We start from the raw sequence: 284,901 nt of genomic DNA, 5'->3' as shown, positions 1-284,901 counted from the left end.
CAGTAGAGACTTGAACAATTAGCCTATCAAACACTCACAAACTGTAAATTTAAGATGTATGCCAAATAAAAATTTCTTCAAATTGCTTGTTTACCCTAGTATCTTTATTAAGATGCCCTTTACCCAGTGTTTTTGGAGCTTTTTATTAAGAGAAAGCTGGGAAAGAGGGGAAGACATCATGAGGGTGCTGATAGTCATTGACCGGTATTTTCAGACACTGTAAATAATTCTTTGCTTAGTAGTTAAATAACATTTTAAGGTAAACTTTCAATGTGCCTCCAATGAATTTGCAGCTATGAATTTGTAGTGTACAAAAAAATATGTAATACAGACCATTTGACAACTCATATCAGACCTAGATCTAAGGCCTATGTAAATTCACAAACTTTGATTTTGTGTGATCAAATGCAGCCCTTAATTATTTTGAATAGGGGAAATGCGCCAGAAATGGCCAACACTGGGGGAAGTCTGATCTGATTCACCTTTTTCAGCATGTCATCTGGTGTCATCTGGCAAGGTGCTGCATTGGCCAGTAAGCTTTTTATAAGTGCATATTCTAGGTGCATTACTTCATAAAGCTTTTCTTTCTTTTCTTTTCTTAACTGTTTTTCTACTTATCTTGAGATTGTCATGACCACATAGGAAACACTTCCCACTGCTATAATGTTCCAGAGTTGTACAGTCCTTTCTGTGAGTGTTACAATCTACATTGCTGTGTTTTGTTGTTTAATAAGCTTTAAACACATGAAACTATCTCTCCAGACCTCCCAGATCGTATTTTGTTTTGTCTCCATGGTACACAAAATGACATACCCCTTGCCAACATAGCAATTTGCATTGTTTTAACATAGGGTACATTTCTGTGTAAATCCAGCTTTAGACTGTGATGTGCATTCATTCACATATGGTACACACAGTTCCTCATTCATGATTGCTGGTACTCTGTGTGTACTGTGCAAATAGAGTTCCTAACTAAAATCAGATATGAGTTTCATAGTCAGAAGGACAATTCCACAAGACAAAATGCATTAATATTCACAGCAATAAGTTATGGTCCTTCAACAGAATGAAAACCTGCAAAAGGCAGTAGGTTTACATTACATCAACTGTCTCCCACTAGACAGGAAGCTGAAATAGTTGTCTGTTCACATGTAACTTCTAACCCCAGCCAAGCTATGTGACTTGTCTGAAGTTCTAATGGAAAGTAAACTAGCCTCACCCCTCATGAGTAAAGTCTTGAGTGTTGTCCTACACTACAATCATGTTACTGTAAAGAAGAACTTGAAAAGTAACTCAAGTGGTAGAATGTTTTTCTCAGCAGTAACACAATTGGCTTTGGCATGTTACATAAATCATTGTCTTTAGTCATCTTTGTCAGAGTATCTATTTCTTGTCTTTAAAGTTATTAAAGACCCTTTCTAGATTAATTGTAATCAGTTTCCTATTCAAATTCACTTCTCATCTCATCAAGATATATTTAGAGGAGCACTTGAAGAATGTTATGTTATAGAAAAATGAACTGTTAGGTTTGATTCAAGCAAGTTTGTTTTGCAGGTAACTGTCAATGTTTGGAAATACCAGAAATTAACAGATGTAATGTCTGCTATGTTGCACATAAGAGTTGGGCTGTTAGGACACTCCCTTATCCTTACAGGAAGAACTTCCTGCTTGTATTGTGATCCTTGTCCTGTCTGTAGCATGCCATTCAAGTGTTTCTCGTTCATGCTCATTCTTTCCATCTTGCTCTATTTCTTTCACACACATGCGCATTCACAAAGGAAAACCAACTCCAAAACATGTACAACATCCTGTGCTGTTATTTAGTCATATTGGTGATTCATGCTGGAAATCTGTTACCATGTGCTGTATTCAACAAAGAAAACATTTGAAAAACTTCACAAATCTCTAAAAGCACTCGAGCATTAGTTGCAAGTTAGGTTGGTTGTTTATCTGAAACTAGACTGCTTTCCATTATCTTTAAACGTGATGTGCTTTTGTAAACAGAGCAGTGGGACGGCTTTTGAATGGGGTTGTTTTCCAACTGTCTATCTGAAGATTTTAGCAAAACCAGCTAGTCTGTTTTTATTTTCCTTTGGAAGTGGCTTTTCTAAGTGTGCCCCAGGTAAAGCATGGTGGTATTTAAGATTTTGTGATATTTTGCAATACGGGTTAGAAGAAACCGCTAAGTAGGAAGAAGCATTTGAATTATCTATTATGACTACTTTCTATTACAGTCATATTAATTCACTCCCCCCTTTAGAATAATAAAATTTTCAAAATTTTGTTTGCATGCGTTAGAGTAAACATCTGTGGTTTATGTTCCTTAAAAAAACACCTGAGCTATTGTACTCTATTGTATGTGCTACTGTATCTAAACTTGTGTCCAATCTACAATGTGGATAGATAATTCACCTCTTTAAACCTTTCTGCACCGTGATGCCCAGAAATACCTGGGAGACCTTTGGAGTAGCAAACAAAACACCCTTAGAGCGAGAGTCAAACATATCTGCAAAGGGAATTTGTTAATTTAAAAAAAAAAAAAATAAAACTTACACAGCAACTTGGGTCTGTTTCTAGAGCTTTGCTTTGAGTGTCTAGATGAAATTTTTTGTATTCTAACATCTGTTATGTAGCCTAACTAGTTATTCTAACAATTTAAAATTGCTAAGTGATGTGAAATCCTCTGTCTGCCTTTCCCACAGATATGAGACGAGTTGTACGGCAGAGCAAATTCCGTCATGTCTTTGGCCAGGCGGTGAAGAATGACCAATGCTATGACGACATCCGGGTTTCAAGGGTCACATGGGACAGTGCTTTCTGTGCAGTCAACCCTAAATTTGTTGCCATAATTATTGAAGCCAGTGGTGGTGGAGCTTTCCTTGTTCTCCCTCATCACAAGGTAAGTTATGGTGTCTGATATAGCCGTTGTGGGCAATCTGTGGCTTAGGACATAGACTGTTTACCAATTTCAGGTTAGGAAATGTGATTAGTGGCTTGTCCACTTGTCCAAATGCCTAAGGATAAGACACTGAACCTCATGTTGTCCTCATTGTATATTTGCTAATTGTAATTGTGCTTAAACAGAGCACATTAGACAGAGCTGACCTCTGAAGGCAACCATATGGATGTAAAAGCATGGTCCTTCATTAGTGTAGTCTGGTTAATATGTGTTTCTGGACTTTTTAAATAATTTCTAATGGTAAATTGATATCAGATACTGTCTTTGACTTTGTTGCACTTTTATTATTATTTTTTTCAGCACTTGTTTCCTCACATCACCTCAGAAAACAGAGCAGATTAATTCTAATGAATAGTAACATTACAAAATGCATGTTTACTCCCACTACTGATATGCTTAAGAAAACAATTTGTTGGTGAAGTGTACATATATAACTTTAGAGTAAAGCTTTCATCAGGAAAGACCTAAGTAAACCAAAACACATAAGAGTTCAAATAAAAATCTTAATGTGTTTGGTGTACAGTATATTGTTTGCATTCAAAACTTCTAACAAACACAGCTGCTGACTTTATGTCAGTGTAACTCTGGATTAATGTTTACCAATGGTCTGGCACACACCCTCAAGTGTAAAACAGAAACTACTGTGAAGCCCTGGAGTGAATACTCTACTGATCATTGCCTTCCTTATAAGGTATTGCTCCACTCCAACTAGAATTACTTTTGGGTTGGGCGAGACCACATTTGAAGAGTGTTTGGTTATAAACAGGTTAGCTGGGTGAACTTATCCCCTCCTTTTTGTTTTAACTCTGTCATAATTGGTGTAATTAAGGTACAGTAGAGGTCAGACCACATCCAACCTTGCCAGAGCATGTCCTTTGAGGTGCATTCCTTAGCATGCCAGAGCATGTCCCTTAGAAAGCCATTGGGTGCAATTGTGGCTTATAGAAGTGAGTTGGTGGCTGCTGATCTTTTTGTTTGGTAGGTCTCAACACGAAGTGACAGAAGTACTACAATACGGTTGACAGATGTAACCTGCGCCTGTAATTGGTGTACATCAGTACCCTTCCATATCATTTGAAAATGCCCTGGCATAGGGAACAGGATCATTTGGCCTGTCATCACACATCTTGCACTTGTCAGCACCTCATTCTACACAGAGCTTCTACTGGAGTAGTCCACACTGCAAACATGACCTTCTTCACACTCCTCTTGCCCTTCTTTCTCTGTCTGTGTGAATGAACTGCCCCCTACATGCCATGCTCCAGTATAGTAATGGTGTGACTTCTGAACAAAGCCTAATTTCACTACTGAATTTAAAACTTCTGACTGAAGCATTTATGTGTAGAGCAGACCTCAGGCATTTTTCTCAATTGAGACATTAAAAAGCTTTCTAGAATTCCTCCCCAATCTTTTCACACACAAGCTGGTAGGCATGACACAGACTACTAAATTCTTTAGATATAGTGTTTTCCTGATTTCAACAAGCAATTGCATTGACAAGCTGAAGTTGTATGATAAATACCATGTTGTTGAAGAATTATTGTGTGGTGTAGATGCTTGGAGTTTTACCAGTGTGTATTGAAACCAAATTAGTTTTACAGTTTAGCCTGATGAGAGGGGTCATTTTGTCAGTTATTTTGGACTTGGAACAAATATCCACAGCTGACAGTAAAGGTCTCAAAAGTGGGGCAAGTCTATACCTTAGGTAAAGGAACACTGCACTGCATTGAATCAATAATGCATAATTGCTCACAGCACCTAACCTTTTACAAAAAAAACAAACAAAAAAGGATGGTGATGTAGTATATTTACAAAATGGCCAGTCAAGAAATTTCAGGCAAACAATAGATTTTCTGTGGCAACTTTGTGTTTTACTTTCTAAGCTTTTGTTAGACTTGTAAATTAAGCTCTGTGCCATATTAGGGGACAATTGAAATTGGAATTACTTAGCTCTCATTTCAATTTTGTTGCAAGGACACATAACTATCCCACTTCTTTCCATCCCTAATGTAGAGATGCACATGTCCAGCTAATCCATCTGCCTGTGCTGTGTTGCTCTTAGTCTCTGTGGGTAGCCAGCTGCTCATGTCCTTTGTCTTACATGACTCCTACCACAGTCCTTTGTCATTACTGCATCATAGGGGGGAGGCAGAAGTGTGACAATGCTCCTCCCCCCTTCACAAGTGCTCAAACTGCACCATCTTTCATCTAGTAACATAAAGGGGGAATTAATTATTTAAATGTTTACCCTTTAAAAAAACATTGTTTTCCCTCTGCTTATAGTTTCATTAGTCAGAATTCCTTGTATCTGAAAATGAATATAAAAGCATCTCTTGGAGTTCATTGCTTGTGATATTGTGAATCTGACACCTGGTCTGTGGTCTGAACCACAATGTAAAAAGTTGATTAATTAGTGTATTAAATAGAAATTACTGGTTTCAAGTGTATTCCTCTTTATTCCTTTAAAACATCTTTACTTTGTGCCCATAATTTTATTGTTGGGTTTGTGATGCTCAGAAACACATGCTTGTTTTTCCATTTATTCTGTATGGGGGAGAACATTTGGACCAGTGTGCATCACTATGATTAACACGGAAGTTGAGGTTAGTATGGACTGCGGGGCCAGTGCAGCAGGCTGATGTGACTCAGCACAACCATGAGTATTGTTGCTTCCCTCTGTCAGGATGCAGATTTATAGGGTATCAGATGTCCAGCTCAGCACATGTCATTCCCTTCCCTCATGCTTTCAGTCTGCCCTTTCTCTTTCTTAGCTGGATGCCTGCTAATGTATTCCCTGATTTCCATATGAAAGAAGCTCTGGGAGTGAATACAGCTGCTAGCAAAGTTTTCAGTTAAATATTCTTGATAATTTCTCTCGGTCTACTCAGCACAAAAGAGAGGGAAGAATCCTTAAATGATTAGATTTTGTTGTTTGCATTGCTTAGTCTTTATTTTTTTTTTTTATTGTAAAAGGCTGGTAAATAATTTTATGCTATCAAGTTGTATCTTTATCTTCCATGCAGACTCTATTTTCTCTGTATTATCAATAGTTTGATCCTTAGGTTTTTCTTAATTTCTTTTTAAGATTCCCTTAAACTATAGTCAAAACACCACATGGTATATTTCTGTATTTAGAAGGCATATTCCACATTAGTTCATCAAATGCTACATCTGTATAGACAGGATGATCAGGTGTTTGATTTGGATTCAGGCCCTCAATGCACCATTCATCATCCTGTGTGCAACCTTTGCTCTTAGTAATGCCTGGGTGTGTGCACAGTGACACATTTCTGTTCTGTCTCGCATACACCACTTTGCCTGCGCAATAAAGCCACACTTTTGACTTTTAGTCACAAATACTCTGATATTATGGTCTTCCCCATACTTTGGTCAGTTTATGTTCCAAGACCTCTGTACTGCTCAGTTAGTTGCCTCTGCCTATGCTGCTTTTGCCGCTCAGTCCTGCTGACTGAAGATTTTACCATATATGGTCATTCACTGCTCCCTGCATGACAGCCTTCCAAGACCATTTCCTCCCTGTACTGCTATTGGCTGCTGCATGCAGTGTCGATACACATGTGAATTCTGGGATAGGCTGAAATATGAAGAGCAGTCAGGATGAGAGAAATGGGTAAGGTCAAATGTTGCCCCTGTTACAGAAGCACTCAATGTATGCAGGTGCCATACTTAAATTATTTCAATGTAATTATTACTGTATACTATTTAGTGTGTTATCTATAACTGTGAGCCCTGCCATACAATAAGTGATGGTGTGCTTTGATTCAATTTCAGCCATTTGATTCAATTATTTGCTGAAGAGGGGCAAATACTGGAGAAACTAACTAATGCAGTCAATAAATGCACCAGCTTGGCAGAAAAAATCTCATATGGATTTTCCTATGGACTGCCTTTCATATGTTTATATGTATGTTTTTTTATTTTTATTTTTTTGTCCCACACACTGGTGGCACAGTAGGAAGTTCTTTTTCATAGCATTTGTTTTGTGTCTCATATTGGGAACACCTTCAACATGACCCCATTAAAACCTTCTATTGCACTCTCCCAGCCAAAATTGGCTTGGATTAAGCATGCCAGTATCAAAGAAACCCTCCCTCTTTCTAAAGGGTTGACAGCGAAGTTTTTCAAAAATCTCTTCTTGCTAGTAGCAGTATTGCTAACATACATGTTTAAAGCCCCTTTGAAAACTTGTTTAACTGCCAAGTAACATAAGCATAACCTGTAAGAAGGTTCTTTGTTCTTGGAGTGCAGATTCTTGAAAGACCCTCTCATGTTAACCCGTCACCAAGCAGTTCAGCCATGGACTGAAAATGTAGTTTTCAGTCCATGGCTGTAAAAATGTACTGTATGTATTTTATTATTGTTTGGTTTTTTTTAGATGCACAGCTTTGTGATGGTAACAAAACGCTGCTTCCCTCAGGGTTTTTGATCATGTTGTGCCTTCTGTGTATGCTTATTGTTCTGAGATGCTTGGCAAAGTTTGAGGTTTTTTTCTTTTCTTTTTATCAAAATGCTGAGACAAGTTTACATTGCAGCATTTGTCAGCTGATAACGTACCTCTGATCTCACTCAAAAGCAACCTATCAACCTTTTTTTGCCTCATGAGTTGTACCACACCTGGTGCTTCTCCGGAAACCGCTGACACACAGCATTCTTCTTCCTATTGTTTTTAATACACTTGCAGGGTTAATGTGGGCCTTGACAGAGCTGGAAATATAACATTCTCCCATGCATACAAAAGCTGCTATAGTACTTTCAGTACCATATAAAACAAATGATTTAACATTTTCAGAATTTTGAAAACTCCTTGGTACTAAAAATGTCAGTTGTTGGACCCAGCTTATAAATGTGCATATTGTCACTGACCACTGTATCAAACTCCATTAGGTGGCAGTCCAGTCATTTAGAAAAGGTATGGGCTGATGGTCTTACAGGAGAAGCCGACATGGTTGAACCATACCAGCCTTTTGAACTCCTGTTACACTCTAGGGTATTTTGCAAAATAAGTATAAGGATGAGAAAACAATGAAAGTCTGAATCTCTAACGGTCACATTTTTTCTTTTTCTCCTAGTCGCACATTTGCTCAAGCTTCCACTTCCAGCCTTTAAAATCCCCACTAACACAAACTTCATTTAATCATGGCAGAAAAGAGCTCCAACCCTAACAACTTCCTCCTTCCCACATTTGGGCAGTAAGGAAGAAGAAATCTCTATCCTACAGCTCGTAGAGTGTGTCCACCTCCCTCTCAGACTCATCTCATTCACAAGACTCCCAACTTGAGTTTATTAGGAGTTCTGTTCTATTCGGCACACAGACAAGGTGGGTTCGACCCAGCCTGGCACCCCAAAATGAGAAGTCAAGTAGGTTTAACCAGGAAAAAGCCCTCTCTCCTTCTTTGACGATGTCTGAATGAATTTTAGTTGCTGGCAGAAGACAATAGGAGCTTTTGATGAGGTCATGCTGAAGGCAGTCACAATGTAGACACTCAGTCATACTGCTCAGAGACTGTGGTTATGTAAATAACTCAAAGATATGGAGTCACTGTAGAAAATGCCAATCTATTACAGGGAACATAATATATAATCCAAGGACTCATCTAAATGAAATGACTGACCCTTCTGATTATCATTAGATATCTTACGCACTCAAGTACTTGCTTGTACCTAATGGCTATGACTCTATACATAGTGGAGATGCTGTATTTACTCTTATCAATCATCAAAGACCAGTAATGATGTCTTTAGAGAGTGTATGAAAACATTTTTTGTACAGTAGCAAATATGTTTTGCTGAAGGAACACCTGTTCCCATAACTTTCTTAAATTGCAAGAGAGAACCTGAAATGTTTCTGTCAGAAAACCAGAGAACCATTCTGTAGTACACTTATACCTATACAGGGATATGCAGGGATATATCTCCCTACTGAGCTTTAAGATGGCACAGGTTTCCAGTGTGCTGTGTTGTATTGTTCTGCCCTAACATTCAGAGGTTATAAATCTTGATCTTAAGATGTGGCTGTCTTAACCATACAAGAGCCAAGACTTGTAGAAGTGGAAATTTCCATGGAGCTCTAGGCAGCTTTGGACAGCATGCATGGAAGACCCTTCAGTGGTGTTCATGTGTGAATCACATGTTAAACTGCTAGGAAAGGAAGTCTGCAGGCCTCTTGTGTGAATGAAAGAATGTCCTCTCTTCCCTTGAGGGAATGTTGTTCATTGTATGTGTTTCATTGTTATGCTGTGGATCCTTCACTGTTTGACTTACTCTTACACTCATTTTCTGCACTCTACACTGTTGCTATGCAACTGGTTGTTTTCTAGTTGTCAGGCATTCCTCTCAAAGGACACAAATGTTTGTAGTATAGTTTTGGGATATGTTGGGTATTCACTAGCTGAGTTTACCCCTGTGCTCTTGGTTCAGGTGTTTTCTTTTCAACTTGTTAAAGGTTTCATATTTCTTCTGGAAAAAGTATGCTCACTAGAGGTAGCCTCTGTCTTACTAACCAAAATTCCTATATCTGTAAGGAGGTTGCTTTGTGGAAGATTTTCTTGCTTGGCTGGTTTAGTTTGTTTGGGGTACCCTTTTCAGTGTTGTAAAAGTTTGAAGATATCTTCCGATGGACACGTTAAATTACTTTAAAAAAATTTTTTACAAAATTTTAAGAAATCCAGTATTAGAATATTATAATTTTAATTGCTACCACCCTCTTGCTGTTATTCTGTTAGCTGGTTTTACTGTGGCTATCTAGTTATTAAACAGTGTTTTTATAATGTTATGCTGCTTTTGAAGATGCAAATTTTAAGTAATTTCCCTAATCAATAGTGAGCAGCATTAAATATAAATAAATAACTAATTCTTAATAAAGTAAATACAACGCTCTTTAATAAAACTGTTAACTTAAGTGGCCTATGTTTCCACAAGAATCATTAAATTATAATTTTAAAGAACAGGTTAAATAAATCCCTAACTCCAGTGTTTCCAGAACAGACCGCTTTTATAGATTACAATTGTATAAGATAATATACATCTACGCCATGTTAGCAATCTTAGTGTAGCTAACATTACTCCATCTGGCAAAAGTGGTAAAGGAAACACTGGTCTAAAATAAGCCAGATAGATGTTATGGGTAGGGCAAAAGGCTCCCTATGTAAATCTGTTCATACAAAAGTACCGGAGCCATCACTGAGCTTCCAATTTCTCTCACCAGTTACTTGGGTCCAGGTTGAACTAGCTAGATTTTATTATTATTTTTTATTTTTATTTTTTTTTATCCCAACAATATAAAGTGGGCTTACTTCATACAAATGGCATTCCTGCCTTGGGGATCATGTTATCACATGTTTATGCATTCTTGAGGCAAGATCCACTTGTGCTTGCTCTTTAGGCCCTGGAATTTATAATGATGATTATTAGACACAAACACCATTAACACCCTAAAGAGTAATACCCTACCAGCACTCTTTGTCTAATTAGTCACGTCTATACCAGAGCTGCCTGGGGTTGAGGTGTGGAATTTGAGGAATGGCTGAATCTCTGGAACTGTCATCTCCTCTGCCTTGCTTGTGTTGATTAGGGGGTAACTCAAGTGTTTCTAGGGCATCCTGGTTCTTTGCTACAACTTTACTTTAGCAACAGTTTCGTGACCAAATTAAAAGTCTTGATGGAAAACTGTGGTGAACTAAGACTAATAGTAATTTAATATAGGCCTCTTTCTAGCATGGTCTGGAGCTAATATAAGCTGAGACATGTTGTGACATGTCCAAGTCTGACTGAGGTCTGAAAGCTGTGCTCTATGAACAAGGCTAATGCAGGGACAGGCATAAAGCATGAATTCATGATTATTAGAAATGTTCTGTTTACGTGTCTCTTATTGCAAGCAGGAAAGGGCTTACTTTACTGTAAACTGACCGTCCATCACTAATAAAGTTTACATTTTTTACTGTACCACAAATGTTTCCTGAAGGCCAAACTGATCTCTGGTTGAGGTTATAATGCCATCTTGGGTTGAGATAAATTAGTTTTGACTGTGTATTTTTAGTAAAGGGTGATAATATATGCACACACAAGTCACACTTTAACATTAACATTTCTAATAAATGCCCCTTATAATTAGCAGTTGACAATGGAGGATGATGATGATGATGGTTATAATAATAATAATAATATACAAATACTTTATGGTCTTGGCATCATAAAAGTAAAATGTACAACAGAAACCGATGTTGAAATTGTACTGGATACTATACTGTGGATCCATTCTTGTCTAGTAGTAACTTTGAATCATTATTGTAAAAAATAGCCATATTAATTGTAATGTGGCTTATAACTTTGAGTTGTTGTCTTATCTCCATGATCAATTTGTTCTTTACCAGAAATGTTGGTTCTGTTGAAACACACTATCTCGTCCTTTCTTCCTTTTATATCCTGTTCCGGCTGCCTTCTGGAAATTATATTGAGGAGTAATCCCTAGTAAACTGTAATATTCTATGTAATGAATCAAATATGCATGCAGAGTGCATCAGAAAGTATTTGCATTGTTCACATTCACATTGTTAGAGCCATATTCCAAAATGGATTATATTCATTATTTTCCTCAAAATTCTTCAAACAATATCCTATAATGACAAGAACAAATTTTGTTTCAAATCTTTGCAAATTTATTAATAATGAAAAAATTAATAAAATCACGTACGTAAGTATTTCCAGCCTTTGGATAATACTATATCTATTAATAATAATTTGTTGAAGCACTTTTAGCACCAATTAAACCATCAAATCTTTGTGTAAGATGCTACAAACTTGGCCCACCTTTGCAGTACTTCTCAAGCTCCATCAGGGTGGATGGGGAGCATCATTTTGCAAAGCCATTTTCAGATCACTCCAGAGATGTTCAGTCGGGTTCAAGTCTGGGCTCTGGCTGGGCCACTGAAGGACATTCTCAGAGTTGTCCCCTAGCCACTTTGTTATCTTGGCTGTGTACTTGGGATCATTGTCCTGTTGAAAGATGAACAGTCGCCCCAGTCTGAGGTCGAGATTGCTCTGGATCAGGTTTTCATAGAGGATGACTCTGTACATTGCTGCATTCAGTTTTACCTTAATCCGGACTAGTCTTCCAGTTCCTGCCGCTGAAAAAAATCCCCACAGCATGATGCTGCCACCATTATGCTTTACTGTAGGGATGATATTGGCCAGGTGGTGAGGTCTGGTTTCCTCCAGACATGACACTTGGCATTCAGGCCAAAGAGTTCAATCTTTGTTTCATCAGACCAGAGAATATTGTTTCTCATGGTTCTCAGGTTCTTGGTCACCTCTCTAAGGCCCTTTTCTCTCACTTACTCTAGGAAGAGTCCTGGTGGTTCCAAGCTTCTTCCATTTACAGATGATGGAGGCCAATGTGCTCATTGAGACCTTCAATGGTACAGATATTTGTCTGTATCCTTCTTCACATCTGTGCCTTGATACATTCCTGTCTTGGAGGTATATATAGACCATGTATAGACAGGTGTGTGCCTTTTCAAAATCACATCTAACTGTCCAATTAACTGAATTTCCCATCTATTCAGTTGTCATTATGGGGTATTTTTTCTAGAAGTTCGAGGAAAATTAGGAATTTAATCCATTTTGGAGTAAGGCTGTAACATAAAGTGGAAAAAGATAAAGAATACTTTCTGGATGCACTGTATGTATGGTGTCCAGTTTTAATGTACATTACACTTGGTTTAATAAAAGAGGTCTCCTGTGTCATATTTAATGGAAATATTAGTGGAAGGTAGCCAATGGATCCCTGTTGACAGCATTCCTTACACCTCTACAGGGTAAATTTTAGGGTGTGTTCAGCAGTCAGGGTGAGGTTTGGACAAGTTCTTGTGATATTTACACACACACTTTCTTCTTGCATACACTGAACTTGAACTGTAGTACAGAAACATGTGCTGTTACTTGTTGTTTCTATGGATGTTAAGCCATTGTAGTACTGTAGTGACTCATTTGAGATCCACCATTGCTGTAATAGCAGCAGGCTAAAAGTGCCATTCTATTCTTTAGAAATTCTGAACATACTATTACTGTGTTGTGAACAGTGTCTTTGCCACTCTCTGTATTTATGTGACAGTTCTGTGACTTCAGCTTTTTGGAAATTGAAGTAAATTTCACCTGTCTTTAAACTGAATAGTGTAATGCTAGTGAATACCATTATACTGAAGATCTGTTTCTGAGGTTTTTTTCCTTTTTTTTTGTTTAATAAAGAAAATGACTGGAAAGATTTCTAAACCTCAAGGACCAGTTTGGATACACAATTACAGTGCTTCTTCTTGGTCAGAAATATGCCATTTTTGCTTGTGTGAACTTCCAATATGTTTGAGGTTTACTGTTATTGTAGATCCCTTACAGTACAGTGTGGGAGTGGGATTAATCAGTTTATCTTTCACGGCATTGGGATTTACATTTGTTGTTTGGATTAACATTGGCAATTGCATTAATTAAAATATTATATTCCTATCAGTTTTAATTCTGGTTTTGGTTCTATCTCAAACTCATTGACCTGTGGTTTTTCATTTAGCAGCAATTTTTGAGCCACTGTTACTCCTATTTCCAGCATAATGATAGAAAGCCCTGTGAAGTGAAGGAGTCTTTTCTTTTTGTCTTGCATTAGAGAAGTTGTCATGCTTTAAATAGGCAGCAGGACTCTTTCCACAGTTTGTGACTTCATTCCTATGACCCTGCAGTGGCATACATGTTGGGTGTGTCTCAGACACTATAGTATGAGTTTCTGAAGTAGCCTCATGTACCTGGTTTTCTTGAGTCATAGGGCTCCAGAGCTCAAATTCAAATGTAGGCTTTATTATTATATATTTTTTGGAGAATAGAGGAGGATGCACACTATAATGAAGCCTTCTGTGTGTAGGGAAACAGGATGTGTATTTGTGAGAATCGGATATCTATCTGTAGTCTTCTTGGTTGTATAAGTAGGTTATGTAAAGGTTTTAGAGTTTAGTGTTAGGTAATCATTTTAAAGTAAGAAGATGGTTTGGAAAATGAAGCTTTTGTTGGCATGCATTTGCTATATAATGACATCACCAGTAATAATTTTAATTTGCTTTTCTGTAGCACCAGTAAAACCCAAGCCTCCTTTGTTTTTGTTTTTTGTTTGGTTTTTTGGCTTAGCCATAGTGAGTGTGACAAATCAAGGCTGATGAAGATCTGGCTTTAATTTCAGAAAGCATGCTACAGCATTTGCTTGGAAGCTTGTGGAACTAGGATTTCCCTCACAGCAGGGGGGAAGAACACTTATATTTTCCCAAACTGTTTTGACTGTATGTGGTTGAACGTGACGTTGCCTGTGGTTAGTTTTTAAATAAAATATCAATTGATTTCTAATTTCATACATTATAGATATTGTGTGAGTAGAGTTTTGCAATTTTTTTTCCCAATTCATTTTGGTGTTTCAATTGTTAACTTTGGGAACCAAGGACAATTTGTCATAGTCTGTGTCCATTGTGATCTTTGGCAACCTTGAAAAGTCAGGTTTCGTTTAATTTTCATGTAGGGTAAATATGTTTTAATGTTCTCTAAGCAGACTAGACTAAGAATAACCTCATTATTTTGTGGTGTTTATTTTTGTCTTACAGTCAGGACGCATTGACAAATCTTACCCTACAGTGTGTGGTCACACAGGCCCAGTGTTGGACATTGACTGGTGCCCCCACAATGATCAGGTCATCGCCAGCGCCTCAGAGGACTGCACTGTCATGGTAAGGTTTACCTGTAAGCCTTAACTCACACTTTATTGCAGGTAAATAGCATCACACTGACACAATAGGCTAGATACCTTTTTTATTGTGAAAGGCTTTGGTTGTAACTCTGGAATGGGTGCAGGCCTTACCCTCTGGACTAGATTAAGACCAAATATGCGCTGTAGGAATCAGAGCTGGGGAATGATTTAACTGTTTATTAAGCTGAGGTCAGTGACTTTTTTGAGATTGTAGTTCTTTCTACCATATGCCCTTATTTGGACTGGGACTAGTATGCTGCCTGTGGCTGCCACTTCCTAATCTGAACGTCCCAACTTCCTGTTAACCTCACTCTAATCTGTGCAATGAAGACAAGTCTTTGTAGATTTGTGATCCTCAAAAGGAAACTTTGCAGCTTAAAAATGCTCAGATTTTGAGTTTAACATAGGTGGAACTGGATATGATTCATAACAGTAAACTGGCTAAGAGATGTACCGCGTTTTCAATGCTATTCCTTTTTTTATATAAAAAAATTATTTTAATTCTCTTTACAAATAACTTTACATTTTTAATTGAACATATAAGTCATGAGCATACAGTTCTTATTTGTGCACTAAAACAGATTGGAATGTTAAAAAATGGTGGTTGATTTAAATGAAATGGGATGCATATGGTATCTGCAATAATCAAAGGTGACATTTTTTGCCCAAGACTTCACAATAAAAACACTGATAGTGGTTTAAACTCATGCAATCACTTGCCGCCTTGTACTGCATTTAAACAACATTTTCATAGAATTATGCAAGGAAGATACACTTCACTGTAGTCCATCCCGCTCCTTATCTTTAAATGCTAAAAAGAGTAAACAAGGTTTTTATTTTATTTTTTCTCACCATCAATTTTCTCCATTATCTTAATTGCTTATCCTGTTTAGGATTAAGGGGGCATAAGCTTATCCCAGCTGTCATTGGGCAAGAGGTGGGATACACCTTGGACAGGTCACGAGTGTATTTCAGGGCAAACCCAGAGAGACATACACAGACAACCATTCAAACTCACATTGACAGACAATTTAGTGTCACCAACCTAACGTGCATGTCTCATGCAATTTTGGATCTCAAATGAGTCATTACAGTACTACAATGGCTTAACATCCATAGAAACAACAAGTAACAGCATATGTTTCTGTACTGCAGTACAAGTTCAGTGTATGTGTAAGAAGGAAGTGTGTGTGTGTGTGTGTATATCACAAGAACTTGTCCAAACCTCACCCTGATTGGGATGAAAACCAGAGGATCCAGAAGAAACCCACCCAAGCACGAGGAGAACATGCAAACTTGCATTGTGATAACATTTAGGGAATAGAAGCTTAACCATACACCCATCATCATCAACAAAAACATCATCATAATAAATAAAAATAATGCACCTTCAGAGGCAATTTGTTTGCATCACCTATTCATTCATAATCTGCTGCTTCCCCCCTCAGGTTTATTTTGGTAACTACAACTTATTGGTCCCTGGTGCCAGTTGATATGAGGTTGACCATATATTTGAGTTTACAATTCAATTTTATTTATATAGCGCCAATTTACAACAAAGTCTTGCATTAGAGAAGTTGAATAAGGGTAATTCAAGAACTAGTTTACATGCACTTGCAAGTAACCTGGGTAGCTGTGTGTGTGTGTGTGTGTGTGTGTGTGTGAGAGATGTGGACAAACCTGTCAAAGTTTTAGAGTGTCATGTACTTAACCGGATTAATTAAGTACATGTAAACTGAAGGTTTAACTCATTCTTGTCTGTTCTTTGTTCCTTACCTTTGTCATAATAATTTCCGTCCCAGGTGTGGCAGATTCCTGAGAATGGCCTTGTCACTTCTATGTCTGAGCCAGTGGTGGTACTGGAAGGCCACTCTAAGCGTGTTGGCATCATCACATGGCATCCAACAGCACGTAACATCCTTCTTAGTGCAGGTAATTTCTCTGCTACCTAAAATCTACAAAATTCTGTAGTCCTTAGTTTGCCTTCAAAATCTGCCAGAATTCAGTTTGAATGCGAATAATCATATGCAGTAACATCATTATGATGGCAATGGCCTCAAAGACAAAATGCTGTGTTGCTTACTCTTATTGCACTGTCTCTTCAGGTTGTGACAACCAGATAATCATCTGGAATGTAGGCACAGGTGAAGCCATGATCACCCTTGAGGACATGCACCCTGATGTCATTTACAATGTGTGCTGGAACCGCAACGGTAGCCTTATCTGCTCTGCCTGCAAGGACAAGTCTATTCGTGTTATTGACCCCCGCAAGGGTGAGATTGTGGCTGTAAGTACTTCTTTTATATTTCAGTTTAAGTGTACTATGTTAGAGGCAATCAATCTAGGTACAGTGAAATTGGTTTCAGGGAGGTAGCTATTTATACGTTCATCAACTGTGTCCTAAAAATTGTCCTAGATTATGAGACAGAATTTTAACAGCATTTTGGCTCTTTGCTGTGTAGCCCATATCTGACAATAGCAATAAAAGTAATTGAAAATGCCTTGTGTTATTACATGTTAAGCTAATAATTACAATAATGCAGATTGTGCAATTAGCAACATTAGCAATGCAAAATTGAGCTAAAGTAAAAGTAGACAAAACAAAATTGTTCAGGAAACATTGACTAAGGTCTCAAGTTTTGATCTATAATTCACAGGAGAAGGAGAAGGCTCATGAGGGTGCTCGACCCATGAGGGCGATTTTCCTGGCTGATGGTAACGTCCTCACGACAGGTTTTAGTCGCATGAGTGAGAGGCAGCTAGCTCTCTGGAACACTGTGAGTGTCTTATGAATGCTGAATTTATTACATTGTTTCATTGTAGCTATGAGTTCTACATTCAATATTATATTAAATGTATTTGAAATAAAGATTAATTGTTTTTAAGGTCATGATTTCCACCACACTTAGGTTTGTTCAGAGAGCAGGCTTTTTAATTAACAGTATGCCCAATGTCAGTTACCCCCCTTTGACCCAAGGACTTGACCCTAACTCTTTGGTTTCCACATCTAGTTATAGTGTAGGGGATTTAGCTCAGTTCACTCAATGCCAGTAAGCCAGTTAGTGAACTAACTAACTTTAACTAATCAAACTGTTTTTCTATGTGTATTTAATATTTGCCAACGAAACTCCCAGCCATGCTTAAATATAAAATGCTTTTATATTTAGCAATGTTCACTACCAATCCGCTTCTTTTTAACGTCTCGCGTGTAGGTATGAATGGATGAGAGCCATTCTTGTTGTGCCCAAATTTCACTCCTTCCTACATCCATTCCTCTCTTTTTTGCTTGAAGAATGAGAAGCAGCCATTGCAACGTGACAGACATTATTGACTTACTAAAGGCCGTATGATTTCTCTGTTACTTTAATTAAATGCACTGTTTTCCAATTGTCCCCTCCTCCTCAGCTCTGTGAGAGCGAGAGCAGCGGTAGAGTGACATAGTGAGCGAATGAAGAGAGGGAGCGGTATTGGTGAGAACAAATATGTAAATCAATCATTATCGTTACACAGCGGTTACATTCTAAAACACAAACAGGGTCACACCTCCACACAACCATCCAGGAAGGACTTTGTAAGAACACAACTGAAGTGCCCTTTTCTCTTGTCTGCTTCTCCATAGCGTGTGTGTGTGCGTGTCTACGTGCGTGTGTGTGTGCGTGCGTGTGTCTACGTGCGCGCGACCCAAAGCTGGATTCATGTAATTTCATGTAATGTAGTTTTCAATGCAGAGTTGTGACATTATGTATAACAATATGATTTTGTTTGTTAAACCAAGTCTACACATAAGCAAAAATAATTATATAGATGGGATGTTTAAGTTTGAAACTGATATATCAGACTACCCATAGTTAGGTCCAGTTTGTTTTTAAATAGAAAAAAGTGTTACCCAAAACAGCTTGTTAGAGGAGGAACATCCCAGAGGGCTTTAATTGAGCCCCCAGTGAGACCTACAGGAGAGATTATTTGTATTGGGTTGGTATGCAAAATGCCGCAGGTTGGAATCCCACTCCACAAGATGGGGTAACCTCCTATGCCAAATCAATCTCTGAAGGGACAAGCTGAAAGCTGTTGATATTAATGACTTTTTTACTTGACCCTTACATGGAATTTACCAACCAAAGATGCCTGAGAAAGACGCATGAGAAATAAAAGCCCCAATTTTTTTGTGTGCGTGCAAAGCCTCCATTATCCTCTTGCCACCATGCCTGAAAGAATGTCTAGGGGAAACACTGAAAAAGTGGTGCAGGTGAGCAGGGTAGGAGAACAGGTTGTAATCTGCTACTGCTAATGTTAATGTTTGTAACCCATATGTAAGCAGTAACGTTGGCATGTGTGTTGGAAATGTGAACAATGTTACAGTGGTCTCCATCTTTTTACCATGGACACCTCAGCAAACAAGACGGTCTATTTGGGTTTACATCTTTAAGGGTTGTCCCATTTCATAGTGATACATTGCAACTACTATGCCTTATGATTTTGTTTTGAGGGGAAATTGAAAAAACTAGGTTGCACTTGAAAATGAGGGGAAGGGGTATAAACTATGAATCGGAAATAGGCCTATATATGAAGCAGTGCAGATGCTGAATAAACACAAAGGCAATTTATTACTATAGTTTTTGCTACATTATTCACTGGTGGTAAAACAATCAGTTCCAATTCTTATGTTTATTGCATTTACATCCTCCAAGGCCCAGTATTTGTGTATTCAAGTTTTTTCAACTAAGCTATGTTTATGGAATTGTGATTTATTATTTTTCCCCAGCAAAACATGGAGGAGCCTATGACTGTTAATGAGATGGACACCAGCAATGGAGTGCTTCTGCCATTCTATGATCCAGACACTAATGTTGTTTACCTCTGTGGGAAGGTAAGCACTCAATTGTCAAAATAAAAATATATCATAAATAATCATAACACAAGTTGGAATTTGATTTCCACTAATATTAAAACATAAAGCAATTATTAATTCTTTCTTGAAGGGTGACAGCAGCATCCGGTATTTTGAAATCACAGATGAAGCTCCCTATGTTCACTTTCTTAATACCTTCGCCAGCAAGGAGCCCCAGAGGGGCATGGGCTACATGCCCAAAAGGGGGCTTGATGTCAATAAGTGTGAAATTGCGCGGTAAGATAATCTGCGATGAAATGTTAACTATCTTTAGCAACATTTTCATTCTAATCATGAAGTTCTTGTCAGTTACATCTAATGAGGAATTCTGGGGATCTCCGCTAGAGGGCAGAATGTAACAATACCTGAATCACCCATCTAAGGACAATTCAATCTTGTTTCTGTTTTAATTTGTATTTTACTAGGTTCTACAAACTGCATGAAAGAAAGTGTGAACCTATTGTGATGACTGTACCTAGGAAGGTGAGTCTTAATTGCAAGAAATTAACAGACATTTCTTTTACTTGTTGATTCACTAGCAGCATTGTGATTTTTGTTGCTAATGTTGCTATTTTTCACACGTTTTCCCTCTTCTCTCATCAGTCGGACCTCTTCCAAGATGACTTGTACCCGGACACAGCTGGACCAGACCCTGCCCTGGAGGCTGAGGATTGGTTTGAGGGCAAAAATGGAGATCCCATCCTTATCTCACTCAAGAACGGCTATGTCCCTGGAAAGAACCGTGAATTCAAGGTGGTCAAAAAGAATGTTTTGGAGCACAACGTTCCAAAGAAGACGGAGAATTCGAGCCCTGCCAACAAGTCTGCCTCCCCAACTCCATCGATCGTGAGCATTTGCTTTTTGTTAACCCTCCAGAGTGTCTGATAATGTAGCCAAACAAACCAACACTTCATATTCTGTAGAACAGCTTCTGATCACACTGTCGTAGAAGAAGGTAGAATTTGGATTGATCTAGGTAAAACACAAAGTATACACAATTGCCCTCCAAAAAACTATTTCTCATGATTAGCATGAAGGGCAATAAACAGTTAATACTATTCTGATTTACATGAAGGAAATAGTAATCTGTCGTTTCTACTAATTCTTGCGAACATCATTAATGCCTCTCACCACTGGAGCCATGTCTGGTGCTTGTGTTGTTATGCAGACAGGTTTTAGGAGCAGGTCAAGTTGCTGGATGTCTGCATGAGGTGGTTTGTAGATGTTGTTCATCCCACTCTCTTACCCACAAAATGAGAGGTCTGCTTATTCTCTGGGCGCCTGCTTCTGGGCGTCCTGCCGCTCCTCACCCACAACACAGCCAACCTCCTGGGACCCCGCCCATTCGTCTCTCTGCAGTTCTGCTCTGTAATCACAGCCCACTGGGCTCCGTTTCTGGTGAAACATTTTAACCCTCAAAGTACCAGGCTCTGATAACGTATACAATTTAATATTTTAAGTGGAATCTAAAACAAATTAGGTGATTTGTGCACTATAAAGACTCCTCTTAGGTCAGACATAGCGGTTTGATTTACAGAAGGAGGGGCTGTAGAAGTATTGCGGTAGAGATGCATAAAAAAGCTAAAAGGTGTATTTTGTGTTTTCCACAGAAATCTGAAGCCAAGCTGGAGGAGATCTTGAAAGAAATCAAATCCCTCAAGGACCTGGTCAGCAGTCAGGAGAAACGAATTCTCAAACTTGAAGAGCAAATGTCCAAAATTGCCATTTAAACACCCTGTACCCAACCCGCTACAATTCAGGACATTCATTGGCTGGGCTTGGGCGGGACCAGGCCATCTGTCTCAGTGACAGTGTCTTGTCTGAGTCCTTCCTACCAGCAATCCCTAGCAACATTCCAGATGAACTTTTTTCTTAGCCAGCCCCCAACCCAAGTTTAACACAGGTGGAATAAGGACACGTGACAAGTTTAGCAGAATTCACTCAGATACAAAGGACTTCCATTTATTCTGTGGCAGTCATTTTTATTTTGTCTACTTGTATAAAATGTCTTATATAATTATTTTTGTTTTAGAATGAACAATGGAGTTCCAGTTCCCATTTACTAATGTATACGCAAAGTTTTTTTTTTTTTTTTAAAGGAGGTAAAGGAGCGTTTCATGTTACCATATACCCAAATTATAACGTTGCCAAATTTGAAATTTTGTTTACACCTCCCTAACAGTATTTCTTTCTCTCACTTTGTGACAATATTCAAAATGCAAACAGGGACACTGTGCAGGAAACTGATCTTGCAACAAGAAGGATTTACTATAAAATTTTAATGATTTAAATAAAATGGTTATGAAAAAAGTGGCATTCTATTCCCTGTAATTACAAGGAAATACATTGAGTTTAAAAACATAGGCAGCTGCCACAGTCTACATAAACACTAAATTACAAATGTTTATGGTCTGTGATGCTACACAAATCAGTTGCCGCTTTCTGCGGTGTCATCCCTGTGGCTTGTCATTATTTGGACTGTGGGCAAAATTGTCTGTAAACATGAATTCCTTTTTGCCACGTTTATAGAACACGCACTGTGTACTCTTTGGAGAAAATGTCATACATTCCAGAAATCTTATTGGCACTTTTTAGTGCAAGGAAAAAACACTCCAAACGTTCCTCTTTCTGTAAATCTTGCTGTAGTGACTCAGTTACACTGGTTGGTTGTTGTTGTGACGTTTCATGTGCTGCACATGGAATGAGCAAATTTATGGATTTCTAACCTTTGTGTGCAGGAAAAACACCTCAGGACTGCATTGTTTTTAGCAACCTATCTTCAGTATCCACAGGTCTGCTCAACACACAAGTGTAGCAAAGTGTAGTGGGATCATTTTTGTCACTGTTCCTTTTCATGATACACCATCTCAAATCTGTGTTATTGTTGTTTTTTTGTTTGTTTGTTTTTTTGTACAAACAAAACAGTAATTGATACAAATTGACACCAAGCAATCACACATTGACTTGACTATTTAAAACCATCTGATGATAAAACTGGAGATTGCTACAGAAACTGCTCAAGATCAACCTTAGAGGCCTAGATTGTGTGTGAACATGTGCCTCATGTCATTGGCCTTTCAGGTACCTCTCAGCATAGATGTTCCTGCTTTGTTTCTTGTATAATGGGTTTTTGTTTTGAAATGGATGTCTAAGATTTGCCTCTATTTTGGATAATTTGATTATTGGTTTATTGGGTTATTACTTCACTGTTAATTTTAGCCTGTTTCTTGTTCCAGCTGTGCTTAAATCCCTCTTAGCACTTCCACTTCTTGAATTTTTAATGGATATTTCTCAGATAGCCCATATCAGTATACAACTGGGAGCCACTTAATTGTCCAATCTGAGCTGTTTTGCTGCGATGTAAAACTTTTTTTCCTTGACGGGTAATGGTTCAGTCTGTTGTTTGCCTTCAATAAATATTACCACTGTAAAGATACTGAAAGTGCCATAGAGGTGACCATGGAAGTGTTTGTAGGGGACTGTTGTGAGTAGATGAGTTTAGTAAATGGAAGAGTTGACAGGTGCCCAGATTTAAAATAACTTTGAGGTGCTATAGAGTTAGTACAGACACTTTGTTCAAAGGGCCATGTTCAAGTACTGTATGTCAGCCACCTGGTTGACCTCCAGAAGTCCTGCCAACACATCCCACAGTCCACCAGGCAGCATAAATGGGTGGTGACTGTTGAAGAAGTTTCCCACTTGACACTTGCCATCTCGGTACGGGTATTCAAAACATCTTTTAAAATGATGTCACATCGAGAAGCTGTCAGCTGAACACACCTTTTTGAATTACTGTGGCTTGAAGATGCAATTTGAGCAGTGAGTCAGAATATAGTAGTAACAAGAAATCTACAGAGAAATAAATGTGTGACAGATTATACTGCCATGTCTTGTTATCTGACAACAACTCTGGATTCTTTATAGCACCGTTGGCATTAGAGAGATGTTTTTGAGGAGTGGTAGTGAATAGCGATCCAAAGGGACACTGTAGGTTTGAGAAATGTGCAGTTGAAAGATAGTTTTATGTATGTTTGTAATTATGGTCTAGAAAATGAGTGAAAGTTGTGTAAATAACATGACCATATTTTCTTTTTCTTTTTTTTTGTCTTTAATCTTTGTTCTCTGGTTGTGCTGAAGAGGGTATTTGTATGGGAGGTGGGTTTTAAATGTTTCCCCTTGTCTGTGTTCCCTGCACCTTGCCATAACGAGAGGAGCAGGACCTCAGTTCTATTGAAAGCCGTATGAATATCATGAAAGAAAAGCATACAAAAACAAACCAGGATTATTTCTCATTTGGAGGTCTGCTCTGCATTTTTTTTCATTATTCTTGCTTCAAGTATCAAACGTTGATTTAAGAAAAAGTAATAAAGAATTTTTAAAATTAACTCATTGCATAGTTTTCAGTTTGATTCTTTGATATCTTTTGTATATAGGCACAGCCAGGACAGTTATCTAGGGCTGGCACTACTTAATGTTTCTTCAACGAACCCCACAAAAGACCAGAACTAATATATAGGTCTGTCTCTTACTTTACAACTTTTGCAGCCTTCTTGCAGCTTCATAGCCCTAATTCCATTTATATTCATGCTATAGTAAATCGAGCTCTAGCAACATAGACTGAATCAAAATAGGGAACCTTTTGGCTAATGCAAAGGTTTGGCTCATTTATGTATCTTCAAAATGTTTTCAACAATGGAGTTTTGCACAGAGGAACACAAAATATTAGGCTATAGGGAACAAATCTTCCAGTGAGACTTGTGCTTTTTAACACTTTTGGTATTTTATGGGATTTGTTCACTATAAGAAAAACATTGTATTTTACCAACCTTATGACTTTAAAGATGGCAAATTCTGCTTTCTTATTTAATGGTCTAACAAATCATCCAAAAGCAGATCACCATAAAGCAAGGTATGAGTAATTTGTTGATTTATCTGCTAGGTACTGGTAAATGAATACATGGTTATAAATTATACAAAAATATTATTCTAGGCTGCAATACTTGCACATATTAAAGCAGAACTGTTTTAAATTAGAAATCAGTTTGGTGTGCTATAGAGATGAGAGATCAGATTCATTACCATAGTATGTATCAAGTCCATACACTGGCAAAATGTTAAAACTCTACTACAATATTTACAAAAATGACACTGACAGGGTCTTAAATATCTAAATGCATTCAATAGTGATACATGGGAGTTGATCTTAGTCAAAGCTCCTCAATTGTGTTTAATGTGTTCTAGTTTTGAAAATTGCCATCTTGACACTAAACATGTCGGTCTAAAACGGTTATAATCTCACCATCTCCTGTCATCTGTCAAAGTAACAGAATGAAATAAGAAAGGAGGCATGAGCAGCTTTAAATAGATGCCATGCATATTTAGAGACGTATCCAGAGATAAGTGCTCTTAAAAGACTAAGTTTACATGTTCGCTCTGTACGTGTTTCGGAATGAAAGGGGTGCCTTTTCTCTCCACTGGTCTTGTGTGCCCTGTAAAGACAGGCTGCAATCAACGAAGACTTAATTACAGAGGGCTCAGTGGGAGGCAGAGAAGTCTTGGGACTCGCCCAGCCAAGTACAGAAATACCCATTCCTCCGTGAGCCTGATGTATATACCAACTGCTGTATCGTTGCACGTAGTAGCTGTAAACTAGGAAGCTCAGGTTGATTTGTGCTGATCTGTTTATTGAATCAACATAACCTATTCTGAAATCACTTTTATTCAAAATAAAGATTAATTCTAGGAGCATCCGTTTATACATGTAAAATGTTATCATGCACCATGGACCATTCGTACATGGCAACATTAAGAGTTGGCTGAAAAAAGTAAAGTAAGATCTCAAATGGCTTCTTCATAAGTGCAGGAGGACAAAAACTTTTAGAAAGGGGGGTGGAGAAACAGGGAGGAGAGGCTGAATTTAGAGGGCTGGACATCAATTTACAGTCAAGAGACTTTTTTTAAAGCCCAGAAAAAAAACTAGTATAGCTTAGCAGGGAGGGGGAATGCTCCGAGACTCTCACCCTTACTTTCCTCTCTATTTCGTCTCCCCCCTTTTTTTCGTCTGACTCTGCCACTGCGTCGTGCTGCTTAGCTGATAAACCAAGGATAACACATTCCGTAAGTAGTATATTAAAATTAGTTTGTCTATATATTCAGGTTTGTTATAATTGTGGGTTTTATAACAAATTTAAGTACATTTTCAAGTTTTATTATTGATTTGGTTAAAATATATGACTGTGTTTGCTCAAGTTTGTGCTTGAGTATTTGCATTTTCTGCCAAATGATACTCCACTACATTTGTGTTGGTAATATTGTACCTTAACTATATTACTACATTTTCTGCATAATAAAGACTTTGACATAGTTAATATTTTGGATCCCTGTGTACAATACATGTTGGCAATAGTACTTTTGCAATTTAAATAGGCTTTTGGGAGCAGAACTCTTACTTTTATTGAAATATTTGTAATATTTTTAATAAGTAAAAGAACTGAATATTTGTCTGTCCATGGTAACATTATGTCTTAATCTAAATGATCAGCGATACATTATATTTTTTTATTCTATATTAATTTTCAGTACCTTTTTTTAGTTTATAGTGTTGAAAAGGATAAGGTTTTATATAATAATAACTTATATTGAAGATGAGCAGAATATCTTACTTTGATGTAAATATGCTTATAAATGTGGTGAGATATATATATATATATATATATATATATATATATATATATATATATATATATATATATATATATATATATCACTTATCAGAGAAGCAGCAGCACAATACCAATTAGCAGCTAGTCTTTACAACTCTGCATTATGTAATTACACATTATTAAATGGTCAATTCAGGACTAAGCTGATTTTAATTTGTAACTGACTGAGTACAAATGCTTGCAATCGACTTCCCACTGTGGTGCATAGAGAAGATCAGAAAATGATTAATATAAGCTTGGGAAGTTTATTCAGTTGGTTGTACTGTAAGGTAAATGCAGGTTTTCCTGGAGGCAGAGATATTTTCCTCAGGTCTGTGCTGCTGTGGGCTGGTACAGCAGCTGCTGCACAGTGTAAATATAGAGGGCACAGCCACAGGTCTCCCACGCCTGTGTGCTCCCTCTGGAATATAGCTTCCTCCTGGCTTTGGTGTGGTAAATGGGTGGCCTCCCTTTACCTAAACAAATTATAAGGCATCCAGCACCAAACTCACTGTCTCCACCCCAAGTAAGTAGTGCCTATTCTGCTGCCTGCTAAAATAAATCTGGGGCAGGATGGGGACAACAGAAACCTAGAAAAGCCTGACCTCACATGAGCAGCTTTGAGATGTAAAGTTCTCTGTATGTAAAGTTTTCATCTGCTGCTTCAGATGTAAAGTTTTCATCTGCTGAATGAAAGATGGCTCAAAAGTAGTTGTATAGTGTTTAAACAAGTAGCAAGAAAAATCTACAGGGTTGCTGGAGGTTTAAAAGCAGACAAAATTAGTTTAAATAACATATTTATATTATTTTTATTTTATTAACACACATACAGCTACTACAGATGTTCCTACATCATCAAAAGTAACAAAAATGGAAAAGGATTGTTAAACAAAAGTTGTAGTTAAAGAATGAAAATCAAATTAAGGAAAACGTTTGCATCCCCCTTGAGACATGAAATAAAATAAAGAAAGCTCACCAGCTTTCTAAAGCAATTAAAAAACTTCATAGTGTTTCCAGCAAAGATTTACTGCAGTTCTAACAGGCAGCTGTGCAGAACATTCTTATCTTTGCTATTACTGTGTGGTTTGGGAGTGTGACTGTAGAGGAGAGAAGCCAGCTGAATAGGGCGGTGTGTATGCCTTCAAAAATGACTGTGTGAAGTTCCATTACTTTCAGAAATATATAGTCCAGGTTGCAGAATAACAGGCCATAAGAATTTAAAGTTCCCACTCTGCAAACTGATTTTTAAAAATGTCTCCCCTCTTAAAAAAGACAGAGGAACTTTAAAACTAGAAAGAGCAGGTTCCAGCAAAGCATTTACCCCTGAGCTGTCCAACTCAACACTTTGGAACACTTAAAGTAATATATTGGTCTTAATTACGGGGCGGGGGACTATTTTATGTGCAAAGGTATTTATTTATTGCTGCTAAATCTCCACAAGGTTTTACATATTAGGTTGAATTATCAAATTGGAAGATAGATTTATTGTATTGGACGGATTTTTATTTCTTTTTTGGATGTTTTCTTGTTGGCATGTTTATATAACATGGTGATTTCTGTGATAATGTGCAGTCACACCGAAACAAATTCCTATCGACAAAGTCAACATGGCAATAAAGTATTGAATCTTGAATCTATAAATATTTTGAGATGAAGGAACATTGTGCATCAATGTGCATGAAATATTATGTTTTTTCCCTTTCAAAATAAGGGGATGCAAACTTCTGCATCTGACTATAATTAGCTTAGATTCCTTTAATGACTAAGTACGGGGAATCAGCAAGCCTGTATCTGTCTAAACTACATCTCTCAAAACCTCAGGTCAGCATTGTGAGCGGGTTGACAAGTACACTAGAAACAACATTTACAAAATGCCCCATAAAATCAAAACTTGTCTCTTTCTGTAGTGTTTTTCTGTTGTTTTTCTGTTTGTGTACAGATTAAACAAATAAGATACAACAGCGTGTTGACTGACATCTTGAAGGTGTCAGTATCGGTGTCATTGTGTTAATGAGTCAGGTTTTAATTTACTAAATTAAAAACAGCCTTTTGTTGTCATTGCAGGTCTCAGAAGAAAAGATGAAGTTCTGCTTTGTTTTTCACATCACCTGTGTGACCCTGCTCTCACTCTGGTGTAGTGTGTGTCACTCCACTCCTCTGTTCTATAACATGTCCATGGATGGAAGTGGTGATGAAGCAGAGCTGGAGCTCCTTTTTCCAACATCTTTTTCTACCAGAGCACCTGTTCAGATTACCACTGCTACTAGAGCTCCCACTCTCACCAACACCATCACCACCACCATGGTTCGCCTGAAGGACTTTGTCCTGAGTCGAGTAGTAGACTTTCTGCAGGAGAATTTGCTCATCATAATTGTGGTGACCTCTCTTCTCATTGTCATGGTCTTCATCATCTGCTGTGCCTCTGCTATGAGTCATAAGCGCAAGCTGGAGGCCTACAAGCCTCCACCTCATCCACCCAGGAAGTATGTGACAGATAAAACTAGTGGATGCAAGAATTCTGGTGAGCTGCAAGAGAGGCCGTATGCCGTTGACCACGTCAAGAGGGTTCAGACACAGGGCATGGCCTCCCCCAAGAACCTGCGGATGCCCTCCAAGGCTCTCGTGGGAGAGAGAGGGAGAGACGTCAGGTCATCACCTCAGCAGGAGGTCAAAAAAGTCAGGGAAGCAAAGGAAGTGGAGAAGCGGAGAGAGGAGCCCAAGCACAGAGAGCAGTCTAAGCACAGGGAAGAGGTGCAGCAGAGCTCCGGCCCCAGCACCAGCTCCAGTCAGCCAGTCTGCACCTGCCATCTGAAAAAGGCCCACCACTAGGGTCGGGTCAAAGATGTTAATGGAAAAAGAGGTGAAATGTTTCCACCATGACAGAAACGTAAGAAAGGTTGGGTATTCCACACATGGGCAAGGTATTAGAAATACAACAGAGAAGAAATATATTAAATGAAGCTCACACTTCATAGGAAACATCATCCTGCTTTGCAACAAGAAAATGCAAACATAATAGTACTATATTGTTTTATCTCATTAATAAAAACAAAGACACAACAGAATAGGAGATACAGTAGGTGGCTACAAAGATAAGACAAACAAATGCTATGCACATCTCAAAGTTTTTGAGTACCTTTTGCTTTATGGGGCTGATTTTCTGCAGTGGCCAATGATTTGGTTTCATCAGTGATACACTGCTATATATTCTAAGTACCATATTGAATCACTAATGTTGCATCCAATCATGGTATTTTTCCTATTTAAGAGAATTTTTTAAATAGACAAATGGTTATAGAATGAGCAGTCTGTATTTTCCCATGGTTGCCAAAAAAGAATAGACAAAAATAGTAAATATTCAAGTTTTAAAAGAGAGATGTATTATTCTGCATTTCTGCCAGGATTAAGGAATCTCCTCAGTACCTCTCCTCTTCGCCGCCACATCTGTGTAATTGCTAAAAAGCTGAATTAGTCACTCAGAGCAAAATCTTTGGTGCTGTATATAGGGCAAAGTGAAATGTCACTAAACTGAACTGAACTAACTATTGTTCTCCTTATATTTACATTCATAATTACTTAATTTAGTTTTGTTATTCTATATTATGCTTTACTTTAAGAACATGTTTGACAAACCCTTACACCAAAAACACAATTTGGAACTATATTATTACTGTATTATTTATTATTTTTTATTATTTCTGGGTAGCTGAATTTAAAAGATACAAAAAAAAAATCGGATACATTTTTGTTTAGTGAGTGATTTTGATCAGCCTTCAACTGGCAACTATATTAAAAGTCTACTTATAGATATATTATGCCCTTTTTTTAATCTCAATTTGAACGTTAAAATATTGAGGACATGGGTGTAACTGGTTTAACACGGAGTCATGTGGCTAAAAAGGCTTTGAAAAATAATATGTGTAAATGTGGCATATGTATCTGATTTTATTTTTATTTAACGTTTCAGAATCAACTGGAGACACATCTAAAAAAAGATCTCCAGTTCCTGTCCCATTACTTAAGTTTGAAATTCTAAAGGTAACTGTGACATACATTATGTATGAGTGATGGTCCTTGTTGTATTCTTTTTCACTGAACCTCTACTTAATTAATCTCTCTGTAAGTGACAGTTTTATTGTTTACAAAATGACATTTTTGTTTTAATTGTGTTTAATAAAACTGTTGATAATGAGGTTTTTGTAATTACTAAAAATATTGCCTAAATGGTGGAAGCAGTGCCATGGTGACACAGGGATACAGCTCTAAAGATATCTAAAAGTAGAGAAGACAAAAAAGGGCTAAAAAGTGGTTGTCCACTTCTTGCATTAAATGTTCAAATGAGGAATATGTCATTTCAAGCGGTGTCCATTCTTTAGCCAAGTGCCAGATTTGTTATATTTGCTCTGTGGAAACATATGCTGAATTACAACTCTTCCAGTTCAGGATAAGCACAGTAACACAAACTCCTTCCCAGTTTTCTGACCGGCTTTGGGTTCATCACACCCAAAATGTTTTGGGAAACAGTGTTTTCTTTACAGCGCACTGGAGCCATGCAAAGTTTCTGTATCACTCGACTGCCCTGACAGTGGTCTGATAGAAAGTTTGTCAACATGCTCACTATTAATCTTCTCGACAATTTAGGACAGAGTAACATCCTGCAGGTACTGGCTAACACACATAATACAGACATAATACCGAATAAAATCCAGAAAATGTTTTCATTTACATATTTGCATTCTCACATTCTCACCCCCTCTGGACAAACTCTGGAGAATTTCAGGATGTGTGAAAGGGGCTTTAGAGTCTGAAAGTGGCTGAAAAGACCCCTTTTTTCCTTTGCTGGCTACTGTACAAGAATGTTTAATTATTTCAACAGCAGTAAACCAGATAAATGCTGAGGCCCTTGCTCCAAAAACAAGAGCTCATCTATTGTTTCCACAAATCTTGGAGACACTTGCAGTAAAGTTTTAACAACTATACAAACTTGATTCTGTATTTCTGAACGAGCAATCTCATTCTGTAAGTATTTTTCGACAGTTATGCATGTTAATTGCTTTGTTTTTGCAGTAATTTAACCACTTGGGGACATTCTGACCTAAATCTACTATGAAAATAGTAATTAAAACCATTTTTAATGAATTAAAATTTTTTTAATCATAAGTTGGCCAACTTGCCATTGATCAAACATGAAAGATGAAAGAGCATTAGCTCAAAGGCCAATTTGATCCTTTGGGGCTGAAACCTGAGACCCGATCGAGCCTTGCACTAGGGTCAGATTCCCCATTCTTTTGTCAATGAGGTGCTAAATAATTTGAGAAAACATTACCCGTTAACTTTCACTCTTCCCATCAGGTGACATGGAGGACACAGAACCACCCAGAAACAGATTCTCACACAGGTCACATTCACAATATTTGCTGCGTTTAAAGAACCTCAACCTGTAATTAGGAACATTTACACGTGCATTATTTTTTATTTGCCTTTGGTCATTTTACAGTAGCTCTTGACAAACTTCTTGTTTTCTGTACTTTGATCCTCTTCATGTTTTCCACTGACAAACAATAGTAACAACCTCTCAACCAATTTGATGAATGGTGAAGAGGATCCAGAAAATGTAATACAGCACCTTAAGGCTTGTTGTTAAACTTTGATGAGCGTCAGCCTGGAATTCTTGATGGCAACAGTGGTTATCTTTAGACAGTTAACCATTTAAGGACTGTTGGGAAACACACCACCCCTCAGAGGAGCAGATAATACAGGAAAGGAAAAATGGTAAGTGTGTGCAGGCCTTTTTTATTAATTTATTTTTATTACGACTTTCTAATAGATTAGCATTTATATGGAGATAAAAGGTCCTTTTTAATGGCTTTATAAAATATGAATAAATTTATTTAGTAAATTGTTCCTTCATAAAAGCAACTTTTTGGTTATCAGGTTGTGGGAAAACTACTATTGCACCACATATTGTCAGTTAGAGTTATTAGTAAATAAGTTTTTTTTTGTATTGCAAGCCATTCACTCAGCTTTGTAAATTTAAACTTGTGTAAAACTGTGTTTAAATAATAGCAGCAACAAATCATATTCATAAATCACCAGTTTTTCATGACTGGTTTACCAACAGCTCAAATAAGCAATTTTTAATTAAGTATAAACGTGAAAAGAACATTAAATAATTCATTAAGGCTACAGATAATGACTTGTGGAACTATTAATGAAGCCATTCATTGTAACCTTTACAAAGGTTGCCATATAGCAAAAGTAAGTGAAATATCAGATTATTTACTGACACCAGGTGGTTGTCTCACTCCTCACAGTGAGTCATGCTTTGGAGCAGTGGTGTCCTACTGGTTCTCTGTATATGTCCTCTTGGGTGCCTCACCTGTCCTCCTGGCTGCTGTTGCCTTCACACGGGAATTCTGGTTTTGTGTGAGTCCCTGGGTCTCAAGTCACTCCCCCGCTCTGTCCCTCTCAGCACTTCGGCTCTGTCTGTGGCCAGAAACCAGTTGTGTAATGTGGACCACCTGCTACAGCCCTTCTTTGGTCTGCAGGAGCTCAGCCTTAGTCATAACTTGCTGGCCCGCTTCCCTCGTGGCCTTCCTCCTAGCCTGGAGTCTCTACTGCTGCAAGAAAACCGTATTACTTATATCACCACAGGTGCCGTGAGACACCTGGGGAATTTAACTCGTCTAGATCTGGAGGACAACCGCATCCGTGCCATCCAACCAGGGGCACTTAAGGGTCTCAACAAGTTGCAGGTCCTGATCTTGAAGGGGAACAAACTTACAAGCTTACCTCTCAATCTCCCTTCATCACTCACCCATTTGGACCTCTCAGCCAACTGCATCTCTGTCCTAGACCTGCCCTCCCTGTCCAACCTGGTCAGCCTGCAGGTCCTGAAGATCAACAGCAACTGCCTGCGCTCAGTCCCAGAGAGCGCCTTTGACAGCCTGCCAAATCTCAAATCTGTGGACCTCACCAACAACCTGTGGGTGTGTGAGTGTGACATTTTGTATCTTTACCGCTGGCTGCTGAGTGCGAGACTGAAGATGGCCACAGACCTGGTGTGCACAGAACCTATCCATCTCGCTCACCGTCTCCTTCTGAACCTCTCTGTGATGGCTATTTGTCCTCGTGTCCTGAAGCCAAATGAGAAGACTCGCCAACTGGATCTCAGCTCTGCACTGGAGAGGAAACTGGAGAAACTGACAGTGAAGCCAAAAGAACGTGGCTCATTAGAAAACACAAAGGATATGGAAGCTTTAGCAGAGCAAATGTCAATAGAAACAACTGTTGGACTCCGCTTTAAAGACGTTCCCAAAAGTAGAATATTATTTGAACACTACACTTTAGGGACACTAACGTATGATGATTGTTTATCCTTTGATAAAACACAGTATGTGAGTCAACACTATTTAAAAACTACTGCTTTTATTCTAAATCGGGAACAGAAATGCCAAGACAGCACCACAGGCCAGAAACCTCAGAGTAGTGCAATGTCTGCCGTAGAGACACAATCTTTGTTTCCCACAAAGAGAGAAGCCCCCTCCACTCCTCATCCCCAACCATTAACACAGCAAACCTCTGCAGTGGTAATTTGTTTGTTAGCTGTATTGTGTGTATTAGTAGTTCTCCTATTGCTGGTAGTGCTACTTGTTCTGAAAAAAGTACTTCTGCATCAACAGAGAGTAGCTCCGCTTGATGCAGGATCAGGTGGATGATATTAGCCCAAACATACTAAGAAGTGTTTTTAACACAAATTCACAAAAGGCAAACAATCTAGTACAATAGTACATTTTGTATGTTCGTAACTGCATTTTCATACTGAGTCCCCTGTAAAAGATCTGTAATTTTATACAATCAAGCCAAAAATGAACTTTAAGTGCCCCCCCCCCCCCCCCCCCCCCAAATAAAGACAGACCTTTTCTGTGTGATTAATCATGTATCTTGTTTTTGTTTGATGTAAAAATGGAACAGCAGAGAACAAACTCCTTTGAGATTCACAGATTAAAAATATGGAGCGGAATTATCTTCACATATTGGCCTTAAACTTGCAACTCCAAAATTGGCATCAATATTCAACATTTCTTCTCATCTCATGAAAAAAGCAAATAAAGACCTTGACCAATAAGAAAATCCAGGAGCTTTTGAAAAGTGTACAAAACTCTCAAATGCTGCAGGCCCTGTTGTAATGTTACAGCAACTCATTGTCCATACAGTCCTACACTGCTGTTATACATAAGTTAGTACTGAGATATCAGTGAGAAACCTGTAGCAACTTCAAATAAAACAAGCCGAAATTCACTCAGAGGCTGATGATGGCTGTGTTTGTCTGATGAGCTGAACAAAAAGAGATCAACTGAGATTGAATGTAGGTTTGTAATATTTAATCAAAGTTCAATTTGATCTCATCTGTTTTGTTTGTTATCAAAGTGATAAACTAAATCTATAAAGATCAAAAGACACATTAGGACAGCGGTCAACAAAAAAAAATATAGCAACCCACTCACCCTCTCTCCTACCAACAGGTATAATGTATATGAAGCCAAATTAGCTCTTTGTCCTTCCTTCCCATGAAACGAATTTATCCATGTAACATTTGATGACAAAATAATAGAGAACACCAAAATAAAATCCGAATTTATTGTAAATATTACATGGCTCCTACAATACCACCTAATGAACAGTTATAACATCATATTAGCTGCTGGCTGTGAAATGTTACTCCTTCTTGTCCTGTTGTTTCAGCCTGTAGTCTGACAGCGCTGCTTTTATGGCATCTTCTGCGAGCACTGAAAGAGAAGATGTGTGGTTGTAGAGATAATGTGTGAAACGGTGTAGCTGCAACCAAAGCTAAAAACAATTAAAGTATTTCAATTTTTTCTGATTCATTTGTGGACTTGCTATTAAAGAGCTAAGTGATCTGCAACACTGGAGATGATAAAATAATAGCTACCCTGGTAATAACTGTATACAGATGCTTTAATAGGCAACATATTGGGCAACAGAAAACTGAAGTTCTTTAATTTTAGTTTTGATCTTGTGCTTACTGGAGCAATGAAGTTTGACTGGAGGAAGGCATAGTTCTTTAGCAATATCTGCGTTCTTGATCTTCATAGCTTCATCAACCTGCAGGGGGAAATGACATTAACCGGATGGCCAACAAATACACAAACAAACACAAAAGCCTATGAAGCTTTTCCTTTTCACTAGTGTTGTACTAACTTACCGACTTCCCCTTCACCCACTCTGTTGCTAGAGAGCTGGAGGCAATAGCTGATCCACAGCCAAATGTCTTGAATTTTGCATTCACAATCTTGCCATTTTCATCCACCTGGATCTGAAAACAAAACTAGGTCACACAGTAATACTGCAGTGATGCAAAGGTCATTACAGTAAAAATAAGATAAGATCAAACTTTATTGATCCCACAGCAGGGAAATTCACTTGTTAGGCAGTTCACATAAATGGTGTAAAGTGTGTTTTCAGTTTTATTAAGTACAAAAATTGTAAAGAGGAATACACAGCATTTATAAATAAACAAACCAAACACACAGCCAAGAGAATTTGCAGTAATTTAAACATGACCAGAAATAGAACTTTTATTTTAAGTGCTTTACAATGTTGCCTCTCATTCATCCATTGATGGAGGTGCCTTTCATGCAAACCGCTCACCTGACCCACTGGGGGCAACCTGGGGTACTGTGTCTTGCCTAAGGACACTTCAAGCCCTAGCCAGGAGAGACCGGGAATTGAACCACTGTCCCTGTGGTCAGTAGACGACTGCCTTACCAACTGAGCTGAGTTATTAAGCTGAACTGTTGAGTTACAGCGGTGGGAATGAAAGACGCTCCTTCCTACACTGAGGGTAAAGCAGCTGCACAGAGAAAGATATTGTCCATAATGGATGTCAGCTTGGCTGACTTCCTCAAATCACCTAACACCAGCGGGCAGCCCAGGACAGAGCTGGACATCCTTACCAGTTTTTTCAGTCTCTTCCTGTCCCGGTAAAGTGACAGTATGACACTGGAGACCGGTCAGGCGTCATACACCTGTCATACGCTTTACCGGGACAGGAAGGGTTGTAACCCCCGCTCTTCACTTAAAACTTACTTGAAGTTTCATTACATCTCCACAGGCTGGTGCACCCACCAAGCCTGTCCCCACATTCTTTGCGTTTTTATCCAGGGAGCCAACATTTCTTGGGTTTTGATAGTGGTCCAACACCTCCAGGAAAGTAACAAATACAGAAAACAATATATTACAGCTGTGTTGTTTTAGGACATAAGTTAAAAGAGAGGGCGCTGCCAGCAAAGTTGGTTACACCTTCCGACAAATTAACATACAGCACACACAGAGCACTAGTGAAATAATAAAAACGTTGTACTTCAGTTACCTTTTTGTGATATGAACACAGAGCATTAAGCTCTGGACTGAGCAACCTTCTGCTGAACAACAGCCAGGTCGCAGACTTTCGTAGGGAGGCGATCGCCATGTTCAGTTACCAAGACATAACCGGTGTTTCAAATATAACCGTGAACACGTTAGCTGGTGACCGACTTCCGAATGCGTCGGTCGTTGCTCGTAGTTACGGCAGCTGTTGAAACTAGGAAGACAACACATTAAAGACGGATTTATTTTTCTTCGGTGATACGCATAAAAATCGACGCGGTCTTACGTAGAGAAGGGAATTGTGGGTAACCGTATGTCGCGGAGGCTTGAGGAGCCCCCGACATGCACGATTTCGTTTCTCTTTGTTGAAATCGTCAGGACAAACAGACCTTTCAAGGAAGAACAAGTACTTTTCAACAACATCACTGGGAACGTGACTGCTTCTTTTATATGTACAGAAATAATAATTATATTTAAAATAAACACAAAAACAACATTAAGAAAATGACATGTAAATAAGCAAAGAAATATCTAATTAAATAAATAAACAGTATTGTAAGAGTGGTTTACTAGTAATACAGTTTAAGGAAATTAAGCAGTTTCTGTGAGTTGTTGTTGACGTGGCTTAGGGAATTTGTGAAGATAGGCAGTTAATTTTTAAAGGTTTCAAAAACAGGTGGAGAATTTAAAAACTGACATTTGTGTAAAAATATTTTTATAGATATTATAGTGCAATAATTACCAACGAACTCAACTTTTTTTGTCTTGCATGTTCCCGATTCCAATGGTAATGTTGCTATATTGGAGAGGTGAAACATTTTTTTACTTCAGCCAGATTGTTCCAAAAGGATAATAAGAATCTACAGCTATAGAAGAATTGTTCTAATGTTATAACATCAGTCATGCAGAAATTGCAAATATTGCAGTTAACATTAAACTTATGATGAATACATTTTTTACTTGAATATATGTTGTTAATTATCTAAAAATGTACTTCTTTAGCTTTTCAGGGAATGTGAAAAGCTAAATATTTGGTTCTAATCTATCGGTTTTAGAGTATTCAAGTAAGAGGTACTTTCTTCTTACAGGATGACGAAAACTTGAACCATATGCTTTCAGTGTTCATAATAAACCTTGATTAAATATTCATAGTCTAAAAGATCTACAACTAGTCTGATATTATTTCGAATGGGTCTTTCTTTTTAGAAACCCAGATTGAGATTTAGAAATAGTTTTACCAATGTTCGGATTCGATCTTTTCGATAATGCCTGTACAAGAATTTTATCATCTACATTTTGGCGAGTGATTGGTCTGAGATTGTCTAAGAAGCGTTTCTCTTTGCCAGGTTTTGGTAAGCGGGTGGTTAGGTCTTGTTTTATAGTTGGTAATAGTCGGACTACACAGTATTTAGAGAAAAAGTCCACTACAGTAGGTGCTTAATTGAAAATGCTATATTTACATGTTGATTATCTTGTTGATAATTCCGCAGCCTCACTACGTACAATGCTCGATACTGTTGCCTTTCTGAAAAACAAGGCAGTAAATCAGAAGAGGTCTATGGTATAGTTCACAACGTAAAGCAGAAGAAGAATCCCATTTAGACTGGAAAAATTGTTTCAAAATGTACAAAAAAGCCTTCCGTAATACTAGAACAGAATATTATTCATCACTAATAGAGGACAATAAGAACAACCCCTGGTTTCTTTTCAGCACATTTGTATTAGATATATTCAATCTATATCTAGAAACAGGCTATGTCCCACAGGCCTATAAGGTAGCTGTAATCAAACCACAACTTAAAAAACCCAGCTCTTTTAGTCAATTACAGACTTCACTAATGATTTTCTCTTGGCTTCAGATAATGAACTAATCTCTATACCTGTTCTGTTAGATCTTAGTGATGCATTCAACATCATTGATCACAACAAATTCATTACGGAGACTGGGAGATGTAATTGGGATTAAAGGGACTGCACTAGGTTGTTTAAATCTTATACATCTGATAGATTCCAATGTTTTTATGTTAACGATGAATCTTCCATGCACACAAAAGTTAGTTATGGAGTTCCATACGGCTCTGTGTTAGGACCAATAACTTTTACTTTATATATGTCTCCTTTAGGCAATATTATTAGAAAACACCCCATAAATTTCCATTGCTATGCTGATGATACCCAGCTATATCAAGCTATGGAACTATGGATGAAAAAAATCTATTAATCAAACTTCAAGCATGCCTACCAGGCATAAAGGTCTGGATGTCCTACAATTTCCTACTTCTAAACTCAAACTAAACTGAGGTCATAGTACTGAAGTCATAGTATTTTGGCCTGAAAATCTCAGAAATATGCTGTCAAACCATATAATTTCTCTAGATGGCGTAACTCTGGCCCTCAGTACTACTGCGAGGAAACAGTCGAGCTCCATCATATTTAAATACCTCATAGCACCATATCATCCCAACAGAACACTTCAATCTCAGAATGCAGCCCTACTTGTGGTTCCCAGAATTTCTAATGGTAGAATGGGAGGCAGAGCCTTTAGCTATCAAGGTCTTGTCCTGTGGAACCAGCTCCCAGTCCGATCAAGGCAGATGGCCGCCTACCCTGAGCCTGGTTTTGCTGGGGGTTTCTTCCGCTAAAGTGAGTTCTTCCACTGTGGCCTAGGGCTTGCTCAAGAGGGATTTGTTGACTTTTCCCTATAAATCTTTATAGACTTTATGATGTAAAGTTATTGAGAATTCTCTAACATTAAATTTTAAATACTCCCACTTGTTTCCAAAGTTGGACATATTATCGTCTTTTAGAATGTAATAAAATATTACTGTTTCACAAAACTTTATGGTACTGAAGGTCAGATTTTAGTTTCTAAAATTTGTTTGACTTTCTCATAATATTGAGAGGTCAGAGACATAATTATATTATACAATGGTCTGAGAAAGGGGCAGCTGATATATTTACATCAGAAACACAACAAAAGCCGGGGTGCAGTTATAAGCCAGAGGTCTATTCTAGACATTTGGTTACCGTTTGGTTTAACCAAAGAAAACTGGTTGTTAGGATGGGATTCCCTCCCGACATGTATGAGAGAGTGCATTACTAAATTTAACAAATTCAGCATTCCATTCATGTTGGGACAATCTGAAAGGATATCTGTTAGACCATACATTAGGGGTAAATTAAAATCTCCACCTAAAATTATGGCATCACTTGTGTATTTAGCTTTAAGCTCATTGACACGGTCAGTGATCTTTTTAAGAAGTATCTTGTTATTATTCTCATTGTTAGACCCATAAATATTTGCTAAGATTAAAAAATCACACTCTATATTAAGAACTGCTATCAAAATATGACCAAGATTATCACTTTAGAATGTAACAATTGTCCCACCAAAAATGTTGAAACAAATCGCAACACCTCCTAATCTGTTTGAGCCATGGCTAAAAATATTTTTTCCCCCAATTGGTTTTGCCAGAAAAACCAGGTGGCGGTCTCACCTTTACATGAGTGCGTTTCTTGTAGGAGTATGCATGAAGCCCTTTCTTCTTTACAAAACAGGAATATGGCTTTTTCTTTTCAAGTTATCTTTTAGTCCCCTCACATTTAACGAGTTCAATTCAATGAGTGATCTCAAAGAAAACATGGAAGTTAAATGAAACAAGAAAAAAATATAAATTGTAGTCCTTGTAACTATAAAAAATAAGTGACCTACTGTATAAGCAACTGTGCTTAGCTTAAATTTTGTTTTTCTTGTAGGATTCCCTATAAGAAAATCCCCCTTGAGGATGCTGATGGAAAAGTACAAAGGGAGCTGCATTGTGTCCTCGTAGATTTAGAGAAAGCTTATCACAGGGAGAGAGAGGAGCTGTGGTATTGTATGAGGAAGTCTGGAGTGGCAGAGAAGTATGTATAAAAGAGTATCAGCAAGAATAAAAGGAAAGGTGTTCAAGATGGTGGTAGAGCAGAAAAGTTGTATGTCTTAGAGAAAGTGGCACAGAAGAAAAGGGAGGACACAGAGCTAGAGAGTTTATGAGGTTCTCTTTTGGAGTGACGAGGATGGATAAGATCAGGATTCAATACATCAGAGGGACAGCTCATGTTAGATGTTTTGGAGATAAAGTCAGAGAGGCCAGATTAAGGTGGTTTGCACATGTTCAAAGGAGATATTGTGAATATATGGGTAGAAGGATGCTGAGGTTAGAGCTGTCAGGCAGGAGGTCTAGAGGAAGACCAAAGAGGAGATTTATGGATGTAGTGAGAGAGGACATGAAGTTAGTTGGTGTGAGAGAAGAGGATGCGGAGGGCAGGGTTAAATGGAGGCACATGATTCGCTGTGGTGACCCCTGAAAGGGAACATACGAAAGGAAAAGAAGAATGAAAAACAGACAAACTAGCATGGACGAGGATGCCTAATATGTTGGCTTCCTGGTTTCAACAGCTGCCGTGACTACAAGCAACCACCCACGAATTCGGAAGTCTGTCACCAGCTAACGTGGTCACGGGTAGATTTGAATCACCGGACACTAACGAGTGGACACGAACTTGGACGAACACTTTCTGTTGACAAACAAGCGACGAAGGAAGTTTCGCTGAGGGTTTTAATGAGGAAGGAGCGCTACGTAGTGGCAGAAAGTAGTCGTTGCACTGTAGATGCTCCACAGTGAGTTGAGTACAAGCTCCACCTCTCACGATACGGCTGGCTCGTTAGGTTGTTACCAGGCAGACAGCCTTTCCAACATGGCAGCGTCAAGCAACGCAGAGCAAACGCAGTTGCAAGACATGGAAGAGGACGATGCAGGGACAGAGGAGAGAGAGATGGAATCGGACGAAGAGGAGGAGGTGGGCATGGGAGTAGAAAATTCAGACGAAGAAGAGGAGGATTCGTCGGAAGATGAGAAAGAAAATGAAGCCGAAATCCAGCGTTTGGAGGAGCAGGTAAGTAGTTCGCCAACAAGCAAGTCAAGCTTAACGTTAGCCGACGAGCTAATGAGAATGAATGGGTGGTAAACACAGTCCGCTGCAAGAAGTCACTAGGCTTAAAACCCGAAGCAACTCTCTTCTGCTTTGGTATGAAAAACAGAAAATGGACCTAATACAGTATTATATTTTCAGTTTTGCTAGCTGCAGTTATCCACAACAGTTAACGTTTTCTAGCTAGTAATTGGCGCGTATGGTACGTCATTCACGGCTGCTCTGCTAAATGATGATGCGAACGAATGGTGACTCCAGTGTCACAGGCGCTTTTAGACTGAATCCACTGTGAAACTGCAGCTTCCCCTGTAATTAAGAAGGGTGCACAAATAAATACAAAGTACAAGAAAGTACATACTGTCCTAACTTTAATGGGTCTCCCGTGCAAGGCGTTAAATCCGTATCAGTACAATAACAGCAAGTAGGAAAGAAGCTTTATAAAGTAACTGCAACATTTTCTGTAGCTCAAGCTGATGTCCGTCAAATATCCTAATTAATTTCCTAATTTTGATTTTAATTAATTATAAAATTGGCATCTTTTATTTGGGCTGAAGAAATCACTATTAAAATAGTTGCAGATTGGTCCTCAGATTTATAGCGTTATATGTTTTAGACTTAGCTAACAGGTTACACGGAATACATTTAGTTATTCTTCTATATTTATATAACGTTATTTCCATTACGTCTTTAACAGACAAAATTGTAGTGCTGAGACAGTTTTGATAACGTTGAAGGTATAGCTGCTTGAGGGTCGGTGGTTTAAAGTTATCTTTGTTAATAACATGATGGTACATTCAAATAATTTCTAATTCTGTATTTTTTTTCTTCCTGAGTCAATAAATCAGTGTTAGGTAAATACGGTGGAAGCACAAGCCAATCAGCATATATCCTATTGTTCACTGACTTATCCTTCTTTTCTCTTTACGTGATTTTACAGCTGTCAATCAATGCTTTTGACTACAACTGCCATGTGGACCTCATCAAACTACTTAAACAGGAGGGAGAACTTTTCCGCCTGCGCAAAGCAAGACAGAAGATGAGTGAACTTTTTCCTCTCACAGAAGGTTGGTTTATGTCTATCAATGGTTTCTGAAACAAAAATATCTGTGGACAGCAGTTGTGCATTTTATATGCAATTGATACCACATGTTGTTCATTTGTTCAGAGATCTGGTTAGATTGGCTAAATGATGAGATCCGCCTGACTGAAGAGGAACCAAACCGGGAGAAAGTATATGAACTTTTTGAGAGAGCTACAAAAGACTATATTTGTGAGTGCATCACGTCCATTATTATTACCTTTGAAATGGCATGCAGGTATTACATGATATTAACATTAACATGTTTTTATACCCAGGCCCAGATATCTGGCTTGAATATGCTCAGTATTCAATTGGTGGCATGGGATCGCCAGGTGGGATAGACAAGGTGAGATCCATCTTCGAGAGAGCTGTGACAGCTGTGGGGCTTCACATGACAAAAGGACAGACTGTGTGGGAGGCGTATAGAGAATTTGAGAACGCCATTTTGTCCACAATACAGGTTTGTGTCTTACTCTCTTTGATTTTGTTATAACACTTGTTGTTCTTGGAAGGGATGATAAAGCCTTGTAAAGCTTTAAGGGTTTTTTTCTGTTTGTGCTGGAAGCATTTGGGATGTGTTTGGAGAAGAAAAAGAATGAAATTCCGCTATTACTTTCATGACACTTTTATAACATCTAGGCAACCATACATGTGATGATTCTTCTCTTCTGCTAATGTGCCTGTATTCTATTTTAGCTCCAAAATGTTGTAATTGCTCTTATTCAAAAACATTCTTTTGAAGTATCATTGATGTTTGAAACTTTGCAATTCATTACTTTGTTTCCTTAATTCGATACAACCTCAGATACAGTGTATCAAAACTACAGTGTATCTTACTGGAGTGAAACAAGCTTGATAATCACACACTCATCTCTCCCTTTCAGCATTTTACTGTAGTAGTTAACTGTATTACATTTGCTTCTGTATCAACTTGTCTCTGTTTGGTTAAAAATATATCAAAGCCTACCTTTGAATAATTTGCATATCTCAGAAAAAATACAAATACTAATGTTAGAATGTTAAAAGCAATGTTTTGCTGCTGGACTAAATGAGCCTTTTCTCAAGTTTGACACCATTTTCTCTGCTGCCTTTCCTCTCAGCCTCCTCCTGGCAGGATTCCCAGCCGCGAGGAGCAGGAGCTGCTGAACACTCAGCTTGAGAGAATCCATACACTGTTTCGCCGACAGCTGGCCATTCCTTTAATGGGTAAGCATGATGCCTCTTGTGTCCAGATGGGTTGCTGTAAAATGGGCAGGATTTCTGTTGTGAGGACGTATGTCATGGCTGACCCGAAAAAGCTGTGAATTACCCCATTTAGAAGATGCTGTTTTGTTGAATAGTTAGTGGTATTTCTGCAGTGTTTGAAACCTCCACCCTGTTCCCAATTGTTCACTATGTAGTATGGGAGAGAGATTAGACAGTATACATTAAAACATCTGCACATTTAGAACCACTTAAAATGTATACTCCTCAATGTCACTGAATATGTATATTTTAATTGGTCCATGATAACAGCAAAATATTGTGGCAATATAGATAATTGTATTCTGCTGATTTGCAGAGATGGAAGCCACCTATGCAGAGTATGAGGAGTGGTCTGAACATGGGGTGCCTGAGACGGTCTCAAATCAGTACAAAAAGGCTTTGCAACAGATGGAAAAGTGCAAATCTTTTGAAGAGTCACTGGTAACTGGACAATATTGTTCATTGAAAATTTTGAAGTCTTGACATCTTTTGGCTGAAGCATGTGATACATAACATCTGCATGGTGTTTTGTTGCTGCAGCTAGTAGCAGAACCTCCCAAGCTGGCAGAGTATCAGGCCTACATTGACTTTGAGCTAAAGGAGGGAGACCCAGCGCGGATCCAGATTACCTTTGAGCGAGCACTTGCAGAGAACTGCCTGGTACCAGACATGTGGACAAAATACACCATATATCTTGTGAGTATTGATGTTGCTAACTTTTTAGAGGTCCCAGTTGATTGGTCATATTCAGCGCCTGAAACTTTCCAACTCCCTCATCTACTAGGACTAAACAACTGTGATCAAAATGTTGTGCTGGGCTTATATAGAATCAATTACATCTATTAATTTATCTGACTGATATCACTGTTTTTGAATGTTAGCACATCTAGTTTACATAAATTCATGACGAAAAATAGTTAAGACCTTTTGTAATTTCCTAATTTTGTTATGTTTTATCTGTATGTAAACTTTAAAGAAGCCTGATTAAATATTTACATCATTAGTAAAAAAAAAAATCTATCAGCTCGTTTAAGGTTATTATAACCATTTTGTTTTTTGTTTTCTCTGGGCTGTACAGGATCGTCAGCTGAAGATTAAAGATCTGGTTCTGTCCACTCATGAACGTGCTGTCAGGAACTGCCCCTGGACTATGGGCCTGTGGAAGAGCTACCTGCTTGCTTTAGAGCGACATGGAGCTGATCATCAGACTGTCTCAGGTACCAGTGAGGGGCTCCTGAGATGATGACTCAATTACTGTTTTATAATATTTGAGCATACATATTTAATATTATTAAGTATTTGTAATAAACATTTCTGTATGCGATCCATAGATCATGTCAGAGTTGGATGTGAAAAGTGCAGAAAATGAGAAATGTTATTCAAAAACCAGTGCTTTTAAGGGAAAATGTCCTACATCTTGTTATTGGTATGTTGGCTCTTATTTTGTATTTTCATGTTATTCCCTTTTACTGCATACAGATATTTTTGAGAAAGCGCTGAATGCAGGTTTCATTCAAGCTACGGATTATGTGGAAATTTGGCAGGCAAAACTCGACTACCTGAGGAGACGAGTCGATTTCAGCAAAGGTGAGATCAGTTTTCTTTTTCTCTCAGTTTAAAAAAAAGACCAATATTGATGCAGTTATTTTGTATTTGGCAGAATCAAGTAAAGAGTTAGAGGAGTTACGGGCAGCTTTCTCCCGATCTCTAGACTACATGAAACAAGATGTTGAAGAAAGTAAGTTAATTTCACTGCATTGTATTTGTGGTCTTCTTGTTTTGATTTAAATATAATTTATGGTGTTGTTGCTCTGTAGGGTTTGGTGAAAGTGGAGATCCTTCTTGTATGATAATGCAGATCTGGGCAAAGATAGAAGTAAGCATTGTTACTATGACAATCTTTTTTTTTAAGAGTTTGTTCTATAGTTTTAAATCATGGCAAGTAAAGCACATTTAACAATGCATCATAATCAAGGCTTTTTTTTATTTTAGAGTAATTTGTTGTTATGTAACGACTGACCCAACTAAGGAGTTGTATAACAAAATCAATAGAGCCTAAACTGGGTAAAGGCTTGATGGTACCTCTTACTTGTTGAGATACAGGTTGAAAACCTAAAGGATCAATCCCAGAAGTGTTGCATGTTGCAGCATATTTTTTATATGTAATACAAATGTATGTGTTTAAAAGTCCTTTATCTTACTGTGGCCAAAAAACAAAATTTCTTTCTTTTCCTTGCCAGGCTCTCCACTGCAAGAACATGCAAAAAGCAAGAGAACTCTGGGACAGTATCATGACCAAAGGGAATGCCAAATATGCTAACATGTGGCTAGAGTATTATAATCTTGAAAGGTCTGTCAGTAAATATCTTGGCAACAAAGCTTTTTTCGTGTGTCAGGCTGATGCTTGTTTTACCTAACACTTCTGTGTGTGTGTGTTTGTGTGTGTTGTCACAATGTAATTAATTCATAGGTCTTATGGAGACCCTGTTCATTGTCGGAAAGCTCTCCACAGAGCAGTTCAGTGCACCTCAGACTACCCTGAGCATGTGTGTGAAGTCCTGCTCACCTTTGAGAGGGTGGAAGGTGAGTCGTGCTATAAATTCAACATTACCATACAGTAAAATAAAGAAGATGTTTAAAAATGACAGTATGTGTACTCGCAGGTACTTTGGAGGAATGGGATATAGCAGTACAGAAGACAGAGACCAGGCTAAACAGGGTTAATGAACAAAGAGCAAAGGTAGGACCACATATCCGCAATGTACTGTGGAGAGGATCATTTAGCTGCATTTGGCTAATGTTGTCATGTTCTGCCCATCTGTTAGGCGGCTGAGAAAGAAGCCAACCTGGCTCGCCAAGAGGAGGAGAGAGCTGAGCAGAGGCGGAAGGCCAAGGTGGACAAAAAGGTTCAGAAAAAGGTTCAGAAGGGAAATGTAGCCGGAGAGAAGAGGAAAGCAGAGCAGGATGATTATAGGAATGAGTGGAATCAGGATTCAGGTAAGATAGACTGTGTAGTTTGACATAATAATATAGCACTGTTTATTTTTAAACTAGCTAACTGTGTCATTAATAATTATATGTTTTATAATTTTTCTTCCAAAGCCCCTAAAAGACAAAGAGGAAATGGTGACCAAAACACAGAAGAGTACATGGAGACAGAGACAGGACTTTTTGTAAGAAATGCTCCCCCTGGCTATAAACATGCTCCACTTGGCACTAAGACAGTCCAACAAGGAGGGGCAGCACCTGCCCAGAGGCAGAATGATGGCAAACCCGAGCTACGAAATGATGAGAGCAGCGTGTTCATCAGCAACCTGGCATACACCCTGGAGCAGCCAGAGTCAAAGCTTAGGACAGTGTTTGAGACCTGCGGTCCTATCAAGCACATTCGCCCAGTGTTCAGCAACAAAGGGAACTTCAAAGGCTACTGCTATGTACAGTTTGAAACCTCTGTGTCAGTTCCTGAAGCCCTGAAGCTGGACAGACAGGAGCTAGAGGGCAGGCCCATGTTTGTATCACCTTGTGTGGATAAAAACAGAAACCCTGACTTTAAGGTAAAATATAAACAGATTGTAGATAGATTTTAGATTGTAAAGAAGTTTTCTTAATAGTTTTCTCAAAATATGCATTACAAAGACTAAAATATAATCTTGACATTGTGTTTGTATTTTTTCTTGCTTTTGACTTGAATTAGTTTACTTATACTGTTAAAATGTGCTTAAAGGTCTTGAAATCTTAAAATGTGCAATACAAATGACATCTTCACATTAATGTCTTTGTAGGTGTTTAAATACAACACATCCATGGAGAAACACAAAATCTTCATTTCTGGACTGCCGTTCACATGCACTAAAGAGCAACTGGAAGAAATCTGCAAAGGTCATGGCACCATCAAAGATGTTCGTATGGTCACTTATCGCTCAGGAAAACCCAAGGTGAGGCATATGGATACTGTTCAGATATTTTTCTAATAATGGTGTTCTTGATTAAGCTAATGGTTCACACCTTTGAAAAGCAACGTAGGTGTATATAAACTGTTGTAAAAATATTGACCCTCTCCTGCTGGTTTCTCCTCAGGGTCTGGCCTATGTTGAGTTTTCAGATGAATCCCAGGCATCTCAGGCAGTTCTGAAATTGGATGGCATGGAAATAGAGGGCAACAAAATCTCTGTTGCTATTAGTAACCCTCCTAGCAGGAACATGATGGATAGACCTGCTTCCAGTAGGCCCTCAACAGACTTAATGCCTCGGCAGGTCTATGGATCGTAAGTTTACAGATGCAATTTTACTCAAATGTTCTGAGACTCCCCCATCCTTAGATTTGTAACTGTACAGAAACTAAGATGTTTTTTATTTTTTCAGGAGAGGAAAAGGACGAACCCAGTTGTCGTTACTCCCTCGTTCCCTGCACAGACAAAGTGCACTTGTAAGCAAAGTGGAGAATGGGACTGTAGCTGAGCAAGTACCAGCGACAGAGAGCGCCACTGAAGAGACAAGACCTTTGTCAAATTCTGACTTTGCTAAGATGCTTCTCAATAAGTGAGAAGACAAGCGTGAGAAATACAACTGCCTTCACACTGAAAGCCATCTTGTGTCCTTACAAATTAGTGGTGGTGAAAATTATTTTTTTTGTAATTGGTTACCTGACTTCCCTTTAATCTCCGTCTTGTTCTCATCCTCCGTTCTGCGAGATTGCCTTAATTGCCAAGCTCCTGCGCTACATCATGAACCCGTTTCACCAGTGTGAGGGATCGTTTTTGTTTGATGTGTTTGAAGGTGGCTGGCAGGCTATTTTATAAAAACAAGTGTATCATATTTGTGTGTAAATATAATGTATCTAAAATTGTAAGCCTCATGTTGCAAGGAGTCTTCTTTTGTAGTGTAATGTGAAAGCGGTCTGACAGAAGCACATGGGGTTTTTTTTTTTTTTTTTTTAGTATTCATAGCGGCCAAACTTGTTAATGTTGTTTTAAAGGGGATATGAAAATGTTTGACAAATGTGCTGTAATATAGTTTGCTGTCTGTAAATAACTAGGCTTGTGCTACATAAATGAAAAGACATTTTCCAGATGTTTTTAGCAAACCTAGGACTTTTGTTGTTAACATATTTAGATCTCTGAGAACACAGCTAACAATGCAAGCAAGGATTTTATTCTGTTAACTGCATCAAAATAATTAATTTTTCCCTGCCATTTTAATTACCGTTTGCTCTTAATAATTAGTATTAAACAATATGAAGTACTCAAAAAGGGTATTTAGGTGTTTATCATGACCTTAGTTATTACAGTTTAAGGATTGACCTTATGCTATATCACAGTAATGTTTGATATCGGGTTACAGCATTTACACTTAATTGTTTTCATAGATCACTTTTGTCATTGTTAATGCAGCCTGTTCTGTTCAAGGTAAAAACTCCATCACCACCTCACTTCAGCTAATTTAGTTTTCTCTTGCTGTGGACTGAAAGAGATTCAGATATTGGCCACAGTGCTTACGCAAATAGGATGTTGATACATTCTATTTATTTGAGGTAATTTGCTGCAGTGATTAGTCAAGTGACATTAAATCAAGTTTGCATTATTGTTTATATTAATTACAACATTATGTTTGCAGCATCCCACAACAAGTTAATTATTTGCTTTCCCCTTTCTTACAATATAATAAAATTTATAAATTTACGTTTTAGACGGCTTGCTTTGACAAAAATACACTTGATGACATCACCTTGGGCTCTAAATAATCAAAGTTTATTTTTCCAGTTTCTTCAAGTTGCTTAAACTATTGAGAATATTCATTACTTGCAACTCAGCAACAGTTCATAGGTATGGGAAAAAACATTATATTATGAAAGTTTATGTGAAATGCTGCGAAACGAACACAAATCTGAGTATTACAACTAGGGTTTTATGATTCTGATTTTTTTCACGTGTTCAATATTATTGAATTCACTCAATTTGGGTGTTTAAGCCGCGGTTTGGTGACAGCTGTTCAGTATGCTGTTGCCATCATTCGCACACATTCTTTTGGTCTGCAGCTCCTTCAACACGAGACAAACTATGCAGTTAATTCCCCATGTTATGACTCAACCACATCTCCTGACCACCGTCATGTTTGCATATTAAGCAGTGTATATAATGTTTAGTAAGCTAATTTCAAAAAGGTCATGATAGTTTATAATGAATAAAATCAGTTTTCTGAACAGATGGAATAAAAGCTATAGGTATTGCTCTCACCACAGTGGCCTAATCTAAAATAAATATCTGAATATGTTGGTCGGTCTCTAGATGTCATCTTCAGTTTTATGTCCTAATACTAAAAGGTGGTATATGTGCATTGATAATTTGTATAATTTCTATAGTCAGTGTTTTTAATTGGGTATACAAGTAACTAATTAATTGCTAGTGCTTTGTTCAATCACAGTACTTATTTTGCTGCTAGTTTTGTTTCCTACCATTGTGTTGTTTGGTCCTGTTGAAAAAGATAAAATGTAATGTGCTTTATTTCCCTGGTCTGAACCTTGTTTAATAAAGTTATAAAAATCCTATTTGACACAGCCTTTTGGATTCTGAAAGTTCCTAACCTTTGAACAAAATTAAAGTAAATAGTTAAAACACATTTATTTTAAATAAATACATTAAAGTGCTTTACAGTGTTATGAGACCTGTATCCCAAAGATTATCAACTACACATCCATACACTGCACATTTGCAGCGAAAACCAATAAATGGTGATAAAAGTTTGGTTTCCTCCTCACAAGTACTCCCACTGCAGATTGTGTACTGATGAGAATAAAAATATATTAAACACTCATACCAGAATGTGGTTACAAACTAAAAATGGGGAAAAAGTTTTGTTTCATTGTGCAGGAAAACAAGATCTGTGTGAAGCAAACTCTAGAACAGCACAGTAAGATTTCATGGAATCATTTCAATTAATTCAGCAGATACAGAACCAAACTGAAGCATAGAAATTATTATGAACAAAGCAGTTCAACAAATTTTAAAAGATTGTTACTGAAGAGTGTTTAGAAATTTTGAATAATGAAAGCCTATCACTGCAAGCCATCATCATCATCACCATCATGCTTCCCTACTCCTTCTCAGTTGTGGACTGGGATTGTCCGTTTGTAGTCTGGGCAGTCCTGGTCATATGCAGCTCCTGGCAGCCCCACAGCATATTCTGTTGTAGAAATCAACAGTGTGTCCAATGTTATCTCTGTACATTTCGCTATAAAGCGAATGAAGGGCCGTACATCACCCTCATTGGCTGTGTCTAGAGCTGCATAATATTCAGCTCTTTGTTCTTTGCGTATTGTGATTGGTGGATATCGAGCTTGCATAAGCACAAGGTTCATTAGCAGACGTGATGTGCGTCCGTTGCCATCTACAAAAGGGTGCACATACACTAGTTTGTAGTGGGCAAGTGCTGCATACTCCACAGGGTGCAGCTGCAGGGCTTCATCTGAGTTGAGCCACTGAACCAGCTCCTCCATGTGTCTCTGCAGGTCTCGAGGGTGGGGAGGAATGTGGTGGCCCACAAACACCTGGTTGGTACGCAGTCTTCCTCCCTCCACAGGGTCTACATAGCCAAGCACCCGTCTATGAATCTCAAGAATGTCACTGACAGTGATGGCCCCTGATCTGGACAACAGCGTTGTGTTGATGTACTTCATGGCAGCATCCACACCAATGGCCTCATTTTGCTCCTGCAAGCTCTTCCCAGGAACAGCATAACGCGTCTCAATGATGTGACGGATCTCAGACAAAGTGAGCGTGCTGCCCTCAATGGCCACCGTGTGGTAGATATGGTGGTAGTAGGTTTCTTCCATTACTCTGCGGAGTGCAGAGTTGCCCTTAGGAATGGACATAAGCTGACGCACCTTACTGTCAATAATGCTAAAGTAACGCTGGTCAATCTCTTCAACCAAGGGAAGAGTTCGGTCTCGACTGATGAGAGCCCGCTCATTACATGGTGAGATGGCCAAGGCCTTGGTGTAAAGGTGGTCTGCCTGGACAACATCTTTCTCCTCCTCCAGAATAGTCCCCAGCTCTGTTAGGGCATCCACAAAATCTGGATTTATACTCAGTGCATGCACAAGCAGCTTGTGAGCCTTCTCCCTCTTTCCTGATTTCTTCATTTCCAGAGCCTGTTGAAGTGCTGCTTTGGCCTCCAGCTTCATCTCTGCAAAGAGGATATGGACACCATCAACTAAAATGCCGGGGAACAATACAGAGCTAATGATACAGCATTTTCCAGGATCCTAAGGAGAGGCCTTTAAATTGCCTATTCACCACACAGAAACAGGAAGACAGAGAAAGCAGAGAAAGTCTGCATTTGAATAGTGGTGGGTACAAAACTTCAATACTTTTATGGCACTGACCAAATTGCTTCAATGCTTTCCAGTGTCAAAAAAATGCTCCGTCATTCAATATTCTGTTAAAAAGTTTCAGTAGCTTAGAAGTAAATATGAGGATTATTGAGCCAATAAGTATGCAGCATTTAACACTAACTTGCAACTGTCCACTTTGCATTGAAAATATTTGTATTATTCTTGTTAAAAGTAGATATGGTTCGTGAGGTACCTCACCAACCTTGTAAACTACAGGCTCCTACTTCAAGTCAGCTTTTATATATTTATATATTCATTCATATGTTAGCAAACAACTGACTAAGTTGTGGTATGAGTACTAGCATTGAAATCTTTTAATAAAACCAAGCCCTACTTGTCAGTTTATTAGATTCACCAAGCTGAACCTTAATCAGTCTAAATCAACACTACTACACGAAACCCTCTTTTGTAAAGTTAAAAACGGCTTTCAGTGGAAAATGCCCAAAAATAGAAGATAAAGATAGTAAGACCTTATCTTGTAATCACGAGATATTAGACCAGCTTAAACAACAATACCACGTGGCAAGGTAGTCTCAAATTCAAATACAGACAAATTAATAACTACTAGACTAATATTGTATTTTGTATATGTATATCTATTGTAGAACATTCAAAGAAAGTTGCACTGCAAGTCATCTTGACCTATGCTTACATTTTGGAACATTAAATTGAATTAGCTGTCTCATTACTAGTTCATTTTTGACTTTGTACGATAGGACGTACGGATAATTATCACATATTTTTTCCTATCATTAAAGGGAACTTGAAAACAGGATGTCCCGCGCACGTTCTGAAGCGTAGTCTACTAATTCCTACCTAAGAACAAACAGTGCGTTAAAACGTTACAAGTCTGCTACAAATCGAGCCTGGTTTTATAGCCGAATCGGATGTTGACATTTCCGTTTTGCATAAGACTGTTGAAAGTATTGAAAACTGTCACTTAACTACAGTGATACTGAAGACATCATAAAAGCATCTAGCTAATGTTGCCTTTAATTCAGCTGGAGCCTGAATTTACTGAAAAATCAGTTGAAGCTCTCTCTTGACGGATGCAACATTACCTATACTCGGCTTGGACCTCAGAGGCAGCAGATCAAGCCCCGTGAAGGGGATAGTAAGGCTGGTGGACTGCACAGCCGGAGAGTGTCGAGACCTTCCCCACAACAGGCAGCGAAGTTGGGCTATACCCTTCAGAGCGGCGCAGCACTGGTCCTCCACCCCAACCAGGGGCATCAGGAGGGCCAGCAGAGAGCCGAGAAAAACACACAGCAGCGGTCCCCATCCTCCGAGTACACGGCCGCTGGTGAATCGCCATACCGTCACAGCAGCCATAATGATCCCAGGTTAAATTCTCCATACTCTGGTGATCCCGTCCCCCATATGTTTCCGCCCCAGTAAGGAGAAAGGAAAGCACTGTCAACGTGATAGCTGGGAATCAACGACACAACCAACTAAAGTCAGCACAGTTACCTAAGTTTTATACCTCGTAAGTTACATAACTAGATCGCATTCGTTCTCTGACGCAACAGTGTGACACAACTGAAACTTTAAAACCCCAAAAGAAATCTAACGAGTAGGACCCAGCTGACTAAATATAGCTTACAAATGATTGTGTACGAAATACACATCACCAACGTTCTCCGGTTGAACGTGCAAACATTCTCGATTATTATTGGTCAAAATTGTATTCATAACGATTGTGACTGGCTGGGAGTGCACCAATACGACAAAGGTGTCGTAGCCGTCTGTGATAGGGCTCTAAACGGAACTTTTCTGCCCTCAGTTTTCCCTTTCAGGCAACATTTACTACACTAACACCGTAGCCAAGAAAAGCACTTACATCTCTGAAAGTACTGGAGTCGCACTGGGGACCATCATATTTAGGGATGGTTCTAAGGCTTTGGTCACCCTATTTAAAGAATGAGAAGGCCAAACCCTTAGAACCACCTCTTAATATACTGCTCTGGCTAGCTGTGGGTTTAGGTCTAAGACCAATGAAAATATTAACAAGCACAGTTTCATAACCATTGTGATCATGCCAAGCCTCAAATTGGAAAACGTAATCTTGCAAACTCCCAAACGTGATTCTTTAAGCGTTAAAAAAAAACAAACAAACAAAAAAAAAAAAACAAGATGGGTTAAGGGAAGAAACAACAAGTTAGATTTTTAAATGTCCTAAGTGAACAACTTCGTGCCGAGATTTCCAGGTCGCCATCTTGTCTGCAGCTAAGTTTATGGCAAGTGATAAATATTTGTATTTTGTAGTGATACATTTTTAACAATTTTCTTGTATATATATCCACCTATTTTAATATATTTATCTATCTATCTATCTATCTACCTATCTATATAGATAGATAGATAGATAGATAGATAGATAGATAGATAGATAGATAGATAGATAGATAGATAGATAGATACCTTTACATCTTTATATCTCACGCATATGGTGACTAAATATTCTAGGTTAATTAAAAAAACAAAACTAATTTAATTCATTTGTTAATATCAGGTGGTGCCCGAGAACTGGCTTAAAGGGAAAATGCGGGACTTTCCATAGTTTCTGTTAGTTGGCCATTGGATTTTCTAATTTCAAACACAAAACGTGCTCATCTGACACTGCTGCAACTGGAATTGGGCAGCCACTTCATCCCACCTTTCATGACCACATAGATATTATCTGACTATAGAAAAGAAATACATATACATATACAAATACAAATACACATGTAAATAAAAACAGAATGCAATGATTTACAATTGTCATCAACCCATATTTTAATTACAATAGAACAAAAACAACATATTACATGTTACATAGTCCTAACTTTTTTTTTAATTCAGGGTGTAGATATTTGATTTACAAAAACAACTACAGTGCTGTTACCATTAAACATTGATTATTGTTGGCTTTGATACCATTGTCAGTCAATACTAAGTCCGCCTTTTTGGTGTGGGAAGTTAAAAAATGGTTTGATCTATTAATACATAATTGTACTCCAAGCCTAAATATAAAGTAGTGTTACCATGACATCTTTAATAGTTCAGGATTTTGTGATTGTGTCAATCGGTTGTCCTTGCTCAGTCATGTGAATACAGCTTTACAAACAGACAGAAGAGGGCAGCATGGCTCTGTTGCACAAACATCAACGTCTTACTACAATTTCTTTTTAGAAGACTGCTGTGGCACTCTCCCCTGCAAAACCAATATAATAAAGATTTAGTCTCAGTCCATCCAATTTTGAATGCAATAAAAAAGATTCTGTTTTTATGTAAAGTAGGAATACTATCTTCCTCTTAAGCTTTTTTTCAGTGTCTTTTGTAATAGCCCTTTATTTATGCTCATCCTTCATGTCCTTGGTATTCAATTTTCTTAAGTTATGTGAAAAATGTCAAAGCTTTTATCCTTTAATATGTCATCTATTTATAGTGGAATTGCCTTTACAGAAATTACCACCAGCTGTGAACAGCCTCTGGTGATGAGGATTGATTCTGGGCCGTGTGCCAAAGCCAACACTATTAAACATATCTTCAGCAGATGGTCATGGCAGGCTATCAGTTCTAAATTGCTGATATTCACGCACAGCCTGAGACTCCACAGTAGTTACTTGCCACAGACAGTGCAAAGAAAGTTATGAATGAACAATGTAGATGATTGTTTATGGAGTTAAATATTCAGTAGGTTAGTCTGATTTGGGATTTTTAATTTGTCTCATTTTGTAGCACACTAATCACAGTGAGCTCTAGAGCACAGAGTCCCTCTGTGCTGCTCTGACCCACAGCAATTTAATGTTGCAGGATAATGGAGTAGCCTGTTTCACTGTACTTGAGCTGCTTTAATTCACTCATGGTATTCATGCACTCATGCACACTTTTTAAAGACAATAAGGTTATAGTTATTGTGGCCAAGAACATGTTTATATTAATTTTTCATTCTCAGAAAGAAAGAAAACAAAGTATAAAAGAAAAACTATGTTGGAAGAATATTTAGTCAACATGCTGCTGATTTGGGCAATGGCTGCCTGTGTGATACAATACAAGCTCTGCATTTAGTTAATCTGCAGTTCAGATCACACTATTTTCTCACTGGGCCAAGACACTTTTATTAAACCTCTAGGGCTTTGAAGAGGTCTTCACTTCCATAGTAATTTAGTTGAAAAAACTATGACAAAACCTTTAAGGGTTTTATTTTGACACAAAGATTATTGTAAAAAATTCTGTCTTCATTACAAAAAAGAACACAATATGAAGATTTAGGATCTTCCACATCCTATATGTTACTCTTTAGCAGCCCAGTTACACTATCTAAATGCATATTTTCCATTGAAAGAACAATTTTGACACACTATGGAATGTAAAAAGGTCTGTTCCATGAAATAAACTAATATAAAAACTGTATTTACTGTATACCACAAATTGACAAAAACTCCATTCATAATTTCCAAGTTTACATCCAGGTAATTTTTTTTTATTAACTTCAAACTCTAAAACCTCAAAGAAATGGGTAGCTCAGCTGTTGAAGTATTTATTTTGAAACAGAACCTGCTCAAATACAGTAAACCAGGTAAAAACTTTCTATATTGCTAAAGCCCAAAACTTAAGGGTTAGAAATGTGTCACCCCTAAATACAAACTGTCTCTGAATGGCAGAAATACCTTCTCTCTGCAGGTTTTGTTGAGTCACAGAGGCTTATTCAATGGTCAACAGTGCTACAAACATATCTCATTTGATGGATGTATTTGGATTCAGTTGTCATAACTTCAAGCAATTCTACATGTTAATTTTAGTTTAATGGAGGAAGCCTGGTCAAGTTTGAAAAAATGTCCCTAATGAGGTTATAATGATGTCATCAGTATTATCTCAGCTTGAGTCACCAATCAACTTAACTTACATGTCATTGGACTGTGGGAGAAAACCCTCACAAGCATGGGGACAACAAGCAACTCCACACGGAAAGGCTACAGGTGGCCAGGGATTTGAACTGGGGACTTTCTAGTGTTGGTGCAGCAGCGCTAACCTCTCCACCACTGCGGTGCCCCCAGCTTCGGCTTGTAGGCTACAAATCTATAGCAGAAAACCGGAGTTATAAACAAAGTGTAATATGTTGGTTTTTACAAGGGTCTACCAGCACAAAAACTTCCCATCCAGTGTTTTAGGAATTACACCCTTGCACTGCATCAAAAACAACAAAGCTTGGCAGTTTTTGCATTCGTTTGGGCCATTTATTTATAATCTTTACTCTGCTGATGACCAGACTTATGGAAGAGCTAAGCTGAAATGCAGCTTTAGAAAAAGTTACTGATATATCTTTAAATCAGAATCTGATGTTTAGATTGCTCTCTTTTGCCATAATTTTTGCTCCTTTCTTGAGTTGTTATTTAACTGTGGTCCAGTTGCTTGCTCATAAAAAAAAAAAAATTAAAGCAGTGACTAATTAGCCTATTCTCCATGTAAGGATCCACAGCAGTTTAGACTCTGGTTCAGTTAAAAAGCAAGCACAAATATGGTAGAATGAGCAACTAATGAAGGAGAAGAAATCATGGCATGAAATGAATGGCCTTTGGGTCATTTTGCGAACTAATTCTATGCCCATATGGCATAATGCTTACATGAGCTGAAACCTCTTCAGCTGTAAAAATGCATAAAACCACAAGTCTGAAGTTAAAATAAGTAAAGGTTACAAGTTGCGTTCACTGTTCTATGAACCAACCAGGGTTTCCTCTTTTTCTGTTTCACATTGTGTATTGATCTCACGGGATAAGCCGAAAAGACAGAAAAAAATTGTTTATTCTAAGGTTAGTTAGATTAAGTATATGCGTACTGATGACATCATCGATGACATCACACGACTGCCTTTGAAGTGTTTGGCTTTAAAATTTGCCTTTGAGTTTGCCGAATCAGGTGTTAAGGAAACAGTATTTTATTGACAAGTATTGGAGCTACATGGTAGTGGGGAGCCGCACAAGGTAGTAGTGGAAAGTTGAGTGTGCAGCTGTGGAGGTACACGGTTTCTTACCGTGTTCTGTGGATTTAGGAATTACTTTGCTGAACTTGTTCTGTGATTTGTGAATCTTTTCTATGGAAGTATTTCAGGTTCTAATTAGCCTTGGTAAATCATGTGATCCCACTGATGATTTGGTAAAGGATTTGGTCGCTACATGTATCAGGATAATGCTCACACCGGCTGACATTTTAACTTGAAGCACACTCCAGAGATGACCTGTCAAAGACTATTAAAATAATACCCTATCTTTTCAGGACTTGCTGAAACTGTGCTTCAAGAAGTTGAAAATCCATCTGTCCACCTGGAAAAAAGTGACCTATCAGGGCAGGAAATAAATCCCTCTGGCACAAGCGCCTCGCTTTCCTCCCCTACTGATTTGCTCTCCTCTCTCCAGCCTCTGTGGAGCCGTCAGTCTGCTTGCCTTTCTTTCTGAGAAGAAGCTTTGTTCTGGCTGACAGAGCCAGGTTTCAGAGATAGAGGATCTCATTAGACAGTCAAGGAAAGAGGAATGGTGGCTCTGTCTCCATTCGTGTGGATGGCTCAGAGAGCAGGGATGAGGGGGGTTGTAAAATGCATGACAGACGGAAGGAAAGCTGCACTGGGAGCAACAACTGTCCCGTCAGCATCCACAATACCTTTCTGAAATAGTGGGTTTGCTTCAAAATGCAATATCCACACACTCATTGACAGAGTGACAAGTGCTGTTACAAGAGTTTGGGAGAAAAAAATGTGTTTTTTTTTGTTTTTCCAGACCAGCGCACAGAGGGTTGTCTTGCCTCAGGAGCTTCTCCATGAAATCCGACAGGTCAAAATACCAGCAATAAAATAAATAAATAAATGACAAGGTCCCCTCTGCTGTCTCTGTGTTAAGGGGGATCTATACAGTGGGGCGTGAGACATTGTGATTACAGTAACTGGCACCAACACATAATAAAATATAAAAACAACCAGTGGCTTTTTCCTTGTTGCTGCTTCTTCAAACCAGATTTTAGACATGTCATAAGATCAACGGCTTTTGGCTTGATGCTCTTCCTGCTGCAACCCCCCCATTTTATCCTGGCTCGGGACCAGCACCAAGGTTGCTTTTGGTGGGTGGGTGGGGCCACACCTGGTAGATGGGGATTCGAACCTGTGGCCTTCTGTACTCCAACCCAGTGTTCTAGACATGTCACCGGTTTTATTTAACAGTAAGTTTGTCTATTTAACCACACCCATTTCTTTACTCTGCTTCTTTGTTGCAAACACTTCATGCTAACACAACTGTTCCTCAAATGACTTTCCCAATATTAGCTGTCCTTCCAACAGTCTATTGTCCACAAGCCTGATGGACACTTTGTGCAATGATATACCTGAAGTGGCTTACTGGACTTATATATCTTATACAATGCAGCAACACATTGACTGATGGATTTGTGGATAATTAAATTAGTAAACAGATAAACAACGAGGAACGTAGACTGGATGCTTCCCCCTTCATAACTTGCCTCTTGCCTTCATAGACATTCATTTTTTTTTGTCCTTTCGACTTAGCCGGTGAGTCCAGGGTTGCCACAGCAGACCCTTCTTGATGCAACCCTCCCCAATTTCTACCAGGCTTGGACCGGCACTGCACAGCTGGGGGTGGGAATGGGCTGTTAGTAGTCCAGACACTTCGACATATAGCTGGGACCAGGGATCAAACCACTGACCCTATGGTCCATCGACGATTGCCTTACCGACTGAGCTACAACCTCCCCTTCAAAGACTGAGCGTTATATATTCAGTGCATGCTCTTATCAGTCCGTCTTCATCCTTATTATCACAGGCCCTGAAAGGACGACACCACCAATTATGAATGACGTAACAACAGACAAGTATTTTGTGTTGTGTGTAACAGTAAAATTATGTGTTTTGGGGCAGAACAACAGACATGCAATTTTTTGCATCTGATCTTTGGTCTCGTTTATCGGCATGACATGTTTTGTCAGGTTTGCGTGTTTGTACAAATAACTTCAGATTACGGACTCTCTCACTCAGTACCTGTCGGTTGTGCTCTGTCAGGCGATGAAGGCTGGTCACCTGCTCTGGGGCATCAGTGGGGTGGAAGAAATAATTAGTTTTCCACTGAGGGACAGCCATTACCAGAGACCTCTATGCTCTTTGTTGTTTTACTGTTTGATTATCTCACTTCCACACTGGCCTGTGTCATTCAGAGGAATGGGTGTGCAAGCCGCCGGCTCTGTCAAATGTGCAAATTCCAGCTCCAACAGGCACAGCTTACACCACACAGTAATGACTCAGCAACCGTGGGCGGCTCATTATTTTCATCACCCACTAAAAGATGACTGGATGTTGGTTTTGTTTGGTTTCTTTGGTAACGCACTGGGGGACTGCAAAATAAAAATTACAGCCCCTTATAACACCATTAAATACAATATAATGCAACAGGATGACAGTATTTGCTCCTTTGTACTCTACTGAAATTACTTACCTTGAGATGTTTTATAACTTGTTTATTTAAAAATTCCTCTAAAACTAACTACATGCCCTTAAGCCTGACCTCCACTTCTAGTTTAATGCTAATTTAGAACAGGTGGCATGATAACATGTCAAATTAACAAAAACATTTCCTTCTACGTATTAAGTGCTAATATTGGCACTTAACTTACATCACTACCATGTAAAAATAGAGCAGCTTGCAGTGCTACAGACCCCTTTTATTATTTAAAATTACATTTCTTTACATTTTCACATTTAAACCACAGATTCATGCTTAAGTTTTATCTTTGCATTAAAACACATGGTATTTGTATTACAGAGGTGTCTGGCATTGTCTGATCCATCATTGTGGACCCATACAGGGTTCATTTAAGGATCTAATCTGAAGGCTGACTTAAAATGTTAAAAGAAAAACGAATCCAAACAAAGCCACCATCATTTTTCTTTCGTTTCACTTTATATTTTCTAGAGCTGTTGGTCACAATGTTGGCACCAGTTTCATTATCTGCTCTCATAGAGACCTTATCCCAACTTTTCTTTTTTGCAGAAAGATGATTATTATAAACATGCTAGGATTATTATCAAGAGTGGTGTTATTAAGAGGCACAGATGGACCTAATATTGTCATCATCATCACAGACATCCGGTGATCATGAGCTGGGGTTGAGGATAAGATTTGTTAAATGATTTGTTAAATGCCATAGGATCTATCTGAACAGCTTCTAGATGGTTAGAAACTGCACAGCTGATGGCATTTCAAACTCTATTCTACAAAGCATAAATAATATTCACTCCCTTTGGAAGTGTTGTCCTTTTTCTTTCTTTTTATTAGCAACAATGTTAATTGGCTTTATTTACCAAAAAAAAAAAAAAAAAAAAAAAAGCTGAAAGGGATGCAGGGTGTTGGGGTTAAACTGTAAAAAATCTTCCATTTGATTTTCTCAATAGAGTCCTGCGATAATAACTGATTCCTGTACACCTACAGCAATTACTATAGAGGAAATTAAATGTTTGTTGTGATTTGTTGATGTGTTTGTAAAGACAGTCAGACGATTCATGTTTAGCATAGACACATACAGTACACCCAAGAAGATTAAAGCTGGCTGTTTGCCAACAATAATATGCACAGATGGACCAACATGGCTCTGTTAAATCTTTACATTAGCATTTATGCAGTTAACTGAGGGAGTTCAGAGATACAGCTGCCTCTCATCCAGACAAGAGATAATGAGACATGGACCTCTGGAGGGTTTTTATCTGTTCCAAGAAGAAAAACGTCCTGCATATACACGGTTCATCTGTCAAAAATAATCAGAATAGATATGATCACAAGGAAAAAAACATAACAATGATTTCTGATGATTGCTGATACTGGGATTCAAAGGCTCGGCCCATTTTAATCTTCATTAGTGAGGTGGATTTTAGGTAAGCAGATTTATGCTGTTGACTGCAGCATCTCTGCTACAGTCTAATCTATATAATGGTTTCAAGCTGAAGATACTAATGTTACAATAATGCTCAAGTTACGTTAAAATACAATTCAAATGGCACATGGGCAGATAGGAGTGTAATCTGACGCTGTGCAAGTGTTCAGTGGCTTCTTGCAGCACATTGAGCTTGATAATCAGAGTTGCTGATTGTATGCAGAGGAATTTCACCCATAAAAGTCTCACAAATGAAACATATCTGTACTGTTATTCCTGTAAATGTTGTGACTGTCACAAAGTTCATTTTGTTTTTTGCTTATATATATGAGTAATAAAGTTTATGAACTTTACTTTCATTTGTGGAACTTCAAGTAGTAAATGGATTATTGTGGTATTACTTTGAACTTTGACCATGGGGACGCCATGCAAACACCATATTTAATCTCATAATGTCAGGTATAAAAATATAACTTTAGCAATTTTTGGAAAATTTACTTTTATAAAAACAGTAGATGGACATAATATGTGCATTGAGATTGACGGAAAAATTGATCAACTCATTTGAATAATTTACATTTTATTGAGAAAGTAACCACACCATTTTTGTTATGCTTAAATATATTTTTTGTACAATTTTAAAAATCTATCAACATGAATGTGTGGAATATAAGATGAATCTATGTTTCCTCACAAAGTTAGTGGTGCACGTGTATGTGTCTTTATTTCATTATTTATTTACAGTGTTGAAAGTGTTGAGATTCCCTTTTAATTACAATAATAAAGAGGCAATTGTGAAACTCAAAAGATAAACAAGCATGTTTTGGGTAGATTACTGAGTTTTGAATTCGAGGTGCAATTATAATCTCTTTTAATGTGTTTTATGTCTGAAATCCAATTATTGTAGAACTGTAAATTTTAACTGAAAGAGTAATTGTCATTTTCAGGTTTTGAACTTCCGAAAAATGAACAATATAATTACACTGTAGTTCTAAACTGGATACCATTTTGACTTCTCAAGTGACCGTTTACATATTTACAGCATGCAAAAGGACATCCTGTAGGTGAACGTATGACTTGGTGGAAATGTCTTTACTAAGCTACAAAAAACTTAAACAATGCATCACTTTTAGCTACATCATAGACTCATTTATGAGTGGAGGATGTTAACTATAAAATAAACATTGCACACAAACTGCAAATCAAATTGTTTCATTATTTAAAGACCCGCACTTGTGTTTCTAATGATTTTGGCTGATATTGGACATCTGCTCAGGTTGAAAGTATGTGAGGTGTCATGGTGGAAATGATGAAAGATTTCTGGACTCTATCCTCTAATAACTATCAAGTTTTCAAAGGCAACAAAGTCAAAGAAGAAAAAGTTAAACTAGCTACATCTATACTGTACACACCAAACAACAAAGTAGCCAAATTCATTTAAATCTCTGGTTTTGGATTAGCAGGTATGGCCTTTAGTAAAGTAGTTTTCACTGTGAAGCACTACCAGAAAACCTGCATATACAAAAAATGCATGTAGCTAGTTATACCTTTCTGAGCTGCATCATAACAGGATATAGATGACTGTACAGTACTAAGCATTTGAGATTGCAAGGTTTAGCTTCGAGATAAAAGTGTTAGCTAGAAGAAATTTGAAGTGTTAGAAGTGTTAACTAAGCAATAGCTGTACTTCCTGCAGCTGTTCTTGCTGCTGATTTGTCATGGTCAGAACAAACGCAGTACATTGCACACTGAGTCGATGATGCGGAGACCTGAAATAAAATCTATGTGTTTAACAGCTGTTGGTTTTTTAATCAGTAGAAGGAAAAAGTCAAAAGCTGAACTTGAAACATCAAATTAAATTCATTGTGTTTACTACCCGAGAGGCTCATGATGATACCCAGTTCTTTAGGTTTTCATGAAATTTCTGGCCAAACATGCTTTATTCTTCTGACTGATTTGAACAGACACGTCTAACCGATTATGTGCATCTGGCAGAGAAAAGAGAGAAATAAGAGTCACATCAATGATGACAGAAAAAAAAGCACATTTTTTTGTGATAATCAGGACACTTTTTCTTATCAAAGTGTTATGGTCCAATGTTACAAATACAAATTTAAGCCTTACTCTAAACCAGCCCACATTACTGGATTTTTTTGTTTTGGTTTTCTCTGAATTCTATGGCATGTTGCTACCCAATACAAACTGTCTAAAATTTATTGTCAATCTATTGTCTAAAATTACTTATAATCCAAAAATACAAATGAAATACCTTATAAGGGGCAAAACGTCAAAATGCAGTACTGAAAGTATTTGTGGGATGGAAGTGTTGAGAAACCTTGGTCAGCTGATGCAGCTGTGTGTTGTTAAAAAGAAACAGCTCAGCTCTGCACACACCCAGCTCTGGACAACATCAAGTCGACAGCTGTCTTAAAGGTATGCTATTGATCATTGATATAAATAGAGTAATTTTGAATAAAAAATATTTTAATTTAAAAAGCTTTGTAATAAAATGATGTCTTTCCCCACAGAAATGTCTGCTCTTTCAGACTATATGGATTATGAATATAACTACACTGAAGGAAATTTCAGTCTACACGAGTTACCAGTTTTTCAGCACAAAGCCACATGTTGGAATAAAGTCTTGTGTGTGTCGTTGCTGGTGGTCAATGTGGTCATTTTTCTGCTGGGATTCTGCGGAAATGCACTGGTAATCTGGATTTCTGGCTTCAAGATGAGGAAGACAGTCAACACCACCTGGTACCTGAGCCTTGCCATCTCTGACTTTGTCTTCTGCGCCTTCATCCCATTCACCATTGCCCACACGGTGATGGATGACTGGATCTTTGGCCGCTTTATGTGCAAGTTTGTTTCCTCCGTTATGTTCCTTAACATGTTCAGCAGCATATTTCTCCTGGTCATTATCAGTGTTGACCGCTGCGTCTCGGTCATGTTTCCAGTTTGGACTCAGAACCAGCGCACTGTTAAAAAGGCATCTGTTGTTGTTGTTCTGGCTTGGTTATTTGCCATTACTATGAGCATTCCCTCTATGATCTTTCGGGAAGTTGGCAGTCACCTGGGCAGGACAGCTTGCTTCAACCAATATACATTACATGCACACAGTCACCAAATAGTTGCAGTCTGTCGCTTCGTTGCAGGGTTTATTGTTCCTTTCATCATCATCATGGTGTGCTACTCTATCATCATGTCCAAACTTCGCACCAACAGGATGACTAAGTCCTCCAGACCCTTTAAAGTAATGACTGCACTTGTGGTTGCCTTCTTCATCTGCTGGCTGCCCTACCACGTGTTTGTTCTACTTGAGCTAAATCAATCATACTACGATCACAATATTTTAACGGGTGGACTCCAAGTAGGCACTTCAATGGCAGCAGCCAACAGTTTACTCAATCCAGTGATGTATGTCTTCATTGGCAATGATTTCAAACAGAAGTTCAAGAGCTCTGTGCTCTCAAAGATGGAGACTGCAATGGGAGAGGAAGGTCGCACCATCAGCCGATACCTGTCCAGGTCGAGCTCAATGGACGGCAGAGCTTCAACACACATTTAGAGGTGTCAGACATCTTCAGAACTGTTCCAATCGCTGCATTGCAGTATGCAAATATATTCATATAAGACATAAAACCTTTTCTTGATTGTACTAATTTTTAAAAGATCACTGACTTTTGCAGATTCCACACACGTTTGACTCAAGAGATGAAATTCCTGCCAATTAAGCCTCACAAATATGTAATGTAGTTGAAGAATTTACAAGTCTGAGCAGAGTGATTATGATCAGTCATATCAAATGAAAGAAATGCTTCAAGAGCAATATTTTTTTGCTGAGGAGTGGTTGTTTATTAAAGAGATTTTCTTTGTAAATTGTAAGCACTGTAAAAAATGAGCTATATTTTCTAACAATAAACGCATAAAGAATATATGAGCAATATTTTTTTCATTTGATGCCAAATGTATTGCTGTCATTTGCTTCCTTGACCTACGACATAAAATAATGTTGCCAAAGTAAGAATAATGAAGAACTGTCACTGAACTGAACGGATTACGGGTAAAACCTCCACTGGCCTTTAAAAAGGGATGTTCTCTATTTTGTTTTACTGACACCACACTATGCAACTATTTTTGTGTTGCATGCAAAAACCTTGCACTAGACTGGATGAACAAATTGATGTTAGTAAGCTGCTGGGTTTGGTTTTTTTCTCAGAACATTAAACAGTACGGCTGTGCCCACAAAATGCTGTTGTGTGTACTATGTGAGATGAATATATTTAAGCAAAACTTAGTATGGCATGGCATCATGATAATGTAAAAAAAACGAACCCTACACACTGAGATGTTAATTACAATTGTCAAATGGACATAGTGCAGAATAAATGTGAATAATGTTTAATGATAATGTTTTTTCTTCTTTGTTTGTGAAATTAAACTGATACTATTATAACATGTTTTCTGGTTTATTAACATAACATTGAGCAATTATTTACATTAGTACACTGCAGTAATCGTTTTTTTAAAAGACACTAATCTGTAATTTAAAACTTAGCTATTTAATATAAGTTAAAGGAGTTAAATCAGAAAGAATCCATCCATTATTTGTAACCGCTTATCCTGTGTAGGGTCAGTGGGTAGGGGGTGGACCTGGGCAGGTCTGTCTCAGGGCCAACACAGAGAGACATACACAGACTGACAGCCGTTCACACTTACATTCACACCTGAGGGCAACCACTCCACCACCCTGTTACAGATTGAAAGAATTTGAATCTGCAGATATGTGTAGTCAGACAGTATCAAGCATTGACATTGCATGGAAAGTACAAATAATTTCACTGATCAACATTGTCACTCCACACCAGCAGTCAATAGAATATGTGAGCTTGTCTTCAGGATCATTTCTCAGGCTCAATAATTCTGAAAGAGAAATGGAAAACACCCTTTTCAAAACAGTTAAAAAATAGTCATTATCTCCAGGGGCAAAATGACTCTACCCCTGAAGGTGTCAGTATAATGGCTTGCTTCCTACAAAGAAACAGCATAAGAGGAATCACAACAAGAACAAGAGCTTATGGTAATTTTTTGGATGTTCAAATAGTGTAGGACAAAGGAAAGACCCAGACTACAAAGGTTGCGTGAGTCACAGTAAAACTCTGGATAGTTTAAAACCTTTAAAAGCTGAATTATTGAAGCTGAACCATGTGTCCATGTGAGAGGGCTCACTCAAAGTGAACAACATGGAAGTCTTGCCACTTTTTTCACCTCCTTATGTGCCATGTCAGGCACCTGTGCTTGTGAAAGAGCAGCACCAACTGCACACAGGTTGAGATAAGCTGATAAACACTTTTCGAAGTGGGACCCAGAAGAGTTAGCATAGACCAAACACTTGATGAAAGCAGGGTGAATATTGGTCCTATGTTTATCAAACAGTCACAAACACCTGTCTGCCTTTTTAACTTTTGTCTTGCAAAGATACATTTTAGCTGTATGGCATCACAGAGCTGCCAGAATGACCCTGTACATTTAGTCAACCTTGTCTGTGTTTGACAGGACATCCTAGCCATGCACATTGGACCATCGAACAACTGCATAAAGAAGTAATTCAATCTTCAATTTCAATTCAGTGTGATTTATCATATTAATTCAGAATCAAATCAGAATACAAAGTACCACTTCTGTCCATTTTGGCTTAATGTATTTATTGAATCCAAAATCCAGTTTTTACTAGTCATCTTAGCATTCCATCTGATAAAATTTGTAAAAGCAGTAGACCATAGCAACTTACTTAGTGTAATCATTTATTGGGGCTTATGACATTGCAAACATTCCATAGAAAATACATTCAAATGTGACACCTATGTTCAGAAGGTGCCTGCTTGTCAATTAAAACAAGAGCCAATAATGTTTAAAGAATCTGTTAGAAAATAGAAATGGCTTTCTTCATTTGCTTGTTGCAAAACAAATATATTTTTTTAATGTATCAGCACACACTATAAAAATATATTTATATCCTAATGAAAATGGAAGTCAGTTAATGTTTTCTGCCTTTCAGTTGCCCGTGTCTTTTTTACAATTCCTATATTAATGTTTATATTTATATATATTTAAGCATGTGGCATAGCACATGGAGTACCAATATAATCCATGTGTAAAAAATCTGAGAAGAATGTTTTTTACTTTTGTGGAGATGTTTAATGATGAAAAACAAAATATTCATCAGTTGTTTCATATAGCTCTATGTTACAAGAAAGCAAAAAAAAGTTTTTCACATTTTGTATAGATAAAAAAATTCTACATTGATCACTTGTCCTAAAGTTAACCTCTGAATCACAAGTGTTATATCCAATTCTTCAGTGATCTTTGGGCCAAGCGTCGCACAGTGAAGTGCTTTTTGGATTTCTGCTTTGAGTTCAGTGTTAGGAAAACATATTCACAACCAAATTATTCAACATGTGCACTGCACACCAGGGATAAATAAATGCTGTAAAGATAAATCCTCTTCTCTCCTTGAGTCAGTGCCTTCAAGAGGGATTATTCATCTTCTTGAATACTTGAGGAGCTGAGAGCTTACTTCTTTGCCTCTTCTTTACAAAGAAATATGTTCCTTGCAAAAATGTAGAAACACAGTATCACCATCAAGTAGTTAAAGCATGAGTATTGCATTTGTGTCCTTTAACAAAGGGCTAAAAGCTTTTAGTGAAGTTCATGTATAAAATAGTAATGTTGTGTTTCTCTGATAGCAGCAGAAAAAATAATGTTTTATTTCTCTTTTATGCAAAATAAGCACACACAATGGGCTTTGCAGTATTGTGTTGTATCTTTTTGACCAAATGTTTTTTTTTTTTTTATATACTGGCAACAAGTTACCCAGCACAGTCCATTCAGCCTCTAGTCACATCTTTAACCTTATTCATGTTAAGGCATTTGCACATTTCCACACAGCAACATATGCACTTAGCACAATTGGAAGTGCTTTTTGTGCCCCCTGTTAACACTACCTCTGGTATTAATACATGAAATGCTGAATTTCAACAGAAATTTAAAACATTTTAATACAAATTTTTATAATGGGGTGAAAATTTCTTGCCCTACAGCCCAAAACTAAATGACTTCATAGACAAACAATTGAAAAAACTATTTAGGTCATGAAATTCTACAAAATATGGTGCACAGTCTGTTGACTGAACAGACAAATCAAAAGACGTAAAAAAGGGAAACCAAGGAATCATATATCATCTTGGTATATATTCCTCTAGGACTCCAGACATGTTTCTTTTCTTCAATGCAGTATCTACTGTTCTGATCAGTTCATTGATGCTCGCTCTCATTTCAGAAGTATACGGGTCATATTCAAGCTTTCGTAGCCCTGATCGCTTGAAGTTTCCATCCTTTTGGCCCTCAACGCAGAGCAAACGTTCCTCAGAAACCTTCAAACCCAAAAACTGGACCATGCCTTTGAGCTTGGAGAACAGGTCTCTCTTCAGGTCCTCAAACCGTACCACATGGACATTCTTCCCATAGTTCAACCAGTCCAATGTGTGGGACGCCCACCACGGGGCATAATTCTTCACAAACTCTGGCCACTCTATAGGACAAATGAGAGTACATAGAACAATTTAACAAGGACACAAAATTATAGTATTTAAAGTAAAACAAAGTGGAGAGTGAAAGAAACCTTAATTAACTTACACACTTAAAAAATCCTTTAAAGAATCAGTATAAATGTCTTTGCTAAACCAGTAAATAAGGCACATTTATCAAACATCTTCAAAATTACAGTCACACATCGTAAAAGATATATTTATTTTATATATATATATATTAATATATATATTTAATTTAATTATATTTATTAATTGCATGCATATTAAAAGCAGGAATTATCAATATGACTTATGGATTAAACCTAAATCTAGCTTATTGTTTTATCAGTCCATCCATTATATGTCACTGCTTATACTATTTGGGTCGCGGGGGGGCTGGAGTCTAACCCAGCTGTTATTGGGCGAGAGGGGGGGCCACCCTGGACAGGTCGTCAGTCTATCACAGGGTCATAGAGAGCTTATTGTTTCATTCTTTCTATTATTGCTCAGTCAATTTATTTGTGTAAAACACTTAAATATGAGCAAACAATAACTTATGAAATTAACAGAAGCATAAAACTGTAGCTATACACAAATGGGGATGTAATAATATGAGTGCACCAGGGGAAACCATGTAACAAGGAGAATTTAGTAGGTCCGGCTGAAAATTACCTTTATTCTTGTGTTTTAAGTAATATGAACTTTCGGTAAATAGGTTTTATTCTTAATTAGAGTTTGAACTGCTTCACTTTTAGATTTTACGTCAATACATTTTTGCTAAAATATAAATATAAAATCAGTAATAGCAGTTGGATAAATACACTGTCTGATCTTGAATTAAAAATTGTCAACAAAATGCTGAAATGTGAACTAAAACAAACAAGTTGACGTGTTGAAGGAATAGGAAGTGAGACTCATAACAGCCAAACTTATCATTTAGCTTGTGGGGTCTGGCGCAATACTGGCAGGCCACATTATGTCATTTAACAGTTGGTCATCAGAATATTTTTTTGCTTGTGAAGTTCACTTATTGATAATCTACTGGCCAATAATAGCAGCAGTTGGCAGGAGGTGTCTATCTTTACAGTTAGGAAATGTCATTAAAGTTTAAAGCCTGCTGAGAGTGAAAAGAATATTATATGGTGCATTCAAAAACTCCGCCAGTCTAAAGAAACACTGAGGAACTCACACTGAGTTTGTTTTCCTTCCTAACAGGCTTACACAGAAAACCAGAACTGAAGAAAATAAGAGGGGGAAAAATATCATCCTCTTCTAATGTTTGACTGAATGATACACTTAAATGAAATACTTGTGTTCTTATTAGAAAAGTTTGATTTCACAAAGCCAGAGTCCTGAATAAAATCCACCAGAAAAACACTGTAAAATGACTTTATACCACACTAAATTGCCCCTTAATTGACTTTATGGGGCCACACTGGAAGTCATCAGTGTCTGAGCCCCAAAGTCTCCCTCTGCAGAGGTGAGTACATGTGGGGCTGCTGCACACAATGTCGTGCTGAGTCCGAAGACTGGAGCCTCTGAACATATTCAAAGTGGCAGCTGTCAAAAAGCTTTTCTCTTTATTGATGTCATCCCATTATTTCCCCACCAACACGAGGAAAAAAACATTCTGGATGGCAGGCCAGATGTGCTGATTCCACAAAGAGAGAACACTGCTGGCTCTGCAACTGTCCGGTCTTTGGAAAACTCGATTACGCCTCGTACTGAATCTCAGAGACGATACATGGACAAGACAAAACCAGTTGCCATGGTTACAGAGACACACTTAGGTGGGTGGATGTAGTGAGAAAGCAGAGAATGCATGAAATATAAAAATATGTTACCAAAGAATATAAAATCTGTTATTCATCTTGTATAGTTAGTGGACCAAGATATATAATTTCTTTAATTACATCATAAATAGCTTTTATTTTTTGAGACGTGACACTTTATATATGGCAAAATGTCCATTAATTAGAAACAAAAGGAATGAATAAAATCTGTACAAGTGTAACATTGTTGCATACAGAACTGCCTTAATATATGAATATCAACCCCAGTAAAAATCAAACAGCCGATTATTTTGGAAACATCAGGATTGGCAACATTTACTTTGTGAGCATAATCTTAAAATGTAATCTTGTAAGTGGAGTGTTGGGTTAACACACACATCTTCACAGCAAAAGTTTTTTTCTAAACTCTAAATTCTTCATGAACAACAGTGACTGGCTTGTGTTTCGTTTGTCAGGCTTCAATCTGAGGCAGGAGAGACTTGTTTGTAAGGAAGGGTCCAAAGAAAAGATTTAGGTTAATCTTGCTTTTCAGTCGCTTTTTCAAGCGAAACAAACGAATCACATTTAAAGTGGACTTTTGTTTATAGCTAATACATAAATGCTAAAATCGAATATTATTCATAAGTGAGTTAGCACCTATATAGATATACATGTATTGTTGACTGTCTAAAGATAGAAAACTGTTATTTAACGTTTATTTTGTCAAACCTTGTGATGGAAGTGATGTGGCTGGACCAACTGAGACTCCTACAGAAAACTAAAAAGTTTTTTTCCCCCACAATGTAAAATTATTACTAATTAGTAAAACTGGGATGGATTTATAAGAAGAATGTTTTAATTCTCTATAACAATATTATTTTGATTATTTAAATTACCACTGGAGTTTGAGGAACAAGCTGGATTTAACTGGTGACCCAGCTCATGATGCTGCTCACCGAGATGACTCAAACTGTGGTTGATTGGTTTACTGCCCAGCTTCTCATTTTGCAATTAGAGCATTCTGACTGATGTCACGGAAATGGTTTGAAATGTTAAAGCTCAGCCACATTGTTTTTTTTAAGGTGAAAGCCACTAAAACGAGCTCAGATTTATTGTTTACATCTTCCACTTTTTATTATTCTAAGACCGCTTCTATAGCTCATTTTCCAGTTCCTAAACCAAGATATTTGCAATATTCATCTTCTGTCTTTCCAAGTTTAAGTAATAAAAAAGAAAATGCATAACATATATTATATATGTTACCATAGATACTATAGATCTCAGCAGCTCACCTTTCCCTCTCCAGTGGGCCTGGGAGGCAAATCCAATATGGCCACCATATTTTCTGTTAAATTCTGCCATGAGAGCTTTGTAGGGGTTTCGAATCATGAGGATGCTCGAGTCAAAGGATTCAATCTCCTTCCTGCCGCTCTCATGTGTCTTAATGCAGATGGTCCTCCCACTACGCCAGTGATCCCGCTCCCCTTTAAATCCTGCGAAACATTGACATCCCACAGCAAATGTATTTTATTCCAGAGAGGTGTATTCATTAGTAATTACATTTCGGATAAATATTGAGGCCTACCTTTATTGTAAAGGGAGCCATCAAAGTAATAGCTGCCAGTGTAGAAGCCGGTGGCGAGCTCTATGAGGTGACGAGCCCAGGTGTTGCCAGCTCCAGGGAAACTGGCAAGGGCCACAAGTTGTTTAGTACGAGTAGGGAGGAAGTGTCGGTCCATGCAGCGGTTATCTGACACAGCACAAAGACCAACAAATTGATTTGTTGTACATATAGAATAACAGAAAAGTTTTTAGTGAGTTTCTGATGAGGCTCCAAATGTGAGGTGAAAGAGCACGGTCCATGACACACACAGCAATGTTTGACAGGTTGCTTAAAACAGTGAAGCTTCAAATAGATATTGAAAGTTAGTCACTTCCTACTTGTTATCAATTCTTGAGCAAAAGGAGCTTATTTTGCAACACTGGACATTAGTGGATGAAACCTTTAACATTATTTGAGAAAGACAGAAAAGAAGGTAAGAAAATTTGTGTGGGTGTTGGCTTATTCCTCTTTCTCACACTTTGTTTTAAACTGTCAGTCAGTGATTACTGATTTACAGGTTTGAAAACAGATGAAAGATGCAGCTTTCTGAGTTCAACCTGTCCAGAATTTGCATGATCACTTCCCTTTTCAATGTTGTGATGTTAAACCTCAGTTTTTGTTTGTTTTCATAAACCCGTGTGTTTGCTAATCAAGTTGCAGCTGTGTGGCTCATTGTCTAACCACAGTCACTCAAAAGACTGACTTTGTTCAAATGAACAATAAAAAATGACCTTGTTATGATAAGACAGTTTGACAGTTAATGTCACTGTGGTGTTATGCATTATGACAACATGCAATGACTTTTCTGCAAGTTACTGCACGTATTCTCTGAGACTGTACATTCAGGTTTATGGTTCTATTAGATCTTTGCATTTTGTTTTTGCATCAATGTGATAAAATACCTTAACTTTTCAGTTATTTTATTACTTGCATTTGCCAAACCAGTCATTTGTTACTTTATTAATGACTTTTATCTGGCTGAAGTTTAATATACCATGTAACTGTATATTAATATTGCAATACCGAATTTGATCACACTGCATTCCTATTATACTGACAATAATTCATCATACACAGAAAACAAAAATTATATAACTATATAAAGTAAATTAAGAAAAATCTAATTTTTGTACATAAAATCTTGCATTCAAAATATATATTATGATATATACTGATTTTACAGTTTAGAATAAAAGCTATGTGAACATTGATCCAAGCAATATATGTAACATGTTACTGATATATTTCAGTCAGGTTTATTTACTACACAAAACATAGGGTGATATCGCGCACATTATTTCAAGATGCAGTTTGCAAAGTTTTTCACACATGATTAAGCACGAAATGGCTTTACATTTAAAGCGATGTATTTAGTTCCTCTGGCTAACACTTGAGTTTCGTGAAGTGACTCAAATTTGCAGAAGTGTTAACTGGTAAGGGTCAAAAAAGTTGACAACATGTTTCTCACTTGAAGTGTTTTGAGAGAGTGGTGCTGGCCCACATTCAGAGCGGTATACTAGACACTATCGACCCCCTGCAGTATGCCTACCAGCCAAACAGGTCCACCTCGAATGCCATTGCTGCTGCCATTCACTACTCCCTCTCTCATCTGGAAAATAAGGACTCATACCTAAGGATACTCTTCATAGACTACAGCTCCGCCTTCAACAAGGTCATCCCCCACAAACTCACCCACAAACTTTCCACACTTGGTCTGTACCCCACCCTCTGTGTCTGGCTCCTAGACTTCCTGACTGGCAGGCCTCAGTCTGTCAGGATTGGTAACAGGACTTCAGCCAGCATCATCACAAACATTGGCACTCCACAGGGTTGTGTACTAAGCCCCATCCTCTACACCCTGTTCACCTATGACTGTGTCGCCTCCCACAAGGACAACATCATCCTGAAGTTCGCAGCCTACAGGAGGGAGGTGTCCAGTCTGGTGTCATGGTGTGGAGACAACAACCTCACCCTCAACACGGACAAGACGAAGGAGATGATAGTGGACATGAGAAAGGAGAGGAGAACGCATCAGCCACTGTTCATCCAGGAGCTTGAAGTGGAGAGGGTGAGCAACTTTAAATACCTGGGTGTCCCCATCAGTTAGGAACTCACATGGACACCTCACATCGCGCAGTTGGTCAAGAAGGCCCAACAGTGGCTGTATTTTCTGAGGAGGCTGAGGAAGTTTGGCACGTCCCCTAAGATCCTATATCCTTCTACAGCTGCGTCATCGAGAGTGTCCTGACCAACTGCATCACTGTGTGGTACGGCAGCACTACTGCCATGGACCACAAACACCTGCAAAGAGTGGTGAAGACTGAACAGAAGATCACCAGGACTCCACATCCCTCTCTGCAGAGCATCTACCACCGCAGAGTCCACAGCAGAGCTTCTTCCATCCTCAAAGACCCCTCCCACCCCCAGCTGTTCACACTTCTACCCTCAGGACGGAGGTACAGAAGTGTGAAAAGCAGAACCTCAAGACTGAAGAACTCTTTTGTTTGCAACCATGAACATAACATAACTGCTTACATGGACACAACTGTTTACATGGACATAACTGTTTACATTGAATCACATTTTGCATTTGCACATTCATTTTTTCAGAACTGCAATACCTTACTGAGAACGGCACTACCTCACTTTATTACCTTATTGTTCTTTTTTTTTTTTTTTTTTGCTCTCATTTTTTGATTTTATTTGTATTGTATTTTATTTTCTTTTACCTTACTGTATGACATTCAGTGTGGACGGCAAAGTAAGAATTTCATTGTGCAGGGAAACTTCTGTCTGTGCACATGACAATAAACGCTTTGAATCTTGAATCTTGAATCTTCAATCTTATCTTAACTTCAACAGGCACCAATTGATCTAACATGTTAGGGGTTGGGAAGGAAACCAGAATACACATGCAAACACAGAGAGAACATGCCATTTTGTTTTTTTACATTTACACACAATGGTGATTTTAGACTCTCTGGGGTCCCAGGTAAAGAAGCCCATTGAAGCCCTTGTCTCTATGTACACTAGTGCTGTGACTGTGCTGTTGCATATGCTCTGCCAAATGTTTACCTTGAACCTGCGTCTGGTAAACCACGAAGTACTCATCGTTCCCGCAGCTCTCAAACTCTTCCCCATGGCAAGCGTGGAGACACATGTCCTCGTTCTCCAGCTCATGGAGTGAGAAGAGGGGAGTCGGGAAGCCGCAGTAACATCGATCTCCCGCCAGAACAGCCAGTGATTTCTCCTGAAATACAGTTGCCATTACACTCTGCAGCCACACATTCACAAACGGTCGATGCATGAACACACATGGAAAGCCCCCTCACCCTCTCTGTGCACATGTCCACACATTTGTCCACAGACATGTTTTGGACGACAGCACTGAAAGGAAGAGCCAGGGTGACATTGTCCGGTCGATGGAAACAGCCTTTGAAAATGGCGCTGCCGTCTGAAACAGAAAGAACAAATTGAAATCTTATTCGTCAACCGGAAAGAAAAACAGCTTCTGCCAACTTGGCCTCTGTCCACTGACCCCAATGTAGAGATGTCAGTGGGACCCTCCCCCAGTTTAATAAGGCTGTGACGTTCCTGTAGACTGACCCGGAAGCAGTACATAACCCTGCAGCAGAAACTTTTAAGCCCGAGTTCTCTGTCCGGTGTGATGGATATACAATATCAAAAGATTTTATCTAACAGTTTAATAATTCGTTTTTTCACTACTTTTTGCTACTTTTGATTTGCTGTTGCATGTGCATTCATCCTATCTATCCATCCTTTATCGTATCTGTTTATCCTGTTCGGACCCTATTCTAACTGTCAGTAGGACAGCTGTGCATCTACAGTATGTTTCTTATTTAAATTCCTGCTGCCTCACTAAGGGTTTTGAACTTTTCTCTGTATTTCTTATCAGGAAATATTAACTATCAGTGCTGTGAGGCTTTACAGCACAACACATTTTGCAAATTAGCTCTAGCTCACAGTGTATAACATGGTCCTGTATCTTGTGTTTTATTTATTTTTGAACATTTTCTCGGACCATCTTCAGTACATCCTCTTTCTGGAATCGTGTATTTGATCTCACACGTGTTAATACTTTTAAAATTAAACTGAAATGTCATTTTTTATTTTGGTTGTTTGACAGACATGCAAATAAGAGTTATGACCTGATGATGATAAAACATAATCTTTATGCTTTGGTAACAAATGGGCTGTACAACAACAAGTCAAAGGAATTAAATCCGGGATAATGTCTAAGAAGGATCAGCAAAATAATGTTGAACTGAAAACACACGACTATATTGATGCACAAAAACACAAAACTGCCTTCTCAACACATTTCCAGCATTTCCTCTTAGATGTTCTGCGCAGGACTCACATGACAGAGATCAGAGTCAGAGGTGAAAAGACAAACATGAAGACTCAGCAGTCTTGGCAAGATAGAGCAAAGAGGGGGGGAAAAGCAGAAATGAAAATAATAAACAAACAGGAAAAGAAAGAACATTTAGTTTTCAGAGTTGGTTATATACTTGCCATTTACTGACTCTGCCAATATGAAACACCCTTTCATATTAGCAGAAAATTTCTAAGAAGTAGAAGGCAAATGAAAAAAGGAAGAGCAAAGGGAAGAAGAAAAAGATGTGAAAATTTACATCACCTTGTGGCAGGAACTTTCTTAAACCTGACAGCAAAAATTACCAAGGTAATTTCCAATATTTCAACAAAGCTCCTCGACACACACATACTTTATCTGATCCTCAGCCCTTCTTTTCTTTACTTCAGTTTTCTATTAGCAGGCGGTAATTGTTAGGATGCAGACCGTAGCCGGCTAAGCTATGTAGATAGCAAAGCTCCCTGGGGAAACAGCTAAACACAACAGAGCAGCTTGCTCCCAACTGTGGCGTTAAGCCAGAATAGATTCCCTCAACATGGCCAGTTGCCTTGAATTTCTGGATCAAATTGCATTATTGTGCCTCAGTGGATACTGTTATACTGTGTACTCTGGTCTCTCTCAGCCATATAGATTTTTACAATAAAGTTTATATTTATTGTGAACAAAGTGTTATTGGTGTTGAAGAAATTATTTAGATATTAAACATGATAGTTGTCACTTGTGTTTACTTAACAGCTATGTGTGGAGATGATCATGGCTTGTATGAAGCCCAGGGGAAATATTTGTTGTTGTTGCAGATTGTCAGACTCACAGCGGCGTGCTGACTCCTGGCTCAGCTCCAGCCTATAGATGGAAAGCCTGTTGGCTCCTCCACACAGGTTGCTCTTCTCTCCTTTACACTCCATGTTGCATTCACTCTCCGAGGCGTTGGGTGCTTGGATCTTGTGACCACAGTAACACTCAGCTCCAAACTCCAGGCCTGCGTACATGTACCCTCTAGAAGGCGGAGAAGAAAAAAAGGATTAACATCATTAGTACAGGGGACAGAGAGGTCCAAGTGATTGTTCTGAGCCTTCATTATGTGTTAAACCTTTGCAGACAAATACAGTGTATCAGCCTGAGCAACTGGATCAGCCATAATCAGGAAAGTGGACAAATGATGCACAGAGGATCTTTAGGAGATAAAACCTCCAAACACTATACTGAAATACCATGTCTTATTCTTGTGACTAGACATCAGAAAATGTACATAAGCTGCAAAGCTCTAAGACAAAGCTGAATATAAACATATATATTATTTGGAAATTGATTCCATCATACAAGGTCTCTTGTCTCCTTTCTAATGCTCATAGAGGATTTCACTCCCAAGAGTCCTTTCAGCTGCAATTGGACTTGTAACACACACAGAACAAATCCCCTGGCCTGTCAATAAAACCAAACCTGTGTGCTCTGCTATGTGTTGTTGCCCCTCATTTGTTTGTCTGTTTTTATGAACCACAGAGAAACTGGAGGAGAGAGGTAAGAGGAGGAATAAGCCGACAACCAGCATATTTCTCTGCCCCTATTCCCTGCTCTGTGAATCTGTGATGGGTAAATTTAGTGCATTTGATAAAGCCGACCTTTGTATTCCTCGGGGAGAAAGAAATGGGGTGAGAGGAAGGTAGTGAGGAAGTAGTGAGACAAGATGTGAGGAAACAGTAGACAAATAAAGGCGAAGAGCAGTGAGCTCATGAGAGACCTTGTTGAGAGCTGGAGCACACATAACATGGTTTCCATGTAACCAGGAAATGCTGGATTTGTATTAACATACAATGACAAGATTTTATTAAAACTGGATTTTGAATAATCTTATACAGTACTAGCCTCTTTAATCTACTTACAAAATTTATATGAGGGTGTACCATACCACAGAAATTAGCATGCTGATATAGCAGCCTCCACTTTTCTGGGCAGGATTTCCACAGGTATTTGGTCCCATTCAGTGAGCTGATGGTGGGTGATAAAACCTGCCTAACAAGCTGAAAGGTGATGAATTCAAGACTAGATCTAAAACAGGCTCCAGCCTTGCCATGTGTCAACTGGTTTATGCTAATTTACAGAAAATATTTCAGCACATCATGATCTGCACATTAACGTGGGTCCTATTCATTATGTGTAAAGACAGTGTCTTGTACAGATTCTTCCCAGGGGAAAATGCGGAAAACTTGCTCAGAAATAAAACTGTGATTCTCATTTCAGCTTCATTTTAGTTCTGTTTTGTTTAATACATTTCTGACATGCTTCTCCTGACATTCTGTAGGAGAAATGAGTGAGACACAAGTCATCCTTGAAACATACCAAACAAAATAAAAACCAAAAAGAGAAGCAATCAGAATCACAATTTGAGCAGTGGAAGCACAATGAAATTTCACTCCAGGTTGGCCTGTGTATAGATATAATTTTAAAGCCTTTGAAGGTATAGTTTTGTGTGTTGCAAATTCATAAATTGACATGATTAATCATTTTTTGATTCAGATAATTTGGGAGCAGGTGGCATTTAAGCAGAGATAAAATAATGCACAACTATGGGCAAAGAATGGGAGGGATGGAAGCATAGTAGGGACTCAGCAGCTTATTTTGTACTGAGGCCCTTTAAGAGGTTCAGAGAGGGGCTCTACAGACCACTTTTGCATGACAAACACGAAAAACTATATTTTTTATGGACCACAATTGTTTTGTGATGTTAAACAGGGAATGGGCCTTTTCAAAAATGCTGACGCAAAGTTCTAAGTAATGTCCAAAATATACAGCTCCAAAGGGCCTAATGCAAAGTAGATCAACGTACACAAAAGCATAGTACTGTATGTACATAATTTTGACTCTACTGTAGTTTTTAATTCATCTGTGTTTTCAACTATATGTTATAGCTGTGATTAAACCTTAAAGTCTATTTGGAAGCTGTTCTCAGCTTTCAGTCTGACATAATGTTCATCAGCAGAAATATTCTTCCAATTTGTCATGATAATGTATTAAATATAGTACATTTACATGGAAAACATAAAAATGTGATTTAATTTAAAAACTACTCAACATCTACAAAACAGCACTTGAGTAATCTTTTAGTGTTGAATTATTTTGCACTTTAGGATTCACAGTCAGTGTTGATAATATTTTTGACAAGAGCATATTGGTCAATCACTGGCCATCATGTCAACAGTGTCACCCTGGCTCTGTGAAAACCCACTAACTGATGTAACTTTTAATAACCATTAGATTATTTTCTAGTTTATACCTCAGCCTGACAGCAATCACAAAAAGATTGGATTGTAAGGGATGAGAGTTTTTGTTGTTTGCTTTTATCGTACCTTTCTGCACAGTTGTCCTGGCAACGAAATACAGTCATTTTTTTGTAGTCAAAAAAGGAAACTCCTCTCAGAGCTCTTTTCTGTGTGTTGTCGACGTAGCAGCCAATGTACTTTGCTGAAATAAGAAAAGACTTGTTGTGTATACAGCAAGACACAGAGATAAAATACACATATAGTATATAGTACATATTCAATGGTGTAATACATTTCAGCTTACATACAACAGTCAAAACCATTTATGAAAAAACATTTTTTGTTATAAAAATGACAAAATGGAAAACTACTTCTATACTATCCTTTTCACAAACCTACACAGTGTAGTAACAGAGCACGCGAGGAGTCCAAACTGGGGCAGAACCTTTATTTATTTATAAAGCCTCACACCCCCTTCTAGTGGCCTGTAACTGTAGTAGCAGTCATCTCTTAAATTATTTACAAGTATATGTGGGGGATGGGCAACAATGAACATCCACAGAGGAATACAGCAAGGTTCTCTTGCCTCTCATTAAACTCTCCTCCTGCGTAATCCTACAGCATGGACTCTACTGTACCTTTAACAAACAAACCTCCTCCCATCTGTGCTGTGCTCTGATCCTCTGTTAATAGCTAAATGGGGGAAACATTGAAGCCTAGTCCCCTGCATTACTTTAATTGTTATGGTCAGGCCTGCATTTGAGCAACATGTGTTGTGCAACAAGACATAGCTGTAATTTTCCTCCTAACTACTGTTAGCATCATCATGAACAAAATGCTCATTTAAATTAAGCTGCAGCTAAAGTTTTAAAAGCATATTTCTTGTGTGATGTGATGAGAATAAATTGTGACACTTGCATGTTACTATGTGTTTCCATGTTATTATTAGCTGATCTGTTTAAAACACCATCTGGAGCAACCTTTATACTGGTTTTCACAATGTTTCAGGCATATTTAATTTACTCAGTGCAGTAGGCTTCTGTGATACTGCACCACAAAGTGCAAATGTGTTTATGTGTTTTGTTCTGCATCTTTTGCTGTAACATTCCCTCAGAAGATTCGGACCCAGAGAGATAGGGTGATATAGTGAGTTATAGTGAGTGACTTTCAGTGAGGAGAGGTGAGAAAAAGTCACCCAAACATAAAAAACCCAAACATAACAGAGTTCTTAAGATGGCAACGACTGCAGAGTAACAAGTGAGGCTGGATGTACAAATACACAATATTCTTTGAATATAATAATTACTCTATTACCACGTTCAGCTGCAGTCCTGTGAAGTAAGCATTTCAGAACAGAGAAGATGGGGAGGGGAGGAAGACTGGGATGCTGGACTGAGGGACCTTTATTTAATCAGATAACCTAAAGCTCAAATCTACATTGCAAACATGTTTGTTTTAATGGCTTTGGATTGTAAAAAAACAGCTTAACACTACACTTGTTAGAAAAACACATCTTTTGTAGTCTATGTTTAATGCACAGCAGCCAACAGGTCACTGTACTGCACTGTGACTCTGAGTTTTTCTAAAAAAATGTTTTTTTATTTTCTCAATTGGTCCAATCCTCTGCAGGCTTGCTAAGTTTGCTCCAGAGCACAGTGGTTTAAAAATCATGAAAGCAGCCTCCACACTTTGTCATAGCACTGACACAGGCAGAGCAGCATCACTCACCCTCACATTTCTTATTTATGGGCTGCTTAGACTCTCCACCTGCCTGTCCTGCACTCTGGAGGGAAACTAGAAACCCACACAACCATAACAGAACAGTAAAATCGAAGAGTTATTTATGGCTTTCATTGTGTATTTTAGGATGTTATGGATAAATAAATTAAAACTCTCCACAGTAGTATTCAGACCAGATGGCTGTCACTGCTAAACTACTGTATGTGTTTTATACTGAGTAATATTCTTAGAAGCACATGCTCCACAGCTGGACAACAATTTTATGCTACTTTTCTTTTAGGGTCTTTCATTATTTTTATACTACTTTACATTTTTACTCCACTACATGTCAGAACTCTAGTTATTAATCTGTGCAAATTATATGTTTAGGTTTTATAGGATGCATTCTTGTCACAGTAGCTCCACCTCCATCAGCCACCACATTTACAGTAAATGCTGCTTAAGTAATAACAATAAGTTAGTCATGAAAAATCAACGAACTGATCATACGGTTGAGAAGTGAGCCAGCTAATCTCATCATGTTTAATTGGTAATTGATTAAGCAGGATATTTCTATTATTCAAGGTCAGAGATGTCAACTCAGAGGAGACTTTTTCCACACTCACTCTGGTGTTTTCACAACATTGTGTGACTTAGTAAATGTCACATGCTTGTGAGGAGTTTATATGTAAACCTTTGTGTCTGGATTCTCAGGTTACACAGTTTAGAAAAACAGATACAACTGTAAATCCTGTCAAATATCCTGTCATTTTGATTTTGGGATTGTACTACAGCTGCGTGACTGAACATGTGCTGAGCAGCACAAAGCTGCAGCTGAAGCACAGACGGTGAGAGCCTTGACAGATTCATTCTAAGAAAAGACTTAATCATAATGATCATCTCACGCCTCTTTCAAAAGATCACCTTTGAGGCCAATTACAATGACAAATTCTCAGTGATTGAATTTGGTGCAGTTTGCAACCAGAGATTGCGTTGGATCAATTTCATATAAATATGATGTGACAAAAGGACAAAGGCTGCTTATGCATTTTCTAGTGGGTGCACTATACATAAATCAGCCTGAAAAAAGAAAATAAAAAATGAAAAGAATTTTTTATAATTTGTCAAATAAATAAAAAAATCAAAACAATTGGATTGTTTATGTTCTCAAAATATTTGGATTTCACACACTGAGCATTATTGATTGTAACTGTAATTGCTTTGGCAGTTGTTGGCACATATTCATATTATTTCTTTACTCACTGTGTCAGTTAATTCTATATATGCCTGATCTGCATAAATGTGTATTGATTTGAATTTTGTATGTGCATGCACCATCTGCAATAAAGCCAGTTATCAGTTATTGTATAGTGTGATTTGTGTGGGGGGGTGACAAGAATCTGATGCTGAATATGGGAAGCTGCAAATTTGAAAACAACCTCACTGCAACAGTATAATAAAGATGCAGTCATTAAACCCACCTCTTCCATCGTCCAAGTCTTTGGCATTGCGTCCTGTATTTGCACGGTTCCAGTTGTTGGTGTAGTCTTCCCCCCGGGCTCCAGTCTCCTTTCCATCCTGTCTGCTCTTTTTCATCCATGGAGGGCCATATCTGCGACCAGACCTCCGTGTCTCCTTAAACACTCTACTCACGATGCTTAGCCCACGAGTGTTAGAAGATGAAGTCCGGCTGCCCACTTCCGCAGCGACCACGGTGTCCCGACCCCCTCGGGGTCCCGGGCCACTGTCCCCGACGAAGCCAGAGTGCAGCAAGACAAGGCTCCCAGCAGTCAGGTAGAGAAGGATGAGGGAAAAAAATCGGATAGGTTTCCTGCAGAAATAGCGTTGTATCTTTAGCAGAGGTTTGACCATGCTGTCTCCCCCTGCCACTCTGATACACTTGCCCACTTATAAAAACTCATAAAGAAGAAGGGCGAACACCAGCTCTCCCTGTTCCCACCACACAGCCCCACTGGGCGGAAACTAAAATCAGGAAAAAGTCAGTCAGTTTGTCTTAATCCCGTATAAAGTCATTTAAACAATGACAATGCATGACTTTTCCATCATCTACGCATCTCCAGTCTCATGAGAAAGGTGTCCGTCTCTTTATCATGTCCATGTAAGAGTCACTCTGCGTTCCCGCTGACAATCTAGCCCTGAGAGCCGGCTCTGGAGCCACGGCATGAAAGGTGAGTGGCTTAGAGTGAAAGATGATCGCTCAACACTGCTTTCACTCCAGCTATCAGCCTACAGCGATGCCTCACTAGCACTACATTGACACTTTCTCCCACGCTGTGCAGAACGGAGAGGCTTTTATTTACTGGCGGAGCTGAGATCCGTTCTCCTTTGTGCGACCACCTATTCACTGAAACAATCCAGGAGTGAGAGGGCGTGACTCCCCTCCTGCAGTAAAGACAGACACAAACAAAAGAAAGAATAAGTGCACACCTGAGTATGCATTTTTGCAAGTGCAATAGCAGGTTACAGGCAGCATCACATACAAAGAAAAAAATCTTTCTGCTAAGGATTAAACTAAAATCACAGAAACTGGCCGTCTCAGTACTGTATGGTTTCTGTTATAATAATGTCAAATATAACCTTGTTGTGAACAACAAGTAAAGTGGTCCTCATTCTTGTGTTGCTATGAAACTCACATTAATGATATAAGAGATCACTGGTAAAAAACAAATAATAGAATTTAAGACATCGAGTATCTGGGAAGCTCATCACTGTTATTATTGAGAGCAGCAAACACAAAAGTTTCACCTCAACAAGCTCCGAGTTCTAAATTGCCTTTAATCAATCAATCAATCAATTAATTAATTAATTAGGTCAAGCTAGAAAGGAAAAGTTCCACCCTGCAGCATGTTTACTGATGATTTTAGGATCCAGAGCGTGTGGGATTTGAAGATAATCAAAAATATTACAGAAGATGATCTAAGGTGATAATAATTTGTGTGACTGTGTGATAAGAAAGGAAAAAAAAACAAGCACAGGGGATTCAGCCCTCCCAGGTTTGGAAAGACTGAATCTTGATTTCTTAAATTGTCCGCAGCCTCTCTCTCAAAGGCGTCTCTGTTCTGGGACGAGTCCTAGAGGCAACTTGAAAATGCAACGCAATACTCCTTAGGGTCAGGGACATTCAAGGGGACACTCGCCCTAGTAGTTTTCTGTCTGCCCTGTGGAGAAATCCACAGAATACTTGTCACCTGAAACCTCAATGAGACTGCAGACCCCCCTCCCTTTGCTTTCCACTCTTCAGCTTTTCCCTCTGGTGTGGGAAGACTTTGTGACCGTCAAGGAGAAACGGATCACAGTCTACTCATGTGAGGGCAAGAATCCTGTCTGACTTTTCAAACTTTTCAGCATCCTGTTTAGCAATTTCTAAATAACACACACAGATGGTTTTTATAGCTGATGTCTTTGTCTGAATTTTAATTATTCAATCTGTTATCAAATATCTTTTTCCAGGTCATATTAAGTGCCACAGTGGTAAACACCAATTGTCCTGAGAATGAAGGGTGTTGCTGCGAACGAATCAAAGCAAATCCGATTAGAGCAGTTCACACTCAGGGCATGAAGGACATAGGAGAGTAACATTTGTCAGGTCTTACCGGTTTTAAATCTGGGAGAAAAATACATTCCAAGAAATAAATCTGCTACAGAGTCTACTTGCTGGAATAGTGAAAATACATTTTTTTAAAAATACTTTTAAACACTTGCCTCAGAAATATCTCAGAAATTCTTTCATACGGTATGACAGGGATTCATAAAAATGCAGTTTAACTGATTGCTTCTTACAATATTTCTATAGCTCAACAGCTGAATAAACAATATTGAAAACTGGCTTCTGCACATATTTATCTGTAACTGTGGTGATTTTTCAGCCATATGTCAGTATTTTACTCCCTGTCAAAGGTGAAATGATTTAGACAAGCCAGTCTTTGTTTCAAAATGAATAATTTGTTGGCTTTAGAAAATCATATCTAGGTTGGGCTCTCTACAAGGTAACAAGGTCGAAATAGAAAAATAAAACATATGTCAACATGCCTCTTACTCCTTCTGCTAACGTACTGTGGATGTAAACAGTATCCTGAAAATGTCAAGTCGTCTCCCATACAGATTTAGGTCCTTGAAGGTTATGTGCAATGATGTTCAGGAGAGCATTGTTTTAAGGCTGTGTGTGCACAGCTTGTGTACTAGTGGCTATAGCTATAAAGCAATGTGGTGCATACCTGAAGGTTAGACACAAGGATAACACAAGGATATATGTGACACATACCCACCGTACAGCTTAAATATGCAACAGGGCAACATCACATTAATTATTTATGGTAATTATTCAGATTCTCCCCAGTTATGAAAATGTAGCTGAACTCTACAAAAAGGGCATGAATTGATGCTGTGTTTAGTGTGTTGTCATGCCAATATGTGTTAAAAAACAAAGCACAAATAAGGCGGATTGTAACTGTTACCGTGGTTCTGTCTATTTTGCCCATAGAGTTAATAGAGATAAAGAACATAGAGTTCTTTATCTCAACCAGTTAGTGAAACTTTCTTCTTGCAGTACAAATTAAAACCAAAACTGTTTAAAAAAAAAAGGGCACAGTACATATGCAATGTGCTTTCTAGGCTCCAAGGCTCTAAGAAAAAAAAAGAAACAACTAAATCATCTTGACAGACCCCAGCCGCTTGTTTACATTTCAGGCCAATCAGAGACCACAGCTTGTTGTAAAAATTATTGATACCAATTAGATTCTTAGCATCAGTCATGACATTAAAGAGCTTATTCTTAAGAAGTTGAATAAAGCAGAGCAAAATAAAGATCACAATAAATTAAAAATTCTACTGTATATTAGTGGCTCCAACAGTAATTCCATTACAGGTTATAAATCAAAGTAATTAATTCAAAAATATAATTATAGTCTATGTTTATAGTAATATTGTAAGTTTGTGTGCTTATTAGCCACTGCACTATTTATTTTGAGCTGAAAAGTGGAACTTATTCATAAAACTCAGGTGACAAATAGAGAGATGTGTGTTGCAGGGTCAGTTTGCTAAAATCACAAGTGGAGCAGATATGAATTCACTGACTGACAATTAATTTACATTCATATTAAATAAGCTGGTGTGTATTTAATGAGAATGGATTTTGGGGGGTTAATGGTGAGAGGGCACACAGCCAGCTTTGTATGTGCTGCAAGCAAATGGCTCAGTAAGTTAGTCCATAAATATGTCCTGGGACTCACTGGCCAGGGAAAAAGAGCTGAGGCCCACTCTGTGGCCCTTCTTCCAACCTCTCAGTGTCAGAGAGAGAGAGACAACAGTTTACTGTGGTCATATATCTGTATAATTATACACTATTCATTAGTTCTGAAGGGAAGAAGTATTTTTAAAATTTGTTATGTTCATTTTCATTGCCTCAAAAATGTCAGCCAGATTTAAACTCAGAGAAGAAGCTGATATTTAGGTTCTTGGCATCGCAGAAGATATTTTTTTTTTCATTTTTTGTGACTTGGCTCTGTATTTGTAATCAATTTTCATTCCCTCATCTAATGATTGCCAAACATGGGTGAAACCTATTAACTGTTAGGCCTCTGATTATCCAATGCAAGTTGCCCCAGCTGACTTCAATTAGTTATAAAAGCTTCACATAGTTGAAAATCTATTTAGTTTCTTATGTTTTCACATTGATAAAAAGTCAGATACGCAAAAAAAAAAAAACAGAATGGTAAGATGTCAGTGAGGTTATGTTGGGTCCACAGTATTAACATATCTCATAGACATTAATTGTGGCCTTCTAGGGGGACAGAACGCACACTATAGTATTGTGATAGAGACAGTCAATAACAGTGGCAGGAAGAACAGGTTATCAGTCACAACCTAGTGCCAGTAGCGGAAAAGGAAACCACTTGAGTCATTTCTTTGTCTATGTTTCTAAATCCCTGTTTGTTTTAGGTGTCAATGGTGAATCCTTTCCTGTTTAAGCATTGTATCATACTGTACTGTGTGAAATGCTGCAGATTCTTCAGCAGAAGAAGAGTTAACAGCATTAGCTGCAGCAGCCCTGACCCTCCTCTCACCCCGGGGCCTGTCTTTCCACCCTCCTGGTGTGTATGCCCTGCCAGTGCACATTAGACGTGTTTGTCAAATGAAATCAAACTAAAGATCACATTCCTCCCCTGGTAATAACACCAGCCACATCATTCTACTTGCAAAGTTGCCTGATGCTTCATTACAGGTCCAGGAAGAACTTCCGACAAAAAGCAGCAGAGTTTTTGAGAGCACCTATAAATTAAGCCTTATTAGGTGACATCTTTACTACAAAAGCATTATAAATGGTGATACAGATATAACGACAATGACTTTTTAAAATATACTCGCAGCCTTGAAGAAGACCACAGCTCAAATAAACAAGTTAGATGCCAATTTGCTGCTCTTCAGAACAGATTCAAGTGTCTCGCTCTGCACAGATGGCAAATCTTCAGTGCATGACCTGCGAAAACTTGAGTGTGAACAAGAATGTTTGAAATAACAACAGTAACTCACTGCCAAAGCAGTTTTCTTTGCTTAGCATTTGGCAAAAGTTACCAAGCAGCACAGTTCCTTCCTATTTTCATGTCAGCAGTTTTTAATTATATCTGTGTTTGATCCCAGTGTGGCATGCATTAGTGACTGGCTTAATGCCTAACACACTTATTTACTGGTGGCCTTGCAAAAGGAAGCTCATTGGCAAAGATGAAAAATCTCGGAACAGTGACAGATAGTGGCAGCAGGGAAAAGGTTGTAAAAGTCCCCTATTACGGACACCATCCACCTCAGCCTCACAGTTAATGCTAAAATGTGCCACCTCACATAGTCTGTGATAAAGTTTCTAAAAACTCCTTTATACACATTATTATTTATTTGTCCTACTTATAAAAATATTATCCTCTGTAATCTGTCAAGAAGTCTTGAAAAGATAACAAATCTGCAATTTTGATTGTATGATTTTAGACAAGCTGCAGATGAGTGGCGAATAAGATACTCTGTGCCTCTGTGTCTTTTAATGACCTTTTATTATTTTTCTGCTGAAGGAGAAATGATACAAGGTGTACATTTAAAAGTCCTAATTTTTACTTTAGATTTTATGCAGCTATGAGAGCCCTCAAGCTGGGCCAACAAAATGACAGGAAATATTTATAATTTAACCATTATAAAAACAATAGACTCTATGTGCATTAATAAAACAAACGCATACTATGAAGCTCTGTATTAACTGCCAAGTACAGAACTCCCCAGTGATCTGGGTGGAAAAGAAAGTAGAAATAGTTGCTGACTTTATAAAAAAAGGAGACATATTTTAACACAACCAAATGGTCTAACAGCAGAAGTTTGTGTGTCAAATATAGGGCACATTTTCAAAAACACAGTCAAAACTTTGTTGGTTCTACATATTTGCAATTCCATCAGCAGCTGAGGAGCCAATCACTACATTAGAACTGAATGGGAGCGAGAAAGGTTTGGAGAACTCGATTTACAGAATGTATAGAAGACGCCCACACACTGCAGGAATGCTACACATCATTTATCATTTATAGCAAGGGAGTACTTAGCTGTTTTGTTTTTACAATAATTTGGGGAAACTGACATAATTCAGGACAATGTTTGCTGTGGAAGCTCATAGAACCACAAAGTCAAAATACGCCCGTTATATTTTCCATCATGAACACCTGGCAACTCTTTAGGTAACCGGCAATTTTATCACAATCATTCCCCAAATCTGTGCATTCTGGCTATTATAATGGAAGAAAGCTAGATGTGGTTATTTGCTTATTACAAACACTGCAGCACAGAAACAGCGAGTATATGAAGTGTTACACTGTTAGCCCACATATGATCACGCATATTTTTATGATTCCTAAAGAAGTTCTTACGAGGGCTTTTACTTGACAGCATGTACCACCTGCCAATACGAAGGGGAAGTTTTTTAACACAAGGGTTCAGATCAGCAGTGTTTGGGCATTACATCAACCTTTTTTCTGAACCAGTAGATTAAGGTTTCAGCTTTAGGTTTTGTAATTGTAGAGGTGATCTTACTCGAATCTGATGCTCCTGAGGCTTCAGCACATACTTCACTCCGGAGATCATTGAACATTTATTGTACTTGCTTCTCAACTTAGCCGATGACAGATCAATTGTACCTACAACTTTAAGCACAGTAATCTCACAAGCATGTTCACTAGGAGTTTCATCAAACAAGTTTTCAAAGTACTCGGTAAGAAACCGTGTGGCTCTACAGCTACACACAGAACCTTTTTCTTCTACCTTGTTACGGTCCACACCTTTCTTGTAGTCAGTTCCTCTGCTCCAGTTACCGTGTCATGTCTGCACCCTTCAGTAGCTGAGCTGAACTGCCCCTCTCTTTAACAAACCCTTATCATTGCATTGTTTGCTTGACCACTGGTCAACAAGCTTAAAAGGTAAACTACAAAAGCAACTATCAAAGCCATATTATGTCACTAATGACATCATCAGTACACATACACATATCAAAAACACACGTTACATAAAGCAATTACATTACACACAGAAACACATTCAAAAACAAATAACTATCTGTGGACCCTTGGTTGGCTCATACAGTAATAATTATGTTTTGCAACTTCTGAAACAGCCATTTACTGAGGACACTGACATACTGTCTGCAGTGGCCACGAAAAGAAATTGTGTTTAGCCTTGTTAGCTCTCCCAACCTCTGGGGTTAATTACAAATACCAGTGCATTTGGCATTGGAGAGGTTGAACAAACCCATAAGAGAAAGAGTTTTCAAGCACACCCTGTGAAGCTTAAAAATTAAGCTCACAATGCCAGGGAAAAAGCTCATTGTAATCCTAATAATACTCAGTGGTGCATTAAGCTCAGTGCTGACCTTTTTTCTCCGAAAGAGAAGAGGTAAATTAAAAGGTCTAAAAATAATGTAATCCTCTTCTTTGACATTCATTACATTCACAGTAGCGTTAATCCATAGCATTGTAATGAGTGACTGATCGTGATCCTTTCCTGTATACAGTGATAAGCAACTGACACAGTCCAGAGGAAAATGTAAAGGAACAATTTAAAGCCTCTTTGTGATTTTAGACACAAAGCTGCAGAGTTCAATTAGGCTTGAGCAAAAAGACAAAGACAGTGCAAATGAAATGCACTTAATCATAATTAGTATAAGTTGATCCAGACTTGTTTTGCCATTGAGTGCAGAGTTTGTAAAATTGACTGGGGGAAAAAATGAAATGAAAAAAAGAAAGATATGTCTCTGACAATTTGTGGGAGAAAAATGCTGAAAAACAGGAAAGATCTGACACTAATGATGCGTCTGTCGTGTGTTTTAGACCAACCCTCAGTAGTTGCCACTCCCAAATCCCAGTTGGCCACATAGATGGGCATTTGTGAAGCAATCACTTGAATTGGTTCTCTCTAATGGTTTCATAAAAGAAGTAATTATTCTGCAGCCGGGAGACACTGTCAGTGAGAGATCAAATGATGTCTTCCACTATCCAACCTTAACAAACCTCATCTTTCAGTGCCTTAAAGAATATCTGCAGTGCCGTTTTTTCAACGAAGAAAAGAGCCTTTCCCCCCTCTCTTCTCCCACCTTTGCTAAGCACAGAGGATCTCTCTGCTTTAATTAAAAATGAATTCCCCCAGCTCAACTGTGCTGAGAATCTCAGTTCTCTCTGCTTGAATAGACTTAAGAGGGGATTGCAGAGCATTTCACTAAATGTTTGGTAGGTGAGAAAGAGGAAGGATGAGGGGAAATAGGAAATGCCTCTGTGTGGAACTTAAGGCAATTTTTAGCACAACATTGAAATAAACTGTAAAGGAACAACATGGGCAAACACATCTTGAAAACAGGCAGCAAAATGTGAAATATAGTTGTTGATTAACTGAGGATTTCTCTGTTGGACAATGAAACAATTCACAAGTGAGTGTTTGGTTCAGTTGTAAGTGAAACCACTTCTATATATCAAGAGATAAGTTCATTCGGAGATACCCTCTAATAATACTCTTAACACTCACAACTCAAGATCTGAAAATTTCAAATTACACAAAAAGATGATATCAAACAAATTTCTGACATGCACCACATTCATATGTATATGGTGATAACAACAATGTGTTATTTCCAGCTTGGTGTACTTTCAGAATCATTTCAGCTCAGTGATTTTGAGGGGAATTATTCTCAGAGGAGGATGTTGACATAACTGTCCTTCTGTATCCCTCAGCTTCATCTGGTCTGTTGGGCATGGTAGGAACAGATAAACAGGCGAGCGCTCAGCAGTGCAGTGAGAGGGGAGACAAACCCTCTACTGTAGGACATCCATTCAAGCTCCGGTGTCAATGAGCTTCCACTCTGCTCAAGTGTCCTTAAGCAAGAAGCTGAATCCTCCAGCACTATTTTTCTGTGGCTAACCTTTCACTCTACCTCCCACTGTGGAAGAGGAATTAAAAGAGCATATTGTATTTATTTTTAAATGCTCTTCAGAGGCACTGAAGAAATTATTGCATTTGAAGCAATCAACACTGACAGACTCTCACGTTCCTCCCACTCCTCTTATAGAAACCATGGTGTGGTTTAAGAAATACATTTTACACTGCTGAAACCATTGTCAGGAAAATTCATAGTCATGCTCTTTGCCTTATTGATCTATACTGGTATTTGGCTCACTGCTAAACAATTTAATATTTAGGATTTAGACCAAAGTATTGGGGGTTAGTCTGCAACATTCAAAGCTGGCAAAAGAGAGGATTAACGAGGCTACTAAAGATGTTGTCTAGAGTAAATCCTCTCTACAGCACCACATGCTGGGATCACTTGAGACGATACAGGATTCTGAACTGCAAGCTGCCATCCCAGCTGAGGCACAATAAGCAACAGATATTCAACAAAACAGTATTTTGTTTTTCAGAATCAGTCATCGACGTTAACGTCACTGTATGTGATCGTTCTATAGTTCTATAAAATGAAGTAAAGAACAGAGTACAAGTACAGGGTTGTTCTAGTTGTGTAGTTGTTGAAGATGTCACCATTCTTGCTATTAGTATGCATTCTATTTTGCCGTCACCGCCTACAAATAAAACCCACGATGGAATCTTAAGTATCTGGTGCCTATGCTTGTGGGGTTGTTCAAAGTCTGTCTGAAAAATTATCACTACCTCAACTGAAGGAGGCAAAGGTGCAAAAGAAAGAACTTTATCACAAAACAGCATTTGAGCTGTGCTGAACACCATTGCAGACCAATACTTTATTTTCCTATAATATTAAGGAAATGAAAAGACAACATGAGAGCACTCAGCTCATCTGTCACTTAGTATTGTTGTTGTGCACCAGCTCTTTAGCTGTTTTTGATAAGCTTCTTAGTGTGCACAATTACGCAGGGCAGCGAGATGGGCGCACTGGTCTGGATGCATTTAGCTGAGGAACATGAAGTGCGTTTGTGGCAGCATGCTCTGTAAGCATGCCCTGCAAAATGTGTAGCGAACCATGGACATCATCAGCATCACGCAAATCTGCATGTAAAGGTCGAGCGGCACCAGAGGCCTGCTCTCAACATATCTTATTCAATTAAATATGAACATCATTAGAGGCCTTGTTGCTCACACGTCCTCTTTTTAAAATGTTGTTGTTGTAAATAGTAGTTGATGTAATTATGTCCTCGCTATTGGTCCCATCAGCTCGATTTGACATGACAATTCCATGACTAAACATGCATCCAATAAATTTACGTTGTTCACCTACTTGCAATACTGGCTACTTAAATTCACATGTAAATCTCAGCTGTACACTTATTTAATTATGATTTATTATGAATGTCTCATTAAAATCTTGAAGTTATAATAGTGCAGCATTTGTCAGGGTACAACTAATGATAATTGGGGAAATTGGAACGCATTCATATTTAAATCTGCAACTGAGTTTTTTGTAATGGGTTTCACTTCCTTTTGTCATTTATATGAAGGTGTTTGTGTCTGTAAGCACATTTTTTTCCTCTATTTTTTTCAGCCAATATCATTACATACATTCTTTTATACATTCATTTCATTCAGTAATGACTTACTGTGTTGTTTATTAATGTATGTTCTATGTATTTTCTATGAATAAACACTATATAAAACAGCAGAATGTTAAAGAATTTGTTAAGAACTACATAATGCAGTTTAGCTTTGCATATCTGTAAAGAGAAACTGCTGTACATTCGCTTAAATACTGCAACATCAAGAATTGGACCACACTGTGTTAAAACTGTCATCACCAACCCAAAATTTGAATGAAAGCGTCACGTTTCCAATAAAGGAATTGTTATAAATATATGTGTGTATGTGTATGGGAGCAGTGTAGTATGGAAGTAAATGCGTGTCCCTATGTATGTGTGTGAAGAAATAGAAATGGGAGGATTCTGGCTTTCTAACAACTGCCTGCTTTAGGCTCACAGGAAGCAGAGAGCCTCAGTGCTGCAGCCTCTTTGAAGATGAATAAAATATGACGAGCACATTGCTGCTCTGATGCAATATGGAACAACTTCCCTGAACCAAAGCAAGAAAGACCATGGTTGTGCGAGTTTCATGACATATGTGTGAGATATAGAAACAGTAATCTACGAAAATGCAGAGCAAGATAATAGTGATGTAATCATTTTAGTTTAGTTTTTTTAGAAGAATGCTTTGTCTGCAAAAGCCAGTTAACCCAATTCTCCTTAACATATTTTCTCAATTCCCTCTTGTGGCTTCTGGCCATGGCGATACTTTTGGTTCTATTTGCCCATGAAACTTTAAGGGATTCTCTTTATGTTTATAAAAAGAAAAGATACAGTTGAGTTTTTTAAATGTCATTGTTCCACACACAGATCACCACAAGCAAATTTCAAAACCTTGTTTGTTTAGGGGTGAAGGCAGGAATCTCAGATGCAGATATCTAAATAAGCAATACTATCTGCACACATAAGTAGCATTAAGTGAAATTTAACACAGAATGCAACTTATTAAGGAGTTCAACAGTTCACTAAGCCATGATTCTAGCACAGTGATAAAATATCAGTTATTTTGTGGGTATGTTTATCTCATTTCTAAAATAGGCTTACATTTGATCACATACTTGTGTGTCACTACTGTTCAAAATGATATGATTACTGACCTTTAGCATAATATAAACTGTCCAGTTGCAACAGACCAACTACATAGGACACAATTTCCACTAGCCAGAGTCAGTATTGAAATGCTTTAAATCCACTTGCTGCAAATTGAGAGAATATAAACTAGTTACAAACCTAGCAGAGTCTGAACAGATTACAGTAATGAATAAATAGTTGAAATGCCAGGGTACGAATGCAAACCTAACATAAAAAGGATAGACGTTAATTAACATTCCAAGACGTATTATGGATTCACAGGAGCAGTAGATCCACAAAATAGTATTAATCAAATCTATCACATTTAACACATCTATTGCAACACTGCAGTGGTGAAAAAAAAGAAAAGGGAAACCACTATACTGAAAATAATGCAGCCTGTGTTTTGGCCTCAATCTAACAGCACAGCCAGACTGTGTTTAAGTCGCTGCGGTTGACTGAGAAGAGAGCTGAACCAGGAGTCAGTGAAGCACTCAGTGAGAGCTTGAGCTGAGTCATCCTGCCTGTAAGCAACCTGGGAAAGACATCTGCACTGTCACAGAGCAAGAGGAGGTGATGAGGGTTGACATGGCGTGGCGATGGGCTTGTGGCTGACCAGGCGTGCTTCATTTACTGCATGTGATAGTTCTTAACTTCACGGCCAACCTGGGCAGCTTTACTGACAGATGGAGAATATTAGTGTGGAGGAGGAGCTCATGTGTGCACTCTGTTTACAGCCAGATTCAGAAAAGTAGCTGATAAGGGGATAGACTTAGGCGCTCATCCTCCTTGCTACTGAAATGAATGGAACAAGATGTAAGACCGAGTGTAAGAATATTAAGTCCTTACAGTACAGAGTGTATAAATAAACAGGGCTTGGTAATACTTGCACATCGTTCAGATGAAATCCCAGAGGAGGCAATTACTGAGCACAATACTATTATGAAAACATGTCTCTATTTAACCTTTAATGGCAGATTAAAGAAGCAAATGCAATTTATCCATTTAAAAGCTTAAAGATCCTGTTATTCCATCGCAGTGGTAAACGGGTGGTTTAGGGAAGAACAGAGGGATGATTTGGCCAAGTAGTGCATTTTACAGCGAGCTGACAATTTTCGCTAGCAAGTGTGACAGGCCAGTAAGGCCCCGCATGCTGAAAAGTAGATCTGAAGTTGCTACTGACACTGACTGCACAGGCTGACAGACCCAGAGGGGGCTATACTCCTTCTGATTCGTTATCACACTGGGGATCCTCATGCTCTGTACCAGTATTGTTAGGACAGGACTTATCAAAATCTCCTGACACCCTCTTTAAAGAAAAAGTCTGTCTAAATCTTCACACTGCAGTCTGGATGGATGTGTTTTCACAGAGTGTCTAACACTGCTCAAAGTGATGTTCTTAAAGCTGAGAAAACGCCACACAGTTTGGTTTATCAGCCTAATAGCACTTTAAAAATAATCCCTTGTATGTTTCCCAGGCATCGTACTTATAATCAAGAAAGACGTTATACCCTCCAGTTCATTGGATTCCAATTATTCCTTTTTGTTCAACATACTATTTTAATCTTAAGTATGGGAACTAATTTATGAGCATAAAAGAAGCTTTAGTTTAGGGTCAAGAGCTCTACCGATAGATAAATGCTTCTCAGGCTAGCACACAGGCAGCACTCCATTTTTCTAAAAGTGCAGTTGGTAAACTACATTACTCTATTTAAAGACTCGGCTGTCTCCAGGTTGGAACTCTGTTGGTGCAGCAGGTACAGAAAACAGAGAGCAGCGCTTTAACCCCAACAAAGGCCTTTTTGTGAAATAGAGCTCAAGTTAAAGAAAGGACAAGGGGGTCTGCTACTCTAGGTGAGCAATTACATTGGTGATGTGCTAATCTCAGTGACTGGCAGCATCTCAAGGTCAGTGGTGGACCACAGAGAATGTGACCTTTATAGTCACCGTTTTCTCCTTTTCTTATCTTTTCTTCCTGATCATTTCCTCAGTTGCTTTCGTGCACTCGTCCTTGCTGTTTAATCTCTCTCATGCACATACAGTGTCAAGCCTTCTGTCCTGCCTGAGCAGCTAGTCCATAAGGTTGGGAATGAGTTTTTATAGTGCGGGAACAAACAGAGTCTGGGTCAGACTGAGTGGAGCCAGGGCCACAAGTGGGACCCTTACCAACCTCCAGATGAAGGGTAAATGTTGTGATTACCTATGACTGGGGACAAAGTCTTGGTAGGATCCAAATTAATTTTTACATGAGAAAACTACTGTATATTAACGATAAAATAACACGTGCTACAGAGTAATTGCAGCAGTTGTGTGGTGATTGATTTAAAACAATAGATCTTAACTTGGGTGAAATATGGAAAAACTGCCAAGTGTTGCTCATTCAAATATAAAATAGGCGTACTGTCTGCGTATTCGGTGAGTCTTGTGCTTTTTGTTGTACTAAATTTAAAATAAGACTCATAAATCAAAAGTACAATGTAAACAATAGAATTTATGTTTTTGTATTGAATGTTGTACTTATGTTCTACATAGTGTTATGTTACTCTTTCCCATAGTGGGACAGAGAGATAGAGAAACACGAATCTGAGAGGTTGGATGGCATAATAGATCCACTTTAACATCTATGTACATTCAGCATAGACATACAAATGACCCATTAATGATCTAAATTTCCATGGCAACAATTTTACTCTCTATATGTCCAAAGAAAACACATTCAGACTGGCCTTGCATTTAAATCCCAGCATATTAGGAGATACAGCAATCCTAGCTTGATGTCTTATCTGAACAGACATACACACACGCGCGTGTGCAGACACACCATCTCATGCCTCCTATTAACCCCAGCCGGATGAAACGACATCCTTATCCTAGTTAGGGTGTGTGTCTCTGTCTGACACAAGAGCATAAACAGCAGGCCTGACGAACTGGCCATTAGCTCGTCTTCAGTCATTCCTTCTTTGTCAGCTAAATGGATGTAGTCAGTTAATAACTATCAACACGTAAGAGTTAAAGTTAAACTTTTGGGTTTTTACAGCCTTGTCTGATAAGTTATTCCAGTATTATCCTACCACCTGTCTGGGCAGTGATTATCTGGATACATCTTATGGTAGAGGAGCAGTGTTGTAAATAACCCTCCCGTACGCTGAAAATCTGGCTGAGATGTGCACACAGCAAGGCTGACCCATTCCTTGGAGCTGTGCAGCTCTAATACAGTTTGAACAATTATCCAATTTCTTAAATCATATTTTCTTTTGAGGAATGGAAAATAACTTATTGCACAATATAGCTGATTAAGTGATACCCTCTGTGTTTTGAATTCAGAACAATAGAAAAACAGAATCTGATGCCAGTAAGTGAAACCACTATTCTGCTTTTGAATGTCAGCTGCTATAAATGGTCTGAAACATTCTGCACATCTTGAAGACATGGTGAAGACAGTAGAGTATTTAATGCCAAGCTATTTTTGTAGAGCTCTAATGAAGTTCTTGACATTCTTTCTTGGTGATGATATATCAGGAGTGAGCACCATCCAGCCTACTCCACTGTTGTTTGATTGTAATGGCAAGCACAAGTATGCAAGCTGCCCTTCCTCTCAGTTCGTCTGGTGATCTTCAAAGCCTGCAGCTAGTGGGTGTGATCCATGTCACATCCCTGACGGGTCACCAAGAGGATGAAGAGATAAGCTTTGGAGAAATTCAAAGACTTCTCACTCTGCTGCTGGCCACCCCTGTGCCACACAAAGTACTTCATATCTGGACCACTTTCAAGTTCTCTGCAGCCTCAGCTAAGCTTGCACATGAGAAATGCCTCTAAAATTCAATATTAAATTTATAAGAGCATTTCTTTCTTTCAGGATTCAGGCTTTACAGTGATACTGATGCTCCTGTTCTGTTTTTAGTGGTACACTTGGACTTTCACCATGATTATTCACTACATCAACTGCAGCATGTGAACTGGATTCTCTCATTTTCCAGAGTGCAAATATGAACATTAGTTGATGGAACATTAGTTGATATTTCTCGGATGGTTGTTCATGTCGGGGAGGACAGGTTTTATGGGACAGCAAAGCCACAGTTAGCAACATGCCAATTTTCTGCCCAGTATAGATAAAACATTTGATGCAAACTTTTATTGCAAGTAGGTTCATCTAAATTAGTGAGAGGGAGAGGAGCTGTTCTTTTACAGTCATGTTTTACAGTTCATGATATTGATCTTTTCAGTTGGTCTAGATTCCACAGCTATGAACTCAGTGCCATGCTCCCGCTGCTGTAACACGAGGTCTGTCATGCTTCGGGCTTAATGTCACACCAAGTGCTGAAATAGTAGTAGTTAGAGCAATATGTGCGATTCATCAATTGATTTTACCATCCCTGTGGTCAGCGCTAACAACCATGTTATTCTACTTCAACACTTCACACTGAGCAAGCTGGTTCAGTACAGTGATATACAGTACACCAAGGTCATCAGAAACAGTGAGGGGGAGTGGAGGCTGACTAATTTACATAACTTCATTAAATTCATTAGACGTTACCTTGTACAAGATGTTATTGCACAACTAAAAAAAAAATTAAACATCTACATACAAGAAAATGGTGACCTATTAACATTTCCTAGAGGCCATGGTAACATTTTAATATGTCACGTTTTATGATGATATAATAACAATGATAAAAAAAATAAGAAAAGCAACAAATCCTCACTTTTAAAAAACTGGAACTAGTTGATATTTAGACAGAAAATTTTAATTATAAGTAAGTAAGTCAATTATAATAATTATAATAGAAAGTATACGTAAATTATAATATGAAATTATAAGAGGAGTTGCTAAAACTAGAGACAAAAACTATTTCAGCCAAAGCTAAACTCCTGGTTTACAACAATAAAAGTAATTGAGAAAGGGGATATTGTAGTTCTATGTCAGAGGCACAGGCACTAAAATACAAAAAATCCTTAAATTAAAGAAATAAAGCAGAACAGGAAATGCGGGTTAGGCAGATTAAGAATTAACGGTATAGAGACTTCACACTTTGGTTAGAATTGATGAAGGTGTTTAGTCACCAAACAAGGATCTTGAAGAAGCAAATGCATTTTTACTGCCCATTGAAAGGGGACAGTGGCTCCTCTGGACCTCCCAACTGGAATAGCAAACCAAAGGACTTCATTAAACAGAATAGTCAAGTTTGGATTTACAGTGCAGCCAATTAGGACTTTACTCAGGTTTTTTGATCGCAGCTTCTTTTTTCATTTACAAAAGCCAGTGAACATTTACAGTGGTAGGTGACATAAAATGAGTTCTGTAAAAGTAATTTTCCGGTCTGTGTCCTGCTTTGTTTTAGTTGGCCTGTGTTAGCAGATCCTGTCAGTATAGCTGCACTGCAACATCGAGTCTTCTGCAACACCAACACAAATGTACCAACCTCTGCACACATTTTACAGGACTCACTGAGACGGGTTTCCTCCTAATCGAATCAGAGATCATATGTGGAAAGTCTTCCTCTTACCTTAGACACGAGTCAAGATAAGGCTTCAGCAGATGATTTGATGTTGCAGTTCACAGGACGCATCGGAGCTCTCAAGCTCGGGCTCAGGCATGAGGGTCCATCTCTAATACCATTCAGCCAAATATGAACAGCAACATGCTCTCTGCAGAGCTTGTTTTCACAGTGCTCGTCTGCACACAGCTAACGTTAGTTTGTCAATCCCATTAGTCCGCACAGTCTCTCAATGCTGTTCAATAATACTGTTGGCTACTGTACCGCAGATGAATCGCTACACGCTTAGACGCCTATAGTCGGAAAAGGACGGAGTAATGTTAATGGCACCGCAAGCTCACTCCTCTACATCAGCCCCGCTGCGACAGTCTCCTCTGCGTCTCACTCTTCCCAGTCATTTGTTAAGGTCAATGCGTAGATTTGGTGCAGGCGTCTTTTCTGTCGCTTGTCCGATGTGAGGGAAGTCTGTTTGACGCTGCGGAGAGGCAGCGCTGCACCGTGCGCCCTGCGCTCCCGCACGGACCAACAGCACTGCCTGCTGTACTTAAAGAGACACGGCAGAGCTCACGGAGGCGCAGTGGTGGCCGGTCTGCTGCTTTGTATGGGTCCCACAGGGGAGCGTTAGGCGTCGGTAGATTTTCTTCCTTTGAGGAACTCAGTCAAAATCGTGTATCTCGGTTTTACAAGGTATCTGCTGGGGTTGTTTCCCGCAACGTAGTGTTGCTGACGTTAAACTACAAATCTTCATAAAACGTGCGGAAAATATGGCGATGCTGGCTTTTTTAAAAATGACTTCATTTTGTGTACTATACTAACCTATTTTTTTTTCTGCTTTTCTAGCATAGTTATACACCTCTTCAGGGTTGCTTAAACACTAAAATGTACCAACGAAGTTCAAAAGATAAAAATAAAAACATCCAAGGAGGGAGATGTTTTGGCCCAGAGCTCGCCAGTTTCATACAATACTACTGGCTTATACAAAATAAAGTATACTATGGCTGTGAACTGTTAGACATATATTTGTTTCTGATAGTTAACAAAATGTGACTCATTTGCAGAGTCACATTTTATTTTTGGTGGTTAACCCAACAGCATATAATGTAATACTAACGCCATAACCCATTTGTAGCGCGTAACCCAGTGAATTGTTTCCTGTGATGTGGGAATGCTCACCGAAATTGGCCTTTCTTTCTGTTTCCCCTCTCAAGTCCACCTCCACATGTTTAGATGCGGCAGGATTTCTAGTGTGAGATCAGCGTCATCATACTTCCTACACCTTGTGTGTAAACTGTGTTTTCTTTAATTTTATTGTTCCGTCTCAAACACGTAGGACTGTGGCTTATAGCAACTGCATTACACTGATCTTTAAAGTCCTTGTGCACAAATAGACATTTACATACAAGCAGAGTGATCACACAAAGACAGGATGAAGCAGGTGTAGCATTTCCAATCCATTTGCCTGGTGTGTTAGTCAACAGGGTGTCTAAGTAAATAATAATGAAAGAATATTGTCTGTCTCACCTGTGAGGTTCGCAAAAGCCTGCTCCTCCTGCTCCAATAGTCTGAGTAAGTCAATCAGTTATTACAAGCGTGGTGCCAGTCTGCACTTAAAGGCATGATGCTGACACAACAGAGATGACTGCATATTTCAGCAGCATCAATTCATGGGTTAGTTGCTGTCTGTGCTGTCATGCATAGTGCTGTCACCTACAATTACTCTCCTCTACTGTGACTCAGCGATGGGCTCCAACTTAGAGGGGCACTCTTCATCTCACCAGTGTTCAGCAAGGATGTTACTCATGCTGAATCAGGCAGAATGGATGGGACAGCAGCCAAACAACAGAATCCTAAAACTTTAAGATTGATGTTTGAGGAAGTTAAAGGAGTTTGCTGGTTTGGTCAGATGAAAGGCCCTGCAGAGTGCTGCAGATGGGCACAAAATCTCTCAAATTTCTACATGTCAGAGGTCAGAAGTGTGAATTAAGTAATATAGTACATGGGATGAATTCTCTAGGGCATCCATCACATCCTCAAACCCTTGTATATCTTCAGCAATGTGTGTGTTGGCCTGTGTGTGACCACCGCTGGTTTGCCTCAAATCCACAAGACAGATAATAATAAACTCTTTGTATTAAATCTGTGCTTTCTCATGGGAAAGTGTTGGCAGAGATATGGAGGGGAATGTGAAGAATGTTTCTCAATTTTCAGATTGGGAACAGTTAAATAATTCTTCTATTAGCCCTGTTTTTTGTCAGGATCTGATCAAAGCACAGATAGCACACAGTCAACCAATAATAAAATAACCCTAAATAATTACTGCCTCACATATTAAGTTATATTTTTTTCATTGGAATATTTATTCATTGAGTATAACGCCACATACATCAAAAGGCCAAAGTCTGTCAATAATACTTTTATGCACAACCCCACACATCACCTTTTTGTATACAATGGGAAGTTTCACTATTCAAAACAGCAACCGAACTGTAAACAAGTGCTTTGTTACAAAGGAAAAGAAAAGCATTTAATAGCTTACATGCAACATGAAGAATGAAAGATTTTCCCTTCAGATTAGTTGTCAACAGGCATGTGAAAGAAACAGACATTTCTCCCTTTCTCAGTTTTCACTGAGATTTTGCAGAATGTGTTCGTTTCTTGTGTCATTCATCTTATAATCTCATCTGACACATTTAGGAAAAGACATAGCTTCACTATGTTTTGGTTTTTCTGCACTGCAGTAATGATTTCTAACCTTACAGTTCATTTCTGGAATGGTTCTCATTGATTTGACACAGGAATAACACAATCAATAGGTGTAGTTGCTCTGCACTCCGTTTGACCTTTAAACCAATAAATACTTGATTCCTACTATGCAGGCAGCTTTTTGGCAACAGTAGCAATTACGTAAGGGAAGTTGAAAGCCTTATTTTTTTTTTTGAGTCTTTTCAATGTGTTGCATAAAAGGACCTCCATAAACATTTTCTTGTATAGCACAGGAAGTCAAAAATACTGCATGCAAAATTTCTCTACCAAACTACCAAAAATGCACAGCTCATTCACATAGCCTGAGCACCTTGAATTTTTACTGCATGAAACTATAAACACTTCTTTCTGACAGAGACAGAGGTGTGTGACTACAGTTTTTTGTACTTCATGCTTGCCTTAGTGTTACCTTCTAAAAGATTAGGATATCGAGGAGAAAAAAAAAACACTGCTCCATCTCCCATGTTGTTTTTCTAATGACCTTAAAGTGACATTATCATTGCAAATTTCTGATCATCAACTACATGTTGCTTCTGGTAACAACAATACTCTTATGACTGTATTCTGTCTAATGCAGTTTCAGGCAGTTTGAGCAACTCAACTCTTGAGCGGTGGCTCAAGAGTTTCACTACATATCCTCTGGCTTCCTGTATGCATTAGCATACATTACCCACAAAAAATTGTGAAATTTGACATAATGTAAGTAAATTTTAGCAGGTAGGTGTTTGCATTATTCTTATTTTACCCATCTTCACCACTACATCACTTCCTCTCTTCTGTAGTAAACTAAATTTGTGATGAACTGGACACATGCTGTGGTGTCCATGGTGGAACTGATAAGTTTGTCTTTGCTTTATAAACACAAACAAAGGCCCTTGTTAACTGTAACCACGTGACTGTCACTATGTCCTGTTCAGAGGGATGTACACAGTCTAGCCTGCAGTTGACTTGCAGCACTAAAACCTGATTAGGGCTCTTTCAGGCAGCATACTGGGTTGCATTATTTGTCTTTCGATACACATAACACAATAGATGAGGAGCTAAAAGAGAGCAAGTTGTGGCCAGTCTGTTTCTCTGAAGGAGCAGGTGGAAGAGGATTTACTGAGGCAGCAGTCCTCATCTATTAAACCTGGCAATGGCTAAGTCATTAATAATTCTGCAGTCTTGCTAAAAACTACCCCCCAAAAAGATTCTGCATTATTTAAAGTGCACACTGAATTAATTAGAAATATGAATTAATGATGAGATTATCCTAAGCATTCATCTTAAATCCCCAGCAGTGGCACTCAGCAATCAACAGACTAATCAGTTTTTAACTATAGATTTTTCACCCACACATATAATGTTCTGCTCAAATGACTGAAGCTGTGAAATCAACTGCACACTGTAATTGCTATTCAGGAAGCATCTCAATGTCATTGCTACAGTACAGGCTAGAATTATTATTGGAGATATACGACTTTTACTTACTATTAAAATAATGGTAATTTGTTTCACTGAGTTTCCTGTGATCCTTTTGACTCAACTCCCTGTCGTATTTTATTCAACACATCTGATACAGTTTGGGATGTTTGGTCACCACTCACTAGCCTCATTTCCTTTACTGTCACACACAGTACTTCAGCTTATTAAATTTATAAACTGGTGCAAATCCTCCTACCTGGCAATGCTCATCACAGGTGTGCTTGTTTTAAACAGGTCTGAAATTTTCCAAGGCTACTTTTACTAATCATAATACAGTGATTCTTCCCTCCAATTAAAGACCAAATACACTCAGTACTGGAGAAGACATTTGCATGTGACTATAATGTGACACATGCTTTTAAGTGGCTTTGTTGCAGTTCCTCATACTGTATCTATGAAAGTGTCTGAAAGCTCCACCTCCTGTCTGACACAATTTTTGTCTTGGAGTGTTACTGCCTGCAGTGTGGATGATGAGTGACAGCAAAGACAAAGAAGAGATGTAGACAATGGTTGTATGTGTGTTTGTGTGTGTGTGCGTGTGTGTGTGTGTGTGTGTGTGTGTGTGTGTGTGTGTGTGTGTGTGTGTGCGTGTGTTTGCTTGTTTGTTGGGACACAACAGGCATGTTATCGTTCAAACGAGATGGTGTGCCCCCCAAGTCCAGAAGTGAATTTAGAGTGATGATATCAGTAATTATATGATTTAAGGTTGAAGTTATGGGTTAGGGTAAGGGTATAAACACTGGTTATTGTTAAGTTATGACTCCAAGAATTAATTTAAGTCATTCCCAATGGGATAATTAAAACAACTGATACAGAAGAAAAACAAGAGATAGGAGTGACTTCAATCATTCAATTTAAAACATTACAGATCCTCCTAAAAGTGGAAACATTAGTCAGAGGCAAATGTAACTGTAAATGAATTGAATATGTTTAAGTTTACATGCTTTTAGGAATTTAGCTGACTCTGTTTCGTGTTACTGGATAAAATCCAGTGTTTCTAAATTCTAGCAAGCAGTAATTTAGCAATCACTTATAAACTGCCTAATATACAAATACTGCGCTTGATCAAGAAATCTGCAAAGATCTATGTCAGGTACACAGTACTGAGATTAAAAAATACAATACTCCAGTAACTGTCTAGCTGAGTAAAGTGAAGCCATACTGACAAAACCACAAAACACTGCTACAACGCTTTTTACACCGTGATAAAAATAATAGGGTTAGAAAATTCAGATTATGATTTGTGAAAACTAATTGTTATGATGCTTTCCAATCCAAAACCAGTTTCTTGAATTTAGCACATTTGCTAAGTCCAGAATTAAAGCACAATGACCTACCTTACAGAGGTACTCATTCAGATAATTGAGGTTTGTGTCTCTCCAGGAAATTGCAGGTTGTCCAATTGTTTAACAAGGCCCAGAACACCAGCCCTCCACTGATAATTATACATCACTATCTTTCACACACACACACACACACGCACGCACACGCACACGTGCTCTAATGCCTTTACAAACAATGATCCCGGGTGTCTTACAACCAACATTCAATTTGTCAAATCCGTTTTTAAAATTGCTTTCACTGACAGATGCACTTCAGTGGTTTTTGTTATGAGCACTCAAATTTCATTTTCTGTGTGTGTCACATACTGAGGTGGCTGTGTTTCAGTTGGCAAAGCAGGTGGTTTACCAACCACAGGGTCTGAGCTTTAATCCCTTGTCTCTCCAATCCACATGTCAAAGTATTAGTGCATAAAACATCAGCAATCCATAAAAACACATTCCCCATGGTGTCAAAGTATCAATAATAAAAAAAACTTAAAAAATATTTTGTGTCTATTCAAGCTGATAAAAAGGTAGATTTGTAAGCAGATGTAAAATGGTGACCCTTTGTGTTGAGTTTATTGATGATTGCTTACGCTGACAAAAATAACTAGCAGCAGATAAGTCATATTAGCAGTGGGTGGAGACAGAGCAAACACACTACTGTGAGATCATCATGTTTATGATAAATCTTGAACTCTGAAATGAAAGATAATCTCGGTGACAACTATGTATTTACTAAGAACATTTTTGAATTATATTCAGAGAAAAACACTGTAATGGAACCCTGTGAGTGATACCGAAGAATTGGGTTAGTTAAGTGTTTCTTTGGCAACAACAATTGATGAAATTAGAGATGAAAGCAACAGTTTGATGACTGTTTTATAAAAACATTTAGGGAAAGTTGCACACTACACTATGCCATCCTCAGCTGAAAGATGAGCAAGTGTAGAAGAAAGGCATAATCGTAACCAGCCTGAAAGTGGACAAGACTCAGGCTCGATGGTGTAGCCTGATTAGATTAGCCAGTAGAAGCAGCTTATTTCTGCATCCAAATAGACAAGAAAATATAGTCTTTATGTGGATACACAGAGAAATAATAATCACGTTCATGTATACAGCTATATCTATTCCAGCCTTTTTTAAGCTCCAATGAGATTCTTAAAGAGAAATTCTTTTGAATGAGCAGAAGCACTGCAGCTTTTTAACACCATTCTCCACAATGAACAAAGGAAGACATCCTGTCTATACAGAGGTCATTAGAGTACATGTATACATAGTGAGCTCCACATAGACAACACAAGACTCCAAACTCTGTCACATTTAGCTTTGAGTTCAATCACGGAAATTTTTTGAAGACACTAACACTAGATGGAGGCAACAAAACTGCAAGTCCAACATTATAGCTAGATGAACTTGCCTCAAAATATTCACAATATGTTGACAATATGGAAAACTTTGAGCTAATTTGTCCGGAGGAGATATAAACACCATCCCTTGAGAAGAAAACTGCTTCTTGGTAAGTGCATAACAGCAGTTCATATTCAAAACAAAGGCCAACAAATGCTGTGAGTTTTGGCCTAATTACTAGCTGGAGGTGAGCTCTATTTAAGGTCACACTTGTTATGTATGAAACATTTCTAAGAGTATGAAAGAAAGCTAAAAAAAACCAACCTGAATAAACAAAGGCAGTGTGCAGCAGGGGCACACTGTAGCATCTGAGCCTCAAAAGCTCTTATCTACATATGAATAGTTGGCAAGATAAACTCATTAGCATTTTAATGGTTTGAAATGAAAAACGTAAGCAAATATGTGCATTCAGATATACTGGACAAATCCTGTATGCATTAAATAGAAATACTGCCACATTAAATCTCTGAACATATAATAAACCCCAAAAACTAGTGGACCTCAAATGAGCAGCAGTTTATGCCCTGGTCCCCTGAAATGGAAATTCACACCTTTAAACTTTTGTTTTACATGTTTTCTGTTTCAACTGCACCGCCTCTCTATAGGTTACTGCCACCACACTATACACAGATGTGTCAGATATGCCTGGAGATGGTGCAGTGAAATGCACATCAGACAAACCACAAAAGAGAGCAAACCTAAAAAAAAAACCTGCAGGTGCAGTGAAGAGGACTCTGCAAAGTAAAAACATGCGTTATCCTAGTCATAAACCACAGACAAAAAAACACACAGAAGAGAAATGAAGTCATTTATTCTAGGTGACACCAGCTTCGCTTGTGGTATCTGATGTGTTCCACTTGTTGAAAAGAATGTCAGACTACCACAGAGGTCACAGGTAAAAAGGTTTAAAAAAAACAGAGCTTTACAGTTCTTTGTAGTGGTGCACAATCATCTGGTATTTTGATTATTTCAAAATGTTTTATTGAACATTCATTAACAATATTTACTCCATTCATTCTGCGTTCAAAGCTATAATTAAATAATAATTTACAAACAGAATGAAAATACCAAACAATAAAATAAAAAACAATATATATAATACGTTGAAAGGCAATGTGCCTTTACATTAGTGCATGAAGGAAAGATATGTATACTTACATATGCTGCACTTATGGTACAGTTACACTTATACATACTTATCTATACAAATCTGTGGGAGTATACTAGCCAGAGCATACAGTTCCATTAATCCCATATACATCAACCGTTCTACATGGGCCTGTATGGGTGAATACTATGAAACAATTAAAAAAGTGTGTTAAGGCACTAATTTTATTGTATGTATACTTTGTACATTCTGTTTCTTTGTTCTGTAATTTATTTGTGAAAATGTATCTTTGTTTAACAGCCCCTTTGTTTAACCATCAAAAAAAGCGGAAACCTTTTAGTCAAATAGAATTTTCAAATAGATTCTTTCAAATATAGTTTTAGTGTTCAAAGTGTTTGTTCCTATATATGAGACATTTACTGTAAGTCACATTAATAACAAATAATTAAATTGAAATGTTTCCACACATTGCAAGTAAAAATCCAAAACAGGAGAGTGAAACAATAGAGAAGATGCCTACTAAAAGACGCCTTCAGTGGTCACAACAGAGTGAAAACTCAAGTGAAATGGTCTGTACTTATATAGCACTTTTCTACCTGTTGGTAGTCAAAGTGCTTTACCCTGCTTCACATTCACCCCTGCACACTCACAATCACACACCGATGGGGGAGCTGCTATGCAGCTGGCCAACACTCACCAGAAGCAACTAAGTTTGGGTTTAGTGTCTTGCTCAAGGACACTGTGACATGTGACCGGGGGAGCCGGGGATCAAACCAACAACTGTGGATTGGTGGATGATCGCTCTACTTGCTGGGCCACAGTCACACGGAGTTTCTTCATGTGCACTCACAGTTGTTAAAGTCATGATCAGCTGCACCAGTGGAGTTGCTGATGAACTACTCAACAAAGGTCAGTCAAGATCTTAAACAGCTCCGGCATGAGACTCAGCTCCTGGTTAAGCTCTCTGCCTGGCACAGATATATGTCTTCACACCCCACAACAGGACTTAGACAATGACCCATCTTTGCCTTCAGGCTCACAAACACTTCCCCTCTGCCAATGCATACCCATTAATTCTCTGCCCCTTGAGCTGTACTGTCTATGGCTATTGATCAAACAGTACTCTCAGTGCTAATTTAGTGCCCATGATGCGTCCTGTCATGAGGGAGGTAGGGAAGGAGTATTGATTAGACAGACACTTCTGCTAGGGTGCTGCTGCAGTACGACACCGGTCTGATTAACTTCCAGACCTCTTTGAGCACTGCATGCAGATGTGCTCTCCTTGGTTTGAAGTGTTTCTGCAGCTCCGTGTGTTGGCCAAAGAACCAGTATCAACAGTAGATGTGGTTTCAATTCCAGTGGAATCATTCATTTTAAAAATGTAGTCTATGCATGATGACGTTGGTCAGGTGCAGATTATGAGAAGAAAATAGGCAATCGTGTCCAGTATCTGTCTTTAGTTAATTTTTGACCATTTGTGGTTGTGGTTGGTGGATATGTTCAGGGAGAAGATCAGGTTCCAGTAATGGGAAACAGATTTCACTTCCCCCAGAATCTACTCCTCAGCTTTGGGATCTACCCATTCAGTTCAAAGCTACTCTGCTGCCACCCAGTGACTTTCTGATATAGTAATTCAAAATATTCACTTACACCTGAGCAAAAATAAAATCGTTTTAGATTTAACAAAATGTTAAACATACGTTTAACATGTTTAATACGTTTAACATGTTGAAAATGAATACAATTGTAAGAAAAGTAAAAATCATTTATGTAAAAGCATTGTCTAAGGTTGGATTTTCTGACATAGGGTCATCAGCATTAAGGTCTATCTTTCCGAAATGATGAACAGAAAGTGCATCATATTTAAGCATATGTCACTGTACTTGCCATTAAATATTTCATTACAGTTATATTCCACAGAACATAAAGCAAATTGGCTTTTGTCATTTTCTGACATTTACCTGACATGATCTTCTTCTTTTCGTTTCGGCTGTTCCCTTTGCAGGGGTCGCCACAGCCAATCATGTGCCTCCATCCAACCTCTATCCTCTGGATCCTTCTCTCACACCAACTAACTTCATGTCCTCTCTTACTACATACATAAATCCGCTCTTTGGTCTTCCTCTAGACCTCCTGCCTGGCAGCTCCAACCTCAGCATCCTTCTACCAATATATTCACAGTCTCTCTGAACATGTCCAAACCACCTCAATCTTGCCTCTCTGACTTTATCTCCAAAACATCTAAAATGAGCTGTCCCTCTGATGTCCTCATTCCTGATCCTGTTCATCCTCGTCACTCCCAAATAGAACCTCAGCATCTTAAGCTCTGCTACATCCAGCTCTGCCTTCTGTCTTTTCTTGAGTGCCACTGTCTCTAAGCCAAACAACATCGCTGGTCTCACCACCGTCTTGAACACCTTTCCTTTCATTCTCGCTGATACTCTTTTATCACACAACACACCTGACCCTTTTCTCCACCTTTTCTACCTGCTTGCACTCACCCCTTCACCTTTTTTCCACACTCTCCGTTGCTCTCAACTGTTGACCCTAAGTACTTAAAGTCCTGCACCTTCTTCACCTCTGCTCCCTGTAAACTCACAGTTCCACCTGGGTCCCTCTCATTCACACACATGTATTCTGTCATTCCTCTGTTTTTCAGAGCAGACCTCCATCTCTCTAGATTTTCCTCCACCTGTTCCCTACTCTCACTACAAATCACAATGCCATCTGCAAACATCATAGTCCATGGAGATTCCTGTCTAACCTCATCTGTCAGCCTTTCCATCAAAAGAGCAAACAAAAAGGGGCTCAGAGCTGATCCTTGATGCAGACCCACCTCCACCTTGAACTCCTCTGTCACACCTACAGCACACCTCACCACGGTCTTACTGCTCTCATACATGTCCTGCACCACTCTAAGATACTTCTCAGCCGCTCCAGACTTCCTCATACAATACATGATAATTTTAGTGAAATGTCAACCTACAAACTATGGAAAGGAATTGATTGATTATCTTTTGACTTTTTCTCTGACTCCACCAGCAAGTTAAAGTTTGCATCTATCCTGGGAAACATCGAAATAGATTAATGGGCACAAATTTTGCATTTTTGGTAACTATTGGAAGATGTACAATCAAATCTGGTCAGCATGACCACCCGTAGATCAAAATTTGAATTTGTTCAGTTGCAGATATTTAGACACTAAAGACATCAGCTGCACTTTACATTTAATTACTAAATGTTAGTTTGCTAAAACACTCAGCTAAAATAGCTACAATGTTACTTCACCATGAACTCACAATGAACACCTGATAGGAAAAGACAAGTGCTGACCAAACACATCCATCCATCCATTATCTGTAAGCAGGGTACACCCTGGACAGATTGCCAGTCTATGTCAGGGCCAACACACAGAGACATACACAGACAGACAACCATTCACACCTATGGTCAATTTAAAGTCAACATTTAGACTAATATGCATGTCTTTGGACTGATGGAAGAAACTGGAGTGCAATGCGAGCACAAGGACAACATGCAAAGTCCACACAGTAAAATAAAGGGGCAGCTGAAGCTTAGTTGGATCCCCGGTCCGGCTATATGTCAAACGCCTGAGACACTGAACCCACAACAGACCTTTCCCATCCCCAGCTGTACAGTGCCTGGTTCAAGCTCGTTAGAAATTGGGGAAGGTTACGTCAGGAAGGGCATCTGGCATAAAAACAGTGCCAAATCAACATGCAGACCAACATGCTGTGGTGACCCTGAACTCACGGGATAAGCCGAAAGGACAAAAAAAATAAATAAAAAACAGCAGCGTAGTGGTCCATTAGCTGAAACTCATAGATCCCTCCCAGTGCATGAATAAAGCGAGAGAGAGAGAGAGAGAGAGAGAGAGAGGAAAGGCCTAAAATCAGAACCAGAATGTTTTAAAAGTACATACAAAGAATTGACAACAGACATTTGTTCAGTAGGATATATTTGTGTGAGATGCAAAGGAGTGTGGCTGTTACTTGGCTTCATTTTGAACATCACAGCCACTTCAACAACCTGTAAAACGTACATCATCAAGTGGCTTCACAATTCAAAATACATTAGAAAAACAGGAAGAGGTGTAAACAATAGCTTCTCAGCGACCTCAGTCATTTACTCCTCAGACCCTAAAGTTTCAAAATGAAATTGGATTAAAAACTGTCCAGTCTACCTAATGATCACACTGATGCTGACACTCATTTGTATAGCCATATGTGTGGCAATCAGCTCTGTTTCTTCTTTAAGATATATTTCATGTACTACACAAAACTCCTGTTGTGTCTAACACGGTGAACAGCCACATAGAAATAAACTTCCTCAATGTGCACGGTTGGGAAAGACATGTTCTGTAAGTGTTTTGCCACGTTATATTAGTTGAGTAATGGAACTTTAGTTTTCTCCTGTTTCCCCCTCATGAGCCACCTTCCTCCTGCATCTAGCTCCAGCATCAAGGATATCCGGCACTTTCATCACATATTTACAGTACCGTGAAAGTGAGAATCGTTTACACAGGCCCTGATGCACAGATGAAAGACAAGCATAGTGGAGACGGTTAAAACCAGGACCTGAAAATATGACACAGCAACAGTGTTGTTAGTAGGTCTTTTATAAGATGCAGATTCAGTATACACACATGCAGACAAATTCAGACACCCATGCTTCCAGTAGCTCAGCTCCACTTTACATCTGTGAAGTTTGAAATGCATTATGCTCTAAACGAATACTTCAGCATTTTAGAAAGTTTACTTGGTCTCATTGTCTGTAAAGTAATTATGCTCTCAACAAAACTCAACAAAACCCCAGCAAACACCGCCTAGAGTGTATTTGTACTTTAATTTATATGCTATATTATTTTATAACATCAAGTTCAGGATTCTGTCCTCTTGTATAGATACTAAAAAAAAAACTGTGGTCATTCCCATGTGAATACTTACCACATGTAGCTTTGTTGTCCACTGGGGGGTTGTGTCTATGAGCCATGTAGCCTGAAAAGATCACAAACCTGGCCCGAATACTGTGATACAGCAAATAAGCAAGTCAAAAACTCAATCAAAGCATCGCTGGGAAAAAAAGAACATAAAGCAAACAAATTCAACGCAGTTCCCAAGAAAGTGAGGAACACAGAGATACCAGATCATAGCAATGTGATCATCAAGACAGTTTTTCTGCTGGATCATCATACTCTCAGATAGTCCAAAATTATTGAAAAACTAAAAGCCCTGGTGCATGAATAATGTATGGGAGTTGAGGTTCTTCTGCACTCAACAGTGGAGCAGGTGCCTTCATTGATGAGGATTTCATTGCAGGAATTTTATACTGAATAAAATCATCTGCTCTTGTTTTAAATGAAACTAGTTTTTCTTAAGTCTCCCTGGTTGGTAATGGAATTTATTAGAGAGGGTTTATTTCAGTTCTCTGCAGGATGGGAGTCACCATCTGAGAGAACTGCTGAAGCATACAGTCCCACAGTAAACAGAGAAATTAGAAAGAGGACACCAAAAATAAAGCCTCTTCTCCTTCACCTGTATCGTTCTGCTTTTCTGAATAGAACGACAAAATGTACTGCTGTTAAATTCAGAGCACAACCAAGTTTGTAATGGATATGGAGTTAAACCGTTTCAACAGGGCCTGTATAAAGGGTTGTTTTCACTTAAGTGAATCCATTGCATTTTGAGGTCTATTATGGTGTCCTAAAAGAGGAGCAGGAAACAGATCAGACCAACTTTTTGCTGTTACACACTTATTAACATTCTCACCTTCTTGTGGCCCAGGAGATAGAGCAGTTGTCCACCAATCCCAGGATTGTTGGAGAAGAGAGCAAAGAAAAGACTTTCAAAAGAAATTATTATTATTATTATTCTCCAAATAATGAAAAAACCTTCAGTAATTGCAGTGTGCAGTACTGTAATTATGACAGCAGATGGCGCCACTGCAGTTGACTTTCCTTTTGGAGCAAACCTCAGTTTTCTCCTGCTTCCAGGTGCTGCTGTTGCGCCCTTCCGCTCTCCGCGCAGGAATTTGTAGGCTGCATTACGTCACTCAGTTATCCTGCCTGCGGCAAGAAAGCAGCGCTGTCCAAAAGCTCTTAAGATACTTCTTTCTGTTAAGAATTGAAGTGATTTGTGTGTGTGTTTCCTTGTCGGTAGTGGGAGTTTGGGAATTCTTTCTGGACAAAGGGGAGAAGTTCAACTTTGAAGCGCTGCTACACAGCTCTCCTGCTGCAGCATGAAAAGTTTGTGAAAGGAGCTGAAAATCGACGACACTCGCAGAAAGTAGATGGAGGAACAAGAAGGTAAGATCTGTTTCAGGTAGTAACTTCATATTGAGGAGGAGAGGTTACATTGTTTCCAAGCCAAGAGCTGTTAAAGTCTTATCGTTTCACACGGCCATTTGATACAATGTTACAAGTTTAATGCTTCTTTTTGTGCAGGTTCAATTTCACGTCATAAATACCTGTTTACCCCCCCCAGCTACTTAGTTATGTTTACCTGTTGTAGCTGATATTTTAAGCCAAACGTGCTTCTCGGATTTGAAGTGAATTGTAATTTCTTGCAGGTACAGATAATTGTTACTGTGTGGGCTGTGGAGGAAAAATTCAAGACTCCTTTCACATCAAAGTTCTCCAGGACACCTGGCACAACGCCTGCTTTCAGTAAGTTGAATTGGACAGACTGATAGGAGAAGGCTTTGGTTTATAAAAAGAGGAGAACAGTTTGCGTTGACATGGATACAATTGTTTTTTGCTGTTGTTCAACATGCTGGCTTATTCCTCTGTTTGGGTGTACTTACAAATGACCTTGAAGATAATTCCTGAAGCTTCTGTTTGGTAGCCTAAACATGCCCATAGATCTGTTTTCCTTTTCTTTTTCTTTTTTCTACAAGGCATTTTTGTTTATGAGCATTTCTGTACACTACACATGTAGGGTGGCATTCCTCCTAGTGCCATAGCTGACCCTCTACAGGCAAATAGTCCAGGTTCCTCAAAATACTGCAGACTGGTGTGTGGAAAAAGGCTTACTATCATACTGAGGAGTTTGCCCTCTGCTCAGAGGCTTAATGATTGCCACAGGTCGCTGCCCCATCGCGAGATACGTGTGAGTGAGAATGTGTGCCTGAATGCCAACATGATATAACTATAATAGGGATTCATCTAATGATAACACTAACATTCAGTGGTTCTCGTGTGAGATAAGACGATTCATAAAATTGACACTTTTTAAATAAACTGCTCTTGGTCAAAAAAGCTTATGTGCGTTTTGAATGACTGCAGGGTCCCAGCTGCATTTTAATGCAAAGAAAACACATCTGCTGCAGTCACAATACCTCATCTGACCCTAACATTTTAAAATACAGCTTTTTCTCAGATGCCACATACAGTAGAGCATATCCAAAAATCCTTTGGTTTTTATGGCTGGAGTCTGGCTCTGGGGGTCTTCTGGCATGTCCAAAAAGCAAAAAACAGATTTAATGCTGACTGTGTGGGCTGTTTCTGACAACTGCAATTTCTCTCGATTGTTTGAGTCAGTATCTAGAAGTGTCCTTACGTAACCTTTTCACTCCTTCCAATCGCTGACTCCTTTACAAACACATTCAACTCCTTTTATCATCACAGAGGCAAAGTTCCTGATACAGCTGTCTTAGTCACAGCAACTTCTCCACAACGTCTCCCAATATTTCTTGGAAACTTTATTAATTTTCTCGTGATCGTCTGCAGGATTGTCATCTAACTGAAAATCCTGTATTTATCCCTCTAAGGTTTGTCCACTGGATTCAAATTTGCAATTTTCATTAAAAGTTTTAAGGTATCATATGATCATTACTCACTGACAATTGCTTAAAGAGCTAAATGTCTGAGCTCTCTAAGGAAATCCTACAACAAAACTGAAATGTCCATGTTAACGCGATACCCCTGTGCTGTTTGTATTGTCTATTGTCCACATTCTGCTACTCTGCCCCCTGTGTACTTTCACCTTGTGTAGCATTCTTACAAGTTGAGGTCACTCTTGTTCCAGTAAACCTGGCTCTGGTATTGAGGGCTATAGGTAGCAGCATATTAGACTCTGCTGTGTTCTGCATTCCTAGACACCGATTCAGATGTGTGAGTCCGCTGTCTGAGACTACAACATTTTTTTTGCTTTTTTTGCCAAAGCAAGCTGGGTATTCTTTATTTGTGTTTTACCGGATGTGTAAAAACTTGCAGATATTATTGTCATACCAGGCTATAAAAACAGTATTGTTTTATGCGTTTTTAAAATTCCTGATGAGGGTACTGTGCTCTCAAAATGTCTTCAAAGCATACGCGCAATTTATTTGAGCATATATATTAAGCACAAATGCCAACAATTTGCAGGTTTCAGCTTCTCGATTGTCAAGATGTGTTTTTTTTTTTTTTTTGTCACCATAAAGTGAGAAATCCCTGGGTTCTGAACTTGAAAGATTTGATAGCATTAAAATTGGATGTGTGGTTTGTTAGTTTAAAAATCAATTGGTTTTCTTAAACATGTGTTGATTGAAATCAATGGTAACTAGTATGTCACCCAAAATACATTGCTTTAACTATAAATACTGACCCTGATATGAGTGCAGAAATTATTGTCACTCTCCATTTCTTGGAAGGGATTTATTATGCAGGACACTAGAAACATAGCAGCCACACACCCTAAGATAGCGTCTCAGTAAAAGCTAAACACGCCCTATATAGGTCTTTAGGTCCACATTAAAGGTCACTCTCTGACTATGTCATGCCATACTCCCAACAAAGGAATACACTTCAGAAGGAATGTGGATTTAAGGAAATGTGTAATGTTGATTTTGTAGTGTTTGTGCAGGCAGGTCCATTGCATTGTTCATTGCAGAACCACCTGAATTTGTCCTGTATTCATCAGCACACACGGAAGGAAGTCAGTTGCTTTTATAAGGACCCTTACAGCACTTTATCTTGACAAAATGGACAATGATTATAGTTTATGAGCTAGTTTTGGCTGGGTGGTTGGTGAAGAACAAGGCAGACAATGTGGTATTTTGTTTTTTCATGCACCAGGACAAAGATTGCATAACATACTGAAGATCTGAACAGGCCGGCCAGTGGGTACATAGCAGTCTGATGCACTGATGTTCATACATGTATCAGTATTAGAGAGTCGAAGAACGAAATAACTTGAAAATCTTGTGTTTTGTATTGAGATGTATATTTTTAATGCTTATGGTAATGTCTAGGGTAATTTATGTTGCTTTATAAGCAGATAATAGAATTTCCTTTGATTATGCATCCAGAGTGTGTGGTATCCATAACACAAAACATAACAACAACATTAAGATGTGTGGCCTGTAGTGCAGCACAGCCACTATTACTCATGCAGTTTTTACGTCTGCAAACTTCCTGCTCCACTCCCCCTCATTATGTCACAGTGTGATGAATCAGGCCAAACTCATTATTACATGAACCTCCTAAGGACATTAACATCAATTTCACTTGCTGTTCAACACTGAAACATACCCTCTGCCTCAGAATGAGTGTTCCCCCTGTTTACTCCTTTCAAATGATACAAACATGGTTTTCCCTGTGTGAGGTGAATACTTCAGCACTTCCAAAAAAAACTGTTTTTGACAAAATCAATAGGCCTGGATCAACTGTATACCTGCTGTGTAGATAGCTATGTGAGACATGAATTTTAGTTGAAAGAAGTTGCTAGCACTGCACTAAAAAGAAAAAATGCCCAAAATAACATTTCTGACTTTTCATTTTCTCTTGTATAAAAGAAAATGGTTGCTCTTGACTTAATGTAATATTCCTGATATCGAAAGCATTTGAGCGTTTTCCAAAAGGGCATCAGCAGAACTCTCACAGTCATGGGTAATACCCTGTCCCTCAGTGGAAAATTGTTGTTCATCAGGAAGTCAGTAAAGTGTCAGTTTAAAGTTTATTAATGCCATCATTCCAGAAAGCAACCTGTCTATTGTCCCACACCTGTCACACTCCTTTCTTGATTTAGTTTTTTTAATGAGAAGATTTATTTTCCGTCCATCTAACTCCAAAGTCTAAACAGTAATGAAACAATATATATTGGTTGTTTGTCTCTCTTGCGCCATTGCTTAAATTACTTATGTGAGAAATAAATGTACCTATTTTGGGAATAGTTGGAGTATTTGCAAAGTCTAAATGGCATCAACAGCACAAAAAACATGGCAGACATTTCAGGAACCTATTCTAAGACACATTGAATTATCCTTGATTGTGTTGTGGCAGTTAAACCTGTTGCCACCACTTTGCATAACCAGTGCAGCTTGTTCGAGCTCGTAGCCTGCAGGTGCTTCCCAGGCTTCTGGCGAGTTTGGCATTCCTTTTTACTCGGAACATTTTGTTCCAAAGTCACAGCCATAAATGTCCCTTCTAATTTGCCAAGTGTCTTCTCAGGTGATAGTTTGAATTTTTTAATGGTATTATACAATAAAAATGAGTATAACAAGTTAATATTTACTTTAAAGTGTTATTTTTTTTTTTTTGTTGCATTCCACCTTAATAAAATAATTGACAGAAGAGGTGAACCCTAAGATGTTCAGCGATGGTTTGCACGTTGGTTTTGGGACTAACAGGATGCTTTGTGATTGTTTACATTGGCCTACACAAGTGAACAATGACAAGCTTAAGTAACAGCAAGCAAAGCCTGAACAATAAACAATGATCTGTCAGCCTTTCCCCTTATAGAGATCTTTTCTTATTAGTAGTCTATAGGTCATTGTCAAAGTGGTACTGCAGTGTTTTCTCAAACAACTGGATCCTATTAAGGTGCTGGAAATAGGCAATGGTTTTGGCAGCTTCGTTGATAATCTTCAGCAGCTAATAACTAAACGTTCTATGAATTGACTATCAGCAGAGGCCTGGCACAGTTTCCTTTTTCAAAAGTGGAACAACTTTATACTGTCGGTTTTTCTTACAATGTATTACTGCCCAAAGGAACAGCACTCGTGCAAGACCCAGTATATCTCATGAACAAGGTATTTACTATGCCCCACATACCTTGTTACAAATGCATGCTGTTTTGGTAACAAGCCCAAAACTAATGTTCCTATTCTGTCCAACCTTCAAAATGTCACGTTCGGCATAATTGATGAATTTCCACACTATCTCTTTTATTATCTAGCAACATTCACTGGAATTTCATGTATATACAATGAATGATTTAACCAGTTTGGGGGATGGTTCAAAGTATATTGACGCCTTTTATCTCACTGTTTCTGTGGCTCTCAGCTCTTACCACCTTACATTAATTGATGTTTTTTTAGGTACATTTAAGTACCAAGTACTTAAACCCTGTCTTAGTCAAAACTGTTCACATGTGATCGTTTATTGCTTTTCTGTGATTTATTAAGTTTCAGCGCTGCTAATGCTTAAAGACAATTTCTAACCTATTTTAAATTGTGCACTTAAAGTTTTTCATCAGTCACAGTTATCAAAATTTATTTTAAAAAAATATATAAATTATTCTGAGTTTTCTTGTGTGACTACTTTCTTGCTGTAGGAGAGCCACTCAGTATGCAACACAGGCTTGTTACAAGAGCAGTAGAGCAGCAGATCTTTCAAACATCAAGGTCTTAAAGCCCGTGTTAGAAGCCCTCATATTTTCATTCTTCTGTTTGTCCTCTTTGTGGAAACATGACCATGATTGTTTTGTCCTCACAGGTGTTCTGTGTGCTGTGACCACCTCACGAACTGGTACTATGAGAAGGATGGCAAGCTGTACTGTCGCAAGCACTACTGGGAGAAGTTTGGAGAGCTCTGTCATGGCTGCTCTCTACTCATGACTGGACCAGCCATGGTACGTCTGCTCCATTTTACTGCTTGTCAAGAGATTTTTATGCAGTGTGGATTTTTTTTAAAGCTCAAAAGATTTGACAAAATGTACCGAATCTCATTTAATTCAAACTAAAACCTAATCAAATTCAGCCCAACTTTAAAGGAGAACCAACTCTCCTGTAAAAACACTTGGTGTACTGTTTATGTGACTATCTAATTCACAAAATCTATATATCTTTCTAGATGGACAGATATTGTTATTGTTTTTAGACTATTTCATTTACTATTCTGTGATTGCGTGATGGTTCAGTCTACTTAATCCCAATGCTGACTAAAGACCATGAGACCATTGTTACTATTTGTGAATTCCAAGCTTTCAAAGTTTGCCTTGCCATGAATCATATAACAACATTTGCCAACAATTTCCCCCTCTACTTAAATTATACCAGAATGCCCACAGAGCGTGTTTTTGCCCTCTGTCTTCCCATTTTCCCCACTTTTCTGGAGTTATACCAGCATGCATTGAAAGGGAGGGGGCAGTTTTTGTGGTGATTCATTACATACTTTACCATGGGCTGTTGCTGAACATATCAGACCAGACGACCCAGACATCACTTCTGAATTAGTTTCACCCCTTGAGGCCTTAGTTCTGTTCCCTCTATGTACAGAAGTTCTCCACAATTCATTTCTTCAAGGACGCAGAGTATTTAGTGGGAAGTCGCTAGAACATGAGGTGGTTTTGGATCCCATCATGTTGAGTCCTCAGTGGTGGAGTGGCTCTGTAGATATTACTCACAGTCTACAACTCATATTATGAGCAATATTATGTAACCTTTTAAAAGGACAAAATCACACGTTTCCCTCTTCAAGTTAAGTTTGACTATTAAGTGTTAAATTGCTGTTATGAATTTTGCTGCTGCAGATTTCTTGTTAAGGCTTCATCCGCAAAAGCTACTGGTCATTTGATAAAGTCTTTGGAATGACAATTAGTCTATAATGATATGCTATGTTTTGGCATAAAATTGTCTTTTATCTGCCTCCTGTGGTTTTTGTTTTAGTACTTAGTCAAGTTCAAGGTAACTGAGCTCTGATAAAGTTTGCCTGAAATTCGTCTGAAAAAGAAATTTCAGATTACATTGGCTGACTGAGCTTTCAGTATGACATAAGCAATGAATTTGATTACTGAAGATTTATAAAAATGTATTTATGATGAAATAATTTCAAATATCAGTCAGTTTTGATTTAGTATCCACAAATAGAAATATTAAATTCAGGTGACGGCCTCTCTTCATGGTCACAACCAGGGTCAGTTGTCTAACATGGAGCCAGACTAAAGTTTTCTTTTTGCCACCAAGCAACACACATAATGGACTCCTATTTAGTATTGGCATTCTGCTTTATCAGCCAGTGCAGCCAAGTGTTTTTGGCAAAGCTGAATTGGCAATGCAGCCTCTCCAGACAGAAAGAGAATCATTGTGGTCCATCAGTAGAGGACGGTCACCTAGAGCCGCTTGTGTTACTTGGGCATTCAAGTCCGGAACACTGTTGTTGCTGTCCTAGTTTTAATTATTTGTTTCATTTATATGCATGTCAAGCAAATAAATGAAACAAATAATCTGTTTTTGATGTGTTTCACCTGCTTTGCTATCCAGTTTCAGATGTCTTCCTCTTCAAAATGAATTTTGTTTTGCCAAGTATTTACAACTCTGTAGTGTTGTTAAATCCTGAAAGGGGTTGTGCCTGCCATTACCAGTGGTGCTTCTCTTCTTGGCTTCAAGGCTGGGAGTTACAGACAGATTCCTGATATGTCACAATGATTTGGCTGACATCACTTTAATCTCCCTGTAGCTGTGGGAAATCCTTTCCCAGTATTGACTTACTGACTTTCAAAGACTTTCTGACAAATTAGAAAAAATGTGCTTAAATCGTATGCTGTAGATATACTGTGACTATAGCTGTTTCCAAATCTGTTAGCAGGTTTTGAGTATATTGTGTGAACAGTTACAAATAAAAAAAATTAAAGGCAAATTCATAGACAAACATAAAAGCATTGTTTCTTAATCTCATAATTGGGATTACAACATTTTTTGTGCAAATGTTTGTGCAGGGGTCAGTTACCTGCAAACATATTATCTCATCATACATGCAAGATTGATAAGTAAAAATGAGATCATAGGTTTCAGAAAGGGAAATCTGTCAGTAATTTGTTAACAGTGTTGGTGAGAGAAAAAGCATGTGACCGATGGTAAGCTGGTTTCAGAGGTTTGTAAGCAAAAACGTCAGCGAGTTGAGTGGCTCAGGCCTGCAGAGAAAGGTGACATCATAGCAAATTCCAGACAGACTAAGAGTAAAGCAGGTGTTACAACTGTGTCACTGCTCACAGCAAGAGGAGGGTAGAAAGCAACACATAGAACAACACAGTCCTCTCTGAAGAGCCACAGCCGAACAGGGCAGCAGCTTGGCTGTCAAAAATTTGACTTCTTCCTACTTTGGGCTGGTTGATTAGCTGGTTTATTTGTGCTTCCAGGTGGCCGGAGAACACAAGTATCACCCTGAGTGCTTCGTTTGTTTGAGGTGCAAGGTGGTGATTGAAGACCGGGATACCTATGCATTGGTCGAGCGATCAAAGCTCTACTGGTAAGTCACCAACACAGACTCTGTAAAGGTTTTTTCAGCATTGACAGTTTGGTTTAGAGGAGCTATGTGCAGCTGGAAGTTTATTTTGGGTGCTTATGTTATAGGGTTCTTAATACACAAATCTCAATATGTAGGCCAACTGGGGAAGTATAAATACAATATCTTGTTTTTAATGGAGTTCCTATTCCTCTCATTCACTAATATTTCCTGTCATTTAATTGTAATGCCAAATTTCATTACAGATTTTTCTCATTCATATAATGTTTATATATTGTAGTTATCTTTTTAGTTAATGTTTAAAAAAAGTATGTTTATTGACAATAGTAGGCAACAGTTTACTCAAGTTAATGTTCAGTTAGTATTGCAGTAATAATATTTAGTCATTAATTATTAGCTATTAATCCATAAAACATTAAATTTGCATGCTTTGGACAATAGCTGGACGACAAGCACATGATCAAATGCACTTGTTCTCTCATTTGGTTGTTTACAGTGGAAAGTGCTACAAGCAGGTGGTTCTTACACCAATGTTGGAAAAACGATCACACGACTCAATCCTAGACGCCCTGCCCCACACAGTGACCCTCATCTCAATGCCCTCTGCTGCCAATGGCAAGAGGGGCTTCTCTGTGTCAGTGCTGAGGGATGTTAACGGCTCAGTGAGTGTACAAGTCAAAGAGTAAGTGGCACCTAATGAGACCTGTCTGATGCCTCTATGGGAACAGAGTGACTAACCCTTTACGTAAGACTGATTATGGGTTTGTTAAATACCAGGTCCCTGGTGTGTGTCATGTAAGTGTGCCTATGCATATGTGATTATTGATAGGTTAATAAGATGTAATAATGTGTCAGGTTCTCACACCAACTGTCCCTGTTTAGTGGCTTAATAGCAGACCAACCTAGTTGTCATTAACATAATGTTTTTAAAGTACCTGCTTCTGTCCTGCTAATACTCACATATTAGTGTCGGCACTGTGTTGTTCCAGTGTTAGAGGGATGCTTATTAGTCCTGAGATACGAAATGCCATCCATGTCGGAGATAGGATCCTGGAGATCAATGGACTTCCAGTGGCGACATTGATGGAGGAAGAGGTAGGTTTATCTTTCATCTCTTTTATTAAGGGAAAGTATGTTCCTTGAGTTTCATTTGCAATGTTTTTACTTGACAATGGCTCCACATGTGATTCTTGGCATTCCTTACATTCCTCCACTTTATACATGCTTCAGGTGGGAGAGGACGGTATATAAAATAACAGCTGTATGATCCAACCAGCGTTTCCTCTTTTTGTTTATGTTGTGAATTGTAAGGTTAATTAGATTAAAAAGTTATACATATAAGGTACTGATGATGTCATTAATGACATCATCATATGGCTTTGATTTTTGCCTTTATACTTTGCCTTTGTAGTTTATCTTTAAATTTAAGTTGTCAAGGAAACAAGGTATAACAATAGTTTGTTACAAGAGAGTCACTTCGCTCAGCTATTGAAAGGAAGAGATGTGGCCTACAAGAGAGACAGTAACTGGAGCAAAGGAACTGACTTCAAGATACAAGGTAGAAGTGCTTTAAAAGTTGAGGGGCACATGGTTTCTTAATGAGTTATGTGGATTTAGGAACCACTTTGAGAAACTTGTTTAATGGAATTGATTCATGAACGTTTTTGTGAAATTACTATTTGTACACGTGTATTGTATAATTAGTCCGTTATTGGCTAAGTTGAGAAATGTGGAATACAATAAATGTTTATTGTTTGTAATACAATGATCTCTGGAGTAGATAATTTTTGCACCATCTAATACGAGTAAGATTGCCTGTATACCAGCACTTAAAAGCCTTTTCCCACATCCTCACCCTCACAATAACATGCATTCCAATGCAGTTATTATTACGGTTTTCATTTTTTTTGTTTTGTTTTTGACTTACACATTTCAAATTTGCATCTCAGAGGTCGAGCTTTGTAAGCATTTCATTTGTGATTTTGCTTTGACATTTGCTTTATTTAGTTTTGAATCTAATTTTGACCCACTTTTTATGGGATCAAGTCCTGAAACTGTTCTCTCTGAATTCATAACAATTGTATATAATGTAGTAGCTACCATTAGCTCCTTCAGAAATGACCTGACAGTTTTCAGCACAAGATCAGTCACTTGGGTTTGTTTGTTTTTTTAATAATTTAAAAAAATATATATTTTCAACTCTACTCTTCTGTTTGCTTAAAATTACATTTTATGCATGGGGGAGTAAGACAGTATAATAGATTCACAGGAACTCTAAATCACATTGTTTGTTTAGGTGGACAATCTTATCCATCACACTAGTCATACGCTGCAGCTGCTCATAGAGTATGACCCAGTAAGGCAGCGTTTGGATCGGCTCAGACTGGGATCACCCGGGAATCGTTTGGGAATACCAGCCACCTCCCGCATGCGTCTGTCCTCACCCTCTGATGCGGTCCTTGAGAGAACAGATGTGGCTGATGAAGGAATGCTTAAGAGGAGGTCTTTGAGGTGTGTTGGAGCAACAAAACATCATACACAAAAATTATAATGGACAAATGATTATTTGTTGTTTGTAAAAAAAAATTTATTGTATTTTCAATATTCTCTCTACTTCAGGCGCAGTAATAGTATATGTAAGTCACCTGGGCCCAATTCTCCCAAAGAGCCAGCTTTTATTATACGAGACATTGGGCGCTCTGAATCCTTGCGATCTTCCAGTAGCTGCTCTCATCGCATCTTCCGGCCATGTGACCTCATCCATGGAGAGATCTTGGGAAAGGGCTTCTTTGGACAGGCCATCAAGGTCAGGCTCCATCTGAGCCATTTTTGCCAATACTTCAGTTATGCATTCAAGTTTACATTTGTTGTTTTTGTCCCACTGATAGGTGACTCATAAAGCCACAGGAGAGGTGATGGTGATGAAGGAGCTCATCCGCTGTGATGAAGAGACCCAAAAAACTTTCTTAAAGGAGGTCTGTAATCTGCAGTCAGCAGGGTCTGTAACCATCTGTGATTTGTACTTAACTGCCACTTTATTGGGTCCACATTTTCCACATTAACTCCTCGTTGCAAATGCAAATATATAATCAGCCAATCACATGCCTGCAGCTCAATGCCTTTAAGCACATAGACATGGTCCATATGGTTGCCTCAAGTTCAAACTCCACATCAGAGTGTGAAGACAGGTGATTTAAGCAGCTTTGAACGTGGCATGGTTGTTGGTGCCAAATGGGTTAGTCTGAGTATTTTAGAAACTACTGATCTTTTGGAATTTTCATCTACAACCATCTTTAGGGTTTAGAGCAATTGGTCAGAAAATAAGAAAATTTCCAGTGTGCAGCAGTTCTTTGGGAGAAAATGCCTTGTTGATGTCAGAGAAGAATGGCCAGACTGGTTGAAGCTGATACAAAGGCAATACTTACTTAAATAACCACCCATTACAATCAAAAGAATGCAGAAGAGCCTCTCTGAACACTGAACACATTGAACTTTGAGACAGATGGACTTCAGCAGCAAAAGACCACACTAGGAGCCACTCCTGTCACATAAGAACATAAAACTGAGGCTACAGTTCACAAGGGACGCTTAAAAAAAAAAAAAAAAAAAAAAAAAAATTTGGCCTGGTCTGATGAGTCGATTTGTGCTGCAGCATTAGGATGGTAGATCCAGAACATGAAAGCATTGATCCAATCTTCCCCTGTATCAGTGGTTCTGGTTTGTGCGAGACATGGCTAAAGTGCACCCATCTTCTAATGGCTATATCTGGCAAAAGTTTCTTAAACATGACAGTGAGTTCACTGAATTCAAATAGTCTCCACGGTCACCAGACCTCAATCTAGTGGAGCACCCTAGATGATGTGTTGGAACAAAGGGATTCATATAATGGATGTGAAGCCAACAAATATGAAGCAAGTGCATAAAGCTATAATGTTAATAAGGATATTTCTGTGTAATCTTCAGGTTAAAGTCATGCGAAGCCTCGATCATCCTCATGTTTTGAAGTTCATTGGCGTGCTATACAAGGATAAGAGGCTCAATTTAATAACGGAGTTCATTGAGGGAGGCACTCTGAAGGATTCCATCAGAGACACAGTGAGTTAAACTAGTTAATTTGCTTTCTCTTTCCTTCCAATCTGGAGCACAAAATAACCAGCAGTGTCAACAGAAAGCTTTTTGCAGCTCAGTTGCGGTGGAGGGGGATGACCTGAATTAAACTCTGCACTAATATAGAGGGGCTTTCGGCACTGTAGTGGGCTGGCTGGCATTTCAGCTGGACAAGACCATGTATTTAAAAAAACAAACAAACTGATCCACAGGTGAATCTTAAGAGCTGTGTTCCCCTCCTGAAGAATGGTTTAGCTCAGCTCATGGCACAAGGAAGAGAGGGAGAGTGTCTTTTGTTGCTGTTGCTGTCAAAAATTATATAGGTTTTTTTTTTTTGAGGGGGTGGTCTGAAAGGTTTCAAAAACATTTAGTATTCGCCCTAGTGCCTCAGAGTGAACATCTATTAATTTCTTTCTTCTGTCTTTTTCATTTTTTTTTTTTTTAACACTGCACTAACAGGACCCGTTTACATGGGAGCAAAGAGTGAGCTTTGCAAAGAGCATTGCTTCTGGCATGGTGAGTTGGCTAATAGTGAAGTCTTTAGCAGCTATTTTCAGCTACTTTAATGTTTGTAAATGAGCCATGCAGCACATTGCATTGTGTGGCAAGGATTTAATGAGATCTGAATTAGTCACAAATAAAATAAAAGCCTCAAAGTATTAAAGAGGGCGTCTGCTGAATATTTAATTTTTATATTTTTGTATAAAAAAATAATTTTCTTGTAGATGTTTGAATTTTACCCTTATTTACTTTGCGCTTTGTATTAGGCCTATCTTCACTCAATGAGCATCATACACAGAGACCTCAACTCTCACAACTGCCTGGTTAAACTGGTAGGTACATGGCATCTTACGAGCACTTGCATGTCATGAAATGAAAACAAAAGGAATATAGGTGGAAATTATCTGTCATTTTATGAGCTGGCATGTATTCAGGTGTAAATAAAAGGAGCACCCAGCCCTGGGATCTGCCAAGACAATCTGTTTCACAGTGTAGTTTAAAAACTTTTTAAAAGTTGAACATGAACTCAATACAGTATTGTATTATGCGAATGGATATTAATATAACCTGCAAAAGCTCTTAACTAAAATTTCTATCACTTTTAAACCAGTATTTAGACCATCTTTTGCTCAGTTGTATGTTAAATGTTATATACTAACATCAAAGCGAACCATTAAAAGTATCATTTTCCAACAGGACAACACAGTGGTCGTTGCTGATTTTGGACTGTCCCGACTTGTAGTGGAGGATAAAATTAAGCCAGTACCTGAAAAACCTTCCACTAAGAAGAGGGTGTTTCGACGTATTGACAGAAAGAAGAGGTACACTGTTGTGGGAAATCCTTACTGGATGGCTCCAGAGATGCTAAATGGTGAGTGGCAGGGAAAAACTGAACAAAACACAGACACACACACACACACACACACACACACACACACACACACACACACACACACACACACACACAGAGAAGAATTCATTCTTTGGCTCAGTGAGTGCATTACTTTATTGTTTATTATTAACGTCTCTTTAGGTAAACGCTATGATGAGAAGGTGGACATTTTCTCATTCGGAATAGTACTATGTGAGGTGAGAACAAACTGATTTTACCCTGATGGTTTGCTTTAGTGCTTTTAGTGTCTTTAATGTTTTGGTAACATAGCTTGCGATTGCATTGCTTTTGGTTGGTATGCTATTGTAAAATCCAGGGCGTGTGAGCTTTTAGGACAACACCAAAAATAGTTTTCAAAACAACTTCTCATAGCTGTCCAATTAGATCATGACAAAACACTGGATTACCAAGAAAATTTCACAAGAATCCACAGCCTCCAAAAGACACTAATGTACATCATGTTAGGTTTTATGCTTTATTTATTCTTCCTGTGTCTCTGTCTTTTAATGGACTGATCCATTTGTCTTCCTATGGCATATGATCTAGATCATTGGAAAAGTCTATGCAGACCCTGAGTGTCTCCCCAGGACTCTGGACTATGGCCTAAATGTTGGCAAGTTTGCGGAGAAATTCCTCCCTGAAGACTGTCCACCAGCCTTCTTTCCGCTGGCTGTAGCCTGCTGTGATCTCACACCGGACAACCGGTGAGTAGCTGCTCTTGCTGTAAAAGGTGCTTTTTTTTACACAGTTGCCGACTAGCACAGTACTGCTTATTAATAACTCGGAACAAAGCAAAATTATGATTGTTCACTTAAATGGTCACATGAGAAATGTCACCACAAGATTTTTCAACTCAAGAGTTCTAAGAAGCAGTGGGGGAGAAATAACTGCTTTCAGATGCCTTCCTGACCTGCCTGCACAGGGACACGCCTCTGCCAGCAGATTGCTTCCTCATGTTTTCTCTCAACCTTGTCAGTCTGGTTTTAACCTCAAACCCTCTGTTTGTCCTTTCTGCCCGTTCCTCCTCCCTCAGTCCACCTTTCCAGAAGCTGGAGGACTGGTTTGAAGCTCTTTCCCTCAACCAGGAGCTAGGGATCCCCCTTCCAGCTGAACTGGATGAACTAAATCAGAATCTTAGTCGACTCTACTGGCCTAAAGACGGCTCTCCAGCCCAGAGCACAGATCAACCGTCATGCCCAATGACAGCCTCACCAAACTCTTCCAGCATGACAGACAATGGCACCTAGGACTTGTGCCTCTTTCTTTGATCCTACTTCTGCACTAGTACAGCGGGTGGGAAAAAAAGGAAACTAGCATTGAACCCGAGCCATATAAGAACTGGATAACCTGAGGTAGCTGGACCAATCTCCCTGAGTGGGATCTTAACTCTGAGTGTGCCAGTTAACTGCAATGTGAGAAGAAAGACACATTTCAAAAAGACGAGTATTAGTTACTAATTTTTGTTTTTACACTTCTTAGCCCCCACTCGACACACAGTGTCTACTAATGTTTACTGTGTATAAAGACATCCAAATTTATGTGGTCCCTTAGCTGACTGCGGACAAGCATCTTTTAAGGTGGATAACCTCAGTGAGTGCCCATATATGACAGCACTTTTGTTTTTCTGGCTTTGAAGTTTGTCATGTGTGGAATGCACAGATCAGACTTTGCTTAGAAGAGGGACTTCCTTCACTGTTGGGGGAATATAAAAATGCTTCACAGTCCAGCTGACTAATGTATTTAAGTAAACAGAAAACAGGAAGAAGCAGTGGGTGCAAAATCCTCTTTTGATCAGAGCAGCACTGATCTAATAGTTCTGAAAATGGTTCTAAATTTGCTATGTCCAGTAATTTTAATACATTTTTCAGAATGACCAATAACCAGTGTTTATATTTTTGCTGCAGGTTTTTATTGAATGTTGCTTTGCAAGCACTCCTACCTAATGTTCTTATATTTCTTAGTATTATTCCACCCTCATTTTTTGAATAAATTCGTCCACAATTCCAACACAATTCGTCATAGAAACACCATTAAATAATAACGGGAAACAATGAGAGAAACCGTCCTCATTCCTAGTCATTTACATTCACATTGAAATCTCATTCGGACTTTTAATTAGTTACCCTGGCACTTGGGACTTTTCACTTTAACTGCATTTTTTTTCAAATTTCTATATTATTTTAATGGTTTCTTTCAGGTTCACAACCAGAGCGGTGACATCACACACACAATCTTTTTCTTAAAAAAAAAAAAAAAAAAAGTAATCATCTTTGCACCGTTTTTCACTCTTTTAGCAGCCACCAACACAATTTTAAGGACACTTCAGAAACCAGCAGGCCCCCACCGTTCTGTAGTTAATAATTGTCAGACATTATCGTCAAAATAATTATTATTACTGTAAAAACTTGCCTTGTACAGAACGGTTTTTTTCTTAAGCAACGTGTATAAATATGGACATATTCTGTCTTAATTTGGATTTCATTTTCTAATGTGAAGACTAGATTTGTAGATTTTTAGACATTTCGCCATCAATGGACATTTTGGCCTTTTTTGCTATAATCATGCAAGGTACAGACGACCACTTGTAACCACTATTATTTATATAATTGTTTCATAAATAAACCTTATAAAAGTTTGCTTTTATTGTCCTTCAATTTTCAATGTCAGGACTGTTGCTAAATATTACCTACTCTGTTACAATTTAAGGTCAATTAAATATGTTTAGGTCGGCGTTGGCCTTAAAACACATTCCACAGTATTGGGCATCACACACAGAAATTAGGTTTTTCAAGTACTTGTTTCTACAAGAAATCAGTTCACAACACTTAAATTGATAAAATGAAATTATATGAATTTGGTGTGAAATTAATTAATAAACGACCCATTTTGACAATTGATGTCCTAATTAGGTAAGTAAACAATTAAGGTTTGTCAGTTATAGTTGTTACTTTTAAACTTTTGTCTGTATCAAGTACATTTAAAAAATGTTCTTTGTTTTAACTTGTCAGACTAAAACATCAAATTAAGTGTGCAACTATGAAAACATGTACAGTATGTTAATAACAACCATTACAAACTTCCCCTGCAACTTTTTTAAGCAATTAATTTTAAAAGGGTTTTCATGTTGCTTTCACTTATTTTAACCCTTTCTTTCACCTGTTAACTTAAATAACCTAAAAAAAAAATAAAAATGACTAAAGTAATTAACACTTAGTGGCCACTGCATTAGTTACACCTGTGCAATCATTTACAGGCTAATAATTTGTCCTTTTTTGAAGTCTGCTATTGAGGTCATGGTGGGTGGTGGAGTTGTACGAGAGTGCTCTAAGTTATGAGGCTCGTATGTTTTGGCCACGCTATTTAAAATAAATTAAAAGGCCAAAATATCAGAATTACTGAATTTCAAAACTGAGAAACTGTAGCCTTGTAAAATTAGAGCTTAGGGTAGAGTTTCTGTATTGAATTGCATTAGACTGTACAGGTGTACCCAGCTGGTGAAGTGGCCTGCTAGTGTGTATACGAATTGCCAACAGAGGGAGCTAGTGAGGTTTGACTGTGAACAAACCTTAAATAATAGCTGGTTGTAACAAGGATCCTATGTTGAATTACATGGAACTTGTGGAGAAATCCATTTACCTTGGTAATTTTAAACACAAAGGTTACATCTTATCATGGTGTTTGATGGTTTATTTCTGTCTCATCAGTCAAAATCTGCATTCATACAAACAAAAGTACTAAATTGAAATACTGAAGAATATTTTCAACACATAGCTTTTGAGAAAATGCACAGATCAGCCACAACATTAAGTCCACCTGTTGGTTATAATATTGTGGTTAAGGGGTCTGCATGGGACCAGTCACAGCTTTGAATCACTACACAGCAAGCTGTTCAACAGTTTTCACACCTCTTAATCATGGTCAGTTTTAAAATTTTCCCTTGCTGACCCCATTTAAGCCTGTCAGTATAATAATTCAACAGCACACAGATACCTAAAATAACGGACCAGCAGTATCAAAAGATAAACAGTGATGTGAATCATGTGGAGTGAAAGCAGAAACTGCAATACTCTGAGAAGTAATAGTGCCATTATGTAAAACAAATATCATTTATGATGAGTTCTGTTTTCAGGTAGGTATTTTCTCAGTAGGTTATTAAATGAGTAGGTTATTAAATGAGTAGTTGTACTTTAAGATGCAAAAAAATGGCTCCAGAACACAAACATACAGCAGATGACCATGTTCATGCATTTGTATTTTTGAATAAACAAAACCAAACTGGACCATTTCTACTCCACTCAATTCCTTTCTCTACCCTGAAGCATCTAGTGCATAACTACAATGTGCGTAACTCTTGGTCCTGACTGTTCTGTGTTGTGGCAGTGGTGTTTTGCCCTGAGCACTAATTAGTTTCTCTCGTGGTTCCTGAGAGCGCTCTGTCTTTCCTGTCACTCCTTAACCTGTGGAAGAAAAGAACATGTCCTCTGTCATGTCTGCCAGTTACCACTGTCACGCTTTGTAACCACAGTTGCCCACTAGGTAACTGCAAAGAGGAAAAATTCAAATACAGTCATAAGCAACATGCTAAGGCAATTTTGGATTTGAAGGCCTTCCCTTGTCTTTTGTTAGCCTGTTTTACCACATTGTCCTTATTTCTGTCTTAAAAGATGAGCATTTTTGGACACGCACCTGTGTCACTGGTGACATCTCCAAGACAAGATTGTACAGTATATGTTTTTTGTCTGCCTCTTGGCACAGCCAGTGGGTCAGTACAAATAAAAATCCACCACAGCTTGATTGTAAACCACTCCTATGGATCCTTTCCACATTGAAATATACTGAAAAATGGGCTAGGGCCATCTGTGTATCTAAAACACAAATGCTCTTCATAAAAACAACACTTTGATAAACACCAACTAGTCAATGGCCATTCTGAATATATTCATACTGTCATTCAAGGATGCAGCAGATGACCTTGTTTTCATGGCTATCAAATGTATCAAATTTGAGTTTTAAAATTCTTTACATATTTTCCATTAGCAACACATTCACCTTAATGGTTTCTAGTTGTTAGGCCTGTGTTCATTGTGTGTCAGCTCATCTGTTTTGTGCCTCAGATTTATGAAATCCAATGGAAGGGAACACAAAGGACACAACATTCATTCAGTTCGAAGCTTGGGAGCAAGCACTGCTCCTCTACTCGTTTTAAAACAGAGGTTACCCAGGGAGATGGGACTGGTTTGCTCCACAACATATCATACTCCAATTTGCAGGACGACATCTGTAGATCATGCTCCGGGGGTACCGGCTTGCTGGCCCATGAGAGGGTCCCAGCCCTCAACACCATCCTGGACAGGAGTCGTCTCGTGCTCAGCTGTGATTACGATGGTGTTCTCATCCACCAGCTCACAGGTCGGGTTGGAGAAAGCTGAAAGGGGCAGTGTGATCCTCTGCATCTCGCGCTCATACACTCGTTGCTCGTGCTGCTTCTTCAAGTCTTGAGCTCTAACCACGAAAACACAAAATTTATTATGCTGTCACATATACTAAGTTAGACATCTGAAGTATAGACCTCCAGTGAATTCTGTTCAGGAGTGTCTGTTTGGAAATTAGCAGATTACACACTGAGGTGTTTATTAGACATCTTCCTCTGAAAATATTTGTGGACGAAAATTACAAGTAGTGAGAGTGAAACCAAAACAATGAGGAGAAAGAAACTAAAATGGTTTGTATAGCAGAGAGAAACTGAAATGTCAGCCGATAGTTCACAAATGCAAGTGTCTCCTCATATAGTTAGTCATGTAATCTAATGTTATATCAAAAGTTCAAATTATAGATCCCTTAATTATTCGTGAGCTAAAAATAAAACCTATCATGCAAATTAGCAAGCAGTAAGAAAGCCTTATTTTTCTGTTGCCTTGAGTATTCATGTAGCTGATTGTAGTGTAGTGTCGTTTGGCCCACAAGCCAAAATATTCCTGATAAGGAACGACAGATAATTTAGTGCATGTAGATAAAAGAGCATCTCAGTGCCTGGTCTGTAGCAGAAACAAGGCACAGATGGTGAAGGGAGAGATGGAACAAACAAGTTGGCAAGGAGTTAGGGTAACAGAGATAAAGAGCTGCAAATAGCTGCTGTCTACTGATCTGAAGACATAACAGGGCAATGTACTGTTCAGCTTAATTCTTCCTGCCTGCTTCAATGCTCTGAAAACACTGAAACATATCCCCTTGATTTGGTTTTAATGATCATTTTAATTAAAAAAAAAAATCTTCAACTCATCCGTTGTTTTGTTTTTTAAAATACTTTTTCCCACCTTTTTCTTCATTAATATAAGTTGGGAACATTATTATACATTTGTTTTGACCAGCACATAAAAAACATCCTGGAGCTGGACATGTATAAATAAGTCTTCTCAACTAGTGAACCCTTGGTTTGATATTTGGTTGGAGCAACAGACCAGCCTCAACCTTTGCACCAACCATCCATAAAGAACAGCTTTAGCTTAGCCATATTCTTAGGATGTCTTAGAATAAATTGGGCCTTCCTGTCAACAGCAAAGTGAAAATGTTTGAGTGTGTATCTTTTTTTAATAAACCTCCAATTTTGTCTCATTGGTTGGACTACAGGTTGGCGAACTACTTACTTTTTTCACCATAAACTGTAAATGTTTCATGTATTCAGTCTGGAAAAATACAATGTGAGTTTTTACATAAAATAGATTTGGTTTGATAATAATTTAAGACAGATTGATAGATAAATGTAGATATTTTCTAATGGTTCATTCATTTTTTTTCTTGCCACTGAATATTTTTGACATGACGAGTGCAACAAGTGCAGTGCATTCTTATCAGCATCCAGTCTGTGCCACAGAAGCGAGAAACTTGCCTATCACTGCTTCAGTCATACAGTGTTTAACTGCTGCTCCTGGTCACTGGAGGGGTAGTTTGCTTGAGAAATGTAAACCCTCTGGCATAACATACAGCTCCTCCTTATACTAATTGCCTGCTAATATTAGAAAACGTAGACGGGGCACTGCTAATCAAATGTGACAGCCAAACACAGATCTGCAAGAACATTTTGTGCCGTGTCAAAAGGAACCAGAGCCCCCTCTTCCTCAACAATGGGGGCACCACTGTGCATATTACATAAGTACAGTGAATGTGAAGCCTGCTCCATCCAATCCAACCTCTCCTCCACACTTTCTTCCCTTTCAATATTTTAAAATTAAAACCATTATAAAAGACTGCAGGTATTTTTGCCATGTTTCTTCCCATTTTCTGTTGTGCTTGTGATAATAATAGTAAAGTGGCTGCGTTACATCCAAGTGGAACAACAAAGATCATTGTTGAGGAAAGTGATCAACAGCTGATGCCCTAAGCTCAAGGGACCGTTAACATGCATGCATCTCAAAGCTTTTACACAAACTCTGCTCAATCTCTTAATAGAATTGATTGATGATCTTACTGACCTCTTATAGAAGTAGCCCAATGTGATGCCTACTCCAAGCATAATTATTATTGTCATCATGAGGATGCCAAGTACATAGCCTGAAAGACAAAGAACATGGGTTCAACATAGAGATACATCATAGTTTTTCTTTAGTTTATGTAGAAATGCATGTTTAGTGTGTACCACTAATGTTGGTATCCTTTCACAGTAACTACAAATACAACATACCTAGCACACCAAGGTCCTTTTTCTTTTTGGGTCCTGTGTGCACTCGCTGGCTGATTCCCATCACAGGCTGCACAGCAGCAACTTCTTCCTGAGAAACCCCTGACTTGGCCAGCTGAAAACTCTCTGTGGAGGCAGTGGTTCCTATTGGGTTGGGGGATTTGGTCACTGCGCGCATCGTAGATGCTTGTTCTAAAGATAAAATAAAAAAGGGTCCGTGTTAAATGACTGTATGGGGGCCTGTTGACTCAGCCGTAGAGCATTAGGTTGGGATGCAGAAGGCCGTGGGTTTGAATCCCACCCACAAGACGTGGCCCCGCCCAGTCACCAAGGGCCACCTTGATGCAGTGTGCTAAACATGTTCTACAGTGCACATATCGCCATCTCCTATTATTAAAAGCATACTAAAAATGTATTTTGTACTAAGACCAACTCTTTACTTTCTAGACATTGTTGAACTATGGTTTTATATGGTACATATATTATTGTGTAGTGTCTGGAGAACTTGTATGGGTTTAAACTACAAGTTGATCCGGTTTGACTTGACTAGAAGTGCCTCATCGTGACCATGTTCCAATTACTGCTGCTCTAATAACATTAGCGCTGATGCAAAAAACACCTCAACAGCAGGATGAAAGCCCCAAACACAAACAGGCTCAGCATGTCTGACTGCACATCAGATGACAGGAAGTTGACACCAACAGCTACCTTTAACTTTTTTTTTAGGTTTCCTGCATGCATGTCCTTGTTTACAAACTCATACACTTAAGCAGCCAATTAGATATTGTCTCCAAGGGAAGGCCCATGCTCTCTGCCAATGGGCTGTGTTTTGGGTGTGGTCTTTCCTTTTGTTAAAAGTGAACTTTCTGACATGTGACTACAGGCCTTTGTTACTGTTAGAGTTGGGTGAGGGGGGAACAAAGGGGAGAATATACAAGACTTCTCATGGTGTTTAGCTCTGACCAACTGACCTACAACAGAAACTTATCTCCACATTATTTGCATATGACTTATTTGTATCAAACACAAAGTAAACTTTGATGTCTTCAATGGTCTGTGTTTAAAACTTGGCTTTGTCTTCTCTCACCAAGCTCGAAGCAGACATTTTTATAGCTACAAAAGTTCTACCATCTTATTATTACCTTTTAAAGTAATGAGAGTTTTACAGGGAAGAGAAAATAATATCAGCAATAAGAGGATGTGGAAAACCTAAGATAAAATTTGTCATTTCAGTGCTGTTTTGGCATTTATTGGGAATATGCATATTTATCTTTGTCAGGTCAGACTTTTCAAGCTATAATATACCCCTCTATAATTTATTATCTTATTTTTAGGTTTACCTACCTTTGCATTTGTCAATTGCACAGAATTGTCTTTGAACAGTCCCGTCTGGACCAGCAATATAACACCAAGGTCCCTCAGAGGTGTCTGGGTTTCTGCAGTAATTGTGATCTCCAACACCTGCAAAACAGCAAATATTTTCAAACTTATTTCTTATGGAAATGCAGGCCTGTCTCTGTCTGTCTGCCTGTGCTTGCTGTAACCACTGCATTCATCATTTATTAGCACAACTTCATCAGTATACAATGGCCGCCATGAAAACAAAGAAAGGAAATGGCAGCTGCTGCATAAAAGAAGCCATTTAACATACAAATGAGTGGCACATAAGTGTAAGTAGAAACATGGAAATATCATTACTGGGTTTATGGCTCTGCATCTTTGTGAAATTATTTGTACACTTCATTATTGCATTGTACAAATATCCCAACAGACCTTTAGGTTATTGGGTTTATCTTTAAGAAACTGTAAACTTAGAAACATCAGTGACTTTTTACATCATCACTGCTGTTTCTTTCTTCAATTTCTTCTTTGATTGGTGCCACATTTAATGATTATTAGAATACAGCATTTACCAATTATATTTTACCTGTCTGTGAATCAGGATGGAGTTTAACGTCATAGTCTCTTGTGGTGTTGGTCCAATTTATACAGACCAGACCTGTGGAGGAGTTGTCCTGTTCTCCTCTGTAGCCCACACCACTGGATCTCACGCAGTCTGAGAATAATAATAATAGTAAAACAAACAAACAAACAAACAAACATGTGGGCACAAAACAAATACAAGTGATGGTCCAATTAAACAAAATACATAATTCTGCGTGTCATTTAATCTATATCAGCCAACACTGTATACGGTTTTTAAAACAAATTATAAATTAAAGACAACTAACAGTCTGTTATGTATCATTTTACCTATTTGATTTCCGTTTGGTGCACTATGCACAATCGCAATACTCAGGAAAACAACGGGCAAAGAAAAAAACATTTTGCACAGCCGACGGGTTGAATCAAAGCCAAAATAGTAATGGAAAAATGTTTTCAAAGGATGAAGAGCCTGTGCTGAGTGCGCATCAGACACACTGCCCTTCTCGTTGGAGTCCCAGCCCTTGTTTTTGTCAGAACTCAGCTTTCTTCGTAAACAGCCTTCAGCAGGAGGAGGAGGAGCAGGAGCTGCTCTTTGCAGTACAAACCTCACGGTCCTAAAGCCTCACCAGGTTTTTTTCTCTCTCTCTCTTTCTCTCTCACATACGGCACAAACACACACAGACACACAGGGAAAAGAGCGTCAGCTGAGAGACAGTGGCAACAAATCATGGCACGTAGCTTTTGAGAATAAACACATCGTTCTAACAGTTTGCAAGGAAGAGTCAAGAAAGTATGTTAACACATTTAGGTTATGATTTCTATAATCTATCCTCAAAGTTTTACTTTAACCGTATGCTATAATAATTTCAATGATAATTACATTTTCTGTAGTTGTCTATAAATAGCTGCTCTGCTTTCCATTTTTATTTTAAACTATACTGAGTCATTGCTTCCCATTTGTAATGATTATCCAAATGTGGATTCCTATCTGGCTCTGGGTGCTTGGTGAATCTGTGAAAAAACCAACCTTACTGTTTCCCAGACTGCCCCCCGCCCCCCACAACTCTCACCCCCACCCCCTCTGAGACCTGTTTTTCTGCAGGCCTTGGACAGAAGTTGATTCGACAGAGTCTGGTAAAGCTAAAAAAAACCTGCCAACAGTATTTGTCTCAACCTGTCTCTGCTTTATAGCCAAAGCAATGAGAGACGGTGTTATTGTTTGCAGACTGGTAAAGAGAGCAGCTAACATGTGACTCAGTGTTCACTAAGCCACAGAGGCTTACCCAGTTTTCGGGCAATTACTAGAACAAACACACAACATCTGCCTGTAACTCTCCATCGTCAAGCCATAAACTAGACCATTGAAGGGTTAGCACATTTGGCACTGCACCAACTCACATGGAGGCAAATTTCCACACCAAAACAAAGCAGTATGGCTTACCAACAATTTCAAGCTTTACAATGATTTGGAAAATTAAACTGAGAAACAGTGTTATGACAAATAACAGTGTTATGAATGACAAATATTTCCAGAATATCCCAGAATTAAAGCCTCAACAGTTTAATATGTTTATTAAGCACAAATTGTTCTTTTTATATCAAAATGCAGTTAAACTGATAAAACTCTCAATAAAATTGCTATAATTCCATATGTAGATTAAAAAACAATTACTTTTTCAACTTTAGAAGTTGGGATCCAACAATTCAAAAAACACTCTGTTATGATCCAAGCAGTGTACATTTCTTTATGTATGTGCTCCCAATGTTTGTTCCTACTTCGTCCTTCTCCCTGTTGCCATAGTTGATCATTTAATTAGCAAGACACAGGTTCCACAGACTCAGCACATCCACTAACAGAAGCAAAAGCTTTTCATAAGTCAGAGTCAGTTTACAGACTCACCTTAACCTCACTTCACTTGAGGCAGAAACACACTCTTGCACAAAATAAGCTTCATGTAATGACATTTAAGTGTCCTTTTTCTAAATTACTTAGCTTATTCCTCTGGGGCTTATTCATACAACTGCCTCTAGTCAGATTCACCAAACTTGTTTAACTGCTCCATCAGTGGAACTACAAAACTGGCTTATATGGATTTGTTTTTGGTAACAGTCATACAGTCAGCAGCTTAATTGTTTCTTAATATTTTCTTTAATAAAAGGCATACATTTAAATGAAAATCTTGGATTACAAAGTAAAAACAATGACAATGGTTTCAAGTGTGGCTTTTGAAACCATTAGGCTGCACCAGCATGATTTAGGTAAGTTATTTAGATAAGTTAAGTGCTGGTCCAAGCCCGGTAGAAATTGTGGAGGGTTGCGTCAGGAAGGGCATCCGACGGTAAAAAACAGTGCCAAATCAACATGCAGACAATGATCCACTGTGGTGACCCTTAACTCAAGGGATAAGCCGAAAGGACAAAAAAATTAAAAACTTTAAAAGGGAGTGAAGTCAGCAACCAATTATTTTCTTATCTTTATTTGTAATTTATTTGGATTACTTTGTAGACATTAACAAGCATTTCTGTAATCTTAAGTCAAACAAAAGACAAATTAAATCTACATTGATCCAATATTGCAATTAAACAAAAGGTGAAAACTTCCAAGGAAAGTGAATAATTTTTATATGTACTGTACTGTGTCATACCAGTTGTTGATTTTGGTGTAGGCTGTGAGTAAATTTACAAGCTTCATGTATTAATAAAACCTTTATACCTGTTATATTGTTGATGTTTTTTTGTCCTTTCAGCTTATCCTGTGACTGTGGCATTTGTCTGCATGTTGATTTGGCACAGTTTTAACGCCGGATGCCCTTCCTGATGCAACCCTCCCCAATTTATACAAGGCTTGGGACCGCGCTGTGTAGCTGGGGATGGGCTGCTGGGGGTTCAGTGTCTTGTCCAGGGACACTTCGACATGTGGTCAGTAAGAGCATGGCGCAAACCTATGGTCGGTAGGCAACAACTCTAACAACTGAACCACTGCAGCCCCACTGATACCTAATTTAAATGCTCACAAGTACAATATTTCATGAATACACTGGAACTAGATTGAACCCTAAAGTAGAGGCACCTTATGGATACACAGATGAATGTAAAACTGCAAGAAAAGTCAAAAAGTGTAACTGCAGCTTTGGTGGTTTTGTTAGATGTTGATAAATTGGTTGATATTGTCGGTTCTGAGAAAACTATACAATGTACAACCATAAAAACTTCCATGTACATTCAATTATTGCCTAATATGGCCAAACATAGTATGTTCAATCCCTTCATATCTAATTTTGTCAAATTAGAGCCACCCATCTCATACAAAAGCAATGTTCTATCTGGTTACGTAAGACTGCTAGTCAATCATCTTCAGATCTTGTGAGGTTAGAAAATGGACGCTTAGCCAGGAAAGACCTCTAATGGAGCATTAAACCACACATGTATTTCCCTGCTGGGCACCAAGTGGCCAATATGAACAGATGCTGTTGCATTACATCATTGCATCAGTCTCAACTCTGCTAGTGCTGAGAAAACTTAGCCCTGATGTGATAGTAAGACTGAGCATATTGTTGGTCTTAAAAACAGACCTAGTAATACATTATATGCTGTTTTTCTATTTAAAAAAAGGATCTAAAAACACAAATAAAGCTCAATGAAACTAAATGCTATGAGGCCCATTTGCAAAAACAAGCAGTGAGATTGCGAGAAGCAACTGTTTTGCTACAGTGTCCTCGTCCGTGTCAGTTCACTTGGCAATCGATGCCCAGTGGGTACCTTCTTTGTGTAAGTAATATGATGATAATACGGGTGAATGCAGCCACTGAGCTCTTGCATAAGTCAGCCTGCCAAGGCCTGGTAACTGCTGCATCAGCAGCTGCACTACTCATTCATAAGGCTTCAAATGTACATGTCATAATCATTCTAAAAATATCCCAAGGAAAGTTTATCCTGGGCGATGTTGAAAAAAAGTTCTTTGATCACAGAGTGTACATAAAAAAAGCTCCTGTGTTCTGTTATAGTGGCAGCTCTCCAGCCCCAGCAAATGTTAAAGCACAGGGGAAGTGGACACCGCTCTGAATGAGCAAGCTACAAACTTCCTGCAAAGCTTTGTGCAGCGATAAAGGATCACAAATGTGTCCCACATCTTCTGAGGTTTTCAGCAGTTGGAGGAGGAAGGAAGACCTGGTAACCACACCACACATAGTGCTGTGGAAACGTGGGTCCATGAGAAGAGTCAGCCAGTTTGGGGTCAATTTCCCTGCTTGAGAAAGAATAAACACATTTTACATAGAGAACATAGACATTTTAAGAATGTATGAATTATATTCTTACATTTATACAGATGAGCTAATGTGTTACCTGGCACAATCTCTTTGCAAACTGTGAGGCTGTCAAGCAGCTGTGCAGCAGTCTGCTCTACCCATGTCCTCAGGGTTTGTGCCAAAGCAGTTGATTCAGAGTATTTTTCAGCCATCTGCAGCAGGTAAGGCAGGATTTGTGCAGACATCACAGAGGGCTCTGCAAACACATTCGCCTCATCCTGCTGATACAGACTGGAAGACCTGATTAGAAAGAAAAACGATGACAGCTAAGCACTTTATCAGCAGTACTCTTTTTTGGTAACAGTGTATTGATTTAGAAAGAGAGTATACCGCATCTCTGAGGCCTCTCTCAGCACCAAATGGAGGTCACACTGAGGTAGATGAGAGAGCAGCATCTCCAATGTGGCTGGAGTATCCCAGTATATCTCCAGCAGCAGGTCCAATAGGAGTGGCAGAGCCAAGTTGACCTGCATAAGGTAGACACTGCTCTTTGTCTTTCGTCTTCTCACGTGGTGCAGTGCAGAGGTAAAACAGGCCGCTTTCATCCTCACCTGCTGGGTTTGGTCCTGCAGCAAGTAAAGGCCTGTGTTGATCAACCTAAAAGGAAAACTTGAATAATTTGAATTACAATTCATCACAGCGTATCAGTTGATAGACAACACTATTTGACTTCAGTCATACCTAATCATAATGGCCGGCAGAGTGCTGTGTTCCCTCTGGCTGTGGCTCATTAACGGAACTCCAGCTACACACAGAGCCTCAGCACATGCCATTCTGAGCACTTCAGGCACCTCTGGAGACCGGTGGCATTCCAAGATGCTACACAAGCGCTGGAACACAGACGTCGTATGCCTGTTTTGCACAAAGATAAATAGAACATCATAGCTGCAGGTGTTGCATTTTGTGACATTTTGATAAAGTTAAAAACAAACAAACAAAAAACTTAAACCTGGAGTCTGACCTCCGGGATACCAGTAAACTAGCAGCATAGAGAGCCTGGGACAGAAACTCTGGCCCGCCTTGCTGTTCCTCTAGATTCCAAAGCAACAAATCCAGACACTCAGGCAGAAATGGCTCCTCCAGAGGGACTGACTGAGAAAGATGATGGGGTGAAGTGTAATCATCTTTGGCCATTACTGCTATTAAGGCTGCAAGATAGTTTTTGCGGTACTCCACGCTGTGGCTCAACAATGCCTCCCTCAGGTTTGACTGCAGACAGACAACACCAACACAGTGCTTTAGTGTGTTTGTTAAATTATGACAAAACGCCCAAAAGTTAAACACATGGAATGAGACTAAAGAATCTTTTGGTGTGCTTTTATCACAACTTTTGCAAATATAAACATTGCAACAACCAAACATATACAAGTACGTGAAGCCTGGGTGCCCTAGTCCGATAAAATGCTGTATTAAGAATAGCAAGTGCCATATAAACAGTCCCTCTCTTTACCCAATGACCCAAAGAAATGCAGTCACATCTCACCAAGCCTATATAAAGAAAGTCCATTAAAAACTGAACAGGATATACATAGAAAAGTACAACTGGGTGGTCTAGATAATGGAACATGTTGGAAGGTTTATCTAAATGACCTGCATAAGCTTAAACACAGCATATAAAAACGGCAGATTTTCTCAGATTGACTATACTTTGTGTTTCCCTAATTACACAATAGCTTAGAGAAACACCCTTTTTTGTGTGCAACGATAAAGGAGATCTCTCACCAGATTTCAGTCTGAAATGGCATTATACCTAAGCCTATTTTTGCTTTCCCAGTGTACTTTTCCATTGTGAAGATGTCCAACAAGTTTTTAAAAAAAGTTGTTTTGTTCATACTGAAGTCTCACCTGCAACACCCTCTGGATCAACACTTTCAAGCTTGTGTGTGGTGTACCCTGCCCATCCACCACCCACATAAATAATGAGAGCCTAAGATCAGGACTTGTTGCAGAGAAGTTATTCCAGATTTGACACGCCCACTTTAGATCTGCACACAGAAAGTAGACGGCTTGTTGTTGGAAGGATGACAACCCAACCTGTGGAGACAACACAAAGTATCCTTGTCAATGGCTCCTGAAAACTGGCCCTAAAAAGGGTTGTCTGATCCATTTACTTACAATAAGATTGGGGGGGGGGGGGGTCCTACAACAGTGCACTATTTTCTTCCAAAGCTAAAACAGTGTTACACACAAAGTAATGTTTTTTACTGAAGTACTCTTCTGTTACCTTGTAATAACTGTGCATTCCTATGTAATATTTTTTCATTTCCGAGCAATATATTTTGCAGTAGTATCTTTCTGATTTACACACAGAGGAGTTGTATTACACTGCAGTATTGTGCATTGAACAACACCAATAGTGACTTATAATGACGTGGTGCACCCTCAGTTGTCTTGTGCAGGTTTGTGTCATTAGAGCTACTACAGATACAGTGGCCTAATAGTGGAGTTAGTCAATGTAGTTAACCTATAGATTTCTACACTCTGGAATTGTTTGTGGCTGTAGCTGACAAACCATAGCTGTGATTATGACATAGCCAAGGCAAAAGCCAAAACAAACTTTTAACTTTAGTCGTTATCTGCAGGGTGTGTGTGTGTGTGTATTTCTTTGAGGAGTGTAAGAACACAGTCGTGTTGGCTGAGGCCTGATAATTATGAAAATATAATTTAAGTCTTATTTTTTTTTACTTAAAGACGCTGACAAACCTTTCTCAATTAAAGGAGTTTGTTAACTAGGATGATCTCCTCCTTAGATTCTGGTGTTTGTGTTTGAGCTCATGAAACAAGCTCCCCCCTTTGCTGGTTTGAATTTCTGACAAATCACACTTATAACACTGATACCACTTATTTACTATTTGACTGAAACACTGCTGGTTTAAATCCCATACGGCTTAACGATGCTTTCTTAACTTGTCTTTTAATTGTCAGTATTTAATGTTATAAAGAAACACTACTGACCACATTTTAGGGCATTTTAGCTTTAAATGTTGAATTTTATATTGTATCAACATAAATATTCTGTTAAAAATAATCAACAATTAAAGTTGAATATTTTTACATGCATACAATTCAAATGCAGTTTCCCCAAGTCAATGCCAAAAGAACCCTAAAATGTTCCCTAAACTTTTTTTTTTGTTTGTTTGTTTATAGGTGCATCAGAGTATGCCTCACCTACCTGAAGCCCTTGTTGAGGTCTTTGGAGGTCTTGCATGAGCGTGTCACTAAGCTTCGACAGGTAGCCCTTACTACAGAAACTTCTTAGTGACTCGGCCACACTGAGGTACACTGCTCTGACTAGTGGGCAATGTTGAGCTTCAGTCACCAGCCACAGTGAGCCACTAACCCGTTTCAGGACCTCATGCATGTCTGCTAAGGGGGCACTGTCAACAGAAACACAGCATGATATCAAAGTCTAAAATGTATAATGGATGAATAAAGAGCTCTTTTAAATCTAACCTGTCTGTGTAGAGAGCTCTTTCTAGCATAGCTTTGATCTGAAGCAGCTGCCCGTGGAGCCGGTTGTGACAGCAGCACTCCTTTGGACTGGGCAGTTGAGCAGTCAGTTTGATGAGGATGTTCATGTACTGTGAGGGGGGAGTCATGGCAACCAAAGCCTTTGAGGCCATCACTCTCACACTGTATACAGGATTTGCAGCTAGCTGGAGCAAAGTAGGCAGGAAGTCAGACAAATTTCTGAAAAAAAGAAAAAGAAAACAAATACATAAAAAACTAAGTCAAACATCCAGTATGGAGATTCATACATTTCTAATCTTCTCTTTGTATAATAATAATAATAATAATAATAATAATGATAATAAAATAACAAACGACTGAGTGAAGAAGAAGGTTTAACATTGGTTGCAGAAAAAAAATCTGAATAAAATACACTGCTATGAGGAATTATTAAAGTGTAGACAGTAATCACTCTGTTGAGTCTTGCACTCCGGGCTGGAGTTGGGCTAACAGAGTGAGGACAGGGTAGAGTGAGGGCTGGAGGTATAGCTTGGCCTCATTAGGTGGGCCCTGAAGGTCTTGTGCTGCTTCTCTCAGCTCGCCCAGGAGGAAGGATTGGAGCCCTGGGTAGTGGAAGAAGAAAGCACTGGGGGACATGCCACGTTGGGCAGGACCACCTTCTTCATTGTTAGGGCGCTGGCCGAGCATCCGTGAGCACAGAGAACCTGGAGATGGAATTTGAGAGATATAAACACAACAACGCTCTTAATGTTCCTTAGACCATGGATCGGGCTGCATTTTTCTATTTGAATCAGACCCAAGCCCAACGCAGATGAGTTTGTGTAGTAATTTTCCAGCAAACCACTTAGACAGAAGCAACATAGACACTAAAGGTTCAAAAGTGTTTAACATAGAATCATAGATTTGAGAAGTCTGTTTAAGAGTTCCAAGTTGTGAATAATTACAAGTTTGCCTGTTTTTCCCAACCAGTGTAAGTGTCTCTTACTGTAAAGTTGCAGAGCAGCATTCCTCATGGCCCAGCAGGGAGAACTGAGCAAAGTGAGGGACAAGATGACTACAGCAGGGGCAAACTGAAGGACAGCTACTCCCAAACCTGAGCCACGAACCAGGGCCTGCAGAGTGTGAACTGCACACACCTTTGAAAATAAGAACAAGTATGTGACCGTGTCTGTCTCTGTGTGAAAAGACAAACATCCTAATTCTTGTTGCTGTGTCTGCAAACCTGAGGCAGGTCTAGTGTTTGGTCCCAGTTCTCAGGTAGAGGGGATCGGGCTGTATCCAATAAAGTTTGCATACTGTGAGCTAACAGTGGTCTGGCTTTACTGGCCTCCTCTGCTGATACAACACACAGGATGAGCATTGGCAACCCTGCTGCACGCCTGGTCACAGAAGTAGAACGTGGAGACTGCAAAACCTGCAATCCCTATCAAGAGATTGAAAAGGAAATATCAATAAGCAAATAATCCAGCATCTCCATTTATTAAGTATGCATCAGCACTTACTTGTTTTAGCATCTGAGCGGGGATATCCCTAAGCTCCAGATCACTGCTGCTCAACAGAGATGTACAGAACCTGGTGAATCCTATACAGCATCCCTCTACTGCCCCCTGGTGAAGAGAAATAGTTTTTTTCAAATAAGAACATGAGATTTGAGTTGATTCAGACTTACTGTCTCAAATTAATCAAAGTTACCCAGTGACGACATTTGAGAAGAATATTCTTGAATACTTCAGATGCTCTTTCCAGGTCCTCTTTTGTCAAAAGGGATTTGCCAGGTTTGGATTCAGTGATAATTTTTTCCACTAGCAAACCTAAAAAGATTCCTATTTCCTAACAAGAAAATAAGAGAGCAAGCAATAGTAAAAGCAATGTAGGCAGAGATCAAATATATGTAAATGTTGCATTTGGTTCCATTTTACCTTGAGGGAGACCCAGCAGCAGGTAAGAATGAGGCTGTGCTCTTCAGACAGCAGGACACACTCTTCTCCCTCTCCTTGGCCTCCTCCTGAAGCTTGGGCTATCAGTGAGTTGATGGCATTGCCCATATCACAAAAAGAAGGAGGAGCATCTAAGAGAGAAGACAGCGGTGTCATAAATCAGAGATGTGTGAACATTATTCCTAAAACAATATTGTTTATGCAGATTGCTTGATTACCCTTTTTGGTGGCACAAGCTTTCTGGTCTCCATACAGAACACTGAGCAGCAGTAGAGAGATATTCTCCAGCAGGCCCAGCACTTCAGTGATCAATATGTTGTCAAGTGTGTCATAGACACTGATGGCAGCCTCAAGCAAACACCTCTGAAGAGCACTTAGAACACCTGTAACGCCATTCACAACAGGATTTAAATAATAAAAGGTTTAAATTCATTTAAGACAGTGGGTCTAAATTCTGCTACTCAAATACTCCTGCCTACTCCTGTCTTTCCCCACTCTATCCTCGCCTAACATGGTATCTTCCAACTCCTGGTGGACTGAACAGACCTGATCGAACTAATCAGTAATGTGTAGGTTGGAAAACAAGCAGAACAGGGGTACTTGAGGACCAGGGTGGAGAACCACAGATTTACAGTAAATGTTAGTATTGCAAATGTTAAGTTTCACCATGTATAGGCTTGGTTCTGGCAGAACACATCATGTCTGCCTTGGCTGTCAGATAGTGCTCCTCTAGCTCCTTCACCAGGACTCGGACCATGCAGGAAGCTTTGGGGTTACTTTCACTGCCGACTGTAATGTTATGGTTCACCCCATAGTCTTTAGGCTGGTCACGTAATCTACAAATAGAACAACAAATACATGCTCATTCTTCACATCTAAAGCAGACAGAGTTCTAAATAAAGAAATGTAGAAGGCAAGTCTTACTTCTGAAAGAGGACTTTCATCATCAGTGCTCCCATCTGAGCCTCCTGCACCCGAGGACTGCACAGAAGCTGTTTGGTTCGTGTAAGTAGCACAGCAGCGATATCATCTGGAAAAGTGGGTGGGAAAAATCTCAACAATAACCCAGCTGAGAGCTCCCGAATCTGAAAAGGAAAGAAAGTCTCTTAATAACCCTCTACAATAATCCATAATAAACCTCAATCAGTTATCTCAGGTAAATGCAGCTCCACCTCATTTGTAGAATCTTCTAGACAGCTGATAAGGACCAGTTGTTTTGTCCTATGGAAAAAGTCCCATTGTCCTCTTTGTCTGGAACAGTTAATAAGAGACCCTATATTGGCTGCAAAAAGGAATTGATGAAGTCATTTCTATTCCAAACCAAAAAAATATAAAAAAAATATAAAAGAAAACAAGCATTTGTTTTAGAATTACTCGCTTTACTAACTGACCAGGAGGTTGTCCCTTCTTTTTGTCTGGATTCCAGGTGTCTGTGCAGGTCTCTAAGACTGCAGAAAGCAACAACAACACAGTCTTCTTTCTCTGATAACTGTGTCCTGGTGCCAGATAGCTGTATGGAAGCTGATACAACCAGTCCACAAACCCTACATTATATACAAGAAGGCACAAAACAAAAGAACTGTCAACATTTGTCACAAAGGTAGATAACATTTGCCAGTGTTATCAAGTGATTCTTGAGACTCTGGAATTTCAATTCAAAAGGTTTGCGTATTTAATCTTCCTTGTGATATTTGTATAGCAGCTTATATCACTGTAATTAAGAGTTTTTCCACAGAATGTTCAGTTTGCCCTGAAGGTTTCTATTTGTGATTAATTATTAGTGATCTAGTCAGCATTCAAGGGATATATTAAAACACAGAAACTTGTAATTCAACGAGTATACTGTATAATAATTCTAGGAATGTTAAAGTAAACAGTTTAGAAATTTAATTTAGGAGATAGGATATAAACACAGCTTGATAAATATAAAACTGATTTTTTTGTGCATATAAAACAAGCTGGGAGTTATCTTACCTATTCCCTGCTCCAGTACATTCTGTGCCTTCACTGAGTGGGTGGCATCTCCTTTCTTTTTTCCTGTCTGTCCTCTGACTTGCGCCAAGCAGCAATCTCTGATACGAACCAGAAACTTCTTCACTCCAGCCTGAAAATGTTGGCGGAAAGGCGAGGACTCGCAGTTTAGGTTCTGAGGAATAAACATCCTCATTGCTGATATTTCTTCTGTAGTAGGAGGGTCTTTGCTCTTTGAGCTACAGCACAGAATATTTAAAGCAGCTAGACGGACTTTGTCATCTGCAGATCCTAAAGCCAACTGCAAGGTTTCAAGGGTTAAGCCACCCTGCAGAGCCCAGGGAGAACCTCCAGTTGTGGCTCGATAGGAGCTCATGATACAAGCCCAGGCGGGAAGGTGGCCAGGGGCAAAGGGGTCCAGTGAGGCCAGCAGAGGTTCCAGAGCAGACGGGAAGACTTGAAAGGTGCAGGGTAGTAAGTGCGTTGAACTGTTGTGCTGTAAAAGAGCCACATCAGACATCAGGGCCTCATGAAGAACGGGCCGCCAAAGCTTTGCCCAGTGATTGGCCAGATCCAGCTCAGTACATGAAGCCGACATTTGTGAACCACTGCACAGCTCTTGTCTCTGCTGCTGGATTAGACACTTATAAAGCTCTGATCCACATGGTGACAGATGATTTGTTGACAAGCACTTGAGGAGATGATTAGGAATTTCGGCATATTGATCCAGCACCTGATTAAATAAGGAAACATCCATTACTGTTATTATGACCCTTAATAATGACTACATTAAAACAATATTAACACTAATAACCCTTAATCCTCACCTGGTCAGTACCCAGATATGGCAGCAGGGCACAGAGGTGGTGATATTTTGCTTTGGTTTCCCAAGGTAGCATAATTATTCGCTCCAGTAGAGTACAATACAAAGTCTTCTTTGTGTCACAAAACTGCTTACAGTCCATCTCATAGAGGTCCAGCAGGAGACAAAAAGCAGTGCGAATAAATTCTGAAACCCTTTCCACCTGCCAGTGCACAGACAGACAGATGTCACTGAACCGTTCTGGCATTAATGTCTAGAATCTTTTGAGAGGGTAATGTGAAATTGCCTGTTCCTGAATATGTGAGGTTTTCAGAGCAGATGTTACACTAGGTTGTACTTAAAACTATTTTTTGGAATAACACATGAACTCTTTAATCTTTCTGCATGTAAACATGGGCAAACAAAACTGCATTCTGATTATTTAGTAATGGCACGTGGTCAAATTACGATACAATCTAGTGTGCTGTACACAATGTCCTGCCTTAAGCTGTCAAACTAAATTGTCCTTTCCTGTGATTTAGAATAATATGATGTTAATAAGACTCACTGGGCTTTCCGCATTGGTCCAGATAATGTGAATGAGCTGTTGCTGCAAGCTGCTGTTGTCAGGCAGAAGACGAACACCTGTCATCTTCCAGATATCAGCCAGACATTCTTTAACTTTCTTTAGCCACAGTGATAATACTGCAAGAACATGTCATATTTACACAGAAAATATTGACATTTCATTACAAGAACAAATAGCCTCGCCATCTCTCACCTTCAACAGCGAAGTAGTGACAATCACACTTCTCCTCACACAATGCGTAAACCAGAGGAAATAAACCTGTCAGTAATAAACACGCCTGAAAAAAAAGAAAATTGTGGTGATGGGAGCAGGCAAAACAATAGTAAGACATGTTTTTGACATGCATTTTAATTAGATTTACTTCTGTGGCATCCACATGTGAACTGAGCAGAATGTTAGGCCGACAACCGGTCAGAAGCCCCCTGCTCACAGCCAGCCTATCCACTCCATCCTGCCCTTTAGGGTGGCACTCCACCTCAAGAGCTCCAACAGATAGGTGCCAGGGCGCTAGGAAATACCAGGAATAACAGTTATCCCACACATTCAAACCCTATGGAATTTGTAGTATATAGTATATATAGTATACAACAAAAAACAAAATGTGATAAAAAGGCAATACTATTTATATTTTACCTACACGGGTGCTCGTGCTGTGTCCAGCAGTGTTTGTGATCACCTACCTAACCGAGAGACTTGTAGCAGACTCCAGGCAGCTGCTCCTCCAGCTCTGCTCTCTGATCCAGTGTTGATCAGCATGGCTACAGTTGTTCCTGCCAAAAGACGAGTGTCCCTGTTGAGACACTGGAAAAACGGGATACTCAATGATAAAATGAAACAAAAGTGAAAACTAAACTGATATCTACCTTCTGACCATTTACTCTGAAATACTGTATTAACAAGAAACCTGTCCAAGTATTATGTCCATTAGAGCCTGAAGTATTGTCTGCACTGTTACTGGGCCCTTATTTTCCTTGTCCCACACTAGCGGAGCCACTTCCCTGGACAACAGCTGAAATACCTGCAAACACACCTGTAGAGAGCACAGTCCTTAGGTCAGTAACAGTGATCAGACATGGAATTATTAATCAAGTGCATTCTGCATGATTTAATAACCACACTGTTCTTCACAAACCTTGACCGCAAAGTAACACAGTGGTCCATCTCTCAGGGATTCTTGTTGCAAAATAACAGGGAACAATTCAGACACTCTATTCAGCCATAACAGAAATGACTCCCGCCACACCTCATGACCAATGACGCTGTCTTCCAGGAACATACAGGCTAAAAACAGTTAAATAAATAAGTTAATAAGAACTCATTTAACATCAGTAACATACTGTAGTAACATTAGTTTTACCAACCTTTCTGCAGATCCTCAAAACACAACATCTAAAAAGGCGACAAAGTGGAGGTTATCTGCAATTACTCTATAGAGATATATATTTCTGAATAAGATATACAAATGCAACTAAAGTGAGAACTCTGTACCTGGTCAGTATTGACTATGGAGAGCAAACAGTGATGGGTTTCTCTAAAAACCAACTGATGATTCACTTTTGCCAAGTGTTGCAACATCTGTCAAGCAAAACAAAATTTGAAAAAAGCTTCAGTGACATTAAAATTTTATTTTTGATATGTCACAGTGACAATAACACACTGCTTGGCTGACCTGGTCCACTTTGCGACACGCTGTGGAGGTATTGACCACTTGCAGCTGCATGGACAGAAGGAGTCTGACAAGAAGCAGGAGGCAGCCCTCCTCTAAACTGCGAAGCTGTGCTTCTGAAATTTGTCTCAGCAGCTGGAGAGCCTCGTCTAAACAGCGCTCCTTAGATCTTTTCACACTAGTCCTGTTGAAGCATAATCAAAACATTATTTAACGGGTGACACAGAGAATTATCACTTACAGTGATGGTGTTTAAGTTACGGGGTCGGGAGAGTTTAAATACATCAAGTTCTCAAACACGCTGAGGTTAGGTACCAACCTGGAGAATTCAGACACTTTATCGAAAAAGACCCTGAGTCTTGGGCTGCCATTTTCAGGAGCTTGGTCCTCACGAATCACACAGTCCTGCAGACTTATGATCAAGTCTTCAAACGACAGCATCGTTTTTATTTACACCGCTGATTTTTCTACAAACACATTGGCAGCACATTGACTCCCGGTACGAGTCACGTGACACAACTCTAGTTCTGTCCTTTGAAACCAGAGTTGATCGTGACATTTCAGCAGCATACTGGCACCTAGCGACTGGCGTATGAAGGTTTTTAGTTTGTTTTTTTTAAATTAGCAGAAGCTAATTTTTCCATCCCCAGCTGTCCAAGCCCGGCACAAATTGGGGAGGGTTGCGTCAGGAAGGGCATCCGGCGTAAAACTGCCAAATCAACATGCGGACAATGATCCGCTGTGGCGACCCTGAACTCACGCGATAAGCCAATGTTATGCTAATTCCAGCATACAGACCGCTCGTCAGACGCTCTAAACCGGTTCTGAAACAGGTGAAAACCTGGCCAGCAGGAGCTACTTCTGCTCTTCAAGACTGTTTTGAGTGCACTGACTGGGAAATGTTTAGAGAGGCTGCAACCAACGGAGATTCCATCAACTTGGAGGAATACACGTCAACAGTAACCAGCTACATCAGCAAGTGCGTTGATGATGTGACCATCTCCAAGACCATCACTACACTCTCCAACAGGAAGCCGTTGATAACTGGTAACGTGTGTGCGCTGCTAAAACAAAGAGACGCTGCCTTCAGAACAGGGGACAAGACGGCCTTAAGAACAGCAAGGGCCAAACTGTCCCGTGCCATTAGAGAGGCTAAGCGCGCACACACAAAGAGAATCCACGACCACTTCCAAGACAGCGGAGACACCCGGCGCATGTGGCAGGGCATCCAGGCGATCACGAACTACCAGACAACTTCACCTGCTTGTGACCGCGACGCCTCCCTCCCAGATGCGCTGAACCACTTCCACGCCCGGTTTGAGGCACAGAACAACGTGAAGGCGAGGAAGTCCACTCCTCCTCCCAGTGACCAGGTGCTCTGTCTAACCACAGCTGAAGTGAGGAAAACTCTATGCAGAGTTAATCCACGGAAGTCTGCTGGACCAGACAACATTCCTGGCAGAGTGCTCAGGGAGTGCGCAGAACAGCTAGCGGATGTCTTCGAAGTCATCTTCAACATCTATCCTGAGCAGCAACGTTGTTCCTACGTGCCTCAAGGCAACGACCATTGTGCCCGTGCCTAAGAAGAACTGTCTCCTGCCTCAATGACTATCGTCCCGTCGCGCTCACACCCATCCTGATGAAGTGCTTCGAGAGGCTCGTCATGAGGCACATTAAGACCCAACTCCCAACCTCCCTGGACCCCATGCAGTTTGCGTATGGTCCAAATCGTTCCACGGACGATGCCATCTCCACAAACCTCCATCTGGCCCTCACCCACCTGGACAATAAGGACTCATACGTACGAATGCTGTTCATTGACTTCAGCTCAGCATTCAACACAATCATCCCTCAGCACCTGATCGAGAAATTGAGCATACTGGGCCTGAACACCTCCCTCTGCAACTGGATTCTGGACTTCCTGACTGGGAGACCCCAGTCAGTCCGGATCGGGAACAACAGCTCCAGCACCACCACACTGAGCACTGGAGCCCCTCAGGGCTGTGTGCTCAGCCCTCTTCTGTTCACTCTGCTGACGCACGACTGTGTAGCAATGCACAGCTTAAACCACATAGTCAAGTTTGCCGATGACACGACTGTGGTGGGTCTAATCAGCAAGAACGACGAGTCAGCTTACAGAGAGGAGGTGCAACTGTTAACAGCCTGGTGTGGAGCAAACAACCTGTCTCTGAACGTTGACAAAACTAAAGAGATGGTTGTGGACTTCAGGAGAGCACAGAGCGACCATTCTCCATTGATCATCGATGGATCCTCAGTGGAGATAGTAAAGAGCTCCAAATTCCTTTGTGTTCATCTGGCGGACAACCTCACCTGGTTAGTCAACACCAGCTCCATCACCAAGAAAGCCCAGCAGCGTCTCTACTTCCTGAGAAGGCTGAGGAAAGCCCATCTCCCTCCCCCCATCCTGACCATGTTCTACAGAGGGACCATTGAGAGCATCCTGAGCAGCTGCATCACTGCCTGGTTTGGGAACTGCACCGTCGCGGATCGGAAGACCCTACAGAGGATAGTGAGGACAGCTGAGAAGATCATTGGAGTCTCTCTGCCCTCTATTATGCACATTTACACAACACGATGCATCCGTAAAGCCAACAGCATTGTGGACGACCCCACACACCCATCACACACACTCTTCACACTCCTGCCATCAGGAAAGAGGTTCCGAAGCATTCGGGCCACCACATCCAGACTATGCAACAGTTTTTTCCCGCAAGCCATCAGGCTCCTCAACACACAGAACTGAAATGGAGCTTAAACACACTACAAACCGAACTCAGCACATTCTCATCACTCACTACTCATCTCATTCCACCACCACTTATTTATTATTTATTTACTTTTATCATTCTACATTTACCGCACTACACTGTTTACATGCTGTTTTTTGCACATTCCAATGCAATTGCACTGTTTACATGCTAGAGATTTAAATGCACCATACTATTTACATGCTGCTCTTTTTTACACCCTTAGCACACTTGACTGTACTGTACTGTACTGTACTGTAAAATAGTATACAGTAGGTTTACTGGTCGGCACTGTCTTGGGTTTTGTGTCCTGTCCTGTGTTGTCTGTCTACACTGCCTGTCTGTCCTGTTTTTCGTCTGCACTGTTTGCACTTGGTTGCACTCGATGCACTTTACATAGCTTGTGTTGTTTGTAGCACCTTGGTTCTTGGAGGAACGTTATCTCATTTCTACTGTGTACCACTGTGTATAGTAGAAATGATTCCACTTGACTTGACTTGACTTGACCTGATAACAATCAATGATTTGCCTCTCAAACACATGGGTCCAACAGACCAAGGTCAAACCACAACAATCTTTGGAAAACATGCCAGTTATGTTCTCATAACACAAAACATTAATTTGCTATTATGGAGTTAGTATGCTCATTGACATCCGCTGGTGTTCCTCAGTGAGAAGACAAACAACATCTTGGATACAATTTCAAAGGAAACACAACTGTTTCTACCACTCCGGGACAGGGGAGGTCGCTATTGTTCCTTTAAGCAAAATTTGTTTATCCTAATTCCCCAGAACAAGACGTTGCCATGACATCACATCCAATTTACAAATATGTCGACTTTATAATCTGAGGCGAACTCAATGGCTAACATGGTTTATATCTTATTTTTACCAACTATTTTACGACAGGTCACATATATGTTTCTGTTCTTTTTCATGGCTCCCGCTCAAAACTTTGTCGGTAAGATATTGTCAACTAACCTTAGCAAACTAGCTAAACAGGAGGAGAGAATTGAGCTTATCGGTCAATTGCTAACCATTTAGTGATGCTTATTTTAAGTTACCATTATTTTGCTAACATAAGGTGCTGTACAAAAAAATACCTCCTATATATTCAACAGTTTTCCAGCCGTCATTTCTCACTGCAACTGGGCCTACGATATCTTCACTTTTGATTGGAGACACGTCGAACATCTCTCTGTATCTGAGGACAGTTTCTCCCTCCAATACAACAGGTCAGTGGTGGTTCCTAGTTTTTTTGTTTGTTTGTTTGTTTTTTACAGCAGACCACACTCATTAATCTCAGTTATCAGACGGGCCACAATAAACTGACACGACCTAATTGACAGGATATATAGTTACTCAATAAAGGCATATAAAATATATATTTCTCTATGAAAAAATACAATCGAAACAATAAAAAATAGTTTCATTGTGGAGCAGTGTTCTGCTTGTCCACAAATATTTTCAACTTTTGTTCGAACTGTCTAGTTGCCAGAATATACCATTCTCCTGGTAAAAATAGAAGAGTGCGAAGATGCAGCTCCATTGTAATTATCTAATAAGTTGCCATTTTGACAGATTTGGTGGTTATTGTTTTGTTCGTTTTCTTTAGCAGGAAACATTGGTTCCCCATCATGTGTGGCTGAGGAAACACAATGGGTGCTCACAAGTGAGCAGGTGGAAAAGGTAAGAAGCCAGTTTTATAAATCGTAATCTTCAAAATGTTTTTACTCACCAATTAAATAAATTATACATAGTTTTAATAGCAGTTGTAAGAACGGTGACAAAGCTGATTTGAAATGTAAATGTTTTATTTTTTCCACCTTTGTTTCTCCAGACTGCAGTTCGGGTTCAGCTGAGACTGACTAAAAGTCTGCGTTTGTGTGGTAAGAATGAGACAAACCCAGACTGCTGTCCAAAGCCACTGTGTGTTCTAGAGACCCTTCAGGTGTCTGCTTGTGTGAATGGCACACCTCAATCATCCCTACTGATCCAGGCCAAGATAAATGCTCTGTTGGTTCCTACTAATGCTGGATATGGTAATTCAAATAACACTTCCATCTCATCATAATGGACCTTCACACTGAGAATGTAAACATGTTTTTAACAAACAGTAAATTCTTTTGCATTTCAGATAATAAAACGATCATTCCAAACCAAGTGTACCAACCGCTGGGCTCCTGTCCCTGTGATCTCACATTCAGAGCATGTGATGTACGCTGCTGCTGTGACAAGGTATTTACATCTCTTACACTTATGTTCCAATAATAAGAGAGGTCAGTGTTAAGCAAATGTGTTTCCTTTGGTTTTAATTAGCAATTACATTTTTCTCTTTCTCCCTATCAGGATTGTTCCCCTGAAGAATTGAAGCTTTTTGTGTCCTCCTGTCTCCATGGGCCCTTTGGTGGACAGGTCTCCCCTGCTCCAGACTATCAGTGCACGGTGCAGGCTTCTGAAAACACCCCTGACTGGTTTCCATTTTTGTGTGTCAATTCTCCACTGGAAAACAACCCCTACCTCGGTCTCTTTTACGAGGGAGACACAATGTGAGAAACATTTGATTGTGTGGGATTTTTTAAATTTGTGTTAACTTACATTTGTATACATGTATATATTTATTGTTTGATGTTTATAATTTATTTTTCACCCTTTAACTTGACCAGTGCATCTAAGCCTGGCCCATCCTTCCAAAGGCCTGTGTTGTCAGCTCCGGTACCAGTTAATGCTTATGTTCAAGGAAGTCCCATCCTTACCATAAATGACCAGTACTTCACTATTCCCCAGGTTAGTTGTGTGCAATGTATGTTGTCTTTTACTAAGATACCTGTTGCATTGTATATGTTGAGAAAGCTGTATGAACTAAAGTATTTCTGTTCAACAGATGGTGTTTGGGCAGTGTGTAAACAATGCTCCTGTAGCATTTTTGAAAAATTTCATAAGCTATTGTAGACATTTGCTACATTCCTGTCCAACTGCATCTCCCTTACAAACAGAAACAACAGATTTAGGGATTAACTTGAGGAGTGGGCAAGGAGGTATGTTTTACTTGCTTAACATACTGTAGAAATGGCTATATACTGTATGTTCTGCAGCTGTTTGAATCTATTTGTCTTTAATTTTTGGGTTATTTGTTTGGATGTATTCCAGGTGGTGTCAGAGTGGATGTAATTGATGAATTGGCCATAGACCTAAGTCCATTTATCTCACACACAGATGCTGTTGCCTCTTTGGGTATGACATTTTCTACTAACATTACAACAGCCTAAACTAATTTATCCTTATGTTAAATAGCTCTTTTATTTATCTGAAGGTGGGGGGCTAGTATGTGAGAATGTGACTTTAGCACTGGACTACAAATTTTCCTGGAAGGCAAATGACATCACAAATGTCACACTGACACGCACTGTTGGGACCATTACTTTAGATAGAAATGGTAAGTTCCTATAACACTTGTCTATGATTTAGCTTATTACCAAAGCTGATCTGTGTGTTTTTATGTATGTAACTAGGGCTAATGTTTAGTGTCCTGTCTTCTGTCACAGTGGTGCTAACTACAAGTTATTCTGCTGTGTTTTTAAATGGAGAAACCATGAATGAACCAAACTCGGGGAACCCAGGTGAGGGAAGAATTACTTTGTCTTGAAGATAGTTGTGGAATTGTTCTGTATCTGTTACAGTTAATGACACAGAAACCTGTTTAAATGGTAGGATATCAGGTGGGAAAGCCAGTTATTGCTGGGAAATTACTGGATACAGGCCTAATAAAGAGGACATCAATCAATCTCTGGAAACCAGGTAAAAGCCAATAAGCATGTAGTTTAACATTTAATTACATATATTTTAGTCAAACACGTTAACTAAAAGACACAACTTCATATTTTAATCTGGCTAACAGTAAGTGATGGACTTTGTTACACTGCCGAGAAAAAACAAATCCTCTTCGGAGAGAATTCAACATCGGGATGTCTCTTACCTGTGAGCCAACAGAATCTGACTCAGTGTAAATTCTTGAGGTTAGTAACTTAGCATAAGTTTCTGTTTGAGAACCATATTCATATATATTTATGTAAAGTAATAAAAGTTTCTTTCCCTTTAGAGAGACTGTTGGTTCTTTCCAGGCAGCTTTGGTTACAGGCACATATGTTTCAAAGAGTGGAAACCCAGATCCACTAACTATGACAGGCTGGCTGAACATAAGCTGTGAGTAAATGGTGCAAGAAACAGTTTTATTTTGAAACAGTCCATGTATGTAACAAGATATATGTTTATTATATTTTTATTTAAGCAAGCATCTTTCTTAGCGTTTCATCAAATTCCAAATTTCTTTTTTGCACAACATATAAATTCCAGTTTTGACACTGAACTCAAGCCCAGTGATGGAAGTCACCACAGATTCATGCTATGGGATCCCATCTCACCAGCATATTCATGTTTGGAGTCTCATCAAAGGCATAGTGCAAGGTGAACCTCAGAGGGAAATCCATGCTTTGCAGGTCAGGTGTGTCTCAGATGTATACTCATTGCAATTTCCAGTGTAAGGGGCTGTTTTCCATTTTAAGTCACAGAATATCAGAGCTAGAATGTATTTAGGCCATTGTAGATTAAGATTCCTGTTTTATTTGGGGCATTTTTAGCTATAGTCTGTCCACATGGGCAGTAGAATGTGGAGGAGGTGATGTCTCCCCATGTGTGGACCCAATGAAGACTCAATTGTTCCCCATCACTTCTTCAGTCACCTTTAGTGACATTCCTACCAACATCGGACAACTAAAAACCAGATACTTCCTCAAACAGTAGGACTGCTTTTTTATAAAAAGAACTTGATGTTAGTGTCTGATATCAGGTATGAGATGCCTGATTCATACCTCTATTTTTGCTTTTTCTCCAGGTATCAGATCAACTTCACAGAGTATGACTGTAACAGGAATGACGTGTGTTGGCCTGAGCTGGTCTTTCCCATCACTAAGTATTACACAGGTGGGAACTTATATCGATCTTGAAAATCTGTCAGGAAATCATTAGGAAAATTGAAAACATGATATTAATAACATGATATTATTCCACAGGTGAGCCATATTCTCAGTCACTGGCTAAGGGCCTTATCTTGGTTTTCTTCTTTATCACTGCATCAATTCTTGGAACTCCATGGAGACAAATACGACAGGCGTGGAGCAGTGCTGCTCTCTAGAGGATGGCCTAAGCCACTGAAATATAATTAGTCTTTTTCCCAGTAGATGTTGTTTATCATATTATATTTTTACACGTTTGCAGTATTTTTGTGAGAGTGTAAGTAGTTGTATTGAACCATTTTGTAATAAAAATATTCTATTGTGAATGCTGGAGCGTTCATACTAATGATATCCTAATCTTTATTATTATTATTATTATTATTATTATCACTTCCGTCTTCCATCTTTTTGGTGGCTAGCTACTTTGGCATACTATCAGCTTGAAACACTGTTCAAACTTTAAAATGTTGAGTGTATTGCGTTTATATGGCTTTAATATCTTTTATAAACTTCAAATTGTGTATATTTTGATGTCAACTATGACATCATCAATGACATCACACAGTTGCCCTAAAAGTTTTTAAGACTACTAGCTTTGATGTTTACCTAGCCAGTACACAAGGTATCCACAGCTATTTCAGTCAAGACATACTAGCTTTTTTCCAGCTTTGCTTGGAAAATCCTTTTAGCGTTGAAGCTTCAGTGTATTTTCACTTTGGAAATGTTTTTTTATAGTTATTGTGTCTACCGTCTTCCATACATTATCATACTTTCACCTAGAAACATTTACATTTACATTTAGTCATTTAGCAGACGCTTTTATCCAAAGCGACTTACAAGTGAGGTACAAGGCAAGCAAAAATCTAAGTCAAGGAGAAAACATCAAAGCAAAGTCCTATCAGTAAAGTGTTCACAGTTCACGAGATACAAGTGCAAGAGAGCAGGAAGATGCGGAAGAGTTCAGTTTTCAGCAGTTTTTTGAATATTGGGAGAGAATCAGCTGAGCGTGTAGCGTTTGGTAGCTCGTTCCACCATCGTGGGATCATTGCGCTGAACAGTTTTGCTTGGTGTCTTCTATGCGGTGCTGGGACCACCAGACATCGTTCGTTGGCAGACCGCAGCGGGCGAGAAGGATTGTAGACTTGAATGAGTGAGTTGAGGTAAGCGGGAGCTGTCGAGTTAACAACCCTGTAAGCAAGAGACAGAGCTTTGAACCTGATGCGAGCAGCAACAGGAAGCCAGTGTAGAGATCTAAAAAGTGGTGTGACATGGGTCTTTTTTGGCTGATTAAAAATTAGGCGAGCTGCCGCATTTTGGATCATCTGCAAGGGTTTGATTGTGGATATCGGTAACCCCATTAACAAAGCGTTGCAGTAATCAAGACGAGATGTGACCAGCGCCTGTACAATGAGTTGGGTTGTATATTCTGTGATGTAGGGTCTGATCTTCCTGATGTTGTAAAGAGCAAATCTGCAAGCCCTAGAGACTGAGGAGATGTGGTCCTTAAAGCTCAGTTCGTCGTCGATGATGACCCCCAGATTTTTGGCCGAATTAGTGGGGACAATCACTGTAGATCCAATGTTGATGCTGATGTTGTGTTGCATCAAAGGTCTGGCTGGGAAGACAAGGACTTTGGTCTTAGAGAGGTTGAGTTGAAGGTGTCTCTCACTCAACCAGGCTGAGATGTCTGAGAGACAGGCAGAAATACGCGATGAGACAGTGGAGTTGTCCGGTGGAAAGGACAGGAAGAGCTGTGTGTCATCAGCGTAGCAGTGATAGGAAAGACCATGTGAGTGAATGATGGCACCTAGGGATGAAGTATAGATAGAAAAGAGGAGAGGACCAAGAACTGAGCCCTGCGGCACACCGGTAGAGAGGCTATGAGTGTTAGAAAGATGCCCCCTCCAGGATACCTTGAAGCTTCGTCCTGATAGGTAAGAACAAAGCCAGTCTAGAGCTGGTCCAGAGATGCCCAAGTCAGAGAGTGTGGACAAGAGTATCTGATGGTTCACAGTGTCAAAGGCTGATGATAGATCAAGTAGAATTAAGACAGATGATTGACCTGTGGCTTTTGCAGCTCGAAGATATTCCACAACAGTCAGGAGTGCCGTTTCCGTGGAGTGACCCCTCTTGAAGCCAGACTGGTTGACATCGAGGAGGTTATTCTTGGAAAGGAAGTCTGAGAGTTGGTTGAAGACTGCTTGTTCCATAGTCTTGGCCAGAAAAGGAAGGAGGGAGACAGGTCTGTAGTTCTCCACTACAGAGGGAGAAAGAGAAGGCTTCTTGAGAAACATTATTCGAACTTAAAAACATTCACCTTATAAAGGGCATTATAAATTCAATATGGCTTTTTAAATATCTTTGATATTTCGGATTTTGAAGTTTAAGGCGAACTGGCTTTGAAGTTTTCTTGTATATAAAAAAGTGTCATTTTATTTCAGCCTTGCTTGGTAAATCCTTTCAACACTGAAGCATTCACAGTGCATTCACTTTTTGGAAATGCTTTTTCTAGTTTTTTTTTTTTTGCTATTGTCACATAGTCTTAAACACTCAACATACATTTGACCACAACATTTTTATTGATGCATTTGGAAAGTGGGTTGGCCTTTTGTGAATATCTCTAATCTGATTTCAGTTCTACTGCCTTTATTGTTGAATAGAGTAATAAAAGGTTTTTGATTGATTTTGGGTTAATTCAGTCTAGGGATTCTCTTAAGGGGTTGTCATCCACAAGTGCATTATTGTACTAGTATTAAGCAGAACACTAAAAGTAATTTAGCTGTATCTCATTGTTGACTCTTTCAATGCCTCTGTTGTCAATATATAAATGAATAAGTAATTTGTCAAGGTGAGTCAAGGTAAAAAAGGGGGCCTGTATTTGGCTGGTTACAACTTTTTCCATCAGTCTCCTCTGTTGTTTTTGCAAACAGGGTTTTTCTTTTTAATGTAGCCACAATCTAGGGTTAATCTAGCCATAAACCTTATTGTTCCTATAAACGTAATATTTACAGAATCAACATTGTCAATTTGCTGTTTCATAAAGACTCTTCTACCTTTAAGCAGTATTTCTTATATTTATAGTACAATGTTTCAACCTCCAACCTGATCAACAATATAGCTTAATAGGTTGTTAAAAAAAAAAAGAACGATTACGCTTTCATCTTAACTTGGTGTTTATTTATAATTATTACTAGTCGTAGCGTTATATGATGTTTGCCTTCAGACCTCGCTAAGGGCTGAAAAGCACCACGATCAGTGACGGTGTGTATTGCGCAGTCTCCAGCAGGAAGTCGAGCACTATGAAGTGACGTGGAGTGTTACGGACGTGAGAGGGGAATGTCTACCAAAACTTCGTAAACAATGAGAAGAGTTTAGTCCACATATTTTGAAAATTCCACCGCGTAAATACCGATTCCTTTACATTTGTAGATTAAACTTAAACAAAACAAGTTTTTTTTGGTCCAAAAATAAGACAGTCACTGGTTAGCCTGTTAGCTAACAGGGAATAGCCTCTGCTGTAACAATGCTAGTTAGTTGAAACTATCTTAAGTCAGCGTTTTGCAACTCAAATGATCTTTCATCAGAGTTGAAACATGGAAAAGGGTTAAAACGGACTTGACTGACCGCCGTTGACTAAAGAAACAGTTCTGCCTTAGCTTTTAGCGTGCTGATATTAGCCCGTCTATTAAGCAGGAGAAAACCAGACTGGACTGTCAAAATGTGCTCTTTGCTCCGAGGTGAAGAGATGTGTCTGGCGCAGCTGTTTCTACAGTCCGGGTCGGCATACGACTGCATCAATGAACTCGGAGAACTGGGACTCGTGGAGTTCAGAGACGTGAGTCCTGAAAGACATCAATTTAAACCTGTAGGGAAGAAAGATTCCATGAACTTTTACTAAGTGCGAGCATATAAATTTACATTAGCATTGCTTCTTTATTTAGCGGATAGTAGTTACTTTCAGAGTTCACACATCATGAGACAGTATTTTACTTTAATAGCATAGAAAATAAGACGCTGTAGTGGTTTGTCTTTCCGTAGAAATAAGTCATTTTCACTGCATAGGCGACAGTTATAGTGAAGTGAAACTACTTGGGTTTATGATGAGTTTATGCTCAAGATATTTTTTACCAGGGATGAGTGGAGGTCAGGATTGTTAATCATTCTATTGTTTAATTTCTTGATTATTTTGAATGTCTTATTCCTGTTTCAGCTCAATCCTAGTGTCAGTGCATTCCAAAGAAAACATGTTAATGAGATCAAAAGATGTGAAGAAATGGAGCGGATTCTTGGTAAGGATATACGTCTATCTTTTATGTACAAATTTGCAGTAAGGATTAATTCGTGGAGTCCTATGTAGACGTAGCTATTGTCAGCCTTGGGCACAACACCAAATGTTTTGTTACGATCAAGAACAAGACAGCGCTACGATGGGACTGTAGAATCAAAACAGTAGTATGTGAAACCACAGAAGGCCCTCTAACTAAATTGAATTGACAGTCACCCCACAGTCATTATAAAATGTCAGCTGGGTGGATCCTTGGTTGAATGAAATGTACTTGTACTTAGGCTGTACTTGCTTAACTAAATCTTTTTTATTAGATAAAGAGATCATAAACTGTTTAACTTTTTCAAACCCGGTACTGTTTGGATTGTTTCTTTTATGTTTGTCTCTTAAGAAAAGATTGCACTTTATTTTTTATCAGGATACCTTCTGAGAGAGATCAAGAAAACAGATATTTCACTCCCAGAAGGAGATGTGAACCCAGTGGCTCCTTTACCCAAACACGTCATGTCTATAATGGTTTGTTCACTGTTTGTGTTACATCATTTAAATTTTTTTTACTTAAATTTATAGCTATAATATTCTTGGGCATTTGTTATTCATATGATCTCTGGGTGTCTGTGTGTGTTCACAGGAGCAGTTGCAGAGGCTGGAAGTGGAGTTAGGTGAAGTCACCAGGAATAAGGAAAAGCTTCAGAAGAATCTGCTAGAGCTGACAGAGTACACACACATGCTGCATGTCACCCGCAACTTTGTACAGAAAACTACTGAGGTTAGTGTGTTTATCTCTAATATAGAAAATACATATACCAAATGTGGATTAAAGAAACAGTATGGCACTTAGAATTTTTGATTTGTTTTTAATTCTTTTTGTTTTCCTCCTGCATCATGTCTTTACTTTTAGCGAGAGCACCTACAAGCACAATATGAGGAGTTTCCCTTCCTTGAAAAAGATGCCCAGATGGACTACAGCAGCATGCAACGGCTAGGAGCCAAACTGGGGTGAGGATCGAAATTTTCCAAGATTGTTAATTTATTCTATAGGAGGTAGTATGAATCTCTCAGGGTTTAACCTGATATTGGTAATATCATTGGTATAACACATGCTTGCTGCTACAAATTTCTATAAGGCAAGTTTTCCCTCCAAATTTTCTTCAAGACATGTTCATAAACTGCAGAAATTGTTGGCACCCGTGTTCTTAAGATGATTATATTCTGTTATACTCTGAAGTTGAAAGAGCAAAGTAGTTCTTCCTATTTAGCAGGCAAATTGCCTGTCACTGCCCATAAAAGGGCATGCAAATGCAAAGTCCTTTCACACAGGACTCTCACACAGACTGAAAATAAAGTTTGAGGAAGTAAAGAACGGATACGCAAAATCTAAATACGGTGGAACACTGGACCTAAATTCCAGAAGAACTTCAGTAGTTCTAAAGCAAAGGCTATACTTTAGGGAATGAACAGAACACAGCGGCTCAAATGTTTTTGCTTTGACACGTACACAAAAAGATGAACGGAATTCTTACTTGTTCTATGAACAATTCACCTGAAGAAAGGTGCACAAATGAAGAAGTACATAAACATGACTGATCTTAAATTTACATATACTCTTTTTTTCAGTTTTGTTATGTCACAGCCTAATAGTACAGTTATTTCCTCTTTAATCTACACTTTAGTGCCCATCAATGACAAAGTGAAAACAGAAGTTTAGAAATGTTTAAAAAACAAACAAACTAAAATATTGCATGTACATATCACAATCATTCAGACCTTTTGCAAAATACTTTGTTGAAGCACCTTTGGCTGCAATTACAGCCTTGAGAGTTTTTGGGTATGATGTGATATACTTTGCACCTAGATTGGGGTATTTTCTGACAGTCTTCTTTGCAAATCCTCTCAAGCTCAGTCACGCTGGATGGGGACAGTTGGTGGACAGCCATTTTCAGGTTTTTTGTAGAGATGTTCCATAGGGTTTAAATCAGGGCCCTGGCTGGGTCACTCTAGGACATTCACAGAGTTGTCCCTAATCTACTCCTGCATTGTCTTGGCTTTGTTCTTAGGATTTATTGTCATGTTGAAGGTGAATCTTCGACCCAGACTGAGGTGCATAGCACCAGTCTCTGCTACTGAAAAAGACCAACACAGCATGATGCTTCTCATTTTCTTCTCATGCCACCACCATTCTTCACTGTAGGGATGGTATTGGGCTGGTGATGAGCGGTGCCTGGTTTCCTCCAGACATGGCCTTTAGAATTGAAGCAAAAAAGTTCCATGTTGGTTTCATCAGACCAGAAAATCTTGTTTCTCACAGTCTGAGTCCTTCAGTTGCTTTTTTGCCGACTCCAAGTGGGCTTAATGAGTTTGGACTGAGGGGAGGCTTCCATCTTGCCATGCTGCCATAATGCCCTGATTGGTGGAAGACTGCACTAATGGTTGTCCTTCTGGAACTTTGTACTGTCTCTGAACACAGGATCTTTGAAGCTTAGTCAGAGTGAGCATTGGGTTCTTGGTCACCTGTCTTACTAAGGCCCCTGATTGCGTGTACTGACTTGCGTGTGTGTGTGTATATATATATATATATATATATATATATATATATATATATATATATATATATATATATATATATATATATATATATATATATATATATATATATATATATATATATATATATATATAAAATTAGGTCATGTTTTGTTATGTCATGTTTTGGCCACCCAATTTAAAATGAATGAGGTCGCCAAACCTTTAGAACTACCACTTCTTTTGAACTATTATGACACAAGTATGTTTTTTATTATTGTTTTATTTATTAATATTAATTATTCATTTAATCTTAAAATAATATTTATATTAATGTATTAATTAAAATGCCACAAAACTTATTAAAAATAATATGAATGATAAAATATGACTGTAAAACCTGTAATATAGAACTGTAGAATTGAAGAAAACTGGTGATGGTGTGAAGATGTTGGTATTAGAATATATTTACAGCCACAACTTTAAACATGGTTTTTACAGTATATTTGGGTGGACAGGGTCACCATAAAAAGGATTTAATGCTGGCCATGATTGACAGGTGTCAGAACACACAGTGCCTTCCAGCCTGCACTATTTTGGGCTGTGTAGCCCCACATCAGTCAGAGTACCCATACTGGCCCCTGTCCACCACAACATTAAAATAAACAAGTGATTTTAAAAGTTGTTACTGATCAGTATCGGCATGTCATCTCACCATCTTGCAGTTTCATCTCTGGGCTTATTCAGAGGACAAAGATCGAGGCATTTGAGCGGATGATGTGGAGAGTATGTAAAGGCTACACCATTCTCAGCTATGCTGAGGTTGAGGAGTATTTAGGAGATCCTGACACGGTAGGTTTTTCAAAGGAAATGATATCCGCAATAAAGTTTACATACTTTCATTATGGATTTCCTGCATTACCATGTGAGATCAAAATACAATTTCAAATAAAAGTGCCTGCCAAATTACTAAATGTAAACCATTAAAAATCTTTCATGTTGGTCTGAGGGGACAAGAGTCAGCTGCTGTAAAAAGTTACTGCAAATTTACAACTTTTTTTGGACACCAACAGAGGTCTACAGTATAGATAAACAAGCTAATCTAGGTTGCAGAATGACAGGTACTAAAAGTAAGTAGCAATGTTTATTTTAGTGTGTGCATGGCCATTGTTAAAAATTGTTAATTTCATAAATGACCAAAGTAGTTTACTTTAGTTCATTCATTTGTACATACAAAACAGCAAAAATGTGGGTAGCATAGAACAAATGTCACTGGAGAGGCCATGAAGATATAGCCTTATATGATGGAGCTCCCCAAACTCATAAATTCAATGATAGGAAACACAAATATTCAACAACAGACCAAACACATATACAGTTTAATATAAATCTTCATCCAAAGCCTTCCCATTGGAAAAAACAAAACAATATTGATAATATATGTAATGAAAAGTAATCCATTTTTAAACGCTCTAAGGATGAGCAATACTTGCTTTGATATTTTATACCTGTCCACCACGATATCTGAGGGAATACTAAAAATGACGTCTAACAAAAAGCAAAATTAAGATGATGGTCCTGCTAGCAATATGAAAATAACTTGAAAATTAAAAAAAACAAAAGATGATAGCATCAAAAGATGAGGCTAACCTTAAAAATCTCTTTAAGAAATTGTGCAAGGGACAGAATGTTGTGGAGCCTTGCAAATGACAAAAAAGCAAAGGAAATTACTTTAACAGTGATCAAATCTATATTTCTAAAATAATGGGCTAAATTTGAAACGGCCTGTGGTGCAACTGTTGGGAAGTTAGTTTTCATTGTCACAGTAACAGTAAGTTGATGTAATATTCAGTGGCAGCACTAATCCACTTAATAATTTCCTCTGCTTGACCAGGAGGCAGGAATGCAGGCCTGCCACTGATCACTAGCAGAATTCCCGGACATACTTTCAGTGAACCATTTCCAAGCATGTGATGCAGGACATGTTTACATGTATTATGTTCACTAGTTTGAATAAAATATATAGTGTGTTTTTTTGTAGTTTTTTTTTTTATAGAACATGAAACTTCAAATCTTACGCTGGGACTTATTGTAAATGACACAGTTCCTTTTATTATCAGTTAGGCATATGGGTCTTATCATCAATAAACAAAACTTTATTTTCTTTTTAACCTGCAGGGTGAGCCTATCAAAAGTGTGGTGTTTCTCATTTCATACTGGGGAGACCAAATTGGGCAGAAAGTGAAGAAAATCTGTGACTGGTATTTATTTCACAATACTTTAATTAATTGCAGATATATTTTGACGTGGTTATCTGTTTTGCTTTTAGATTTGAGTTGTGGGTAACATACTTCTTCTCTTTATAGTTACCACTGCCACTTATATCCCTATCCCAGTAGCAATGAGGAGAGGAATGATGTTGTGGAAGGACTAAGAACTCGCATTCAGGACCTGCACACAGTATGTCTTTTTTTTTTTTTTCTAATGTTTTATTAATGACATAAAAGTATTTATTCTATTTGTGGTTCACTTCAAGGTTTACTTTTATTTATGTGTTTTTATTTTGTTACTGTTCAAATTAAGGTAGATACGTAAAATGCAAGCTCTCCAGGTTTGTTTTTTCTAGTAAGTTTTATGAGGAGAAAATGTCATGCCTGGTGAATCGCATTACATCCAGTACAACAAAAACTGAACACCTACACTAAATGTCTGATTTATTTTGTAAAATATTAACCTAAATGGTTTTCTTCTGAGCCAGTTTCAACAGTTACAGGCCCAGTTGAGTTTCTGTTTCGGGCATGACACTGTGAATCACTTTAGCTTTTACCCTCTCTTACCAAATAAGAGATTCATTCACTCCCTGCAGCACATGACAAACATGAGGCATCAGCTGGAAGTTGAATAGTCTTTTTTTTTTTTTAAATACTGTGTTTTTTTTAATCTTTTCTAATTTATACAGTACTCTTCTTCTCTTCTCATCTGATTTATTCTCATCTCCGTTTCTCTTAATCAAACATACATACTCTCACAAATGCATCCTGTTTTAAATGGAAATCTTTGTCTTAATGGTCTGTTCCAAAAGATGAATTAAAAAAATGTTAGGTCTTTTTTGAAAGTCGATATCTTTATATTGATGTCCCACACCATGTCTTACTATGTGCAGGTACTTCATAGAACAGAGGACTACCTCAGACAGGTCCTTATCAAAGCTTCAGAATCCATCTACACCTGGGTGATCCAGATAAAGAAGATGAAGGCCATCTACTATGTTCTGAACCAGTGTAGTTTTGATGTTACTAACAAGTGTCTGATTGCTGAAGTATGGTGTCCTGTCAATGACATCCCCACTCTGCGGAGGGCCCTAGAAAAAGGATCGGTGAGAAACCTTTTAACAGCGTGCCTCTGTTTTTGACTTTGCCCTCACTGCTGGTTTCCTTTTTCAGTTTTTTTTTTTTTTTAACTTGGGCAGTTGCTTCATAAATTGGCGTATTGTTATCATAAATGCACATACTGTGTAGGGCATTCCTAGTTTAAAAAACAGGGTATTGTAAGGCCACTGTTTATTCATTTTTTAGACTGAGAAAGACACATTGTATTTGGAATTTTAAAAGATGTACTAAGAGAAATAACCATTTGTACAGACTTTTTTTTTTTTATAACTATTAAGCTGGTTTTGGAGTGATTGCATTTTGCCAAACTACTGTTTTTCTTTTTTTGCAGTGCTAATGAAATGTTAAAAATTATGGTACAGTTGCTTTATATTAACTTGGTGATATTTAATTTGAAATTTTAGAGAAAAAGTGGAGCAACAGTTCCTTCCTTTGTCAATCGTATCCCCACCAATGAAACTCCTCCCACCCTCATAAGAACCAACAAATTTACCTCTGGCTTCCAGAATATTGTGGATGCCTATGGAGTGGGCAGTTATCGAGAGGTAAACCCTGGTGAGTGGCTGATTTATACATATGTTGTTTTTTGTTGTTGTTTGTATCAGATTGGAGATATCAGAAGGTAAAAACTCTGTGTAGTGCTCGACATCAAGTGACCAAAATCTAATCCAGAACTAAGATTAGAACAGGGTCTCATGTTTTTATATACTGTTTGAAATGTAATGGAAAAGTCTTACTTGAATAATTGTGTGGTTTTTAATTCATATTTGTTTTTTGTGCTATGTTTTATTTCTAGATGTTAATTTTTAATTGTCTTTTATATACTTAATATTTAAATTTTAGTGGCGCAACAGTAATCAAATATAAATGTACCTTTTTTTTGGGTGGGGGGCTCATTTTTAGCTCTTTTCACAATCATCACTTTCCCATTCCTGTTTGCTGTAATGTTTGGGGACCTGGGCCACGGGGTCCTCATGGCTCTCTTTGCTGCCTGGATGGTACTGTTCGAGAACAGTCGGAAACTTAAAAACACCAGGAATGAGGTAGCACCAAATCTGTGTATTTTTCCCTGATTCACATTTTAGAGCTCAAATAACCTTAATTACACCAGTGTGTGGTATGCAGTGCATCTGAAGTATAGCTGATGATTTAATGTGTGTGCAGATATGGAACACATTCTTTGAAGGACGTTATATCATCCTCTTAATGGGTCTGTTCTCCATCTACACTGGCCTGATATACAATGACTGTTTCTCAAAGTCCCTTAACATTTTTGGTTCTGCATGGAGTGTGAGACCCATGTTCGAGGAGAAAATTTGGAAGTGAGTACTTTGACAGCAAGGCAGGCCAAGAAATTTAAAAAAAATTTATTTATTTTTTTATGAACAATTTATACGTGTTTGAAGATATAAAGCTAATTTTAAAAGTACATTTCTGGATTTGTTTGATTATGACATCCATTAAACACACTGATGGTTTGATTTCTGCCCAACAGAGATGATGACATCAAAGGGAATCGTTTTCTGTCTTTGGATCCAAATGTTTCTGGAGTTTTCAAAGGACCGTACCCCCTGGGAATTGACCCAGTGAGTAGAGGATATATAAGACTACTGATCATGAATGACATAGACATTTTATTACAATCATACTAACAAAACACTGAAATTACCTCAAGGCACTGCAATCCAGTCAGATTCAGAAATACATTCCCCAACATCTCTAAATTAGCAATAATACAAAAAATATTTTATGTACTAGAATTCAAGGTAAAGAACTACCTTTTTAATCTTGCACTGCTTTGTTTATTGAGGATGTTGTCCATGCAGTGAAGTTTGCAACCTTTGCACATTACTGTGTGGAACTGATAAGGAACCTCCCCTATATGCAAGACAATATGGGTGTAATTAGTGAACAATTTCAAACCAAGACACTCTTAATGGACATGTTGTATCATAATCATATTGGAAAGAGTTTAAATGATTATATTGGTTTAGGGTCAGTAAAACAATGTGAGTCCATGACATTTGATGATCAAATAGTAAATTGGATCAGTGCATTAAAAATAAAAGTTTTTTTTTTAATTACAGGTTATGCTATTCACTGAGGAAAATAATTTGTATGATAGAAATAGATATTGTTGAATTCAGCTGTGTAAGTTATTTAACACCTGGGTAAAAGTAACATTATTAGAACCTCTTTTTTATAGTTTTTTTATAGAATTTAAATAACATTGCTGGTTAATCTTTTATCCATGAAAACTATCTCTTATATTAAATGTTATTCTCTTGTAAAGATTTGGAACTTGGCATCCAACCGCCTTTCATTTTTGAACTCCTACAAGATGAAGATGTCAGTGATACTGGGCGTCTTACACATGAGCTTCGGGGTCATCATGAGCACATACAATCACTTGTAAGTATGTGTTTGTTATTTTTTAACCTTGTAATCTTTTTAATGTTAGATGTTATAGCTTTAGTTCTTTCTGTCAACACAAACAGGCACTTCAGAAAGAAGCACAACCTCTACTTGGTATTTATCCCTGAGCTCCTGTTCCTGCTGTGTTTGTTTGGCTACCTGGTGTTCATGATTTTCTACAAATGGCTAGTCTTCTCTGTAAAGGACTCCAGACAGGCCCCAAGCATCCTCATCCACTTCATAAATATGTTCCTCATGCAGGGTGATGCAGTGCAGCCCCTCTACCCAGGACAGGTGAGGAGTAAATGTAAAGCTCAATTCCTGCTGCATTGTAACATACATGCATGTTCTTAACTAACAGATTAATCTAATGTTTAAAAATACACCCCAGATGTCACTGAGACAGCTCATAATGCAGTGTTGTTGTTCATCTTCCAGACTGGCCTGCAGATATTTCTGGTGATTATTGCTCTTCTCTCTGTGCCTGTCTTACTCCTTGGTAAACCTGTCTACCTTTACTGGCTTAAAAATGGAAACCACCGCATAGGAATGTACAGGGTGAGATTGTCTATTGCAGCTTAACCTTTGACTGTATGTATAATTGTGTAAGCACTGGTTTAGAGTGAATGTAAATAGGCCTATCTAAGTAGTTTCCCTGTGTATTTCCCTCAGGGATATGAGCGTGTGCGACATAGCAGTGACGAAGAGCTTTGCCTGATGAGGGCTCATGACATGGAGGAGGGAAGTAGCCACAGTGATTTCTCTACTAGCGGAGAGCACCAGACAGAGAAGGTCTTCACACCATTAATCCTAAATTTCCGTATATGCAACCATTGATATACTGTATTTCTACTGTGTGTGTCAGTGATGTTAAGTTTTGTTTTGTTTTGTTGTTGTAATAGTTTGACTTTGCAGATGAGTTCCTGCATCAGGCTATCCACACCATAGAGTATTGCCTGGGTTGTATCTCAAACACCGCTTCCTACCTAAGGCTCTGGGCTCTAAGCCTGGCACATGCCCGTGAGTATGATGGTTTTGTTGTATCACACAAAAGTAGTTTGTCCCTCCACAAAGTTTTTACAAGCACACAATGAAAAGAACCTACATCAATGCCATTATATGTGCAGGAATGACAGATCTGGGATCAGTCTAAATATTACTAAAGTTATTACTCTGCTTTCATAGAACTATCAGAGGTGCTGTGGACCATGGTGATGCGAGTAGGACTTCGAATGAACACCAGACTTGGGGTTTTATTCCTGGTGCCTGTGTTTGGCTTGTTTGCCGTCCTCACTGTTTCGATTCTTTTGGTAATGGAGGGCCTTTCTGCATTCCTACATGCTATTCGATTGCATTGGTAAGATAACAGAAACTGCTCAAGTGCTGTACTTGTATTATTGGCAACATCAAAATGCTTTGAAGTATTTCAGTGGCTTCGTTTATTCTGCAGGGTGGAGTTTCAGTCTAAATTCTACAGTGGGACTGGAGTCAAGTTTTGCCCCTTTTCATTCTCTCTTCTGCCCTCCAGCTTTGATCATGATGGTTTACTGTGAAAGGACTATCTGGTAAAACTCTTATAACAACATATTACAGTCATTAGGGTGATTTCTGATTTTTCATGTAAAGAAATTCTATGGTGAGCTTCAGCTTTGGACTGGAATTTGCTACTTTGTTAAAACAGTTTCTATAATAAAGACAGTACAGAGAGTATGGGTGGAAAATGTTTTTCTTATTGCAGATTTATAGAACTCTGTATTACCAAATCAGTATGCTTCACTAAAGAACAATTTTGTAAGGTTGAAGTTATAGGCTCAAGCTTAAAATGTAACCCATATAATCCATAAATGTTCTTATTAGTAACAATTATTGGTGTTACTTGAATAGAACACCACATTCTCCAATCTTAAAATGGATCACTTAAAAGGTGTATGATTTCAGTATGAGATAACTTAAAAGTAATAAGCAAATGCTTGGCCCCAAGTTTTTCTGCATTCTTGTTAGTGTACATTTTTTCCTTTTTGTTTTCATGAAAATTGTTGATATAAAATGACACCCAGCCTTTCCTTGAAGAAAAAAAATATTGCCTTCATATATTTATTAGTTTTGTTTAATTTCTTCTCTACCGTATCTAGTTTTTTTTGTTAATTGTGGCTTAATTGTGCATATTACTGCAGGTATTTCAACTTTCTTTGGTGAGTTTCATTTTTAAGGATCTGGTTTTGATACACTGGATAATGAGCCACCTTTCAGTTATACAGTTTTTACTGAATTTGCACTTGACTGCCTTATGAAAGTACAGACAAATGACAGCCTACTGTGTCCTTCTTCAGTTTCCCTTGTTTTCTTACTTTGTTTTACCAAGATCATACAAAGGATATTTGAATTATCTGTACTGAAAAGTGCCCAGCCAAGATGTGTGTGACAAGATGTATGTAATGTCAGTTTCCTTTTAATATATTTTATTTTAAAATGTTGCATTAGAATTAAAGATGAATATTAAGAAATATGATTTTTACACTTGCGAATCACATTGTTGCCTATGCATCTGCTACTTAATGTGCAATTTAACATTCCATGGATTAATTTGTTGAATTTTCTTGGTAGCAGGCCCATAACTTGAATGTTCCTATATTCAACACAATCAGTCCTGTAAATGGAATAAGCTGCTTTGTGAATTAGTTAATATTACATGGATGTGTTTTGGGACGCCGGGTCCTTTTCATTGGCAAAGCAGTTTGTAACATACTCCCACTGAGTTAGATTTTGTTTTTCAATATTACATTTTAATGATGGAATAATATCTTCCTAATAGAACTATCAGTTGCATTTTTTTTTGGACCAAGTGATGTTTGGTTAGCAAGCATTTGCCTTTACTAACATTGAATTGTGATTATAGGTTGCTTTAAGGGTTATTGTAATTAGTGTTTTTGCAATGTTAGCCCCAATCTTTCGATTCATTTTATTAAGATTCTTTTTTTCATTAACAAACACTACATGCCCCAGGTCTTATAAGAAAATCTTCTGTTCCGCCTTATGTCTGTAATAAAGAGTTTGAGTTGTGTTTGCATTTGTTACTATATATTGGCTTAGCTGACCTTTATAGAGGTCAGTACCAATACACTGTATCAACATTGTGCAGCAGCATTTTATATTTAAAATATTTTGGCTTCAATTTATCCGGCTACCCCAACAGTTTCAACCACTTAGGAGGGGTGAAGAAGAAGAAGAGCAGAAAATAATCTATTTTTTTAATGTCAAAACATATCAATTGGTATTTTTTTTAATGAATTATTGATAAAGCATCCTATTATTTCTGCAATGCTTGTATAATTTGCTGTTTGTGTTTATTGTGTAAACCTTTGGATTGTTAAAGTGTAGATAATCTTCCCCAACAGTGGCAGTTGTGTATATTTATTTTATCTCTTATTTTCTTTTGATCTATTGATTGATCCCTGTATCGTGATGGAATGCAAAACTATGAATTTGGAATAATATGCAAATAGTTCCCTCAGGAAGTAATACGTGGGACACTGTAAAACAAACATTTTAACAGCTTTTCAGTTCAAGAGACGAGTGACGCAGCAAGAGCGAACAGGCACCTGCCTCCCAGTCAACAATCCGGAAACAAATGTGCAGCGAGAGCATAATAGTTGTCAAGGCAACGACAAACTCTTGAGCCGCTAGCAGCAGGACGCTAATATTGAGAAAGTTTTAAATGGCGACACGTTATGCAGAAACGAAGGAGTTGTAATTTCTGTAAACGTTATCTTGTCAAAAAATATGGTCCACGACGATTTACGAGTGGAGTGGATCCGACAGCGGGTATCTGCCGGGTTTAATTTGTCAGGCTGTCCCAACTGTTTCGACGAACTGCTCAGTAGAGGAGATGGTGAAGAAGAGCAGGACATTATCCGGTTTTTGAATGTTGTCTCTGAAGAAGATTCGTCCTCTTGTCTTCTGTTTTTCAAAACTATCAGAGAGGAAGAAATTGAAGTTAAAATCCCAGTTGGTAAGTAGGCTGTGGTTTTGCCCCCAGTTTGTACCTCTAGCTAATAGACGGATGTTAGGATTTGTTAGCTTTGAGATTTTCTTTTCAGTCCGGTCATATCTACCTTAGTACTAATACTAAATTGTTATCACATGGCGGGAAACGCCCAAAAACTATAGGTATGTAGGCCTTAGATAATCATCAATTATGTTTTTATAATGTATTTATTGCCAAATTTTACTGAGGTTGCAGTATGTTTATGTTTAGAATTTAGTTGATGTGCATAACTGTGTCACCTTGTATATAAGAAGTCAGTAAAGATGCAGAGTCTTCTGATGCTGAGGGCATGCCCGGGACCGAAAGCGAAGAACAGATAACGTCATACTCTGAGGAGGCAGAGGAGCAAAGTCCCATTCATGTGCGGTCAAACTTTATTTGGACAATCCTATTTCGGTTATGGTTGTGTGTGTGTTTGAAATAATCTACCAGTGCACACATGTTTACCCCATTTCTGATTTTCAGAGGACAGAGATTCAACTGGTCTATAACACCGAGCTTCATGTAGCAGTAAATCGATACCCAGAGAGGTTTTTGAAATACCGTGTTTTCTACTTTCTTAGAAACACAAAGGGTAAGATAACAATTTACTATAAAACATGTCCAGGCTTTTATTGCACATAAAAAGAATGAAATTATCTGTTCTGTTTTAAACAGAGACCATTGTTGAACCTTTGGACATGAATGAAGCTAACATCCTGTTGCCCAGGCTGTTTGACATTGGCATGCAGAATGGAGACCCCTATACAGTGCTGCAGAACGAGCTTGCCAATGTAAAAAAAAGAACATATAGATTAAAAACAGCAACTTAAAAAACTTTTAGTTCATATAAACCTATAGTAATGTAGTAACTTAAGTAAAAACAGCTAAATAAAAGTTAACATCCATACAGTATATTTTTGAAATTGAAGATTTGTTCTTTAGTAAAGGAATAAAACATGTATATTTTCATTGTGTTACTTGTCAGGTGTTTATACCCCTACTAACTGCTCAGCAAATGAAGGAAACTGATGGGGGTTATCAAAGCAGAACAGCTTCTCCTACAAAGGTGACCGGTGAAGATCAGAGTCTACCACAGTTAAGGGAGCAATTCGCGGTTCGGGATGAGTTGCTCCACAGGACTTACAAGTTTCTGGGGGTGCTTAACACAACTGTCCAGCACCTTCAGTTTCAAGGTTTGTTTTATTTTACATACTGTGCTAAAAAAAAAAACAAGCTTTAAACACAATTGTTATGCTTATTTTAATTTCAATTTCATACCATATAAAAAAACAAGACATTTTAAAGATCACTCTCATCATCACAGAGGGGATTATGCTGCACATCCCTGAACTAGACTTGGAGCCAGATGTGAATGTACTGATTTCTAATTCAGAAATGGTTGAGGAGTTGGATCAGTGTGTTAGGAACTGGCAAACTCATATTACTATTGTTATCGAGGAGCAGCAAAACAAAAAGCCACAGGTTTGTGACTTTCCTTATTTTCTAAAAACAGACGAAGTACAGTTACAGTAGAGACTGTATACTTCAGCTGAAGGACTTACAGTCAAACCTAGCCTTCACGTGTACATTGAGATGTCTGAACTATAACCATAAATCAAATCCCAGTTGTCTTAAAATAAATTTATTATGTTATATAATATCCATGTATGTATCAATGTCAACCATTCGCTTCCCATTTTCCACAGGGACCTGGGCCTATGGCAGAGATAGCTTTTTGGCAGGATCGTGCTTTCATCCTTAGTACTATGAGTGAGCAGCTGAAACAGCCTGTGGTAAAAAAGATTTTGGAAGTTATTGGCAAAGCAGATGCCAGCATTGTTCAGAGCCTGGAAGGGACAGTCACTGAAATTACTAGGTACTGTACAGAGGCAAAGGATAATGTACACTTCCTCAAGACAATGGAAAGATATTTCATGGTGAGCTGGACATTTTAAAATTGCATTTCTGCTTAAATTTCTTTCAGTGACTCTTTTTTCCTATTTACTATTGGGATGTAACAACGAGAACAAGTAGTTTTTCTTTTTAAGACGTTTCCAAATTAAAATAGTGACTAATAAATTGGTCTGCTCTTTTTCACTGCTGTCAAGTAGAATCTGGCTACTGGAGCAAATTTTGGCGTAATTCTGGAGACGATCCCAGCTCTGATGAACACATTGCAAATTGTGTGGATAATCTCCTCCCACTATAACACAAATGAGCTTATGGTCCCTCTAATGGAACGTATTGCCTGGCAGCTGTGCGAACGTGTGACTCAAGTAATTAACGTCCACACATTATTTAAGTAAGTATCAATTAATTTTACATTGGCGGTTTAGAGCTTAAGATGTAACTATATTTTGTAATGTTTGTGTTTTTCAGAAACCAGTCAGATTACTTTATACAATAGGTTGTTTTCTAGTTTCAGTATAACCGAACTATGTACTGTGCCTTGGACAGAGACGAGAGGGTTGTGGCCAAATCCAAGGTGTATGATGCTAAGCAGATCCTAGATCAGTGGAAGTCCTGCTACTATCTGGTGCGTGCTGAAATCGAAGAGTCAGGCAAGGGTCCACGCTGGGAATTTGACAGCAAGAGGCTTTTTGAGAGGACTGATTACATGGCTTCTGTTTGCCAGGACCTGTACAATGTTTTCCAGGTCAGTGTACATGCACTTCATAAATACTGACCTCTCAATGCATGTCTGAACATGTGAATTTATACAAAACTTGCTTGTTTGTGTTATGTAGACTTTGGAGGAATTCTATAACATCTTTGGCCCAGAGGTGAAAGGTGTGACTGGTAAACTTAAACTGATTGATGAGGTGCTGTACAGAGTGGATAGTTTGGTTTTGCCCATTGAGAAAGTCAGTTTTAATCCTTTCAACATCAGTAAGAAGAACAGCTGGGGATTGGTCATGCAAGAATTTGCTACTACAGTTCAGGTGGGTTTAAGCATTCAGGAGATCATAGATTACCCAAGATGTGAATTCTGCACCAACATAATTTAATTAATCATGGTAGCATCAACATACACTTCGTTTTGATTCAAAACAATGTAGACAACGGTCTGTGCTGAACCTCAGTTATCAAACTGATGTGTGTTTGATTTGTGTCCTCAGGCTATTGATGAAGAGGCCATCAACTTCATTGATGAGTCTTTTGATACACTGCGGTCCTCAGCTGATGCATTCAAAATACTCCTGAAATTCAAAGAGATCCACTCGAGAGAGACTATCAACAACCATTTTATGAGAAAGTTTAATGATGTCTTGGTACAGTTTTGCAAAGAGGTACTTCACGTTGAAAATAAGTAATGTGCTGGCTGATATTTGACTTTGCAGTTATATTCACAATACTTTATACGTTTGTAAAGATATTAGATCAATACTAAGATTCAGTTTAGGACCAGTGATTCTGACTCAAAATTCAAGGTTGGGTTTAATAATTCTGGAAGCTAATTCTTATGATACTAAAGCTGGAAGTTATGTTTCTGACGTCTTCATCAGCGCCAATAAATGAATAAATAATACCAATTTAAATATTTCATAAAATACTAAAGTCTTGTCTATGATATAGGTGGACAGTATAAATAAAGTCTTTAAGGCAGAGAAGGATAACCCACCGCTAAATAAGAATGAGCCTCCTGTCGCAGGATGTATCAAATGGGTTCGATCCCTTCTGTACCGCATCAAACACACCATCCTTCCCTTTCTTGATGTACCAGAGATAATGGACAGTGAACAATACAAAGTGGTGAGATATCTCCCTTTTATGCAATTGTCAGTATATGTCAGTATATTTCAAATGTTTTTGGACAAAAAAACTTTTTTGTTCCTTCTGCTGCATTCTTCCCAGGCCAAAGAAAAGTATATTGAAATCGCAGTACAAATGAGAGAATATGAGCAGAAGAAGTATGAGGACTGGCTGGCCAAGACTGAACGAAACTTGCCATTGCTAATGAAAAAACCCTTGTTGGTCACAAATGAAAACCTTATTCAGGTAGAAGTTGTATGTATGTATTTACTTGCTTCAATAATATGAACAAACTATCACAAACAAACTAACTTGTGCTCTCCAGCTCTCTCACCGACTCTCTCACTCATTTTCCTACCTTTGTTTTGATGTTTTTCTTATTGTAAGGACGTCCCACAAACTGAAAGCAGCCTACAGAGGTGTCTGCGATATGTTGTGAACTTTGCCCCAGAGATCAAAGAAATTATTTCTGAGACAACCAACCTTATGTCTCTGGGGTACTCTGTTCCTTCTCTGGCTCAGAATATTGCTCTACAGGACCACAAATTCATTGGGTAACGGTACTCACTAGTCATTGAAAATACAGATTAATGTAACGTCTTGCCTTACCTGTTTCTACCTTGGTTTTAGGTATGTTTGTGACCTTAACAAGCTTGTCAACACCTACCACTCTGTATTGGACAGCTTGAATGAGGCAAAATTTATTATGTTGTATCAAAAGATCAAAGAAGTCAACAAAGAGCTGCATTTTGGGTGCAAAAGACTCAACTGGAATTGTTTGGGTATGGTACATAAAGAGGCACAAATGTGTAATTTTATTTACATATATTTGATGAGATGGAATTACTATATTATATTGTCTTTAATATAAATATGTGCTGGTATTTGGGTTTAGGTATCCCTGACTTTAACAAGCGAGGAATGGAGGTTGTCTCTAAATTTCAGACAGTTGTCAACCAGATTCAGAAAAATGAGAGGGATATTGAATCCAGGTTGCACTCCATAGCAATGACCAACTTATTGAAATTTCCAGTGCCAGATAACTCAAATGACTTACCAGGTAGGACCAATCGAATGACATTATTAACTGGATATAGTTATTACTGTCCTGTATCTTACAATGGAGGAAGTCCAGCTTATTTCCTTTGACTTATAGTAATTGCACTTGTTTTCCAAGGTGTCAAGGAGTTCTGTGAACGCATTGAGCAAGAGCGGGCCAAGTCTGTGAGTTTGTTGAAAAGGAAGTATGCCGACATTGGACCCCTCATCACTAAGACAGAACATTTGATCATGGAAACCAGCAGCGGCAATGCTAAGTGCATGGCAGATTATTATGCGTGCTGGGAACACAAGGTGCTGGACTGTCTTATGAAGATGGTGCTGAGGTAATTAAGTAACTTAAATGTTTTTGATTATAAGTAATTTGTGAGCAGTCATGGTCCCTGTTCTTCTGAAATCCAGTACAGCATCTTTGGCAACCTTTGTAGCATCCCTTTAATTTAATCATATTTATTTAGGAGTATTGATGCCTTCAGCGTTGCGATAATGGGAAATACTGCGCTTTTTCAAATCGATGCCATCCTGTCTGCACCTAAGATTGTATTGCAACCCCAAAGCTGTGAGATTTACTGGCTGATCATGCAATGTATTAAAGACTGCATCGAGAGCACCAAGGTGAGGTCATCATGATTTTATTTGTTTATTTTATTTTTATGTAGGACTCAATTTTTGTATATTATTTTAAAACGCTGTATCACTGATGCTGTGACTTCATTCTTCTTACATTTTTGCATTTCAGCAATTTGTGCGTTGGATGCGTGGGACTTGTATTGAGTGTCCCCCACAACATTTGAGTGGTGAAGATGAAGTGGTGATATTAAGCTTCTGTAGTGATGTGTGGCAACATCCTCAGATAAATGAGAGTGCCAAAATGGTCTCCGATAAGATTAGAGGGCTGCTTAATGTTGTGGATCGGCACCTTAACCACTGGAAACGCTATCGCCCTCTTTGGGAAAAGGACAAGACTATTGTCAATGAAGAGTTTACTGCAAGAAAACCATCCTGTATCATGTATGATGATAAGCTGCAGTTCTTTGCTCGTATTAAGCAGGAGGTGCTGCTGGAGCCTCACTTTAAGAATTACCACATCATTCATCTAAATCTGGACCCTCTGGCTCACACAGTGTGGGAGATTGCTGAGTCCTGGATCAGTTCTCTGGGTACCCTGCTCAACAAGCCTGCCAAAGAGGATCTCTTCAACTTAAGAGATGAACTTATGGTAGTGAATCACGCTACACTTCTGTTTATAGTATAGTATAGTTTTTTATGCAGTTTTCATTGTTTATTTTTGTTAAACAGCAACTCTCTACAAAGCTGAAACAGAGCCCTGACACTTTAGAAAATTTGAAGTCTGTCCTTGGAACCATCTCAGACATCAAGGATATGTTTCTAGATGTGGAAATAAGAATTAATGATATCAAGGAAAGATACAGAACACTAGCCATGTACAAAGTGGAGGTACCGTATATTTAATGGTTGGCAATTGTTCCTTGAAAGCACAAGTCCATATTTGTTTCCTTGTTGAACTTCATGTGCTCTATATTCCATTTATAGGTTGGAGAGGATGAACTAGAAGTGGTGGCCAAAATTGATCAGATTTGGAGTGACCTGTTTGCAGAATCCAGACAGGTAGATCGAGGTCTGACTGATGTCAAAAAGTCATTTACTCAGGTAAACACCCAAACAATCTTCTTAAACCAAACACAAAATGTACTAATTTATACATCTATATTTACGGTTCTATCCATATTTTCAAATCATCGTTGTAAAGATAACAAAAGAGAAGAGTGAAGAGTTTAAGCAGGAGTTGTCCATCTTTGCTGAAAGCTTCCATATGCACGGTCCTGGAGCAGTAGGAGATGATTTGGACAAAGGTACTTGGGCACTTGAATCCTGCCCTAATTGGTTCTTTAAAGAACATTATGTATATATGTAACATTATATATATATTATAACGCTAAATGTTATTGGAAATACTGTCTCTTGTTCTTTGCAGGACTTACCATCATGGAATCATATGAGAAAGACCTTGCCAAAATATTAGGAGGAAGGCAGGAGCTTGCTAATGCTGAGAAGCTGTTAGACCTACCAGTCACTATGTATCCAGACGTTATCAGCATACAGAAGGAGATGCAGGGCTTGAGACAAACATATGGAATATATAAAGCTTATAAGGTGGGATGTGGTGGTTGTCAGTTAAATTGGTAAAAAATTATACACAATTCTACTCAGTGTGTTTAATGTGTTTGTTCATCTTTCAGGATGCAAAGGCCGAGTGGTCTCAGACCTTGTGGATGGATTTAAACATTCAGGTGCTACAGGAGGGAGCTGAAGGATTTATCAAAAGCTTGAGGCAGCTGCCCAAAGATGTACGGGCATTGCCTGTGGCCTTCTTCCTTGAAGGACGTATGAAGGAGTTCAAAGAATCTCTGCCTCTTCTGCTGGACCTAAAAAATGAGGCCCTCAGAGACAGGTCAGTATGTAATTTGACACCATGACTGGAATAATTATGTGTCTCAAAACAAAATGGCAATTTTTACCAGATTAAATAAATGTGTGTAGACCACGATGTAAATGCATACATTATATTTATTAATCAAAGAAAAAAAATGAGATTATAATGTTTTTATATTTTGGACTGCAGACACTGGAAAGAACTGATGGAAAGGACTGGCACTATGTTTGAGATGAACCCTGAGAGCTTCACTCTGGAGAACATGTTTGCTATAGAGTTGCACAAATATGCAAATGTCATTGGTGACATTGTCACAACTGCTGTGAAAGAGCTCAGTATTGAGAAGGCAAGCTTCCATATTTGTGAATCATCTCAAACTAGAGTTCTATTGTTGTGCTGGTGAAATCAATTAATCCATTATAATATATTTTCCGGATGCTTGATTTTATGTGTGCTTCCAGGGAGTAAAGGAGGTGGTAGAGGCATGGGAAAACATGAAGTTTAGTGTGCAGCCCTACTTTAAAGGCACCCAAGAACGTGGTTATATTCTGGGGGCAGTGGATGAGATTCTGCTGAATGTGGACAATGATGCCATGAATTTGCAGAGCATGGCAGGCAGCCGTTTTGTTGGACCCTTCCTTGGCACTATACAGCAATGGGAAAAAGACCTGTCATTTATCAGTGAGACCATAGAGGTCAGTAAGAGCCCAACAATCTCCCAACACACATTAGCTGATTCATGAAATCCCCACTGAATACATATTTGGTGCACAGGTATGGTTGTTAGTACAACGAAAATGGATGTACCTTGAGAGCATATTCATCGGGGGAGACATTTCCTCACAGTTACCCGAAGAAGCTAAAAAGTTTGATAACATTGACAAAAGGTTTAAAGAGGTAGGTGTTGCTGTTACATAAAAGTGTTTCTGCTGCTGGATTAACTACACTAAGTTCTCCTTAATTTTCTGTGTAGATAATGAGTGACGCAGTGAAGCGTCCAGACATTAAGCGGTGTTGCCTGATTCCTAACCGGCTAACAGACCTGCAGGCACTGAGTGATGGACTAGAGAGGTGCCAGAAGAGTCTTAATGACTACCTGGAAGCCAAAAGGAATGCCTTTCCTCGTTTCTTCTTCATCTCTGATGATGAACTGCTCAGCATTCTGGGGAGTAGTGACCCTGCCTGTGTCCAGGAGCACATGATCAAAGTATGAAGAATAGAAAAGATATAAGGCATTAAAGTAGGAATGATCAGAATCACTCTTTGCCTGTTGTGTGAAACAATTTCCTGATGTATTTGTTTTCTTGGTTTTACAAGATGTATGACAACATTGCATCTCTGAGATTTGATGTGGAAAGCAAAGGAGACACAGTAGCTGGGGCTATGGTCTCTGCTGAGGGTGAAGTGATGGAGCTGAGGAAGCCCATCTCAGTAGAGGGCAAGGTGGAGGAGTGGATGATGGGTGTATTACTGGAGATGAGGAGAACCAATAGACTCATCACCAAGGAAGCAATCTTCCGCTACTGTGAAGATAGGAGCAGGTGTGTAGATGCCACGTATGTAAGCAATTTAGTCTGGTTCTGTGCAAACCAGTAACCATAAATGGTTTCTTCTTATTCCCATTAGGGTGGATTGGATGTTACTGTACCAGGGCATGGTGGTGCTGGCTGCAAACCAAGTATGGTGGACCTGGGAGGTAGAGGATGTCTTTAAAAATATGAAGAAAGGAGAAAAGCATGCACTGAGAAACTATGCTAAGAAAATGCACCAACAGATCGATGAACTAGTAACGCGTATTACACAACCTATGAAAAAAAATGACAGACGAAAGCTCAACACTGTGCTTATCATTGATGTCCATGCAAGAGACATTGTAGACAGCTGTCTACTAAATAGGTAAACTTACACATTGCTAGTTTTCCTTCATCTGACATGACAGTGTAATACACGATTGAAACTAAAGTTAAATAACAATTCAATTCTATTTCCAGTATAATGGATGCACGAGAGTTTGAATGGGAAAGCCAGTTAAGATTCTATTGGGTTCGGGAACATGATGACCTATTTGTGCATCAGTGCAGTGCTTCGTTCTCTTATGGATATGAATATATGGGGTTGAATGGTCGATTGGTTATCACCCCACTGACAGACCGTATCTACCTCACCCTCACACAGGTTTGCAAATTTGTTTTAAAAAACATCTAAGCACACCCATGTCAGATGTTCTGTCAGATGTTTGACTGCTGGATGCCTGTATAATGTGATGTGTATTTTTTATGCAGGCTCTGTCCATGTACCTGGGTGGAGCTCCTGCTGGACCAGCTGGTACAGGAAAGACAGAGTCCACTAAAGATCTGGCGAAGGCTTTAGGCTTGCTGTGTGTTGTCACAAACTGTGGTGAGGGCATGGACTACATGGTAAGAACCTCGAAGAGAAACTCCTAGATTTATAAAACAAATACATATTTAATTTACACATTTAAAAAACACCTATTGAATAATAGATATTGTCTGTATTCATTGAGTATGTGTGCTTACAGTATATTCATGCACTTCTGTTTAAAAAACAGATACATTTGTATTTGTCAGTGTTTTTTTCCCTTAATACTTTTCTTCTTTTTTTGTAGGCTGTGGGTAAGATCTTCTCTGGCCTTGCCCAATGTGGAGCCTGGGGCTGTTTTGATGAGTTCAATCGTATTGATGCCTCAGTGTTGTCAGTTATCTCCTCCCAAATACAGACCATACGCAATGCTCTCATTCTGCATGTTAAAAGGTTTCATGTAAGTCTCTCATAGCTATGCAGAATAAAAATACCCCAATTTTGTTGCTGACTCATATTCTCCCCTAAACCACCGTCTTCTCACTTTGCACATCAGTTTGAAGGGCAAGAGATTGCCCTGGATGACCGCATGGGCATTTTCATCACCATGAACCCAGGTTATGCAGGACGCACTGAGCTGCCAGAGTCCGTCAAAGCCCTCTTCAGGCCTGTGGTTGTCATTGTACCTGATTTGCAGCAGATTTGTGAGATTATGCTCTTCTCTGAGGGTTTTCTAATGGCCAAGGTGGGTGTTCCTGTAAAAATTATATCATCACTCTTTAGCTTATGCTCATATCTAAAGCACTGTATTAGAATCAGATTCATAATACAAGAGAATGCAGTGTGGTCCAGTATTGACAGTAAAGCACAACATAAAAAATAACAACATACAGTAAGGTACAGCAGATAGTGTAGGCATAATCATGAACATAACAGTGGCACAGAAGTAACACTGAATTGTTTATATTCTTTGTAGTGGAGGTTAAAATTAATTAATTTGAAGATGTTTTTATATTTAAGTATGAACAATTCTATCTCTAAGCATTTAAAAATCTGTACCATGAAATACTAACTGCTTACTTATACATGTCAGTTTTTTCTTAAGGATTTTATCATTATACTTATGTTCAATTCAGGTACTGGCTAAGAAGATGACAGTACTGTATAAAGTTGCACGCGAGCAGTTGTCCAAGCAATCTCATTATGACTTTGGCCTGCGTGCTCTAAAGTCTGTCCTGGTGATGGCTGGAGAGCTGAAGAGGGGCTCACCAGAGCTCAGTGAGGTATAGATCTAAGATTTTTTCATGTTTCATTTAAATATAGTGAATATAAACCAGTTGCGAACCAGTTTTTCTCAAACTGGTTTTTTTCTTTCTGGTTCTTTTCCACAGAATGTGGTGTTGATGCGTGCTCTCAGGGACATGAATCTGCCAAAGTTTGTGTTTGAGGATGTGCCCCTGTTCCTTGGGCTGATCTCAGACTTATTTCCTGGGCTGGATTGTCCTCGTGTTCGCTATCCCAACTTCAGTGATGCTGTTGAGCAGATCCTGCAAGACAACAAATATGTCATACTGCCTAATCAGGTGTCTAATCTGGTTCTTCTTTGACATACAAACTTTCTTACACTATGTAAAAACTGCTGACTTTCTGTGAAAAATATTTATCTTAGTTTAGAAAATGTACATGTATATACTGTGTTCTAGGTGGATAAAGTGGTGCAGATGTATGAGACAATGATGACGAGACACACAACTATGATTGTCGGTCCAACAGGGGGAGGGAAATCAGTTGTGATCAACACATTATGTCAAGCTCAGTCCAAGTCAGTGATTCTATACATAGTCTAATTTTACGTTTTCCTAATTTTTGTGTAGTCATTACTAGCCTTATGTCTTATCTCATCATCAGATTGGGTTTGCACACCAAGATGTATTCCCTGAATCCTAAAGCCATGAGTGTCATTGAACTTTATGGTATTTTGGACCCTGACACCCGAGACTGGACCGATGGGATCTTATCCAACATCTTCCGAGACATAAACAGGCCTACTGAGAAACAAGAGCGACGGTAAAACAAAACAAAAAGGAAATAAAGGAAACATTTAACCAATCACCCTTATGTCATGTATTCTTTTGATTAAAAGAAGAGATAAAAGTAACTGCCACATTGTACATAAAATACATAAAGTAAATACTTACTTATGACTCACAGGTACATTCTCTTTGATGGGGATGTGGATGCACTGTGGGTGGAGAACATGAATTCGGTAATGGATGACAATAAGCTCCTCACTCTGGCCAATGGAGAACGGATCCGTTTACAGAGTCACTGTGCCCTGCTGTTTGAGGTTTGTGTTGATTTTAGAGGTTGGTATAAGTATCACAATATTCAGAGCATGTTGTAAGAACACTATTATTACAGGTTGGAGATCTGCAGTATGCCTCTCCTGCTACTGTTTCTCGCTGTGGGATGGTTTTTGTTGACCCCAAAAACCTGCGATACACCCCTTACTGGGAAAGATGGGTGAACGGCAGGACCGACACAGTATGAGAAAAAAAGCATATAAACATTTTTTTAATTGTATGTATGATTTGAGATTATCTCAAGACGGCCTTTGTTTGTTTTTTTTATAGGAACAAAAGGTGCTTAACAAACTTTTTAAGAAATATGTGGACAGTTCTATTGACATGATTATAGATGGTGTTGTAGATGGCAAACAGGGCCAAGAACTTAAGACTATTATCCCTCAGACGGATCTCAACATGGTAGGTTCATATATTCTCTCACACATCCACTTCATTGCCTGTGTTTAATTAAATCTGCATGAATATGTAATTAAAGAAATTAAATTAAATGTGTGTTAAGGTGACTCAACTGTGCTTGACACTGGATGCGCTGCTTCAGAGTGAGGGCATCACTGATGAAGTCCTAGAGTGTTACTTCCTGGAGGCTCTGTACTGCTCACTAGGGGCCACCTTGCTAGATAATGACAGAATAAAGTTTGATGAGTTTATCAAAAGACTTTCCTGCCTAACCACAGTGAATGATGAGAAAACCCTGGCTGGACCTGGTGAGATCCCAGGTAAAATCAAAGGAAGATTTAACTTTAATAATGAAAGATTCCAAAAAATGGTGAGATGCTATTAAAAGTCGGCATTGATCTAAAAAAGGCCCAGTTTTACTTTTTGAATACAAATAGCCTCACAAGTGTGTTTTGTATCCTATTAGTGATAACAAAATGTTTACATCCATACAGGATACCTCCCGACTCTGTATGATTTCCATTTTGATGGAACAAAGCAGAAGTGGGTTCCCTGGAGTTCTCTCGTCACCAAATACATCCACAACCCAGAAATGAAATTTGCTGATATCCTTGGTAAATGTTTTATGACCTGTGATGCAAAAATCATCCTGCATATACTATTCTGTGTATAGATTTTAAAATGATTGTCATTTGAGTCTCCTTCCACTTTAATTTTTCTCATCCTTTCCCTTAGTGCCAACTATCGACACCACAAGAACTAGCTGGATCCTGGAACAGATGGTGAAGATAAATCGGCCAGTGCTTTTAGTTGGAGAGTCGGGCACATCCAAGACCTCCACCATTCATACGTTCCTGAAGAACCTTAATATAGATACAACAGTGAGTTTATCATCTAACTACTGTATTTTGTCCAGAATTCTGTCATTTTACTTCAAATATATTAATTTCTTCCATTCTGTTTCTAGATTACTCTGATTATCAACTTCTCATCCAGAACCACTTCAATGGACCTTCAAAGAAACCTGGAGGCCAGTGTGGAGAAAAGGACCAAAGAGATCTATGGGCCTCCAATGGGGAAGAGACTGCTGGTCTTTATGGATGATATGAATATGCCAAAGGTACCTGCACCAAGCTCTCAACCATGTCTTTCATACAAGACAACACCTCTGTGTTTGGCACTATTGTAATATACTGTCTACTCATCCAGGTGGATAGTTATGGCACACAACAGCCTATCGCACTTCTAAAGCTGTTGTTGGACCGAGGAGGCATTTATGACAGAGGGAAGAAGCTTAACTACAAAATCCTTAAGGACCTTGGCTTTGTTGCTGCAATGGGAAAGGCAGGGGGTGGGAAAAATGAAGTGGACCCCAGGTTCACTTCCCTCTTTAGTGTCTTCAGCATCCCATTCCCTTCACTGGAGTCCCTTCACCTTATATATGCTTCCATTATCAAAGGCCACACCGTAGTGAGTATTAGTTTCCTACATAAATCCATACATGTCAGAATTGCAATCATACATATCACTCAGATTTAGTACCTGCTCAAATATTTTAGGCATTTGAGGATTCCATACAGAAGATTTGTGATAAAGTCACTTCATGCACTTTGGAACTGTACAACACCATCATCAAAGAAATGCCACCTACTCCCTCTAAGTTCCACTACATTTTCAACCTGAGGGATCTGTCAAGAGTCTGCAATGGGTTGACCCTCACCAAACCTGACAGGTCTGATCTATCATACACTTCACTTCTTCACGTCTATGTTTCTCAATGTCTTTCTTTTACCTGATTTCTCTCAAACAGGTTTGTGACTGTCACCCAATTTGTGCGTGTCTGGAGAAATGAGTGCCTAAGAATCTTTCATGACAGACTTATTGATGAAACTGAAAAAGCCTTGGTAATTACTTTTAACTTAAAAGTAGATATGTACTAATAATATATAATACTTCCTTTTTAGTTATATGTATAGTTTAATATGAGACATAGTAAATAGTTTTGTTGTGTTGTTGCATTATTTTTTTATGGACCCAATAAGTGTTTGTTCCATTAGGTCCAAGGGCTTATAAAAAACTTGGTTGAACAACATTTCAACTCAGACATGGAGGCAGTCATGAGGGACCCTATTCTTTTTGGAGACTACAGGACAGCACTCAGCGAGACTGAACCGAGGGTCTATGAGGACATACAGGACTATGATGCTTCAAAAGCTCTATTCCAGGTAATATGAAGTTATTAACTGTGGCCTCAGTTTTTGTTTGGCAATATTATTATAATATAGAGTAGTTTAATTGAATCTAACAACATTTTATTTTCATTTCTATTCTATAATTATTTGCATTCTGCAGGAGATTCTAGAGGAGTACAATGAAAACCAGTCAAGGATGAACCTAGTACTATTTGATGACGCTCTGGAACATCTGACCCGGGTGCACCGTATCATCCGCATTGATCGGGGCCATGCATTGCTTGTTGGGGTGGGAGGCTCTGGCAAGCAGTCACTCACGAAGCTCGCTGCTTTCACTGCTGGGTGTGAGGTAGATAAAGTAGTGCAATTTATTTTTTGGGGATAGATAAAAGTCATATATGTTACATGTACTGTACACATGAATGTCAAGTTAAACAGGGAATTATTTAAGATACAATATATATTTCCATTTACTGCGCTAGAATGTGACATTTTTGGTATCATTCATAAATTCAATAAAGCCAAAACTGCCAACGAATGCACTGGACAGAAAAAAAGGTTTGAGATGTTAAGGAGCATAAAATATTTTTACAAAATACTCTCCAGCATCTTTTAATAAAATGTATCTTTCCCAGGTGTTTGACATAAAGCTAAGCAGAGGATACAGTGAGTCAAACTTGCGTGATGACTTGAAAACACTGTACTTGAAGCTTGGCATTGAAAATAAGAAGACTGTTTTCCTCTTTACTGATGCCCATGTTGCTGAGGAAGGCTTCTTGGAACTCATTAACAACATGCTCACCTCAGGTCGGATACCACTCTACCCTCCTGGCTCACACTAAATGTATCTTTCTTGTAAAGCTATGGCTACGGTACTCTAATCATACTTCCTTTTTATAGGCATTGTTCCTGCATTGTTCCCTGATGATGAGAAGGAGTCAATTCTCAGCCAGTGTTACGCAGAGGCTCTAAAAATGGGAGCGGGTCCTTCTAAAGAGAACATATGGCAATACTTTGTCAACAAGAGTGCCAACAATCTTCACATTGTATTAGGCATGTCTCCAGTGGGGGACACTCTAAGAACACGCTGCAGGAACTTCCCAGGTAAGATGCAGTGCTAGGCTTCACTTTATTTTTAATATAATTTTTATTGTTTATTTTATTTCACAGACTGTGTGTGTGTATGTCTTTCTCAGGACTGATGAACAACACTGTGATAGACTGGTTCATGCCATGGCCTCCACAGGCCTTACTTGCAGTGGCTCAGACTTTTCTTGGTGTGTAAAAATGTTTTTTTTTTTTTTTCATGTATATCTTATGGAAAGTTTTATGTCAGATTTTCTATTTAAGGTAATTCTGCATTTAGCCATACAGCAAGAATATTATGTCTGACTCCAGATAAAGTTTTTAAGAACTGAGAAATTATGTTTTAATTCTTTTTCTTTTGACAGGTGAAAATCCAATGATTCCTGAGGCACATTCTGAACAGGTTATAGCTCATGTATGCATGGTCCATAGATCTGTGGGTGACTACAGCAAGCTATTCCAACAGAAACTTAGGCGTAGTAACTTTGTTACACCAAAGAGCTACTTAGATTTCATAAATACCTATTCTAACCTCTTGGAGGAAAAGGACCAATATATCCTGGGTGAGAACACATATATTTGGGGCCTCCGTTGTAGGGGTTAGACTGATGCTACACACCTTTTGGGAAATAAAATATTCTGGAAGTTTTCACAGACATTACTTTTACATTTTGTTTTCTTCTGTTACAGCTCAGTGTAAACACCTAGAAGGAGGTGTTGATAAACTGAAGGAGGCGAGTGAACAGCTGGCTGAGATGAATGTCAAGCTAGCAGAGCAGAAGGTGGTCCTTGCTGAAAAGTCCGCAGCTTGTGAGGCTTTGCTGGATGAGATTGCCACAAACACGGCTGTAGGTCAGTAAGCACCTGCATCTCTTAACTTAGGGTTGCAACAAACATAGTGTAATGTAGAATTCCAAAAGTCAATGCAGCTGTTAAAAACTCCACAAAAAATAACTTTCCTTTTAGCTAATGAGAAAAAGACCCTGGCAGAAACCAAAGCCAAAGAGATCGAAGAGCAAAACACAGTGATCGCTGTTGAGAAGAGAGAAGCTGAAAGTTCCCTGGCTGAGGCTATGCCGGCATTAGAGGCAGCCCGTAATGCCCTGCAAGACCTGGAAAAATCGGATGTCACAGAGATACGGTAAACTCTCCTTACTTAAAGCATCACGTCATTATTTTGATTAAAAAAAAGGACTCGTTCATCAGAATGAATGAAGTGATAAACAATGACATTTGCAATGCAAGCTCCCACACTAAATAGGGTATTAGGGAATGGGGTATTTATATTCTAGAATTTTTGAATGAGAACAAATTAATTATACAACTAAATAATGCATTTTCATACAAAAAAGTGAATGTATGCCGTCTGTTAATCATTCCCTACCACTGTCTTCTTTTTTCTGCCTTTATTCTCTGTTTGCCAATGTACAGATCCTTTGCAAAGCCACCTAAACAGGTGCAGGTGGTTTGTGAGTGTATCTTGGTGTTGCGTGGCTACAAGGAGATCAGTTGGCAGTCAGCTAAGGGGATGATGTCTGAAGCTAACTTCCTGCGATCGCTGATGGAGATGGACTGTGATTCGATAAATAACAACCAGGTGAAGACTGTCCGAGGTAAGTCAATTCAATGATCAGTGGAGACCTACTGTAAAAATTATTTTTCCAATGTACTGCATAGTGGCATTTGTATTTGTTGAGTGCGCCACAATTGCTGTCTTTGCACTTTCTCCTTGCTAGGCTTCCTAAAAATTCTTCAAACAAGCTTTGAGGAGATGCAAGCCATTAGCAAAGCTGGATCAGGAATGCTCAAGTTTGTTGAGGCTATCATGGGTTATTGTGATGTCGCTAGGGAGATAAAACCCAAGAGAGAGAAGGTAATGTAGGGTTTGCATGTTATTACATCATGCTCTGTAAGAAGACATACTTATTAAACAGCTATATTTCCAATATTTTTTAGGTGGCACGCCTAGAAAAAAACTTCTTTCAGAGTAAACGTGAGCTGGAGCGCATTCAGAGTGAGCTTAGCAATATCCAGACAGAGTTGCAAGCTCTTGGACAGAGATACCAAGCAGCTATTGAAGAGAAAGGTCTGCTACAGGAAGAGACTGAGCTCATGGAGAGGAGGCTCGAAGCTGCTGACAAACTCATTTCGGGCCTGAGCTCTGAAAATGAACGGTGAGACTGCAAAGATGCAACCCATAGTCACAACACTTGAAGTTACAATACAAGCCTAACCATCCCTGCTAATCACAGAAGTTTCTTTCTAATGTCTTGTTTTTCAAACCTTTATTTCTCCACCTGTCTTTCTGTACTACTATTCCCTCTTTTCAACTGTCCCCTCTCAGGTGGACACACGATTTAGAAGAATTTAAGCAGCAGCGGGTGCGTCTCCTAGGTGACTGTCTGATTGCTGCTGCTTTTTTGAGCTATGAAGGGGCCTTTAGCTGGGACTTCAGGGATGAAATGTCATACCAAGTATGGGTTAAAGATGTGCAAGAGAGAGCCATCCCCTTGAGCCTTCCTTTCAAAGTGGAAAAAATTCTTACTGATGAAGTAGAAATCAGCAGGTGAGAAGAAGTGTACTCATGACAGATTTTGGAAGTTGAACATGTGAACAAACTATAAATTAGTTGTATTACATGATCAGATTAATTGTTGTGGTAGCCTGACTGGTGCATTTTTGCAAATATGTGTCTTTGTCTTTATTTTGGTTGTAATGAAAACTCACTAAGAGGACTATGAGGTTAGTTATGTACCATATAAATCCTGTGTTAAACTGTAGATGGGGCTCAGAGGGCTTGCCTCCAGACGAGCTGTCAGTGCAAAATGGAATCCTCACAACCAGAGGAAGCCGATTTCCCCTATGTATTGACCCTCAACAACAAGCTCTCAACTGGATTAAGAAGAAGGAAGAAAACAACAACCTCAAGGTACAAAACAATTCATGCTTATACAAATCATTAGTGTTCACATGTCCTAGGATGAGTGTTTTTAACAGTTTTCCACTGCTAACACTGGCCCTATAAAAAGAGTCATGACATGCAGTCCCAGCAGTGTGATTATCTTTTTTCTCTCCAGGTCTCTTCTTTTAATGATCCAGACTTCCTGAAGCAGCTAGAGATGGCCATCAAATATGGCTTCCCATTCCTTTTCCAAGATGTTGATGAGTACATAGATCCTGTAATTGATAATGTCCTGGAAAAGAATGTAAAAGGAGCAGAGGGCAGACAGGTTATCATGCTGGGTGACAAGGAGGTGGACTATGATCCAAATTTTAAACTGTATCTCAACACCAAGCTGGCTAACCCAAAATATTCCCCATCAGTGTTTGGAAAAGCTATGGTCATTAACTACACTGGTAAGATCCTTAGGACTGGCGACCATAGTTTTTAAAAGCATATAGTAAATTTTTTCTCTGTCTGTATCTGCCCATGTATTGTATTTATGTCACTTGTAGTTACCCATAAGGGTCTAGAGGATCAGTTGCTGAGTGTTATGATGGGCTTTGAAAGGAAAGAGTTGGAGGAGCAGCGTGAGTTTTTGATCCAAGAGACAAGCAACAATAAGAAGCTGCTGAAGAACTTCGGGGACTCTCTGCTTAGAGAGCTTACCACATCTACAGGCAATATGTTGGATAACACAGAGCTGCTTCACACACTGGAGGAAACAAAGTCAAAAGCCAGTGAGGTCAGTTTGGTACAGCAAGCATCAGTGGACAAATGAAAGACCAGCAGTTTCACTGTAGTTATTAATCCTATTATCTTTGTTGTTTGATGTTATGATCATCAGGTATCTGAGAAACTGAAGTTGGCTGAGAAGACATCCATGGACATTGATAAACTCAGAGATGGGTACCGACCTGCTGCTAAGCGAGGTGCTATTCTGTTCTTCGCACTGACAGAAATGGCTTTGGTGAACAGCATGTATCAGTACTCACTCGCTTCCTATCTGGAAGTGTTTGACTTTTCACTGCGCAGATCCCTGCCTGACTCTGTCCTGTCCCAAAGACTGAAGAACATCATAAACACTCTGACATACAGTGTTTATAACTATGGCTGTACAGGTAAAATAATTAGTACTGGATGGAACATGTTTAAAAATACAACTGTTTATGTTCACTTTGTAGGTTTTATAATCTGAACTGACTGTATATCACTAGGTCTGTTTGAGAGACACAAGCTGCTCTTTTCCTTTAACATGACTATCAAGATTGAGCAGGCAGAAGGAAGGGCGCCCCAGGAGGAGTTGGAGTTCTTCATTAAGGGTGTGATAGTAAAATTTAAGCACTTTGAAATAAAACTTTGAATTACAGTAAACACATACAAATGTGCATGGACACAGTGTTCTACACTATAGTCATTTTAATGATTCCCCCCTTCATTTGTAAAGGGAATCTGTCTCTGGAAAAGAGCAAGCGCAAAAAGCCTTGTGACTGGCTTCCAGACCAGGGCTGGGAGGATATAGTGAAACTTGCAGAGCTCTTTCCTGAGCAGTTTGACTCTCTGCCTGATGATGTGGAGAAAAATTCCTCAGACTGGAAGTCTGTAAGTGACCACAGTGATCTGAATCAATGAAGACATATTCCTTAAATGAGAGTTTAAACTTTTTTATTCTTTTTCTTGCCAGTGGTATGACTTAGATGGACCAGAACAGGCTCCATTCCCCATGAAATATGAAAAGAACCTGTCAGCTTTTCAGAGGCTGCTGTTGCTGCGCTGCTTCCGTGTTGATAGAGTCTACAGAGCTGTGACTGACTATGTCACTGTCACCATGGGCGAGAAGTGAGACATATACTATCACTGTGTGTACAGTACTATATAAAAAGTGTATCTATATCCATATTTCTTGTATTTCTGTTTAGATATGTACAGCCTCCTGTGATCAGCATTGAAGCCATTTATGACCAAAGCACACCTTCCTCCCCCATTGTCTTCATCTTGAGCCCTGGCTCTGACCCAGCCGGTGACCTCATGAAACTAGCTGAAAAGTCAGGCTTTGGAGGCAAATTCAAGTTCCTAGCTATGGGCCAAGGCCAAGAGAAGGTACTAATGCCTTTTCCAGATGAAGGCAGTTTCACTTAAAGCTGTAAAGCTGTGTAGGTGACATAAGTTTAGATATCACTAAGTAGTCACACTAAGTAATAATAGGAAAGTAAAGGTTATTATATTGTAATCTTTTTGATCTTTTATATACTGTTCTGTGATGTACTGTAGGTAGCACTGCAGTTGCTTGAGATGGCAGTGTCCCGTGGTCAGTGGTTAATGTTACAGAACTGTCACCTGCTGGTGAAGTGGCTGAAGGACCTTGAGAAGTCATTAGAAAGAATCACCAAACCCAACCCCAACTTCCGTTTGTGGATCACCACCAACCCTATAAAGGATTTCCCTATTGGTATATTGCAAAAATCTCTAAAGGTGAAACATATTTTCTCTTTTCTCTTGAGCAGTTCCCGCTTAAATTGTTTGTAGATGGCAGGGTTAACTAAGATCCACAAAGGTATTCTCAACGAGGTGTATTGTACTTGAATGTATTTAATCCACTATATTTCTTAAAAATATGTCATAATTAGAAATCCAATACATAAAGGGAAACATTTTGTGTGAATAACACACTCAATCACACTTGTCTATGTAATATTCAATGCAGGTGGTAACTGAACCTCCCAATGGACTGAAGCTTAACATGAGAGCCACATACTCTAAAATGTCCAATGAGACCTTGATTGCATGCGCACACCCTGCTTTCCGCAGCCTGGTGTATGTGCTGGCCTTCTTCCATGCAGTGGTGCAGGAAAGACGCAAATACGGCAAGATTGGTTGGAATGTCCCATATGACTTCAATGAGTCAGATTTCTTTGTAAGTGGTCATTAAGAATACTTTAACTGAAGATTGTATTTTTTGTTTTTGTGGGGGTGTTACTGTATATCTTCTTTTTCCTCAACGGTTTAAACAATGTACCTATACTCAACAGGTGTGTATGGAGATCCTGAACACCTACCTGACCAAAGCTCACAATCAGGGAGACAGCAATATTCCCTGGGGAAGTCTTAAATACCTTATTGGAGAGGTCAGGCTAAATTTGTTGTAATTATTAATAAATTGTGTATGTATTTTATTAACTAATGCTAATTTAATACACATATTTTCTCTCTGATAGGTGATGTATGGTGGGCGAGCCATAGATAGCTTTGACCGCAGGATCCTAACTGTCTACATGGATGAGTACCTTGGAGACTTCCTCTTCTACACCTTTCGTCCATTTCACTTCTTCAGCAACAACGAAGTGGATTACAAGATTCCTCCTAATGGGCCCAAAAAAACATATGTTGGTTGGTAATTTCCATTGTCTTAGGAACAGTTAAATACGGGATTGTTAAATGTCTGTCATCACTCACAACTTAATCCTGTTGTTTAACAGATGAGATTGAAAACCTCCCACTGGTAAACACACCAGAGGTATTGGGTCTCCATTCTAATGCAGAGATAGGTTACTACACACAGGCAGCTAAAGACATGTGGATTCACCTAATGGACCTGCAGCCCCAAACAGGTAAAGAGATGAGTTTCATCTATCTTGCTTCTTAATTGATTTACCCTCATATTCAGTTCCAAGAACATCACCAGAAGATTTTTTTCCAGAAGTTAAAGGTGTTCCATGCTGTTGACAATCATTTACACGCTGCCAATTGTTTTCATTCCTATCACCTTTACACACTCTCTTCTATTATTCTTCAGGTGAATCTGGTGGAAGCATCAGTAGGGATGAACACATCAGCCAGGTGGCAAAAGACATTCAGAACAAGCTGCCCAAGTTATTCGACATAGATGTGATCCGTAAAAAGTTTGGGATGCATGTTTCTCCCACCTCAGTTGTGCTACTACAAGAACTTGAGCGCTTCAATAAACTAGTGGTCTGCATGCAGCATTCTCTGGCTGAGCTGCAGAGGGTGAGAAGGAGGGGCAGTGGATTGTAAGATACTGGCCAAAAAGACAGCTTTCAGTATGTTCAGATTCTCTTGTTTTTCTTAGGCCTTGGCTGGTGAGGTGGGTATGAGCAGCGAGTTGGATGAGGTTGCTCGTGCACTTTTTAATGGTCACATCCCTGCCATTTGGAAAAGGTTGGCACCTGACACTCTTAAGTCTCTTGGCAACTGGATGATTCATTTCAAAAGGCGTTATGAACAGTATTGCTGCTGGGTGAGGATAGACACACACTTTCACAGTTATTTTTTTTAATACGTAACCTTATTTTCTGTCTTTACACAATGGTTAAGAAACAAGTTCAGAACATATTTTTATGTTTTGTGTATTTCTGAATTATGTCCTCAGGTGGATAAAGGAGAGCCAAAGGTTATGTGGCTGTCAGGTCTCCATATCCCTGAGTCCTACTTGACTGCACTAGTCCAAGCTGCGTGCAGGAAAAATGGTTGGCCCCTGGAACGTTCCGCTCTCTACACACAGGTGACCCAGTACTGTAGTGAAGAGGAAGTCAGTGACAGACCTGGACAGGGTAATGAAAAGACACTCACCATGTACAATATGATTACTAATAAGTAATAAAGACTCATGGCCTTTTGTTTCTTGCAGGCTGCTTTGTGACTGGACTGTATCTGGAAGGAGCAGACTGGGACATCGAGAACGGATGCCTGGTGAAGACTAAACCAAAAGTTCTGGTTGTTGAACTGCCCATTCTTAAAGTCATCCCCACTGAGGCACATCGCCTCAGGATACAGGTGTGAACCACAGGCCTCCTTACTATACTATAGTTCACAAACTTAATTTTTTTTCCTAACATGTATGTGTTTTGTACCATAGAATACACTGCGGACACCAGTTTACACCACATCCTTGCGGAGGAATGCCATGGGTGTGGGTTTGGTGTTTGAGGCAGACTTGTTCACCACCATGCACCTCTCCCACTGGGTGCTCCAAGGAGTCTGTTTATACCTCAATGCTGACTAAAGACAGCCCTCTGGCTCACTGAGCTTTGGTTTAAAATTTGTGTATGTTTTAAAAATAAATTAAATGAGTCGTTAGGTTTGTTTAACTCATTACCTACTAGATCGCTTTCATTATTTTCACACTAGATGGCAGCACACAACAGGGGTCTTGTCTTTTATTCTGGGCAGCAGCTCCAGGGATTTCTCACTGATGTTGTAGTGCCAGTAGACTAAAGTAGGTCAGGATCTTTCAGGCCTAAAGGTGTATTAGTTTTTTACAATCAATACATTTTTGCAATTCAATCTGAAGTTTTTTCTTTCTTAAACTAATTTCAGGATTCTGTCCATTTCTAAAAATTATATTAGATACTGACTATTCTGCTGAAGTAAGTGGAGCATAAGCTGCTGCATATAGTAAAACATGTAACACTGGCTGAAGGCTGTTACACTCTATTCAAGGTTTGCTGCAGTATGGGTAGCTGTGGATTCTTTGTATAGGTTTAGAGCAACGACAGATTTAGTGCAGCTCTGAATAATTGGTGCTGCTGAGGTCAGCTTGCCAAAGCAGGTGAAGTTTACTCTAATAATCAAACACCCTTCAAGGATCTGGCAGCTGGTGGGGCAGTGAGGTCACAGAAACAAAAATAAAAAATGTTTGAGTCATAACATGTTACATACATCACATAATAATAATAATAATAATAGATTTTATTTTTAATAATGATAAATTAAGACAATAGAAAGAAAATAGAAATTAGCAAAGATGAAAATGTCAATGAAAATAAATGATACAGGTACTGTATATAGAATACATTTGACCTGTCCCTTGTAAGTAGCAGCATTTAAAAATTAGTTTTAAAGAGGGTGTTTATCCGTCTAAAAGTGACAGTAAGAGTATTCTAATAGAGAGTGACTTAATATGAAATGGCCTCTCCACCAGTTAAATTTTTTTTCTTAGCTCTGAAATTACATAATAGTCCTGCTGACTTAAAGCAGAGGAGGGTAGATTAAACACATAGATTCGACAATTGTGACAGATATATTGGTGCCATGTCATTTAACATCTTATAGGTCAAAAGAAGCAACTTAATATCAGACCTAACCTATAGGAAGCCAGTAAATCATGTAAGTGATGCAAGCATTTGTGTAATGTAATATGATCAAACTTCCTAGTTTTGGTAGTACCTTAGCTGCAGTGTTCTGGACCTTCTGCGACTTTCTAATGCTGCACAATGGTAGATCAGACAACAGTACATTGCAGTAATCCAACCTAGATAGTACAAATGCATGAATCAATGGGCAAAAGGGGCAAAAAAATGCATTTTAATTAACCTACACTTCTTATAAGTGAGTAGATCTCAGTAAATGTACAACCACCCAGACGATGGATTTTTTATTCATTTTTTTTGTCCTTTTCGGCTTATCCTGTGAGTTCAGGGTTTCCACAGCAGATCATTATCCACATGTTGATTTGGAACAGTTTTTATGTGGGATGCCCTTCCTGACACAACCCACCCCAATTTCTACCAGGTTTGGACTGGCACTGCACAGCTGTGGAGGGGAATAGGCTGTTAGGGGTTCAGAATAACTGAAGATATTAAAGATAAAGGTAAAGATTCCTCAGTGGAGCACAGCTTTGTGTCTCTCTTCAGAGGTCAAAATTATTTTCAGCTGCCTGTGACTGAGGGGTTTACAATAAACCTAAATTGCTCCAGTTCCTGCTTTGCACCATAGCCTGCATCAAGTGGCCTTATAAAATGCCAAAGGTGCCCTGAAACAAAAAACTCTGACACATTATTTTCCAACCCCCTTGCCTCAGATCCCAAACAGTTTCCATTTGTTGTGATTGAGAGCATGTGGGCTTCAGTTCCATCCAAGCAGATTTACTGTTTGCTCTTTTATCCCTGTCAAAATAGAGGATGATTAGTGCCAGTCGAAATTGTCAGTGTTACCGCCATCTCCCAATAGTCGAGATTTTCTCCAACACTACTGTGTACTAGCCAGTAGCAGAGATACTCTTTGTATTCTCTGGCATCTTTCATAGCTGTCCGTGTGGCCTGATAGGTGTGGTCACCTCAATCACAGAAATACATGTGTCTGCAACAGTTTTTGGTGTTGTTTACATTGGAGCAGTTCCCCAGTGATTACTGGCTGACTGCACTGTAAACCTATGTCCCATAGCTTATGCAGTACATCCACTACATTAACCTCATTCTCCTGTCTGGATAAATAGATAGACATAATGCAAATATTCAGGCACAAACCACAAAATATGCCTGTTTTACTTATTGGGCTTTTAAATACAACTTTTCAAATCTATTAGGGGCAGTACTTAGTGAATATTTGTTTTATATTCACTTGTGTTTGCCAGAAACCAATTACTCATCACCCGCACAGTTAAAGTGATTTCATGGAAACGTCGAAGGAGCAGCAGCCTGTAATTCATTCACAGCTAATGCGTCTGTGTGCCGTCGCACTGAGTGTGCACCGTATTCTGTGAGAGATTGAAACGGGGCAGGGTGAAAAAGTATCAGCAGGCTGTGCTTTAAAAAGACCCGAGGAGAGTATAAAACCAGTTTCATGCCCGCTGCTGTAGAGGCTCGCACAGACAGACAGGAGGTAGGGAGAGAAAGGAGGACGACACTTTTATTAACACTCATAGTATTCAGGGTTTAGTTTCAAGGTCCGGTCTCTGGTTGAGATAGAGCCTGCTTTAACACTGTTTTACAAATAAACTAGTGCAAGAAATCGTGTTTTATAGGCAGCAGAATTGCTGGATTGGTTATTTAGTATAAAAGGATGCGCGTCTTCTGCAGCCGAGCCGCTGCTGTTTGACTCATTTTTCTCCCGGCTGGATTCACTAATCAGTCTGTTTTCTAACCGGGCAAACTTGGGCTCGTTACAACTTTCCTGGCTGTACTTTTGATGCCAAGGAAATGGGACCGCGCCAACGGGAGAGCGTGTCCGCGCTTTGCAGAGAAAGTGTTCTTTGGACTGTGCTGCTTCTCTGGCTGACCACGTTTGTTGACGGGACCTGGAAGACGGGACTTTACAAAACCTACTCAGTCGGAACACAGTTGAGCAGGGACCAGACAGCAGCCTCTCACACCACGCACAGCTATCAGAAAAGGTAAGGGAAGCATAATCTTATTTGCACTTAATATTTTTACAGTACTGCACTATTTATAAATTGTTATATGCACATAACCCCTTTAACCTTACAGCCTCACACTTGGGTTGTCAGTGCATGGCTGTGCAGAGTTACTCCCAGCTCCATCCATTTACCAGGTCCTATTGTCTTCCTGGCAGTTGGTTTCCTTTTTCCTGTGCTGGCAGCACAAAGTGCTATGCTGACTTCCATCCTCTCTGCTGTCCCCCCTCACCCACCGTTTCTCTCTGTCTGTCTGTCTGTCTGTGTGGCTCAGAAGAGCACTTCCACTGTCTTTCTGCTTTGTTCCTGGCTCCTTCAGCCCCATGGCTTCTCATCAACATGCTCACCTGTTCACACAAATCCTGCTCCGATGTGCCCTAATACAGAATGAATTTCTTGCAGAAATGTAGCAGACAGTGAATGAGGGACAAATGATTTTAGGTTTAATTTTTATATTTTGAGAGAGACTCATGAAGGTGCTTTTAAATGAGAAGCAATACACTGAAGTCACGTAAGAGTGCTGACCTTCTCTGGTTCACTCCTGAGACCAGCCAGAATTTCCCATCTCCCAACTTACAAATATTTATGCTGTCATGCATGTTTGTGTGTGTGTGTGTGTGTGTGTGTGTGTGTGCGTGTGCAGGATAAGTTGTGTGAACTGAATAAAGCCTGAGGCTGAAACCCCTTTTTTTCACTGATGAGGTCTTTTCTTCGAGGTGTACCCAGGTGGGTTTCAGTACCCCCAGCCTCGCTCCGCTGCCTCAACTCTCCTCTGTTGCTTTTGTCCAGGGGTTTAGAAAAGGTTTACTAAACACAGGCGGCTAGGAATTTACCATATCTGGGCTTGTTTAAGGAAAGGGAGACAAGTTTAGAGTGGGTTTGCTGTCTGTTTGCAAGTGGCAGTGGAGGAATAGCAGGATAGACATAGAGGAAGTTGCTGTCTTCAGAGCAGAGACGTCAGCAGGCCAGAGGAGCTGAAAGTTTCAGTCCACCTGTTCTCTGCTCTGATCTGTAAATGCAGCAGTTTATGGTGAGTTGACAAAGCCAACAGTGGTAGGGGGGTTTCAGGGAGCAGAAGGCTCTCTGTCATAGGCCTTATCAACTTTACATTCAGTGAAAGAAAGTTACCTTCTCATTGGGTTCAGCCACATAAAGGAACAATTTCAGGAGACTGAGAGAATATTCTGTCACAGGACAACCTTTATTAAGAATTTTCCTATATCAGCACCATCTTCACCCAGCAATTACCCAACTCAAAGGGGATTTACAACTCTTGAGTAATTTCTTGTTCTGTAGAGAACCTGATAAAGTGTTCATTCACCCTCATTGTCCTTTACAACTCTATGAGGTCAGCACACTGAGGAGTTACAGAGGTAGCTGCTTCTTTATTTCTTGTCTTACCCATTTCTTTATTCTCCCCTGGAGGACTTGTCATGGTCTGACAGACAGTCTGAGCTCTGTGGCTGCCCTCATTCCTCACCCATCTTAACCAAATCCACGTTTTCTTTAAACATGGGAATTAAGATGACAGAGATTCCAGTAGGCTGAGCCCTGTCTGGCTTAAAGCAGAGTAGGTTTAAATTAGGCCACTCAAACAATGTATTTGCTCAAACAATGGATTTTATGTATATTAAGATCAGTCAGATGAACCTGATGAATAATTTACCGTCAAAAAACGTAATCTTAACTTCTGGTAAAAGTCAAACCAAAAACTGATGGTTCCATTGTTTCTATTGTGATGCATTGGTGCTTTTTCTGTTTAATGTCACTGTTAACTGATTATTCAAAGAAATAACGAACAGCTTAATTGATATTAAAATAATTGTTAGTTGCAACCATACATTATGTAAGACAAAAACAGCCAAAATAATCTGGACCTAAGATATGAAATTAGGAATTTTAGCTTATTTCCTTTGTTTTCCATGATTGTAAACTGATGCTCTTTGGGGTTTGTACTTCGTTTATTTAACAAAGTGAGACTTGAAGACATCATCTTGGTCTATGGGAAACTGTGATGGTGATTTTTTTAACTATTTTTGGACATTTGATAGTCTTAAGTGAAGAGACAGACATGAATCATGGGAGAAAAGAGGGGGTGTGACATGCAACAAAGGTCCCCTGCCAGACCAATGAACCAGTAGTGTTTCAGTTACATGGCACGCAGAGTAACCGTTTAAATATGAGGGCCTTCTATTAGACAGCTCTTTTAAAAAAACAAGAAATTAACTATATAATAAAACAACAGATTAGTCAGTACTGGTAATGATGATAATAGATATTTTCTACCTTGTACCAATTTCCCCTGCAGACTGTAGTTCTGTTGATAGTACATTCATGACATTCGTCAGTGTGTGTGATATCAGTGAATTTTATTTTACAGTTTAGTGCAATTTCCACTTTTTAAGTTCCCAGCCCATGCACATACCTGTTACTCACAGAGAGACACTTACTGCTCACAGTTGTTCAGGCCTGAAAGCTCAAAACAAACAAAGACAAATGAGAGTTTTACTCATTTTTCTGAGGCTGCAGTAAAGAATCACTCCTCTGTTCTTCAAGGTTTATGTGTGCTGCTTTAATTATCCTCACTGTCCTCCACACGTGGACAATTCTTGGCAGCTTTGAACTTACTATATGATAACCCACCTTCTCTAATGTTCTCTTATTAGTTAATTTAACAATTTTACAAATGCAGACTAAACACAGCTGTGTGCTGTTTTATATTTTACTTTTAGTAGTTTGTTTTACACTATACGCTTGTAGATATTTTTTTTCTCAAAGCTGCAGATTATGAGTCCAAGAATGTTGTATCCCCCCTCTTCATTAGTTACACTGTGACTCCTGTCTCTAGTTCTCTCTTTGTCATTTGTTGTGCGCCACATTTATCTCACGCCTCTTCATGGGCCCATGGGACCAACAGTGCTTCATAATTGTCTTTTTTTCACTTCCCATCGGAAGCTCCTTTGTGTGACCCTTATGATAAAGTGACCTTTTTTCTCCTCTCCTCTCCTCTCCTCTCCTCTCCTCTCCTCTCCTCTCCTCTCCTCTCCTCTCCTCTCCTCTCCTCTCCTCTCCTCTCCTCTCCTCTCCCCTCCCCTCCACTCCACTCCACTCCACTCCTCTCCTCTCCTACTTTTCTTCTCTCATCTGGCCGTTTGCCACATCTGTCTCTTGTCCTTTGTTCTCCACAAGCATTTTTCCCACAGACAGAAATCTAAAGAAATTCCATTAGATTTCAATCCATGCCGCATTTCAAACATGGTCAGCCCTCCTCCTCCCACGGTATGTGAATGGATGGTTGGATGGAAAGGGAATGACTTTTTTAACCACTCTCAGCAGTGTTTTGCCGTCATCAATCCTCTTGTCAGTTAACATGGCTTAACTTCCTGGTTCTTCCTCCCCACACAGTCTGCTGCTCAAAGTGCACTATCTCAGTAGTGTGATCATGAAAGGTGCAGACTGCACAGCATGCATGGCAAAATGAGGGCGTGCACAGTAACTAGAGGACACCATATAAGCTTAATAAGTTCACAAGATCTCTTTCAGCATTTGCATTCACTTAGGGTTCAGCACGTTATTGTTTCCCTCCTCTGTTTTACTGTCTTGGCATCTGTAGTGTTGAGGAACAGATGGGCCGAAGCTGTGATTTTCCGTCCTTTTAAAAATTGTGGATTTCTTTCTTAACTGTTGGCTGTGTGTGACTGTGGGAGATGGCTGATGATTTATTTAGCTTGGGCCCTACATTCAGAGTGTCCCATGTGTGCTTAGAGACCCGATACTCACTGAGGGTCTGCTTGGTGTATTTGCTAGTGAAACAGCATGGTGCTGGTGGGTTTCACACTTATTAACACAAGGACGAATGTAGTAAGAGGAAGGTGTTGACTATGAAATATTTTAGAGGGAAAGACTGAGTGCACTGAGCACCTGTGCTCTTTTATGAATAAAGCCATATAATATTTAGTAGATCATTATATAATAGTTCTCATTAACCAAATAAGGAAGGATATTAACTCTAGCTCAATAAGTAAGATCGACTTTTAATTGTTATTTTTCTAAATTGCCTGTTATGGATCATTTATGGACAAAGACCTCTTATTGACTATATCTCTATCTTCTCTGCAGTGGAAACTAAGAGCATTGTTCTTGCTGCTTTGTACTATTTATGTCCTAGGTGAACCAATTATGTGTCTTGGTAGTTCAGGTACTGTGAAATTGTAAGACTGTGTTATGGCAACTGATTTTATTATTTAATTCACTGAAGAAGCAAAGGTTGGCATTTCCTTTTTGGTAATTGCTTAAGTGCAATGAAGAAAGAGAGGGGCGACCACAAAACCCACCCCACTTCCCTTCACATACCCCCTGGTGACTGTCTATCAGCTATTCCCAGGTAAACTCTCCTCACCCTGGGAAACTCATGTTTTTCTGTTGGATCTGGAGGATAAAGGCTCGGGAGGAGTTGGGGTTAATACCCCCCCTTCATCTCAGCTGTACCTGACCACAGCTCATACAGTGCCTGAAATTTTCCAAGGATGATTAGAGCACTTTTTCTGGACAAGGGAAAGCAATCATAGGGTAATCCTTCAGATCCATGTTGATTTTTGTATATATACAGTACATGATAGTTGGGTCAGCATTTAAGCAATGTGTTGCAGATAAAGTCCTTGTTTATTTTACTTGAAATATAGTTAATTCAGACTGTGTTCTGTTTCTGCACAGTTTGTTTTACTTTTTAATAATTCTGGAATATTTTGTCCAGATTTTTTAAATGTATAACTTATACTGAAAAAGTAACTTAAACAACAGCAATGTAAGAATTTTGAAAATCAAAAGCTTAATTGATAATACAGATAAAATATATAGCAGAGACATAGTCATTTGATGTGCTGCAGTACAAAGAGATTTCTCAGAGGTGCCCGTGCTCGCTGGCTCAGGTCTGTGTGTGCGGCCACCACAACATGTGGGGATTGTTAATGGGAGCTGGTTCAGGGCTTTTTCGCATCCTCCGCCTTTGGCAGTTTCCTTTAGTGTAAACGGTCTCTCACACATACAAACATATGGTCTCACATATTGACAAACAGCCTTTGGTGGGAAAACCCTCCCACCCTTGTGAACACATTGGCAGCAGAACACACAAAGAGTTTTGTTCTATGAGCCACAGCCTCCTTTGTGGTTTCTACATAGAACCCCCTTTCTAGCATCTACTGGTAGTGTAAACACTGCCTATAGTAATTGTTTTCCTTGTTTCTCCTCCAGCTATGGCCATATGAAGGTTATTAAGGTATTTGTACCCTTCATTGTTAATATTATAATTGTAACATATGGCAGCTCAAACAGCCTGAGTGTGTTTTCCACATATTAAATCCAGCTAACCACCCTTCAGTTTCCTGATTTCATTAGTAGAGAGATGAGATGAAACTCTGCTAAACTTTTCACATTAACATTTTCCTTCAGCCCAGTTCTTTCAGGTCCAGATAGCTGCTGCTGTTAGATTGATTAAGTTCTTCGTGACCAAACCAATTAAATCTCAGTCTCTTCTAATTAAATTAAATAAACCCTTTATAAGTCACACATTTTATCTTTTTGCTTCTTGATTTATAGGAATTAACTCTAAAGTGTAAATGTAGGTGAGTACACATGCCTTGGCCTACTCTTAAAGATCACATCATTGCTCTCAGGTCTTAACCTCTGACCTTTGCATAACAGCTTTTACTCCCTAGCAGATAATTTTCTTAGTATTGAATAGTCAAAGTCTAATGAAGCTTCTCTAGCAAGGGAGTGGACTCATGACTCATCTTTTACCCATGTTGAAAAACTCTATAAGGGACCATGACTTCCTCTCATTCTTTCTAGAGGGACTTGACCTCTTCCGAACCCCGGATGCAAACAGATGTGTATTGATAGAGGAGAGACCACAGTGTAAATACAGCCCACAAGCACTTCTGCAAATCTCTTGGCTGATTAAAACCGTGTAAACACCATAAAGAAGTTTCAAAACAAATGGGTGGACGAAGGGACAGAATAAACCAAACCTGTGGGAAGACGACAGTGTATTGACTGTGACAGCATGGTTAATGCTGTAGAGTGTGTGTGGCTTTTGTGAAGGCATTTTAAAAATACACACACCTCTAATTCTATATCATTATTTGTATCTAAGCATAACATAACAAATTGTGGTTTTATTTTGATCTATTATTCTTTCTTTCTGCATTTATGACCTTCCCTTAATTTATTTCTCCCTTCAGGAACTGGTGTCCTCATACAATCACCAAGACAGTGACATGCCAGGTGCAGAATGGGACGATCCTCCAGCGAGTCTACCAGACATGCCGCTGGCCACAGGGATGTACAGGAGGCAGGTGAGAGGCTGAAGGGAATGCAACTGCTACTGATGTGAATCCTTATAAGAGAATAACCTTGAAACAATGAACAGCAACTGTTTTTGTTGGTTGGTATTTTGTTCTAGACTTTATCTATTGAAATTTTTAATAGTATTACATCTGTCATTTGTCTCACAGAGAGCTTTTATCTTGACTACTCACCATAAAAAAACGCAAATGCTGACAGTTAATTGAACTGCTCCAAATATAAGTAGCTAATGTAAGCTACAGTATTTTAAAAATGTGACTACAGGGCTAGAAGGAAGAATACCAGCATCATCATCATTTCCAGAGGAAATGTATTGTAAGATATAGCTATTTAATGTAATACATCAAAATACAACACAGCTGCTTGTTTTTTTTTTCAGAAGTTTGTACCTGTTTCAAAGTATAGACAAAAGGCATTCTGTAAAATTAGGGGAATGAAAAATGTAAATGGGACAACTAGAAAAAATATTTTTAATTAAAATGTAACTATGAAGCCATCACAAACACATGCTGGCGTGTTCACAGCCACATTTCACACACAAACTCCTATTGCTATGTAATGACTCTAGAAATTGTGTATGTTTTTACAGCTACAGGACTGTGGTCAGACCGTCCTATAAAGTGGTGTACCGCACAGTAACCTCCCTGGAGTGGAAGTGCTGTCCAGGATTCAGCGGCGTGGCTTGTGAAGAAGGTGAGACAAGGACAAAAAGAGAGTTTTTTTAGGGACTTACAGACACATGCACACATTTAGTTATACAACAGCTGACAGAAATGAACAACAGTCATGGCACTCAGAGGGGGCCAATGTTGCAATCTGGAGCTGAAGAATGGTTTGGAGAAACAAGTTCCCTTTTCTTTTACTTGCCCCTCTGTTTCCTCTTTTTACATTTTTTTTCCCAGTTTACTTATTTACTACCATCGGCATCTTTCTGTTTTGCACTGTTGTGTTGGCCTCTTTATGGGCCTTCTAATACATGTGTACAATTCTTAAGAAAAGGAGAGATGTCCCTTAGGCTTACATAGGACTGCTTCTGTCTTCTAAATGAAGTTAAGAAATAGGATCCATCTGACTCTTTAGGGCGGCTCTGTACCTCCACTTTATTAATCAGGTTTAATGTACTCATTGAGTAATCACACTGTGCAAGGGCTGATTCTTGTGTGTGGTTTTTAGTTTTATAACCAAGCTAAAACCAAGTCCTTATCCTTCTACAGTACCATTCTACAACAGCAGTTTTCATTTTTCTACTACAGTAGCTAACCCCCCCCCGCAACACACACACACACACACAAGCACACACACACACACACTCTCTCCCCGTTTATAATGACTTCCCCTGCCCCTGGCCCCCATGTCTGAGGAGCAGGGTGGAGCGTCTGTCTATGTTGGGACCCACGACATGACTGGGTGTAGCATAAATCTTTGGGCTTTGTGACACAAAGGACAATAAATGCTTAAAGTGGTTTAAGTGGTGATTTTTTGTGGTCCGTAAAGTAGAGGGTGTTTTTCTCTTTTATGCTCTAAGTCCCAGGTGAGATAAGAACAACTTTTGGGCCTCCCATTGGTTTGTAGTCAGCTACAATGTGGCTTCAGCCGGAGAAATGTCTTCACTATTCCAACTTGCTTGAATGGCATACATCAAAACTGCCTGAATATCGTGCTTGTTTTAGACCTTGCTCACTATAAAAGTCAAAATAACACTTCAACACAGACTTTACTTTAAAAAAGCAGAAGAACACCCAATTAAACACGGAGTAAATTATCTAATTAAGTTGTTGGAGGAGGAGATGCCTCGCTAGTTGTCATGGTAGTAGGGGGCTGTGAAGCCAGGGGGGATGCTGGGATTAGTCACTTATCTGAGCGTCGTTCCGGGTGGCTCAGATCACAGGCAGAGCTGAGTAGAAGTGACAGTTCCTATTCACAGGGCCTTTACTCTCTGGCACCATGGATGCTATCCAGGGCCACCGACGCTTTGTTCTTCTCCTGCCGTGTGAGCAGAACCTCTTGCCAGCACAGAACCTGATATCCCGCTGCTGAGTGCCTCATACGCCGCCCTAAGGAGAAATAAAAGCTTGCCACATGGGCAAAGCTGGAGACCGGATTGTGGTTAAATCTGTTGCCATAGTGTTGCCAAGCGAAGTTAAAACTACACTCATAGTTCAGTGGGTGCAAGTTTCAAATCCAGGCTTTTATTACCTGTGTGTGGCTCTGTCTGCAAATCTCAACACGCCTCTTTGCAGATTTCCAGACAGTTATGAGCAATTGTTTGACCAGAGTTAGCCTGAATTAAAATGGCTCCATAAATGAAGGGGCTTCAATTTTATAAAAGAACAAACAACTATTGAAATGTCTAGGTCACCCATTAAGAACACAATGCTCTCATAAATCTCAACAATAGCAAACACCAAATACATACACCACTCAGGCACAACATTAACCTTTTGATTTTAGTATAAAACTAATTATGATCCATATGATATGATATGATGATAAATACTCATGTACAATACAATTATGGGTCAACCACCTGTCTGCACAGAGAGTGGTTAAAATCAATTCCTCCTTTACCAACAGTGATCTCTAAGCCTTTTTTAAAATTCATTACTGTACATGTTTTTTCATAATTACCATAGTAATTATTGTTTGAAATAAATTGTACTTTTGTACACATTTTGTACTAAGCCAAATGCAGATATTCTGCTTAGTACTTTTACTTGAGTAAAATGCTAGAATTCTTCCAAGGCCAATACTCGCACTTTTATTTGGGCATTGAGCTTTTTGCACTTCTACAACCTCTCCACACAGTGAATTACATTTAGCTCAGTATGAGACTGTGTAACTGCAGACTGCTTAGAGTGGCCATGCTGATCCTTGTCCTCAATGACATCAATAAGACCACCAGTGTTAATGTTGGGGCTGATCTGTGTATTTCTTTAAAAAAGTTCCAGTGTTTATTGTATACTAGGGGTGTCCATGAATAAACCGCTATTTTTTTATATACATAGATTTATTGAGCCATTTATTCCCCATGTGCTACACAGAGTCCATCCCTTTTATATACCTTTGCCCCTCTTCTCCCTTTTTCTCTATGTGTCTGCTTTTCACAGACTGTGGAAAATGTATCTGATCCCCTCATTTGCCTCCTTTTACCTTCACTGTTCTCCTGCCACCCTAAAAGCCCCTGGCCATGTCTGATTCTCCCTGCATTACAGCAGATGTCTACAATATTTTCAGTGGAGATGTATTTTCTCTTGCATCCCTTCATTCTCACATCTTTCTCCTTGCTTTGATTCTTGCTTGCTTTGTACCTCACTTGTAAGTTGCTTTAGATAAAAGCGTCTGCTAAATGACTAAATGTAAATATAAATCTTTTCCTGCCAGCACCAGTGTGCAAACTATAGAGATAAATGGGAGAATGTTATGGAAAGCGATCACTCCATGCTGTCATCAAGTACACAAGCTTATGAGTTTTTTTGGCCTATCACATTTAAACTTAGGGCTCCAAAAGTAAAACATTACATCAATCCAGGCTGATAAACAAAGTTACTCCATCTGAGGCCAAACGCAGTAAGATAGCACTGCATCAGACAGGCACCTTACACATCTTTTTCTTTTTTTTCTTACTTCCTTACCCCAATTCACGACTTGGCTGGAATTCCAGGCCAGTGGTATAATTACTGGGTCCTAATTGTTTTCTATGAGGTTTGGGAGATACAGTCTTAATTCTAGACATGGAACACAATGGTCTTTATCTCTGATTGAGCCTGAGAAAAAAAAGGCTAAGTATTTGCAGATGGAGGCGCTTTTATGGTCTGCCAGAAAAAGGGATTTAATGTATGCCTGGTTGGCTTTGACATTCCAAGTAAGTAAATGCTTCTTTTCAGATGGAATATCCCAATTTATGCTACAGTACATCAAATACAAATATTCAAATTATACTTAATTTACAGGCAATTTACTGATAGAGGAATATCAATAACAACCTATAAAAACAACATTATTATATTAGAGCTGGCACTCAAAGACTCTGTTCCTTATATGTTGCTTTGGTATCAGTGTGCAGTACAGTCAGGATTGATGTCTGGACTCAGCAGCTTGGAAATTGCTAAAAATTTATAGTCATTTCTGGACTTTTGTCCGTTATCTGCTAATTTTGACAGAGTCTTGAAAATGTGAAGATGCTACTTTGAGACAGCAGATGATGTCTTGGCCTTGATTTGATTTATGCAGGAAAGCACTCAAAAGCAATGTGGTTGTAGCCTTCACAGGAGGGGGCCACTGTGCTGCAAAACATATGGGGGGACGTAGACTTGAATTAGCATGGCTGTCAAAGCTCTACCGCAGGGGTCCCCATCAAGCCATATCTCACAGCTAAGCGGAGGCTGCGGTTTTTGGGTGGCAATAACAGTATGGCTTGGAGGCAGAAGCATGTTGTCTGTAATAAGCTGCAGAAATGTAATCTGTGTTTTCACAGCTCAGCACGGCTTATCACAGGCCTACATGCTAAACCCTGCGCTTTTAACATCGGACGGCTGCAGCTTGCCATTAGCAAAGGAAGAGTGGGAGTGAAGGCCGGTGTCTGTCTGACTGCCAAAGTGAATGTGTGGGTGGAAGAGTGAGGTGTTGAGGATTTGAACACTGGGGGATGCAGCTGTTCAGTGTGATTAGCGGCTTTAATGGCAGCAGGCTTCAGTCAATGTGAGTGGAGGCACCCCAGCCTAAGGTCAAAGGGGAGGGGAATTAAACAGGTGACCTCCATTCCCACTCCTCTTAGACCACACAGAGCAGCTATCATAGTCATTACACTGACAAAACATTCAGTCACTTTTTCACTGAGCTCTCCCCTTTTCCTTCAGTCACATTCCTGGATTCCCCTGTGTTTGCATTAGCAGGTGTTACATGTGTTTTTCTGTCTTGCTCTATTTCATTCACAAAAAAAGCAGATTGGTTGTCAGGTTTAGCTGCAGTCACACTTGCATCCAGAATATTTATGCATTCATCAGATATATTAACATACATAAATTGACTGCATATAGGGAAGCAAGCTGCAGCCAGTGTGCAGAAAAGGCCACAGCAGCTGATATTCATGGTTATGTAAATGGATAGCACAGCACAAATGCTGAGCCCAAATTGGAAGCAGCTGAAGTTAAGGCAGACTTGGCTCCAGATGAGATTAGACGTGGGAGCGTCCAGGCTTTTTAGCCCAATCGCCACGCTCAGAAGGATTGTCGTTATAGTCATTAATTAACAAATAACACCACTGACATTACCAACCAGCCAACCTAAAATGAACTCAACCAAACACTAGAGGGACATTTTTTCACTTCTCCTGCTTGTCCTTCTTTCCATTTTGTCTTATTGTTATGTAAGTGTTCATCAGGTTCATGAAAAATCTCCAAATTATACTTTATACAGTAGTTCAGATATTTAAACTGGAATATATACCGGTAATTATCATAACATTATGATGTTTTAATGTTCCAGGCAAACCACATACAGCACACACACTATGCAAAATAGTATTGCAGCCTGTGGAATACTAATGATAGAGTCATAAGAATTATAATTATAACTTCCTGTGCCTTTAGGGTTTTTGTTCACCTTCAATAAACTAAGGCAAAAGAAAAAGCCAGGCAGAGTAATGGCAGAATGTAATTTTTTAGAGCAGCCAGGTTATAGTTAGAGGACACATTATTATGAATTACATTTGATTTATATCTAAATTGTTAATGTGACATCTGTCGATGAAGATGAAGAACCACATTTACTTTAATGCTTCACGCTTTATTAGTTGTCCTTTATGTTAAGCCTGTTCTTAAATCTAAAATAAATGGTACTGAACATTAAGAAATACAGATGCACAGTTCTTTAGTTGAATCTTTTTTAAAGTTTCATACTTAGCCTTGAATCTGAGTTAAGTTTTATGTATCTGGCTCCTGGACTGGAAATGCCTTTTCTGCTTACTGATTTATTTATTATTACTAAAGACTCCCCCCGGGGGTGCATTGAAAACAGTTTTTCCTGCAGTCAGAAAGATATAAAGTGGGCCAATTCAGCAGCGCAAAAAACTTTTAAGGATGAAAATAGACACACACACACACAGGCACGTGCCATGGCAGCTGGAGTATTCTTCTGTCCCTAATAAAGCAGAGGCATTTCCCTCCATTCGGTAGCTTAAGTGGACTGGTGTGCTGACAGAGTGACCCATCTAGCAATCAGGAACAGAAAGAAGAAATAAGCTCTCTTTCTGCGCAAGTTCCCTTGTAAAAAAACTTTCATCATGTTAAAAAAGAAAGAAAAGACCTTTTAAAAGTGGATCTGTGAGCTTTATCTGTTTGTTCTGATCAACTCAGTGACTGATGTCATTAAAACTGCATTAACCCCATCTGCTCTTTGCCCATCAGCATATCACCGTCCTCCAGCCTGCAGGTGTAGAGTTGCATGATGTAGGTACTATACAACACTGCGCCAGTGTCTTTAGGTTGTTACTGAGAAAGTGATAAAGCATATTTGGTGTTTCTGAGACAGTGGCAGCATTGATGACGCCTAAGATCCTGTCTTTAAAAGAGTTCATTGGATCCATTTGCTGGTAATCACGTATACATCAATCCCAGACTTATTTCAGATCATTTCTTGACTAATATGTCAGAATTTCAGTTACTTGCCCACTTAGATTTTTTGCTCTTAATCTCCTTTTCTTTAGTTCACAAATGTATACAGGGCAAACCTTTACATAGCAAATTATTATGTTCTCTATTTTTCACACGATAAATCTTTTCCTGGTTAACTGATTGACTTCATTTTTGAAGGTCTTCCAAGGAAGGAAACAACCACAGAAGACATTCAAGCCCCATATTTGTTGTAACGATACATACAGGACATGTGTGCAAGGCCTACGCACTCCAAGTTCTCTTCATACAATTGCCTCAAAGTTAGTAAAAACACATGTTTTTTAAGTTAAGTGTCAAATAATTGTGAAAAATGCTTGAAGGCATCCATTTACCTATCTTATTCTGTGCAACCAAACATGCAAAACACCCAAATATATTCAATTGTGTCATAGAAAACATAAAAACAGTTTATGATCTCTTCTCTGAGAAGCTGGAGCAAATGAATTTTTCGTCAGTTGTTGGAGATTTATTTTCTATCGGCCCAACTTAAACTTTTCCTTTTGTTCTCTTGCTGCCCCTTTTGTTTCAGTCAATCACGTGAATCCCTATAAAATCCTGTTATGTCCCCTTCTTACTGCTCTCTTATCCCAGTACATGCATATTGTGGAACACAAAAAGCGTTTCTTTTACTTTAGATATTGTTCTTTTACACTGTATCAGTGAAATTTTTGTATACTCCCAGTAGTCCTGATGATCTAGTTGCTTATTTGTCACTGTTATGAGTTCACTACACCACATAAGAGAAGCTCATGTGTTGCGGCTTAGTGGGTGGGGGTTTTATGAAGCTGACCTTCAAACTTCCTCCGCTCCCATGTAACCACAATCAGACCACCACATCACAGAGAGCTCACTATGGCACGATGAGGTGACATCATTTATGGCCTCTTGTATCATTGACCTCCCAGACACCCCACTCCCTGTTTAGTCTCTGCTTCCCAGCCTCGAAATGTTGCACTTTTGTACTGTATAAGGTGTAGAATTAAAGTCATTGTTTCTATCTGGTTTTTGAGTTCTGCTTTCAGCTTTGCACATATTTCCATTTGCTCATGTGGTTGATACAGTGCTCAGCAGGGATGAGAGGAGTGGTGCTGATGGTTGTGATTACTTCTGGACTGGGGACAAGCAGAGAGAAAGTTTGGATGAACTGCACCAGCAGTCAGTCTAATTAGAGACATGCCTGGTTGGCTTTCAGGCTTAAATCTGACACAGGAGCAGGAATTACCCTCAATCCAACCGTCTTGACCAAAGAGAAATTACCTCATTTGATTGGTTGGAAGAGAAAAGTCCAGATGACAATAGAACTTGCCTGTGGAGATGAAATGTTTAATATGCATAACTGAAGCTATACACAGCAGCATTGCTTATATAGTCACTGACAAACAATAAACTAATCCAGAAGAGCGCTGGCAAGCGTTTTTTTGTGTGTTTAGGTGGCCACAAACCAAAATACTGTACTGTATATACTGTATATAAATCTGTGGCAGCTATGTCTTTGTCATGGTTAATAGTACAGTTAAATGGTCAGTGTTTATTGCGTAGGCTGTACTGGAAGTTCCACTGTTAATTCTAGTACTTACATGTTAAAGTGACAAATCATATTGAGCAAAAGTTGTGAAATCCAGTCCCAAAGATTTAATAGATAGTTGTGAGTGGGGACAATGGATATCTCACATGATCTGAGCAGAAATGTGATTAGATGCTATAATTTATTTAAGCTCCAGGGTCAGTTTTACGTAATAAATTATTATAGTTGGCGTACAATGAATAATCGGTCATGAAGTTATCATACACATGGGAACACTGAAGCAAAAGATGAAGTAGATGTTTATTTAGGACCAGTTCAAAAGTGGTTTAAAGAAACAAGCACTGATGCATTTTGCACTAGTTGTTTTTGTTCGATATTTTTAATGCATTTTGAAATGCACATTAAATTACTTTGGAATGAGCTAATGTGCCACACATACTCTGTAGTGTTCTATGGTGGTGCTATAATTTCACGCGCTGTGTATCCTTCCCAAATAGACCATGTAACACATGCATTATTTAAGAACAAACTAGTATCTTCTTTGCTGACCTACCTTGTCTGGGGTTATTTCTCAGGGGCTTTGTTATATAGCCACACATTAGGGCCTGAATGTTCACCCTACAGCACTGTACAGATTTTAACCTGGTATTATGTTTCCTTTTACCACCTCTGAAAAACTTGTCTTGATCGAGATCATTTCAGGAGCACCAAGTGGTTTGCATGTTGTCAGGAAGTGTGGCATCCTTCAGTGCTCCAGGTCCAGTCTTTTTGGCTGAAGCGAGAGATTGTGGCATTGGTGTGGCTGGTGAGGCAGTGTTGGAGGACCTGGAGACAGAGAGGCCCAGCGAGGTGAGCTCATTAACAAAAGAACGTACCCATGAACCTCTAAACCCAGGCCTGTTTTTAGTCTGCTTCACTGCCCTCTGGGACTCATCCACGGGGGCTTTAACACCCCTGGTGTTTTAGTTGGGCCCTCGCCACAGCCAGTGGAGATCTATGCATGACAACTCAACCACCTCCCCATTCCCCCTCCTCAATCAGAACCATAAATACCAGCCTAGAGAGGGTTCCTTCTTTCTCAGGTGTTTATGGCTCTCTCATTCATTCATGCTGTGCTCACAGTCAGAGCCTTGCAGCAAACACTTACACTTGCACATATGCAGAAGTGTGTAAGGTAGTAAAATCAACTGCTCTTACTAGCACACACACATTTATATCATATCTGTACAGAAATACACGTGTCCTAGCCCTAAATTGTACATTTTCTGACTGATTTGTTCACCACACATGACTCGCCTCACACAGACATGACAAACAAGCAGTGAGCTGAACTTGCTGAGTTGCTGTAATTGATATGCTTGATATGGGACACAGACACATGCTCACTGTCCCTCTGTTTCTGCATGGATAAATTATCAGTATCGGTTGCATGTGTGCCTTATGTTAGATAGGTGGACAGGGCAGTTAATCATTGCTACTGTGCCAAAGTTAAAGCTCTGTCTGTTGTGTCTGCCACTGTTATTGACTGTGTGTTGAGGGACAAAGGGTAATGTCGTGGCCTTTTTCTTTCTATTGGCTGCCTTCCTTGTCCTCCTTCTAAAGTGCTCCGTCTTACCTGAAAGGCAGAAAATGTAGCCCCATGAGACTATGTCTGAACAGCTTTGTGGAGACACCAGGTCTGGCAGCAAGATAGAACAACCATCAAATCAATCAAAGTAACTTAATATACAGCTTTCTGAAGTTGTGCTTTCAGACTGTACTTCACTGGCAGTAGGTCTGTGTTGATGTGGATTTAGGAGTTCCCTAGCTTCTAAAATGTGTTGTTTTTAATGGTTTAATATTATTGTTCATATGAAATTGAACACTTTGGCTTCTGGTCTCTGGTTTCAATCAAACAAGCAATTTTTCTGGCATTTTATAGTGAGAACAATTTAAGCACGTCTAAAGAAAGTAACTGACAAAATAATTAGTGAGGGAAATAATTGTTAGTTGAAGCCCTCACTCAAGTCTCGCTGATGTAACTGTATGCAAGACTGAGTCTGTAAGATTGAGTGGATAAAAACATCCACCAAATTCTCTCAATTTTTCAAATTTTCACATTACACATTACAAATCTAGGACAAAATGGAGAAAAAGCATAAATTAAATCTCTAAGGAATGTTCACAGTGGTTATATATATATATATATATATTTATATACATATATATTTGTTTTTTTTTCTGTAACTGAACTGGGGTACAGTAAATGGTGATACTGTTATGTCACAAACCACAGTTATACACCTCAGAGGATTTAGTGCTGAATCACTGCCTGCACACAAATTGGCCTCTTTGAGCCTTTGCAAGATGGTTACCCTCTTTGGACATCCCCCATCATTACATCCTATTTACAAAGACCAAAAGGATTATTCTCAGTTAATGCGTTTTATATGAACCCTTCGCTTTGCCTTTGTAAAACTAGCTACCCGAGTAAACAGAGCCCTATTGTGGCAGAGTTACTAAATCTGTGGCTAAATGGGTTCCTAACCCCGAGACAAAGTGGAGAATTACAGTTTGTCCCGAATGTCTGAGCTCAGCTCTCACCCTTTTTCTTCTTTCTGGCCTCGCTCAGAGGGGGAGGCATAATCTATCCCCTCTCCTAGATGGAGAAAAAGATGAGTCCGTGAAACCAGAATGGCTGTACTGGATGGCACATCTCCAATGGGACACGTTTCCTCAAGTGCTGCCAGGTGGAAATAGGGAGCGAAAGTGAGAACGGAAGAGAGGATGTACTTTTTTCCGTCTTTCTTGTTGTCACAAGCTGACACAAATGGGATGGCATTGTTGTTTTAGCCAGATAAAGCAAAAATATTATAAGGCTCACAGAGAGCAGGGGAAATGGAGGAGTTTTCTTTATTGGAAAGGCCTGTTCATGTTACTGTTGAAAGGACAAAGAACATACTGAAGTAATAACCATGATGAGCATCTTTCATACTCTCATAACCACAATGCTCCTTTGAGGTAATTTATTGAGGTACTTTATCTTTTTCATAATGTAACCAAACTTTGGAAGTAAATTAAATTTGAGGCTCCCTTGTCTTTTTGTGTGCTCTGTCTGACCCTCTCATGGTCTATGCACCGCTGGGTGTGTAGCCCTTGAGACGCTAAAGAGGTGAAAGGACAGGGAATCAAGGGGTGCAGGGTTTGTGCTTTCCTGCAGAATAATGCCAGGTATTGTTCCTTGATTGGCAGCACTGTATCTTGAAATTTCTTGACATAGCCATTTAGTGTCACTCTTATATTTCTGAGATACTTCAGAGCTGTGTGTTGTGAGCTGGTCATGCTAGGGGAGTACAATGTGTCCCTTTTAGTAACAGAGTATCAGTAAATCAAATGAATGATTAAAGCCAAAGAGAGCGCTGTACAAGTGCCTCTGCATTTAGGAAGATGACTGACTAAGATATCCTGAGAGAATTGAATGTACTTTGTATTACATCTTCTTCTTTAATGTTGTCTTTTGTCTATTGTTCCCCTGTTTTCTTTTTAGCTATACTGAATTATGTGGCCAGTTTGTACAGTACACCTCCCAGAGGCACAGGGAGTGCACTAAGTCTCTGTCTTGAACCAATACTTTCGTTGTGGTTGTGTAATTGTGATGAAGGCCTCACACACTCCCTGATCCGCACTGGGACAGGAGAGGGCACGCTAGGAGATGAATTACAAATACTGCTCGAGATCATTCATCCATCAGAGCAGCTCTTTTCGCCAAGCTGGAATTCCTTTCCCCTGGCTGCACCTGACAGTGCAGAAATCTTAACCCGAGCTGCTGCCAGTTCACTTTTTGTTCCAAAAGTGCAGCTGAGTTTGCTGGAGCTTTCCAGGAGGTCCTCAGTCAAGACCAAGGCAGCTTCTGTCAGCAGCAAGCAGCCACCCTCCTCTCTGGAAGGGCCCGAAGCATCAATTTGAGAGGTCATGGAGCAGGCAAGTGGAGTGTGGATGGTTATCATCATCAGTTTGACTCCATTCCCTTCTGCTAATGTGTAAATGAAAGTTTGAGTAGAGTTGTTGATGAAAAGTGTGGACGCTAAAAGGAAACAGCATAATGTGGTACAGTTTGCTGTGCAGAGGCTATGGAAACATGGAGCATTCGTATCAGCCAGGGAAGATGAGGGGGACCAGGTCTATACCATATGCTCAATGCTGTTTGTACCATGAAGAAGACCACTCAGATATTCCTAAACAGTGAAGTTTGATGAACACCAGCAGGTCATCCATGACACCCCTATTCATATCTAAACATCTCTGAACCTGTTGAGGAAACGTTTGAGCTTACAGTTTGTATTTGTAAGTGTTATCTCTCTGTAGAATGTTTCATTATCCTAGATACATGTGCAGGTAAGTTTGGACTGGAGGAACTTTTTTGTAGTTCTTGAATGTGACAAAGTCCCCATTTATAGTTTTATGTAAATGGATGTATAATGAGTTGTAAAAACTGTTTCGCTCTATATGTGGTTTTTACAGCTTTCTTAAGTAGTTTAACACTCTGCAGTTAAAACAAACAACAAACTAAGTCAGCACAATTAGCCTTTATGTTTTGTGTGTAGATGGTGAAGCAATTTTTATGAATCAATGAAAAACATGATAAGAGAGAAAGAGGGTAAGTAATAGAATTAAGAGCTCGTAATATATGCTGTTGATGGTTTTATTAACTACTGGATCTTGAAGTCTTTAACTTCTGTCTGCACTTTAACCTCTGTCTGTGTTACAACTGTGAGATGAGAAGCAGGACTTGTTTTCCTAACATACACTCTCTCGATATCTCCACTCTCTCCATATCACGTTTCGATATACTTCAGTCATTTTGGTGCACAGAGTCAAACAGTGGGACTCATCCATCCATTTTTACTTCAGCTCCAAGTGCCAGAAGAGATCGGGTCGATCTTGTAGGTCTGCTTCAAAGTCACACTGCCAGTTATGCCACAACTGGGGAGGGGAGAACAGAGAGGATTCAGTCATCATGTTTAACCTACACACATACACACACACACACACACACACACACAACGAATACACTCACTCTAGATAGGTACTACAAATATATACGCACATGAGAGATGTATTTATTTGAGACAGGCCAGATGTTTTAACTCAACATGTATCTGTCAGTGTACTCTTCTCCCTCTGACTGAGGAGTGTTAATGTCTGGAGCTGGGAGCTCGGCACGTTGCCGCATCTGCTTTGAAAAGGGTTTTACTGATAAATTATAACACACAGGCCATGGGGGGTGGGAGATGTTGGCTGGGTCTCACCTGTACATGATTTTGACTTGAAAACCAACAATAGATTCTCGGCTCAACAAGACTGTAACAGATCAAGTTTAATTTCTGGTATCTTTTTAAACTTGATATTGAAAATATATCTTAACCTCACTGAGTCTAAATACCATCAAGCATCTCTAAATGGCCTCTACACCCACTGCTAACCCTAACCCAAATCTTTGAACAGCTGTCCTGCTCATCTCAGATCTATATTTACTTCTACCTGCATTATCTATCTGAAAAACTTTTTCTTGTGGTGACTATAATTATTCCATCAACCAAAACATAATGATAGATAGTTTTTACATCATTTTAAAATATTTCATTTTAAACAATAACTTTTTTTAGTTTTGGAACATTTGAAATGTATATATTATTATTAGTTTCACCAAGTTTTAGAGGTGCTACTGCAAAGTTTGTCTTGAAGTTTTTCTTTTCCTCAATCAGCAGTTTCTCAGTGTGGCTGTTAGGGAGTGCGAGGAGGTTGTTGAATAACTTTGTGAATGCCAGCAGAGTTTGAAGGGGAGCCTTTGTTCCTTTGTAATGCTGTGCTGTGATAAGGGTTGCATCCACTAAAACACCCATTGCTGATGTCCTGCAGGACCAACCCCTGTTGACCTGTAACTGTGATCACACAGTCTGTTTTAGCAACATGATTGATGGCTCCGCACTGTTCACTTCTCGTTGGGCCTGTGGTTTTTCTCTGCTATAAACACATTGATGGTTCTGGTACACAGTTTGAGCTGCGTATCCCCACTCCTCTGATCCTGTAATCTACTTCCACTCCTCTGCATGGGAGCCTCTCCTCTGTATTTGTGTGCTTTTATCATTGTGTGCATGTCTTCACACTGTCAGCTCTGTCTGTGGGCATGTAGTGTTCAGCTGTTTTTCAGAGATAAGACCCTCATTCTAGTTTGATGGCAGAGGAGCAAAGGATAAAGGGAGTGAAAATTCTGTCAATACAAGCACCACATCTCCCTTCCTCTTATACTATTTCTTCTTATCCCCCTCTTATCTTTTCTCCTTTTTAATTTTTACCAGCAGTTTTCTCATTTCTTTCTCTGAGTGATCTGCAGCAGACGCAGCAGTACACTGCAGCGCATTTTTGAACTGTAGGAGACTTCAGTCCCAGTCTTTAGCCTGAGAGTGACAGAGAATGGATGTCACATTTACATCAGAGAACTTCATTACCTAGCAGCATCAGTTTCTGTGTTAGCCAAGGCGGAGAAAGAACTGAACACAAAATAACTTTCAATAGTGCATCACTGAATGCTTTTCTAGACTGAATCATCCAGCGACCCCCACTGGTTTGTCTTAGCCAAAAAGTAAAAAAAAAACAAATCCCTACATCTGCTCTATAACTTGGAGCACTCACTCTACAGTTAATAAATCTCTCTTTGAGGCATAAAATAAACTCTGTTGATTTTACTGTTTGGGGTAATTTATTCCCTGTAAACTAATTTTTACATTATGCAATGTTGCTGCACTTATTTCAAGGCAATTAAGGTAAAATCCTTTTGATTATGACTTGTGCCAAAGCTTGTTTGGAACAAAGAAATCTGCAAAAGCATACGGTATAGTAGTACACAGTGCATGACAACGTATGCTGTTGATATTAAACTTTAAACCAACAAAATAGTAGCAGTGCTCGTATTTTTTAAGGTTTTCAAGGTTTTTCCTGCCTTAAATGTTTCACAGACAATAAATTCCAGCAGCACCCACCTATATCCATCACTGAACATGCCTTTTACCTCTGTGTCTGCTAGGTTGTCTGTCCACAACATTTGTACATGCCACAGCTATATGTGAATGTCACATATGTACTTTGCACCTTGTTGAATGTCATAAGCCAGAACATATTAATCTAAATTTGAAGTTTTTCCTCTTATTTGTCTACTACCCCTACGACCTGTTCTAAAAAAAAAAAAGAGTTGTACAAAAACACTCACAATTCTCAGTTTTGGATGCCTCTCTTTAGCTTATCATCACTTTGTAGATCACACAGAGCATGCACACTTATCTCCAGTGGTGCAAAACACAAACAAAGCGTAGTCTCTGCGTGCATGAGGGCCCGCTTTATTTTATCTGTCAGAGGAAGCAGACATAAGGCAGAACCACATGTTGGAGTAACACTGGCCAGACCCCAGATGTCGTCACTGGGCGGGTGTTGGGTGTTGGTGTTACTCTAGACAGAGTAGAGATAGACCATGGGGATGCCAGAAGACACCTGTGCAGAGGGCATGTTAGGTGCACATAGGCCCCTCATGGGTAATAATCTTTCATCTACATAGACAGAACAAAGAGCAGGAATACAAGATGTAGATAATACACTGCGGATTAAGTGACATGCACACACAATCATCATTGTTTTTGTTTGCCAGACCATGCCTGTCATGATTATGCTTATCTCCAGGCTGCTGAAATCCTCTGAATGTAATTTAGTTTTTTTCCAAGGGAGTTTCAGAACCATGCCACACAAAATGTTGGTCGTCAGGATGGAGACACTACAGATAGCTTTGGACACACATAGATTAAGCTTTAAAATTCCTTTACTGAATTATTTGCGTCCTCCTTTGATGCAGTGTCTGTCAACTGTTGGTTTTTTGTCTGAATAGCGAATACTGCAGACAGTATGTATGGACACTATTTTCTCATTAAGACGTGAGTATATTTGAGTATATACTGATTATATTTTTCAGTGTATCCAGAGGAACTTGACATGTTAGTCTTGTTAATCGTGTTGTTATATCTCTGACAGAAAAACTATTTTTTTTGTATTTGTGTTGCTGTGGGCTATTTGTGTCATTTAAATACTTTAAACAATGTATTACCATAATAAAGACTTCCTTTACTTTAACCCATTAGCTTTACGGTTAATGGGTTAAAGTAAGCCTTGTATTAGCTGGGGTAAAGGTTGGATCTATGGATCTGTTTAGGTGTTTTCAGGTCACTGCAGTTTTGTCATGTTTGTTTTATTTGTCTTCTATTTGACTGGTTATAAGTTTAGTTAGGGTAAAGCCTGTGCTGCTCCGTGATTCATCAGGAAATTGAAGTCCATGTCGCTACACAACTGTCACATACATCTTTCATTTATGTCTCTTTATGAAAAGCTCTTTTTACTTTGTAAGCAGTCAGCATGACAGGGAAAAGCCATGATTAAAATGTAAGTTTTTGTTTGTGTAACTTCAGTGAGCTGAGATCTAACATACCTGCATTATGGCTCGTAATAAAGCCTCACCTCCTGCGGGCCAGCCATCAATCAGCACAGTGCCAGTTAACACTGAACTGGATTAGCACAGGTTTGACCCCACCAGGTGTGTTCGACCTGTGTCACAGTTACATGTCTTGGCAGAGGTGTCATGTTCCCGGGCTCCTCACTGAGTCTACCTGAGTACAGGCTCACTTTTCCACATGCTATCATCCTGAATCCAAAAAGTCCAATCAGCTTTGATCCCACACTGCAGCCCCTGGAGGTAAGTGGGGTCTAATCCTCAGAAAGCCTGAGAAAGACACAGAGGAATGCTTGGCCCACAGCACGCCATTCACCCAGGGATTAGACTGAGAGCAGCTCAGCTTCACACAGCTATTACACAACTCTATATGCGTGTAGGTTTGTGTTCTCTGTGTGTGAGCATGTATACATGTACAGTATGCAACTTCTGCACATAATGCATCCAGGTTAAACTAAATAATCACGTAAACCTTGAAGATTTTGCTAAGTCTGCCAGAAAGCCAGGTCATATCAGGTTGAATGCTAATTAGCACAATTTATTAGTAATAAAATAGGTTTGGCTTTTAGGCCTTTGGCACTTTAAGCTTATGTGAGTTTATATGAGAAGGTACAGCCCCAAAAAGGCCAAAGGCTGAGGGTTCGCCGATCAATATACACCTTTCCCTACCATGATGGAAGCCATAAGGGGCAGCTGTAGCTCAGTTGGTAAGGCAGTCGTGTGGTCCGTTGTTCAATCCCCTGTCCCGGCTAGGCCAAGCCTGGTCCTGGGTGAGCCAAGCCCGGCAGAAATTAGGGAGGGTTTCGTCAGGAAGGGCATCCAGCATCCAGACTGTGCCAAATCAACATGTGGACAAGGATCTGCTGTGGAGACCCTGAACTCACGGGATAAGCCAAAAGGACAAAAAAAAAAGTGTGTCACAATATAGAAAGTGTTTTCTTGTAAAATTACATAAAATCGTGAAACTGAGTAGAATTCCACTATTTTATTAAATTAGAAAAAAAACACACATTACTCAATAATTATTTGGGACAGTAGAATTTTGTGAAATGATAACACAAAATGTTCATGCCATCATGATAGTCCACTGAATACATGTGGAAAATACAATAGGGAACAATGACATTATAAAACGTTTGGCTAAATACATTTGGCTAAATACTCTATTAATCCTCAAAGGTCAAAGCTGGGATCTGAAAACACAATCCTGGTGCCTTTAATTGTAGTTTAATTTTCTGCATGAGCAAGATTATGTGTGTCTACAAAAAAAAATAGCTAGTGTGGAGGCCCCATCTGTCAGCACATTGAGAGGAGGGACCATATGATATCAGGTGGATGACTGTGCAATGCAGTGGTCAGTCTCAGCCCTCTGTGTGTGTGTGTGTATGTGTTTTAACAGGTGCACAGTTGCAAAGAAATGTATAACGATGTAAAGATTGATGCTTAGATTTGGCATTAAGGTGGTGGTGAAGACAATGAGGCAGCAGTGTGCTGCAGACTCATCAATCTTATATACTGAACCTGGAGTGTGGAGGGAGTGGTGTTGATCCTGGCGCTCTGCCACTGCTTTGAGAGCTTACCCATATGTGACTGTTTGTTTGTAATAGAGTGATGGAAGCAACAGTAGGTGGATTTCATATGATTGAATGGAAGAGATGTGTGTCTTATGTCACGTTAGTTTATGATTTCTATTCTCTCTTACCTGGGACCTTGCTTAGCGTTTGCTCCTTTCTGTGGTTTTCTAAAATGTTGTGGTTTTTCAGTCCTAAAGTGTTTTTTTACGGGAGAATATGAACCGTCTAAAGCAGGAGCTTTGAGGACTTGCTTTTGAGTCAGGTCTGCAGTAACAGACTGTATGTGACTTAGCCAGATCCACAACAAAGGACTTACTTCTTCAGACAAGTAGCATGTCGGACAGACAGACACAGCCGTCTGTGCTTTTATCAGCCAGACTTCCATGTCTGCTTTCCTTTCATGCATGAGCGTATCTGCTGTCAGGAAACTTACTACGGCACTGAGCAGATATGGTACAGTTCCTTTGAAGCAAGAACATACTGTATAAAACCTAAAGTGTTCCAGATACTTAGAGGCCATATTATGCATAAATTAGCTTGCATTTTATTTGGCAGTTCTATTGAAATAAGTTTGTATCCTTTTAGATTTTAAAAAAGTGGTCATTTATCTCATAATGGCTCCTTATGCAACAGCTCATCTGGTAAAGTAAGGGAAATGGTTCATGTCTCTAAAGCCTGTGACACACCAAGCTGACGTCAAAGAACTAGTGACGACAAAGACCATCGGCTGCCAACCCGATGTAGCACTGCTCATTCTGCATTTGCATTAGAGGAAGACAGAATAGAAGGGACTTTATACTGTAAACAAAGCAGCAATAGATCATTTTCACACCACTCTTTCACGCTATAGACCATTTGTAACTACAAATAAAACGATTTCCGACATTTCTGACAACAAGTTGAAAGTTATACTGCTGTTGTTGTTCCATGGGTCTCATAAAGTGTACACATGAACAAAACTCCTAATAACTGCATAAAAGTGTTAGTGGACAGAAGCTCCACAGGGTCGCTTTAAATGGTAATGTTTCTCAGACCAAGCACTTCATTTGAGTCACACTGAGGCCTTAACTTTTGGTAGTTTTCATAGTAAATTGAATACTAATATTATTTTTTTACCCCCTGAGTTTCTGAAACTCCACTCAACATTCCATCATTTTGGATAAACAAGACTCCTTCATTGTAACAATACTTAAAATTGACAAATGATTCTTGACCTGTTGAAACTGATACAGAGAGTTTTTATTTCCATAGATTATATTTCTACAGAATGTTTTTATTGGCAGTCAAGTATATTTGCAATGTGGACTGCAATATCTGATGAGGAGAGGTAGTAAATAAAATGTTTCCTCTATAAACTCGTCTGCCTCAGTCCCATTAAACAGGGGTGATGAAACAGTGGTCTTTAGCTCTTTCAGCCTGTAACATCTTGCATTTTCCCCCTGACAACCCTCTAAATACCTCTACAGTAAAATGACCCAAGCTTATGAAGGCAAAATGGAGATTAGGGTGTTATATGAGATGTCCCAAAAGAGACTGACAAATCAAATGATTTGTTATGGTGAAGGAAATGGACAATGCTCTCTGCTAGAAGCTGAATCATGAAGAAAATTGAAACAATACTGAACAAAGATTTGGCCTGCTTCTTACCACACATGTCTGCTGCTCTCAGTTCATTTATAGCCCTCCGGAGTGAGGCAAGTTTCGGATTTAGATTGAAGCAGAACATCATCCTTAGGGGAGTTGGAAAGGCTTCACTCTGGCAATTGTGTCTTGGCTCTGAATGGACAAGTCACTATCACACAGTCACTGTGTTCGAAAGGAGCTTTTGTGTTTGGTTGTCATGGATCCTGCTGCAGAGGGGACCCCATTGTTTTTATTGTTTACATGGGTGGTTAAGGAAAATTTAGGTTATTGAAACCTTTTTTCTTGTTCTCGTGTGTACTCACACACAAATCACACCACAGGAGGAAAATTACATTTGGCTGGTGTGGGAACAGGCCTCTGAGCTGTAATAAGTGAGTGCACAGACTAACCTTGGACAAATAAACTGTGTGTTGGACTGGACTTGTCCTTCAAACACGGAGGGTAAAGGATTTAATCCCCATGCATTGAGTGTGTACAGTAGAGAACACAGGGCAGGATGTTTAGCTAAAGGTTTGTGGATTGGCTTGTGCACTGCTTGGCTGCAGCTATGGGCAGAGTGCTGCAGCTCTTGTCAACCTCTGTATGGTAATGAACAGGGTCAGAGTAAAGGGTCTGCTGGCCAGGAATTCAGCAGCATGTTTTTAGAGAGAGCAGCAGTGTGTAAACTTCTCCACTGCTGTTCATATTCTAATTGGTCAGTTCTATATTATTTGATTTGTTTGCAGCCTATTGTTTGGGTATATTTGACCCACAAAATCTTTATTTTTGTACCATCCTATTTTTCATTTTTATAACAATAATTAGTAATAGTTTATTATTAAACCCCAGTGCTATGGGGGTTTCATTGTCTTGTCCAAAGGCACTTCGACATGTGGCCAGGAAGAAATGGGAACCAAACTACCAACCCTGGGGCTCTTAGACAACTGCACTATGTACAACAATATATTACAGCTCAGCAATTATTTCACTAATCCCAAAGAAGCAGCATTACTTTGACATATTAGAGATTAACTTGTTGAAGAATCTGGTAAAGGACATTTAAGCTTGCTGTAAGTGGTCTTTAGTTGAGGAATGCAACTAGCCTCCACCAATATTAGTGGAATATGTACCCCAGTAACTCCAAAGTATTATTTTACATGTTGCACCTTTGTAGCTGCTGTTAATCTTACATTTAGTAATTGCATTTGTTCATAGCTGGACTGTTCAGAGCCCTGCATATTCTCCATGAGGACAGGAGGCTGGAGGCTGACATTAAACTAGGTGTAAATACCTCCAAAGCATAGGCTGCAGTCTACCTAATTGTTAAACCACATTGGCTGTAATTCCATTTCCACATGTGCTAAATACAGAAGCTATATGGAGACTTTAATGTTCTATTAAGGTTTTAAGGTCAGCCTTTAATGAGCTGTGCTAAGCAACAGCTAATGTAAGTACTTTTTGCAACTGAAAACTGATTGTGTAACAGGTCCTCTTATATATGTAGATTTGGTCATTGTTTCTATCTTTAATAAGACAGAAGTTGATAAATGAGATGTTTGAACATGACTTTATAAAAGGGCTGACATGCTATAAACCCAAAGAGTGACAAGATTATACAAAAAGGGAACAGTATTTCCACCGTGTGCATTACAGTTTATAGAGTGACTCATGGTTAAACTATAACCCGCAGTACTCACTCTTTTTGCCTCCAACTAAATTAGTGTTAAAGTAGTGTCGGTAAAGTGTGACTTTGTCAACAACCTATCTGTACCCCATTTGTAATAATGTCTGAGTTTAATGCCCCATTGGACTGAGCACCATGATGTTACAAAAAAAGAAAAATGATGGCCAGCCTATCCAAAATATAATAAACTGGAATTATCCTTTAAAGAAAAATCAACTGTATATGATGTTGACACAGTTTTTCTATTTGTGTCACAAAACCTCATAAAGGGTGAACTGTTAAACAGCTCAGTGCAGCATGCATTATATATAGCTTGTGTAGTCAACAGCAATAACTTAAAGTTAATATGTTGTAGCACACGCATGCAAGGAGGTTATTTTATCATCCCAGTTGTTTTTAGAGCTATTGTTAGTTGGCCACTTGTGGCAATGTGCTGGGTTAGAGGAGTTGGCTTTAATTTATGTGGTTTGTGTGGAGTTTTACATAAGTGGAGGTCACAGACAAGAAGGACCCGTCCCTATCACAGTAAAGCAACACAACAGTGTGTGGTTTCATCCAGTCAGTCCTTGTCTGCAGTTCTGCAGGGACTCTTTTTACTCTTTCCCCTGGGAACTGGGAGAAAGACAGAGATTGAGAGACGAGGATAAAGGTTGAAAATCACTGGATAAGATGGCAACCGAGTTCACTGAAAGGGAGAGTGTTGCAAAGGAAAAGTTGACAAAGCAGCTTTTATTTGGGCCAACCAGGGTCATGGGGTAGGAGCTGGGTTTCATTGGGTTTCATCGTTATTGTGTCTCTCTTAATAAAAGTGAAGCGTGTGAGCTGGATTGTCAGCCTCTGCCACATACTTTTATTAGACATCTGCTGCTTTCAAGTGGAGGAAATGTTTAAAGACTGCTGGGAGGATTTGACCACATGCTATCTCAAATAAGCATGTTGCAATTTGACAGATGTGCCCACCACTAATTTTAGCCACTTTACAAAACCATGGCATTGCTTGCTTTCATGGCACCAAGAAAATTGTTAGCCTTGATGTTTCCATTTTTTCATATGCTTTCAGTATTTGTTTTTGGATACTACTGTGATAGCAACACATTACAAGTATTTAAATTTTTATTTTACTAAAAAAATCTGTATAAACACAATCTGCCGCTCTTGCTGCCGTGGACATTCAGGGAGTGAGATGCCCAAAGAGACCGCCTATTCTTAGTCAGAGTGTTGATAACAGGACTGAAAACACATCACTCCTACACCCCAAAAGGAGCAGTTCATAAAAATTGCAGGCAGATCTGTGCTGCTCAGTAATTAGAGGTGAAGGTGGTGAGTGATTGTGAAACAAAGCTCAATTTTCCTGTAATTAGTATCTACGATTGCCTTGCAGGTATTCTTGACAGTCTGGACCAAGCTTCTGTTTGACTGATAGTTGTGGGTCTCTTATGACTAAAACTTCTGGAAAATACTATTAGCAGGAAGACTCACAGATTGATGGGAGGGGAGGTTATGGAAGGTGAGTGCTGTATCCTGTGCAAAGAGGTCTGCCCCAAAGATGTCTGTGCCCAGTGAGGCCAGTCTCCTATCCCAGAATGCCAATCGGAGCCTCTGTCAGCAGACTGCCGTCACCCCACCAGTCAGACCATTCAGCCTGGTGTGGGTCTGTACTTACACACCACACCACTGCTGGGGAAGGGGCTAGAAGGGTGGCCGGATGAAGATGCAGACCCTGTCACTGCCAACAGCGTCACTACAGGCATGTGCTGGGAAAACAGAGAGTGAGAGAGATAGGGAGAGTGAGTGAGAGGGAAGGTGAGGTAAAGACAGACATGTCTGGGACAGGGAGGTGGGAGAAGAGGCAGGACACCCTCCTCCTTCCTGTGAAAGATTAGAGACTGTGTGTGCACGCACATCTGGATAGGCTAGAAGAGCTGAAAGAACTGATGTGAGAATCAGCAGATTTAGAGCCAAACTCAAGGCGTTTAGTGGAACAACACTGCTGGTCACACTGATCTAGCCTCTACAGCATGTGTTTATACCTCCATTGTCCATACTAGCTCTAATAATATGTCTATATTTTCCAGGTTTTTCTTAGCCCTCTGAACATTACGGCATTATACCAAACATACAAAAAATAAATAAACAAATTCGATGAAAAGCAAAAGTCTAAGTTGCAGGAGAGTCCATTCACTTCTTGACATGGTCAATAAAAGAACACCCCACTTTTATCTATTCACACAAGCTTTCTAAAAACTATTACCTAAAACCTTACTGTCAGTTTCAGACAGCTCTGAATGACGTCATCTCAAGTGGAAATGCAGCATCGGGGTGTAATTATTTATATGTATGTATGTATTTAGAAACTTTACTGCACAACAGACTCTTACAGTTTTACATATTTGCCCAAATTTATCCAATAATGCTTAACAGTATATAGTGTAACTTATTCTTTGTAAATGTGACAAAATCAGTATCTTGCACTTGTTTATCTGTGTTGTGTGCATGGTATTTATGACAGATCAAACAAGCAGATTCAAAGTAAAATCAGAGCATTTGCAGTATTCAGACAGATTAGAAAAACTATACTAATTTAAAGCAAATCAAATCAAATAAAGTTATTGGTTTTACAACTTCCAAAAGAGCACAAGGATATTTTGTTAATCATCTCCTTAGTTGCAGTATCCAGACTAAATACAATATATTTTTGTTCACCCTTGCTAGTGACTGCTGGAGGTCTGTCTACCCTAATCCAGCTTTGCTTAAGTGTCTGTGCCAAATGATTAGGTGAAATATGTGTGCATGAGGTGAGAACCTCTCTGACCCTGCATGCTCTCACCTCCTGGAGGCTGTAATATGGCTTCACAGCAGGTCTTTCCAACACCTCACCTAGACTTGTAAACATGAGCAGATGTCGCTTAGCTCACTGCACTTGTTTTCAACTTAACAGTATGAAGGTGAGCATTCAGTCTTGCCTAGCTTACATTTTCCTCTGGGGTCAATTATCTGACCGGTTGTTTTACCAAGGCTGCGCTTCCTTCTCACCTGTAATTACAGCTGAACCTGTCCAGTGTGTGGACTGCTCTTCTCTCAGGCTAAGAGGTGAGGAGGCAGAGTGGCAATTCCAAAGGAAGGAAATGATGAAGTGTTTCCCGCCCTACTCGTCAATCACCTAATAAAAGAAACCTGTGACCCTGGGAAAGCATTCGCTGGGGTTCAGATGTAGGTTTGCACTCCACAAGCACAAAGTACCCTGTGCTAAACTGCTGAGGAGAGACAATATCACAGGAACCTAAAGTTAAACAGGTGTCACACTGATGTCTTGACATCTTCTTCTTCTTTTCCTTTCGGCTGCTCCCTTTCAGGGGTCGCCACAGCGAATCATGTGCCTCCATCTAACTCTATCCTCTGCATCCTCTGTCTTTACATAATCCAGCAGGTCTCCATTGAATTGGGTTTATGCTATACAGAAATTAGTTTAAAACACAGAATTCAGACTACAGAAAGGAAGAGAAAGTGAGCAGAAGGAGAGCAGAATGAAACCATGCCATCATGAAATCACTTCAGTTGTCTCTTTTGGATTCAAAAATAGACCAAAGGACCCACTCGCTCAGCAAACATATGTTCTGAGTAGCCTTGTTCAGCTTAATTTACTGACTTTATTTTGAGGTGTATGGTGGTCTCTGTATGTATGTGTTGTACCAGTCTTCAGTCTGTCTGAAGCAACTCAGAGACAGAGACAAACACGAACACCTCCTCTGGCTGGATGTCAGCACTTGGTCACTAATGATGCTGCAATGCTGAGCTCAGCTAATTGACCAGACAGAGATGGATCAGGAGCTTGTTCTCTGCTGTGTCTGCTTACTGTACTGTTTGTGTGTTTTGGTGTTTTTGTTCACAGCTGTGGCCAGACATTGTATTGTATCTCACAGCTGGAACTATAAAGTTTGACATAACAAAGTTAGACACAGTATAGAAAAAGGCTTTAAAGGCTGTACAACCCATTTACTACCTCAATACCTTGTTCAAACTATATATTCCTCCCCCCTCTGCTTCCAACACCACAAGGACAACAAACCTCATAGCTTTTTAAAGCTTTTCTGTCTGCAAACTGCTTTATCTTTCTGCACAGCAGAAAACAAGTAAACCTACGTAGTTGATGAGCAAAGCAGTTTGCTCATCAACTACTTTGGCACTTTGGCAGGAATGTTGGCACAACCCCACCTAATGTCAAGATGCATAGATGAGGAAAACCAAATTGAAAACATCAAACCTCCAGCAACACTTGCAGATTATTAAAAAACTGTACTCTCAGGTTGGCAGCCTCCACTGTGCTCTTACCACGAGGGCTCTGATTTATTTTTACTTGGAGAGTATCACTGATTGACTGACCTTGGCTCATTAATAATAGAACCAGTATGTATGTACAGTAAAATCATGTATACAAGTATAAAAGAATTCCATAGGCTATCCTTCATAACTGCTGGAACACACAAATTTTAACAGTTTTTGTAAAAGAATGACTTAACTCTATATGTGTGCAAGTTTGTGATAGAGAGGAGAGCGAATAACTCAAGAGATAATGAAAGATAACCCGTCCAAACTCTCTGTGAGGGTCATTCTTTAATGAAGAGCTTTGACTCACTCACTGATTAAGGCCCAGTGCAACTTGGGGCCAATGGGTCAAATACATTCGCGCATTTGTTCGACCCCTTGCAGCGGGGCAATTAGCCCACTGAGAACAAAGTCTGGAGACAATGAATCGTGTCCATCAGGGGGCCTTCATTAGCTGTGATGATGTTGTTGGCCAACATGGTGATGTATCACACTGAGGCAAGGCAAGTCATCCTCCTTCCTCAAATCAGAGCCTGCATAAACACACATTGAATGCCTTGCACTTAATAAACACTATTGAACAAGAGATGGGCCTTGCAGGATATTAAATTATTATTAATTAGTTTCAAGACAGAATGTAAGTGTGTGTGTGTTTGTGTGCGTTTGGTGTGTGTGTGTGTGTGTGTGTTGGGGGGAGGTCAAACCTAGCTTAATGCTTCATACAAAAGCTTGAGTGTGGGTGAGGGAATCTTGGCACTTGAGTGTTCTTTGCTCTTGAAGGATAAGAGGTGCTGTTGGGAGGAATGAGAGCTAGATTTCCTAAGCATAGCCCCCTTTGAAATTGAATGCAGCCATGTACATAAGCTGAGCTTCAGTGAAAATGTTCCTGGTGTGTGCATTTTCATGTACACACACCTCTCTTTGTCTCCAGAGTCCACCACATAAGGTAGTAGTAGTATGTTGTATGGCGTGGATCAAGTGTGTTTTCTTATAAGTGCAAAGAATATATTGCCAACAAAAATAATCCCCTTAGATATACCCCTACCTTAAAAAAATCATGAACACACAGGTTAAGAAATGATTAAAGCATTCTCAATTTACCCCAAACACATAAACACGCATGTGTTCTATGTAATTTTCATCCTATGCTCCTTTGCCCTTTCTTTTCTCTCTCTCTCTCTCGCTCTCTCTTTCTCCCCGATCTTTGGGTAATCACTCTACCCGTTAGGCTTTCCTGTCTTAAGTTCCCAAAGTTTATCTTTCTTCGTGACAATAAGCTCTCCATTTTCTTATTCTGGTGGATAGAAAAAGATCAGGATGTCTGATCTTACAAGGAGTGAGGCTGTTGTAAAAGAATACCGTTCTCCTGCTCCTGCTCAGTCCTGCAGGTGCTATTTCATGGCTTGTACTTGGCGTTGACTGCGACTGCTGGCCACTGAATGGAAAGACGTGCTTCCTAGTGGCTAATGAGGTGCTGAACCCAGCCTCTTGTTTGTATCAGGGGCACCTGGGCGGACCACAGCCAGACCAGGCCAGACAAAGGAGTCAGTCTAGAATTTTCACAAAGCTCTAACCATTAAAACAACCACAATCCAGGGACACAAACACCCACACTTCATAAAAAGAAGGCAAGAAAGAATGGAAGCTGAGACTATTCTCTGTGTACAAGGAAACTATATATTTCATAAGAAACAAGGCAAAGGAAAACTAACTTGGCAAAGGCACGGCATATACACCGTTTGTATCCAAGAAATGTAACAGAGACAAAAGCTGTTACCCATGATTTCCATATTTGTCTTCTGTTTACACTGTAGTGGCTACTAGAAAATCACTGGAAAGAAGGTAACACTGACAGAAGCAGAATTAATGTTTGTTATCCGAGTAAACGGTCAACCGATATCTTCCAAAGTTTGATCAACAATCCAAAACCTAAATATATTACATTTCCAATTATATGAAATAGAAAAAAGGAGCAAATCCTGACATTTGAAGCAGCTGAAACCCACCACTTCTCGGCTGGGATTTCCACAATTTAATACAAAGAACAATTTACAAATCTAAAGATTATGTTTTCAAGTCGAGAAATCATCAGGTCACAGAACTTAAATTTTTCTGTCTTTTCACAGATGTTGGGAACCAGCTTGTGGCTCAGGAGGCGATAAGGAGACCATCAACGCTACGCCGGCCACCTGCACGCACAGGAGAGACATTCTCTAGTAAGAATTGTGAACAGTTACTAATTTCACTATCCAACACACGGGCAGGGGAGAACCACATTTTTAAGAGTCTGAATCATGAAGGTAAAGAAATAAATTGTCTATTTTTCAGATTGTCTCAACTGCAGTCGAATCACAGCTTTGAATGACAGGCTGAACTCAGTGGAGGCGAAGGTAGCAGCTCTAATCAATGAACCACAGTATGTGGGTCATTGAGAAGTATAATAGACCTACATTAAACAAGCATTTAGTTTAATTGTAAACACTTTTTTTATTTATGTTTTCCTGTCTCAGGTTCAGTTACTCACTGCCCCAGCCTCCATATCACACCGTCACCTGCAGGCCAAAGGAGGAACTGCACCAGAGGCTTCATTACTAATAGGGGCTGTGCCCGCTCAGGGAGCCCCTGGTGAGCAGGGACCTGCAGGTAGGTATATCAAACTTTCTAACATGAACAAGTGTGAAGCATTAAGTATTTCCATTATTAGTGAAATTGAATTAAATGAGAAATCATTCTGTCACAGATTATTTTTCTGTGAGCAGCAACTGAGCTCCAACTACTCAACTCTGCTCATATCCTATTTCCTTCACTGCATATACACTAATTTCCTTTAGCAAAGCGAGAATGAAAGTCGTCTCCTTCTTTGAGCCCATTAAAACTAAAAGCCCTGAGTTCACTAACCCTGCTGCACTGTTAGAAGTTTAAAATTTTTTATTGTAAACCACTGATTGCAGAAGACTGACAGCAGAAACGTGTGTACAGGTCATGGATGCCTGTTTTTTCCACGACCTGGGACGTTTGAGTACACACTATTGTGGCTAAGTTTCACACATGCACAAACAATAATTTGAACATTCAACTAGAATGCTGTAGAAAATAAATATTGTGCACAATATTCAGTTGAAAATATGTACAGTCTGCGCATGAGTTGCAGGGGATTCATGGCAGATTTTTAGTCTAACACTGGATACTGCCAAAATCTGAAGTTTTCTGAATCTTACTTAGTGCCTCAATAAATTGATTGAGCATAGCATAATTGTAAATAGGATATACAGAATTAAATTTGGCAAATTGCCTTGGAAACACATTTATTCTACCTAGAGAATAAATCTAATGTAGCCTTGAGCCACCAGCCACAAGCAGAAGTGAGTAGTGAGCTAATTTTTTATATCTGTACCCCCCAGATATGTTTTATTTTGAAACTTCTAGTCAATACTGTTGACAATTGGTGGAGTTCCCCTTTACACTAAGAGATTCTTTCTATCGTCACTATTAACCTATGCTCTGTTCTGCCTTTAACATGTCAAGGTGGAATTAACTGTCTGTAGCACTGGCCTTCTACAATTGAAACTGGCTGGGTGGAGTCAAAATGAAGTTGTTGAGCCATTATTTAATGATTTTTTTTTTGGATCTAGAATTTAAATCAGCTCCAACAATGACATAAATAATGACAGTGTGCTTCTTTGATTCTTGGACTGAATTTTGAATTGCATCTTATACTTCAGTGGATTTTAAACTACCTCCAAGCCTTTTGAGTCAGTTTTTTCCTCTGAGCTACTGTACACCAGTCAATTAGGTCATCTCTCTGCTTACATTACAGGTCCTCAGGGTGAAAAGGGGAGAGATGGGCTCCCTGGCAGAGATGGTAAATTGTGACCATATTTACGTGAAATAGTATGCAAACCTATTTATATATGATGTAATTAAGGCTTTCTGATTACTCACCATTGTTTCCTCCTTCTAGGGAAACCAGGGTCTCGAGGACTGCAAGGTCCCACTGGGCCTCAGGGGGAGGCTGGAGCAAGAGGTCCATCTGGAGCCCCTGGATTGAAGGGATCTCCAGGACAAGCAGGTAAGAGAGGACTGAAAGTAGAAATGCACACAGCACTGTGAATAACACAGTGAGACTTAAATGCATTTATTAACCAGACCCTTCAGGATTTAACTGACGTTTGTGTGATTAGCCTAAAATGAATGATTTTGTGGGCGCTTTTTCTGAAAGATTTGTGAAGCATGTTGCAGTGTTTTTATGATGTTGCAAGGTCCTGCAGATGTCATGGGGGATTTTTTGAATTAATTGTTTGTAGTTGCAACATTGCAAATTCCTGGAGGGACCGCTTAACAAAAACATCACAGTTGTGAAGGCTGGCAGGAGGTACTTAGAAAAACACAGACAAGAAAATAATAGGACTGGGCAGTGGTGGTATAGTTGGGTGCAAAAGCTTCAGTCCCCTTATTTTTAAATGGCAAAAGCAGTAAGAATTACATTGAAGTGGCATGTAATAGGATGCAAATCCACATTTATCTCATACAAATGTTCTGGCATCATCAGATGTGAGATGCCAGAACATGGTCTGAAAATGTAAAAATAAATGGGCAGTCAGTGACAACTTTTGCATTTGCCTTGATTAATTAAATACAAATACTTTTACTTTTGTTCGTACTAGCTGAATGTGCATATATTACATTAAAAATAAAAATATTTTACTGTTTTTGTGTGTTATGCCATTTCAAAAAAGAGGGTGCACACTCTAAGGTCCATTAAGCTATCTTGTGCATTTAAGAAGCTTTTTGCTCTTTCTTTCCATAAAAATAGTCACTGGTAGTGTTCCTCCTATTCCTCTCAATAAACAGGTTCAACATGAATACAGGTAGGTAAGTTCTCTCTCAGGCTCTTTAAAAATGTCTTGATAATAATGTGGTTAATTAGTGTCAGAGTAAACAGTAGAGTCTTGAATGCAGGGACTGTCCATACCAAGCTGGTGGTTTGCTACTTGAACGGAGAAGTTCAAAGGTTAGCATGAAGTGTGGCAAAGGCAGGCCAGAGATAAAGGGCGAAGACAAAAACCTTGTGGACCACATGGAGATGGAACAATGATGAGTAGTGCTGAGGGGGTAATATGGATCTGGTGTGACAGACATGATAAGAAAGTGTAGGTAAATGTACATAGGAATGGCCTGCAACACAAGAGCGAAAGCATGATAGAGAAACCAAAACATGGAAAACAAACCACAGATGGCTGGGAAAGAAATCATGATGCAGCTCTCTGTTAACAAACAGCTGTAAGCTGAGAGAGTAAAAAGAAACTTATTGGATGTTAATACAGGAGGGTTTGCAGGATTGCATACTTGCCAGGCCACCTAACCTCCTTGTCTGTAGAACAAACTTCTTCTGAACAGGATACTACTGACCAAGGACTTGTGGAAACGGCAGTGGAAAAAGACAGTCCTCCAATAAAAGGCATATAATGTCCTGCTCAACAGTGTTTGTCTTTCTGTAAACTGCTTGGTCAACCCACTTCATTTGGGCATTTTGGTGGTTGACTCCACATATCCTGCATTTCTGAAAGTGCTCTTTCAATGGGCAGCCACAGCATTTGTTTTCAGACTACATATAAACACCCCTACATGTGCTGCTGCTCATGGTCACCAGCCAGAACCGAAACAGAGGCATAAATCAGTTTCATGTATTCAGAGCTTACTGGTGATGCACAAATAATAAATGACTTGCAGGATAAAAGTAAATCCACAGGCAGCTGTGACTTGAATGATAATAAAGTAAATGGTAGTATAAGTTTTTCACAACATCTGCTCTCACTATAGGCTGTTATTCCTCTGCTTGGGATCATGAAGGGAGTGCCTCTACTTTCAGGCTAACATATGACCCCTGCTCTGTGCCTGCTGCTGGGTAAAGACGAGATTTAGAGCTAAAGTTAAAACACAAACCCACTTTTTGAGAACTGCCATGTGACTTCAATCTGAAATGAACATGATCTATATATACACAAAACCCAGATCCTTATGATTTCCATATGCCTGTAGTGTTATTGTTTTTTCTATCTCCATTACTTCATAAGTACCCAAAGCCAAGACTATGCCTTCCATTTGAACCTATGTTTTCCTTATTTTTATGATTCTTTTATTTTTATTTATTATTCATTTATTTTATTTTATTTTGGTTTAAAGGGACGGATATGCATAGGACCGAAATGTGTCCAACGTAACAATAAGTGCTGGTAAATGTGTTGTTTTTTTGAGCCAGGGGTTATCGGAAAGAAGTAAACTTGTGATCCAAAAAAAAGCAAGCCTGTACATTATGATGAGTCCTGATAAGTTACATGAGAGTTGAATTACAAACTGTGACTCATTTTTTGAGAGGTCATTCCACAGCTGCTCTAGGGATCGATTATCCTGCTGGAAATAAAGAAAAGTATTTTCCCAAACATGTCACATAACATCTAAAAGGCCACTTTGACTGACCATTTGATCCAATATGCTGCAGGTTGTAGTTTGGCCTTATTGACACACTGCTGGTTGTGCTGCAGTGTTTACTAAAGATAAGTGAAAAAGTCTTCCAGGTGTCAAATGTAAGCTGCAATAACATTACCTTGCAAAGCAGTAATTAGTAGACGGCTATTGTCAGTTACGTCAGCACATAAACAGAAAGGTGGTGAGTTCAGCCAGAGGACAAGAGGTGATATTTAGAGGAGTATTACCTCAGGAGAGTCCAAACAACAGGGTCACATGAACTGTGGTGGTGCTTTTTTCCACCTTCAAAATAATGTCTGGAGGAGGAGGGGGGACATGTTCACTGAGAAGCCCACATCGACCAACTACAGGCTGTTACTGAGACACATGTACAAAAGCTACCAGTTTATATGCAGGGATGCATTTAATTTAATATCAACCATTGACACTTTGCAAAGGTTAATTGTGTTTATTTGAGTTGTATTTGAGTATTGTGCTACTGGGCCATTAAAGACCCAATTCCTTCTAATAACAGCGAAACAAAGTTAACCAGTTCGTACAAGGACATACAAGGACACACACACTTTTTGCTGCACTACTATGTAGTATTTCACCTCTGGTATTTTCATAGATTGTTTCCTGTTATCACCTTCAGAGATTTTACACTCGCAGTCTGTCGTAAAGCTATTTTAGTTTGTTATGCTTCTGTGTCTGTCACCACAGTGATGTTTCTATGCTCCCCCCTCTCAGGTCCCCGTGGACCGCCAGGACTTCCAGGAGAGAGGGGTCTACCAGGCCCACCTGGCCCCCCAGGGCCTCCAGGCCCCCCAGCAACAGCAAGTGCCCACATTCCAGAACCAGACCACAGTAAGACTATTGCATTGTGATATTAACATTTTCAGACGGGAAAAATGTTAGTTCACACATAACATCGTTGCCATAACCTGGCACCTACAATATCCACAGTGCAACTGTGGTGCTGCTGTGCTAGTAGCCTCACTCTACAAGAGTGGGCTGCAATGTTCTGGTAAACTCCCTTCTTTCTAACTCTATGCTGTAGACCAAAACTGTCACACAGCTAAATTTCCTTTGGATTACTGTATATATTTTTTTTGATGTAATTTAAGTTCTTTGTTGGATTTATATAAAATGGATTGCCTCTATGCTTCAGCTGGTGAATTCACACACGTGGTTTTTATGGACCCGGAACTGTTTCGGGTCACATATCCAGATGGAGTATACATCCTTGTCAGAAAACCACTTCACCACCTCCTCCATGCATGACGACGTTTCTTTGTGGCTGTACCACACAACGTTACCTCATGTCCTCACAACATCAGTTTGCCATGAACCCAGCATACTACCTACGTGTACAAACATTCAATCAAAGCCTTTGTTCTCAGGTAGCGTGAAGTAGGTGTCACAGATGCTTAGCCTGACACTTCAGACTGCTAATATTCATTTATCTTTAGCAAGCTCACAGACATCTTCTGTCCAGCTGTTTGAGAGCTCGAAAGTTTTAAGACTAATGATAAACAAAAGAAACAAACAGAGTAAGAAACAGACAGGATGAGCGTTATTCTTTAACTTCTCTTTTATTTATTTGTCTATTGTTTGTACAGTGTCTGTCAGTGTTTTGAAAGGAGCTTATAAATAAAATTTATTATTATTATAATTGTAATTATTAACTGATACTTGTTCTGTATTGTCTACTACCCAAGTAGAGCCAAAACAAAGAGTATTAAATCGATGCAGAGACAGCCTGAGATTGACACAACCTTCACATGCTGGGATGAGAACCTGTGCACCACTGATGTCACTCAACAACTTCCAGATGTAGGCCGCTCAGACAGCTCAGGGGGAGTGTGAGAGACAGATGGGGGTCTGCACCGGCTCTTTCAAGGTCAACGCATTGGCGTTTTTTTATATGTGGATTCAGTGGTTAAACAAAGTAGGCTGTAGAGTGATTTGTACGGTCTGGGTTCCTTCGTGGGGAAAACTGTGGGTACGTTGAGGTTGGCATTATGATTTCCGAGTCTGTGAGCCATTTCGTTCACATCAAAGTAACAGTATGGAACATAAGAGTAGATTGGAGTGGAAGTGGGGGGGTGGGTGTGGAGGGTACTAAGCTTCCTTTGGAAAACACTGGCTTATTTGGCTTTTGCATCTGCATCAGGAGGTTGGAATTCCCTTCTGCAGAATAGAACAGCCTCCTAAGCTGGCAGCAGCCAGCCTGTTATGAGGAGGACAGTTTAGTGGTTTCAAACTGTGATCTCAGCATTTGTGACTGCTCTCACACCATTTTATGTCACACTGAGCCACAGATTGCAGTGGGTTCAATTGAACAGAGTTTGTAGAAATAAACATCGACAAGCTGAGCTGCCAGGTTGCGATATCACCTCTGGTCTTGATCTATTAGTAGTGTGTAACAGTCTGGCAACTGAAACATGTTTCTGGCTGCCAGGCCTCTTCTCCACCTCCTCCTCTCTGTATCCCCTGAAATCTCATGCTGTGATTGGATCTGTGTTTCCTGTCAGTATAAAATAACACAATGACTACACACTTCCTCTGTGGCTCACATGCTATTGACACTCTTCCCCGTCCTCTCTAAAAGCCCATGCATTTGCATGTCAACTCAGTGTTGTTACACAGTGACAGTTTATAATGGGAAGGATATGAAATTCTGATTTACTGCAGAAAAGGTTGGGACACGTCTTAGAGTAATTTACTCCCTGCTGGATGCGTTAAGTGAAGTTTGAGTTTTTGTTGTAACACACTGCCCCCCACAGGAGACTCGTTTAAAAGAACCTTCATGAGTTGAGCTGTTTGGGCATCACCAGCAATGTAAGGGGTGCAGTGCAATGCATCACACATTAGAAGCAATAGGCTTCAGCATCACATTTACAGAATAAGGAGTGCAACTTTGGAACAATGCATTTGGGTTTTTTTCCATGTTGATTTCTCAAGTAGCAGACACATACAAATGATTTCTTGCTCCCCTCACTAAAACGGGTCTACCCAAATGGAAACTGAGGGCCTAACCCTAAAATTTCCATCACTGTATATTAAATAACTGTTTTCTTATTGGAGCTTGTAGAGTTATGGCACATAAATAGTACAGTAAAACATCTGATCGTAAACCTGAAAAAAAACTGATTGTAAAAAAACTTTTTTAGTCAGTATAGCAACAGCATGTAATGAAGATAGTATGACAGATTACCACCACAGATTTATCATCTTATTTCCTGTTTGCAAACACAGTCCTTAGCCAGGGGAGTAACTTCTGCATCCCATTAAACACACTCATTTTGTTTCAACTCCAGATCGTGGAAAAGACCCCTTCTTCACCAACAGTTTCCATTACTCACGAGGGTTGCCTGTTCCAGGACCTCAGGGGCCCCCTGGGCCCGTCGGTGAGTTGTTTTCAGTCTCTCCATTGTGTTTATCAGTAATTGTGTGTGTTATGTTTAAGAGGCATTATCCATATGCAAATTAAAATATTGAATAATCTTTCATTTAGAGTACCAAAGTGCAGTGATGCACATTGTAGATTGTCTGAGATTATGTATCTACTGTGTAGTGTTTTTCTAACACATAATATTAGTTTCATTCAGTTTTCCTGGTCCCATTAGTTGGTATATAAATTATACCCCTAAAGCTAGTGTGCATATGCAAGGATCATATCATTGTTTTTACTTGCTAAAACAAAAAACAGCCTTCTGTAATATGAATTTCTTTATCTATGACACAGGTCCTTCAGGTCCTAAAGGCCCAGCAGGACCTCCTGGCCAACCAGGACAGACTGTAAGCTCAATCACAGCAAATTGGTGCACTGTAGTCACTTTTGGAAGCACTCTCAGATTTGTTGCTGTACAGATTTATGTTTGTTATTTAGAATTCTCTGTCTGACTTGATACAGGGGAAACCTGGATCTCCTGGAGCACAGGGCCCTGTAGGGCCACAGGGAGAACGTGGGGAGAGAGTGAGTACACTCACAGCTCAGTAATATTCTGTAGTGTTTAACTATTCATCCTTAAAAAAAAAACGTATGTACCTTTACAGGGTCCTTTAGGTTACCCAGGAGAAAGAGGCTTTAGAGGCGAGCCGGTAAGTCACCTCCACTATGCTGCCCTGAGTATTGTGGCCTGAGTAAACAAAGTGCATGAAGGGAAGCATCAACAGATGTCATAGCTGGTTATATTACGGTAAACTACACTAACCAGCACACTGACCAGTGACAACAAAGTCCCAGAAAAAATATGCTCTTTCTGTTGGAGTAAACTGCTGCACTGCTTCCATAAATGTTTTGAATTCAGAATATTTTTTTTCTTTTGTTAATATTTCCTTACAGGGGGAACCAGGACCCAAGGGAGATCCAGGAGAGAAGGGCTTACCGGTAAGAAAGTAGCAGGTTGCATGGTGACAGGGTCTTGACAGGGTGGTTCTTTAAGTAGAAGGTTAAAAAAATGATGAATTTATGAGCAATAAACCTTTTCTTTCTGTCTGTCAAAACTCTTTTTTTACTTTTCTTTTTTCTTTGTCTTAAAACAATCTAAATGTAAGAGTTTTTTATTTTATGTCATTATGTGGACTTTACAATGCAATGAATCTATTAAGTGACCTACAGTAAATTTAGTGTAACCATGACCTATACTGGAGGTTATGGTAATGACCCTTTTAGTCTTGGTGTTTATTGCTGTGATTGACCACAAAGTAGTGTTAAGCTGCATCACTTTTCCTCTCAAGTGCATACCTTCATACCTGTTGGTGCCTGTCATAAAGTTTGTTGGTTTTACATTGTTGTTTTTGTTTCAGTATATATGATTTTAGTTGATCTTACTGATTTTGTGCATTAAATTTGTTTGTTTCTAATGTGTTAATGTATTTGTTGGTCCTTGGGGTGTGCTCTGAACTGCTATCCCCTGTCACAACACTATCCTCTTGGTCCTAAAGCTGTCTGACTCCCTCTGCAAACTACTGTTCCCATGGCTACCTTTCACAGTCACCTTTTCAGCACCAGACTTTGGCATATACAAGTCAATATACAAAATACAATAAACAAAATCATTCTTGGTACAGTGCCATGCACCAGATATGACTGATTGAAATGCTGTACAACGTATATAAAATTCTTGGTCAGATTATAACAGTTTTATTTTAATTGAGCTGTGCTGCCTTGTGACCATGATGTGTCAGATTAGACTGTTTTAATGAACCACACAGAATAGTATGAAATGTGTATGCCAAATCACTCCATATGTGTCAGTGGTGGATCCTTTTGGGTTTAGAGGTGTTGTGCTCTGAAGTGAGTGGAGTGGATACAGCTATCCTCTTTCATCCCACACTGCATGATTTTGTCTGCAACATATAAAGTTTCTGAAGGTGAAAAGTGCAATTGCAACACATGTCTAATGAGTAAAATAACACAGTGCCACTAAAACAGAAATAAGACAAAGTTCACTAAGTTATATGTCTAAGAGTCTACAGCCATGCTAGTGACACCAACAATATTTTATTTGGTAGTAAAGCAAAAACTTGGATAAATTCTTTTTTTTTTCATGTTGGTGCTAGATATAATGTCAGATAATAACTAGAGATGCACCAGTTTATTGATCGTACATCAGTATCAGCCTTGTTGACCGATACCGGTTATTGTAAGGTTGCTTCATAACTTTGGATCAAGGGCTTAAGCTGTTCGAAACGAGATTTGTTTCCGTAAAACAAAAGCGGAATAAATACCAACAAAAAACAAATAAACAAGCAAAAAAAAATGTGTCAACATTGTCTATTGCTCAAATTAATTTAAAACATCATTATCTGATTTTTTTAAACACAAAACAAAAATGTCCACTTCTCTGTGGAGCTACTGTACATGAAATGTCTTGGGGGTTTATTCTTTCTGCAGCACAATTGTCTGCACTATCGCAATCAATTCAGAACTCAGTGCAGTGGTGAACAGTGATCATGCTGCAAGTGTGGCTAAAATCAAAAAGTACCAGATAGTTGTATAACTTAGTAAAACTTTGCCTTTTTTCTCCAAATATAATTTGCGTGGTTTGTCCTACTAATCGGAGTATTTCATATTTGGAATCACTTACCTGTACACAAGGCTTTCGCTGTTTTCTGCATGTGTTCTGTTGAAATGGTGATGGTATCAGCTGTCTCTATGCTTCTCTTGTTCTACTACTTTTGTTATTTTGAAAGATCTCACTACTGAAGTTATTGGCTTCTCTGTTAACAACAACAAAAATCAGATTTCATTGTAGCTTTATTTTGTCAGATATTGATTAGCAACTTTTGTGACCACAGTGACAAGAATGAAGGCTGTGGAAATACTTAACTGCTACCAAACAAAAGGAATGTAAATGGCATGATTAAAATTGAATTCCTGGAGATTGTAAATCAGCTGTGTTATGTCACCAACATGACTTGTCTGTAATGTGCATGCTGATGTTGCCCAGCACAGCATGGCATAGCCTGACTTCATATAGCAGCATGACCAGGGAATAAGGGAGATTTAGAAATTTACAGGGAACAGAGAATGTCTGTGTGCTGGGCAGATATGTGGACTGTTTTAACCTTCTAACTGCTCAACTGTATTGAGGAAAATGACTTGCATCTTGGCGAGCAGTTCTTTGGCTTGTGCTCCTTACCTTGACAGCTGTATCTATCTTCACAGGGGGACGGAATACATCAAATCAGAGAGGCGCTGAAGATCTTAGCCGAGAGGGTTTTAATCCTTGAGACTATGATCGGTATTCATGGTGAGTAGGAGGCCTGAGGCAGGGTCAGCTTTAGGAGGGGTCAAAGATGGGAGGGGGTTCAAACTCCCATCATATCCCACTCCTGGCACAGGGAGTGGGAACAGTCACGAGCAGCCCCAGGACTCGAGTTGGTGTTTCCACCCCCCTCACACAGTCCCCCTGTCACTGCTCTCTGATAGGACATTAGCTTGCAGATGTTCCACGAGTTGCAGGCAGACCTTGAGCTTCTGGCTCGCAGGGTGACATTGCTGGAGGCTATCATCTGGCCAGGTAACTCTGAGACAACCATACCCACTGCTCACCCAGCCCTCACTGACCTTTTTTGACATCTAGGAAATGTTTACTACGTTTTACTTGTTTAAGAACTGCTGAATGTTGATCTAGTATCTGAAAAGTAGATGTCTTTTAGAAATGTATCTAATGTATGAATTATTTTGGTTGTGACTATCCTATGATATGATGACAGCTCACTACACTTAAACGGACCTAAAAACATTTTTATTCAGCTTTTTACCACGAGAGATGTGGTCCTACAAAGGCGCTCTGTCTTTATGCAAACGTTTTAACATTTTTGGTTAATCCAAATGGAACATTTCTGTATTTCCTGCACTCTTCTCCTTGGTTAAAATTGAAAGTGTAGTTAGAAAAAGATTATATCATGCACTTCAAAGCACAAATTAGGCATCAGCAGTATTTGAATCAAAATCCAATTATGAGCAATTTGTTTACTTATGTACCAAGTACTGTCAATTAACTCTGATTAAACCACTTGCATAAGGACCAGCTCCAGCAGATTAACTGAGCTTTTGCATGTTAAACTCCTAAAAAGGCAAACTCTCTTTTTTATCTTATATTTAATTTAGTCATTAATGAGACCAAGAAACCACAATGTCAGGGGCTTGATTCTTGTATAATACTGTTTTGTAGATTAATGTTTCCCTATAGATGTTAAGTATGTTAGTCTTGCAATTAGTGCTGCCAAAATTAGCCAGTAGAATTACTAATAAAATGTTTGATCATTGATGAGATCATTGATAGTTGGTTGTAGCTTCCTAAATGTGTCAGTTTGCTGCTTTGTATTCTTGAAATGTAATACCTTTGGGTTTTGGGCTGATGGTTTAAAGACACACCTTGGGTGCCGGTAGATTGTGATGGGCATTTGCCATTTCCAACATATTATAAATGATACAATAAAAAATAAATAAAAAAATAATTGTTGCAGCCCATCTGGTCCAATGCACCTCCTTTACAGCAGAACCAAATAAAGCAGGGTCTCACAAATCTTTTGAACATCCTCACTAAGTTATTAAAGGTAGGCAGCTGGTGCCCAGTCAAAATAAGAGCTCACTCATGACACCATCAGCGTAGACTTGGATTAGACTACAGAGTGCACATGTCCACACACTGATAGACAGGGAGGCCCCATTCCAACTGCTGTCTTTCTTCAACAGAGCCTGATCTAGGGTCTGGGGATGGACCTTTTGGCACAGCCTCCCCTAGTTTCTACAGAGATAAGCGAGCAGGTGCGCTTCCATATCGACTTGCTTCTCCTCTGTCCTCCGACACCAAGGTTCGAGGGAAGTAGCCTCCCCACTCACCCTGAGGATCACAGGCTGGGTTGAATCCCTATTCTATAGGTCTCATCGGTGCTTAACAGATTTAGACCCTATCTATACCCTCCTGGGCTTTACCTTCAGATTTAGGATGGGGGACAACTCAGGGAAACTCCACTGATACTTCATACTGTCCTCCTCCATCAGGAACTAGTTTGACCCCCACCCATCACCACAAATATAAATATTTATGGTATAAATATTTATCTTTATTTGCCCAGCAGCTGCTTCTGTATCTTTTTTTTTTTTTTTTTTTTGACTACAGAACTAAAGCCACAGAAAAAAAGATTTTCATGTTCGAGAAAAAGGAAAATCTGAATCTTCTGTGGTGCTCCTCAAGTGACAATTTCTGGACAATAAGGGTCATTAAGAATAATCCAAAAGAAAATCCTATGAAAGAAGAGACTGGATTTAGAGTTTTTAGTGCTTTCACAATGTAACTGCAATCTGAAAAGATTTCATTATTTAAGTATATTGAGCATGTACAGTTGCAGGACACAATTACACAAACAAACCTCTTCTAATATTAATTTTGTTATACTATCATATTGTTTAAATCAATGTTATGTAGTGCACTAAAAAGTTGAAGTCATTGCTACTCTAATGCAAATATGTGTTCCTAACAGTGATTTGTAGTTTTCTGGTGTGAGTGTTTTTCCCTTTAAACTTCACACTTACAAAGTGATTTCATATGCAATAGTATATTTACATTTAATGCATATCAAAAAAATATTTGCATTTGGGTATGGCTGCAATTCTGCAAAATGTTCATAAATATTGTTGCATTCTGGAAACAAAACATAATTCTCTGCAAACCTGGCTGACCATATCATGTGACATCATTAGGACACACCAAAACACAGAGGAAACAACAAAAACTGTTAACAGAACAGAACATATTTTTACCACAGTTGTGCTGGTAAACTGCTTAAATTGTTCTGATGACAGACTTGATAATTGTTTTTTCATCTTATATCAAACTTTATGTGAATCTATTTAAAATGAACAATCATAGTTTATTTTGTATGCTGTTGTGTAACCATTTCATATTTTGAACTTTATTTCTTGCAAATGTGTTACTGTGTTAAGATACTCCTGTCAAGGTGATCAGTGTAATAAAATAATGTTGTTTTTTTTAACATGTCACCTGTCTTTTTTTGAGTATAACATTATCCATTAAACACCACTATAAATTAATATATATGTACTCTTTCCCAAATCCATTTATGTGCATTAAAACTGTTCTATAAGTAGCCCACAGGGAAAAACTAATATGGAAGCTTGGCAAAACCCAAGCATTTATTTGTTCAGTTTACTGCACAAATGCAAACACTGATTCTGACTCACTCCAGCATTGTTAGGTCATCTAGGTGCCCTGTGGTGGCTGAGGGTTCCTACCCTTAGACACAACCACAGCTTGTTCTCCAATGCTGTCATCAATAAGCAAGGCAATTGCGCCATCTAGCTGTTTTGAGGCAGCTAATGCCACTACAGCTTTCTCTGTGGGGAAACCCATCTTTTCCAGCTGCTGGAGTCTGGGGGAAGAAACAGGTCTTTCAGTGAACTGTATATTATTACTTGGAATAACACATAAAGCTGATTTTGGGAGACTGCGTGGTTTTAAATTTTACAAAACACTTTTAATTAATTACTCATACATTGGGTTATTTTAAATAATTAGGATTAATACCAACCGCAGAGACGAAACTGAGGATTTGGGCACCTCCACTTTAGCATCAGGGTGTCCATGAGTATCTTGTAATGAGGCTAGTATCCCTGCCTTTAGCATGTGCTCATCCAACACCTCCAACTCAGACAATGCAATGGATGGCAATGGTTCAATCAGTGGGTGGTGGTTCAAAACTGAGGGTTCTGTCATGTGAGGAACATCTGCCTGACTTAAAGGCATCATCTGAGAAAGTGATCTGAAAGAAAAGGTGAAGTTAAAATGATGAGATCTGCCACTTCGAAAATTCAGTAAAAGTTCTGAGAGTAATGAAATTAGTTATACCCAGTGGTGGTGTATGTGGGCAATCTGAACCTGGCTGAAGTGAGAACATAGGCCCAGTCTGGCATGAAATCCAAGATCCTGGCCTCTTCCATCTCTTGGAGCATTCCAATAAATGACTGATTATCTGAGAGGTATTTGAGTACTATAATAAGACTTGAGAGAGAAACACGTTTGCATGTATATAGAAATATCACTTCATTAATAATTATATAGCATGATCTATATATAGCATTTATAGCATCCATTAAGGAAGGAAATAAATTATTACATTTACTTTAAAAAAGATTAGCTATGATTCTAAAAGCCAAATTACATCCTGTGTTGTAGAATGCACGTAATGAAAGAAAGGATACAGTTGTGTCCAATGCAGATTGCACAGAAGTGAAACAGCACTGGTGTCCCTGGCAGCAGCAGCAGACAAATCAGTAGGAAAAGCCAAGGCAGAAACCAAACTGGAAAAAACCTCAGCAGCCATCTCCATTTCACTTGACCACATTGTGCTGTAAACAGAGCCAGCTGGATGGCAGAGTAACCACAGATGCGACTCGCCTCACCCCCACCAACAAAGAGGACCAGAGCGTAAAGAAGGGGCAATATGGTCATTGTCAGGATAGAGAGGAGGAGGTAAGCAACTGTTCCCCAGCGTTGCTCCTGACATTGTCCAGCCAGCAGCAGGAAAGCAACACTGACCAACAGAGAGGGAAGCTCATCATGACAAAAAGCATACAGGAACACATCTGAAAAGAACATTAAGAGTTGTAGTAAAAACTGTATTATGCCTTAAAAAATAAAATATTGACTATCCATGTAAATCTCTGAAACATTCATTCATCCATTCATTACCTCTGAACCTTGGGAAGTCTCCACCGGGACCTAAGCTGAGACTTGCCTGGATGCCCCCAGCATGCATCAGAAGCATAAGTGTTATCAATGAAGATGTTCCCAGACAAAATCCATGGCGATCTGACCAAAACCATACTGACAATATACGACCAAGCATTGTTACGATCAGTTGTAGTTTCTCCTCTCACTTGTCCCTTGTGTGGCATAATTTTTGTAACCAAACATCTGCTGGTGCAAAGCTCTTACACACAGGTAAGGAGTACCGATACTGAACCATAACGTTGGAGACTTCTCACACCATGACAGAGCTAACGTAAATGATAATACTATATTAATACTGCTATCTGTAAAATTCTCTATGATTTATCTTGTTACAAGTTCCCTGTTAGCAGCACGATATATGTCGAATTCGTACGGCGAGTTTATAAGTTTAACTGGTGTACTAAAATTAATAGTAAGTGAGGACTACGTGTTTTGAACAGCTTTCGAATGCTCAGTGGACTTCCGTACTACGTGACGACGTTTTCATTTTCTTTTTCTTTTTCTTTTTCTTTTCTTCTTCTTCTTCTTCTGCTTTACTGCTTCTACTGACCTCTACAGGATCGTCTTCTTGACGTTCTCCTTTCTGATGTTTATTTGCAGTTATGTTCGTTGCATGTGGATTTGTTTTTATTATATTTTGTGATGTGAATGTTCCATCTAAGAAGCTAAAATAATGTGTTATTTGGTGTTATGAGGTGTTTCCTCAATATCTATCAGCTACCGCGTACAGACTTTCATGATGTAACGGTGTCTTGTCTTGTGATAAACTCTAAATGAACTGTAACACCACTGCCTTTTCCAGGTCGCCTCTGAAAAGAGGTTTTTAACCTCAATAAGATCTCCATCTGTCAATAAAGATTAAATAATAATATTTAATCTTTATTGCTTAGAATGGCTATTTGATCAGGATTTGTCCTGCTAATTCTTTTACAAAGCATAATACTTTAGCTTATTCAGCTGAAGCTTAGTTGAAATGTGTACACTCTCCTAATCGAAAAAAGTGTAGTGATTAAGTCAAAACTATGTATTTATCTGTAATGTAGTACATAACTAAGTAAGTAAGTTAATTATCCGTTTTAAAACGAATCTCACTTGGGTATTTTTTGTGACGTAATTAATGAGCGTCAGTGGTTCTAGTGTCGTTTTAATGATACACATCTCGCGAGAGTTTGTGGTTCCTGAAAAGAAGAGAAGACGTCTGCAGCTTTCACTGTTCAGTCTAGCACGGACACACTAAAATGGCGTCTGCCCCCGGTGAGTAAAATGTTATTATTTTTTAAGCTGAATTTCAAGTAATAGCGTGATTTAATCCAAATATTAGAATGGATTGGTTTGCTTTAAAACAGACTATGTTAGTATAGTCCATATTTATGGTTTATATTTATTCATGTATCGTTAGACAGTATTCGCTTGCGTACAAGGCCTAATGTTAGTGATGCTAACGTTAACCTAACTTAGCTCCTCGAATTGTTGCGCTCTTTTAGAATAGATTTCTTCATGCTGAGATGTTCCGGGGTTTTTTTTGTTTTGTTTTTTTTTTTTTAGTTAAGTGCCTCATTAAATCCATGTGCCAATAATACATAGATTGGTTATTTGGGACTGAATCGTCGATTGTTAAGACTGTTAGTGGTGCTTGCGGTGTGGGCTAGTTGAATGGCCGACCTAACGTGCTCCTGGCGCGCAAAGACTTAACGTTTTCTAACATCCATTTTACCTGTTATTCAACAGATTACAGCTCCTACAACCAGACCAGTGCCCAGCAAGGGTAAGGCTACTCAATTAACTTCCTACATTTATTCTAATGTTTTTATTGTGTTTTAAGAATCATGTAAGCACTGGGAGAAAGTAACTGTAACCTTACATTACGTTAGATTACTTAAATTGAGTATTTGTGTGCACTTTTGAGGTACAGTTCGTGTACTTTTATATTCAATACCTATTGTATTATATTTCGTATTGTATAACTCCACACTAGTTCTAGTAGCTCTATCAGTTATATCAGTGTTGAGCATATAAAGTCAACTAGAAAAAAGATTTTCTTAAAGAAAATGCACTGTGAATGCTTTGGTGCCAAAAGGATTTTCCTAGCAAAGCTGAAAAAAGTTTAACTGTTTTTGCTGAAATTGCTGAATTTTAACTTTTACTGAAATTTATCTGGTTATATAATTGCTGGTTGCCACTAAAAACTTCAAAGGTAATCGTGTGATGTCATAGAAAGCGTCATCAAAGCAGTATTTAACAGTGTAAAAATCATAATGAATGCTGTTTCTAGTTGAAAGCATGCTGACGTAATTACGTGTCAAAGAACGTAGGACATCAGAATACTACTACTAATTAATATTAATAATTAATATTAACATCAGTAAAGATTAGGATATAATTGCTGTAAATGCTCCAGCATCTAACATAATGTAAGAACTGACAATTTTCCTACTTTTGCTAAATTCTGTCTTGTTTTTTTTGTTTTCTGTAGCTCTAATAAATGTATATAACAATTATCAATTGTTTTTGTTGTTTTATAATGCAAAAGATTTTAGTCACGGATTTAGTAATTTCTCCTTTAGTGGACTCGTATGGGCTTGAGTAACGGTGTTACATCTTAGGAAAGCTGACTTCTTTATTGTCATTAAAAACAGGAAAGTGTTCGCGGGGGGATTATGGAAGTCCATAGCCATGTTTCTAATCGGCTTTCCCTAATGGCGCATGTGGATAGCAAACTCTGTTCCCTAATTACATGGGAAAGCTTCTCAAAGTAACCAGGTTGCTCAAGTGTATTCAAATGTAGTCCTTGTGCTAAAAGGTGTGCAGCTAAACCCATGATCTTCTCACTCTGGTCGAAGATGGCACTTGAGTGGGCAAATAAGATTTTGGCAGTGGCCAGTGCTACTTCTGCCCCTGTTCTTATTATGTTGTGCATAATATTCCAATCCTAAGGCATCTTTTATTTTCTTATACCAGAATGCTGATTTGTGCTTTTACAGGTATGCCTCTTATGCTGCCCAGCCCTCACAGAGTTATGGGCAGTCTGCACAGGTGAGGTTTAACCTAAGCTGTGTTATGGTGTTGTTAAGCTTTTGTTCCACACTTGTTATTTTTAAGCATTGTTCTACAGTTGTAAAGATTGTGATTTCTAACTGACCACTGTTCAAGTTTAATGTGTTAAGTATGGAAAAGCTAAAGTATACCCTTTCCTTTCAGCAAAGCTATGGGCAACAGAATTATGGATCATATGCCCAACCTGCTGCTGCTGCTGCTGACAGCAGTTATACCCAGACTACACCTGCAGCGGGAGGCTACCCACAGCAACAGCAACAACAGTATGGGTCCTCATATGCCCAGCCAGCCTCAGGTAATTTATTAAAACAAAGAATATTACACTAATTGTGAAGTCCTTCTAGTGTTTTAGGTTGGACAAAAGCAATGATTCCTTATGATTTTTTTCCCCTTCCATGACATCTATATGTTTTTTCTCAAAACGGTATACATTTATTGTTCAGTTTGGCTGTATAAATTATATTTCATTTTTATATAATACATTTTGCTTAACTGTACAGTGTAACACTCTCCCAACAATGTTTTTTTATTTTATTTTCTATTGATATGTTTTCCGCAGCAGGCTATCCTGCTGCCCAATCTACCACTCATAGCTACTCGCAGTCAGCCCAGGGCTATGGTGCCAGTGGTTACGACAGCACCCCTGCTGCTGCTGCTCCAGCTGCTTCCCAGGCTTACAGCTCTCAGCCAGGGTATACTGCCCAGTCTGCTTACCCTGGTTATGGCCAGCAGGCTGCTCCCACTGCACCACAGAGGTTTGTACTCCTAGACAAGGAACAAAGTACCAGGTACCAGTGCCTTTTTATTTATTGAATTCTTTAACCTTTTGCTGTGTTGTGCTTTGTCTCCATTAGTTACAGTACTAACAGCCAACCAGCTAGTTACAGCCAGAATAGCTACTCCCAGCCAGCAGGATATGGCCAGCAACAACCTGGTTACCAGGCCCAGCAGGCAAGTTACGGCCAGCAGCAGGGATACCAGCAACAGACCCAACAGCAGCAACAGGCACCTCCTGCTTACCCTCCTCAGGCTGCTGGTTCCTACGGACAGCCTCCAGCCAACCAATACGGCCAGCAAGGTGGACCACCAAGTTACAACCAGTCCAGCCATTACAGTAAGCTTTTCAACATTGATCAAATGTAGTTTCTTAATCTCAATGGTTAGTGTTCAGTTTAAGATACTGTAAACACATTTTTTTTGACTGTTGCTTGTGTGTGTGTGTGTGTTTTTGTTTGTTGTTTTTTTAATAGGTAATTACAGACAAGATGGACAGGGTGGAGGTTCTGGTTACTCTGGCTCTGAGCCGTCAAGGTACCCAGGGGCAGGGGATACCCGGGGCCCTGGCAGGGAAGGCTTTGATCGAGGTGGAATGATGCATCGTGGTCGCGGAGGAATGGGCCGTGGCATGGGGTAAGTGTCTTTCTTTAGCACCTAATGTATAGGTGTATTTTCACTCTACAGGTGGCGTGGCCGTATGGGGCAGGGCTGAGATAAATCTATCAAAAACGGCTTGAATAATCCAGAGCACTATGTCTGCAATTTATGCAACTTCATTCTATTTTAGAAATGGTCATGATTTATTCGCAGATAAAAGAATCCTATAATGGCAGGTGTATTGCATGCCATCTTTGGCAGCAGTAGGAAGTTATTCTCATCTACTGTCTCTCAGCCCTGCCTTTTTATTTGGCCAAAGGTAAGAAAATTTGTCACTTTTAACTTAAGTTCATTGTGATTCAAGAGACCTGTGCATAAACATTTAGGTTGAACAGCTTAGATCTTAGAACTATGTTTAATATAAGAAGTCTTAGGGTAACTGAAAAATGAATTTGTCAGTTAACTTGATGTAGTCATGTTGCTAAGTGTCTTGAATTTATTACCTCAAATGAAATGGGTTTCTCTGAGGAAGGTTCAAATACTGTCTTACAATCTCAGGAACAATCTTTAAAAAAATCAGTTGCCTACTGTGGTGCGTCATTTATTGTAGGGTATCACACTTACAGTTGTTATAAGAACGCAATTCTAACTTGGTCAAACCCTGTGCATCCGTTTATTTTAAGCTATTGTGATGAGTTCTTAACTAGAATTCAGTTTGTCCTTCAATATTTTAAAACCACTTTTTTCTTTTAATAGACATGCCCCTGCAGTTTATTCTGTTACATATCTAAATACACTTCAGTGTACTAAAGAGAAATGCATATCAATATACTTCCTCTGGGGAAATGTTTTTCCATCTTAATTGCAAATGTGGTTGGCTCTTGCACTGGGTTATTTACCCTCTTTCGCGTGGCCAGGGGACATAACACCACACTGAAAAATATGCCACTTAAGTATGCTAATGGTACTAAAAGTCATCTACTGCAACAGTTAGAGAGAAGGAAAATGAGCCGTCACTTCTCAGGTTTTTCAATTTTCTCCATGTAATTCTAACGTAAGCCTTTTTTTCCAATCAGATTATGCCAGTGAAATTATTATATATTTTTTTTTAACAGGCAACATTTACTTCCAGAAAAAACTAATCAGTGACAAACTTTCGGAATGGGGAACATTGAATTAAAGTACCTTTTGGTACTAATAACACTTAATATTCTAAGGCAGTGTTTTTTGTTTTTTTTTTTTTTTTGGTAGTTTTGTTTTGACACCTTAAGGGATCCAACCACAAAAAAGGTCTTGTGAAGTTACAAGAGATGCAAGGACACTGTGCTTATTAAGACCATGTGCACAAAAACTGTTCAATGCGAGAATGCTTAAGGAGTGTTCTAGGGATGTTTTTTTTTTTTTTTTGGGCAGGTACTGTACCTCATAGATTATTGTGTAGCTACTAAAATGGACATGCACTATATTATGTATGTACTCTTTAGATGTGTGTCAAATTTAAATTATAACTCAGTTGGGGTCATCTTTAATTAGGGCTGGGCGATATGGCCAAACACTGAAAAAAAAAACAATTTTTATTTTTTTGGGAGGAAAAAAAAAACGTCTGAATTGCAATTCATGACGTCTCAGTATTTCTACAAAATGGGCTAAATGTTCAGTTATCAGCCATGTGAGATTTTTAATTTCAACTAACTTGCTGCTACTACTAACTTTTAAGCCAAACTTTTGTTTTTCCTTAAGTCAAACTTATTCTTGAATTCATCAGTAGCTTGTTTTTTTAGTCCCATCTTGTCCTGTATTTTTGTATCATTTATATTTATTAAAACCAAATTATTAAGGCATGTTGGGATGACACCAGTCACCCAATTTGTTTTATACAAAGACTATGGTTACAGTTGTTGTCTGTCATGTGGACAGGTCTCTAAACTCAGAGAAACCATGTTTCTTGGGAACTGTGAACCTCTTTGTTTTGTTTGTTTTTTTCCCTCCCTTCCCCAGAATTTAAAACAAAAAAGGATCTATATATATATATATATATATATATATATATATATATATATATATATATATATATATATATATATATATATATATATATATATATATATATATATATATATATATATATATATATATATATATATATATATATTTTTCCCGCTTCTTGTCCTTAATAAAATAAATATAAAAATCAGAAATACCATCGGCAAAATTGTTGCAAAAGAACTTCTTGACTGCAGATGTGCGGTGTGTGACAAAGAGTATGAGAGAGGGCTATCAAATACATCAAACTATATCTGTGTAGACGGTATTGTCTCATCCTTTACCTCTGTTTAAATTATGTCATTACACCTTTTAAGTCTATTTACCGCCCAGCCCTATCTTAACATGTTTTGTTAAAATTAGTACCCTTGTCACCCTCAGGTACTGTTGGTGCAGATGGGCATTTAAAACATTTATTTCATGGTAGTGCTCATTGTCTATTGTTTTTAGTAGCCAGAAATGATTTAACTCAACCCCAAATGAGGTGCACTGATATCCAGCCCCAATGATAAGGTATTAAAATGGTTACAGAGAGCGAGCGAGCGAGACGCAAAGGGTATTCAAAGGTTGAACTATGCCTTTGCTTTCATTTAGACTGGTTATCAATGATGTAAAATTAAGATCTGCAAGGATGGAAAAGTTTTAGCCTTTTTCGAAATAAAGCCATGGGCAGTTTGATTTGGTATTAGATATGGTTTGAACTTTAAAATAATCTTAAATGGTAATTTTTGGTTGAGAACTGGCACATGAATAATCTGTTCTTGAAGATTCCCCCCCCCAATAGTTTCATCTCTACTTTAAAGGGTTTACACTATAAGCATTCAAAATAAGAATTCTGGATGACTTGTTTCTTCTGGTGTTTGGTACAGAAAACACATCGTTTTTAGATTATCCCTCACAAAACTTTAAATTGAGCAGCTCACCAGTTTTGGTAGATAGGACTTCATGATTAAAACTGCCATTTAAAAAAATATGAATGCCTTATCTTATGGATTCAAATGACACAGGTGCTTGTATAGTTAGACCTTCCTTTTATTGTAATTTTAGCTTTGCACAGGTATAGTTTTGTGTTCTGGGGGGATGTTGGGGAACATTGTCATTTTTAAATGTTTGAAAGTTGTTTTTGTGGTTTGACATACAAATGTTTGAACACGTTCTTTTGAGCACTTTTTAACATGCTTTGTCACATTTATACCGTACAGGTAACAGTGAGAGCCATTTAAAACCATCTATTCTCTAAAAAGTATCTGTACTCAGTACAGAGCCACCAGCTTAAGCAACAGGAGGGAGCTTAAACAAAGATTCGGGGTCTGCCTTTTATCAAGAACTGAGGATAGCATTTTTATAAGCATGATGCGTATATTATATCTTTGTTTTTAATTTAACATGACCTTCGTGGTCGCTGTAAACATTTATTTTGGTGTTGATTTTGTCTTTAACGATGTATAATTATATTTTTGTTATTACCTGGACAATGTGACCACCTGATAATGTTGTAAAATTTCAGATGCATCGTATATTTTTACATGTATATGTAATAGAGATGTAGATTTTTTTTTGACCCAACTATAGGTTGTTCACTTGTTTTTGGGTACAACTGTGTTAACATCACAGCATCTCAATGCATCTGAAATCTTTCTACCTATATGCAAATGTTTGGGTTTTATCACATTGTCAAAGACAGACTGTAATTATCTTTTACAAATGTATCCACTACTGAAAACTGTCAGCTAGCTAAACAATGGGACATAGTTAATACATATATCCCCTCAATTAGATTGTGTACTTATAAATTGGGGAGTTTTTTTTTTTTATTTAATTTTATCAAGTTGCTGTTGGGTTAGTTAGAATGTTTTGATTACTTCCTCAATCAAGCCACTTTGCTCGAGCCATGGAAGTGGCTGTAAAAGGAAAATCGCCTTCATATCTCCATTTATTCCCCCATAGCGGCGCTGGAGACAGAGGTGGCTTCAATAAGCCTGGTGGTAAGTTAACGAGTATTACACTGGTTAGTCCTTTTTAAAAGCCTTACAGTTTTTGAGCAAATACTCCTTGAGTATTAATGTCTTACATTGTGGTATGCCAAAATAATTTTCATCAACACATCTGAAAATATTGGGATTTATTTTCAATGCCTGAGACCATATTCTCTGGGGTACTTGGTATAATTCAGTCACTGCTTATGGTTTGACAAAGCGTTTTTGACAGGTTAATGAAAAATTTACATTGAAATGTGTCTTATTGCCTTTAAAAATTTCTCATGAGCTGAATTTCTGGGTTTTTGAAAATTTTACTGCTCTCAAAAACTTTTCATATGATACAATTATTTGCCAAAGGGTCTGAGGTGTTCTATTTTCAATTCAATATATCACTTGTGGGAATTGCGGTGTGCCATAAGATGCCATTTTCAACTTCCCATTATGACTCACTGTGTCTATAAGAGAGTGTCTGGATTATCTGTTGTAGTACTCCTCAGGTTTTGTGCACTCTACTTCAGTTGCACACACTGACAACTTTTTTTTTCCCCCACTCTCTCTCCCCCCCCTTAAACAATTGGATTGTAGGACCTATGAACAGCGATGAGCGTGATGGTAAGTTGACTATAACAAGACATTCTATTACTCCTTAAAATCAGTCATTTATACAGTGAATGCTGTCGGGTACGTATTTATAATTTGTTTGTTTTTGTATTTGTTGTAGGACGCCCTGAAGAGCAGGATGACTCTGAGAACAGCACAATTTACATCACGGGGTTGACGGAGAAGGCAACCCTGGAAGAAATGGCTGAATTCTTCAAACACGTTGGCCCAATTAGGGTAGGAGTAGTTTCTTGATTTAAGCATCGGTGTGCGTAAAGTTATGTGGCAACTAAACAAAACAAATTTTTTTTGTCAAGATTAACCGCAGACTTGGCCAACCTGCCATAAACATATACACAGACAAGGACACAGGAAAGCCCAAGGGAGATGCAACTTTATCCTATGAGGAGCCAGTATGTGCCAAAGCAGCAGTGGAGCATTTTGATGGTACATTATACTGACTGTACACATCAGAAACTGTTCAGCAACTGTTCAGAAGTTTTCAAGCTGATATATTGTATTATGCAGTTTTTAATTAATCTTTATATGCTTGATTCAGGGAAGGAATTCCAAGGCAGAAGGCTTAAGGTGTCCATGGCACGCCGAAAGCCTATGATGGGTGGAATGAGAGGTGGCATGCCAATGCGAGATGGTATGATGGGTCGTGGAGGTAAATGTTCAGAATGATTAGGAGCCTTATCAGTTTCACAGGTGCTTATTTGATTGGAGCCTTTGTAACTTTATTCTCCATAAAATGCGTAACTTGTTGGTTGGTAAGAAGTAAATTCACCAGTAGCAGGAAAAGGTGAACACTTTGGAATTGTGTATATGTGTAAGTTGGTCATAAAATGCGGTTACATTGGGGGGAAAATCTGTTTACTTCGAGTTTAAAGAGGTACTAAGCCCTACATTTTATTTGTACTGTAAATATTATATTGTGTTTAGCATTCATGACTTCTTTCTTTTTTTCCCTTCCAAACAAATTTTTACATAAGCAATTTAAGAATAAGTCAAACCTAACAGTTTTTGTCTGTTTGGATTTAAAATTGGTGCAGTCGGATCCTCTGGCCACTTCCAAATTTTATCGGTATAGACTTAGTTTTATGTGCTTCGGTGGCGGCAACCATACTGACATTCATTAGGGGTGCTAATTAATTTGGCTTTAAAATACTAGTCACTAATTTGTTTTAATTTTTTATAATTTTTTTTTTTTACCACTATGTGAAATTACCAGTTGTGTGACCAGTTGTTAAATGTAATTAAAATGTTTTTATGTTCCTGCAATATATTGAAGCTGTCCTCCAGCTATAAATGGTGAACTGCAACCTAGTAAGAAGAACCATATGATTAAAAATATTTTTTTTTTACTAGGTATGATGGGCCGTGGAGGAGACCGTGGTGGATTTGGTTCCAGAGGTGGTCCACGTGGTATGGGCAGAGGTGGACCAACAGGAGGCAACATGCAGCAAAGAGCTGGGGACTGGGAGTGTCCTAATCCGTAAGTAGCTTGTAGTTGTGGCGTGTGTGTGTGTGTTTCATTCATTAGTTTTAAATGTGTTATTTGATCTATGTTCACAGGGGTTGTGGCAATCAGAACTTTGCTTGGAGAATGGAGTGTAACCAGTGCAAAGCTCCCAAACCAGAAGGGTTAGGAGGTGGACCTCCATTTCCCTCTGGAGGTGACCGGGGCAGGGGTGGAATGGGAATGCGTGGAGGCAGAGGTATGGACCGTGGGGGCCCGGCAGGTGTTGGAGGCCCCGGTGGCCCTGGAGGTTTCCGTGGAGGCTGGGGAGGAGACCGTGGTGGTTTCAGAGGACGTGGTGGAATGGATAGGGGAGGGTTCCGTGGTGCTGGACGTGGAGGACCCCCCATAGACCGCATGGGTGGCCGAGGTGGAAGAGGAATGGGTCCACCTGGCGGGAAGATGGATATGAGGTATATTTAAGACTCTTTAAACTTCTCAATAATCTGCTAGTCAGTGTTCCATCATTATCAAACATAAACATGTTCACAGCTGTTGATTTAAAAATTGATGTGAAAAGCAGACCTGCAAAGCCATTTACTATTTCTCTGTTTTCAAAGGGACCATCGCCAGGAGCGCAGAGACCGACCCTACTGAAGGAGAACTTAACTGTTTTACCTGTGGAATTTGATTTTTAAGAATTTTTAATTTATGATTCCATATTTTGAGAGAAAACTGCTATCAAACATCCTGTGCAGTTTTGTTCAATGTGTCCTTTTTGTTTTTTTTTTTGTTTTTTTTTTTTAAGTATACTCTTGTTTATGCTGCATCTTGTATGGTGCATGTTTCACTTTCTTTGTTGTTGCTTTTTATAATATACCAATTAGGTTTGACATCTTATTGTACAATGCTATATTTTTCATTCGTTAAAGTAATTGCCTCCCCATTTCCCATAACTGACATTTGTATGATGACAAACTTGGGAAATAAATTTTACTGATTTAATGTTTAGTTGTGGTCATGACTAGTTTGTAAAAAAAAAAAAAAATACATGCAAAATAATCAATGACACAGATGGACAGTGGTGTAAGAAGTACTCAAATATGTTACTCCTAGGTAGAATTGGCAGGAAATCGGAGAATTAAATAAGTTCAGACTTTTAATAATGCAGACTTTTTAAGAGTAATGTATGATTGGATTATGTTTGCTGCTTCTCAGTGTTGCAGATGTTAAAAGTGGAGCCAATTTTAACTGAGTAGTATGTGAATTTCCTGCTGAGCATCAGTTCTATTTCAACCTGTAAGAATAGTCTGCGTTGAAATACATTTATTCTGAAAGGTAACTAGTAACAATGTAGGGGGCCTGGTGGCTCAGTTAAAAAGTACCGTATTTCTTTGTTAGTGTATCACTACGCTTCAGAGCTATCAAGTGATTCAGCCTTCGTAGAAGAATGGAAGGGCTGAAGAGTGTAAATACTTTGTTAGATACTAGAATTTAGTTTTGGTGTCATTAGTCTACTTTGGTGCATTAGTTAGTAGTTACAGTAATTCTGTCACATTCATGTACCCTAGTCAGTTCTTGTTTCACTTCAGAAAATGATTGGGTTATAAATTAGACTCCTGATTTATGGTGTTTAGAAATATATTTCTTGCTGGAGGCTGATTATAGGACACATTGGGCATTTGGATGTTCAAATTAAAGTTATGCAACAGCAGTGGTTGGACAACCTTGGATTTCTTTTCATGTATTCACAACACCATGGAATTAACCTGGTTGAACATGGATTTCTGATAGAGCATTCTATTAGGTAAAAATGGAGCACATCTGCGGTTTGAGCCACTACTGCTGTTAACTTTTTCACCAATAGGTGGTGAAGGTTACTTAGAAACTTCTGATGCTGCTTGTCAGGCACTGTCAGAAGCGGAGACAAAATGCAACACAAGCGGATTAACACTGAGGCAGTGGTTTTTAGTTTAGATGTTGCAAATGCAACCCCATGTCCTGCCATCAAATTCAAAATAAGCTAATAATTTTCCATGTTCCATGAAATATTTAAATTTTTCAGTTTCAACATCTGATTTGTTGTTTATGTTCTATTGTGAATAAAATGTGGGTTGATGAGATTTGCAAATCATTGCATTGTGTTTTTATTCACATCTTCCTAACTTTTGGGGATTGCATTTCAGGGATTGCGCAATGAAACTGTTTCTCCCCTTTTTCTTTCGAGTTTCCCATTTTGATGGCATTTAGCATTTGAGCTTGGAATCACTACCTTGTTTAATTGAGCAGTATTGCCCCATATGCCAGTGAGATTAAATTAAACATTATTAATCACAGATGTGTTGCCTTGACATATTGTAACATCTGTCAAACACGTGGCTGTTAAAGACATTCTGGAGCTCTTTGATATTTATTTTCAAGCACCTATTGTCTTACCATTCTTTGATCCTATCTGTAGTATTCAGTCTAACTTGTTGAAACAGTAAGCTGTGTTCCTTGTAGTATTTTCAGTGTAGTCAGACTTTGTGTTTAATTTTCTTCATTTGGACAATTCAGCTTCTACTTCGCGTAGAAATAAATGCACTGAACATCTGTATGTTTCTATACTTCTCTGAAAAGGTATTGTGAATACATCAGTTTTATTTCAGAGCAGCAAAAAAAATTCCAGAACACTTGTTGATTATATGCAGCAATCAAGGTTCATATCTGTGTGTTTTTGTAACTGAAGCTATCCCTCAGGGAAACCTGGTCCCAGCTGACAACTTGAAGTGCTTCTCTTCTGCTTTGGCCATTTGTTCGTATGGATTAATAGACTGCTGAATTCTATCCCTCCCTCTTGCTCACTCTCTCTTTACTGACAGAAAAGCTGATTCATTCAAGCCCAGAAAATGATCTCATAAACCCCCACCTTCTCCCTCTCTCCTTCTCTCCATCTTTTTCTCTCTTTTCCGCCCCCTCCCTTCCTTCCTTTCCTCCTCTCTTCTTACACAGACACATCCCACTTTTTAAAAGAAAACAAGCCCTCCTCCTTGGCAGTGGGCTTCACTTAAATTCAAACAATCACAGATTAGGAAAGCACATGATTTTAAGAAGATGTTAAAAAGGGAATGAGTTTTAAAAGTATGATCAGAAGTTTCTGAACATAAACCTTTACATCTATATTGACATACAAAGAAAATTTGAACACGAAAATACTGGTTTGAGTAACATAAGTAATGAGTAACATATGTTTATAACATTATCACTAAATATTAAAAGCTTTTAGCTGAGTTTGGGGTGAAAGCAGTTTATTGTAATGTACAGTTGTATTGCAGATAGTGCCTTTAAAGCCCCTAGCAACTTTCTTGGAGGTTTTCGAAATTGTAACATACCATTAATACCTGAAAATCAGGTTACTTACATACATTTGACATGTTTCAACTATTTTGTTCAAACAAGCCAGTACAACGTGTTTCATGAAAGCTAACACTTTTTTGGCTTGATGTTTCTGTTTCATTCTGGTCCTAATTTTTAGTTTATATTGAAGAAGAGAAATCGAACATATTTTAATAAATGCATTAACACTAACTCACAATGTCAAAGTAGTCCACTACTCTATCCTAGAGTAGCAGCAGCCCTGTTATTCACTGCTGTATGTAACAAACACACATGTTTATCATGAACACAATAGATCATGTGCTCTTCAGCTACATTACAGCTTATTTTATCAACCAGGCCTGTTTTGTGTAATTCTCAGTCACACCCTCTTGTTGTTTCTTGGTTTAAAGGTTCTGTCTTCCCAGGGTGAGATCTTTAATACATGCACTACCTCCTACAGCATGTATTTTTAGTTTTAGATGATTCAGTTAAAGCTCAGCCAACATGGAGATTTGTCGCCATATCCTCTAATAAATGGTAAGATTATACAAATGGAAAGTAATTTCTAAACTGAATAGCTGTCTCGTGATACCGAGAAACAAACTTTTTTAAATGCTCTTATTATTTTAGGCTGTTTGGTAAAGAAACAAAGTCTTCATTGTTGTGAGACTATGCAACTTTTGTGTTAACCCAATTGAAAAAGCATACAAATATTTTGTTTTGATTTCTCAAAACATGAACAAAAGATCATCCACTTTAATCAATCGAACAATATTTTGAAGATGTAATCAAAAATGTATGCCAGACATTTGCCACGAGTACACTTTTCAAGTTTAACACCTTTACACCAAATTAGTTTCAAAAGGAAATTTTCCATCTACAGCACCTACATTGACCGTTGTAATCAGTAATTTTGCAAATTCAGATCTTTCAAACAAAAACATGATTAATGAACTCTTCAGCCGAACATACATTTTTTAATATTGTTCCACCTTGCTAAAACATTCATGTATTAGCAATTATAACCTGTAATCAAGCAATAAATCAATCAGTTACCTTCAAGGTAAATTATAAAACAAATTCAACAACTTAAATTTGATGTTAGGGATCCTATGATTTTGATCATCATAATGTGCCACTATTAAAAAATATATGCCGTGCTGAGCTGGTGAACATGGGGTTAAATCTTCCTTCGTTTATCCCACATAATGGGATGTGCCACCGAGTCGCTCTGCTGGTCTAAGCCACAGCAGGTCAACATATTCAGTGCAAGAGGCGGCGCAACATGGGCTGAGCTTATTTGCAGGGGAGAAGAGCTGCGGACTCGGTGCTGCTCCATGGTCCTGATTTCATCGATGAGACGCTCATTAAACTGACCCGCACAGGAGCCCAGACATGGTGACACGAGGATTTTAGCGGCTAAGAGGACCCACCAGCCCCTGAATTTAATAACTGATCGTCTCAAGTGTGTGTGTGTGAGTGCGCGCGCGCGTTTGTGTGCGTGTGTCGACGTCCAGGATTGCTCCCTTTTCATTTTCACTCCAGGACTTGGCGATGTGCTCTTTAAAGGAAACTGCGTTCGCAAAGACATCCGGGAAAAGCATCCATGCGCCAGGGCCACTCCGCATCTCGACATGCCTCTGACAACACAGAGCTTGGCTTCGAGGAGCTTCACACGTTTAAACACGCACATGCAAGTCGGCATGGGTGCGTCCACGCGGTTATTTCGCTATTTTGTTCGGCTGGGGCTTTGGAGCGCTGTTGTGCAATGAGACGGTCAGGAATTATAAAGTAGACTTTATTGATACATAATCTGACAATATGGCTGATCAGAGCAACATCCAGTCCGCCGCCTCAAAGAGTATCCGGCCATTTAAATCCAGTGAAGAATACCTGTATGCTATGAAGGAAGATCTGGCTGAATGGTTGAACACCCTGTATGACCTAGATATCAGTGCGGACACCTTCATGGAAGGCCTGGAGACCGGCTGTGGCCTCTGTCGGCACGCAAACAATGTGAACCGCGCCGCGCAGGACTTCCAGCTGGAGTATCCGGAGGCTGCACAGTCTATGAAGGTGCCATCAAAAGATGTTGTCTTTCAGTCGCGCAATGTTGTCCCCGGCTCGTTTGTGGCGCGGGACAATGTGTCCAATTTCATCACCTGGTGCAGGCAGGAGCTGTGGATCAAGGACGTCCTCATGTTTGAAACCAACGACTTGGTGGAGAGATGCAACGAGAAGAATTTTGTCCTGTGCCTCCTTGAGGTGGCGCGGCGTGGCTCCAAGTTTGGCATGTTGGCCCCCATGTTGATCCAGCTAGAGGAGGAAATAGAAGAGGAGATCCGGGACCAGGAGAGCATGCGAATCGATGCAGGGGAGCCAGCGGTGCAAAGCCCACCACGCAGCAGACGTTTCAGTCGTAAGGAGAGTATTCAGAGTGTGGAGGATGAAAATGGACCTGATCCCGAGCCGTTCATCTGGCAACAGAAGAGAGTTGTATGTGACATGCGAAATCTGGATGAGTTGGTGAGTTGCCTTTGAAAAACATAACTCCATCCATAATAACTGCATTATGATTCGTAAATATGCAGTGTGGCAGTCACTCAAACGTTAAATGTGTATGTGCTCTTTGAAAATATAACGTCAGTGCACATCATAGTGTCCCTGTGCTTTGGTATCCATGCATCTATATAAATACCTTTAGTTTAGATTCTGAAATTCCCGCTCACCTGTGGCGTCTGTTTGTGTTTACCACCCAAATTCTTGCTTGTATCAACAGGAGAGCTCTGAAAAGTCATAGATCAATTCAGTGACATTTCTTGTTCAGCCTCTTTCATTTAGTTTGCTCAGCAGCAATAATAAATAAAGCATCTTGTAGGTGAGGAAGATTCCTAATTATTTAGTGCTTATGCCACTTCTCCATCAAAAACAACATCCCTTGTGGTATTTTAGGCTTAGATTCACTCCCTGGCCTGTGGAATTCAAACCAACAACTTGTGTTATTTGTCATGCTGAACTGGTTGTTCATGCACACACAGGAGAAGGGCAAAGATCTTATCAGGACAGAGCTAATGAATGGACAGAAAATAACAGATATTTGGGTCATAAGTTAATATTTTGTATGTTATTGAGAAAAAACAATGTGGACCAAAGTTGTGCGGGACAGCAGAGGGGAAAAATGGGTACCAAGCACATTCACGATGGTTAGACAGAAGAGCAGAGAGCTTCTAGTGTGTGGACATACAGAACTCAGTGAACAGAAATAGGAGGATGTGTATCCAGACTAAGTCAGCACACCATCACTCAAGTGACTCTAGTGCTGAGGATTATCTGAGCTGACTACATTTCAGGACAGAGACATCACTGGAAACCTTCAGAGCATATGCCTGTGTGTCCTTTTCTGTCCTTTAACCTGACACATCCCAACACACGTGCAGTATATACAGTGTAGGACCTTTGATTGATTTAGGATGTTAGGAGGTCGTTCTCAGTCACCATCTGTCTGGTAAATAAAATCTCCTTTATCTTCCCTGGTCAGCCCTCAGAAAATTGCTTGCATGTACAGTATGCTTCACAGAATAGTCCACCTCAGCAACATCAGGCTCCTCAAACAAGAAATATTACAGTACTACAGTATTATGGGTACTTTCCCATATTTGTTAAGTTGTACCACTGCATCCTGACTGATTACTTACACTTCCATTAAAGATGAAATTCACATTTATCTTCAAATAATTTGATCCACATCTTCTCAGCCACCAGCTCAGCTTCACACATTAATTCAAGCTCTGTTTTTCCCATAATATTGAAGAAGTCACGCTTTTGTCCTGTTGAAAACGTCTCTTCCTCTTTCTATCCAATGCATTGGCCTTAAAAGAGATTAGTGTCTCATTGCTGGTCGATGAGAATCTGACAGTGAGGGAGTGGAGGTCAGTTAAAGGGTTTAGTTTCATTTGTCCACAGCTGTGACACTAGACTGTCTGTCTGCTTTGATTAGGGGACTTTCATGCATCATCTGAGATGGATTGTGTTTCAGTGGATGTTTTTTTTAATGACCATTGCTTTATTTCACTTTTCACTTTCACTTTTTTAGCAAAGCTGCATTTCAACCAGAACATTTTTGGTACTTTTCTTTTCCAGGGACTAAAGTTCAATAACCTCACTCCACTCCTGACATTCACTCATTACTATCTGTATTCATATTCAAATCATCATTCTAGCTATAATTGGGAAGTTACTGCTTTTTGTAGAAAGCAAAAAACAACAACAATCCTCTTGCTCAGCCCCAAGTGCAAAGTGCTGGGTGATATTTGACCAGTCAGCTACATTCAGTAGTAAAGGCACCATGCAGAAAGTATCCCTGAAGAAAGTGTTCTAGGACTCAATTCCTCCAGTGTAAACACAGGTAAATTCCACACAAAGCATCTGACCTTGAGGATAAATCCTTTTAATGGAAATGTGGCTTAAGTGAGTTGATCTAAGAGCATGATGACTAAGATTCAAGGCTGATTTTAAAAAATGCATTATTTATCAGCCTATTCATGATCTGCCTCCTCTATTCATATTCTGTGCCGTTACTTATGAAATGCCATTAATTAATTACCAGGCCATTAACTCCCTGTAGGATGTGCATGGCTGCCTCAGATGCCTTTGCAGACTGAAATGCTACAAATGTTCAGCCTACGTTTATTTGTCATTTTTTCTTAATCGAATGGTGCAAATAACATCTTCCATTATACACAAAAGGAGGACATGATGATTACATGCATGCTCCGACATAATGTTCATATTCGGTCAAAACTCGCAGAAAATACGAGCTATAATCTTAATGCGTGTCCACCACATATTTTATGTTTCAGTCTATCGTCTCATAGGAGGAAAACAATATAGAATCATATTTATTTAAAATTGTAATAAGTTAAAGCATTAAGGATCACACATCGAGAGCAATGATGTACTGAGAGAGATCACAACCTTGCAATATTTGTACATTTGTCATCTGTTTATTCTTATTTACTTTTTTTGGTTGTATGATTAAACTAATCTTGTAGAGATAATACAAGTTAAGTAATAGGGTTGCAGGGCAATAAAAACATCTACACTTGTGCCTATAGAGTTGGAATAATTTTGTTTTCAGACACATTCCTCTTTTTTTGCACAGGTTAATTGTGTTTTAATTCTCACTGTGATATGCTTGAAAGAGATTGATCAATAAAGTTTTGAGAAGATATATACTTTATCTATCAAGAAGAAATCACATTGTCACAATACTTTCATGAGAAAGTATATTTCTCATGATATTTTATTCCAACTTTATGGCCAGTGGTGCATAAATCCAGTTAACCTTCCTGGTTATGGAAAACTGTCATATAAAAACTCACCACCATTGTGTTTCTTGTTGACCTGCCACCACATCATCTTACAGTGACATGACTTTCCACTCCAAAGTTGAGGAAGTGGCCGGCAGCTCATTTCCTTCATCGTAGTTTGAGTCAGCGATGCTTCCCTTTTCCCATTCACAGAGATGCATTTTTTTTCAGGAGTGGTGCAAACAGAAGCTGGTTCACATATCTTCTGCACTTATATAGCACTTTTATAGTATTTTACAGTTGCTTCTCATGCACCCATTCACATACTCAATCACACAGCGACGACAGCAGTTGCCATGGTTACCTGACCCACCAGATAACACCAGGTATACCCTATTGATTGAATCTCTATGTTTCTATGTGGTACACTGATTCAACAGACAAGAAACATAGTCGTACACAAATTATCTTTTTGTGAGTTTTCTAGGTCCTGCAGCTAGGCCCTGGAACTTGTTGTTAAAACACAAACTCAACTTATATTTAGACACTTTCGGTCTCTTATTGCACACTGTTCACATGTTTACCACATGCACCGGCAGCTATTGGGTACATCATTTCAGCTAATAAACAACAGACCATAGGAGTTTTCTCTGCTCCTTTCATTCCACTTCTTAATCCTTCTGCCTGCACACTTGAAAAGCTGGTTCATGTCTTTTGTCACCCCAGGCTTTAACATTATTTATATATGTGCTAGCCCTCATTACCATCCACCTCATGTCCACTGGAGATGATAAAGCAAAGAGCAGAACAATGTGTCTTGTTGGTGGCATGGAAATACATAGACTGTTGATGGGGAGGTAATCAAAGGCTGACATCTCAGTCTTTGGATAGAAACACCAACAGAGCAGAGGGGACGACTGACAAAGAGAGAAAATGTGTGTATTGTGCTTCTGTGACCACTTTGCTCCGTCAACCTTATGGTCCAATTCATGCATTCAGGGAATAAAAAGGGGGAGTAGACGACAGATTGTGTGCCTAAAGTGACTTTACTGTACACTCTGTTAAACCTGACTGCAGTGGATGCTGCACTGACAGAGAGAGCTACAGTAGAGAGAGTGAAATGGAAAAGTAGGTCATCATCCTTTGCATTGGGTCACACTTGGACGCTTTGCTGAGAGAGTGTCGCATCCTCCGGTGTTTCTCCCTCCTATGTCACATGCACTCATGTTTTTAGGTATTTAGTTTGGCGCCTTTCCATGCAGGTGTATATGGAAACAGCCAAGTCCACACTTTGCTAGCCTTTATGTCTTTATTGCTGCAGCTGATGCCATCAGCTGATTGTTTGCATGATTATCATTTTACTGGGCATCTGTCCGAGCAGGTGTCTGTCTCTATCCTCATGTTAGTTTCTGCACCTGCCTACAGCCTCTTCAGTCTGGTCTCAGGTGGTGGCTGTCAATATGAGAAGAGGGATTCCTCAGAAAGACAGGAATTTCCCTAAACTCATCTGTTGAAATGAGAGTGCCAACCTTGGCTGAGCCTCATCTGATTGAATGACAAATGACTAAGATACTGACATGGTTATTTTTACTTCAAGTACACAGCAGATGAATAATAGAGTTATTCACCATACAGCCCTTGTCCATGTCCATTAAATTCTTATATCCTTCCAGCCCCCAATGGGCTGTTTTCATGTGGCCAGAAGATGGGCATTGATTTTCTGAGGAAAGGATTTCTTTAAGCTTTGCATGATGTCTGCCTCAGTATGACTACATATTTCACCCTGAAACACACAACACTGATTATAAAAAGATTAAAACACATTATTGTTGCACGTTTTGTGATAAACATGTATTTGCTTGTCTGCAGAGAAATAATTAGAAGACTTCATAGGTACAGCTTCATAGGTGTTAGGTCAGTATTTACCTGGAGCCAGCTAGGGTAGCCTAGCATAACGAATGGAAACATTGGGAAGGCAGCAGCTGTCTTCACTCTCAACAAAATCCATTTGTCTTGTTTGTAAAGAAGATAATACCTTAGTACACTACCAGGTCTGCACTTTATGAAGTTACAGCTCTAGCACACAACTCGCCTTATATCTGGGAATTTTTACACTTTTGTTTGAGTTCTGCTGTGTGTGACCCTGGGGTGTTAAACTTTCTTTTTCCATTTGGCTATTCTGACTTGTTGGACCAGCATGATAACAACCTCTAAATGTTTTTCCATGATCTCCCATGTTCCTCCAAACATAATTATTGTGTATTTAGTTATGTATCACCTCCTTTCAACCCCCAGGTTGTTTAAACAGATTGTTTGAGTCAAGGAGGCTATTCCATATTAATGAGATGTTTATAGAGGCTATCAGGCTAGCATTTTAATAAGAGTATAGTTTCTCATATGAAGCTAATGGTAATATGCATTTACATGGTTTAGGAATGCTTACAGTACTTGTGGGTGGAGCAGCAATAACCCCTCAAGTTTAAAAAAAAATCCTGCCCTCCTGCCAAGCAGGCACCGCCTGTGGCCTGGTTTTCTTTTCTCCTTGTGCTAATCTGATAGTGAGGTGGTTTTGTCTTAGGAAGTTTGCAGTTATGACAGATCTCCAGGGTCACCACATTATTTTTGGTTGTTTTTGAAAAAAAAAATCACTTTTATTATGCTGCATGCAGAGAGCCATATGATCTTTTATTCCTACAAATTTTCTTTATCTTTGAAAGCAAAATGTATTCTGTAATAAACCACTCCACAATTTTTTCACAGATGGCACAGAAGTCAATTCCTGAATACACCTTCATGTAAATTCCTGTAGCGTGTGTTGTAATGATTACTTTTTATTGTTGGAGTTTTGCAATAATTATCCGTCTCAAAGCAGTCGTAAAAGGAACCAGTTAGAACAGGCCAGCACGCCTATGTTTGATGAAGGCAGAGCAAACTGTGTGGTTGTACACAGCTTGTTGACTCATGAGCACAACAGACAAATATTCCAATAGTTGTTTGCCTTTGAGAAAAACCTAAACATCTTTATCTCTTCCCCTACCATTTCCAGTCTTCATCCCCTGGGTTTTTTCAGCCCTCAGTCTCAGCCTATCTCCTCCATGAATGGCCCCTCAGATGTTTGCAGGTCAGGAAGGAAATTAAAGAGGCGGTATAGACTCAGACTGAGCAGATATGATGTGGTCTAAGCAATGAGATCATTAAGAGTATGTATTGCACATTATATGGTCTTTACATTCATCTGCTTGGAGAAAAATGTGCATTTTCAATCCAAAGGGAATCACAGCTGTTCCTTAATAACAAAATGCTTCTCCTTTGGCTCTTGCAAAAACATTGCTACATTCCTATCTTAAGATAGATTGAGCAGATTACCAACATAGAGGCATGCTCCGGATTGTTCAGTTGTTCTTCCCTTTTCTCTCCTTCCTCCTCAGACATCTGCAGCTCTTGCTGAAAGCATTTCTCATGTGACCAGCATGCATCCATAATTCATCCTTCAGTTTTTAGCTGTGTTCCAGCTCCACTTCCGCATGCTTCATCTGTGACCTTGTCTCATTCCTCCTTGTCTGTCCCAGTCTGCAGTGTGTGTTTGATAGCGTGTTTTGGTTTCTATGGTTTATGTATTGTTGACTCACTGAAGACATGAGAAGTGCACACATTGCATGTCAAAGGCTTCAGAGAGAAAATACTTCAAATGTCAAGGCTGTTATTGATTAGTTTGTTATTTAAACACTTTTAACTACATATCCTCTTCAGTGTTTCATATGAGTGGGTGAGTCCTTCACTTTCCCTCTGGAGAAGAAATAATGACCTCAGCTGAACAGCTCTGGGGGAGGTGTTTTGGGCAATAGAAAAGCTTTACTATACAGCAAGAATGAGAAAAGAAGGCATACTGTACAGTTAAAAAGGGAAGGGAAAGGCTATGTGTGTGTCTGTTGCCATAGCAATGTTTCCATTAACTCACTACCAAGGGTTTTTCCAAACAGGGCTCGTCTACCTACTAGCAGAATGAAAACCAGCGAGAGAGTGGAGGGAAAGAGGCAGAAGATGTAGAAATGTAATCAAAACAAAGAAAGACAAATATAGGTCTGGTCAGCTATTGCACAGTCCAAAAATAAAAGTGCATAGATAACATTGCTGATGAGAGAGAAAAGAAAGAAAGAAGGCTTGACAGAGGCAGGTGAGAAGGAGAACAGAGAGGCAGGTAAAGTACTGAGGCTTAGCACTGATTCTCCCCTCTTTAATTAGCATAGGATAAAAAGAAGGGTGCAGTTTAAAGAAAATAACAAGGTGTGTCTTAAATCCTCCAAATAAACCATAGTGTAGGTGTTGTAGCTCAAGCACACGCACATACACAGCCAGTATGCCTGCATCTACATATATATGTGTTTGTGTGTGTGTGTGTGTGTGTGTGTGTGTGTGTTTGTGTGTGTGTAAAAGCCAATCTAAGCCCATCAGCCATCAACTTTTTCTATAACATGCCCTTCACTTTAATGTCAGTAAAATACAAGCCTGCTTTTTGTAATGGCTGGGCTTGCATGCACAAATATGAACCCTTATTTCCTCCCATGCTTTACCCTGTCCACTTTGCTGCTTTACTTTCTCTCCCTCCTGGTCGACAAGTGCACACACGCTTTTGTCTGAGAGAGACGCCAAGAAAAACATCAAAGTTGTCCAATCACATGAGAGCCCAGGCGTGTGCAACGAAGGCGGTTCTTGCTCCACCCTGCAGTTGTGTCTGAATACAGTTGCCTAAGAAGCACCCCCAACCACAGCAAGGGCTCACTGACTTGACTCTCAATTTAAAACCCAGCTGGATGCTGCTGACATCATCACTGCTAGTCTGGTTTTTGAGGTTATTCTATCTTCAGTTTCAGTTGTCACAGGCAGAAACATTGTCATGTCACAATGTAAACAGCAAGAACATTCATTAGCATGTCCACGTGTATTTCTGTCCTTTTGTGGCACTTTGCTGTGAACTAAAAAACCAAAATATCGTTGAGAGATGAGACGAGGCTGGTCTCTTAATGTGGAAAATGGGCAGGGCAGGGAACTTCATCACCCTGTAGGTGCTTTGAGAGAAAAGTTGGCAGGAAGATAAAGCACACCCTCATATACTTCTGGCAGCTAAGACTGCTCATTTCTCATACCATAAAACACAGTCATTGTGTTGTTGACACATAGTGTTCAGGACCAGCAGGGCTTACAGATATATGACTAAACATGATCTCATTTGGGGGCACTGACCTAAAGTACAGGAAGGGATCACTTTTAGGTTCCTCTTAGAAGTGTTTGTCATGTTTATGAGCTTTTAATGTTAAACTTCTCTGTTTTGTGCTTCTTAGGTGCGTGAGATTCTGGGCCGGTGTTCCTGTCCAGCTCAGTTTCCTATGATCAAGGTTTCAGAGGGGAAATATAAAGTCGGAGACTCCAGCGCACTGATCTTCATAAGGGTGAGCCTTGACTAATTGATGAATCATATAATCCATAAAACATCAAAAAACAGTGGGTTCCCATCACAATTCCCTGAAGCATAATGATTAATCATTAGTTTACATCATTAGGCTACATTCAGAATTATCCTTGGGCAAGACACTGAACCAATAAGTTTCCCCTACTCTGCTCCTTACTCGTAAGTCACTTTGGAAACAAGTGTGTGCTAAATGACTTATTGTAATTGTAAACAATTGTCATCTGATTGTTGATCTACTAAAACATCAACAATTGATAAACTAATTGTTGCAGTTGTATTATTTATAGAGAAGGTCCAGTAGTCATTGTAATCAGATTATGTTGTGTCAGTCAAAAATATAAAAAATATTGAAATTAAGATGATTTGCTTTCTCTGGTCTATAGTATTGACACTGCAAATGAACATCACTTGTTCATGGGCAGTGTACAAAATCATTAGGTTTAGCCAATAATTTTCTTGTCTTTTATATAATATAAAAAATTGATTGTACTGAGCCACCAGGCCCCCTGCTTGCTGTGGTTGTGCATGCATGCAATTGGTAGTGATTATTAATGATATTTTATGTGTTCAGCTACATGTGTGTATAGTAAGCTACTTTGGCTTACATCACAGATGCATAACTGTGAGTCATGCAGTAATTGCATGGAACCATACAGTGTTGGCATATGGTGTCATATGTTGTTTCACAAAGAAGTAACAACAGATAAGGCCCGTGGTGGCACTATTAATGCCTAGTGAACAGTACAGTGTATCTAACAGCACTGTGTCTTTTCCTCTTGTGCATGTTTAAAAATTGCCTTCATCTGGCCCATTCCCCGGACTTTACTGTTTTCCACTGAGACACAAATAGACCTTTAGGTCATTTCCTGAGTTGGTCCTCACCTTGGCTTTGGCCTGGTTATATTGAACTATTTGTCTCAGTTTCAGTTTAAGAGCTGCCACTGTATCCACATCAGACCTCAGAGGACTGGGCGGGAGGGGTAGGTTGATAGCAGGGATTGATTTGGTCTCACTTACCTAAAATGTACCCCATCCAGATTAATGGAGTCTTTGCATGGCTTTTCAAGTTGCCTACATTTACAGAGTCGGACTGCTTGACCGTTAGTACTGTCAATATTTCTTCACTTTGAACGGCACCATCTTGTCCAGACAGGGAGATGTGATACATTCAACATTAATAACATGTAAACCCAATACTTAAAAATTTACAGGAATTTTTTTGTGCTACATCAAGGAGAAAACAAGGAGCCATTAGAGGTTATCTCCTTTATGTCTCAGGGGCCATATCCCAGGCTCACCCACTTATCCGAATCACAATTTGTCTCTGAGTCAGGAAAGCGCAATCTTTGAGCAGCAATATTTTCCTCTGGGCAATAATTTTACTGCCTATTTTCACCAAATAAAACAAAAGCAATATAAAAAAAGGCATGATCTAATAATTTAACTAAATATAAATTAATAAATTATTAAAATAATAATTATTTTCACAATTTCCACCAATGTATAGTAAAGATGTAGAATTTGCAATTTCCTACATTAAAGGCTGAACTTTTGTTTTGGGCTACCACTAGATGACAAATTTTGAATATTTTACTTTCTATTGGGATGCAGAGTAAAGTGACAGCATTGTTATATATCCTCCTTATTTAATGACCTCTACTCAAACCCTTATCATTTCCAGATACTATCTAAGAGGGAGTGGGGCGCATCTGATAACAAAACATCATGTTTCCTGATAAAACAGTCACTTTTAAGAAATAAACATATTGAAATTTGAATGTTTGGGGGGCTTTGTGTGCCAGTATGTTTGAAAGCCAAGGACTTGTCAGATTAGCGTGCTTCATACCGTCTCCGCCCTTTCGTGTTTTCTCACTGGGGTGACAGTAATTATGCATATGCCAAAGCAACTACAAGTGAAGCCAACACACTCCCCTGATTCATCTGAGAGCAGGATGCAGGCAGCCGGTTTTAAAGGCAACAAACCCCTATTCAGCTGCCAAAGCTGTGACAAGGATCTCAGGCTGAATGAGGGGATGAAGTGGAGAACGCAAATGGGCGAATTGGCCATATGAAAGGGGGGGGCTCATAAGGCATCTTTGTCCCCAGGGAGATTTGGGAGGAGATGACTTCAGTCCTGGGGAACAATAGCTTAAGTGAACCATGAGTCTAATTTGTGAACTCGGCTGCAAGATTTAAGAAGAAATTGGTTCAACACGCCCCCACAATGATGACATGAAATATTTCTGTTCACTGTTGTCATAGAAACAAGGACTGGGTCTCTCTACACTGCTAAAGACTGTGATACCCCTTTAGTGTTTGAAATCGGCGGCTGAGCCACAACATAAATTTGAACATGGTCCCAAATCATCTATTTAGCCTGAGCACAAACCCAAGTGCTGCTGCAGCATAATGTTTAAAATATGAAATATGCAAAAAGCTGCTTGATGTGGAAAGTGATGCGATGAAGCAAGTAGAGTAAAACCAAAATTGAAGTGTTTATAGTGTAGTTCAACATTGCACGTTGCAATTTGTTCTCTGGTTATGATGGAAATGTAGATGCTGTATGATATAATGTACAGCTGCCATTCTCTGTGTGTCACATTTATAAGGAACTTTTTAAATTTATGTTACTTACTACAGTCTGTGATTGCTTACTGTGGGTTTCAATATCTCTTGTCACACAAAGAGAGATTATAATAAATATACAATGTCATTCTGTTTTGGATGACTACAATAAAATGCATGAGCTTACACTCTGCAAATTATACTACACAAGTACCATTTTATGACCCTTGATAATTCTCTTTATAGTCTTACAATTATTACTTTACAAATAGACATTTTTTTATTTGGATTCCCTATGGGTGTTACCATCTTGGCTTCTCCTCCACCTTCACAGTCACAATCAGTCAACAAATTGATAGAAGTATGAACCACTGAATATATATGGCACAACAACATCTAATGTGTTCTAATACGATATTGTTTCAACAAATTCAAAGAATGTCTGCTATGTTAAAAATGTTCCTTTATCCTGTTCTTATTTCTTGACAACAATCTTCTTAAAGCATTCCTTTGTGATGCTTTTATTGTGGAAGTTATCCCATATTATGTCAAAAAAAGATTTATGACATGAAGCCCACCTTGCTCTTTGCCGCTCATGATGCCATACACAAATGCAGCATACACAAACAGAAAGCCCGTTACTGACATGAGACCAGAGCAGTGGAGAGTAAGCATTTTATAATCTCAGGTCTGATAGAGAAAAGCAGATCAGCTGTTTTCACGGATTTTAGGTTGTAGGGAAACAAGCCGATAAAAAGACGTGTAGTGGATTGGCAGAGATTGTGTTGGAGAGAAGGTGGGGTTAGACTTTGGTGCACATTCTGTGTCTGTGGCCTCTCTCTGAGCATAGTCAGGGAGCTTGAGACGAGATGCATTGCTACATGTGAGTCAGTAGAAATAAACTTTGTGTGCCAACCCACACATATGTACTGTTAAGGCTTTGCCTTGCCTGCCCTCAGAGAGATACAACATTTCAAACATCTGGCTGGCAGAATTTCTTACGTAACCCATGGTTGGGGTACATCTTTGGACTGTCACATCAACCAAAGTGGGCTGCTCAGAAAAGGCAGCTGCTGCCTGGAGGGTCTTGGATGTGATCTCAGATTTGAGTGCCTCAAAGAGCAGAGAAGAGTAGAAAGTGACCCCCCTCTATCCAGACCCCCTCTCCCCTGTGCTCCTCTTGCTGATAACTGAAACCTTAGTTGAGCAGCAGGGAAGACAGCAGGAGTGAGTTGTTACCATGCTAAATCAGCCCGCTGCCCCCGGAAAACATGGGGAAGGCAGCTGAGATGCACGAGAGACAGAGGCTAAGAGAACAGTCTTTTACAGTCTTTTGGCTCTTTATTATGCTACCATATTCTCTTCTGTTTCTGATGCTGATTCTGACTCTGAATTGTGAGTTGCCATGGGAAAGAACAGGCATCATAGCAGCAGCAGCTGGGGTGATGTGGGCAAAAGAGGAGTTGTGAAGAAGAGAGAGGTAGGGGGCACAGGCAGGGGTGCATCTAGATGTTATGTAACCCTGAGGGTTTGCCAGACTTCAGCAAGTTGTTCCACTTGAGAAATTTGCATATCCATTGACATGTGTGTGTGTTTGGTGGCGCAGTATATGAAAAGGTTAGCCATTTTATTTGTACAGGAAATTAGTTCTTTCTGATTTCTCACTGATTTCTCATTTCTTCCACTAGGTCCTTCGTACTCATGTGATGGTGCGTGTTGGAGGGGGCTGGGACACATTAGAGCACTATTTGGACAAGCATGACCCATGTCGTTGTGCAGCTTTTGGTAAGGTCAATTCTTATTCCCCATCCACCCGTTACGAAACAACTTCATTATTCTGCTTTGGTGTTGCACATCTCATAATACATTTAAGATTACACACCAATTATTCACATCTTAAATGAATGAATTGATAAGGTTCATACTAGGAGCAGACGGTGGAAACATCAGCAATATTGAAATAATGACAGTCATTCACTCCTAGTTGACATCTAGCTGCAATTTATACAATTCTGAATTCTGTCATTTTGCCTAATTTGATAAGGGATTTGTTATTTTTCTGTCAACCAGCAACAATGTCTCTCACATATCACATCCAGTCAGTAAATTTAGCTCTGGAAAATGATGCAAGTTCAGTTCAGCTCAACACAAAGGCATTTTTGCCTACAAACTGGACACCTGTCCTAACCATTCAATATTTACAGTCATATGATTAACAGCACAGCTATGCTTGCCCATAACTATTTTGGATGAGACTGTCCCTCCTTTTGCAAACTGCTGCTGACGTGGTGATATCAGAAGCTGTCTGTCTGGTCTGGACACCTGTCACTAGCTGAAATCATAATTTGTGTTGCATTTTTAGCAACAGGAGGCCATTTTGATGACTATACAGTATTAAGCATTTGTCTCATTGTCTTGTTAAGAAGCAACAACCAGCACCAACAGTACTTTTGTCTGATGCTGCTATCTAATAACTTGATATGATTCTGGTAGTATTTCTGGACTGCTAACTTACTTTTGTCCTTGCTGATCGTAAAGGGTGTTACACAATGTTGGTTAAAAGTCTTTCCTTTATTACTTTTTGATTATTTGCCTCCATAGCCCACCGCTACAACCAGGCTAAAGCCAGTGGCCAAAGTCAAGGGGCCCAGAGCAAGTCCTCAAGTGCCCACTCCTCCCGCTCCACTAGTCCTGGTCCACACTGGCGAAATGATGGTATCGCACCTTACAAACCTACTGATAGGCGCTGCCTGGAGCCCACATCTGTTCCATGCGCCTCTTCCTCCTCCACCAGGGCGGGCCGATTACAGAATTCTTCTGTCTCCACTGAGCTCGACTCTGGTGGAGCACGTATTCTGCTCCCACG

General features: G+C 39.0%; 17 protein-coding genes and 1 long non-coding RNA gene across 36 annotated transcripts in view; 11 read left to right on the top strand and 7 right to left on the bottom strand.

Annotated features, from left to right (window-relative positions):
* coro1ca (coronin, actin binding protein, 1Ca) overlaps positions 1–24,020 on the top strand; it is a 32,068-nt gene extending 8,048 nt beyond the window's left edge. The window contains exons 2-11 of the mRNA XM_067522388.1: positions 2,703–2,899; positions 14,605–14,727; positions 16,550–16,679; positions 16,853–17,034; positions 17,405–17,524; positions 19,510–19,614; positions 19,727–19,872; positions 20,061–20,118; positions 20,239–20,481; positions 21,246–24,020. Coding sequence (XP_067378489.1) covers positions 2,705–2,899; positions 14,605–14,727; positions 16,550–16,679; positions 16,853–17,034; positions 17,405–17,524; positions 19,510–19,614; positions 19,727–19,872; positions 20,061–20,118; positions 20,239–20,481; positions 21,246–21,365 — 1,422 coding nt within the window. The 5' untranslated portion in view covers positions 2,703–2,704 and the 3' untranslated portion in view covers positions 21,366–24,020. The remainder of the gene's footprint in view (positions 1–2,702; positions 2,900–14,604; positions 14,728–16,549; positions 16,680–16,852; positions 17,035–17,404; positions 17,525–19,509; positions 19,615–19,726; positions 19,873–20,060; positions 20,119–20,238; positions 20,482–21,245) is intronic.
* Positions 24,021–24,163: 143 nt separating this feature from the next.
* Positions 24,164–30,528, top strand: tmem119a (transmembrane protein 119a). Its single transcript, XM_067522389.1, has 2 exons — positions 24,164–25,752; positions 28,401–30,528. The coding sequence occupies exon 2, from the start codon at positions 28,416–28,418 to the stop codon at positions 29,163–29,165; it is 750 nt and encodes a 249-aa protein (XP_067378490.1). The 5' UTR covers positions 24,164–25,752; positions 28,401–28,415; the 3' UTR covers positions 29,166–30,528.
* A 4,434-nt stretch (positions 30,529–34,962) lies between these two features.
* On the bottom strand, positions 34,963–37,058 carry iscua (iron-sulfur cluster assembly enzyme a). Its single transcript, XM_067521235.1, has 5 exons — positions 36,730–37,058; positions 36,447–36,560; positions 35,563–35,673; positions 35,384–35,462; positions 34,963–35,125 (listed from the first exon to the last, which is right to left on the bottom strand). The coding sequence occupies exons 1-5, from the start codon at positions 36,826–36,828 to the stop codon at positions 35,055–35,057; spliced, it is 474 nt and encodes a 157-aa protein (XP_067377336.1). The 5' UTR covers positions 36,829–37,058; the 3' UTR covers positions 34,963–35,054.
* A 4,222-nt stretch (positions 37,059–41,280) lies between these two features.
* On the top strand, positions 41,281–50,571 carry sart3 (spliceosome associated factor 3, U4/U6 recycling protein). The gene is made up of 19 exons (XM_067521232.1): positions 41,281–41,660; positions 42,634–42,760; positions 42,862–42,966; positions 43,053–43,237; positions 43,878–43,983; positions 44,339–44,463; positions 44,563–44,718; positions 45,101–45,239; positions 45,502–45,609; positions 45,683–45,760; positions 45,840–45,898; positions 46,263–46,372; positions 46,493–46,605; positions 46,686–46,762; positions 46,848–47,019; positions 47,125–47,576; positions 47,805–47,957; positions 48,100–48,287; positions 48,385–50,571. The coding sequence occupies exons 1-19, from the start codon at positions 41,376–41,378 to the stop codon at positions 48,563–48,565; spliced, it is 2,919 nt and encodes a 972-aa protein (XP_067377333.1). The 5' UTR covers positions 41,281–41,375; the 3' UTR covers positions 48,566–50,571.
* A 53-nt stretch (positions 50,572–50,624) lies between these two features.
* On the bottom strand, positions 50,625–54,067 carry ficd (FIC domain protein adenylyltransferase). The gene is made up of 2 exons (XM_067521233.1): positions 53,473–54,067; positions 50,625–52,203 (listed from the first exon to the last, which is right to left on the bottom strand). Exons 1-2 carry the CDS (start codon positions 53,741–53,743, stop codon positions 51,122–51,124), a joined length of 1,353 nt encoding a protein of 450 aa, XP_067377334.1. The 5' UTR covers positions 53,744–54,067; the 3' UTR covers positions 50,625–51,121.
* A 10,581-nt stretch (positions 54,068–64,648) lies between these two features.
* On the top strand, positions 64,649–66,773 carry cmklr1 (chemokine-like receptor 1). The gene is made up of 2 exons (XM_067522327.1): positions 64,649–64,750; positions 64,846–66,773. The coding sequence occupies exon 2, from the start codon at positions 64,848–64,850 to the stop codon at positions 65,883–65,885; it is 1,038 nt and encodes a 345-aa protein (XP_067378428.1). The 5' UTR covers positions 64,649–64,750; positions 64,846–64,847; the 3' UTR covers positions 65,886–66,773.
* A 2,144-nt stretch (positions 66,774–68,917) lies between these two features.
* Positions 68,918–105,856, bottom strand: wscd2 (WSC domain containing 2). 5 transcript variants are annotated; one of them, XM_067521632.1, is made up of 9 exons: positions 105,714–105,856; positions 84,135–85,056; positions 81,022–81,136; positions 78,489–78,673; positions 76,614–76,735; positions 76,357–76,531; positions 73,264–73,428; positions 72,971–73,171; positions 68,918–69,908 (listed from the first exon to the last, which is right to left on the bottom strand). In XM_067521632.1, exons 2-9 carry the CDS (start codon positions 84,523–84,525, stop codon positions 69,556–69,558), a joined length of 1,707 nt encoding a protein of 568 aa, XP_067377733.1. In that variant the 5' UTR covers positions 84,526–85,056; positions 105,714–105,856; the 3' UTR covers positions 68,918–69,555. The 5 variants fall into 5 exon arrangements, with proteins under 5 accessions (XP_067377733.1, XP_067377735.1, XP_067377732.1 ...); XM_067521634.1 differs by having other exon boundaries at positions 84,135–84,484; positions 105,714–105,836; XM_067521631.1 differs by lacking the exon at positions 105,714–105,856 and adding an exon at positions 101,300–101,951.
* Positions 105,857–115,413: 9,557 nt separating this feature from the next.
* limk2 (LIM domain kinase 2) lies at positions 115,414–131,954 on the top strand. Of its 2 annotated transcripts, XM_067520991.1 has the most exons (16): positions 115,414–115,682; positions 115,946–116,042; positions 121,071–121,206; positions 123,712–123,821; positions 124,315–124,500; positions 124,808–124,913; positions 126,115–126,329; positions 126,438–126,624; positions 126,707–126,793; positions 127,782–127,913; positions 128,385–128,441; positions 128,693–128,758; positions 129,123–129,297; positions 129,460–129,515; positions 129,865–130,022; positions 130,352–131,954. In XM_067520991.1, the coding sequence occupies exons 1-16, from the start codon at positions 115,667–115,669 to the stop codon at positions 130,563–130,565; spliced, it is 1,998 nt and encodes a 665-aa protein (XP_067377092.1). In that variant the 5' UTR covers positions 115,414–115,666; the 3' UTR covers positions 130,566–131,954. The 2 variants fall into 2 exon arrangements, with proteins under 2 accessions (XP_067377092.1, XP_067377093.1); XM_067520992.1 differs by lacking the exon at positions 115,946–116,042 and having other exon boundaries at positions 115,415–115,682.
* On the bottom strand, positions 131,563–139,470 carry pik3ip1 (phosphoinositide-3-kinase interacting protein 1). The gene is made up of 6 exons (XM_067520993.1): positions 139,247–139,470; positions 138,921–139,049; positions 138,338–138,454; positions 136,997–137,185; positions 136,788–136,866; positions 131,563–134,820 (listed from the first exon to the last, which is right to left on the bottom strand). Exons 1-6 carry the CDS (start codon positions 139,317–139,319, stop codon positions 134,604–134,606), a joined length of 804 nt encoding a protein of 267 aa, XP_067377094.1. The 5' UTR covers positions 139,320–139,470; the 3' UTR covers positions 131,563–134,603.
* Positions 139,471–141,049: 1,579 nt separating this feature from the next.
* si:ch211-225b11.4 (tRNA (32-2'-O)-methyltransferase regulator THADA) lies at positions 141,050–154,243 on the bottom strand. 6 transcript variants are annotated; one of them, XM_067519989.1, is made up of 31 exons: positions 153,982–154,243; positions 153,666–153,846; positions 153,485–153,571; positions 153,358–153,385; positions 153,129–153,277; positions 152,901–153,026; positions 152,677–152,797; positions 152,358–152,503; positions 152,189–152,273; positions 151,976–152,112; positions 151,433–151,630; positions 150,609–151,338; positions 150,026–150,178; positions 149,807–149,916; positions 149,559–149,719; positions 149,301–149,470; positions 148,853–149,017; positions 148,617–148,765; positions 148,390–148,527; positions 148,200–148,304; positions 147,920–148,120; positions 147,683–147,833; positions 147,149–147,401; positions 146,680–146,916; positions 146,399–146,603; positions 145,072–145,260; positions 144,176–144,435; positions 143,908–144,078; positions 143,557–143,823; positions 143,264–143,466; positions 141,050–143,165 (listed from the first exon to the last, which is right to left on the bottom strand). In XM_067519989.1, exons 1-31 carry the CDS (start codon positions 154,101–154,103, stop codon positions 142,918–142,920), a joined length of 5,646 nt encoding a protein of 1,881 aa, XP_067376090.1. In that variant the 5' UTR covers positions 154,104–154,243; the 3' UTR covers positions 141,050–142,917. The 6 variants fall into 6 exon arrangements, with proteins under 6 accessions (XP_067376090.1, XP_067376091.1, XP_067376092.1 ...); XM_067519990.1 differs by having other exon boundaries at positions 141,050–143,162; XM_067519991.1 differs by having other exon boundaries at positions 144,188–144,435.
* Positions 154,244–157,251: 3,008 nt separating this feature from the next.
* On the top strand, positions 157,252–161,793 carry tctn2 (tectonic family member 2). Of its 3 annotated transcripts, none has more exons than XM_067519998.1 (18): positions 157,252–157,391; positions 157,552–157,665; positions 158,049–158,119; positions 158,271–158,472; positions 158,568–158,668; positions 158,780–158,979; positions 159,097–159,217; positions 159,315–159,468; positions 159,581–159,664; positions 159,744–159,866; positions 159,976–160,050; positions 160,142–160,228; positions 160,329–160,446; positions 160,530–160,633; positions 160,784–160,931; positions 161,068–161,211; positions 161,322–161,410; positions 161,500–161,793. In XM_067519998.1, the coding sequence occupies exons 1-18, from the start codon at positions 157,292–157,294 to the stop codon at positions 161,619–161,621; spliced, it is 2,157 nt and encodes a 718-aa protein (XP_067376099.1). In that variant the 5' UTR covers positions 157,252–157,291; the 3' UTR covers positions 161,622–161,793. The 3 variants fall into 3 exon arrangements, with proteins under 3 accessions (XP_067376099.1, XP_067376098.1, XP_067376100.1); XM_067519997.1 differs by having other exon boundaries at positions 158,046–158,119; XM_067519999.1 differs by lacking the exons at positions 161,322–161,410; positions 161,500–161,793 and having other exon boundaries at positions 158,046–158,119; positions 160,784–160,926; positions 161,068–161,205.
* A 2,925-nt stretch (positions 161,794–164,718) lies between these two features.
* Positions 164,719–177,115, top strand: atp6v0a2b (ATPase H+ transporting V0 subunit a2b). The gene is made up of 20 exons (XM_067519996.1): positions 164,719–165,277; positions 165,653–165,731; positions 166,146–166,243; positions 166,359–166,496; positions 166,629–166,726; positions 168,976–169,102; positions 170,429–170,511; positions 170,617–170,710; positions 171,414–171,626; positions 172,044–172,194; positions 172,543–172,682; positions 172,804–172,961; positions 173,135–173,225; positions 173,933–174,051; positions 174,138–174,348; positions 174,493–174,612; positions 174,727–174,846; positions 174,957–175,074; positions 175,240–175,411; positions 175,505–177,115. Exons 1-20 carry the CDS (start codon positions 165,161–165,163, stop codon positions 175,605–175,607), a joined length of 2,550 nt encoding a protein of 849 aa, XP_067376097.1. The 5' UTR covers positions 164,719–165,160; the 3' UTR covers positions 175,608–177,115.
* Positions 177,116–177,689: 574 nt separating this feature from the next.
* dnah10 (dynein axonemal heavy chain 10) lies at positions 177,690–201,896 on the top strand. The gene is made up of 78 exons (XM_067520000.1): positions 177,690–178,063; positions 178,351–178,460; positions 178,565–178,673; positions 178,757–178,872; positions 179,067–179,274; positions 179,406–179,563; positions 179,788–180,018; positions 180,193–180,383; positions 180,539–180,737; positions 180,829–181,023; positions 181,201–181,371; positions 181,658–181,834; positions 181,937–182,080; positions 182,222–182,388; positions 182,465–182,616; positions 182,730–182,894; positions 183,012–183,219; positions 183,352–183,508; positions 183,633–184,112; positions 184,193–184,351; positions 184,448–184,564; positions 184,665–184,767; positions 184,890–185,068; positions 185,155–185,366; positions 185,538–185,698; positions 185,814–186,043; positions 186,123–186,245; positions 186,322–186,555; positions 186,666–186,889; positions 186,975–187,244; positions 187,340–187,523; positions 187,631–187,765; positions 187,975–188,127; positions 188,224–188,412; positions 188,804–188,950; positions 189,059–189,250; positions 189,371–189,489; positions 189,576–189,734; positions 189,879–190,014; positions 190,089–190,211; positions 190,301–190,432; positions 190,533–190,749; positions 190,924–191,043; positions 191,165–191,310; positions 191,397–191,549; positions 191,639–191,899; positions 191,989–192,161; positions 192,240–192,333; positions 192,487–192,654; positions 192,782–192,970; positions 193,257–193,428; positions 193,522–193,725; positions 193,818–193,898; positions 194,073–194,270; positions 194,398–194,559; positions 194,674–194,848; positions 195,139–195,320; positions 195,444–195,580; positions 195,664–195,881; positions 196,052–196,273; positions 196,489–196,636; positions 196,785–197,064; positions 197,164–197,393; positions 197,496–197,769; positions 197,866–197,970; positions 198,096–198,250; positions 198,333–198,487; positions 198,568–198,748; positions 198,920–199,120; positions 199,353–199,562; positions 199,678–199,773; positions 199,864–200,035; positions 200,125–200,256; positions 200,442–200,653; positions 200,736–200,903; positions 201,036–201,216; positions 201,294–201,439; positions 201,522–201,896. Exons 1-78 carry the CDS (start codon positions 177,835–177,837, stop codon positions 201,666–201,668), a joined length of 13,713 nt encoding a protein of 4,570 aa, XP_067376101.1. The 5' UTR covers positions 177,690–177,834; the 3' UTR covers positions 201,669–201,896.
* A 2,149-nt stretch (positions 201,897–204,045) lies between these two features.
* emid1 (EMI domain containing 1) lies at positions 204,046–252,186 on the top strand. 4 transcript variants are annotated; one of them, XM_067520068.1, is made up of 16 exons: positions 204,049–204,776; positions 211,037–211,150; positions 211,750–211,853; positions 239,214–239,303; positions 239,416–239,477; positions 239,598–239,730; positions 240,905–240,949; positions 241,049–241,156; positions 244,303–244,419; positions 246,876–246,965; positions 247,304–247,356; positions 247,472–247,534; positions 247,615–247,659; positions 247,904–247,948; positions 250,496–250,586; positions 251,768–252,186. In XM_067520068.1, exons 1-16 carry the CDS (start codon positions 204,583–204,585, stop codon positions 251,899–251,901), a joined length of 1,488 nt encoding a protein of 495 aa, XP_067376169.1. In that variant the 5' UTR covers positions 204,049–204,582; the 3' UTR covers positions 251,902–252,186. The 4 variants fall into 4 exon arrangements, with proteins under 4 accessions (XP_067376172.1, XP_067376171.1, XP_067376169.1 ...); XM_067520069.1 differs by lacking the exon at positions 250,496–250,586 and adding an exon at positions 250,232–250,316; XM_067520071.1 differs by lacking the exons at positions 247,615–247,659; positions 250,496–250,586 and adding an exon at positions 250,232–250,316 and having other exon boundaries at positions 204,046–204,776.
* Positions 223,925–231,245, bottom strand: LOC137135667 (uncharacterized). The gene is made up of 3 exons (XR_010915476.1): positions 231,105–231,245; positions 228,553–228,757; positions 223,925–224,318 (listed from the first exon to the last, which is right to left on the bottom strand). It is a non-coding gene; the product is annotated as an uncharacterized lncRNA (long non-coding RNA).
* rhbdd3 (rhomboid domain containing 3) lies at positions 252,180–255,359 on the bottom strand. 3 transcript variants are annotated; one of them, XM_067520073.1, is made up of 6 exons: positions 254,784–255,359; positions 254,294–254,677; positions 253,941–254,064; positions 253,624–253,854; positions 253,277–253,464; positions 252,180–252,319 (listed from the first exon to the last, which is right to left on the bottom strand). In XM_067520073.1, exons 1-5 carry the CDS (start codon positions 254,938–254,940, stop codon positions 253,296–253,298), a joined length of 1,065 nt encoding a protein of 354 aa, XP_067376174.1. In that variant the 5' UTR covers positions 254,941–255,359; the 3' UTR covers positions 252,180–252,319; positions 253,277–253,295. The 3 variants fall into 3 exon arrangements, with proteins under 3 accessions (XP_067376174.1, XP_067376173.1, XP_067376175.1); XM_067520072.1 differs by lacking the exon at positions 252,180–252,319 and having other exon boundaries at positions 252,395–253,464; XM_067520074.1 differs by lacking the exon at positions 252,180–252,319 and having other exon boundaries at positions 252,395–253,464; positions 254,294–254,625; positions 254,784–254,918.
* A 603-nt stretch (positions 255,360–255,962) lies between these two features.
* Positions 255,963–266,348, top strand: ewsr1b (EWS RNA-binding protein 1b). Of its 2 annotated transcripts, none has more exons than XM_067520066.1 (15): positions 255,963–256,079; positions 256,554–256,590; positions 257,807–257,858; positions 258,024–258,174; positions 258,442–258,634; positions 258,734–258,993; positions 259,130–259,289; positions 263,244–263,281; positions 263,861–263,887; positions 263,997–264,112; positions 264,193–264,322; positions 264,435–264,545; positions 265,247–265,373; positions 265,454–265,810; positions 265,958–266,348. In XM_067520066.1, exons 1-15 carry the CDS (start codon positions 256,064–256,066, stop codon positions 265,992–265,994), a joined length of 1,812 nt encoding a protein of 603 aa, XP_067376167.1. In that variant the 5' UTR covers positions 255,963–256,063; the 3' UTR covers positions 265,995–266,348. The 2 variants fall into 2 exon arrangements, with proteins under 2 accessions (XP_067376167.1, XP_067376166.1); XM_067520065.1 differs by having other exon boundaries at positions 258,439–258,634.
* A 3,474-nt stretch (positions 266,349–269,822) lies between these two features.
* The window catches only part of gas2l1 (growth arrest-specific 2 like 1), a 21,452-nt gene continuing 6,373 nt past the window's right edge, over positions 269,823–284,901 (top strand). Inside the window, exons 1-4 of the mRNA XM_067521601.1 lie at positions 269,823–271,220; positions 279,343–279,450; positions 283,724–283,820; positions 284,637–284,901. The exon at positions 284,637–284,901 is cut by the window's right edge and continues 45 nt beyond it. Of these exons, the coding sequence (XP_067377702.1) occupies positions 270,516–271,220; positions 279,343–279,450; positions 283,724–283,820; positions 284,637–284,901 (1,175 nt within the window). The 5' untranslated portion in view covers positions 269,823–270,515. The remainder of the gene's footprint in view (positions 271,221–279,342; positions 279,451–283,723; positions 283,821–284,636) is intronic.

Source organism: Channa argus, chromosome 11, assembly GCF_033026475.1.
Source record: "Channa argus isolate prfri chromosome 11, Channa argus male v1.0, whole genome shotgun sequence".
Classification (NCBI taxonomy): Eukaryota; Metazoa; Chordata; class Actinopteri; order Anabantiformes; family Channidae; genus Channa; species Channa argus.
Note: the sequence above shows the minus strand (reverse complement) of the source record. Positions and strands in the feature narration are given on the sequence as shown.

What these genes read in the sequence shown, in the direction of transcription:
- tmem119a (XM_067522389.1), top strand. Translation starts at nt 28,416, where the DNA reads ATGAAGTTCTGCTTTGTTTTTCACATCACCTGTGTGACCCTGCTCTCA.
- iscua (XM_067521235.1), bottom strand. Translation starts at nt 36,828, where the DNA reads ATGGCGATCGCCTCCCTACGAAAGTCTGCGACCTGGCTGTTGTTCAGC. An exon ending in AGTGGGTGAAGGGGAAGTCG is followed by an intron (nt 35,463 to 35,562) that starts GTAAGTTAGTAC and finishes TTCCCCCTGCAG; the next exon opens with GTTGATGAAGCTATGAAGAT. An exon ending in AGTCAAACTTCATTGCTCCA is followed by an intron (nt 35,126 to 35,383) that starts GTAAGCACAAGA and finishes CTTCTCTTTCAG; the next exon opens with TGCTCGCAGAAGATGCCATA.
- sart3 (XM_067521232.1), top strand. Translation starts at nt 41,376, where the DNA reads ATGCTCCACAGTGAGTTGAGTACAAGCTCCACCTCTCACGATACGGCT. An exon ending in GCTGGCCATTCCTTTAATGG is followed by an intron (nt 43,984 to 44,338) that starts GTAAGCATGATG and finishes GCTGATTTGCAG; the next exon opens with AGATGGAAGCCACCTATGCA. An exon ending in TGAGTGGAATCAGGATTCAG is followed by an intron (nt 47,020 to 47,124) that starts GTAAGATAGACT and finishes TTTCTTCCAAAG; the next exon opens with CCCCTAAAAGACAAAGAGGA.
- ficd (XM_067521233.1), bottom strand. Translation starts at nt 53,743, where the DNA reads ATGGCTGCTGTGACGGTATGGCGATTCACCAGCGGCCGTGTACTCGGA. An exon ending in GAGGTCCAAGCCGAGTATAG is followed by an intron (nt 52,204 to 53,472) that starts GTAATGTTGCAT and finishes TCCTCTTTGCAG; the next exon opens with AGATGAAGCTGGAGGCCAAA.
- cmklr1 (XM_067522327.1), top strand. Translation starts at nt 64,848, where the DNA reads ATGTCTGCTCTTTCAGACTATATGGATTATGAATATAACTACACTGAA.
- wscd2 (XM_067521632.1), bottom strand. Translation starts at nt 84,525, where the DNA reads ATGGTCAAACCTCTGCTAAAGATACAACGCTATTTCTGCAGGAAACCT. An exon ending in CCAGGAGTCAGCACGCCGCT is followed by an intron (nt 76,736 to 78,488) that starts GTGAGTCTGACA and finishes TTTCTGTTTCAG; the next exon opens with ACGGCAGCGCCATTTTCAAA. An exon ending in TTACCAGACGCAGGTTCAAG is followed by an intron (nt 73,429 to 76,356) that starts GTAAACATTTGG and finishes GTGCTGTGTCAG; the next exon opens with ATAACCGCTGCATGGACCGA.
- limk2 (XM_067520991.1), top strand. An exon ending in TCATGACTGGACCAGCCATG is followed by an intron (nt 121,207 to 123,711) that starts GTACGTCTGCTC and finishes TTGTGCTTCCAG; the next exon opens with GTGGCCGGAGAACACAAGTA. An exon ending in AGGATTCCATCAGAGACACA is followed by an intron (nt 127,914 to 128,384) that starts GTGAGTTAAACT and finishes CTGCACTAACAG; the next exon opens with GACCCGTTTACATGGGAGCA.
- pik3ip1 (XM_067520993.1), bottom strand. Translation starts at nt 139,319, where the DNA reads ATGTTTTTTTCTTTGCCCGTTGTTTTCCTGAGTATTGCGATTGTGCAT. An exon ending in ACCAAACGGAAATCAAATAG is followed by an intron (nt 139,050 to 139,246) that starts GTAAAATGATAC and finishes TATTATTCTCAG; the next exon opens with ACTGCGTGAGATCCAGTGGT. An exon ending in AAAGGACCTTGGTGTGCTAG is followed by an intron (nt 136,867 to 136,996) that starts GTATGTTGTATT and finishes TTTGTCTTTCAG; the next exon opens with GCTATGTACTTGGCATCCTC.
- si:ch211-225b11.4 (XM_067519989.1), bottom strand. Translation starts at nt 154,103, where the DNA reads ATGCTGTCGTTTGAAGACTTGATCATAAGTCTGCAGGACTGTGTGATT. An exon ending in TGTACTGGAGCAGGGAATAG is followed by an intron (nt 150,179 to 150,608) that starts GTAAGATAACTC and finishes TATATAATGTAG; the next exon opens with GGTTTGTGGACTGGTTGTAT. An exon ending in TTGCAAAGAGATTGTGCCAG is followed by an intron (nt 143,166 to 143,263) that starts GTAACACATTAG and finishes TTCTTTCTCAAG; the next exon opens with CAGGGAAATTGACCCCAAAC.
- tctn2 (XM_067519997.1), top strand. Translation starts at nt 157,292, where the DNA reads ATGGCTAACATGGTTTATATCTTATTTTTACCAACTATTTTACGACAG. An exon ending in AGATGCTGTTGCCTCTTTGG is followed by an intron (nt 159,665 to 159,743) that starts GTATGACATTTT and finishes ATTTATCTGAAG; the next exon opens with GTGGGGGGCTAGTATGTGAG. An exon ending in ATCCATGCTTTGCAGGTCAG is followed by an intron (nt 160,932 to 161,067) that starts GTGTGTCTCAGA and finishes GGGCATTTTTAG; the next exon opens with CTATAGTCTGTCCACATGGG.
- atp6v0a2b (XM_067519996.1), top strand. Translation starts at nt 165,161, where the DNA reads ATGTGCTCTTTGCTCCGAGGTGAAGAGATGTGTCTGGCGCAGCTGTTT. An exon ending in TTGTACAGAAAACTACTGAG is followed by an intron (nt 166,497 to 166,628) that starts GTTAGTGTGTTT and finishes CTTTACTTTTAG; the next exon opens with CGAGAGCACCTACAAGCACA. An exon ending in ACCGCATAGGAATGTACAGG is followed by an intron (nt 174,613 to 174,726) that starts GTGAGATTGTCT and finishes TATTTCCCTCAG; the next exon opens with GGATATGAGCGTGTGCGACA.
- dnah10 (XM_067520000.1), top strand. Translation starts at nt 177,835, where the DNA reads ATGGTCCACGACGATTTACGAGTGGAGTGGATCCGACAGCGGGTATCT. An exon ending in ACAGTGAACAATACAAAGTG is followed by an intron (nt 181,835 to 181,936) that starts GTGAGATATCTC and finishes CATTCTTCCCAG; the next exon opens with GCCAAAGAAAAGTATATTGA. An exon ending in ACCTTAATATAGATACAACA is followed by an intron (nt 191,311 to 191,396) that starts GTGAGTTTATCA and finishes TTCTGTTTCTAG; the next exon opens with ATTACTCTGATTATCAACTT.
- emid1 (XM_067520068.1), top strand. Translation starts at nt 204,583, where the DNA reads ATGGGACCGCGCCAACGGGAGAGCGTGTCCGCGCTTTGCAGAGAAAGT. An exon ending in CATTCCAGAACCAGACCACA is followed by an intron (nt 244,420 to 246,875) that starts GTAAGACTATTG and finishes TTTCAACTCCAG; the next exon opens with ATCGTGGAAAAGACCCCTTC. An exon ending in CTGGCCAACCAGGACAGACT is followed by an intron (nt 247,357 to 247,471) that starts GTAAGCTCAATC and finishes GACTTGATACAG; the next exon opens with GGGAAACCTGGATCTCCTGG.
- rhbdd3 (XM_067520073.1), bottom strand. Translation starts at nt 254,940, where the DNA reads ATGCTTGGTCGTATATTGTCAGTATGGTTTTGGTCAGATCGCCATGGA. An exon ending in AGACTTCCCAAGGTTCAGAG is followed by an intron (nt 254,678 to 254,783) that starts GTAATGAATGGA and finishes TGTTCTTTTCAG; the next exon opens with ATGTGTTCCTGTATGCTTTT. An exon ending in CCCACATACACCACCACTGG is followed by an intron (nt 253,855 to 253,940) that starts GTATAACTAATT and finishes CTTTTCTTTCAG; the next exon opens with ATCACTTTCTCAGATGATGC.
- ewsr1b (XM_067520065.1), top strand. An exon ending in GAACAGCGATGAGCGTGATG is followed by an intron (nt 263,888 to 263,996) that starts GTAAGTTGACTA and finishes TATTTGTTGTAG; the next exon opens with GACGCCCTGAAGAGCAGGAT. An exon ending in GACTGGGAGTGTCCTAATCC is followed by an intron (nt 265,374 to 265,453) that starts GTAAGTAGCTTG and finishes CTATGTTCACAG; the next exon opens with GGGTTGTGGCAATCAGAACT.